At 46.4% G+C, this 288,358-nt stretch overlaps 1 protein-coding gene and 1 pseudogene across 3 annotated transcripts; both read right to left on the reverse strand.

The window, feature by feature from the left end:
• Positions 1-12,853: 12,853 nt before the first annotated feature.
• LOC134946904 (U5 spliceosomal RNA) lies at positions 12,854-12,956 on the reverse strand (annotated as a pseudogene).
• A 6,668-nt stretch (positions 12,957-19,624) lies between these two features.
• On the reverse strand, positions 19,625-156,082 carry DNAJC10 (DnaJ heat shock protein family (Hsp40) member C10). 3 transcript variants are annotated; one of them, XM_063933321.1, is made up of 23 exons: positions 155,846-155,936; positions 150,774-151,091; positions 118,562-118,727; positions 94,212-94,262; positions 93,017-93,099; positions 92,754-92,885; positions 77,122-77,215; positions 75,078-75,155; positions 74,159-74,202; positions 57,806-57,940; positions 56,762-56,851; positions 49,475-49,588; positions 49,252-49,366; positions 45,567-45,694; positions 43,332-43,448; positions 43,078-43,179; positions 35,951-36,106; positions 33,157-33,290; positions 32,803-32,856; positions 31,091-31,238; positions 27,837-27,959; positions 25,023-25,130; positions 19,625-24,050 (listed from the first exon to the last, which is right to left on the reverse strand). In XM_063933321.1, the coding sequence occupies exons 2-23, from the start codon at positions 150,966-150,968 to the stop codon at positions 24,039-24,041; spliced, it is 2,379 nt and encodes a 792-aa protein (XP_063789391.1). In that variant the 5' UTR covers positions 150,969-151,091; positions 155,846-155,936; the 3' UTR covers positions 19,625-24,038. The 3 variants fall into 3 exon arrangements, with proteins under 3 accessions (XP_063789391.1, XP_063789392.1, XP_063789393.1); XM_063933322.1 differs by lacking the exon at positions 155,846-155,936 and adding an exon at positions 154,750-154,773; XM_063933323.1 differs by lacking the exon at positions 150,774-151,091 and having other exon boundaries at positions 155,846-156,082.
• Positions 156,083-288,358: the final 132,276 nt, after the last annotated feature.

The following is a 288,358-nucleotide window of genomic DNA, read 5'->3' on the forward strand; positions in this document are numbered from 1 at the left end:
CCACACAGGTAGAGGTATATTATTTACAATATTGGCCGAGCACTAGTAGTCACGACACAGAGGTAGCACTAGCTACAGACGTGAACTACCGTACTGCGTCTGCTAATATAGAGATGATAAAGATGATAGAGATGAAAAAAAATATATAACACTACTGTAGGTAAATATTTATATAATATAATGAATGACGGACCTGCTGGACACTGTCAGGAGAATGCGTTTATAGAATAAAAAATAAAAAAACACCACAGGAGTGTTTAACCTTTTCAGGCAGACAATATACTGGTGGTCACTGGCAGCAAAAGTGTGCACTGTACTCCTGCTATAACTGCTCCCCAGTCTCCCCCACAATTAAGCTGTGTGAGCAGTGAGCACTCAGCACAGTCAGATATACATAGATATATCATGCAGCACACTGAGGCTGAGCACAGTCAGATATGGTATGGAGCGTTTTTTTCAGGCAGAGAACGGATAAAAAAAAACTAGCAAAACTCTGCACTGACTGTACTCCTCCTAACAGCTGCTCCCCAATCCTCCCCACAATAAGCTAAGCAGTAGCAAATAGCAATCAGATCAACTTAGAAACTAACTAAACGGAGAGGACGCCAGCCACGTCCTCTCCCTATCAATCTCAATGCACGTGTTAAAATGGCGGCGACGCGCGGCTCCTTATATAGAATCCGAGTCTCGCGATAGAATCCGACAGCGGGATGATGACGTTCGGGCGCGCTCGGGTTAACCGAGCAAGGCGGGAGGATCAGAGTCTGCTCGGACCCGTGCAAAAAAGGCTGAAGTTCGGGCGGGTTCGGATTCCGAGGAACCGAACCCGCTCATCTCTACACGGAACTGAAAAAAAAAAAAATCGCTGAAATCCACAAACATTGGCACAACGTCCACCTCCGATCAGGCCGTGAGTGCCAGGAACTGCACTGACTCTGGAGGATGCATAACGGCTTTGCAAGAAGGGAAATGGTGGAGACTAGAGAGGGGATTCAGCGTCAGAGGCTGGAGTGCATGGCTGCTCCCTCCTTTATTGCCTCTTCCCCCTCACCAATGTAGGGCCAGTGGTCTCTGCTGTCTCTTTGGGAGCTGCAAACAGCAAGAATGGAAGACCCTGATCAGCAACAGGTAGTGTTTGTGTGCTGGGGTGTAATTCATTGGGGCGATGCGGTAGTGTTGGAAGTGAAAGCACAGGGGCAGGGTGAGTGTCTGGATGGGTGTTGGCAGTGTATTACTAGTCCTGCTGCACTAGTGATCCCAGCTGCATACTAGGACGCACCATCGGATCATCGCACCCACCACTGGGCGGCTTGCAGCATCCATGTCGCCGCACAAGCCGGCCGTTGCAGAGGCCAGGAAATCTCTGTCCTGCAATGGAGATCCCTGGCCTCTCCACCCCCCCCCCCCTTAAACAGTGGCAACACGCCTCCGTTATTCCAAAGGGAGTCCGTCGCCTCCCCGTACCCTGAAACGGCATCAGACTGTCAATCCATCAACTACTCGCCCTGGATTTATACAGAATTTAAATTATTGCAAAATCAGCAGCGACTTATACATTTTGGTTGGGGGAAACAAGAGACCGTCCTGGTCAAACTAAAAGATATATGAATGCTACCAGGGCCATCTTGATAGCATTGTAAACCCTTGGCAAAGCAATGTACTGGGGCCCCTACACACACACACACACACATTCACAGGAATAAATGAAAAATAACAATAATAATAAATGACCCCTCCTGTGCGGTCTGTCCACATGCTTCCATACAGTGAATGTCTATCAGCACTTTGATTGGTGGATAGCTCCAGCCGTCCACCAATCATCATGCTGACAGCCGTACACTGTCTGGCTGCAGGCTGGGAGACCAGTGAAGAATGCTACCTGGCTACACAGGGTACATCTCCGTTTAATCTAAACTGGATGGCGACTGCTGTAGCTGTGTAGGGTTATCACACCAAGGGGCAGATTCAAATGGCAATGAATTGGGTCGCAACACTTTTTCCCATTTTACTTTTTTTTTTGCTACTCATATTACAAAATTGCGTTAACATAGGTTTAAATGGGAGGAACAGTGGCCTTTAGTTCTTGGCACCAGAATTTCGAGAACACTTTAAAAAATCCTTATGGTAATGTAAACAAAATGTCAGAATAACATGCAGTACCTCTATTACATCCCTCCTAATGAATAATACTGTATTTAAAAGCTGCTTAAATAGTAAATTATGACCAATAAAGACATTTCATTTTCGCTAAAGAGCAGATTTGGTTTTATTGTGGGACTGTATTTGGGGGTGTTGAATTAATGGGAAAAGGGGTTTTGAACTTACAGATGGGAGTTGGGCGACTGTGTTTTATGCAGTGCAGGTAAAAATATATGCGAATGCTGCAGCTGACAGAGGGCCTAATTCAGATCCTTTGAGCATTGCGTCCGCGCAGCGAAATCATCTCACTGGTGCGATTGCCTTTGCGAGTGGACACGGTGCACTAATTGGGGTTCCTCGTCACTTTACGAAGAAGACGACACCAACAACAGTCCAAAAACTCATTTCGACCTTTTCACCTGTCAACCTAGTACACGTCGACCTCCAGTGGTCGACCTAAGTTGAGTCGACCCAACGACCCATACCAAGAAGGGCAATTAAAATGGTGCATGGCCTACTTCACAAAACATACCCAGAAAGACTAAAAGATCTCAATATGTATAGTTTGGAGCAGGGAAGGGAAAGGGGGGACATGATATATGTGAAAGTTTCTATCAAGGGTTTTAACAAAGTCCAGGAGGGAAACATTCTCCAAATGAAGAGAAGCAATAGGACAATGAGTACATACACTGAGACTGGAGGAAGGGAGGGAGAAATTTGAGGAAAAATTACTTCACAGAAAGAGTAGTGGATAAGTGCAATAGCCTCCCATCAGAGGTGGTAGAGGCTAAGACAGTAGAGCAACTTAAACATGCATGAGATAGACATAAGGATATACTTACAAAGAAATAAGGAACAAATAAGGTTTGAGGTAAAAAATATGGTAAAAAAAGGGGCAGATTAGATGGGCCATTTTATCTGCCGTCAAATTCTATGTTTCTATTTAGGAAATGAAGAACATTGCAGAAAAAAATCGAATTAATGGGAAAAAAAAACTTCTCATGCTATAGCACCACCTAGTGCACAGAAGGAAGAACCATTTAGGAAAAACAATTCGCTAGAATCCTTTCTACATGTGATGGCGGAGCTGTTTATTTTCAAATCAAAGCAAAATTACCTAAAAATTTATAAAATCTTTATAAAGCATCAAGTGTCTTCATTGTATATTCAAATGCTACTTACAAGGAAACAAAACATTACAACCACAAGCTACAAAGCTGACTATCATACAGCCCACCAAGAACCTTATCAATCTGGCTGGTCCATTATGCAATAGGTAGCACCTATCCTTGTGTATCAATGCCTATTTTAGAGTGACCATATTATCCCTTTTACCTGGCAGGCTCATGGATTACACATGTTCTGTGGCTGATTAAAACCAGCTGAAATGTAGGCTTGAAGTCAGCCAGTCACAGAACCTGTGTAATCCATGACCGTCCCAGGTAAAAAAAGGGATAATATGGTCACTCTACCTATTTCCCTATAGATTGTAAGCATGTGAGCAGGGCCTTCCTACTTGTAGGTCTGTCTGTTATTACCTAGTTTTGTCCTATTGCTGTTGTTTCCAACTGTACAGGGCAACAAAATATGCTGCGCTATGTAACAAACAATAATAATTAGAGATGAGCGGGTTCGGTTCTCAGAGAACCAACCCCCCCCCCCCACCGCACCCCCCAGAACCTTGCCTTCCGAGTCGGGATCCGAGCCAGGCTCGGATTTTCTTTCTTGACTAACATCATCATCCCGCTATCGGATTCTCGCGGGATTTGGATTCCATATAAGGAGACGCGCGGCCATTTTCACTCCAGTCTCAGAGAGTGAGAGGACTTGTCCTCAGTGTGTTCAGTGTCTGTGTGTTGGGGCGGGAAAGTGGGGTGGGAAGTGTTGCGCTGCTCAGTCCAGTCCAGTGTAGTCACTCAGTGTATTGTGCTGCATCAGTCCAGGCAGTCACAGTGTTGGTGTTCTCTGCTGTCATATATCCAGTGTAGCTGTCTAAAGTGGTGCTGTGTTGTGCAGACCAGTGGTAGTGTCCTGTGTCATCAGTAATTCCAGTGACGATATACGCTGCTGCTATATATCCACTGCTGCAGTATAACAATTATAACAACCTGTTGGGCTGCATCAGACTAGTAGTAGTGTCCTGTGTCATCAGTAATTATTCCAGTCATTCCTGTGACGCATATGGTCTCATATAACTCTCAAAAAATAATGGAGAACAAAAATTTTGAGGAGAAAATAGGGAATGATCAAGAAGAACCACTGCCTCCTAGTGCTGAAGCTCTTGCCACTAGCCATGACATAGACGATGAAATGTCATCAACGTCGTCTGCAAAGGCCGATGCCCAATGTGATAGTAGAGGGCGTGTAAAATCCAAAAAGCCAAAGTTCAGTAAAAAGACCCAAAAAAGGAATTTAAATGGTCTGAGGAGAAACGTAAACTTGCCAATATGCCATTTACAACACGGAGTGGCAAGGAACAGCTGATGCCCTGGCCTATGTTCATGACTATTGGTTCAGCTTCACATGAAGATGGAAGCCCTCATAACTGAGGCCTTGACACTTATGTTGGTGTTAGATGTGCGCCCGGTATCCGCCATTAGTGCAGTGGGATTTAGACAATTGATGGAGGTATTGTGTCCCCGGTACCCAATCCCATCTAGATTCCACTTCACTAGGCAGATGATAGCGAGATTTTGCCATTTAATTCCAGTGATTTGGACATATATATATTTATATATGTGATTTATAATTATTAATTACAGTGATCTTGAAAATTAATTCCAGTGATTTATAATTAATTCCAGTGGGAATTGTTTGTGTCGCTTGGCTTAGTCATACAGCTACCTCATTGCACCTCTTCGACATCTTTGCATGAGGTGCTGGTTGGTGCCTAGTTTTTGAAAAGTGCCATCCTGTGTGACACTGCCGTATGAGTCCTGGGGTACTGCCGTATAAGTCTACCAATTGCTGAATTCTTTTAAAAATGAGTGGAGCTCGCTGGAAATGCTGTCAGTGGACCGAACAATTGCGGCCCACTCTCGACATTCAGCCACTGCGTGACACTACTAGATGTGTCGCTTAGCTTAGTCATACAGCAACCTCGGTGCACCTTTTTTTCTTCTTTGCATCATGTGCTGTTAGGGGCCTTTTTTGATATCTGCCCTCCTGTCTGCCACTGCAGTGCCACTCCTAGATGGGCCAATTGTGTGTGTCGCTTGGCTTAGTCATACAACTCCCTCATTGAAATTCTTTTTCTTTTTTACATGATATGCTGTTTGGGACCTTTTTAAAAAAAATATATCTGCCCTCCTGTCTGCCACTGCAGTGTCACGCCTAGATGGATCTAATGGTTTGTGTCGCTTGGCTTAGTCACACAACTACCTCATTGCAATTATTTTTCTTCTTTGCATCATGTGCTCTTTGGGGACTAGTTTTTGAATAGTGCCATCCTGTCTATAACGGCAGTGCCACTCCTAGATGGGCCAGGTGTTTCTGCCGCACACTTGTGTCGCTTAGCTTAGACATACAGCCACCTCGGTGCAACTTTTATTGTGAGGTGCTCAGAATAGACTGGAAATGATTGTTATTGAGGTTAATAATGTATAGGCTTGAATGGCCTTTAGCTGCTCCTCCATCCTCTGAAGCATATAGAGGGTTGAATTCCACCTCGTTACCACCTCTTGCTTCAGATGATGGCAGGGCAGGTTGAGGGATGTTTGGTGGTGCTCCAGTCTTCTGTACGCGGTGCCTGAACGCAGAAAGTGGTCCGCAATTCTTCGGGCCACCGACAGCATCTCTTGCACGCCCCTGTCGTTTTTTAAATAATTCTGCACCACCAAATTCAAGGTATGTGCAAAACATGGGACGTGATGGAATTTGCCCAGATGTAATGCACGCACAATATTGCTGGCGTTGTCAGATGTCACAAATCCCCAGGAGAGTCCAATTGGGGTAAGCCATTCTGCGATGATCTTCCTCAGTTGCCGTAAGAGGTTTTCAGCTGTGTGCCTATTCTGGAAAGCGGTGATACAAAGCATAGCCTGCCTAGGAACGAGTTGGCGTTTGCGAGATGCTGCTACTGGTGCCACCGCTGCTGTTCTTGCAGCGGGAGGCAATACATCTACCCAGTGGGCTGTCACAGTCATATAGACCTGAGACTGCCCTGCTCCACTTGTCCACATGTCCGTGGTTAAGTGGACATTGGGTACAACTGCATTTTTTAGGACACTGGTGAGTCTTTTTCTGAGGTCTGTGTACATTTTCGGTATCGCCTGCCTAGAGAAATGGAACCTAGATGGTATTTGGTACCGGGGATACAGTACCTCAATCAAGTCTATAGTTGGCTCTGAATTAACGATGGATACCGGAACCACGTTTCTCACCGCCCAGGCTGCCAAGGCCTGAGTTATCTGCTTTGCAGCAGGATGACTGCTGTGATATTTCATCTTCCTCGCAAAGGACTGTTGGACATTCAATTGCTTACTGGAAGTAGTACAAGTGGTCTTCCGACTTGCCCTCTGGGATGACGATCGACTCCCAGCAGCAACAGCAGCAGTAGGCGTTACACTTAAGGATGCATCGGAGGAATCCCAGGCAGGAGAGGACTCGTCAGACTTGCCAGTGACATGGCCTGCAGGACTATTGGCTTTCCTGGGTAAGGAGGAAATTGACACTGAGGGAGTTGGTGGTGTGGTTTGCAGGAGCTTGGTTACAAGAGGAAGGGATTTAGTGGTCAGTGGACTGCTTCTGCTGTCACCCAAAGTTTTTGAACTTGTCACTGACTTATGATGAATGTGCTGCAGGTGACGTATAAGGGAGGATGTTCCGAGGTGGTTAACGTCCTTACCCCTACTTATTACAGCTTGACAAAGGCGACACACGGCTTGACACCAGTTGTCCGCATTTGTGTTGAAATAATTCCACACCGAAGAGCTGATTTTTTTTGTATTTTGACCAGGCATGTCAATGGCCATATTCCTCCCACGGACAACAGGTGTCTCCCCGGGTGCCTGACTTAAACAAACCACCTCACCATCAGAATCCTCCTTGTCAATTTCCTCCCCAGCGCCAGCAACACCCATATCCTCATCCTGGTGTACTTCAATACTGACATCTTCAATTTGACTATCAGGAACTGGACTGCGGGTGCTCCTTCCAGCACTTGCAGGGGGCGTGCAAATGGTGGAAGGCGCAAGCTCTTCCCGTCCAGTGTTGGGAAGGTCAGGCATCACAACCGACGCAATTGGACTCTCCTTGGGGATTTGTGATTTCGAAGAACGCACAGTTCTTTGCTGTGATTTTGCCAGCTTAAGTCTTTTCTTTTTTCTAGCGAGAGGATGAGTGCTTCCATCCTCATGTGAAGCTGAACCACTAGCCATGAACATAGGGCAGGGCCTCAACCGTTCCTTGCCACTCCGTGTCGTAAATGGCATATTGGCAAGTTTACGCTTCTCCTCAGACGCTTTTAATTTAGATTTTTGGGTCATTTTACTGAACTTTTGTGTTTTGGATTTTACATGCTCTCTACTATGACATTAAGCATCGGCCTTAGCAGACGACGTTGATGGCATTTCATCGTCTCGGCCATGACTAGTGGCAGCAGCTTCAGCACAAGGTGGAAGTGGATCTTGATCTTTCCCTATTTTTTTAACCTCTACATTTTTGTTCTCCATATTTTAATATGTGGAATTATATGCCAGTATCAATAGCAATGGCCTACTACTATATATACTGCGCACAACTAAAATGCACCACAGGTATACAATGTAGATGGATGGATAGTATACTTAATGGATGACGAGTGACGACACAGAGGTAGGTACAGCAGTGGCCTACCGTACTGCTATATACAGTATAATGGACCTGGTGGACACTGTCAGCAAACTGCTAAACTAAAATGCACCACAGGTATAGGAATGTAGATGGATAGTATACTTAATGGATGACGACACAGAGGTAGGTACAGCAGTGCACTCTGCACTGTACTCATCCTATATAATATTAAATTATACTGGTGGTCCCCAGTCCCCACAATAAAGCAGCACACTGTGAGCACAGATATGGAGCGTTTTTCAGGCAGACAAACGTATACTGGTGGTCACTGTCAGCAAAACTCTGCACTGTACTCCTGCTATAGCTGCTCCCAAGTCCCCACAATTAAGCAGTGTGAGCACTCAGCACAGATATATCATGCAGCACACTGAGCACAGATATGGTATGGAGCGTTTTTTTCAGGCAGAGAACGGATAAAAACTGGTGGTCACTTATCAGCAAAACTCTGCACTGTACTCCTAACAGCTGCTCCCCAATCCTCCCCACAATTAGTAATAAACAAGCAATCAACTGTCTCTTCTACAAGAAATAAACGGAGAGGACGCCAGCCACGTCCTCTCCCTATCATCTCCAATGCACGTGTGAAAATGGCGGCGACGCGCGGCTGCTTATATAGAATCCGAATCTCGCGAGAATCCGACAGCGGGATGACGTTCGGGCGCGCTCGGGTTAGCAGAGCAAGGCGGGAAGGTTCGAACCTGCCTCGGACCCGTGTAAACAAGGTGAAGTTTGGGGGGGTTCGGTTTCCGCGAAGCCGAACCCGCTTATCACTATCCCAAACCTCTTTTTTTTCCATGTAAGAAGTGACCCACTATCCAAAACCTCTTTTTTTTCATGTAAGAAATTACCCTTCACACATTTGCTTAACTATTACAGTCATGATCAGTTTTACATGGAAAGAACATCTCTGTGTAAGTTATTTACAGAAGGAGAGGGTCAGAGAATAAAGGGGTTCTTCCTTTTGAGGTAGGTTGAAAATAGGATTTTGGTACTTACCAGGTAAATCCTTTTCTTTGAATCCATAGGGGGCACTGGAGTACTCTTGGGATATGGACGGGCGTAGCCGAACAAAGGCACTGAATATTTAAATTTAGGACTCTCCCCCCTCCATATCCCCGAGTACCTCAGTGTACGACCTCAGTGTTTTTTACTGAGCGAACAGGAACTATATAGAGAGGTTGACAATGGAGAATACCTATAACATAACGGACAACAACAAAGTTGACCCATGACTTTACTGTCAACTAAACAGTTGACACCATAACCGATAGAACTTTATAATTTGAACCAATCGGTGAAAATGTGTTACCATAAGCTCCTTTGAGCTTAATACCACCCAAGTAAAACGTGTTCACTAAGCTCCCTTGAGCTTAAAACAACCCAGGTAAAACTGCTCTGGGTGGGCGTCCAGTGCCCCCTATGGATTCAAAGAAAAGGATTTACCTGGTAAGTACCAAAATCCTATTTTCTTTATCATCCACTAGGGGTCACTGGAGTACTCTTGGGACGTACCAAAGCTTCCCTCGTGGGCGGGAGAGCTGTTTGATACTTGTAACAGTAGGCAGCCAAAGCTAGATGCTGATGCCGCCACCATTCATAACGTGTAACCGTGCACAAACGTGGTGCACTGAAGGCTATGTAGCCGCGTTGTAGACGCTCCACGACCCGCTGGGTCTGACATTCCCACAGAACCTGTGGAATGAGCTATTACTGACGTAGGCGGTTGTAACTTAGTCTTAAAGTAAGCCTGACTTGTAGTCATTATTATCCAACTGGATAATGTCTGCTGAGAAACTGGCTAACCCCAGTTGGCAGCATCATAAAGAACAAACAACGTATTCATATCACGTACTGTAGACGTTCGGAACATATATAACGCGTAACGCGTGTACCACATTCAGAATTCTAGAATGTGCTGTCCACACAGAAACCACTATTGGTATATTGATGTGAAGAATACGAAAGCGGATTTCTTCCGAAAATCTGCTTTGTCATGAGAAAACTCAAATACGGTGGCTTGGAATACAAGGCACCCAAATATGAAAACAAAACCCTTGCCGAAGCCAAGGCTAGAAGAACAATGTTTTCCAAAGTAAGAAACTTAATCCCCATTTGTTGTAAGGGTTCAAATATGCAAACTGTAAGAAATGTGAAGCCAACCTCAAGTTACCTGGCGCTGTAGGTGGGATAAATAGAGTCTGAACTTTGGTGACACCTTGTATAACGGTGTGTACAGACGCAATAAAGACAAACGTCTTTGAAGATAAGTTTACTGCACAGATACCTGCACCCTCCGTGCAGGTAAACGCAGTTTTCCATCCCACCCCACGGTAACTTGAAGGATGATGTCGGAAACTTCCGAGGTTTACGACTTATGTAAGCACACAAATTTTTGTAATAATGAGCTGCCTTAAGCGGCCTACTAGCTCGTAACATGGTTGGTATAACCGATACTGTAATGCTCTATTTCTTAAGAGGGCGGTCTGAACCCTCACCCCATCAACCGCAGCTGCGGTACGTAGGTAATAGGTACATAGGTAAGTATGGGCAAAAAAAACGTTCCCTGATGTAACAGGTTGGACGTATTATGAGCGGGCCAAGATCGTGTGCAAGTATTCCTTGGAAATTCGAGAAGCAACTTCTTCGAAACCCATGAGATACCACCAGTATGACTGTGACGAACTGTCTTATGATCCGTTTTGGCAACGGATAGAGCAGCGGAAAATGGTGGAGCCAGATACACGATGCTGAATGACCACATGAATGTGAGAGACTCCACCGCCACTGCCCTTGTGATCTGTTGTTTTGTACACATACTGAGCTTTTGTAATTGTGGCGAGATGCCATCATGTATACCTGAGGGTAACCCCCTTCTGTGGACTCACATATGAAACACCTCTGGATTTCATGTCCAGTTTTCAGGATCCAAATCCTGACTGGTGAGATCATCTGTCTAACAGATGTCCACTCACGGAATGATCCCTTGATATTTTCACATAATGGTGTTCTGAGTCATTGAGGATTCGAGTTACCTGGCGCATTGCCATGCGGCTTTTTTGTGTATGCAACTGCCGTTGCGTTGTCTGACTGCCCCTGGTCAGACTGAAAGCGAAGCATGTAGTGCATTGTAAAATGCACGGAGTTCCAGGACATTTATCGACAGCAATCTGTCGTGATCCTTTTAGAACCTTTGTCGCTGATCTTTTTTAAACTACAACTTCTGACCTCTGCGACTCTCGTCCAGAGTATTATACACCCTCGCCCCTCTGTGGGAACCGCGAGTGAAGGCGGCGAACTAAATCGCTTCTTAACAGGTGAATACACCAATGTACCGTTAGTGTGCGTGATTTGCACTAATTACTAGATGTACATTTGTTCTTGCTGGTGTAGTAGGTAAATATCTTTGATTTACCGTATTTATAATCTTACCTAGGAATTGACATCGTTTAGACGGAATTATATTTTGAACGTGATCTGCCACCGCAGTATACATTAGTAGCGCAAGTTAGAGGAACTTTGTTGAGACAGAGTTCTTATGAGCAGATCGTCTAAGATAGAGAAACTCTGTTGCGACAGAGGTTTTATGTGAGATGAACTATCATCTTCCAACATCACTTTGGTATATACCAGAGTCTAAGAAACGGTAGACCTGAAATGGTTAATGGTTGTGGCGATTTGCAAACGCTAAAACCTGTGATGAACAAACCGGAATGGGTATATACGTATTGTGAAGATCAAGTGCAAGTATTCAATTTTGTGGCTCCAATATGCCAATACTAACCGCAGCAAATCCATTTTCAAACTGCAGTAAGTGACTTGCTGATTGAAACTGCGACGGAGCTGTATGGTTTTGTTACCCCAAACAGAGGGGAATAAGCAACCGTGACTCTGTTGTTGTACTACTGCCTGTATTATAAAGACAGCTGAAACCCAGCAGAGACTAAATGGCTACCTGCCAAACCGTTCGACTGAGGCAGTCATGTCCTTTAATCTGTAACTAGCTGAGACCTCCATGAGTTGAAGTCTGGAAACCCCGCAAAAGTAACATGTAAAGACGCGCTTCCACAATTGGAAAAGAGGTCATCAAACTACTGGCTTGCTGACCGTAGCGTCCTGTCGTTACAAGGCGTGAGTGTTTTGTACCACCGCCTTGAAAAACTGAAGTCTAAAGGGATTAAACGCCGGCACAAGTATTCCGTTTTGATACTGGATGCGGTAATGGCTGAATATCAAATTTAGGACCAACAAGCTGTGGCCTTGTCGTGCTGAACTAGCGACGATGAAAAGTGAGAATCGAAGTACCGTCGTTAGAAGCAGCTTTACAGATATACTCTGCAGCTTCTTTTAACAGTAATGTCATTGTTTCCATACATAGTCTAGTGACCCAAATGTTTCTTGGGTCTTTATAATGTTTGACACAGACGCATTTACCAATGGCGGATGGCGTCATCTTGGAAACGATTAAATAGTGGTCAAAGTCTACTAAGTGTAACAATGGAGACATTGACTCACTGTAATTTAGCAATGTATGTTGGCAACAACCCTGCACTATCTGAGTGCTGGTCTAATGTACCCTTCTCACTCGTAGTTATCGGTGTGAGATTTGACATAGAATCGTGCATTAAATTATAAGACCAGTTAAATAAACACTGTGGTACCCAAAGGGAAATTGGCCCTTTGGAAAGACTGTCTTTTGTTAGAGCTGGCGGAATAACTTCCGAGACTCCGATGTTTATTTGAATTGCCAATGCTTAAAATAGGACTTGAAAATTATTTTTAGTCTGCGCTAGAGCCTTACTCGCTATGCAGACAGACACCACAATAGGCAACGGACAGCCATTGCACGCCTTATGACGTTATCATGTCATATATATATATTTTATTGCTGAACAGCATATTAATATTAAACTCATGGTTGTTTCTCTCTACGGAAATCTTTAGTAAAAAACAAAAGATTTATTCGCTGTGAAGAGAAACCAGAGTAATCTTTATGTGAAAAGCAGCTCACATGGCATATGAAACCCGAACCAAATTCCTACTAACACCCCTGCGCCTCTGGTGGCTTAGAGATGTAGGGCAGGAATGTTCTACAATTATGTAGAAATACAGTTTACATGGCTAACTTATGCTGACCAAAAATTCCCACTAACACCCCTGCGCCTCTGGTGGCTTAGAGATGTAGGGCAGGAATGTTCCAGAATTACAAACTGGAAAACAACAGGAAGCATGGTTAAAATGGCCCCTTTGCCATGCTGACCGTGATAATCACAGAACAAATTACAAATGTTACCGTGTTAATCTAGCCTATCATACAGTATAATCACAGGCCGGGTACAACACATGCTCTATGAATAAATATATATATATATATTCCAGACATTAATATATTTATACAGCATCAATATAGGCTCAATAGCCTCTTACAATGTTAATAACAGCCATTAATATATATAGGCTCAAAAACCTATTATACTGCCACATCACAGACAGTAATATAGATTTAATAGACCATTACTGTCAGGACATCCTTATAAATATCTTATACATATATTTAACCTGGCAGCTTCCACCGGGTCTCTTCCCCCCACCGTCTCTGTACTGAGACTGAGAGAGCTGCGGCGGCCGACAGCCTTTGAGAAGAGATCATCACCTCTGGCCGTTGGGAGGGCGCCTGAGTGGGGAGAGCAGCGGTGTCGCTTTCCACCGCTGGGAAACACGCACGGCCGGACGGAGCGGCTGATAAGTATGGCTTCCCCCCTTCTCTGCTGTGTCTGAGTGGGGAGAGCAGCCACGTGCTGTGCGGCCGGACGAAGCTGCGGCCGAACGGAGCGCTCACCGTCTCTGTGAGAGCCTGCGTAGCGGCTGGGCATAGCGCGTCTGAGCTCCCCCTGCTGTCCAGCCGGACGGAGCTCAGTATGAGTGTTAACCCCTACATAGCGGGGCGGCAGCCTGCGCTGACCGCCCCGTTTCCCCAGCCTACCTTCCTGATTAAAATCAAAATGAAAAATTAATAAATCTTCCATCCAAGTGTGGGAATCCCACAAGCCGATGTTCGTGCTGTGAGCACCGAAAAAACACTGAGGTCGTACACTGAGGTACTCGGGGATATGGAGGGGGGAGAGTCCTAAATTTAAATATTCAGTGCCTTTGTTCGGCTACGCCCGTCCATATCCCAAGAGTACTCCAGTGACCCCTAGTGGATGATAAAGAAAACCCATTTCCCAGCACCATTTCACCTTGGGCTTTAGAATTAAAAAAAAAAAAAAAAAAACACTTTTATTACATTGCACATTAGTTTTCTTTACATTTGTATGGCACTTACCCTCCAAAAGAGCCTTATTGCCGGAGAGAGTTAGGGACTAGAGGCCATTCCCTTCTAGTTTGAAGATTTGAGAACCTCTGCTTTAGGACCTTGGTAAGAATACCGCTAAGAAAATACAGAAAAACCTAGGGATAAAGACAATCCCCTAGCCCTATGTGGGACAATAGGAGATATAGGGGTATGAGGATTTGGGGACACCTTCAGCACTTCGTACTATGGGACTGATTAAAGTTTGTCAGTAAAGCAAATAAGCAAGCACCTGGGCAAAACCATGTTGCACTGGAGGTGGGGCAGATGTAACCTGTGCAGAGAGAGATAGATATGGGTGGGGTGTGTTCAAACTGAAATAAATTGCAGCGTAAAAATAAACCTGACATTTTTGGGATACATGCAAAAGGAGACAGTATTTACTCTGCACAGAAACAATAGAAAATAGGATTTTTGTACTTACCGATAAATCCTTTTCTCCTAGTCCGTAGAGGATGCTGGCGACTCCAAAAGGACCATGGGGCACAGACGGGATCCGCAGTAGCCTGGGCACACTGAAAAGACTTAATCTGGGTGTGAACTGGCTCCTCCCTCCACGCCCCCCCCCCCCAGTCCCCAGTCATAGGAACCGTGCCCAGGAGAGACAGACATTTCGAGGAAAGATTTTTGTTTAAACTAAGGGCTACCAACATACCAGCCCACACCACAAACATACCGTACAACCAGAGTAACATTAAAACCAGATAACAGTATGAATTAACAACAGCAACAAGCTGAAACAAGAAATACACAACCCGTGTATAAACTAATTTAACTAGCAAGAAAACACTGCAAGTAACAGTCTGCACTGGGATGGGCGCCCAGCATCCTATACGGACTAGGAGAAAAGGATTTATCGGTAAGTACCAAAATCCTATTATCTCTTACGTCCTAGAGGATGCTAGGGACTCCAAAAGGACCATGGGGTTTATAACAAAGCTCCCAAACGGGCGGGAGAGTGCAGATGAGTCTGCAGCACCGAATGAGCAAACACAAGGTCCTCCTCAGCCAGGGTATCAAACTTATAGAACTTAGCAAAAGTGTTTGAACCCGACCAAAGCTGTAACGCCCAGACGCCTCGAGCAGCCGCCCAAGATGAACCCACTTTTCTGGTAGAATGGGCTTTTACTGACTTCGGCACCGGTAGTCCAGCCAAAGAATGAGCCTGCTGAATCGTACTACAAATCCAGCGTGCAATAGTCTGTTTTGAAGCAGGATGACCAATTTTGTTGGAAGCATACAAGACAAAAAACGCCTCAGTTTTTCTGGCAACAGCTGTCCTAGTGACGTAGATCTTCAACGCTCTTACAACATCCAGAGATTTTGGAATCGCCACAGCCTCCGTAGCCACCGGGACCACAATAGGTTGGTTAATGTGAAATGAAGAAACCACCTTCGGCAGAAATTGTTGACGAGTCCTCATTTCCCCTGGAAGTTCCTTCCTTGGGTGACTGCGCCCCAGCCCCGGAGACTTGCATCTGTTGTCAGAAGTACCCAATCCTGGATACCGAACCTGCGTCCCCCTAGGAGGTGAGGACTTTGTAGCCACCACAGGAGAGAAATTCTGGATCTGAGAGATAGACTTATCTCATGGTGCATGTGCAGGTGAGACCCGGACCATTTGCTCAGCAAGTCCCACTGAAACACCCGGGCATACCTGCTAAATGGAATGGCTTCGTACATCGCAACCATTTTCCCCAGAACCCGAGTACAGTGATGGGTCGACACACTCGTCGGGCTCAGAAGTTCCCTGACCATCGTCTGCAGTTCCAGAGCTTTTTCTTCTGGAAGAAATACTTTCTGTAAATACATGTCCAGAATCATGCCCAGAAAAGGCAGCCAAGTGGTCGGAATCAACTGAGATTTTGGCAAATGGAGTACCCAACCGTGCTGTCGCAGAACTGACAGTGACAAATTGACACTTCTCAGCAACCGTTCCTTGGACCTTGCCTTTATCAGGAGATCGTCCAAGTACGGGATAATTGTAACCCCTTGTTTGCGAAGGAGAACCATCATTTCCGCAATGACTTTGGTGAAAATCCTCGGAGCCGTGGAAAGCCCAAACGGAAACGTCTGAAATTGGTAATGAGAATCCTGTATCGCAAACCTGAGGAAGGCCTGATGTGAAGGACATATCGGGACATGTAAGTAGGCATCCTTTATGTCGACTGACGCCATAAAATCCCCCCCTTCCAGGCTGGCAATTACCGCTCGAAGAGATTCCATCTTGAACTTGAAAACTTTCAAGTATGGATTGAGGGATTTTAGATTTAGAATTGGTCTGACCGAACCGTCCGGTTTCGGCACAACAAAGAGGCTCGAGTAGAACCCCTACCCCCGTTGGGACGAGGGAACAGGAACAATGACCTTCTGTAGACACAATTTTTGTATCGCTGCCAGCACCACCTCCCTGTCCGGAAGAGCTACTGGTAACGCCGAAATGAAGAACCGGTGAGGGGGTATCTCCCGAAACTCCAGCTTGTATCCCTGAGACACAATCTCTAGGACCCAAGGATCCAGGTCTGATTGGGACAATTTCTGGGAAGGTAACACCAGGACCTTGCTACGGTTCATTCCCCTTACCAGTACCAGCACGGGACAAGCAAACCAGTGAGAGGATCTCCATTTTCAAGGAGTGCTAACCTATTGGAGGACTCATTACAGTGAACTGGTAATACCGTACAAAAAATTCCCAAGGATAAGGCTTCTTGCAATATACCCAGCATTTCAAGAAATTTTCATAAAACTCAGCAGTGTTGACTTTTGCCCTATTTTTAATTTGGTATTTTTATCAATTTTTATCTGTTGCAACAGTAATTATATGCTAATGTGCATGAAATTGATGGTTTATGTTCTAAATAAATTTCTTAATACATATATCTAACTAGTTACTAGCGCTGAATTGTTTTTACCTCTTTCATAAAGAAGCTACATTCGAATTTATCGTACTGAGCAATGCGAGTAAATCAGGTGTCAGCTGCGTCGACAGTCCCAAATCTAGCCCTGCATCCGCTCCCCCAATAACCACCTCTGGTGAATAACATTCAGCCTCAGACATACCGACACGTAGTACCGACACAGATACACACAGAACGTCCCAGCTAGGGGACAGGCCCACAATGAAGCCCAGATAGAGGACACAGAGGGAGTATGCCAGCTCACACCCCAGCGCCCATATATCCCGACAAAAGATATATGTACCCAGCGCTGCTTAAGTTATAATAAGAAGCACCACACTGCGCCTCCCCCCCCATCTGAATATCTCCCCGTTACATGTGAGAGGAATGTGGAGGTCCAGGCAGCGTCTCCTTCAGCCGCGTGTTGAAGGAGAAGATGGCGCCTGTGAGCCGCGGGACGAAGCTCCGCCCCCTTCCCGGCGCACTTTGGCCCGCAAAATTTTAAAATGAATAAGATGCCGGCGGGGGTTTAAGAAACGGTGCCGAGGCACCGAAAGCCTTCTGCCGGTCCCCGACTTCAGTAACATTCCGCCCAGGGCGCCCCCCCCAGTGCCCTACACCCTGTAACTACCGTTGGTGATGTGTGTGGGAGCATGGAGCACAGCGTTACCGCTGTGCTGTACCTTCCGTTACTGAAGTCTTCTGCCGTCCTGAAGTCTTCTGATCTTCTCATACTCACCCGACTTCTTTCTTCTGGCTTCTGTGAGGGGGTGACAGCGTGGCTCCGGGAACAAGCAGTTAGGCGCACCAAGTGATCGAACCCTCTGGAGCGAATGGTGTCCAGTAGCCGAGAAGCAGAGCCCTTAACTAAGAAGAAGTAGCTCTGCTTCTCTCCCTTCACTCCCACGCTGCAGGGAGCCTGTAAGCCAACAGGTCTCCCTGAAAATAAAAAACCTAACAAAGTCTTTTCCAGAGAAACTCAGGAGAGCTCCCCTGCGAGAGTCCAGTCAGTCCTGGGCACAAAGTCTAACTGGGGGGGCGTGGAGGGAGGAGCCAGTTCACACCCAGATTAAGTCTTTTCGGTGTGCCCAGGCTCCTGCGGATCCCGTCTGTGCCCCATGGTCCTTTTGGAGTCCCCAGCATCCTGTAGGACGTAAGAGAAATATTTTTTTTTCTCCCATTGCTTGGCAACATGGTTTGTTCCAGGCACAGTTACTTGCTTTTATTGCTTTACTTACAAACATGAATCAGGCCATACAGTATCTCTCTACTTGTAGAGTAGAACAAAAGTCTGTACACATGGGAGTTACACATACAGTACAATGAGTGCTGTGACAAGTTTATTAAGCTCCAGGTATGTGTCGATCGAACCTTTTAAGGACCAGGTTTTATACCCCCGGACCTGCTGCCCTCATGCTATAGTTGTGCATTACTCACATGCGTGCTGCGGACCCTTCTGTCTGCTCTGACTCCATTGCATTTATAGATGCATCCAAGCAAGTAAAGGGATCACTAATTCCTATGTTGATAACAAGGGGCTACATACAGATGCTGGTTTCAAATAAATTTCACATGACAAAAGAAGACAAAAACACTGAGACTGGGTTGGGTATGAGTGACCGACGCCGAGATCCCGGGGTTGAGTATGCCGTTGGGGGGGGGGGGGGGGGGGGGCACACACGGGGGGGGGGGGGGGGGGGGGGGTGTTAGTGCAGCGAAGCCCCTTGTTTGCTCGCTGCGCTCGCCACAGGTTCTATTCTCTCGTGGACACCCGTGAGTGGGAATAGTCCCTGCTAGTCGACATGCAGACTGTCAGGATTATGTGAGGTCAGGATACAGGCGTCGGTATTGTGACCGGCTGTCATCTGACCGCCGGTCACATAACTACATCGTCTGGGGCTGATGTATCAAGTGCTGAAAATAGTGAAATTACCCATAGCAACCAGTCACCATCAAGGTAATAGGCCCTACACACTGGGCGGTATTACTGAAAGATATGAACGATCTCGTTCATTAATGAACGAGATACCGTTCATATCTTTCAGTGTGGAGGCACCAGCGATGAACCGTTCATCGTTGGTGACCTGTCACTTATGCATGCACGCCAATATGGATGATCTCGTCCATATTTGCATGTACTGCTATGGAGCCGGGGGGAGTGAAGAAACTTCACTCCCCCAGTCACTGCCCCCCCGCCGCCGGGTCGCCCGTCAGCCGTTTCAGACATCGGGCAGCTCGGCGGCGGATCGCATAGTGTGTAGGGCCCTTAACATTTATCAAGTACATTGTATAAAAGTAAAAGCTGCTTCACTTTTTTCACTGCTTGATACATCACCCCACTGTTTGGCTAATATAGTTTGTGGGAAGGTAAATATATAATACTTTCAACAGAATAAGACACAAAAACTGGCTTTAGAAGTTTATTACAAAGTCACTTCAAAAACAAAGTTCCTTAAAAAAGGACAAATTCTAGCAAGTGTATTTCAATTTTCTTGGTGTACGCAGACATTCCATTGCTAAACATTGATGTGACATATAAAACAACATTATAATCCTGACATTTACGTTATCTACCTCATTAACTGTTTTTTTTTTTATGGCTAGTGGGTTAACAAAATAGCTAACTTGTGAAACAGGACCAATAAGTTTATTGAACAGCCAATCAGTATAATCTTTACCAACTAGTGTATAAATGGCTGTATTGATAAGATCTACAATATCACATTTAAAAAGTAATAATGACAAAATGGAGACAGTGTGGGAATACCAAGGGCACAAAAGTTCATAGGCCATTAACAAGGATCTTGTACTGAAGTAATAAGCTGCATTATCACAAACATCAGTCCTGCCCACAAAATGGCTGCCAACCACTGTTTGCAGAAAATGGATGAACTTAAAAACAGAGAATACTTCCCAGGGGTATGGTATAGAAGAGCTACAGTGTTTAGATCTACAGTCAATAGATCGACACCAAATGGTCGAAAGGTAAAAAAGGTCAATAGGGTGAAACGGTCAACAAACTGTTGATACACTTTTTCATTTTTTTTTGGACAAAGACTGTATGTTTCATAATAGGTCAATTACATAATGTTGACACTGATGCAAACACTAGGATCATATAAACAATGTCATGTTAATATTATGACTGTCGATATATTATGCCACATATAAAAAAATGTATTGGATATTTTCATGACATAACCAAAACCTTTTGCCAATGTAGGGGCAGATTTATCAACAAGTGATATTCTTGTCATCTCTCGTTACTAGATTTAAACAGTGCTCCAACCAATCAGCTCCGGTCACGTGTTTGAAAAATGACAGGAGCTGATTGGTTGGAGCGCCATTTAAGATTAGTAACGAGTGATAACAAGAATATCACTCGTTGTTAAATCTGCCCCTTAGATTTTTCACATTTGGTCTCTGCAACCTTTGTCATAATTGCTTGGAATTTAAATTCAATTTCTGCAAAGTTCATTGCAGTCCTGCCAAGTTTTCATCTGTTTTACTTTTGCCTGGCAATCTTACAGCCAGGGCATACATTTTAAAGATCACTGTGAGATGCCAGACTAAAGTACATTAACATTAATCTAATATAGATCAGGGCGATAGATAAAATTGGAGTGATACATACGGATATACTGAAGGTTGGCGTACATTTGAGCGTTATTGTGGCTAATTAGTCACACTTCACACGGCTGAGATGTGAGATGGGCTGTATCGTCTCGGGATAAACAATGGCTTGCTACCGTTCCCAGATTAGGAAGGAGCCGGTGAGTAACATTTAACGATTATGTGATAATGCCGCTTTCCAATTGCATCTAGACTTAACCTTTTGGTGACAATGACTGTTTCAACATGGATGCCACAAATAACGGCTATACATGCATCAGAGGCTGAACAAATTCTATCAGTCTGATACATTATACAACTTGTAACCTCAGCAAGTGGACTTGTGTTAAACAGTTTACAGCTGTTTAATATTTGAGAATTACTACATTGGTGTCTCAAGTTAATACGGTTCTGGTATGAATGGTCGACCATGTTATGGTCGGCAGTCATTAGGTCGACCACTATTGGTCGACACATGAAAAGGTCGACATGTTTTTTTCTTCTTTTTTTGGTGTAGTTTTTTTTCGTAAAGTGACTGGGAACCCCAATTAGTGCACTGCATCCCCTCGCATGGCTCGCTTCGCTCGCCATGCTTCGGGCATGGTGCCTTCGCTCCGGTACCGCTTCGCTCGGCACAGATTACCGTTCCAATCGTAGTCCACGTGGATCGTAAAGTATGGAAAAGTTCCCCAAAAGAAAAATAAGTTAAAAAACTCATGTCGACCTTTTCATGTGTCGACCATTTCAATGTCGACCAATAGTGGTCGACCTAATGACTGTCGACCATAAAATGGTCGATCATGTGAATGGATACCAGTTAATACATCTCTGTAATATATTGTGCATTGGCATAGATCACTGTTGGCATACGGTTCTCAATCACAGGATACAACCAATGTATTGTACTGTGCATTATTAGGCTGCAGGCCATCTATATGCATATTTATTTCATATATTGGGGTCTTTTCATGAAGCAGTGAATTAGAGAATTGAGCCAGCGGAAAAGTTGTCTATGGCAGCCAATCAGCTGCAAATGATAAATGTTACTTCAATGCTAATTGGTCACCATGGGCAACTTCTCCTTACTTTTCACTGCTTCATGAATAGACCCCATTGTGAGATATGACATATGAATCACATCACTGAGAAAATACAGTATATGGTGATCAAAAAGGGCGTAATTTAACGGTTAATGGCTGCATTGCGTTTGCTTAATTGCCAATCTGTCCAGCAATCCTATATAATAAAAGGCTAATGCTGCTCCTCACCTCTATGGGAGGAATTCAAGTGTTTTACCCGCCGGCCACCACTAGATGGCACCCGACAGAGGAAATCACGTGTTGCTCCATTCGGCAGCACACACAGTTGTCAGCGCTGACATTACAGTTACGTTGTTCCGTCATTCTGACAGGCTAGTAACTAGTTACAGATAAGTCTAGAAAATGAAAATACTTCATAGTAGTAACTGTGATAATTATTTAATATTTTAGGCACTTTCCTGATATGTTCATGGACATTTGTTGTAAAAATAAGAGTTTACAGTTAAGAATGTGAACCAGCTTCCTTCAGTCACATTGGTGCACAGGATAAAGGTACTATAACCCACAGTCAGAGGTTCATAACAATTCTTGTTATGTTTACAAAATGAAAGCAGACATACGATTGGTTACAGCAATTCTCTCCTGCACAGTAGCTTTCATAAAAGTGACCAGCTATGTATGACTATTGCTCTTCAATGACACATCGAAGCAGCCATTTTGTTACCGCTAGAGCCAATTACTGTAAAACTGCTTATAGGCTTGGTAACTGCGTGTAGGCAAAGGCACAGCTTTTGGTAGTGTTACTACTCTACATGGTATAATGTGTCTATATTGCTTTATACCAGCAGCCTATATGGAGTATTTCCAATACACATTCACGCAGGCCCGCAATGTGCAAGGTTAATTATTAAATATATTATAGCCCCAAGACAGAGTTCTGTGTTGTTTGCAAACGTTTCTACACCTTTCCAAGTATAGTATTTAAGAGTTGCGATAGTCTGAGAACAGTATTTATAAAGCTAGGATTGCTAAGGAGATAATGTTCTGTAGTAATATGAAAACATTTACTGTGAATATGTGGCCTTCCATAGTTAAAAGACTGCAGCTACAAGTGTCTATGGCTGTACGACACTTGTGTATCCTGTAGTGCATCCTCAATATAGGACTTAACGGTAATTTTACTAGAGTCTGGGAAGTAGAATAAAGTTTTGATATAATGCAAAATAAAACGCATCCTCCAGTTAAAAGAAAAAAACGGCATTCATTAATAAATATATATACTGCCGTCACTGGTTATCTGTCCCGAATTCTACAGATAGAGGAAACTGCATCAAATTCTGCTAATGGATTGGGTACGGGTGTCCGGAGGTCAGCATACCGACACTGGGATCCTGGCAGCCAGAATGCCGACAGGGAGACGAGCACAACGAAGCCCCTTGCGGGCTCACTTCGCTAGCCACGCTGTGGGCTCGGTGGCTCGCAACAGGTTCTATTCCCACTCTATTGGTGTCGGTATGCTGACCGCCGGGATCATAACTACATCCCCTGCCAATAGAATCCCAGTGTGCAATTATCTAGATACAGCATCCAGGAGACAACTGAAACTGCGTGTATATATATATTATATATATATATATATATATATATATATATATATATATATATATATATATATATATATACACACATACACATACATACATACACACACACACACACACACACACACACACACACACACACACAGCACAAAGCCCACTCTATATCAATTGTACAACTCCTATTTCTTGCTTGATTCTGCTTAGAACAACCGGCAGGATATGACCAGCATGCAGTAGGCTCCCAGTGTTTTTTCTTTTCACATCATATTTTAAGCCAAGGTGAACGTTGTTTGCCCTTACAGGGTGTTTTAAGACTACTAAAACTATGTGAAACAAGGGATTTAGATAAAACCAACACTAGTGTGCAAATTCCATCCAGGGACAGACAAGCAATTCTTTACAGTACATTGGAATCTGTACTGGTGATGCACAGCTCATCAGATCTTAATACCGCTGTAATTTCATTTTTTTTTTTTTTTGTTAACCTTTCATAAATAATCCAAATCAATGTGTTCAAGAAGAATCTGTGATTCTCAACTGTTATCATTGCTTTATTATATTCCTTCCATCACAACTCGTCCTACAAGACAAAAGTTGTAAAATCATCAATATCCAAAATGAAATGCAGAAAGAAACATAGAAAAAAAAAAACAACATAAAAAGGAACATGAAACCAAAATAGCCATTTCATTCTGCTCTGTGCTAAGATGTGTGCTGAAGATTATAGCAGGTGCCCACCCAAAAAGCATTTAAATACATTTTCTGTTAAACATGTTTTAATAACAGATTACCATAATTTGGGTACATAATTTATTAAGTCCATATAAGTTATGTTACTAATACGGGCAACCCGTTGCTATGCCTCCATAACCCTGGTAACTAGGTAACATGCATTATGAAAATTGGTTGCTAACTTGTATTAAGAGAGGACAGAGAACTTAAGGTGTGTACACGCGGTGAGATATTTGCTTTCGATTTTGACTATATAGTCAAAATCGCATGAAAAGTTAGTGCAAATCGCAAGGTGTTATGCCGCTTGCGATCCCAATTCAATCCCGATGCGCACTCCCGCAGGGTCGGCATCACAAGAAAAGATAGACTGTGCAGGCAAGTCAATCCTTGCTAGATTGGTCTACTATCTAGTTCATCTCACATGTCAATGACATCTCACATAAGCCAAAATCTCACATAAGCCAAAATCGTAAGCACACATAGTCCATATCTCAAGAAAAGTTAGTCAAAATCTGTGCTATCTGGGCTCCGGGGAGTTCAAGGGAAATCACAAGTGAAAATCGGGCCTAGCAAGGATCTCACCGTGTGTACACACCATTAGAAGTTAAGTAAATTTGTCTAAAAGAACCAAATGACATTTTCAACTTGGCAACATCTGTTAATTAGAAAACGGTTGAAAAACACAGAAATTGATTCAAACACTGTAATTAAGGTTTGGGTTATTATTACTTCTAGGTAGGACATGAGATCAGAAATATACAGTAGTTTAAATGAAATAAAAGATACATTAAATATAAACATCAATACATGTGCAATTTACCTTTTTAGATGGCCTTTGCTGATTTTTAATATTTCCTATCCTTGACGTTATAATCTTGACTATATCTTTGGCGTCATTTCTTTCTATAAGTTCACCATCAATACTTTTCTGTAAGCAGATATAATAAGAGCTAGTTATTGACATTAGAACTCCAGATAATTACTTTGTTGCATTCATGTAATTTATGTTGAACTATGTGGGACATTTAAGCCACGTAGGAGGTGTTGTATATATGTGGACAGTGGTAGGCGCTGCTGAGACTATCCTGGATTGGCAGCACTACCATGCCCAGGAATCCCTACTGTTTCTTGGGGTACAGGGTCGATAGTGTCTAGGTCGACGCCTATTGGTCAACAGTGGCAAGGTTGACACTAGAAATAGGTCAACAGAGCCATTAGGTCGATATGAAAAAAGGTTGACATGAGTTTTTCATGTTTTTTTTGGTGTCGTTTTCTTTTTTTTTCATTGTCGACCCAGAGTCCGGATACCAGTTCTTGTATGGTAGGGGAGAGAAACATTAATTTGCCAGAACCATAGAACAAGGTAGACAGTACAAGAGAAAAGTCTTAGTGACAGGCTTTGTCTTTGCGTGATACTGTAGATCATTTTTTTCTTCCTAATAGGGTTCCTTTTCTACTTTTTATTCTATCTAGAGACTGAGGCGTTGCGGCAGGTTTAAAGCGACCATACAGAGGGATATACTAGCGATCTTGCAAATCTCTTTTTGAAAAAAAACCCAAAACATATTTCAAAGGGCTGGGAGACCGCCGGTCAGCATACATCCGTCTGGATCACGGCAGCGGAATGCCAGTGGGGAGGGAGGGGGGCAAGTGCAAGTAGCCCCTTGCAGGTTCACTGAGCTGGCCACGTTGCGGGCTTGATGTCGTAGACACCCACGAGTGGGAACAGTCCCTGCTAGTCGGCATGTTGTCGGGATTCTCGTGGGGGGGGGGGGGATGTTGGAGGAGGTATTGTGTCCACATAACTACATCCCATTTCAATCACTGGGGTCTATTCATGAAGCAGTGAAAATAGTGGAGAAGTGAGCCTGTGGAGAAGTTGCCCATGGCAACCAATCAGCTGCTCCGTACAATTGTATAGTATGCATATTAGAAATGTTACTTCAATGCTGATTGGTTGCCATGGGCAACTTCTCCACTGGCTCGCTTCTCCACACTTTTCACTGGTTCATGAATAGACCCCACTATACTTTGAAAAGAATCAATTACTGAAAACTAAGCGCAGATTTAACCAGAAGAATTGCCTTATAACAGCAGATATACATGTTAAAAGTCAGAAGCCAACCGCAGATTATTAACTTGGGTGAACACAGATGATGCAGGAATCCTATCAAGATTGTAGCGTGTGACCAGGCAGAAGAAATCCCCTAAACTGGCTTACAGAGCGCCAGGCTAGCATGCACAGGAATAATAAGTCCCCCACCAGTGGCAGAACCTGTGAGTGGTTGGCCCAGGTGCAAAAATATACTCTGGAGAGGTAACAGGGAGAGGCAGTGGGTGACAGCGGTACAATCACACAGTCCTACTCACAGTCCTGTGCTATGTGGAGAGGAATATACCTTGGTGGGGCAAGTATGCTACTGCTCAGACTCTAGTTTTTCTGTCCTCCAGGGAGGTCTTATGCCCTATCCCAAGATGGCTGCCAAGATCAGTATTGAGAATGTGCAGGGGCCATCTTATTTCTTTACTGTACAAGACTGTGTAGTGACATGGGCCCAAATGCTGTTCCAGCATCCCTGCACAGCTACACATTTGCAGTATACATTCACCATCTGGTGATCTGTATGACACCCCGATCCTCTCCAGCACCGCCCCATCACCAGTGTACATGTAACAGTAAGTATGGCTGAACCTGCCATCTATCAGTAAGCCAACACTACTGAATAAGTAACTGAGCTGCTCATAGTTTGAGTTATCCGCTGGTGTGTGCCTATATAGCTCTGCAATATGTACACCTGCACACATCATTTCCAACAGTGGGAACACAGCGGCCACTGTCCTGTCTGTGAGAGGAGCCACACCCCTTGCTCTTTCCTCAGTCCAGCACTTGGTCAGTCAGGCTCTGACAGCGACAATTACCCCAGCTGTGAGCTGCCTCTAATTCACAGACTGCTGGGATTCAGGAAGAATTCACAGCTCTGTGAGTTAGAGGCAATATGCGCCTGCGAACATCAGCGCTGACAAGGCAGCAGGACTAGTCTATCAGTCCGACTCAGATAGCAAACTGGTGAGGCTGCGCGCACGCACGCACACACACACACACAAAGTCAACCCCGCCTCCCTGAGGTAAGGGGCAGGTTCCACAGGCTGTGAGGCCCACTCTGCTCCCTTCACTGAGCCAGTCGTCTGACTTTGATTAGAATGGTCGTGCGGTGGCCCCGGGGCAAAACTCATCGCTGGTCTGGAAGGCAGTGGGCCCCTTATTCCCCATGGGTCTAGGTGCAAAGCACCTGCTGCACCAATGGCAGTTCCACCTCTGCCTCCCACAATAACAGCTTTATACAAGTAAACATTTCAGGAACTTAAAAGAAATCAAACAAAAAATAATGATCATAGGGTATGTATTACAATTTTGTAAACTAAGGAGTATTTTGTGACTAAGGCCCAGATTTATCAAGCCTTGGAGAGTGATAAATTGCACGGTCATAAAGTACCAGCCAATCAGCTCCTGTCATTTTTCAAACACAGCCTGTAACATTACAGTTAGCAGCTGGTTGGTTGGTACTTTATCACTCTTCAATGCTTGATAAATCTGGACCCAAATCCTTAATGTGGCCTAATTGCATGCTTTTACCTTCTTAGACCCCAGGTATGGATAGAATTTCACGGTGGGATAAGCTCTGATGCCTGCAGATTGGCATGTCTGCCCATGGGCTTGGCAGTCCACTTTTCCAGCCTTTACTTTACCTTTAAGAAGCTTTAAAAAAAAAAAAAAAAGTGTCAGGTTAAGCAGAGGAGGTTTTTCCCATTCAAAGTCAATTGAAGGTAGAAAGCTTTTTTAAGTATTCAGTATACATTTTAATGTGCACACTTCGTAAATGATGCCTAGAGGCAGCCACTACATACTCAGAAATGCAAATCATTAACTAATGTTCACAATCTGACATGCAGAAAAGGTAACGATCAGGGTAACTACAGTGAATGCATAATGATAAATTCCAGCTGAAGGAAAAGAAACTAGTGGAGCGTATGTAATAAAACGAACAATGTGCCATACACAAAACCAACCAAGGCCTGTAATTTTCCTAATGCCGCTTAGAGTACGAGTCCGGTGGCACTGGGTAACCACACAATGCAAATATGACAAGGGTATTAAAATAAATGTGAAATACAAGTTAACACAGGGGCTATTTTGTGTATTATTAAAGTATTAATCACATGCCGGTTGTAGTTCCAGATCTAGACAACTGCAACAAATTCAACAAGTGCTCTAAAAGACAGATGAATGAAGAAATTAATGAAGGAATAAATAAGTACTGTATCAAGCATCACAAACCAAAAGCATAGCGGAGGCAGGATAATCCATACAGAAAATTCCTTTGACTTCATGCTTGGTTTGTGCTCAGACATGCACTGTCAAGTGTGGGACCTTATTATAGACTGGTGTGTGCCTTTACAATTTATGTCCAATCAACTGAATTTACCACAGGTGGACTCCAATTTAGCTGTAAGAACGGTCTCAAGAATGATCAGTGGAAACAGGATGCACCTGAGCTCTTAGTTTTCTTAATTTTTTATTTTTAATAAATTTCCAAAAATCTCAAAAAAAAAACTTTTTCACGTTGTCATTATTGGATATTCTGTGTAGAATTTTGAGGGGAAAAAATTAATTTATTCCATTTTGGAATGAGGCTGTAACAACAAAATGTGGAAATAGTGAAGCGCTGTGAATACTTTCCGGATGCACTGTATATAGCTTTAGCAGTACATACATACATATTGTGGCTTGCATAATTATTCAATCCCTCAACAGATTTGTCTGCGTTACAAATGACACACAGATTGTTCCAGACAATTTTATTGTGAACAAGGAGACTCTTGATGTAAATTTTTAAACTCCTAATTGATGATTTGTCTGCAGATAGAATAACAGAAAAATGCTGCTAGCAAAAGTATTCAACCCCTGCAGACTAGTACTCGGGCAGTCGCACCTTTAGCTGTAATGACACCATTAAGTCTGTTGGGGGTAGGTTTATTCCTGGTTCTCACAATTTTTGGGAGTGATTTTTGACCATTGTTTCTTGCAGATTTGCAATTTTCACATTTTGCTGCAGATTCTCAATTGGTCTGAGATCTGGGACATTATTTACAAATAGGTTGTAAAACCCGATACTTCTGTGCGTGTTAATGCAGATATTTAAAATGGCAAGGCTTTTACTTGCTATGAGGGTTATTTAGGTTTGTTAGCAATTGGGCAAAATCATGTTGCACTGCAGGAGGGGCAGATGTAACATGTGCAGAGAGATTTAGATTTGGGTGGGTTATATTTTTTCTGTGCAGGGTAAATACTGGCTGCTTTATTTTTACACTGCAATTTTGATTTCAGTTAGAACACAGCACACCAAAATGTTACATCTGCCCCACTTGCCGTGCAGCGTGGTTTTGCCCAACTGATAACTTTTTTTGGTTTACTAACAAACCTGAATAAAGGCCAAATGTCTTGCTAGTAAAAGCATTGCCCTTATTAAAACCGGGCATAAACACGCTCCGAACTGTTGGGTTTTACAACCCGACACTTGGTCATAGTACAACACTCACCTTTCTGTTGTTCAACCACACCATTGTTGCTTGGGATCACTGGCCTGCTGAAAGGTTACATTTCTCCTAAGTTTAGCTTCTAGCAGACTGGTTGTCTGGGCTGTATTTCCCTGTATTTTGCACCAGCCATGGATCCTTCAATTTTAACAAGATGCCCAGTCTCCTAGGAAAAGCATCCCCACAACATGATGGTGCCACCCTCACAGGTTTGGTTCAATTTGCTGACGGTCGGGATGCCAGTGGTCAGAATACTGACCACGGCGCATCCGATGGTCAGAATCCTGATGGCCCTCTAACCCTAACCTACCCTCCCATCCCCACACCCTAACACCTTGGTGCCTAAACCTACCACCTCCCCCCCACCCTCGCAGCCTAAACCTAAGCCCCCCGCCAGCCTAACCGTCGGGATTCCGGCGACGGGATGGTGAACCTATTCGGAATACAGGTGTCGGCATTCGGAATAGCGTCAGGATTCCGGCATCAGTATTCTGACTTGCGGAGTCCCAACAGCCCCATACCTGACCGGATCCCCACCCCCATACCTTACTGCTGGGATGGCGTTTGGTGAGAAACTGGCAGTGTCAGGTCTGTGCCCCACATAGCGTTTTTGAATTGGCTATTTGTATTCAGCGCTCTGGATAGGATTGACTGGTACACCATCACTACAGTCTCAGCCCCTGAACTCTGCAGCTCCTTCAAAGTAAGAGTTGGCCTCTCTGCCAAGTCTTCCTCCTTGGTTGGACGCTGAGTACTATGGTACGGTCTTGTCTAGACAATGCCTGAGTGGTAAGTAATCCAACTTTCATTTACTCACAACTCATCCACCAGTGCTCACTGGCATGTCCAAGCACTTAGATATAATTTTGTTGCCTTTTCCTATCTTCTACATATCTATAGATTTATCTTGAATCTTCTTAGAAGCCTCTTTTTGGTCTTCATTCTCACAGCTTTCCTTCAAACTCACAGTGTGACCAATGTTACCTAAGGGCTCTTTAATCCATAAAATCTGATTTATTTATTTATTGTTATGGTAAAGGCGTGAAAGCCAGTTATTAGGCAATATCTTTCCTCTGTGTAAACTTGGAGCTTCCACGACACAGGTGTTGAATACTTATGCAAGCAGAATTTTTCAGTTTTTATAGAAAAAAAAAAAATCTTTGTAATAAATACAAATATATTATGTTGAGTTTTTAGGGGAATGAATACCCTAATATGTATGTATACAAAATAAAACAATGCATAGTGTTAACAATACACCTGCTGAGTAAATCACTGGTAGTCTATGCTTACCCTAGCCACATGTTCAAATTCTGGAGCGAAGCTCCTACACGGTCCGCACCACGGGGCATAGAAATCCAAAACCCAGTGTTCGTTGCCGTTCAGCACTTTGTCATTGAAGCTTTCGGGTGTCAGATCAATAGCAACTTTAGGCAAATATCTGCACAGAAGGGGGTAAAAACCAGGAAATTAGACCAAAAGGAGTAAAGTGGTGCTTTATGTTATAAGCTAACCTACTCTACATTTCTTTTATATGTTACAGAGTATTTGAGGTTGAATAGAGGCAAATTGCCCATCGTGTTCAACCTGTTCATATATTTGTTATTTTTTTAAATAAAGCTCAAGAAAACTGGACTAGAATGACAGAGGACATTGATATAGTTAAAGGCTGGGGGACACTGGACCATGGGACTGCAGATGGGCACTAAGGAGCCGGCATTTTAACTAAAACCTGTAACTTTAAATATAAGCTCCTCCCCTTCACAACTTTCAACAAGCCAGTGTGTTTTAAGTGCCCATAGGAGCCCCAGGTAAGTTCGGTTGTATTGCATTTGTAACTCTTCTTTTACTTTTGAGTCAGACTGTGCGCTGTACGCCGCTTGTGGCGGAAGTTCAGCAACTGCAGGGAGTCGGGACCGGCTGGCTGTCATGCAGCCACGGGGGCGGGGGAGTGGAGTGGGGTAAGCTAGAGTAGATCAAGTAGATTTGTTTAACACAAGAAATGCAACATCCAGCAGCTTATTAGAGGAACTGCAAAAATAAAAACAAGTGTCTACGGGGACATAATGGTAAACATGAACCAAATGATTGAGGTGGGGAGAAAAAGGAAGCACACTGCTTTGGTAGACAATTAGTTGTTTTAAAGATATACGGTGGGATGTAATGGTGTCCAAGATTGCCGTAGGTACGGCATGCCGGACGATCTCGGATGTTTTTTTAAAGGGGGAAACACTTACAATGCAAAACCGTGCCTTGTAAGTGATTGCCCCTTTAAAAACCCGTCTATTCCATCCCGCCCATAGTACTTTCTAGTTCTAATCACAGTTTCATTATATATATATATATATATATATATATATATATATATATATATATACATACATATATATATACACACACATACAGGATTAGGACTCTATGCCCACTTGAGAGGTTTACCAAATACAGCTTTTCCTCCTGTTCATTCAGCAAAATGTATATATCAGCTAGGGAGAGGTTTTTTTTTCATAGCCTTTGATTACACCTCAGCTGACCTAATGAAACTGATTCTTAGATTTATAGGGCGACACAGATAGTGCCAAATGATGCTGTTGTGACAAAGTGGTCTATTCATGAAGCAGTGAAAAGAGTGGAGTAGTGATCCTGTGGAGAAGTTGCCCATGGCAACCAATCAGCTGCTCCGTACAACTGTATAGTATGCAAATTACAAATGTCACAGTACTTTGATGCTGATTAGTTGCCATAGGTAACGTCTCCACTGGCTCACCTCTCCATCCTTTTCACTGCCTCATGAATAGACCCCCTAATATACAAGAGCAATAAAAATGGACAACTGAAAAGCACAGATGACACCCAGAGAAAAGCAAAAGTATTTCCTAAAAATTGCAGGATATCAACCAGCATTCTGTAAACAGAAGTCATCTGACGGTGTGGAATACTTTTAGCAGTTACAGGCTCTAACAACACTACAATAGAAGTATACACACACACATATAATAACTTACGAAAGTCCCCAGTTCTTTAGTGCATGGGAATCTCTCTGCCAGCCATTGTAAGAACTAGAACAAACAAGAAAGATCCTAGTTATAAGATGGAATTTTTATATTTAAGCAAGTTGTGTTACTTAGACCTGCGCAATAACCTACACAAAACGTTTTACTGACTCCACTTTCTCTGTTCCTTGTATAGAAGAGGAATGGTGGGTGACAAACTAAATTGTATATAGAAGTCTCATGGGTCCCCACTAGGGGGAGGGGCATGTTAGTAAATACAGTAAAGTGGTAGCTTAGGTTTAACATATTATGCACTCCACTGTGGAGCATAATACACAAGACAGTATATACAGTAGCTCTACTTACTTGTAATAACCGGGATTGTCCCGATTTGCTGGGTAAAGTCTAATTTCTGGGTATGCTTGAACATATTGCTGACTGCAAAGGGAACTGTATTTTTGACAGTCAACACTTCCAACATTGATGAGTCCAGATAAATGCTGAAAAAGAAGCAATCACAGAAAGTATATTAAACCAAATTGTAGTGCATTGTATTACTGCTGAACACATCCTGAGACTGGCCCGCACTACGGAGGCTGTTCAGAGTTCTTAGCAAACCAAAAAAGTTAGCAATTGTGCAAAACCATGTGCACTGCAGGGGAGGCAGATTTAACATGTGCAGAGAATTAGATTTGGGTGGGATATATGGTTTCTGTGCAGGGTAAATACTGGCTGCTTTATTTTTACACTGCAATTTAGATTTCAGGTTGAACACACCTCACCCAAATCTAACTCTCTCTGCACATGTTACATCTGCCCCAACTGCACTGCACATGGTTTTGCCCAATTACTAACTTTTTTGGTTAACTAACAACTCTGAATAACCTATGTCAATGTGTCTAGAAAAGGATCATGTCACACATGCATATGTACATAATTCTCCCTGGCTGCTGTATGAACTAAATAAACATACCCTTGTATAATTAACTACATATTGATTAATGTTCTATTATTTCCCCCCTGCCAGCATTACATACGGCGATAGAAGGAAAGCAGTGGCAGTGCTGGTATACATGCACAATATACAGCTAGTGCACCAATTCACAAGTTCACAACATACAGCTAGTGCACCAATTCACAAGTTCAATAACTACATTACACTGACAATAGCAATCCAATACATATGGAACTTCCATGTATATACAGAACCAGTGGACGGGGATTATTTCAGTTCCAATTGTACGGTTCTTGTAAACATTTCATTTTCTTAAAACACTCCCAAGTTTTCTCAAACATTTGTATTTATTAATACAGCGTTCCCGATTCACAGTAGCACACAAAGCAACCGCGCCTAAAGAGATCCGGATGATTTCAGAGAAATCTCTTGCACCAGATAACGAGCTGGTACAAGTGTGCGCTAATGGTGATGTTGGTTACTTTCACAAGTAGTATCAATCTATAAACTGCACAGTGGGGGTAATTCTGAGTTGATCGCAGCAGGATCTTTGTTAGCAGTTGGGCAAAACCATGTGCACTGCAGGGGGGGCAGATGTAACATATGCAGAGAGAGTTAGATTTGGGTGTGGTGTGTTCAATCTGCAATCTAAATTGCAGTGTAACAATAAAGCAGCCAGTATTTACCCTACACAGAAACAAAATAACCCACCCAAATCTAACTCTCTCTGCACATGTTACATCTGCCGCACCTGCAGTGCACATGGTTTTGCCCAACTGCTAACAAAGTACCTGCTGCGATCAACTCGGAATTACCCCCATTATTCGAAAACGGGTGTGATAGAGAAGAAAGACATAGACAGTCATTAGGTCTTCAGTAAAAGGTCGACACTGTCAAAAGGTCAACACAATTTTTTTTGGGATATTTTGTGTTTTTAAACATTTTTTACCCCAATTTGTTGAAATGCTACGCTCGCCACACTTAGGGCGCGGTCACTCGCTCCATTCCGCTTTGCTTGCCACAAGGTTACTAATGGTGACAGTTTGTGACATGGATAGTCAATTTTGATTAAAAAATGCGTCCCCTCGCGGGCTCGATGGCTTCCTCCGCTCACCACAAGCTTACTAAAGGTAATAGTTTGTGACATGGACAGTAAATGCAGCAAAAGTTGTGAAAATGTCAAACAACCCTAAAAAACAAGTGTCGACCATACGTCGACCCTTTGACCCTGTTGACCTTATGCTGTCGACCTTTTGACTTTCAATCAACCAACTCCCTTTGAAAAAAACGAGGCTTAATTGTATCAAATGTCATAGTTTTAATAGTACACCAATTATAAAGCAATAAAAGCAATGCATTAAAATGCTATAAACAATTCCAGCAATATCCAGTTCACTATTAAATGGTAATAAAATGCAAACGCATATAAAGTTGAAATATATGTATCTATAGACTGTTTCTATTCTTACTGAGGACTCCTAGCGCAGTGATTTTCTTTGGTACTTTCGCCATTTGTAATCTTTTAATTACTTAGCGCCGGGAGACCTGGTAGAGCTGTCCTATTGTATTTTGTGTGTGTAACTTTCACAAGTAAATGTATAGGAGCGCTGCAGCCAACTTTGAATCTAAGCAGCGAGCAGTATTTATTTCCGAGTACATAATGCAGCTGGCTATGTGTGCAACTCTTAATCAGGCCCCGGGTAAGATTTATCAAAGCTTGGAGAGGGATAAACTGAAGAGAGAGATAAAGTGCCAACCAATCTGCTCCTGTCATTTTTCAAACACAGCCTGTAACAGGACAGAAGCTAATTGGTTGGGTACTCCACACGAGTGTCCTTAGATGTCACCGACGTTAAGCAGAGTACACATTAGACGATATATCGTCAGATAAATCATTCAGACGCAGATCGGAACGATATATCGGCCATATAATCTATTAGTGTGTACCCCCAAATCGCGCCCTCCCGCGGGTCTTTTGGTAGGTCATCCCGTCAGGCATTCTGCACGCCCAATGGGATGATCCTGGCAATGACGGCATGCATGCTAAATGGAGCCTTTCAATGTGTACGGCCGACCGATATATCGTTATCATTTAGTGTGTACCCAGCCTTAGCCTGCACACAAATAATAAACTTCTCAAAATGCAATAAAACAAGTCTAAATGCCAGGATGACAAGACACAGATAAAAAAACCCATCCATTTACCCTTGCCATACGTTTCCACTCTGGCATCAGGGCTTGGCACGGTCCACACCAAGGCGCATAATAATCCACCATCCAGATTTCCTCTCGATTCCGTCCCTTTACCAGTTCATTAAAATTTGCAGGTGTGAGAGTGATAACGGTGGGATTGCGAAGATCCTAAATTGAGAAGATTATTTAACATTTGGAAGATTAAGGAAGGCAATACTCTTATGGCTTCTTGAACATCAACAGGCAGACAGCAACATTTTGTAAAACATAACTCTAGGGGTACAGCCGAAAAAAATAAAAAATAAAGAAAACTACGGATCATACAAGTTACATTATATAGATGACAGTGCAAAGTATTTCATAAAAAAAAAATAAGATTTTAAACCTACCGGTAAATCTTTTTCTCGTAGTCCGTAGAGGATGCTGGGGACTCCGTAAGGATCATGGGGATAGACGGGCTCCGCAGGACACATGGGCACTTTAAGAAAGACTTTAGGATTTGGGTGTGCACTGGCTCCTCCCTCTATGCCCCTCCTCCAGACCTCAGTTAGAGAAACTTTGCCCAGAGGAGACGGACAGTACAAGGAAAGGATTTTTGTTAAACCAAGGGCAAGATTCATACCATCCCACACCAATCACACCGTATAACTTGTGATAAACTAACCAGTTAACAGTATGAAATTCAACATAGCTTCAGTCGGAAACTGAAAGTAACCATAACATAACCCTTATGTAAGCAAAACTATATACAAGTCTTGCAGAAGTAGTCCGCACTTGGGACGGGCGCCCAGCATCCTCTACGGACTACGAGAAAAAGATTTACCGGTAGGTTTAAAATCTTATTTTCTCTTACGTCCTAGAGGATGCTGGGGACTCCATAAGGACCATGGGGATTATACCAAAGCTCCCAAACGGGCGGGAGAGTGTGGATGACTCTGCAGCACCGATTGAGCAAACAGGAGGTCCTCCTCAGCCAGGGTATCAAATTTTTATAATTTCGCAAACGTGTTTGCCTCTGACCAAGTAGCCGCTCGGCACAGCTGTAGTGCCGAGACCCCTCGGGAAGCCGCCCAAGAAGAGCCCACTTTCCTAGTGGAATGGGCCTTGACTGATTTAGGTAACGGCAATCTAGCCGTCATATGCGCCTGCTGAATCGTGGTACAGATCCAGCGAGCAATAGTCTGCTTTGACGCAGGAGCGCCAACCTTGTTGGCTGCATACAGGATAAACAGCGCTTCAGTTTTCCTGACTTTGGCCGTCCTGGCTACGTAAATTTTCAAAGCCCTGACTACATCCAGATACTCGGAATCCTCCAACTCTCGTGTAGCCACCGGCACCACAATAGGTTGGTTCATATGAAAGGATGACACCACCTTAGGCAAGAATTGAGGACGGGTCCGCAATTCCGCCCTATCCATATGGAAAACTAGATAGAGGCTTTTGTGAGACAAAGCCGCCAATTCTGACACTCGCCTAGCCGAAGCTAAGGCCAACAACATGACCACTTTCCAAGTGAGATATTTTAACTCTACTGTCTGAAGTGGTTCAAACCAGTGCGACTTAAGGAAACTCAAAACCACGTTAAGGTCCCAAGGCGCCACCGGAGATACAAAAGGAGGCTGAATATGAAGCACTCCCTTTACAAAAGTTTGTATTTCTGGAAGTGAAGCCAATTCTTTTTGAAAGAAAATGGACAAGCCGAAATCTGAACCTTAATGGAGCCTAATTTTAGGCCCAAATTCACTCCAGTTTGTAGAAAGTGAAGGAAACGGCCCAGATGGAATTCTTCCGTAGGAGTATTCCTGGCCTCACACCAAGCAACATATTTACGCCATATACGGTGATAATGTTTAGCTGTCACATCCTTCCTAGCCTTTATCAGAGTAGCAATGACCTCATCCGGAATGCGCTTTTCCGCTAGGATCCGGCGTTCAACCGCCATGCCGTCAAACGCAGCCGCGGTAAGTCTTGGAACAGACAGGGCCCCTGTTGCCACAGGTCCTGTCTTAGAGGAAGAGGCCACGGATCTTCTGTGAGCATCTCCTGCAATTCCAGGTACCAGGCCCTTCGTGGCCAATCTGGAACAATGAGAATTGTCCGAACTCCTCCTTTTCTTATTATTCTCAACACCCTTGGGATGAGAGGCAGAGGAGGAAAAACATATACTGAGTGGAACACCCACGGTGTCACTAGTGCGTCCACCTCTACCGCCTGAGGGTCTCTTGACCTGGCGCAATACCTTTGCAGTTTTTTGTTTAGACGGGACGCCATCATGTCTATCTGGGGCAGGCCCCACTGGCTTGCAATCTGTGTGAAGACTTCCTGATGAAGTCCCCACTCTCCCGGATGCAGGTCGTGCCTGCTGAGGAAGTCTGCTTCCCAGTTGTCCACTCCCAGAATGAACACTGCTGATAGGGCGCTTACATCTTTGTGGCTTCCGCCATTGAAGACAAGTCTTCTGACTTGACCAAAGACCCTGGAAGTTCCTTCCTTGTGTGACTGCACCCCAACCTCGGAGGCTCGCATCCGTGGTCACCAGGACCCAGTCCTGAATGCCGAATCTGCGGCCCTCTAGAAGGTGAGCACTCTGCAGCCACCACAGGAGAGACACCCTGGCCCTGGGGGACAGGTTGATCAACCGATGCATTTGTAGATGCGACCCGGACCGTTTGTCCAGTAGGTCCCATTGGAAGGTCCGTGCATGGAACCTGCCGAATGGAATGGCCTCGTAAGATGCCACCATCTTTCCCAGGACTCGCGTGCAGTGATGCACTGACACCTGTTTTGTTTTCAATAGGTTCCTGACCAAAGTCACGAGTTCTTGAGCCTTTTCTATCGGCAGATACACCCTTTTCTGGTCCGTATCCAGAATCATGCCCAAGAAGGGTAGACGAGTCGTAGGAACCAGCTGCGACTTCGGGATATTGAGAATCCAGCCGTGTTGCTGTAACACCTTCAGTGAAAGTGACACGCTATTCAGTAATTGTTCTCTTGATCTCGCTTTTATGAGGAGATCGTCCAAGTACGGGATAATTGTGACGCCTTGCTTGCGCAGGAGCACCATCATTTCCGCCATTACCTTGGTGAAAATTCTCGGGGCCGTGGAAAGCCCAAACGGCAACGTCTGAAATTGGTAATGACGATCCTGTACCGCAAATCTCAGGTACGCCTGATGAGGTGGATATATTGGAACATGAAGGTATGCATCCTTTATGTCCAGAGATACCATAAAATCTCCCCCTTCCAGGCTGGCGATGACTGCCCTGAGCGATTTCATCTTGAATTTTAACCTTTTCAAGTATAGGTTCAGGGATTTTAAATTTAAAATGGGTCTGACCGAACCGTCCGGTTTCGGGACCACAAACAGGGTTGAGTAATATCCCCTGCCCTGTTGAAGCGGGGGAACCTTGACCACCACCTGTTGAAGTTACAATTTGTCGATTGCATTTAACACTATCTCCCGTTCTTGAGGAGACGTTGGCAGAGCTGACTTGAAAAACCGGCGAGGAGGCACCTCTTCGAATTCCAGTTTGTAACCTAGGGAAACAATTTCTATTGCCCAGGGATCCACCTGTGAGTGGGCCCAGATGTGGCTGAAAATTCGAAGACGTGCCCCCACTGGGGCGGACTCCCTTAGTGGAGCCCCAGCGTCATGCGGTGGATTTTGCAGAGGCCGGGGAGGACTTCTGTTCCTGGGAACTAGTTGTGTAGTGCAGCTTTTTCCCTCTGCCTTACCTCTGGCAAGAAAGGACGATCCATGGCCTTTCTTGTTTCTATTTGATCGAAAGGACAGCATTTGATAATGCGGTGCTTTTTTTTTTTTTTAGGTTGTGAGGGAATATAAGGTAAAAAATTAGATTTGCCTGCCGTAGCAGTGGAGACCAGGTCAGAGAGACCTTCCCCAAACAATTCCTCACCCTTGTAAGGTAAAACCTCCATATGCCTTTTTGAGTCGGCATCACCTGTCCATTGTCGGGTCCAAAGGACTCTTCTAGCCGAGATCGACATAGCGTTGATTCTCGAACCCAATAGACCAATGTCTCTTTGTGCATCTCTCATATATAAGACAGCATCTTTCATATGTCCTAGGGTCAATAGGATGGTATCCTTATCCAGGGTATCAATTTCCGCTGATGAGGTATCTGTCCATGCTGTTACAGCACTACACACCCATGCCGACGCAATAGCCGGTCTGAGTAAGGTACCTGAATGTGTATAAATGGACTTCAGGGTAACCTGTAGAGATGAGCGGATTCGGTTTTACTCGGTTTTACTCGGTTCTCAAAACCGAATCTTATTGGCTATCCAAAACACGTGACATCCGTGAGCCAATAAGATTCGGTTTTGAGAACCGAGTAAAACCGAGTAAAACCGAATCCGCTCATCTCTAGTAACCTCCTGCTTGCGATCAGCAGGATCCCTGAGGGTAGCCGTATCTTGGGAAGGCAGCGCTACCTTTTTGGATAAGCGTGTCAAAGCTTTGTCCACCCTAGGGGATGATTCCCACCGTATCCTGTCCGCTGGCGGGAAAGGATACGCCATAAGAATCCTTTTGGGAATCTGCAGTTTCTTGTCTGGAGATTCACAAGCTTTTTCACATAACTCGTTCAGCTCATGTGAGGGGGGAAAATTTATCTCAGTTTTCTTTCCCTTATACATGTGTACCCGCGTGTCAGGGACAGGGGGTTCCTCAGTGATATGCAAAACATCTTTGATTGCAATAATCATATATCGAATACATTTAGCCACCTTTGACTGTAATTTTGCATCATCATAATCGACACTGGAGTCAGAATCCGTGTCGGTATCCGTGTCAACTATTTGGGATAGTGGGCGCTTTTGGGACCCCGAAGGTCCCTGCGACATAGGTACAGGCATGGGTTGACTCCCTGACTGTTCCCTAGCTTCAGCTTTATCCAATCTTTTGTGCAATACATTTACATTGGCACTTAAAACATTCCACATATCCATCCAGTCAGGTGTCGGCACCGTCGACACCACATTAATTTGCTCCTCCTCCTCCCTCGAAAAGCCTTCTACCTCAGACATGTCGACACACACGTACCGACACACCACACACTCAGGGAACCCTCTTATCTGAGGACAGTTCCCCCACAAGGCCCTTAGGAGAGACAGAGAGAGAGTATGCCAGCACACACCCAGCGCTATAATAACCCAGGACAAAAACACAATATTTATGTTTACCCAGATAGCGCTTTTATACTCAATTCGCCAATTATGTGCCCCCCCCTCTACTTTTAAACCCTCTTGTCACCGTGATCTAAGCAGGGGAGAGTCCGGGGAGCTTCCTCTCAGCGGTGCTGTGGAGAAAAAATGGCGCTGGTGAGTGCTGAGGAAGAGGCCCCGCCCCCTCTGCGGCGGGCTTCTGTCCCGCTCTAAAATACAAAACTTTGGCGGGGGCTCGTAGGTATATACAGTGGCCGGCTGTATATACCCATCTTTTGCCAGGAGAGGTTTATTTGCTGCCCAGGGCGCGCCCCCCCCCCCCCCCCCGCGCCGTGCACCCTTACAGTGACACAGTATGTGAGGTGAATGGGAGCAATGGCGCACAGCTGCAGTGCTGTGCGTTACCTCAGTGAAGAACATTGAAGTCTTCTGCCGCCTCTGATGTCTTCTGACTTCTCATACTCACGTGGCTTCTACCTTCAGCTCTGTGAGGGGGACGGCGGCGCGGCTCCGGGACGGACGGCGAGGATGAGACCTGCGTACCGATCCCTCTGGAACTAATGGTGTCCAGTAGCCTAAGAAGCAGAGCCTTTCAACTCACAGAAGTAGCTCTGCTTCTCTCCCCTCAGTCCCACGATGCAGGGAGTCTGTTGCCAGTAGGCTCCCTGAAAATAAAAAACCTAACAAAATACTTACTGTCAGAAACTCAGGAGAGCCTCGAAAAGCACCCAGTCTCCTCTCTGAGGTCTGGAGGAGGGGCATAGAGGGAGGAGCCAGTGCACACCCAAATCCTAAAGTCTTTCTTAAAGTGCCCATGTCTCATGCGGAGCCTGTCTATCCTCATGGTCCTTACGGAGTCCCCAGCATCCTCTAGGACGTAAGAGAAAAAAAATTGCTAGGAAACTTAAATATTATAGATGGAAAGCTTGATTTTGTTTTATTACCAACACTTTTTTTTTGCAGTTCCTAATATAATGTTAACAGGTTACGTTTATGTGACTGGCGGTCAGGAGACCGCCGGTCACAATACCTACGTCGGGATCCCGGCATCTGAAAATCCCAATGGTCGGCATGCCGACCATCAGGGACTATTCCCACATCACTCACAGAGTGGGAATATAACCTATGGCGAGTGTAGCGAGCTCGCAAGGGGCTTTGTTCCGCTCGCCCCCCCGCCGGCCATCCGACAGCCGGGATCCAGCCATCAGTATTGTGACCGGCGGCACATTAAGCATGGGCAGCAAAATGTCTTCAATACAGACAAGTGTAAGGTAACGCAAGAACGAAAATAACACCTACATACTAAATGGGGTAAAAATAGGGGACTCTGTACTGGAAAAAGATTTAGGTGTTCACATAGATAACAAACTAAGCAGCAGTACCCAAAGTAGGATTGCAGCAAATAAGTCTAACAAGGTATTAGCATGTATAAAGCAGGGAATTGACGCAAGGGATGGGAGTGTTATACCCCCATTATATAGATCCCTAGTGAGGGCAGATCTTGAATACTGTGCGCAATTTTGGGCACCATACTACAAAAAGAATATCCTGGAACTAGAGAAGGTACAGAGGCGAACGACCAAATTAATTAAGGGTATGGAGACGTTGGAATATGAGGAAAGGCTTGCAAGACCGGGCATGTTTACATTGAAAAAGAGGAGGCTAAGAGGGGACATGATCAACATTTACAAATATAATAAACACAACGGCCGACATTAGTAAGAGACAAAATTAGTCCTAAAAATAATACAGCGTAGGAGACCACAAATAGGTTGGACTCGATGGACAAATTGTCTTTTTTCAACCTCAGAAACTATGTTACTATTTTATATACATTGTAAACAACTGTAAGGAAGGAGGGGGGCACATACCAACAAAACAAATGACCCCACTACCACCCAACTGTTCTGATGTCATAGACGTTCTCACTATTAAAATATTGTGTACCATACCTCGATGAATTCCAAGATCTGGTCAGCGCTGTGATGTCCCTCGTATTCATGAGTATTAGACTGGTTGAAAACTACAGTTGTGGGATAAGCTCTTATGTTATGCTGTGGAAACAACACAGTCACTGTCTTTGGATCGATGAATTAAAAAACACAAACCCCGTATAAAACAGGTTCTGCTTACTAGACGCTGTAAATCGTACTATGCTGTCTGTCATCGCTGCATTCCTTGCATATATATGCTATTCATTGCTTACCATATTACAAAGGCCTTCATGGATGGTGCAATCTAGGGTGCCAAATCGGACATGACCAAATACACGCTTTGATGCTTTTCTTAACTCCGGCAGCAGGGCTCTACATGGAGGACACCACTTCAAAAACAGAAATAAAAAATATTCACTGGTTAAATATTAACAGAGATGAACATAAAGGAAAATGACAGAATTCTTTATTGGATCTGAGCATTTCTATTGATTTTAGTCTATTTTTAATTATTAATAAATAACATTTTAATGAGCAGTTTTTCATCTGTGAATTTTTGTTGTTGACTGGTTTACTTGTTGACTAGATCTGCAGTGTTGTGTTTTTTTTTTTTTTTTTTTTTTTTGGGGGGGGGGTTAGAATCCAGTTTCTCAAGCTGTTCTTACCTTTTTCCTGCAGAAGTAAGTACTATTGAACAGTGCTCAAGCAAATAAAAGCATGATAATTGGGAGAATAGCAATTAACTATGACAAGATATAACATTTTGACATCATTACGTACACAATTTTCAGACCCTGGCAATTCGTTTTTAGAAGTATGGCTCTTAAAAACCTGCAACTCCTCTCCCTTCTATATCCAATCACTGTTTTTTCTGAGTACCCTCGGGAATAGGGTCTTTTAAAGTTGGAGTATATGCGGACTCCAGCAGAATGTCAAACACAAGCAAAGAGATACTTTTCCAGTCCCTGCTCCAGCCGCCACTCTGTCTCTATGACGACCTGACTCCGGGGAATCCTCAGTCACTGCAGCTACAGGTGGTGACCAGCAATAGCCTGGGCTGCTATGCTTTATGTGCACCACCGTGCCAGAACTCGCACTAACTTCATGTAGTAAAGTCCATTCTGCTTAATAAGACAGTGGAGCATATAACTGAGTTCAGGCCCCAGTAATTGGACCTTTACTGAAAGGTAGATCCTTGGGTATCTGGAAGGTGGGTTAGGTGGAGGCTGCCGTGTAAGAAAAAAAGGGTCTCTCTAAGTGGGGGTCTGTTCCAATATTTTGCTTGGGCCAAACATCTGTCTATGCATTATTCACTTCCGATTTCTGATGATGTACTGCAGCTATCACTTTGTCTCATAGATTATCGTCATAAAGAGGGTAATTCCAGAGCCGTCTGCTGGGATTGGGTCTGTGGTGTTTTAAACACTTGTTGAAAATGTACCTTAACATAACCGAATGGACAGCCAGGTGCGTACATCTTATGCAAGGTGGAGGAACAGGTGCCATGCTTGGCTGCAGGTAGTGCCATAGATCTGGCAGAACCAACCTGAGCTAGAGCTTTTGCCCAATGTATTAATTAGCTGCATGTCCACAATGGTGGGCAGCGTGAATCCTCAATGAATAAGGCAATTCATGCAAAGGGGTTTAGCCATGAGCCTAGGGATACATGATGGCTCCTCTTGGAGAGTCTGTTTGGACCCAAAGCCTGGCAAGGTAACTCCAGGGACTCAATAAAAATGAAACACTCTTACTATACTGGAAGACTTCTACACCCACACAATCCACCTAAAGCTTCTTGGGATGTGTCCTTAGTATTGCCAGCATTATAACAACACCCCAGGGCATTGCTTTCTGATCAACCATCAGAATAAGAGGGATCTCTTTACTTGTTATTCCCATTATCTGAACACCTATGTAAACAGGACTCATGAGTTTAGAAATTGGACGAACCTTTGGTCCTTTGCCATGTCCACAATAAAGGTTGGCCTGTTAGACAGGCTTACACTGGTGCAGGGGAAATTGGTTCCTCACAATCTAAAGGCAAGTTCTATCAGATCAGTGAGCACTTCCTGTGTAGAAAAACAGGGTTCTATGTAGTAAGCCTGTGAGAGAGATAAAGTTGACAGAGATAAAGTACCAACCAATCAGCTCCTAACTTCAAACACAGCCTGTAACATGACAGATAGGAGCTGATTGGCTGGTACTTTATTTCCATCTATTTTATTGCTCTTCATGGCTTAGTACATAGACCCTATAATCTGGTTCACTACAGGAAGGGGATATAGGAAGGGGAGGAGCTTCAGACTTTGAAGACATTCTTAAAGTGCCATATACCTAGATGGACATTCTAGTGCATTTCCAAGGGTGCTTTTAAAGGTCTCCCTCAAGAGTGGCTATTTTTTCCTTGGTGGAAAATCCCAGCATTCTACAATGCTAATGAACAAATCCGCAAATTTTTTTTAATTAGAAAATACACAGTAAACTGCAGAAAATTAAACTCAACTCACAGGCGCGAAGAAGTCTACCAGCCACGGTTCTCGATCATTCCCAGGGAAGTTCTGCGGACCCAGTGTAATGACATGAGAATTTACACTTTCTTTTGTGAATGCGACCAAATCATAAAGATTTATTTTTCCTTTGATTCAAAAATAAAATAAAAAAAATAATACTTATTTGTACATATGAATTATTAAAATACATAAATAAATAAAAACCATAACAAATTCAACCTAATATATCAAACTATCTAAGTACTAAAAGTTTGTTAAGTGAGACAAAAAATAATAATAAATAATTACAAAGAAAGTTGTACAGTATGCCCCAGGGGGCTTGTGTGGAGAGCTCGGTGTTCTGTGAGGGTTGTATACCCTCCTTTACCTGGAGACTTCTCACGCCTATGGTGGTCATTCCGAGTTGTTCGCTCGCTGCTATTTTCAGCAGAATTGCTAACAGGCTAAAATCCGGCAGTTCTGCGCATGCGTATGCACAGCAGGGCGCACGCGCTAAGCAATTTTACACAAAACTATGCTATTTTACTCACGGGTGAACAAAGCTTTTCAATCGCTCTGCTGATCGTAGTGTGATTGACAGGAAGTGGGTGTTTCTGGGCGGAAAATGGCTGCTTTCAGGAAGTGTGCTAAAAAACGCAGGCGTGTCAGGTAAAAACGCAGGAGTGGCTGGAGAAACAGGGGAGTGGCTGGACGGACGCAGGGCGTGTTTGTGACGTCAAACCAGGAACTAAACGGACTGAGGTGATCGCAATCTAGGAGTAGCTCTGAAGTGACTCAGAAACTGCAAGGAAATACTTAATAGCAGAATTGCTAATCTTTCGTTAGCAATTCTGCTATGCTAAGATACACTCACAGAGGGCGGCGGCTTTGTGTTTGCATTTCTGCTAAAAGTAGCTAGCGAGCAAACAAGTCGGAATGACCATCTATGTAAATAAGGAAGCATCTTGTCTTTTGCAGGTGGGAAGGAAGAATAATATCCTTTACTTCTGATCATTACATACTGGTAGGTTAATATGTAATGCTTGTGTCTCCATATGGTGGGAAATATAGAGTGTAAGCTCCACTGGGGCAGGGACTGATGTGAATGAGTGACAAAGCGTTGTATAATGTGTGCACTATATGACTAATGGTTAATAAATAAAGGTAAGAAATTTCCCAAGAAATGTCTGCACTATCGATTTATTAATGATCAATATTAATGGTCCATGATTTTCAGTAGCAGTTTTCTGGCTTTTAGCATTTCAAATGTATTCCTGGCGGATGAATGAACATATTATGCATTATATGCGTTACATATAGTAACTGTTAATCAATAAATTACATCTCTATGAGCAATAATTGTGACAGAATTCTACACCTCCCATGATGAGCCCACAGGAATAGCACTAAGCAATATCACCCCTGTGACAGCACCAACTAGCTGTCTGCAGCCTGTTGGTCTCTGCTAGAGGGACAATGCAGTCCATCCTGGGGATCTGTGTGGGGTTTGTATATTCTCCCAAATGTCTGCATGGGTTTTCTCTGGGTGCTCTGGATTCCTTCCACATTCCAAGAACATACTGGGAGGGTCTCTGTAAATCGCTGCAGAATGGGGGTGTGCGCTATATAAATAACGGTCAATAAATAAATACCACATGGCAAATATGTGTTTTGGCTATTTGTAATGGAAGCCACTCATTTGACACTGGACATGACATTATGAACCATCAAATCCCCCCTTATTACTCTTGAATTCACGTGTGAAACCAAGCTGTGTGATTAAAGCATAAAGGCATCCAACGTACCCCTCTGTGTACCCCGAGCTATCATTGTCACGCTGCCTTATAGTTTATTGTTATTTGTTGCTCCTATGTGTTATTGTGTGCCATGCGTATTTATGTTCATTCTTCTATAAATGAAAGAAGTTATTCTTACATTTTGCCATATGGAGGGTTTAATCAGAGATATAGAATACAAGAGGTCTGTGTATGCAGATATTATACGGTCGACCGATGTTTGGCCGATAGGGTCATTGTGTACTGGGGCCCTGGATTGGTCTCCTAGACACCTTCACCCACAGGGTCCAACAGTCACCAACCACCATGGACAACCAGCACCAACCGCCACAGGGGAAGGACACAGTGATACGTTTTATTGTTTTCCAAACTTTTACGATCTGGCTACCGTTCCTAATCTGTCCAACACCGTAGGAATAATAAAGGGGGTATACCCTGTGTGTTAAACTGTTAGTGTGTCTGTAGATTGGCGACTAGGATCTGTGCTTCCGTCACCTGTGTATGCTGTACTAGCGGAGCATTGCATCCGTCTGGTGATTGTGTGCCTACATGTCTGTATCACTATCTACAGAATAAACTATGTTTTGGTTGCAACAATCTGCCTAGGTGATTTAAAAAATATCACTAGGACACCGTACTCGCACCGTTTACGTGTTTTTGCTACTGCCAAGCTTGCATAAAAAGAGTCCAAAAAAACCCATATCCAAAACATTTCCTCTGCTTGTGCGACGCGCGGCCATGCAGGAGGGGGGGGATTGTGCGACGCGCGGCCATGCAGGAGTGGGGGATTGTGCGACGCGCGGCCATGCAGGAGTGGGGGATTGTGCGACGCGCGGCCATGCAGGAGTGGGGGATTGTGCGACGCGCGGCCATGCAGGAGTGGGGGATTGTGCGACGCGCGGCCATGCAGGAGTGGGGGATTGTGTGACGCGCGGCCATGCAGGAGTGGGGGATTGTGTGACGCGCGGCCATGCAGGAGTGGGGGATTGTGTGACGCGCGGCCATGCAGGAGTGGGGGATTGTGTGATGCGCGGCCATGCAGGAGTGGGGGATTACGCAACGCGCGGCCATGCAGGAGTGGGGGATTACGCAACGCGCGGCCATGCAGGAGTGGGGGATTGTGTGATGCGCGGCCATGCAGGAGTGGGGGATTACGCAACGCGCGGCCATGCAGGAGTGGGGGATTACGCAACGCGCGGCCATGCAGGAGTGGGGGATTACGCAACGCGCGGCCATGCAGGAGTGGGGGATTGTTTGACATGCGGCCATGCAGGAGTGGGGGATTGTGTGACATGCGGCCATGCAGGAGGGGGGGATTGTGTGACATGCGACCATGCAGGAGGGGGGGGGATTGTGTGACATGCGACCATGCAGGAGAGGGGGAGAGGGATTTGTGTGACATGATGTCATGCAGGGTGGGGGAAGGGGACACACTGCACGCTGTCGTGTGTGTGTGTGTGTGTGTGTGTGTGTGTGTGTGTAGGGTAATTGTGTGATATGCTGTTATGCGGAGAAGAGGGGATAGAAGTGACAAAAGTTGCAGTGTCCGCCTATTTCTGTGAGAATCATTCAGCTGGACAGCCTCTGGCTGGTCTGAGGAATGAGCTGGTTACAGGTGTGGAGTTTATAAACTGGTCACACAAGTTGGACAGTTGCAAAGTTGAATGAAACTTGTTTAGATGTGTGGTCAGCATTAGGCTCTGTCTCTGGCGTTCTCCTAATCAATGGTCTTAGCAGTGGAGTAAATGTGCAAAACTCACATTAGTCACATTATATAGGACAAGAAGTTATCATTTAAAGGAATGATTACCATTTCAGCCCTTTATAGATAAAAATAAATGAATAATGTTCTGGTTAAGTAACCCAAAAGATAAACAGTAGCCCCACTAATTACCCCAGAATCTCACCATGATGAATTTCATAGTCATTGACCCCTTTCCCTTTAAATGCAGCTACACAGGGCTTATGGATATACAGGGACTTGCATGTGGATGGATTGGCCTGGCAGTCAAATCGTCCGACCTTACAAAAGAGATATATATTTAGGAAAATCAAACCACCAATTTGATCCTGTGATAGAACACTTATAGAAGGTGGGCTGTGATCACATGGCTCCGATGCGTTCTTTACCTGAACATGGTCATTGCGGAGCAAGAGGTTTAGCTTCTTGTAATCTGGCAGATAGGACTGATCATCGTTCCCATAGGTGAAGAACACTAGCCAGCGATGATATGCTAAACTGTCCTTAAGAAAGAGAAGAATTTCCATCAATTTATGTTACATATAGTCCAATATTCAGAACAAACTAAACAAAATATGATACACACCATTTACATTGCTATATAGGAGGTAAATTTACTAAGCGTGAGTTTTGCTGTGAATTCAAAACCAATGGACTTTCACAGTGGTAATGTGTTTAAAAATATGATCAGACCCTTGCTCACCCAGGATGCTACTAAGACCATTATCCACTCACTGGTCATCTCCAGACTGGACTACTGTAATCTCCTCCTGACTGGCATTCCTGAAAAATGCCTCCACTCCAATGTATCCTCAATGCTGCAGCCCGACTCATCTTCCTCACCAAACACACTACGTCCACCTCCCCTCTCTTACAAGCCCTTCACTGGCTTCCCTTTTCTTTCAGAATCCTGTTCTCTTCACTCCGCTAATGCACGCCGCCTCTCTTTCCAACTGATTACTTCTTACCACTCCTACCTTCTAGATTTCTCACATGCTGCTCCCTTTTTCTGGAATGCTCTACCTCTCCCACTCTCTATAGAACTTCAAATGGGCTCTCAAGACTCACTCCCTCGCCAAACCTAGCCTAATATCATCCTAAACCTCTTATTTATGCTGTCTACCCCATCTGTGTCATTCCTGTCTGTCTGTCCCTCCCCTTTAGAATGTAAGCGCTCACAAGCGGGGCCCTCAACCCTCATGTGCTTATTCTTCTCTTACGTAAACCATCTTCGACGGCGCCAAATCCTAGTTTCCTGCCACCCTTATACTTACGTCAGTGTCGTCTGCTAATATAGCTATGTTTATTAACCCTGTAAGACACTATTTTCCTTTTTTGATTATTAATCTATGTACTCTGTAATTAGGCACTGCGGTTCCCTTTGTAGCTCAATATAAATAAAGGATAATAATAACAATAATAAATAAAAATACAGAATTTGCTAAGCATCATCTTTGACTGTCATTTTAAATCCACCCCTGATGCCCACTGGTTTGAAGCCAAAGTCCCACTGACAATCAGATGAGAATCTGCCGTAAATCTGCCGCTGGCTTGAAACACAGCACAAAACAATAGGCTCTATATTGCTTTAATATGATAAAATATAAAAGAAAATGCTAATGGCGACACTATAGATAGGAGAGACACAGCGTGGGGTCCCCCGGCCATAAAGTGACCCAGGCCTAGACAGGCCACCCCAGGTCTGAAGACCTAAGGAAGTGGGGACACTCAGGATCAATCCTAGGGTTTATTTTTATTTTTTTATTAAAGGTCGATTTTCATAGATTTTCTTTTTGTTTTGTTTTTTTTATAAAATAAATCAATTTCAAAACAAACACACATTTACTAACATTCAATTTTTATTTTCAATTTTACATTTCAGAAAATGTGCATTTAGCCCTGGAAACCCAACTTTGATTTAGATCTAATTTCATCGATTTGGAATCCATTAAAATCAATGGAATCTATGGCAGCAATGACTTTATGTATTATAATAAGAATTTACTTACCGATAATTCTATTTCTCATAGTCCGTAGTGGATGCTGGGGACTCCGAAAGGACCATGGGGAATAGCGGCTCCGCAGGAGACTGGGCACAAAGTAAAAGCTTTAGGACTAGCTGGTGTGCACTGGCTCCTCCCCCTATGACCCTCCTCCAAGCCTCAGTTAGGATACTGTGCCCAGACGAGCGTACACAATAAGGAAGGATTTTGAATCCCGGGTAAGACTCATACCAGCCACACCAATCACACCGTACAACTTGTGATCTGAACCCAGTTAACAGCATGATAACAGAAGGAGCCTCTGAAAAGATGGCTCACAACAACAATAACCCGATTTTTGTAACAATAACTATGTACAAGTAATGCAGACAATCCGCACTTGGGATGGGCGCCCAGCATCCACTACGGACTATGAGAAATAGAATTATCGGTAAGTAAATTCTTATTTTCTCTAACGTCCTAGTGGATGCTGGGGACTCCGAAAGGACCATGGGGATTATACCAAAGCTCCCAAACGGGCGGGAGAGTGCGGATGACTCTGCAGCACCGAATGAGAGAACTCCAGGTCCTCCTCAGCCAGGGTATCAAATTTGTAGAATTTAGCAAACGTGTTTGCCCCTGACCAAGTAGCTGCTCGGCAAAGTTGTAAAGCCGAGACCCCTCGGGCAGCCGCCCAAGATGAGCTCACTTTCCTTGTGGAATGGGCTTTTACAGATTTTGGCTGTGGCAGGCCTGCCACAGAATGTGCAAGCTGAATTGTACTACAAATCCAACGAGCAATCGTCTGCTTAGAAGCAGGAGCACCCAGCTTGTTGGGTGCATACAGGATAAACAGCGAGTCAGATTTTCTGACTCCAGCCGTCCTGGAAACATATATTTTCAGGGCCCTGACTACGTCCAGCAACTTGGAATCCTCCAAGTCCCTAGTAGCCGCAGGCACCACAATAGGTTGGTTTAAGTGAAATGCTGAAACCACCTTAGGGAGAAATTGAGGACGAGTCCTTAATTCTGCCCTGTCCGTATGAAAAATTAGGTAAGGGCTTTTATAGGATAAAGCCGCCAATTCTGATACACGCCTGGCTGAAGCCAGGGCTAACAGCATTACCACTTTCCATGTGAGATATTTCAAGTCCACAGTGGTGAGTGGTTCAAACCAATGTGATTTTAGGAATCCCAACACTACATTGAGATTCCAAGGTGCCACTGGAGGCACAAAAGGAGGCTGTATATGCAGTACTCCCTTGACAAACGTCTGAACTTCAGGAACAGAAGCTAGTTCTTTTTGGAAGAATATCGACAGGGCCGAAATTTGAACCTTAATGGACCCTAATTTGAGGCCCATAGACAGTCCTGTTTGCAGGAAATGCAGGAAATCGACCCAGTTGAAATTCCTCCGTAGGGGCCTTCCTGGCCTCGCACCACGCAACATATTTACGCCAAATACGGTGATAATGTTGTACGGTTACATCCTTCCTGGCTTTGATGAGGGTAGGGATGACTTCATCCGGAATGCCTTTTTCCTTCAGGATCCGGCGTTCAACCGCCATGCCGTCAAACGCAGCCGCGGTAAGTCTTGGAACAGACATGGTCCCTGCTGGAGCAGGTCCTGTCTTACAGGTAGAGGCCACGGGTCTTCCGTGAGCATCTCTTGAATTTCCGGGTACCAAGTCCTTCTTGGCCAATCCGGAGCCACGAGTATAGTCTTTACTCCTCTCCTTCTTATGATTCTCAGTACTTTTGGTATGAGAGGAAGAGGAGGGAACACATACACTGACCGGTACACCCACGGTGTTACCAGAGCGTCCACAGCTATTGCCTGAGGGTCCCTTGACCTGGAGCAATATCTGTCCAGTTTTTTGTTGAGGCGAGACGCCATCATGTCCACCTTTGGTTTTTCCCAACGGTTTACAATCATGTGGAAGACTTCTGGGTGAAGTCCCCACTCCCCCGGGTGAAGATCGTGTCTGCTGAGGAAGTCTGCTTCCCAGTTGTCCACTCCCGGAATGAACACTGCTGACAGTGCTATCACATGATTTTCCGCCCAGCGAAGAATCCTTGCCACTTTCGTCATTGCCCTCCTGCTTCTTGTGCCGCCCTGTCTGTTTACGTGGGCGACTGCCGTGATGTTGTCCGACTGGATCAATACTGGCTGACCCTGAAGCAGAGGCCTTGCCTGACTTAGGGCATTGTAAATGGCCCTTAGTTCCAGGATATTTATGTGAAGTGACGTTTCCATGCTTGACCACAAGCCCTGGAAATTTTTTCCCTGTGTGACTGCTCCCCAGCCTCTCAGGCTGGCATCCGTGGTCACCAGGACCCAATCCTGAATGCCAAATCTGCGGCCCTCTAGGAGATGAGCACTCTGTAACCACCACAGGAGAGACACCCTTGTCCTTGGAGACAGGGTTATCCGCTGATGCATTTGAAGATGCGATCCGGACCATTTGTCTAGCAGATCCAACTGAAAAGTTCTTGCGTGGAATCTGCCGAATGGAATTTCTTCGTAAGAAGCCACCATCTTTCCCAGGACCCTTGTGCACTGATGCACTGACACCTGGCCTGGTCTTAGGAGTTTCCTGACTAGGTCGGATAACTCCCTGGCTTTCTCTTCCGGGAGAAACACCTTTTTCTGTACTGTGTCCAGAATCATCCCTAGGAACAGCAGACGTGTCGTCGGAATCAGCTGCGATTTTGGAATATTTAGAATCCATCCGTGCTGTCGTAGTACTATTTGAGATAGTGCTACTCCGACCTCTAACTGTTCTCTGGACCGTGCCCTTATCAGGAGATCGTCCAAGTAAGGGATAATTAAGACGCCTTTTCTTCGAAGAAGAATCATCATTTCGGCCATTACCTTGGTGAAGACCCGGGGTGCCGTGGACAATCCAAACGGCAGCGTCTGAAACTGATAGTGACAGTTCTGTACCACAAACCTGAGGTACCCTTGGTGAGAAGGGCAAATTGGGACATGGAGGTAAGCATCCTTGATGTCCAGAGACACCATGTAGTCCCCTTCTTCCAGGTTCGCTATCACTGCTCTGAGTGACTCCATCTTGAACTTGAACCTTTTTATGTAAGTGTTCAAGGCTTTCAGATTTAAAATGGGTCTCACCGAGCCGTCCGGCTTCGGTACCACAAACAGCGTGGAGTAATACCCCTTTCCCTGTTGTAGGAGGGGTACCTTGATTATCACTTGCTGGGAATACAGCTTGTGAATGGCTTCCAATACCGCCTCCCTGTCGGGGGTAGACGTTGGTAAAGCAGACTTCAGGAACCGGCGAGGGGGAGACGTCTCGAATTCCAATTTGTACCCCTGAGATACTACCTGCAGGATCCAGGGGTCCACTTGCGAGTGAGCCCACTGTGCGCTGAAATTCTTGAGACGGGCCCCCACCGTGCCTGAGTCCGCTTGTAAGGCCCCAGCGTCATGCTGAGGACTTGGCAGAAGCGGGGGAGGGCTTCTGTTCGTGGGAAGAAGCTGTCTGTTGCAGTCTTTTTCCCCTTCCTCTGCCCCGGGGCAGATATGAGTGGCCTTTTGCCCGCTTGCCCTTATGGGGACGAAAGGACTGAGCCTGAAAAGACGGTATCTTTTTCTGCTGCGAGGTGACTTGGGGTAAAAAGGTGGATTTCCCAGCCGTTGCCGTGGCCACCAGGTCCGATAGACCGCCCCCAAATAACTCCTCCCCTTTATACGGCAATACTTCCATATGCCGTTTGGAATCCGCGTCCCCTGACCACTGTCGCGTCCATAATCCTCTTCTGGCAGAAATGGACATCGCACTTACTCTTGATGCCAGAGTGCAAATGTCTCTCTGTGCATCTCGCATATATAGGAATGCATCCTTTAAAATGCTCTATAGTCAATAATATATTGTCCCTGTCCAGGGTATCAATATTTTCAGTCAGGGAATCCGACCAAGCCACCCCAGCACTGCACATCCAGGCTGAGGCGATTGCTGGTCGCAGTATAACACCAGTATGAGTGTATATACTTTTAAGGATATTTTCCAGCCTCCTATCTGCTGGCTCCTTAAGGGCGGCCGTTTCTGGAGACGGTAACGCCACTTGTTTTGATAAGCGTGTGAGCGCCTTATCCACCCTAGGGGGTGTTTCCCAACGAGCCCTAACCTCTGGTGGGAAGGGATATAGTGCCAATAATTTTTTAGAAATTAGCAGTTTTTTTGTCGGGGGTAACCCACGCTTCATCACACACTTCATTCAATTCATCTGATTCAGGAAAAACTACGGGTAGTTTTTTCACACCCCACATAATACCCCTTTTTGTGGTACTTGCAGTATCAGAGATGTGCAAAACCTCCTTCATTGCCGTGATCATGTAACGTGTGGCCCTACTGGAAAATACGTTTGTTTCTTCACCGTCGACACTGGAGTCAGTGTCTGTGTCTGGGTCCGTGTCGACCCACTGAGGTAACGGGCGTTTAATAGCCCCTGACGGTGTTTGAGACGCCTGGACAGGCACTAACTGAGCTGCCGGCTGTCTCATGTCGTCAACAGTTTTCTGTAACGTGCCGACACTGTCACGTAATTCCTTAATTACGGCCATCCATTCAGGTGTCGACTCCCTAGGGGGTGACATCACCATTATAGGCAATTGCTCCGCCTCCACATCATTTTCCTCCTCATACATGTCGACACACACGTACCGACACCCAGCACACACACAGGGAATGCTCTGATAGAGGACAGGACCCACTTAGCCCCTTGGGGAGACAGAGGGAGAGTTTGCCAGCACACACCAGAGCGCTATATATGTATAGGGACAACCTTACAATAAGTGTCTATCCCTTATAGCTGCTTATATCTGTTATTTTGCCAAATAAGTGCCCCCCTCTCTTTTTTACCCTGTTTCTGTAGTTGCAGGATGCAGGGGAGATTCTGGGAGCCTTCCTACCAGCGGAGCTGTGTGGGAAAAATGGCGCTGTGTGCCGAGGAGATAGGCCCCGCCCCCTTCACGGCGGGCTCTTCTCCCGCTTTTTTCTGGAAAACTGGCAGGGGTTAAATACATCCATATAGCCCAGGAGCTATATGTGATGTATTTTTTGCCAAATAAGGTAAATTCATTGCTTCCCAGGGCGCCCCCCCCAGCGTCCTGCACCCTCAGTGACCGAAGTGTGAAGTGTGCTGAGAGCAATGGCGCACAGCTGCAGTGCTGTGCGCTACCTTATGAAGACAGGAAAGTCTTCTGCCGCCGATTTATGGACCTCTTCTTGCTTCAGCATCTGTAAGGGGGCCGGCGGCGCGGCTCCGGGACCCATCCATGGCTGGGCCTGTGATCGTCCCTCTGGAGCTAATGTCCAGTAGCCTAAGAAGCCCAATCCACTCTGCACGCAGGTGAGTTCGCTTCTTCTCCCCTTAGTCCCTCGATGCAGTGAGCCTGTTGCCAGCAGGTCTCACTGAAAATAAAAAACCTATTTAAACTTTTACTCTAAGCAGCTCAGGAGAGCCACCTAGATTGCACCCTTCTCGTTCGGGCACAAAATCTTAACTGAGGCTTGGAGGAGGGTCATAGGGGGAGGAGCCAGTGCACACCAGCTAGTCCTAAAGCTTTTACTTTGTGCCCAGTCTCCTGCGGAGCCGCTATTCCCCATGGTCCTTTCGGAGTCCCCAGCATCCACTAGGACGTTAGAGAAATATAACTGCACCTATGTTTACCTTTAAAGAATCTGGAGAAAGCAATTCCAAGTCAGGAAGATGTTTCATCACCTCGCTGTAGATCTCTTTCACGTCTAAAGAATTTAGGAACTAAACAAGAAAAAGACAAATTATAAACCTATTTTCGATTCTACGGGATGCTTTGTGGCTTCGTTAGAAAAGGGCATCAATAGGAAAATTATTTAACATTAAGTATATTATTTTTATATCCCTATTAAGGGATGGATTGAGTTAGCCGTGGGTTGAGTAGAGAGTTCTATTCTGTGGGTAAAGTGGTTGGACTATTCAATAAGAGACCCAGGAGCACTCAGTCTTACGTCTGCACCCTCCTGAGGTGCTAATACAAAGAGCACTGCCTGCTTGCGGGTCTCTAATTGAATAGCTCTGATCGCGTTACCTGCTGGAATAGGCTCACAAACGAAAGACTGCTACTGACTGGGTTATATTCCTGTGTAAAATATACTCTAGCAGGGATTGGATGTCATAGATCCCCTCATTGTTAACAATACTATCAATAGGAAACAAAAACATATAAGATGAACTTGATATAGTTATCAGCTGATGTAGGAGAATTCATATGCTACAGTGGAATACATACTATACCACGTGACCGACCGTGGCATCCCGACATTGAAATTAGCAACATTGGAGGGGGTAAGTCTTTCTACTTACCCATGTCCCCTACCCTAACCCATGTGGGTGGCGGGAAGGGCTAATCCTCCGGGGGTGGCGATTATGGCTAACCCCCCCCTCTAGTGCCTAATCCTACCCCCTGCCAGTGCCTAACCATAACAAATTTCGGCTTCGTTCACATGACCGCCAACATCCTGTCAGCCAGGTAGAATACCCTAAATAATGATCTCTGAAGTGTAACTGGACTTATATAATGTTACCAGGCAGACACTGTGGGGGGAATTCAAATGTTTGAAAAGTCGGTTGGGAGTCTGTTTTTTTCTGTCTATTAGATAGGAAAAAACAGACACACAGCTGACTTTTCAAACAATTGAATCTCCCCCTGTATATGACAACGCAATATGCAATTACCAAAACACCATTATCTTTATTGGATAGAGTGGCTCCAGGCGGGAAGTAAGCGGTAGAACTAGTTGTGATTTCCAAATTGTCACAGAGATCAGCTTGCGTAGAGCAATCCATCCATCCAACACTGACAAGTCCGTCCTAGGTCACAAGAAAGAGGAATTATTAAGTATCTCCCTGCACAGATCTGGCCTGTCAGCCGGCAACATTTCCACACAAGGGATCTAAATCGTCTGAATGATTAAAATGTTATTGTTCGGTGTGTGCCGATATTGCTTCCCAATCTGATCTGTTCTGCCCTCCAATCTTTTATCTATAGATAAGCTTTAATACAGGTTGTCCTGTAACGTCCTGTCAGGGAAATGTGGCAAGCCTTAGAGAGAGTGGAGAAGTTGCCCAGAGCAACCAATAAGCTTTTGACTGTAATTTCCAAGACTATCGGGCAGATATACTAAGCCTTGGAGAGAGATAAAGTACCAACCAATCAGCTCCTGTAATTTTTCAAACACAGCCTGTAACATGGCAGTTAGGGTCTGAGTGGCTTGTACTTTATCTCGCTACACTTTATCACTCTCTAAGGCTTCGTACATCTCCCCCTGTGCTTGATAAATGAGGTGATTTGTTGTATTGGACAGCTTCTCCACGTTATCTCTTTCCACAGCTCAATCTCCCCAAGTGTCATTACAGGTTGAGTATCCCTTATCCAAAAATAACACATTTTTGGTTCCCCTACTGAGATAATGACACGTATATATGTATATAATATTTCTATAGAATATATTTATGTAGTATAACATAATATATAATATACAGTATATGTTATTATCTCAGTAGGGGACCCAAAAATGCTGTATTAAAGGTTCCACAAACACAAACATACCGTATCACCGGAGTAATAGTAAACCAGATAACCGTATAAAATAACAACAACAGCAACAAGCTGAAAACCAGAAATACACTACCCGTGTATAAACCAAGTTAACTAACACGAAAACATTGCCAGTAACAGTCCGCACTGGGATGGGCGTCCAGCATCCTCTACGGACTAGGAGAAAATGATTTATCGATAAGTACCAAAATCCTAGTTTCTCTTACGTCCTAGAGGATGCTGGGGACTCCAAAAGGACCATGGGGTCTATACCAAAGCTCCAAACCGGGCGGGAGAGTGCGGACGACTCTGCAGCACCGACTGAGCAAACGTAAGGTCCTCATCAGCCAGGGTATCAATTATAGAACTTGGCAAAAGTGTTTGCCCCTGACCAGGTGGCTGCACGGCAAAGCTGTAATGCTGATACGCCTGGGGCAGCCGCCCAAGACGAGCCCACTTTTCTGGTAGAATGGGCTTTTACTGACTTCGGCACGGGTAGCCCGACTGAAGAATGAGCCTGTTGGATCGTACTGCAAATCCAGCGTGCAATAGTCTGTTTTGAAGCAGGATGACCAATCTTGTTAGAAGCATACAGGACAAACAGCGCCTCAGTTTTCCTGGCAACAGCCGTTCTGGCGACGTAGATCTTCAAAGCTCTGACCACATCCAGAGACTTTGGAACCGCCCCAGCATCCGTAGCCACCGGCACCACAATAGGTTGGTTAATGTGAAACGAAGACACCACCTTTGGCAAAAATTGTTGACGAGTCCACAATTCTGCCCTATCAGGATGAAAAATCAAATACGGGCTCTTATGAGATAAAGCCGCCAACTCTGACACCCGCCTGGCAGACGCCAGCGCCAACAGCATCACTACCTTCCAAGTGAGAAACTTCAACTCAACCTTACGCAAAGGCTCAAACCAGGAAGACATGAGAAACTGTAAGACCACGTCAAGATCCCATGGAGCCACAGGAGGCACAAACTGAGGATTGATATGCATTACTCCTTTCACAAAAGTCTGAACCTCTGGGAGGACAGCTAATTCCTTTTGAAAGAAAATAGACAAAGCCGAGATCTGCACCTTGATGGAGCCTAATTTTAGGCCCGCATCTACACCTGCCTGCAAAAAATGGAGAAACGACCCAAGTGAAACTCTTCCGCAGGATCCATTTTGGGCTCACACCAGGAAACATACTTTCTCCAAATACGGTGATAATGTTTCGCCGTAACCTCCTTCCTAGCCCAGACTTCCGGTTCCGGCGCCCATGTGAGGAGAAGCTTATTGCTGCAGCTCTCCTGCACCCTCGGCAACCGGAGCACACAACGCCTCCCGTTCGCAGCTTTTCTCCGCGCCTGCTGCACACTACCAGTGGGAAGGTGTAGAGAGCTGGATGGAAAGATTTCTGTCCTCCCCTATGCCCCCTAAAGTCCAGAGATCGAGGTCTGAAAAACGGCCGGGAGAATCCAAGATGGCCGCCGCACCTAACTCACAAACGAGTCTGCAGGCTGCTGGCAGCATCAAACAGGCTTCTGCAAAACACACTTCTCCCTCAGGTGAGCCTGACTGTACCCCTGCCTCTCCAGTGACTTATGCTGATGTAGTAAGAGCTGTTAGGGATGCCATGGAGCCTATCATGGATGCACATGCTGCTAAAATGCAGCAAGCAGTAAAAAAGATCTAAAATCCCAAATTAAGCAGCTATCCAAGACTGTTCTTACAAACGAACAAAGGCTGGGGGAGACTTTTCAGGATGTTGGGGATCTTAAGCACAGATATGATGAGCTCCAGAAATCTCACTTTCAACTGCTGAACAAGGTTGACGATCTTGAAAACAGATCGAGGAGATCAAATCTTCGGGTTCTGGGGCTCCCTGAATCATTGAAAGGTCCTGATTTGACTCTGTTTTTGCAAACGTCCCTCCTTGATTTACTGCATATCCAGGATGAATGCACTGGCTTAGTTATTGAGAGAGCCCACAGACTGGGTCCCCCACGTTCTGCACCTAATAGCAGACCACGTGTGGTCATATTTAAATGTCTAAACTTTCTCCATAAGGAGGCAATATGGTCGGCATCCAGGAAGCATAGGAATTTACAATGGGAGGGAGCTCGTTTGGCCATATTCCAGGACTACTCCGCGGAGGTTTCCCGGGTACGTCGAGAATTTACCCCCCTTTGCTCCCGTTTGGTAAAGGCGAATAAAAAATTTGCTCTGCTCTTCCCTGCAAGACTACGTCTGTTTGATGGAAATTCTTTTCGAGACTTTACAAATCTTGCAGATGCAGAAGCTTATGTCTCCGAGGCCTCCCAGGCAGATGACGACTCCTCTCAGGCGGACGACACCCTGGAGCGAGATGGCTGGAGTATTGCTCCTGGACTTCTCTGTTTCCGGCTATGTCCGCCAATCTAATTTAAATTAATTATTGATGTAGAAGCTGCTGCGGATGTTTTTTCCCCCCAAAAGAGCCTTTGGTCCTATACAACGGGCCGAACCATTTTGCTTTGTTTTATGTTCTAGATTTTTCTTATTCATCTGTTTTTTCCTGGATATGCAATCTTTCTAGAATGCTTATATGCTTAGCGGAGATATTTCCCCCTTCTACTTATGTGACAGGCTGCACTTTTCTTTGTCTGTAACAAGCTCTGTGTGCTCTGATATTTTCTGGTTATTTTTCTTATGTATATTTTCATATATTATGTTGCCGAGGGTGGGTAAGGGCGCCCCTCCCCTCACTTTTTCCTCAGGTTATCAAATTCTGGCTGGCTCAGTGGCGGTTTATGACGGCCTCTGTGCTTGCTCGAACCGGTTGTTCTCGTTTTCTGAAGTTATGATCGTCCTTAGCAGGAGTTTCTTTCACAATGTTAATGTTATATTTTATGTGTTTTCTATGTTTTTGTCCTTCTTTTCTTCTCCCCCTCCCCTTCTTCTCCTCATGTGTCCACCCCGGTATGTTTGGTATTCGTTTCTCGGCGGCTGTAGATATTATGGTTACTGTGCAGGTTTTCAGGTTCTCCCAGTTCATTTGATGCATGGCTAGTCTGAGGGTCGGCACGTTGAATGTGGGAGGGATCAACTCCCCAGCTAAACGCAGGAAAATGTTACTCTATCTTCGGAAGGTGGGGATGGATGTAGTTTTCATTCAGGAATCTCACCTCATGCCAAATGAGGAGGTAAAACTGAACACTATGGGTTGGTCTGTGGTAGCCTCTTCCTCCTTCTCTTCTAAGGCTAGAGGAGTGATTATATTAGCACGACACATGGTCCCCATCTCTGTCCAAGCGATTTTAGATGACACTCAGGGTCGGTATGTACTGGCAGATGTCACATTGTACGCATCCAGGTTCCTACTCTGTAATATCTATGCTCCCAATCAGTACTCTAAGCAATTTTACATGAACATGGTCACTAAACTACTAAATTACTCTGAAATTCCCATAATCCTGGGCAGAGATTTTAATCTATATTCTTCTTCAACCATGGATAAATCCCCTCCCCCTCGCGTTCCCCCCTCGTTACCACGTATTGGTATCCCCTATATTTGCTCGCAGCTGTCCTTAGTAGATGTGTGGCGCGCATGCTACCCATTAGAAAGGGAATTTACATGTCTCTCAGCTGCGCACCACACGTTCTCGAGGATTGATTATCTGCTATTATCTGACTCCCTTTTCTCAAAAGTGGCTGACTCTAAAATCGAAGATATCTGTATTTCAGACCATGCTTTATGGTGGATGAAATTGATGCTCCTCTCAGAAAAATCCCCTTTTCGCTCCTGGCACTTCCCCTCTCATTTAAGTGGCTCTCTGAAATTCCGCTCCTCATTAGATGCAGCGTGGCTGGATTATCATACGCACAATGGAGAAACTCTGAGCGATGATCCTGCTCTTTTCTGGCAGGCGTCAAAATCAGTTATACGGGGAAACATTATTTCCTATAGTAAAAAAAGGGATTTAGACTTCAATTCACAATACTTGGAAACCCAGGCGGCCCTTACTCACGCTTTCCAGGAATTTAAATCCTCCCCCTCCCCTTCTACTAGAGAAAGGTACCTTACACAAAAAACACTGTTTGATACCCTCCTTTCTCAAATGGAAGCGAAATATTCATTTTCAAAAGACTGTAGCATTTACATATATGGCAACAAGTCTGGCAAACTGTTATCACGTTTGTTAAAAGGCAGACACCCTAAAGTGGTCATTCACTCTCTGCTCACCCAAGGTGGGGACAGAGTACGGACCTCGGCCGAGATTGCTTGAGGTGCTACAGTCTTTTTATACCACTCTGTATTCACGTCCTCTTATTAACCAGACACACAAGTCCAGCTTTTGGTCTTCTACTGATCTGCCTCAAATATCAGAGTCGCACTGTACCTCTCTTCTTGCACCTATCACCACTGAGGAAGTTTCTCTAGCAATAGCTGGACTGAAGACTGGGAAGACTCCGGGCCCTGACTGTTTCGCCAATGACTACTATAAAATTCTATCTACTAGACTGAGCGAACCTCTTTCTGTCTTATTTAGTTCTTTTATGCAGGGTGCTTCCTTGCCCCAATATTTTAATTCAGCCGTCATAAAGGTTATACCAAAGCCTGGCCGGGATCCTGAGTCTCCCAGTTCTTATCGTCCGATCTCCCTTTTAAACATGGATTATAAATTATTCACTAAAATCCTCTCTAATAGACTCAAATTCATAGTCCCTGATATAGTGCATACTGACCAGACTGGATTTATCTGGGGTCGGCAATCAGTGAGCAATATCCGAAAGGTCTTGACTGTTATGCAGGCCTTTCAGCTCTCCAAGCCCACTGACACTAATGTATTCTTATCCATTGATGCCGAAAAGGCGTTCGACCTGGTCACCTGGGACCATCTGTATGAAACGCTCCATCGCTTTGGTGCACCTGAGGACTTTGTCTCTCTTATTTCCCGGCTATATGAATCTCCCTCCACTCAAGTTTTGGGGAATAATATTCTCTCTTCCCCTTTCCTTATCCAGAGTGGCACACGTCAGGGCTGCCCCTTATCACCTTTATTATTTGCCTTAGCGTTAGAACCCTTAGCTGTTTCCCTGAGAAATTCTCCCGACATTACAGGCATAAAAATCATGGACACCACGGTAAAATTATCACTGTATGCCGACGACATGCTTCTATTTATTTCTCATCCGGATACGTCCATCCCTGCGATTGTCTCCCTGATTGAACAATTTGGTTCCTTTGCGGGATACAAGATTAATATATCTAAATCCGAGCTTCTCCTCCTTTCAGGGGACTCTTCCCTCTTTCCATTACACCCGGTCCTGTCCCGATTTCCAGTGACCCGAGATAGTCTTAAATATTTAGGAGTTCAGATCCCTACTTCCCTCCCGGATCTATATGCAATTAATTTTGGTCCTATTTTGTCCAAAGTGTCTACAATACTTACTGACTGGGCGTCTCTGCCCCTATCTCTTATGGGTCGCGCAGAAGTTATTGAATCTGTGATCTTTCCCAAGATTGCTTATTTTCTGCTTATGCTCCCTATTGCCCTCGTTGAGAAAGATGTCCTTTTCCTTAAACAGTGTTTCACTAGATTTCTATGGGCCGGAAAACGACCAAGGGTCCCATACGCTAGATTACAGCTATTACGTGAAGAGGGAGGTATGGGAATCGCGGATCCTGTCCTATTTAGTAGAGCAGCGATGTACCGGTATATCACAGACTGGCTTTGGGGCAGATCAGTATTTACGAACCTGACACTTGAACTGGCCGTATTCCATCCTTTCTCCCCTGCTGCACTCTTACACACCCCAAACTCCCGTCTCCCATCTGGATTAAACTTAATATTTTATTTTGGCATACATATCGAGCATGGCAGGCCACTCATACTAAAGCACAGAGAAAACCTGACACCTCTCTTCACACTACGTTTTGGGGTAACCCATGTTTCCTTCCTGGCCTTGATAACACACATTTTTTGAGTTGGAGAGAAAAGGGGATCGCAGCTATTAGAGACATATACGACCCAGGAGGCAACGTAGTGCTTTCTCTCTCTGATATCCAGACAAAATTTGGTATTTCCCACCGGGAATTTTTTATGTACCTGCAGGCTAGACATTTTGCTCAATCCCAGTCTCATCCTATGATTTCTGAGGCTACCACAGACCCGCTGCGCACCTTAATGGTGCTCACTAAAGATTGTCCTTACCATCTCAGTTACTTCAGAAACACCTTTAGGGTCTCAAATAGAGACCGGCTCTGGGACCCCGCGTTGTCCTCATGGTCCAGAGATATCCCCAATATGGGATCGAGCGCTGAATTGCTAGATAACATTTTACCCACCTTTAGGTTCTTATACTCTGCCTCTTTGCAAGAGGTTCACTTGAAGACGCTCCAAAGGGCATATATAGCACCTAATCAGAGGGCACAAATGGTCCCAGACGACACTGGCTGCTGCATCAAATGTACTGCGCAGAATGCCACCTTGTACCACAATATGTGGTCTTGCCGAAAAATATCTAAGTTTTGGTACAAGGTGGTCGCTTATCTCAACACAGTATTTAACTTACGGTTAATAAAACGCCCGAGGGGTTGTTTGTTACTTGATTTTAGGGAGTGGTATCTTGGGCCTGAAGATGGAGATATTGTTCCAGTACTCTCTGTTATCCTGACAATTGCCAAGAAACAAATTCTTAATAATTGGATCAAACAGTCTGCCCCTTCTTTGATGGCTGTGAAACACATAACCCTCCGGATTATTTATTTTGAGAGGCGTGCTACCCTTCCTGATATTGAATTAGGGGTCAGGCGGTTTGCCAGGAAGTGGGAAAGGTATATCGATACTCTAGACCCGGATATTCAAACGTTCATCTATAAACTTTTTGAGACCACAACGTGGTACCTATAGAGACAAATCGATAGAGCCTCTTGACAACTTAGGCCCATGTACTGTTCCTTTGAGATCTCCTGTTCTTTTCCTAGGAAATGTAAATATATTAATTTTAATACCCCACGCTGTATGTTCAGTCTGATGCCATATAGGTACTGAACCTTCTCTCTGGTTAGAGTGGCTAACCATGCCTGAAATGCCTTTTTACTATTCTTACTTAAGATGCCTTTGGCCGCTACGCATTCATGATCTGATTATACTTGTATTGTTTTCCCCATTTGTTCCCCCCCCCCCCCCCCTCCTCCTGTCTGTCTTCTTCACTGAACTCTTGGATATATTGATGTTCTGTAAATTCTCAGGTAGAACTGGGTGCTTGGCCTTAGGTACATGATGATTTCTTATGCTGAGGCGCACACCGGTACTGTCTTCATCATTTCCTAGACCTCATGTAGGTTAAGATTGTCCATCCTTTGCCTCTTACCCAAGCTTATAGCTACCGACTATATATGTATTTGTTGATTTCACTGATGTGACTTAAAATAAGAATTTACTTACCGATAATTCTATTTCTCGTAGTCCGTAGTGGATGCTGGGAACTCCGTAAGGACCATGGGGGAATAGCGGCTCCGCAGGAGACTGGGCACAAAAGTAAAAGCTTTAGGACTACCTGGTGTGCACTGGCTCCTCCCCCTATGACCCTCCTCCAAGCCTCAGTTAGGATACTGTGCCCGGACGAGCGTACACAATAAGGAAGGATTTTGAATCCCGGGTAAGACTCATACCAGCCACACCAATCACACCGTACAACCTGTGGTCTGAACCCAGTTAACAGCATGATAACAGAGGAGCCTCTGAAAAGATGGCTCACAACAATAATAACCCGATTTAGTTAACAATAACTATGTACAAGTATTGCAGACAATCCGCACTTGGGATGGGCGCCCAGAATCCACTACGAGAAATAGAATTATCGGTAAGTAAATTCTTATTTTCTCTGACGTCCTAGTGGATGCTGGGAACTCCGTAAGGACCATGGGGATTATACCAAAGCTCCCAAACGGGCGGGAGAGTGCGGATGACTCTGCAGCACCGAATGAGAGAACTCCAGGTCCTCCTCAGCCAGGGTATCAAATTTGTAGAATTTAGCAAACGTGTTTGCCCCTGACCAAGTAGCTGCTCGGCAAAGTTGTAAAGCCGAGACCCCTCGGGCAGCCGCCCAAGATGAGCCCACCTTCCTTGTGGAATGGGCTTTTACAGATTTTGGCTGTGGCAGGCCTGCCACAGAATGTGCAAGCTGAATTGTACTACAAATCCAACGAGCAATCGTCTGCTTAGAAGCAGGAGCACCCAGCTTGTTGGGTGCATACAGGATAAACAGCGAGTCAGATTTTCTGACTCCAGCCGTCCTGGAAACATATATTTTCAGGGCCCTGACTACGTCCAGCAACTTGGAGTCCTCCAAGTCCCTAGTAGCCGCAGGCACCACAATAGGCTGGTTCAGGTGAAACGCTGACACCACCTTAGGGAGAAACTGAGGACGAGTCCTCAATTCCGCCCTGTCCGAATGGAAAATCAGATAAGGGCTTTTACAGGATAAAGCCGCCAATTCTGACACGCGCCTGGCCGAAGCCAGGGCCAACACATGACCACTTTCCACGTGAGATATTTCAAATCCACAGATTTAAGTGGTTCAAACCAATGTGATTTTAGGAACCCCAAAACTACATTGAGATCCCAAGGTGCCACTGGAGGCACAAAAGGAGGCTGTATATGCAGCACCCCCTTGACAAACGTCTGAACTTCAGGAACTGAAGCCAGTTCTTTCTGGAAGAAAATCGACAGGGCCGAAATCTGAACCTTAATGGATCCTAATTTTAGGCCCATAGACACTCCTGTTTGCAGGAAATGCAGGAATCGACCCAGTTGAAATTCCTCCGTTGGGGCCTTCCTGGCCTCGCACCACGCAACATATTTCCGCCAAATGCGGTGATAATGCTTTGCGGTCACATCCTTCCTGGCTTTGATCAGGGTAGGAATGACTTCTTCCGGAATGCCTTTTTCCTTCAGGATCCGGCGTTCAACCGCCATGCCGTCAAACGCAGCCGCGGTAAGTCTTGGAACAGACAGGGTCCTTGCTGGAGCAGGTCCCTTCTTAGAGGTAGAGGCCACGGGTCCTCTGTGAGCATCTCTTGAATTTCCGGGTACCAAGTCCTTCTTGGCCAATCCGGAGCCACGAGTATAGTCCTTACTCCTCTCCGTCTTATAATTCTCAGTACCTTGGGTATGAGAGGCAGAGGAGGGAACACATACACTGACTGGTACACCCATGGTGTTACCAGAGCGTCCACAGCTATTGCCTGAGGGTCCCTTGACCTGGCGCAATACCTGTCCAATTTTTTGTTGAGGCGGGACGCCATCATGTCCACCTTTGGTTCTTTCCAACGGTTTACAATCATGTGGAAGACTTCTGGGTGAAGTCCCCACTCTCCCGGGTGGAGGTCGTGCCTGCTGAGGAAGTCTGCTTCCCAGTTGTCCACTCCCGGAATGAACACTGCTGACAGTGCTATCACATGATTTTCCGCCCAGCGAAGAATCCTTGCAGCTTCTGCCATTGCCCTCCTGCTTCTTGTGCCGCCCTGTCTGTTCACGTGGGCGACTGCCGTGATGTTGTCCGACTGGATCAGCACCGGCTGACCTTGAAGCAGAGGTCTTGCTTGGCTTAGGGCATTGTAAATGGCCCTCAGCTCCAGGATATTTATGTGAAGTGATGTCTCCAGGCTTGACCACAAGCCTGGAAATTTCTTCCCTGTGTGACTGCTCCCCAGCCTCGCAGGCTGGCATCCGTGGTCACCAGGACCCAGTCCTGAATGCCGAATCTGCGGCCCTCTAGAAGATGAGCACTCTGCAACCACCACAGGAGAGACACCCTTGTCTTTGGTGACAGGGTTATCCGCTGATGCATCTGAAGATGCGATCCGGACCATTTATCCAGCAGGTCCCACTGGAAAGTTCTTGCGTGGAATCTGCCGAATGGGATTGCTTCGTAGGAAGCCACCATTTTTCCCAGGACCCTTGTGCATTGATGCACTGACACTTGGCCTGGTTTTAGGAGGTTTCTGACTAGTTCGGATAACTCCCTGGCTTTCTCCTCCGGGAGAAACACCTTTTTCTGGACTGTGTCCAGGATCATCCCTAGGAATAGAAGACGTGTCGTCGGGATCAGCTGCGATTTTGGAATATTGAGAATCCAACCGTGCTGCCGCAACACTACTTGAGATAGTGCTACCCCGACTACCAATTGTTCCCTGGATCTTGCCCTTATCAGGAGATCGTCCAAGTACGGGATAACTAAAACTCCCTTCCTTCGAAGGAGTATCATCATTTCGGCCATTACCTTGGTAAGGACCCGGGGTGCCGTGAACAAACCAAACGGCAGCGTCTGAAACTGATAGTGACAGTTCTGTACCAAAAACCTGAGGTACCCTTGGTGAGAAGGGTAAATTGGGACATGGAGGTAAGCATCCTTGATGTCCAAAGACACCATATAATCCCCTTCTTCCAAGTTCGCAATCACCGCTCTGAGTGACTCCATCTTGAATTTGAACCTGTGTATGTAAGTGTTCAAGGATTTCAGATTTAAAATAGGTCTCACCGAGCCGTCCGGCTTCGGTACCACAAACAGCGTGGAATAATACCCCTTTCCCTGTTGCAGGAGGGGTACCTTGATTATCACCTGCTGGGAATACAGCTTGTGAATGGCTTCCAATACCGCCTCCCTGTCGGAGGGAGACGTCAGTAAAGCAGACTTTAGGAAACGGCGAGGGGGAGTGCCCGAGTCCGCTTGTAAAGCCCCAGCGTCATGCTGAGGACTTGGCAGAAACGGGAGAGGGCTTCTGTTCCTGGGAACTGGCTGATTTGCTGCAGCCTTTTTCCTCTCCCTCTGCCACGGGGCAGAAATGAGGAGCCTTTTGCCCGCTTGCCCTTATGGGGCTGAAAGGACTGCGCCTGATAATACGGCGTCTTCTTATGTTGAGAGGCTACCTGGGGTAAAAATGTGGATTTCCCAGCAGTTGCCGTGGCCACCAGGTCTGATAGACCTACTCCAAATAACTCCTCCCCTTTATAAGGCAATACTTCCATATGCCTTTTGGAATCAGCATCACCTGACCACTGCCTCGTCCATAACCCTCTTCTGGCAGAAATGGACAGCGCACTTACTCTTGATGCCAGTCGGCAAATATCCCTCTCTGCATCACGCATATATAGAAATGCATCTTTCAAATGCTCTATAGTCAGTAATATACTGTCCCTATCTAGGGTATCAATATTGTCAGTCAGGGAATCCGACCAAGCCACCCCAGCACTGCACATCCAGGCTGAGGCGATTGCTGGTCGCAGTATAACACCCGTGTGAGTGTATATACATTTTAGGATATTCTCCTGCTTTCTGTCAGCAGGTTCCTTAAGGGCGGCCGTATCTGGAGACGGTAGTGCCACCTGTTTAGACAAACGTGTGAGCGCTTTATCCACCTTAGGGGGTGTTTCCCAACGTGCCCTATCCTCTGGCGGGAAGGGGTATGATGCTAATAACCTTTTAGGAATTATCAGTTTTTTATCGGGGGAAACCCACGCTTCATCACACACTTCATTTAATTCCTCAGATGCAGGAAAAACTACAGGCAGTTTTTTCTCACCAAACATAATACCCTTTTTAGTGGTACTTGTATTATCAGAAATATGTAAAACATTTTTCATAGCATCAATCCTGTAACGTGTGGCCCTACTGGAAGTCACATTCGTCTCTTCATCGTCGACACTGGAGTCAGTATCCGTGTCGGCGTCTGTATCTGCCATCTGAGGTAACGGGCGTTTTAGAGCCCCTGATGGCTTTTGAGACGCCTGGACAGGCACGAGCTGAGTAGCCGGCTGTCTCATGTCATCTACCGTCTTTTGTAAAGAGCTGACACTGTCACGTAATTCCTTCCATAAGCTCAGCCACTCAGGTGTCGACTCCCTAGGGGGTGACATCTCCATTACAGGCAATTGCTCCGCCTCCACACCATTTTCCTCCTCATACATGTCGACACAATCGTACCGACACACAGCACACACACAGGGAATGCTCTGATAGAGGACAGGACCCCACTAGCCCTTTGGGGTGACAGAGGGAGAGTATGCCAGCACACACCAGAGCGCTATATATATATATACAGGGATAACCTTATAGAAGTGTTTTTCCCCTTATAGCTGCTGTTTTATTTATACTGCGCCTAATTAGTGCCCCCCTCTCTTGTTTTACCCTTTTCTGTAGTGCAGGACTGCAGGGGAGAGTCAGGGAGACGTCCTTCCAGCGGAGCTGTGAGGGAAAATGGCGCCCGTGTGCTGAGGAGATAGGCTCCGCCCCCTTCTCGGCGGACTTTTCTCCCGCTTTTTGCTATATTCTGGCAGGGGTTAAAATACATCCATATAGCCCTGGGGGTTATATGTGATGTATTTTCGCCAGCCAAGGTGTTTCTATTGCTGCTCAGGGCGCCCCCCCCCAGCGCCCTGCACCCTCAGTGACCGGAGTGTGAAGTGTGCCTGAGGAGCAATGGCGCACAGCTGCAGTGCTGTGCGCTACCTTGGTGAAGACTGATGTCTTCTGCCGCCGATTTTCCGGACCTCTTCTTGCTTCTGGCTCTGTAAGGGGGGCGGCGGCGCGGCTCTGGGACCGGACTCCGAGGCTGGGCCTGTGTTCGGTCCCTCTGGAGCTAATGGTGTCCAGTAGCCAAGAAGCCCAAGCTGGCTGCAAGCAGGCAGGTTCGCTTCTTCTCCCCTTAGTCCCTCGATGCAGTGAGCCTGTTGCCAGCAGTTCTCACTGAAAATAAAAAACCTAAAACTAAACTTTTACTAAGAAACTCAGGAGAGCCTCCTAGAATGCACCCTTCTCGGCCGGGCACAAAAATCTAACTGAGGCTTGGAGGAGGGTCATAGGGGGAGGAGCCAGTGCACACCAGGTAGTCCTAAAGCTTTACTTTTGTGCCCAGTCTCCTGCGGAGCCGCTATTCCCCCATGGTCCTTACGGAGTTCCCAGCATCCACTAGGACGTCAGAGAAAAGTACTTTACGTTGAAACACTAACTATACCGTTTTTTCTCCGGTTTTTGGTTTGTCTGTATCATGAAGGTCTTCCCTATTCTTGTATTTCTATAAAAAATCTAATAAAAATTGTTGAATTAAAGAAACCTCCTTCCTAGCCTTAATGAGAGTAAGAATGAACTCCCCGGGAATACCCTTACGAGCTAAGATCTGGCGCTCAACTTCCATGCCGTCAAACGCAGCCGCGGTAAGTCTGGAAACACGCATGGACCCTGCAACAACAGGTCCTCTCTTAGAGGAAGCGGCCAAGGATCTTCCACCAGTAGCTCCTGAAGATCCGGGTAGCAGGCCCTTCTTGGCCAATCTGGAACGACGAGAATCGCCTGAACCCTTGCTCGTCGAATGATCCCCAGTACCTTTGGAATGAGAGGAAGTGGAGGAAACACATACACCGACCTGAACACCCATGGAGACACCAGGGCGTCCACTGCACTTGCTTGTGGGTCTCTGGACCTGGAACAATAACTCGGAAGCTTCTTGTTGAGACGAGACGCCATCATGTCGATTAACGGAGTTCCCCAACGGTTTGTCACCTCTGCAAATACCTCTTGGTGAAGAGCCCACTCTCCCGGATGGAGATCGTGTCTGCTGAGGAAATCTGCATCCCAGTTGTCCACTCCCGGTAGGAAGACTGCTGACAGAGTGCTCACGTGTTGTTCCGCCCAGCGAAGGATTCTTGTGGCCTCCGCCATTGCCGCTCTGCTCCTTCTTCCGCCTTGACGGTTTATATGTGCCACCGCTGTGATGTTGTCTGACTGCATCAGGACAGATCGACCCTGAAGAAGGCTTCTTGCTTGTTGCAGGCCGTTGTAAATGGCTCTTAACTCGAGAACATTTATGTGGAGACAAGCTTCCTGGAGCAACCATTTCCCCTGGCAGTTTCTTCCTTGGGTGACTGCGCCCCAGCCCCGGAGACTTGCATCTGTTGTCAGAAGCACCCAGTCCAGGATACCGAACCGGCGACCTTCCAGGAGGTGAGAACTTTGCATCCACCACAGGAGAGAAATTTTGGCTCTGGGAGATAGACTTATCTTCCGGTGCATGTGCAGGTGAGACCCGGACCATTTGCTCAGCAAATCCCACTGAAACACCCGGGCATGAAACCTGCCAAACGGAATGGCTTTGTACACCGCAACGATTTTCCCCAGAACCAGAGTACATTGATGGATGGACACAGTCTTCGGCCGCAGAAGTTAACTGACCATCAACTGCAGTTCTAGAGCTTTTTCTTCTGGAAGAAATACTCTTCGTAACTACGTGTCCAGAACCATGCCCAGAAACGACAGCCGAGTGGCCGGAATCAACTGAGATTTTGGCAAATTTAGCACCCAGCTGTGCTGCCGGAGGAGGGGCATAGAGGGAGGAGCCAGTTCACACCCAGTTTAAGTCTTTTCAGTGTGCCCAAGCTCCTGCGGATCACGTCTATACCCCATGGTCCTTTTGGAGACCCCAGCATCCTCTAGGACGTAAGAGGGAAAAAAAGCTGACTTCTCCGACGGGAAAAGACTTCCTGCCTCATACCCATAGGCTCTGCCCCCTCAACTGTGACTAGCCACTTAGGTGCCCCAGGACTGCTGCAAAGGGAGTAGGAAGAAGACTACAACTTTCCTTGTTGCCCGGCTGCTGTGTGTGTTGTATTAGCCCTGTAGCTGGCTGTGAGCTGTGTGCAGTCCTGACCCGAGTGAGAATGTGGGTGCTGACACACATACTGTATGAACAGTAGTATATACAGGAGGTCAGCCTGTAGCCGCTGCTACACACAATACTGCTGTTCCTCGCATTCCTTTTTTATCCCTACTCAAAATGCTCCTCTGCCAATCTGATGTAACGCTGAGACTTCACTTTGCAGGGAGAGGGGGGGGGGTGGTGCACTGCAGAAAACCAGGTGCACGGTGCAGCTGTGTACCGGCTGCATCATTCTCAGCGCCATGTCCTGATGAATTTCCGCCATATGCGCAGTGAGGTCCTAACAGCCGAAAACACTTCTTCCCAGGAGGGGCCAGCTATTTATATCACTGTACCGGACAAGTAAGTATTTGTGAATTGCTACTTTTGATTTCTACATTGATATGATCGATATAGAGTGAAAATGAGCACTCACAAAATGTGCTGGTACACAACGGACTCTATAATCACTAAGTTTCACTAGCAGTACTCTAGAGTTTGAACAAAAAAAGAAAAAGAAAATAAATAAATAAATGCACATAAAATAATGATCGTTTTTTGGGTAGAAGTCCCGTGGCTGTAGGTGGCAGTGGGCAGTTACTGAAATTCAGGGAGCAAGATTTTGAATTGACTTCTAAACATAGTTGAGGCACCGAATTTCTAAACTTTTAAAGATGCATCCACAATTTGTAATCCTGCAATACTTATTTTTATGTGCAGTGACAAATATATGATTAGTATTCGGTTGTCTTCATAAAACAGAACTATTCATTTACTGTATAATGAAGCATTTCATGCCTACACGAGGCGAAGAATACTTACAAGCATGGCTGAAAGCTTTAACCGTGTCTGCGAAGATAAGCAGTCTGAAACAAAGGTTAAATGAAGATTAGAAAGGCTTGCTGAGAGTACACTATGCATATTTAGGCATCACATGGGGGGGGAAAAAAATCAAACCAGAAAATACCATAGACTGGCCAAACACATGGCAACACCAATTAGGGTGCAGCAATCTGAAATTGCCAAGGATCTAGGCTCAATATGTTCTGACAAAGGGGGTAATTCAGACTGCATCGCTGCAGCGGTCGCAGTCTGAATTACTTTGTGGAGTGCGCACGCGCAGCACGTGCACACCCCGGGAGCCCAGTGAGATGCTATCAGCATCTCACTGGCTGTGATTGCCTCTGCCTGACTGACAGGTAGAGGAGGTCGCGGGGTGGGAGGGGGCGTGCCAACGGCATTGGCGGGGTGCGGTCCGGACAATGGATACATGTCCGGACCGTTGGGGGGGGGGCTGTCCGCGGCGGCTGCATGACGTCACACGCAGCCACTGCGACTCGGAACGTGGCGGGGAGCTACTCGCCAGGTACAAAAGCATTGCCACCGTGCAATGCTTTTGTACCTGTGGGGGGAGGGCAGGGACTGACATGCGGGGCAGACTAGCCCTGTGCTGGGCGTCCCCCCCGCATGTCAGAGTAAATGATCATAGATGGGCTAAATTTAGCACATCTATGATCAACTCTGAATTACCCCCAAAGAAAGCAAATCTGGTCATTGAATGAACTCAATGGTGTTTTTACAAGATGAGATTATACAAAATATGCAGTCAGTAAAATGCAGAACGTTTCATTGTAACACAAGTCTGACAATAATGGGGGCCCTGAGGAAGAGAAACAAAGTGTCATATGAAACGTTGCAGCTACTGCCATTGTATCACAGTGAATACACATGGAAAGTTTACCTCCAGTGTCAGCACAGAATGTAATCAGCCAACCAACACCTGATGCAAACGATTTTTCAACTGAGCTTCTGAAGTTTCCTAATTAATACAGACAAAAAAACAAAACAAAAAAATTTTCTTCATTATTTTTTTTTTTAACCTAATATTAAATTAGTACAGACTGAGTCAAAGCCTAAGCGTAATGTACAATTATGACCGCACTCATCATAAAATCTATACACAGCGTCCTTCCCTCTGGCACTCTCTCTATAATAATGCTTCCATCTGTTTCGGGAGTCACGTAATAGCTGGGAGACACCTTATAGGGGTTTATTCAATGCATGTCGTATCCTTTCCGATGGAAAGGACCAGACAATGCAGCATTCAATTTGCGGCCAAATCCGACATGTTTTATCCGTTCTCGACAATGTCAATACGACTTTATTTTTAAAGTCGGATTGACATTGTCGAAAACGGGACTAAAAACTGTCAAATTTGGCGCCTCAAATCCGACAAAACACATGGATCCGCGGCTAATCCGCCAATCCAGAATTGCCGACCTGTCGGAAAAACAGCAGCCCCATTGAATAGGTCAAATCACGATTCGACCTAAAATAAGTCGGACACTGCCGCCTTTCCGACTATAATTGAATACACCTTCGATTTACTCTGGAACACAGCGAGCACACTACAGACAATGCATGTGACATTCACACTCTTACTAACGCTAATGACTATTTATACCTCTCCAGGCGGTGGACACCTTCGTGAAGGCATGTAAAGGTGAATTTAGAAAAAATGATACAGTTGTAAGACAGCAAATATAACGTTTAATTTGGCCTTGTAACCAACAGAATTCAACTGAATAACATAGCAAACGTTTTTTAGGAAAGAGAAGTGAAATGAAGAAAAATGATCTACAACACCCTGGTTGCATAAGTGTTTACACCCACAAACTAACGGCTCATGGAGGCACCTTTGGAACTGCAGGAAGTCTTCTGAAGAAGTCTCCATCAACTTTGCACCCCTGACATTGCCATTCTATAACCCTCTTCAATGCCAAATAATTAAAGGTCCACCAAAGTGTGTTGGGATCCCCGGTGTACAGCCATCCTTTGGTCCTTCCACAGGTTTCCATTGGGATTGAGGTCTGAGCTCTGGCTGAACAAACCCAAGAGTTTGATCTTCCATGTCTGAAGCCTTTCCATGACTGACTTGGATAAGAGCTTTGGGTCATTCTGTTGGAAGGTGAAATCCCTTTCATCGTCAGCAGTGACAGAGGGCATCAAGTTTCGTGACAAAACTCGGAGCTACTCTAGAAACCCAATAAGCTGACTAGAGCCCCAGAAATAACTTCTGTCTGCCCTTTACCCCATAGCCCAGTCACTTACAGAATACTAAACATTGTTGTCAAATGCAGGGAGGGAAAAGTTCCAGTCACAACATACTGCAGTTTCAATAAAGGTGTGCCGACTTTTAATATCCGCTGCTTAACAGCTGTTAGTTTTGTACACAGATGTGCAATTCCCAATTTTATCAACTTGTGATACCGTCTCTGTGTAATATTATATATACTACACACATATACCTTAATAAACCTGGTAATTTTATAACAAATTCTTTGGCAACATTTGAAAATAAATTAAAATCTCTATACTGTGTCACCCCTGTCTGTATGCTCTCCCTCATTAGATTGTAAGCTCTCACGATAAGGTCTTCTTCCATCCTGTGCACTCATTTCCTCATCTCTTTCCATTCAAACAGTGATGATCCTTTGTGTAAAGCCGGGTATCCTTTTCTGGGTATTAGGACTCCTGATGCAGCAATGATTATATATTGTGTATTACGTTACGCAATGTTTTGTACTGTAAGCCTTCACTATTGTTTCTTGTTTAATTTGCACTGCTTCTGTTTATGTACTATGTAAGGTGCTGTGGACCCATATAAAGGATAATAATATACACATATTGAACATTGCCATAAGTTATTGTTATGCTCCATAACAATCGAAGAGCTCTGAAATGGAGTACTCATGTCCTAAAAGAACCTTATAGGAAAGCCTTACCTGCCCATAATTCTGTCACAGTACTGGAAACATACTTCATTGCAAAATTCACCAAATGCCCTTTTGTCCGATCACCAAAATACTTGACTGGACTCTGCAAATGACAAAATGACATAAAAATAATAAAACTAAAACTACTGAAACATTTCCACGTGAAGTCAGATTATTTCCCCATGCTGCAACGTTACATTACATATGATTATAGGCCCCAGCAAGTTCTACAGGTAAGCATAAAACAGATGGAGATTTCTACACACACACACAAAGGTAAAGGAACCAACGATAAGGCCACAGCAGCAGCCATGACCATGGCAAAGTTGAAAAAGTTTCTTAGACTGTACTATAAAAAAAATACAACTAGCACACTGAAAACACATGGGACATTGGCTGCATTCACTTTTTCCCCCCACAGGGCGTGAAATTGTGGCCGGCCGCAAAGTTTTACCTATTCAATTGCCGTGGTAATTTCATTAGGATTTACTGCAGATTTTCTTTCTTACAGCTTTAGAGCAGGTGCAAAGGCAGACGAAAATAAGAATTTACTTACCGATAATTCTATTTCTCGTAGTCCGTAGTGGATGCTGGGGACTCCGTCAGGACCATGGGGAATAGCGGCTCCGCAGGAGACAGGGCACAAAAGTAAAAGCTTTAGGATCAGGTGGTGTGCACTGGCTCCTCCCCCTATGACCCTCCTCCAAGCCTCAGTTAGGATACTGTGCCCGGACGAGCGTACACAATAAGGAAGGATTTTGAATCCCGGGTAAGACTCATACCAGCCACACCAATCACACCGTACAACCTGTGATCTGAACCCAGTTAACAGCATGATAACAGCGGAGCCTCTGAAAAGATGGCTCACAACAATAATAACCCGATTTTTGTAACAATAACTATGTACAAGTATTGCAGACAATCCGCACTTGGGATGGGCGCCCAGCATCCACTACGGACTACGAGAAATAGAATTATCGGTAAGTAAATTCTTATTTTCTCTGACGTCCTAAGTGGATGCTGGGGACTCCGTCAGGACCATGGGGATTATACCAAAGCTCCCAAACGGGCGGGAGAGTGCGGATGACTCTGCAGCACCGAATGAGAGAACTCCAGGTCCTCCTCAGCCAGGGTGTGCCCCTGACCAAGTAGCAGCTCGGCAAAGTTGTAAAGCCGAGACCCCTCGGGCAGCCGCCCAAGATGAGCCCACCTTCCTTGTGGAATGGGCATTTACATATTTTGGCTGTGGCAGGCCTGCCACAGAATGTGCAAGCTGAATTGTACTACACATCCAACCAGCAATCGTCTGCTTAGAAGCAAGAGCACCCAGTTTTTTGGGTGCCTACAGGATAACAGCAAGTCAGTTTTCCTGACTCCAGCCGTCCTGGAACCTATATTTTCAGGGCCCTGACAACATCCAGCAACTTGGAGTCCTCCAAGTCCCTAGTAGCCGCAGGTACCACAATAAGCTGGTGCAGGTGAAACGCTGACACCACCTTAGGGAGAAACTGGGGACGAGTCCGCAGCTCTGCCCTGTCCGAATGGACAATCAGATATGGGCTTTGTGAGACAAAGCCGCCAATTCTGACACTTGCCTGGCCGAGGCCAGGGCCAACAGCATGGTCACTTTCCATGTGAGATATTTCAAATCCACAGATTTGAGCGGTTTAAACCAATGTGATTTGAGGAATCCCAGAACTACGTTGAGATCCCACAGTGCCACTGGAGGCACAAAAGGGGTTTGTATATGCAGTACTCCCTTGACAAACTTCTGGACTTCAGGAACTGAAGCCAATCTTTTCTGGAAGAAAATTGACAGGGCCGAAATTTGAACCCTAATGGACCCCAATTTGAGGCCCATAGACACTCCTGTTTGCAGGAAATGCAGGAATCGACCGAGTTGAAATTTCTTCGTGGGGCCTTCCTGGCCTCACACCACGCAACATATTTTCGCCACATGTGGTGATAACGTTGTGCGGTCACCTCCTTCCTGGCTTTGACCAGGGTAGGAATGACCTCTTCCGGAATGCCTTTTTCCCTTAGGATCCGGCGTTCCACCGCCATGCCGTCAAACGCAGCCGCGGTAAGTCTTGGAACAGACATGGTACTTGCTGAAGCAAGTCCCTTCTTAGCGGCAGAGGCCATGAGTCCTCTGTGAGCATTTCTTGAAGTTCCGGGTACCAAGTCCTTCTTGGCCAATCCGGAGCCACGAGTATAGTTCTTACTCCTCTACGTCTTATAATTCTCAGTACCTTGGGTATGAGAAGCAGAGGAGGGAACACATACACCGACTGGTACACCCACGGTGTTACCAGAACGTCCACAGCTATTGCCTGAGGGTCTCTTGACCTGGCGCAATACCTGTCCAGTTTTTTGTTCAGGCGGGACGCCATCATGTCCACCTTTGGTCTTTCCCAACGGTTCACAATCATGTGGAAGACTTCCAGATGAAGTCCCCACTCTCCCGGGTGGAGGTCGTGTCTGCTGAGGAAGTCTGCTTCCCAGTTGTCCACTCCCGGAATGAACACTGCTGACAGTGTTATCACATGATTTTCCGCCCAGCGAAGAATCCTTGCAGTTTCTGCCATTGCCCTCCTGCTTCTTGTGCCGCCCTGTCTGTTTACGTGGGCGACTGCCGTGATGTTGTCCCACTGGATCAATACCGGCTGATCTTGAAGCAGAGGTCTTGCTAAGCTTAGAGCATTGTAAATTGCCCTTAGCTCCAGTATATTTATGTGGAGAGAAGTCTCCAGACTATATCACACTCCCTGGAAATTTTTTCCCTGTGTGACTGCTCCCCAGCCTCTCAGGCTGGCATCCGTGGTCACCAGGACCCAGTCCTGAATGCCGAATCTGCGGCCCTTTAATAGATGAGCACTCTGCAGCCACCGCAGAAGAAACACCCTTGTCCTTGGAGACAGGGTTATCCGCTGATGCATCTGAAGATGCGATCCGGACCATTTTTCCAGCAGATCCCACTGAAAAGTTCTTGCGTGAAATCTGCCGAATGGAATCGCTTCGTAAGAAGCCACCATTTTTCCCAGGACCCTTGTGCAATGATGCACTGACACTTTTCCTGGTTTTAGGAGGTTCCTGACTAGCTCGGATAACTCCCTGGCTTTCTTCTCCGGGAGAAACACCCTTTTCTGGACTGTGTCCAGAATCATCCCTAGGAACAGCAGACGTGTCGTCGGAAACAGCTGCGATTTTGGAATATTTAGAATCCACCCGTGCTGTCGTAGAACTACTTGAGATAGTGCTACTCCGACCTCCAACTGTTCTCTGGACCTTGCCCTTATCAGGAGATCGGCCATTTTCTTTGAAGAAGAATCATCATTTCGGTCATTACCTTGGTAAAGAGCCGAGGTGCCGTGGACAATCCAAACGGCAGCGTCTGAAACTGATAGTGACAGTTCTGTACCACGAACCTGAGGTACCCTTGGGGAGAAGGGCAAATTGGGACATGGTGTCCAGGGACACCATATAGTCCCCTTCTTCCTGGTTCGCTATCACTGCTCTGAGTGACTCCATCATGATTTGAACCTTTGTATGTAAGTGTTCAAATATTTCAGATTTAGAATAGGTCTCACCGAGCCGTCTGGCTTCAGTACCACAATATAGTGTGGAATAATACCCCTTTCCTTGTTGTAGGAGGGGTACTTTGATTATCACCTGCTGGGAATACAGCTTGTGAATTGTTTCCAATACTGCCTCCCTGTCGGAGGGAGACGTTGGTAAAGCAGACTTCAGGAACCTGCGAGGGGGAGACGTCTCAAATTTCCAATCTGTACCCCTGGGATACTACTTGTAGGCTCCAGGGGTCCACTTGCGAGTGAGCCCACTGCGTGCTGAAACTCTTGAGACGACCCCCCACCGCACCTGAGTCCGCTTGTACGGCCCCAGCGTCATGCTGAGGACTTGGTAGAAGCGGTGGAGGGCTTCTGTTCCTGGGAATGGGCTGCCTGCTGCAGTCTTCTTCCCTTTCCTCTATCCCTGGGCAGATATGACTGGCCTTTTGCCCGCTTGCCCTTATGGGGACGAAAGGACTGAGGCTGAAAAGACGGTGTCTTTTTCTGCCGAGATGTGACTTGGGGTAAAAAATAAGATTTTACTTACCGATAAATCTATTTCTCGTAGTCCGTAGTGGATGCTGGGAACTCCGTAAGGACCATGGGGAATAGCGGCTCCGCAGGAGACTGGGCACATCTAAAGAAAGCTTTAGGACTAGCTGGTGTGCACTGGCTCCTCCCCCTATGACCCTCCTCCAAGCCTCAGTTAGGATACTGTGCCCGGACGAGCGTACATAATAAGGAAGGATATTGAATCCCGGGTAAGACTCATACCAGCCACACCAATCACACCGTACAACTTGTGATCTGAACCCAGTTAACAGTATGATAACAACGAAGGAGCCTCTGAAAAGATGGCTCACAACAACAATAACCCGATTTAGTTAACAATAACTGTGTACAAGTATTGCAGACAATCCGCACTTGGGATGGGCGCCCAGCATCCACTACGGACTACGAGAAATAGATTTATCGGTAAGTAAAATCTTATTTTCTCTGACGTCCTAGTGGATGCTGGGAACTCCGTAAGGACCATGGGGATTATACCAAAGCTCCCAAACGGGCGGGAGAGTGCGGATGACTCTGCAGCACCGAATGAGAGAACTCCAGGTCCTCCTCAGCCAGGGTATCAAATTTGTAGAATTTAGCAAACGTGTTTGCCCCTGACCAAGTAGCTGCTCGGCAAAGTTGTAAAGCCGAGACCCCTCGGGCAGCCGCCCAAGATGAGCCCACTTTCCTTGTGGAATGGGCTTTTACAGATTTTGGCTGTGGCAGGCCTGCCACAGAATGTGCAAGCTGAATTGTACTACAAATCCAACGAGCAATAGTCTGCTTTAGAAGCAGGAGCACCCAGCTTGTTGGGTGCATACAGGATAAACAGCGAGTCAGACTTTCTGACTCCAGCCGTCCTGGAAACATATTTTCAGGGCCCTGACCACGTCAAGTAACTTGGAGTCCTCCAAGTCCCTAGTAGCCGCAGGCACCACAATAGGTTGGTTCATGTGAAAAGCAGAAACCACCTTAGGGAGAAATTGAGGACGAGTCCTCAATTCTGCCCTGTCAGAATGAAACATTAAGTAAGGGCTTTTATATGATAAAAGCCGCCAATTCTGACACACGCCTGGTTGAAACCAGGGCTAACCGCATCGTCACCTTCCATGTGAGATATTTTAAGTCCATAGTGGTGAGTGGTTCAAACCAATGTGACTTAAGGAACCTCAAAACAACATTGAGATCCCAAGGTGCCACTGGAGGCACAAAAGGAGGTTGTATATGCAGTACCCCTTTTACAAATGTCTGAACTTCAGGTACTGAAGCCAGTTCTTTCTGGAAGAAAATCGACAGGGCCGAAATTTGAACCTTAATGGACCCTAATTTTAGGCCCATAGACAGTCCTGTCTGCAGGAAATGGAGGAAACGACCTAGTTGAAATTCCTCTGTAGGGGTTTTCTTGGCCTCACACCACGCAACATATTTTTGCCAAATGCGGTGATAATGTTTTGCGGTTACATCCTTCCTGGCTTTGACCAGGGTAGGGATGACTTCATCTGGAATGCCTTTTTCCTTCAGGATCCGGCGTTCAACCGCCATGCCGTCAAACGCAGCCGCGGTAAGTCTTGGAACAGACAAGGCCCCTGCTGGAGCAGGTCCTTTCTTAGAGGTAGAGGCCACGGGTCTTCCGTGAGCATCTCTTGAAGTTCCGGGTACCAAGTCCTTCTTGGCCAATCCGGAACCACGAGTATCGTTCTTACTCCTCTCCTTCTTATGATTCTCAGTACTTTTGGTATGAGAGGCAGAGGAGGGAACACATACACTGACTGGTACACCCACGGTGTCACCAGAGCGTCCACCGCTATTGCCCGAGGGTCCCTTGACCTTGCGCAATATCTGTCCATTTTCTTGTTAAGACGGGACGCCATCATGTCCACCTTTGGTTTTTCCCAACGGTTTACAATCAGTTGGAAGACTTCTGGGTGAAGTCCCCACTCCCCCGGGTGGAGGTCATGCTGAGGAAGTCTGCTTCCCAGTTGTCCACTCCCTGAATGAACACTGCTGACAGTGCTATCACATGATTTTCCGCCCAGCAGAGAATCCTTGCAGCTTCTGCCATTGCCCTCCTGCTTCTTGTGCCGCCCTGTCTGTTTACGTGGGCGACAGCCGTGATGTTGTCCGACTGGATCAATACCGGTTGACCCTGAAGCAGAGGCTTTTCTTGACTTAGGGCATTGTAAATGGCCCTTAGTTCCAGGATATTTTTGTCTCCAGGCTTGACCATAAGCCCTGGATATTCCTTCCCTGTGTGACTGCTCCCCAGCCTCGCAGGCTGGCATCCGTGGTCACCAGGACCCAGTCCTGAATGCCGAATCTGCGGCCCTCTAGAAGATGAGCACTCTGCAACCACCACAGGAGGGACACCCTTGTCCTTGGTGACAGGGTTATCCGCTGATGCATCTGAAGATGCGACCCGGACCATTTGTCCAGTAGGTTCCACTGGAAAGTTCTTGTGTGGAATCTGCCGAATGGGATTGCTTCGTAGGAAGCCACCATTTTTACCCAGAACCCTTGTGCATTGATGCACTGAGACTTGGTTCGGTTTTAGGAGGTTCCTGACTAGCTCGGATAACTCCCTGGCTTTCTCCTCCGGGAGAAACACCTTCTTTCTGGACTGTGTCCAGGATCATCCCTAGGAACAGAAGACAAGTCGTCGGAACCAGCTGCGATTTTGGAATATTGAGAATCCACTCGTGCTGCCGCAACACTACCTGAGATAGTGCTACACCGACCTCCAACTGTTCTCTGGATCTTACCCTTATCAGGGAATCGTCCAAGTAAAGGATAACTAAAATTCCCTTCCTTCGAAGGAATATCATCATTTCGGTCATTACTTCAGTAAAGACCCGGGGTGCCGTGGACCATCCCTACGGCAGCGTCTGAACTGATAGTGACAGTTCTGTACCATAACCTGAGATACCTTTGGTGAGAAGGGTAAATTTTGACATGAAGGTAAGCATCCTTGATGTCCCGAGACATCATGTAGTCCCCTTCTTCCAGGTTTGCAATCACTGCTCTGAGTGACTCAATTTTGAATTTGAACCTCTGTATGTAAGTGTTCAAAGATTTTAGATTTTAAAATCGTTCTCACCGAGCCGTCTGGCTTCGGTACCACAATAGTGTGGAATAATACCCCGTTCCCTGTTGCAGGAGGGGTACCTTTATTATCACCTGCTGGGAATACAGCTTGTGAATGGCTTCCAAAACTGCCTCCCTGTCAGCGGGAGACGTCGGTAAAACAGACTTTTGGAAACGGCGAGGGGAATACGTCTCGAATTCCAATTTGTACCCCTGAAATATTACCTGAAGGATCCAGGGGTCTACTTGCGAGTGAGCCCACTGCGCACTGAAATTCACTGAGAACGGGCCCCCACCGTGCCTGAACTTGTAAAGCCCTAGCGTCATACTGAGGGCTTGGCAGCGGTGGAAAAGGGTTTCTGTTCCTGGGAACTGGCTGATCTCTGCAGCCATTTTCCTCTCCCTCTGTCACGAGCAGAAAAGAGGAACCCTTTTGTCCGCTTGCCAACCAGGACTGCGCCTGATAATACGGCGTCTTATTTTGAGAGGCGACCTAGGGTACATCCCCTTTTTTAAGGCAATACTTCCAAATGCCGTTTGGAATCCCTGACCACTTTACTAGAATACAAAACACTTATACTTGATGCCAGTCGGCAAATATTCCGCTGTGCATCATGCATATATAGAAAAGCATCTTTTAATTGCTCTATAGGCAATAATATACTGTATCTAGGATATCAATATTTCCAGTCAGGGAATCCGACCACGCCACCCAGCACTGCACATCCAGGCTGAGGCGATTGCTGGTCGCAGTATAACACCAGTATGTGTGTAAATACATTTTAGGATACCCTCCTGCTTTTTATCAGCAGGATCCTTAAGGGCGGCCATCTCAAGAGAGGGTAGAGCCCTTGTTCTTACAATCGTGTGAGCGCCTTATCCCCTGTAGGGGGTGTTTCCCAACGCACCCTAACCTCTGGCGGGAAAAGGTATACTGCCAATAACTTTTTAGAATTATCAATTGTTATCGGAGGAAAACCCACGCATCATCACACACCTCATTTTATTTTTCAGAGTCAGGAAAACTATAGGAAGTTTTTCCTCACCAAACATAATACCCCTTTTTTGGTGGTATTCATATTATCAGAAAAGTGTAAACATTTACCATTGCCTCAATCATGCAATGTGTGGCCCTATTGGAAATCACGGTTGTCTCTTCACCGTCGACACAGGAGCCAGTATCCGTGTCGGCGTCTGTATCTGAGGTAACGGGCGCTTTAGAGCCCCTGTATGAGACGTCTGGACAGGCACAAGCTGAGTAGCCGGCTGTCTCATGTCAACCACTGTCTTTTATACAAAGCTGACACTGTCACGCAATTTCAACAGTACATCCACTCAGGTGTCGACCCCCTAGGGGGTGACAACACTATTACAGACACTCTACTCCGTCTCCACATCATTTTTCTCCTCATACATGTCGACACAAAAGTACCGACACACAGCACACACACAGGGAATGCTCTGATAGAGGACAGGACCCACTAGCCCTTTGGGGAGACAGAGGGAGAGTTTGCCAGCACACACCAGAGCGCTATATATATACAGGGATAACCTTATATAAGTGTTTTTCCCTTTATAGCTGCTGTATTGTTTATACTGCGCCTAATTTGTGCCCCCCTCTCTTTTTTAACCCTTTTCTGTAGTGTAGTGACTGCAGGGGAGAGCCAGGGAGCTTCCCTCCAACTGAGCTGTGAGGGAAAATGGCGCCAGTGTGCTGAGGAGATAAGGACGCCGAGAAAGGGGCGGAGCCTATCATCCGTTTTTTTATATGTTTTGGCAGGGGTTAAATGCATCCATATAGCCCAGGAGTTATATGTGATGCATTTATTTTAGCCATATAAGGTTTTATCGATTTATTGCGTCTCAGGGCGCTGCCCCCCCAGCGCCCTGCACCCTCAGTGACCGGAGTGTGAAGTGTGCTGAGAGCAATGGCGCACAGCTGCGGTGCTGTGCGCTACCTTATCTGAAGACAGGATCGTCTTCTGCCGCCGATTTCACCGGACCTCTTCGCTCTTCTGGCTCTGTAAGGGGGACGGCGGCGCGGCTCCGGTGACCCATCCAGGCTGAACCTGTGATCGTCCCTCTGGAGCTAATGTCCAGTAGCCTAAGAAACCCGATCCACTCTGCACTCAGGTGAGTCCGTTTCTTCTCCCCTTAGTCCCACGATGCAGTGAGCCTGTTGCCAGCAGGTCTCACTGAAAATAATAAACCTAAACTAAAACTTTCACAAAGAGCTCAGGAGAGCCCCTAGTGTGCACCCTTCTCGTCGGGCACAGAAATCTAACTGAGGCTTGGAGGAGGGTCATAGGGGGAGGAGCCAGTGCACACCAGCTAGTCCTAAAGCTTTCTTTAGATGTGCCCAGTCTCCTGCGGAGCCGCTATTCCCCATGGTCCTTACGGAGTTCCCAGCATCCACTAGGACGTCAGAGAAAAAGGTGGATTTTCCAGCTGTTGCCGTGGCCACCAGGTCCGATGGACCGACCCCAAATAACTCCTCCCCTTTATACGGCAATACTTCCATGTGCCGTTTGGAATCTGCATCACCTGACCACTGTCGTGTCCATAAACATCTTCTGGCAGATATGGACATCGCACTTACTCTTGATGCCAGAGTGCAAATATCCCTCTGTGCATCTCGCATATATAGAAATGCATCCTTTAAATGCTCTATAGTCAATAAAATACTGTCCCTGTCAAGGGTATCAATATTTTCAGTCAGGGAATCCGACCAAGCCACCCCAGCGCTGCACATCCAGGCTGAGGCGATCGCTGGTCGCAGTATAACACCAGTATGTGTGTATATACTTTTTAGGATATTTTCCAGCCTCCTATCAGCTGGCTCCTTGAGGGCGGCCGTATCTGGAGACGGTAACGCCACTTGTGATAAGCGTGTGAGCGCCTTCATTTAATTTATCTGATTCAGGAAAAACTACAGGTAGTTTTTTCACACCCCACATAATACCCTTTTTTGTGGTACTTGTAGTATCAGAAATATGTAACACCTCCTTCATTGCCCTTAACATGTAATGTGTGGCCCTAAAAGAAAATACGTTTGTTTCTTCACCGTCGACACTGGAGTCAGTGTCCGTGTCTGTGTTGACCGACTGAGGTAAATGGGCGTTTTAAAGCCCCTGACGGTGTTTGAGACGCCTGGACAGGTACTAATTTGTTTGCCGGCCGTCTCAGGTCGTCAACCGACCTTGCAGCGTGTTGACATTATCACGTAATTCCCTAAATAAGCCATCCATTCCGGTGTCGACTCCCTAGAGAGTGACATCACCATTACAGGCAATTTGCTCCGCCTCCTCACCAACATCGTCCTCATACATGTCGACACACACGTACCGACACACAGCACACACACAGGGAATGCTCTGATAGAGGACAGGACCCCACTAGCCCTTTGGGGAGACAGAGGGAGAGTTTGCCAGCACACACCAAAACGCTATAATTATACAGGGACAACCTTTATATAAGTGTTTTCCCTTATAGCATCTTAATATATAATCATATCGCCAAATAAGTGCCCCCCCCTCTCTGTTTTAACCCTGTTTCTGTAGTGCAGTGCAGTGCAGTGCAGTGCAGGGGAGAGCCTGGGAGCCTTCCCTCCAGCAGTTCTGTGAGGGAAAATGGCGCTGTGTGCTGAGGAGAATAGGCCCCGCCCCCTTTTCGGCTGGCTTCTTCTCCCGTTTTTCTGACAACCTGGCAGGGGTTAAATACATCCATATAGCCCCAGAGGCTATATGTGATGTATTTTTAGCCAGTATAGGTACTTTCATTGCTGCCCAGGGCCCCCCCCCCCAGCGCCCTGCACCCTCAGTGACCGTTGGTGTGAAGTGTGCTGAGAGCAATGGCGCACAGCTGCAGTGCTGTGCGCTACCTCATGAAGACTGAGAAGTCTTCAGCCGCCGATTTCTGGACCTCTTCTCTCTTAAGCATCTGCAAGGGGGTCGGCGGCGCGGCTCCGGTGACCCATCCAGGCTGTACCTGTGATCGTCCCTCTGGAGCTAATGTCCAGTAGCCTAAGAAGCCAATCCATCCTGCACGCAGGTGAGTTCACTTCTTCTCCCCTAAGTCCCTCGTTGCAGTGAGCCTGTTGCCAGCAGGACTCACTGAAAATAAAAATCCTAATAAAACTTTTACTCTAAGCAGCTCTTTAGGAGAGCCACCTAGATTGCACCCTTCTCGGCCGGGCACAAAAACCTAACTGAGGCTTGGAGGAGGGTCATAGGGGGAGGAGCCAGTGCACACCACCTGATCATAAAGCTTTTACTTTTGTGCCCTGTCTCCTGCGGAGCCGCTATTCCCCATGGTCCTGACGGAGTCCCCAGCATCCACTTAGGACGTCAGAGAAAATTGCTATTTTAAGGTAAAAATGTGGGGACTGGTTTCTGAATCCTTAGGACACCCCCACCCTGATGATTCATTAGGCAATTAGAAGATTTCATTAGCGTAATATCATTATTGAAGTGAAATTCTGCAAAGTGCAGCATACTAGGTTAAAACATGTAGAATATATATATATATATATATATATATATATATATATATATATGTAGAATATATATATATATATATATATATATATATATATATATATATATACATACATACACACACACACACACACACACACACACACATATATACATATATATACATATATACACACACACACACACATATATATATATATATATTCATTCATACACACATACATTCATACATACATACATACATACATACATATATGTGGTGCTATATGGATGGGGAAGGTGTTTTTAGGTTTTGAAGGTAGGAGTTATGGGTATTTAAAAATTATTTTTTAATTCTTTTTTTAAAGCTGCTTAAAAGGACTAATAAAGAAAAAAAAAAAAAAAAAAAGCTTATCTGCATTTTTACTCCCCTAAAAATTATATTTACCTTTAAAACTGTTTACTATAAAAAAAAAAAAATGACTGTTCTTAATTTTTTTTTTTTTAAAAAGCAGCTATTTTCTTTTGGACAGTAACAGAAATCTATGTTATCTATATTAAATTTACCAGTTTCTTTTCGGGTACACACTGATTTCCCCATTTTGTGTTACATTTATCGTAGGTTAGGTTTTTGCAGAAAAAAAAAGTACTGTGTCCAATTCCTTACAATTGCTTAGTGCTAGAATCAGAAAGTGTGCATAGTCGTATTAATAGAAAAATTGGATGCAATAACTGCTTGAATTTTTCCCGCAAAAATCTTGTCTGCTATTAAATATGCCCCATGGTATTGGTAAAATATTTTCGCTGGCTAATTCTCAACTAGTTGGTCACACCCAGTCCCTATAAATCCCATCCCGCTTATTTCCTTTATCATTGTAGTGTGTATATGGAGCTATACTGTTCTAGTTGCATAACTGGGTGCAGCTTGTTAGATCACTCCTTACATGAAATGCAGGTATTCTTACCCTGTCATTCTTATGTGGCACTAATGGCACCTTACTCATGACTATGCACAGTGTGAGGAGAGAAAAGGCTGACAGTTAGGAAGAAGTGTAAAGCTACATTATGGGGTACATTCAATAAGAGTTGGGTCCATTCCGACATGCAGTTGTCGGAATGGACCCGACAACCCCTATTCAAAGAGCGGCCAAATACGACTGTCGGATTTGGCCGTTCCCGGTTTCCTGACCTGCTGCTGCTGTCAGCGGCATCGGGGGGAGCTGTTAGCTGCGCGGGATGAAGGGGTGGGGGGGCTTCATTAATTGGTCGAAACCCCTTCCGACCTAAAACCATCTGAAGCTGCTTCTGACAGTTATTGAATATATCCCTATATAGTACAGTGAGCAGGAAAGCTCTCGGACAAGCCATACCCATAGTTAATGAGTTGGGGCAGAGCTGTAAAGGTATGTACACATGGAGCGATTTTAACTGAGCGATTTACCTTGAACTGGCAGTAGGCGATTATGACTAAGCGGTATATTCAATTGAAGTCGGATCCATTCCGACATTCATTTGTCGGAATGGATCCGACCTGGGCTATTCAATGCATTATCAATTCGACTTTAAAAAAAAGTCGAATTGAGATGCGGGAGCTGAGACGGGAGAGAGCCACGGGCAGACGGGGGACAGCAGCTGCTATATAGCCGCTGCTGTAGCGCTGTTCTCCACCGTCTCCCCCCCTCATCTCTCTGCCTCTCCCCGTCCATCCTCTCCACGGCCCCGCATCACAGCCGCCGCTCACGGCAGCGTCCACCCGGCTCCAGCAAGCGAGGTCTCGCTTGCTGGTGCCGGGTGGACGCTGCTGTGAGTGGCAGCTGTGACATCCTCCTGCTCACCCCGTCTGGCTGCCCGCAGATCTCCCCGTCACTGCTCCCGTATCTCACTCATTTCGACTTTGGCCCCATTTTTGACACAAGCACGTGGATCGGCAGCTATTCCGCTGATCCACGTGCTTTTCGACAAGTCGAATTCTTCGACTTTTCGAATATACTGAATACGTCGGAACCCCTTCCGACCTAAAAAAGTTGAAAACTGCTGTCTTTTCGACAGACTGCAGCTTTCGACTTCAATTGAATATACCCCTAAGTGTGCAAGCGATTTTGGTAATTGGCGATTTTGACTAACTCATTTAAATAGGGGGATACTTTCACTTTTCCAGCGACATAGTGAAAATTTACTTGCCAGCACAGTCTATTTTTCCCAGCGACAGCGACCTGGCGGGGACGCGCATCGCTATCACTCGCTGTGTACACACAGAGCGGTATGCACTGACTTTCTTAGCGATTTTGACTATATAGTCAAAATCGCTGAGCCATATCGCTCCGTGTGTACACACCTTAAGTCCACGGGCACATGCTCATCATAGTGCAGAGCAGCCGGTAATTCAACAGGTGGCAACATTATGTAGTGGCAATGGGCAGGATTCAGGTTGCATTGTAAATTTTGCTAAGTAGCAGAATTTGACATCCTTGTGAACGCATGCTGGGTCCCGCCCATCGCAGGGCAAAGCCGCCCAGCATGCTGACCGCTGCAACCCCCCTTCCCCTACCCCCCTCCCGCCCCATCGATCAAGAAATTGTAGAAATTAAGGTTCCTGATCATGGCGGCTGCATGTGACCACCGCGATCACGCCCCCATTCGCATCACCACGTCCCGTTTTGATGTCACGCCCCTGCATCGCTCCTGCCGCAACAACCCCCCCCCCCAACGCCTTGGCCTGATTGACAGCCTGAATCGGGCCTAATGTCAGCCGATGAGAAGCAGTAGTGAAATTTAGAAGACATGCTCCAAGGACAGAGCAAGTCAGAGGGTAACATACCGCACTTTCATTTATCTTACGTTAAATGGGAATTAGTTACTATCCATTTTAAAAGAATCGTCAGTATGTATGAAGAAAAACTGATGAAGACTAGTGCCGACAGTAGCACACAGTGTTCAGAAGTGGTTGCAAGGTTTTTGCAGATTGCGCCTGTGCTGGGAGAGGAGAACCCATAAAATGCTGCACCTTATTCAGCCACTTCAATATTCTATGAGCGGCATACAATGAGGTTGGTGGAACTGCTTAATTCCACTTATTGAATGTCCCATCAACGAACGACAGTGCGTAAAACGTAACACTACGCAAGAGGTACATACATTTTCGGATCCAAAATGTGATTCAGGTTTTTGCAACGGTCCATGGTATTCTCTTTTTGAAATCACGGGCATGAGGTCGGGGGGGGGGGGTGAGCGCAACAAGCCCCTTGCGGGCTCACTGCGCCCGCCCGCTGCGGGCTCGGTGGTGACCGCAGGTTCTGTTCCCACGCTATGGATGTTGGCATGAGCGGGAATAGTCCCTGCTGGTCGGGAATCTCAGTGGGCGGGATGTAGGGGGAGGTGTTGTGACCGGTGGTCTCCTGACCGCCGGTCACATAACTACAACCCGTTTATGGGCTACATTCATTTTGAATCAACAAACAGCACAGTTTGGTAAAACGACAAGATACACTGAGCTTCAATAGAGATTATGTAAATGGAATGCGGTCAGATGACGACGATCGCCGTGTTAAGTTATGTCAACATTGTCGAAATGTTGACTTCGGCAAAATGTCAACATGTTTACAAAGTTGACATCGTAAATGTCGACAAATGAAATGTCAGTATGTTTAGGCTTCTGATAACGGATACACTTAACGACTGCGGCGTTAATCAGAGGCTAATGACAAAAAACTGCGACCGCAGGAGCAATAGCCACAGGGTTAAGCCACTTGCAGCCGGAACATCCACCTCACCCTTTCTCCACATATTTAAAATGTCAACATTTCATCAGTGCTGACTTGGCCAATGCCAACATGTTACACATCGACATTTTGACCATGCCGGCATTCTAACAGTCGTCAAAATACATCAAACCCATTTACATGAATACCTGCATCATTAGCGACCTTTCGCTAGAGATAGAGAAGAATACCAACCACTCCTGGCTTACCATTCCTGCTTTGAAGACGTAGAGACTTGGGTAACTATTGATTCCCTGGCTCCGGCAAAGCATCCGGTCGTCTCCGCAGTTCACTGCTCCTATGCGTATAAGCCCATCCATTTCCTTGGCAAATTCTCTCCACTAGAAAAAAAAACACAGACACAGATAGCAACAGCAGCATAACATTAGCAGGTGAGCAAGTTCTAGGGCTAGAGCTGATCAGTCTCTGCCGCAAAACACATTGATCTATGAAGGCACGTTGCTTGGCTTACCGTAGGCGCCAGATCATGACAGTGAGAACAGCGAGGAGAATAGAAGTTTAAGAACCACACTTCTCCCGAGTTAACAGCCGCATCTATACAAGACAAACAAAATGGAAAAAGAAAAGGGACAATCAAATAGCATCAATTTAGAGTTTGTATGCCATTAAAAAGAAATAACATTTAAAAAATAAAAAATTCTTAGCCTACCCTTTACTGGGTTCCGAATAGATGATGAAATGGTTTACCAGAGCTCTGCATAGCGACTTTAGGAGCAGACGTCCCAGTATTTACGTCTCTGCCGCAATCACAAGGAATAGCTGTTTGCTTTTTAAATTAAATCAGGTATTATTTCTTTAGCTTCTGTACCCGAGTGTTTAATGTAAGTGGGACAACTTAGAATAAACCCAATAAGTTCTTTATATTATAAAAGCACTTTGTAAAGAGGAAGCCCCAGACACAATCGTAGGGCTCTGCACAGTTTTATCTTCTGTGGCAGTCAGAGCGCCACATATTTATACGGATGCTGCCACATTTCAGGGAGCCTGTGCTATATGCATTGCTGCTAGATGGAAGTATGCATTGGATGTCAGAGGGAATGCGCTTGGCATCCCGGCGGTCTGTATGCCGGCAGTCATGTGACAAGCGCCAGAATCCCAACACCGGAACACTGACTGCCGGAGGAGAGTATCGCAGTTAGGATTAGGGCCCAAGGTGGTGGTAGGTTAGGCACTGGGGGAGCAGAGATGTACGGTTAGGCACTAGGGGGGTGGTTAGCCATAAACGCCACCCCCTGAGGGTAAGCCCCAGCCGCCACCCCCACAGATTAGCTGTAGTACCCCCCCCCCCTGCCCCCCAAAGGATTAGAGTAGGGGGCAGGAGAGGGATAAAATACTTATACCTGCCCGGTGTCAGGATCCTCAATGTTGGGATGCCGCGGTCATGTGACCGCCGGCATAATTACAGCCGATATTTAATACCCAACTCATGTCAGAGCATACTACTATAGATTACCCCATCCAGAATTTTCATTGTGGAAACTCCTGACAACTTTGCTCTTATTTTTGGATTTAGTTCGATTTTAAAAACAAAGCTTTATGTATTTCCTTATTTCCAATTAAATCAGCAGCATAATAGCACTGACACAATAAAGTAAAACGAACAATATAATAAGCGGAGAAGTACCGGCGTACCCGTGAATACTCACCAAATTCTCCTCTATCCAAAGTAACAATTTCAGGGTCATCATCATAAATGCCTTAAAAACAGAAACATACATTAGAATCAGCATTATAGAATGAGAATTCATTAAATCAAGAATAAAATAAGAAAAATACATTGATGTTATTAAAAAGTCATTTATCAGCAGTGATCTTCACATCTAGGATTTGTCAGACATCTCAGATTTGCACAAAAACTCCACCAAAACTTAACATATAGGTCCTCATTTCGAGTTGATCGCTCGCTACTTTTTTGCAGCCATGCAAACGTACAGTCGCCGCCCACGGGGGAGTGTATTTTCGCTTAGCAAGTGTGCGATCGCATGTGCAGCCGAGCGGGACAAAAAAGTTTTTTTGCAGTTTCTGAGTAGCTCTGAACTTACTCAGCTGCTGCGATGACTTCAGCCTGTCCGGTCCCGGAATTGACGTCAGACGCCCGCCCTGCAAACGCCTGGACACGCCTGCGTTTACCCTACCACTCCAAGAAAATGATCAGTTGACACCCATTAACGCCCTCTTTCTGTCAATATCCTTGCGATCAGCTGTACGAATGGATTCGTCGCTAGAAGCAATGCACAGCAACGATGCGGTTTGTACACATACGACCCGCGTGCGCATTGCGACGCATGCGCAGTAGTAACCTGATCGCTGTGCTGTAAAAATCGGCAGCGCGCGATCAACTCGGAATGACACCAAGTTAACATTAAATCAGACATCGTCCCCTCTGGCGGTATATTTGTTAAAGGCCGATTTCCAATGATTTTATAAATTTCAAATCGTTGCAAATCAATCCCAATCGATGTGGTGTTTTAGGATACAGAACAAAGAGGTGTTGAACTGTATTTAGAGTGAAAGAAGGTGTATGAGAGCTAATAGAGGTGTGAATATTGAAGTAATATGTAAAGGGAAATTTAATATAGAGATATAATGTAACAAAGTATATAAAATGGTAAAGCTGGACCTTTGACTAAAAATGACTGAAAAAGATTAAAAATAGATAAGAAATGTGTATATTAATAAGAAATTTTGGACTATAAGGAAAATACATAAAATTTAAGAGTAATGGATTAAGATAATAGTAAACAGCCGAAAACGGGTTGTCAGTATGTGATATATATCTATATATATATATATATCTATATATATATATATAGATATATATATATAGATATATATATATATATAGATATATATATATAGATAGATATATATATATAGATATATATATTATTTTTTTACTATATGCTCAGGTTTTAAAATAGTAAACATAGTTTTATCTATTGTTATATGTTTTTGTTCTAAATTGTATGTTAGAGATCACGCCTGGTCAGGAAATAGATGTGCGCTGACAAGGATTGAGAGTACCGTTTCTTTATAGTGAAGGATTTTAGATATATAAGGTATACGTAATAACTAATAACTGAGAATGTTGATACTAAAAGGGAAACAATGTAGCCATACATAAGGAAACGTATATGGGTAAAGTGGATAACATAATGATGGCCACTATGCAGCCGCACACAGCGGTATGAAAGAGTCTTGGACCGCAACTGATGCGCGCATGCGCATATAATTGACTCACGATAAAAGCATCCAAGCCGACATGTCACACTGACTGAGGAAGCCGCCGAGCTGCTTTAAGGCGGGGAAACGCATCTCTGTTTGAAATCATTTGTGGAACCTACACTGGCTGAAGTTGTACATCCAACCTCTGGTTACTGGGATCGACACTGCACCTCTCCGGATAAGGCATATCAATGGTTTGGAGCGCCAGAGCCGGGAGCTGATTAGCGCTGGATGCTACCCAGAACGAGGATTTGGTAACAACTACATTCTGACAGTCAAATAGCATGGCCATGTCTAAATAGCAATTGCTCTGTTCCAATTCTGCAAAGAACTGTCTCATACTATGCATGCATACTAATCGCTTTGTTTAATAAACTTTAAATAAGACTCTTTGTGGCATCTCTGCATACTTTCTGGACATTCATTCCCAAGACATCTCAATTACATTGGCTACAGGAAACTATATTGCAATGGCTTATTAACTCATTAACACTTGCATTTATGCTGGAAATTGATGTAGAAAGTCTAATGGAATAGAGATTTGCTATATATATTAGAAACTAATATTGTTTTTTTAATATATTTTATTAAGCTGGTAAAATATGGCTCTTAATTAGATGTTTCATATATAAATGAGAATAAAAACATTTTTAAATTAGCTTGACAGCGCTTTTTAGATTAATTTCTGTGTAGGTTTGTATTTTTAAAGGGCGGAGTAGTCCCTTTGGTTTTAAAGAGCTGCAGGCAAAGCTATGTATCTGAGCATAATTAATTGGCGCCAGGTGGTACTTTGTACTTGTTTGTGTTTTCTGCTATAACATACATTTTACTAACAGAGGTTTCTTTAATATACATTTTTAAATGTTAGAAAATATGTATTTTAGCCCTGAAACACAACATTGATTGACATCAATTTTCATTGATTTGAAATCAATAAAAACCGATGAAAAGTGACCTTTAGTAAATATACCCCAAGAAGTCTTCCTAGATCAGGTCTCTTGTACTGTATAATGATTTTGGCTTGCCAGACTGTAACAAGCAGCGGTGTGGCAGACAGTGCCAGATTAAGGTCCACATGGGCCTGGAGATGAAAATGACCAAGAGCCTATTGTGTGCCACTACAGGGTGTGTGACCAGTGACAAATGATGTGGAACGCGTGATCAGCGCTGTGTGGGTGTGGACTGCATAGGGGAATGGCACATGGGGAAGGCAGGAAAGGCTAGTGAAGCCTTCCACTGCACCACCGTCATGTGTAACTAAGCCGGTGGTGCAGTTTGATCCAACGGAGCCGCAGCCGGGAGCAGGTGTCATGGCCAGTGGAGGCAAGGCCATCGGTCAGCCACTGTCAGGCTGCTGTAGCGGGGGGAGGGGGGGAACTTTTCTGTCTACAGCAGATGCTCTGGGTCTATAAGGATGATGGGCCTGGAGCTGCAGAGATATCAGCCACAGTGTTAATCTGGCCCTTGAGAATCTGAAATTGCCAAGGATCTAGGCTCAATATGTTCTGACAAAGGGGGTAATTCAGACTGCATCACTGCAGCGACAGCAATCACAGTCTAAATTACTTTGTGGAGTGTGCACACGCAGCGGACGCACTGCACGTGCGCACCCTGAGAGCCCATATAGCCAAAACTTAATTAAAAATAAGGCATGTGTCAAGTGTAGTAAAAACAAGGTAAAGTTTTAATTTACGGCATGTGTCAAGTGTAGTAAAAACAAGGTAAAGTTTTAATTTAATGCAATACTGGTGTTTGTCCACCAGGTGTCGCTTTGAAAACCGCCACTGCACATGTGTGAAGTCTCTAATGTAAAGACAAATGGTGATACGGTCGTTAAGTCGACAGGTCAAAAGGTTGACATGAGTGTTTCACATTTTTTGGATTTTTTCATACTTAATGATCCACGTGGACTACGATTGGAACGGTAACCTGTGCCGAGCGAAGCGAGCCATGTGAGGGGACACGGTGCACTAATTGGGGTTCCCTGTCCCTTTACGAAGAAAACAACTCCAATGGTGTCCAGTAGCCTAAGAAGCAGAGCCTTGAAACTCACAGAAGTAGGTCTGCTTCTTTCCCCTCACTCCCACGATGCAGAGAGACTGTAGCCAGCAGGTCTCCCTGAAAATAAAAAACCTAACAAAGTCTTTCAGAGAAACTCAGGAGAGCTCCTCAGAGTGTATCCAGTCTCACTGGGCACAGAATCTAACTGGAGTCTGGAGGAGGGGCATAGAGGGAGGAGCCAGTTCACACCCATTCAAAGTCTTAAAGTGCCCATGTCTCCTGCGGATCCCATCTATACCCCATGGTTCTTGAAGCGTCCCCAGCATCCTCTAGGACGAATGAGAGGAAAAAGTCGACCTTTTGACCTGTCGACCTAGTACATGTCGACCTAATGACCATGTCGACATATTGTCCCCGTCGACTTAATGCATGTCGACCTTCCATGGTCGACCTAAGTTGTGTCTACCCAACGACCCATATCCGTCAAATGATGATTGCCGTTTAAGAACTACTTTTTTTGTATGCTTTTTTATTTCAGTCTCAAATGTAGATGTATAAAATACAGTAGCATGCTATATTATGGTGGAGATATTTTTTACATCTGCAAGCCTTACCACGATAACCATTGTTTTATTACACAGTGAAACTTGTGCTGGGGCACTTGCGATCACTTATACCAACTACAAGCATAAGCACAAGCTGACTATGGGCCTAATTCAGACCTGATAGCAGCAGCAAATTTGTTAGCTAATGGGCAAAACCATGTGCACTGCAGGTGAGGCAGATATAACATGTACAGAGGAGTTAGATTTGGGTGGGTTATTTTGTTTCTGTGCAGGGCAAATACTGGCTGCTTTATTTTTACACTGCAATTTAGATTTCAGTTTGAACACACCCCACCCAAATCTAACTCTCTCTGCCCACGTTATATTGGCCCCACCTGCACTTCACATGGTTTTACCCATCAGCTAACAAATTTGCTGCTGCAATCAGATCTGAATTAGGCCCAATGCGTCTTTTGCCCATGAAAAGAAAATTAAATTGAAAAGTACCGTACACAGTCACAGAAAAGTACCGTACACAGTCACAGAAAAGTAAATAAAATAAAAAACAAAACACTACAATCAGTGACATAACTTGGTCACTGCAGGCATGGCTTGCATGCGTGGCTGTCTTGATCTATTGGTATCGTCAATGCTGAGCATACCCTTGAACTCTGATTCGATTGCCTGAAATCACAGATGATTACTCTGTTTCAAACAATTTAGAATTTCGGGCCCAGCTCTCAAGTTTACAATCTATAGGATTATGTACAGTATTTTTCTTTTTATGAGCAATCTTTCTGTGTGTCTTAAACGCATAATGGTAAAAGACGCTCCAACAACCCCTCGCCGGGTCACGACAACTGTTACCTCCGAGTACACTGTTGTTTGGGCAGGCGCCAGTCTGGATGTACTAGCAAGTCCATACTGACGATTCCAGGCTGTGGCTGGAGAACGGGGAGAAGGTAAGGAGCCTCTTTTCAGATAGCGGTTTAAGACGCACATACGCAGCCTTACTGTCCCGGGTGAAGACTATCGGACAGTCGTTGACGCGGCTGCCACCTCGGGTGCACAAGTGCTAGGCCACAGGGATCATAGCTTCTGGGGATCAGTTGAGGCTGCGATCTCTGAGGTTGATGTCAGCAGTGAGGAGTAAGATGCTCCCCTGGTCGTCCCTCCCCCCAGTTCATGGCCAGTTTCCGCCGAGTCTCTCGCCATGAACTGTTATTTCCGCTTCCGTCTGAGTTGCATAACATACTATACCGGTTACAGTCGCATGTGCGAGTTCCTACCTACCCATGGCGTTACGAGTAGTTGAGTAGGTGCCTGATGTAAATGAGCGTTGTGAACATTTACTGTGCGTCTGAACATGCTAATCTCCAGTATAAGGTAATGCAGTAATGTTTTTCTTACTTATATGTATTGTGGAGTTGAAAAATGTGCTTATGTTGCAAATGTATATTAACGCATTCGCGTTTTGTGACTGATTGCTAGTGTGACTGCTGACTTTAAACTCTGTTTCTGTTCGCTCAGAGGTTCCCAAACGCGGTACTCAAGGAACCCAACAGTCCCAACAGAAGCTTTCCAGATTCTGGTAAACAAGTGGGGGCTGTTGGAAGTGGATCTTATGGCTTCTTGTCAAAACAACAAAGTACCCAGTTACGGATCAAGAACAAAGGCTCCCAAAGCGATCTTCGTGGATGCTCTATCTGTGAGATGGAATTTTCGTCTGGCCTATGTGTTTCCCACAGTCTCTCTGGTACCCAGAGTGATTCGAAAATTCAAACAGGAAGGGGGCGCCGTGATGCCAATAGCTCCGGTGTGGCCCAGAAGAAATTGGTACACAAATCTGCAGAGGCTGTCCACTGATGCTCCATTCCTACTGCCTCAACATCCAGATCTGCCGATTCAGGGTCCCTGTCTCTACAAACATCTGGATCGACTGACGGCATGGCTCTTGAAACATCCTTTTATAGGCAAAAGGTTTTTCACAAGAGGTAATTCAGATGATGCTTAAAGCAAGTAAGCCTTCTTCTGCTTGCATCTATTACCCGATATGGCATGCATATTTTTCAATGGTGTGCTGCCAAAAGTTGCAGAGTTTCTAGAATTCTAGCTTTTCTTCAAGCAGGAATGGACAAGGGGCTCCGTGTGGTGGCTTTCTTGAAGGTACAAATGTCAGCATTATCTGTATGGTTTCAAAAGAGGATTGCAAACCTACAGGATGTTTACACATTCTTCCAAGGAATGCTTCACATTCAACCTCCTTTTGTTCCTCCTACAGCGCCCTGGGATCTAGAATTAGTGCTCAGGGCTCTTCAGGTTGCTCCATTTTAACCACTGAATCATGTGGATATCAAATGGTTGACAGCCAAAGTGCTTTTTCTTCTGGCAATTGCTTCAACTAGAATAGTATCAGAATTAGGGACACTTGTGTTATCCCCCTTTTCTGGTATTTCATCCAGATAGATCGGTTCTTCAAACTGGATATCTTCCTATAGTGGTCTCTAAGTTCCATCTTAATGAAGAAATAGTAGTTCCGGCTTTTCAGGGACCGGACTTCTCTGCTGGAGATGCATCATTGGACGTAGCTTGTGCTTTAAGGATCTACGTGGTTCGTACTAGCGCCATTAGAAGGACAGACTCTCTCTCTATCCTCTACGGATTTCACAAGAGAGGATGGCCTGCCAATAAGCAAACACTGGCGAGATGGCTTTGGATAATCTCAAAAACATACTCCTAAACTGATCTCCCTTTTCCGGATAATGTCTCTGCCCACTCTACTCGTAAGGTAGGTCCTTCTTGGGCAGCCCATCGAGGTGCCTCAGCTGAAATAAATCTGTAAGGCAGCCACATGGTCATCTTTCAACACAGTCATTAGACATTATGCCTTTGGTACATTTGCCTCTCAGGATGCTGCATTTGGGCGAAGGATCTCCTGTCCAATCAGGAGCGTCCCCTCCCTTAGTACTGCTTTGGGAAGTCCCAAGGTAGATCCTGTGGATCACTGCTGACCATGATAGAGAAAGCACAGGTTATTGTAAACTTATCTAGATGACCTTCTTTCACTGAAGTCCGCAGTGTCCACAGGGATCCCACCTTGACGCAACCGATTTGAGAATCTGTACACTTACTAACCTCTTCCTGTCCTTTGGACTGGAAGTGTGTGTATGTTCTTCTCGCCTGAATAGGTCTCCCTCTCAAAAAAAAAAAAAAGGCTCCTGCCTTGAGCTTTGGAACCAACTGAATTGCCTGATCACGGAGTAGGGGATATAGGAGGCTGGCCCATTGCATCCTGGAAAAGCTTAGACCTGTTTAGTGCTCAATTCGATGTCGCTTCATCATATCCCAAGGTAGATGCTGTGGACTTCAGAGAAAGAATGTTATGTAGGAAAGTCTACCATAACCTGTGTTCTCTCTCTCTCCTCTTTATCACTCTCCTAGGCTTAGATAATCTACCCCTTATGATAATGAAGAATTGTTAGTACACAAGATATTTGGAAAATTAGGATTTTAACTACCCACCCTAAATGACACGACCCCTCCATGATGTGGGTCCTGGCCAACAGGGTAAAAGCTCTTGATCTCAGCAATATATAAATAAAGGGTGACCCTTCAGTAATTACATTTCCCAATAGGAATTTTTAATTAAGAGTACATTGATACATTATTTTATTTTATAGTTTACTGATCACAAGAGTCACAAGCTGTCATTATGACATCACAGATGCATTATAATAGCGCTCTGGTTCAGGATTATATCAGAAGCTCTAGCAGTTAGTGTCATTTGACGGTTAGCCCCCAGAGAATCAGTATCATCCCTATGGGGTAGATGTACTAAGAGGAGAAGATCTCAAAAAAACGAAAGAAAGAGACAGTGAAAATCATTGTACATATCGCTTCTCTATATGTACTAAAATGTTTTCACTGCTCTTTAAATGCCTGCGCTAAGTTTTGTTAGGCATATTGCGCTTCCATAGGCTGCTATGGAGGTGATGACTCCCTCAGCTGTTACTAAACTCTGTGGTGACGCATTGCCTGTGCTCATCTCCAGTGCCGGCTTTATCTCTGATGGCTGTCGATTTCTGTAGACGTCGGGGTTTCCAGGGCTGTCATTTTTGTTAATTTTAAATTAAAGTTCTTCTGTTTAAAAAAAAGACACTGCTGGAGCTGATCACTTGACTCCCCTCTGAGTGACTCCGTGCAGGCTTGACACAGAACGGATGAAGGGGCTGCTTAACTTTCTGCAAAGTACTGGGTTGCTGATCTTTATATAGTAAGCTTATATTGTGCTATGGTGACTGAGTGCAAACTCAGGAGACTGTGCGACATGCGTGCATAGTGTTTGTTCATCAACCAATCACAGCAGGCCAGTATGTGATTGGATAACTGAATTGGCACATGTGCCGTATAAAGGGCCCTACACACTTTGTTCAAAAATGAATGATAAATTGTTCATATCTTTCAGTGTGTATGTAACAACACTGCACGGTCCCGCAATCGTTCAGTGTTGATCGATCATCGTTTAAACATGCAAGCGAATTTGGATAATAACGATGTATGTAATGCCATATCGTCCAAATTGGCAACAGATACCGTCCAGTGTGAATGCTTAAAATCGCGGAAGAAACATCGGCCAACGATAATATCGTTGGTCAGTAACATCGGAAAAATCCCCAAGTGTGTAGGGCCCTTACCCTTCAAAGAAGCGCTATGAGCCTGGGCAGTCATCGCTGACAGGGTCATTTTACATTCAAACTCTTCATCTAGAGAAATGTTAGGAAAAGTCATGGTAACTGCCTCCTGCATCGCTGTGCTATTCAGATCGAAACTGAATTTGCATTACTGCTGGGTGTAGAGAAAATTAGATTTATGGTAAGAACTTACAGTTGTTAAATCTTTCTGTGAGGTACACTGGGCTCCACAAGGAATTACATTGAGGGTGTAGAGTAGGATCTTGATCCGAGGCACAAACGGGCTCAAAGCTTTTGACTGTTCCCAAGATGCACAGCGCCGGCTCCTCTATAACCCCGCCTCCATGCCAGGGAGCTCAGTATTGTTAACCAGCCCTATGCAGTAGCAGGTACCAGAGATGACAACCGATCGTAGCCAAATACACCACACACACACACACACCAGGAGAGGGTGTCAGCGGCTATGCCAATACCAACCCAAAAAAGCTAAGTGCGTCAGGGTGGGCGTCTTCTGGAGCCCTGTGTACCTCGCAGAAAGAGATTTAACAACGGTAGCCACCTTGCACAATTGTTCAAGGGTCGCAACCCGGTGGGCCGCCCAAGAAGGTCCAACCGACCGAGTAGAATGGGCTTTGATGGTAGCAGGAACCGGACGACCAGCCTGTACATAAGCATGTGCAATCACCATTCTAATCCATCTGCCCAGAGTCTGCCTGGAGGCAGGCCAGCTACGTTTGTGAAAACTAAACAACATAAAAAGAGAACCGGATTTCCAAAGATTGCTGTTTGGAAGACAACTCCGGAGAATTAAAGGCCGGAATCACAATCTCCTGGTTAACGTGGAAGGAAGACACCACCTTGAGTAAATAACCTGGGCGTGTTTGAAGCACCGCCCGGTCATGGTGAAAAATCGGGAAAATAGGGAGACTTATAGAACAAGGCACCCAAGTCCGAGACCCTTCTAGCTGAAGCAATAGCCAGCAAAAACAACACCTTAAGGGAAAGCCACTTAAGGTCAGCAGAGGTAAGAGGCTCAAACGGAGGCCTCCAAGACCACCGACAAATCCCAAGGGGCCACAGGTGGCACATAAGGAGGCTGAATCCGCCACATACCCGGAGTGAATGTATGGACAACAGGTAGGGTAGCGATCTTTCTCTGAAACCAAACCAACAAGGCAGAGATATGCACCTTGAGAGAGGCCAGACGCAGGCCCAAATCCAGGCCTTCTTGTAGAAAGGCCAAAAGTTTAGCCGTACTAAACTTGAAAACGTCATGATTGTGAGATGCACACCAAGTAAAGTAAGCATTCCAGACCCTATGGTATATTCGTGCAGAAGCCGGCTTACGGGCCTTCAACATAGTTTGAACGACCACCTCAGAAAAACCCTTGGCCTCAGGACGGAAGCTTCAAGAGCCATGCCGTCAAAGCCAGCCGGGCCAAATCCTGGTAAAAAGACATGGGCCCTGAACAAGGAGGTCTGGTCGTTGTGGAAGTAGAAGGGCACGATCCGAGAGGCCCTGTAGATCGGAGAACCAGTGCCGTCTGGGCCACGCTGGAGCGACTAGAAGAAGATTTCCTCCTTCTTGCTTGAACTTCCGTATTACTCTGGGCAGGAGTGACACCGGAGGGAACACATACGGCAGCCGAAAGTTCCACGGGATTGACGGAGCATCCACGAACGCTGCTTGAGGATCCCTTGTCCTTGCTCCGAAGACCGGAACCTTGTGATTGTGTCGAGACGCCATCAGGTCCACATCTGGGAGGCCACACTTGTCCACGAAAAGTTGAAACACCTCTGGATGCAGGATTAATTCTCCGACGTGCACGTCCTGACGTCTGAGACAGTCCGCCTCCCAGATCAGAACGCCCGGAATGAATACTGCTGATATGGCCGGCAGATGGCATTCTGCCCACTGAAGAATCCTTGATACTTCCTTCATTGCCATGTGGCTTCGAGTGCCGCACTGATTGATATATGTCACCGTGGTGGCGTTGTCCGATTGTACAGGTCTGTTCTGTATTAGGTGCTGGGCCATTGTCAACGCATTGAACACTGCCTGCAGTTCCAGAATGTTTATCGGAAGTAGCGACTCCTCCTTGGTCCACCGACCCTGAAGAGAGGGTTGCTCCAACACCGCACACCCCAACCTCTCAGACAGGCATCCTTCGTCAGCAGGACCCAGTTGGATATCCAGAAGGGACGACCCCTGCTCAATTGTTGGTCCTGCAGTCACCAGCTCAGTGACAGGCGGACCTCCGGAGATAGGGAGATCATGTGAGATCTGATCCGGTGAGGCAGGCCGTCCCACTTGGAGAGAATCAACTTCTGTAGAGGGAGAGAATGGAATTGAGCATACTCCACCATGTCGAAAGCAGACACCATGAGACCTAACACTTTCATCGCCAAATGATTAGACACTTGCGGACGGGATGGGAAGCATCGGATATAGCCCTGAAGTTTCAGGACTTTCTCCCGAGACAAGAACAACCGCTGGTTGCGAGTGTCCAGGTGTACCATGCTCCGAGCCGGAACCAGGGAGGATCTCTTCCATTTGATCACCCATCCGTGGGCTGTCATGCACTGGACCATAAGATCGAGATGACACAGGAGAATTTCTGGGGAACTCGCCAGGATCAACAAATCGTCTAGGTATGGTAGTATCCTGACCCCTTGATGGCAGAGTGTAGCCGTCATAACCGCCATTACTTTGGTTTGACAACGGCTCCGCGAGTTTTCACCAAAGGGCAACACCCCAAAATTGGTAATGAAGGATGCCCACCGCAAAACGCAGGTACTGCTGATGAGATACCGCAATAGGAATATGTAGGTAGGCATCCTTTATGTCCAGGGAGACCATATAGTCCCGGGGCTCCATGGCCAGAACAATAGAGCGCAGCGTTTCCATACGGAACTTGGAGATCCACACATGCTTGTTCAAGGACTTCAGATTGAAACAGGCCGCGAGGACCCGTTCGGTTTCGGGACTAGAAACAGCGGTGAATAGAATCCCTTGCCCCTCTGTGTCAGAGGGACCTGTACCACCACTCCTGTTGAAAGGAGGTAATGTACCACCGAGTGCAGCGTGTTTGCTTCTGCCGGATCCAGAGGCACATCTGTTGGGCAAAATCGATGAGGAGCACGATTCTTGAAGGGTATGGCGTAACCTCGAGCAACGACTTCACTTACCCAGGTATCCAAAGTGGTCTTTAACCATTCCTGGGTAAAACCTAGAAGTCGGCCCCCCACCCTGGGATCCCCCAGAGGCAGGCCCACCCCGTCATGCAGCCGGCTTGTCAGTTTTGGAAGCTGGCTGACGAGCGGCCCAGGAACACTTCGGTCTGGGCTTGGCAGGCCTGGAAGCACGAGCTTGCTTCGGGTACGCCTGACCTTTTGCTTTACCTGGAGTGCGAAAGAAGGCTAAAAGTACTTTCCCTTGGCCCTGAGCGGAAGAAGCCATACTAGGTAGGCAGTCCGTTTTCGCAGTAGCCAGATCCAAAGATAATGTCTCCCTTGAAAGGAAGCACCTCCAGTGTTTTCTTGGAATCCAAATCCACCGACCAAAAGGATACATATGGCCAAAACGGACGCAGAAGCAGCCTTGGCCGCGAGCACCCCGGCATCGGAGGCCGCCTCCTTAAGGTACAGAGAAGCCGTGGCAATATATGAGAGACATTGTCGAGCATGCTCAGATGCATCCAAAGGCAGTTCCGCCTCAAGTTCCTGAGCCCACGCCTCAACAGCTTCAGCAGCCCAAGTTGCTGCAATAGTTGGCCTTTGCACAGCCCCGAAAACGGTATAAATCACTTTCAAACAGCCCTCCACACTACGGTCCGTCGGATCCTTCAGAGAGGTGACGGTAGTTACAGGCAGAGCAGAGGAAACAACCATGCATGCCACATGAGAATCTACAGGTGGAGGAGTTTCTTAATTTTTACACACTTCTGCAGAGAGAGAATAGCGAGCCAGCAGTCTCTTATTCGGTGTAAACTTTGTCCCCGGATTTTCCCAGGATTCCGGACGTATGTTAATCAGGTGTTTAGAGTAGGGTAAAACCTGCTTAACCACCTTCTTATGCTTAAACCTATCCGGTTTCTTGGCGACAGTCTCAGGCTCAGAGTCATCAGTCACTTGAAAAATGAGCCGTATCGCCTCAATGAAATCCCGAGACATCCACGGATAATTTCCACTCCCAATCTGAAACATCAGCGTCAGTGTCTGAGGGGTCAGTATATGCACCGTCCTCCTCGGAAGATGTGTCCGTTAAGGCCGCGGATTGAGAGGAGGTAATGGCCCTTTTAGAAGACAACTTAGTCTTATGCGGGAGAGAGTGACCCTTAGGATTTAGACATGGATCGGTTCAAATGCTGTAACTGAGTGGAACGCTGATCCGCCCATGGCAGGTTCACAGCGGGGACCATAAACTGTGGTAGTGGCACAGGTGATCCCACAGGGGGCGTCAATTTAGTCACAAGCGTGTTTAACCATGTGGAAAATGTAGTCCAAGGTGGATCTTGTGATGCCCCAAGTGCTACCGACCCACTGGGGGGCTAGGAACCCCCTGAACCTGAACTCTCAGCTGCTAAATTATCCTCCATATAATATCAGAGCAATAAAGTGTGGTGTAATGTGAATAAGGAGCAATACGGTGAGGTGTAATGTGAATAAGGAGCAATACAGTGTGGTGTAATGTGAATAAGGGGCAATACAGTGTGGTGTATTGTGAATAAGGGGCAATACAGTGTGGTGTATTGTGAATAAGGGGCAATACGGTGTGGTGTATTGTGAATAAGGGGCAATACGGTGTGGTGTATTGTGAATAAGGGGCAATACGGTGTGGTGTATTGTGAATAAGGGGCAATACGGTGTGGTGTATTGTGAATAAGGGGCAATACGGTGTGGTGTAATGTGAATAAGGAGCAATACGGTGTGGTGTAATGTGAATAAGGGGCAATACGGTGTGGTGTAATGTGAATAAGGAGCAATACGGTGTGGTGTAATGTGAATAAGGAGCAATACGGTGTGGTGTAATGTGAATAAGGAGCAATACGGTGTTGTGTGTTGTGAATAAGGGGAAATACGGTGTTGTGTATTGTGAATAAGGAGCAATACGGTGTTGTGTATTGTGGATAAGGGGCAATATGGTGTGGTGTAATGTGATTAAAAGGCAATACGGTGTGGTGCAATGTGAATATAGGACACTACTGTGTGACATAACGTGAATAAGGGGCACTATCGTGTGATATTATGGGAATAAGGTTGCACTACTGTGGTGTTTTATTTGAATGTGTGTACTATTGTGTGACCATGCCCCTTTACAGCAAAAACACGACCAGTTTTTGAGACATGTGCCTTTGCTGCTTACTTTACCTATTTAAAATATGGCAGGTGGCAATGCTCTTGCTGGCACAGTGCACCAACATGAGGATTGCTATGGGTGAGGGGTGACTGGTATTGCTGGCTGATGGGTCAGAAGCGGAACTAGCAGCGGTGCTAGGAGGCTCCAGCCAAACTCTTGCCTAGGGCATCAGATTGGTTAGGGTTGGCCATGGGAGTGTCCAAACTCAAATCAAAATTGCAGTGTAATAATGAAGCTAACATGTGAGAGCTACATGCAAAAGCAGCCAGTGTTTACCATGCATGTATAAATAAATACATTTGCACCACCATTTGCAGTGCAGCATGGTCTGTCTACAGTGGCGGATCTAGAAGAAAATGACAGGGGGTGAATTATGGTAGGCGAGGGGGGAAGGTTAGCGGTGGCAGGGATATTTGCATGCATGGGGCGTGGCCTCACAGGGTATGCTATACAAACAAGAAGACCAGAATAGCTGGAAATTATAACAATAGATAAAACAGTATAATAGTGATAACAGACATGATGAGGTCAGTGCAAGGTAAAACTAATTCCACAGACGAGAAACAGTAGGAATAAGGGTCAGGGTCTGGGTGCGGGACACTGACTTTGGAAAGTGCCCACATACGTACCAGCAGTAATGGTGGCATATAACAAACATGAATCAGCAAGTGCAGGACAGACAGTTCAGATGCTGTGGAGATATTGCGGCAGTTTAGTAACTACAGACCGAGGTGGTATATGTAATACGGTCTGAGTTTGCCGGAGGCGAAGGTAAGTCGGACGTATTTTTAAAGCGGCAATCATTTACGAGGCAAAACCGGGTTGGTAATTGTTACAATTACACCTGTTTGAGTGCTGCACATTGGGGATTTTATGTGGAATTTTGAATCCAGTTGGTTTTCATTGTTCTTGGTATTAAAAAAATTCACTGCTGCTCTGGGCGCCTTAGTCCCCAAGGGCCCTGGTACAATGCACCTCCTGCACCAATGGTAGTTCCACTCCTGTTTGGAGAATTGTTTTGTCATTGTGGGAAAAAGCGGACACTTTATTTAAGGAATGTGACTACTGATTTTTATTTCTCAGTAGATAGCATTTTCTACCTGCCTCCCAGCCTGCAGCCAAACAGTGAATGACTGCCAGCAAGCTGATTGGTGGATGGCTGGAGCTATCCACCAATAAGAGTGCTAACAGCCAGTCACTGTATGGAAGCATGTGGAGCAGTGTTGCATGACCACAGGAGGGGCATACTGTATTATGTTGTTTTTTTATATACGTTGCCGTGAACGAGCTTGTAAGGGGCCCCAGTGTATTGCTTTGCCCAGTGCCTACAATGCTGTTAAGACGGCTCTGGGTACAAGTTGTTTAACCACCGCTTAGTGGAGACATGTCCAGGAATTCTGCCGTCCCCACATCAGGATTCGCACCACATTTAAGGGAAGTAATATCCCTATTAGTTTCCAGATTCAGTTAGTTCTGGGGCAGAACTAGTTCAGACAGCCTGTGCCAGAAACGTCCCAGATAGCCCACGTTTAGGGTCTGATTCTGGGTCGCAAGCAAAGTGGTGTAGGTTGTGGGCAGCTGCATTCGCCTGATTTACTACAATATGCTAATCAAGCATCCATTCATGTATGTGTGCAAGTGGAAACCTGTGACTACGTTGGATTTACACCGGCTGTCGCAATCGTCTTCATTAGTTTTGGTACTTACGCCAGTGCCAGGTTAGGTGCAGGAGAGCCAGCAGATACAGGCTTCCCTTCCCCAAACTCATGGCTCGAAGGGCGCTTTTCATACATGAACATAACACTCCCACCACGAAACGCCCTATTTCATGAAAAGAAAGATCCGACCAAGATGTATCCGACTCAGAATAGAACGGACATACGCAAAAATATGTAAATTCAGCTCATGCGCAGAATGCACAGAATCACCATGTGCATCCGATCAGTGCAGCTATTCTATTCCGAATCACGCAGCCGCTGCGGCCCGTCCCAGCAACGGTCTGGATACACCTGCTGGCACGTCCCCTCACGCCCCGCAGCCGCCTCTGCCCGTCAATCAGGCAGAGGCGATCGCATCTCACTGGTTACGCGTGCGCACTCTACAAAAGCCTTCAGAGTGCGATCGCTGCAGTTGCAGGGATCACCTCTGAATTACCCCCACAGTTGCAATGGTTTTCTATTCAACTAAAACTTCAGTCATGTTCTAGGAATTACCAAATGTAAAATGAGCCTACAGTATACAAATCAGTTAAGACTCTCCCAGAATTTTAGGGAGACTCACAAATTTGGGGAAGATAAGAGGGAATCTCTCCCAAATCCAGCTCCTCTTGTCCTGTGAAGTGGGCGTGACAGGGGGGGCTTGATGATGCTATTCAGTATGACCTGCACTATCGTGGGCCCCACCTCCCATGGCACAATGCAACAATTTGTAACGTGATCTCCTTGCCCCCTCTACCGTGGCCTGACCCTCCTTAGACCTCCCAGAGGACGATCTATAAAAGTTGCCAAGTATAAACTGATTGTTACATTAAAATGTATTAAAAGGTAAAAAACATAAATAGTGTGGCAATATGACTATGTAATAATGACATACAATAAGTATAGTAGTTACAGACAGGAAATAGACTCTGCAGCCATGCACTAAACAGGGAACGCTCCCTAAAACGTGCAATCTCTGAGCGTTCATTTAAAGATCTCATCTTGCAACACAAAATATTTTTGGGATGGGAACGTATCCCACTGCACATACAGTACCTGCACCACTCCGCAATTTTGGTGCAGCTGATAATGCCCTTTAAGGAGAAGCACACTGTTATTACACTTAAAAACAATGACAATGGGCCCAATTCAGACCTGATTGCAGCAACACATTTGTTCTCTAATGGACAAAACCATGTGCACTGCAGGGGGGAGGCAGATATAACATGTGCAGAGAGAGTTAGATTTGGGTGGGTTATTTTGTTTCTGTGCAGGGTAAATACTGGCTGCTTTATTTTTACACTGCGATTTAGATTTCAGTTTAAACACACCACACCCAAATCTAACTCTCTCTGCACATGTTATATCTGCCTCCCCTGCAGTGCACATGGTTTTGCCCGTTAGAGAACAAACCTGCTGCTACGATCAGGTCTGAATTAGGCCCAATGTACCATCTGCAAAGATACTGAAACATGAACATGGGCTGCTCAATGAACTGTAGAAAAACAAGCTGAACTCATAAATATTGTACAGCCACATCCTGGTGTGTAAAGGAGCATGACCACTCAGCAAACATGGGAAATATGGGCTGACACTGGTTCCACTCCACTACTAGCTAAAATCAGTTGAAATTTGGGGCATGACCAGCCAAGCTGCAATATAAAACATATATTTGGATTTTCTTTTCATATGTCATTTATTTCCATATAAAAAAAATAATAATTATGTGTTAAAAGAAAGTCAGTATGGTGCTGCTTTAACCAAAATCCCCATACGGGGAACAAAGGCACAGATCTGTTTAGACTGTTTGATCATTTCAATGTTTCATGAAGCATTAATAATATACTGTATTCTGCCACACAGAGCAGGTGTATGTAGTATGGCTAATAACAAAAATAAGAATTTACTTACCGATAATTCTATTTCTCGGAGTCCGTAGTGGATGCTGGGGTTCCTGAAAGGACCATGGGGAATAGCGGCTCCGCAGGAGACAGGGCACAAAAAGTAAAGCTTTCCGATCAGGGGGTGTGCACTGGCTCCTCCCCCTATGACCCTCCTCCAAGCCTCAGTTAGGTACTGTGCCCGGACGAGCGTACACAATAAGGGAGGAATTTTGAATCCCGGGTAAGACTCATACCAGCCACACCAATCACACCGTACAACTTGTGATCAAAACCCAGTTAACAGTATGATAACAGAGGAGCCTCTGAAAGATGGCTTCCTAAACAATAACCCGAATTAGTTAACAATAACTATGTACAATTATTGCAGATAATCCGCACTTGGGATGGGCGCCCAGCATCCACTACGGACTCCGAGAAATAGAATTATCGGTAAGTAAATTCTTATTTTCTCTATCGTCCTAGTGGATGCTGGGGTTCCTGAAAGGACCATGGGGATTATACCAAAGCTCCCAAACGGGCGGGAGAGTGCGGATGACTCTGCAGCACCGAATGAGAGAACTCCAGGTCCTCCTTAGCCAGAGTATCAAATTTGTAAAATTTTACAAACGTGTTCTCCCCTGACCACGTAGCTGCTCGGCAAAGTTGTAATGCCGAGACCCCTCGGGCAGCCGCCCAAGATGAGCCCACCTTCCTTGTGGAGTGGGCCTTAACAGATTTAGGCTGTGGCAGGCCTGCCACAGAATGTGCAAGTTGGATTGTGCTACAGATCCAACGAGCAATCGTCTGCTTAGACGCAGGAGCACCCATCTTGTTGGGTGCATACAATATAAACAACGAGTCAGATTTTCTGACTCCAGCTGTCCTTGCAATATATATTTTTAATGCTCTGACAACGTCCAGTAACTTGGAGTCCTCCAAGTCACTTGTAGCCGCAGGCACTACAATAGGCTGGTTCAGATGAAATGCTGACACCACCTTAGGGAGAAAATGCGGACGAGTCCGCAGTTCTGCCCTGTCCGAATGGAAAATCAGATATGGGCTTTTGTAAGATAAAGCTGCCAGTTCTGACACTCTCCTGGCCGAAGCCAGGGCTAGTAACATGGTCACTTTCCATGTGAGATATTTTAAATCCACCTTTTTTAGTGGTTCAAACCAATGAGATTTTAGAAATTCCAAAACCACATTGAGATCCCACGGTGCCACTGGAGGCACCACAGGAGGCTGTATATGCAGCACTCCCTTAACAAAAGTCTGGACTTCAGGAACTGAAGCCAATTCTTTTTGAAAGAAAATCGACAGGGCCGAAATTTGAACCTTAATAGATCCCAATTTGAGACCCATAGACAATCCTGATTGCAGGAAATGTAGGAATCGACCCAGTTGAAATTCCTCCGTCGGAGCACTCCGATCCTCGCACCACGCAACATATCTTCGCCAAATGCGGTGATAGTGTTGCACGGTTACTTCCTTCCTTGCTTTAATCAAAGTAGGAATGACTTCTTCCGGCATGCCTTTTTCCTTTAGGATCCGGCGTTCAACCGCCATGCCGTCAAACGCAGCCGCGGTAAGTCTTGAAACAGACAGGGACCCTGCTGAAGCAAGTCCCTCCTTAGAGGTAGAGGCCACGGATCTTCCGTGATCATCTCTTGAAGTTCCGGGTACCAAGTCCTTCTTGGCCAATCCGGAACCACTAGTATCGTTCTTACGCCTCTTTGCCGTATAATTCTCAATACTTTTGGTATGAGAGGCAGAGGAGGAAACACATACACCGACTAGTACACCCAAGGCGTTACCAGCGCGTCCACAGCTATTGCCTGCGGATCTCTTGACCTGGCGCAATACCTGTCCAGTTTTTTGTTGAGGCGAGACGCCATCATGTCCACCATTGGTCTTTCCCAACGGGTTACCAGCATGTGGAAGACTTCTGGATGAAGTCCCCACTCTCCCGGGTGAAGGTCGTGTCTGCTGAGGAAGTCTGCTTCCCAGTTGTCCACTCCCGGGATGAACACTGCTGACAGTGCTATCACATGATTCTCTGCCCAGCGAAGAATCCTTGCAGCTTCTGCCATTGCACTCCTGCTTCTTGTGCCGCCCTGTCTGTTTACATGGGCGACTGCCGTGATGTTGTCCGACTGGATCAACACCGGTTTTCCTTGAAGCAGAGGTTCTGCCTGGCTTAGAGCATTGTAGATTGCTCTTAGTTCCAGAATGTTTATGTGAAGAGACGTTTCCAGGCTCGTCCACACTCCCTGGAAGTTTCTTCCTTGTGTGACTGCTCCCCAGCCTCTCAGGCTGGCGTCCGTGGTCACCAGGATCCAATTCTGTATGCCGAATCTGCGGCCCTCCAATAGATGAGCACTCTGCAACCACCACAGAAGAGATACCCTTGTCCTTGGAGACAGGGTTATCCGCTGGTGCATCTGAAGATGCGACCCTGACCATTTGTCCAACAGATCCCTCTGAAAAATTCGTGCATGGAATCTGCCGAATGGAATTGCTTCGTAAGAAGCCACCATTTTTCCCAGGACTCTTGTGCATTGATGTACAGACACCTTTCCTGGTTTTAGGAGGTTCCTGACAAGCTCGGATAACTCCTTGGCTTTTTCCTCCGGGAGAAAAACCTTTTTCTGAACCGTGTCCAGAATCATCCCTAGGAACAGCAGACGAGTTGTCGGCATTAACTGGGATTTTGGAATATTCAGAATCCAGCCGTGCTGTTTTAGCACTTCTTGAGACAGTGCTAATCCCATCTCTAGCTGTTCTCTGGACCTTGCCCTTATTAGGAGATCGTCCAAGTATGGGATAATTAATACGCCTTTTCTTCGAAGAAGAATCATCATCTCGGCCATTACCTTTGTAAAGACCCGAGGTGCCGTGGACAATCCGAACGGCAGCGTCTGAAACGGATAGTGACAGTTTTGTACAACGAACCTGAGGTACCCCTGGTGTGAGGGGTAAATTGGAACGTGGAGGTACGCATCCTTGATGTCCAAGGACACCATAAAGTCCCCTTCTTCCAGGTTCGCTATCACTGCTCTGAGTGACTCCATTTTGAACTTGAACTTCTTTATGTACAGGTTCAAGGACTTCAGATTTAGAATAGGTCTTACCGAGCCGTCCGGCTTCGGTACCACAAATAGAGTGGAATAATACCCCTTTCCCTGTTGTAGAAGAGGTACCTTGACTATCACCTGCTGAGAGTACAGCTTGTGAATGGCTTCCAAAACCGTCTCCCTTTCGGAGGGGGACGTTGGTAAAGCAGACTTCAGGAAACGGCGAGGCGGATCTGTCTCTAGTTCCAACCTGTACCCCTGAGATATTATCTGCAGGATCCAGGGATCTACCTGCGAGTGAGCCCACTGCGCGCTGAAATTCTTGAGACGACCGCCCACCGCCCCCGAGTCCGCTTGAGAAGCCCCAGCGTCATGCTGAGGCTTTTGTAGAAGCGGGGGAGGGCTTCTGTTCCTGGGAAGGAGCTGCCTGTTGGTGTCTCTTCCCCCTTCCTCTGCCTCGTGGCAGATATGAATATCCCTTTGCTCTCTTGTTTTTAAAGGAACGAAAGGGCTGCGGTTGAAAAGTCGGTGTCTTTTTCTGTTGGGGAGTAGCTTGAGGTAAAAAGGTGGATTTCCCGGCTGTAGCCGTGGCCACCAAATCTGATAGACCGACTCCAAATAACTCCTCCCCTTTATACGGCAAAACTTCCATATGCCGTTTTGAGTCCGCATCGCCTGACCACTGTCGCGTCCATAAACTTCTTCTGGCCGAAATGGACATAGCACTTACCCGTGATGCCAGTGTGCAGATATCCCTCTGTGCATCACGCATATAAAGAAATGCATCCTTTATTTGCTCTAAAGACAGTAAAACATTGTCCCTATCCAGGGTATCAATATTTTCAATCAGGGACTCTGACCAAGCTACTCCAGCACTGCACATCCAGGCTGTCGCTATAGCTGGTCGTAGTATAACACCTGTATGTGTGTATATACTTTTTTGGATATTTTCCATCCTCCTATCTGATGGATCTTTAAGTGCGGCCGTCTCAGGAGAGGGTAACGCCACTTGTTTAGATAAGCGTGTGAGCGCCTTGTCCACCCTAGGAGGTGTTTCCCAGCGCGCCCTAACCTCTGGCGGGAAAGGGTATAAAGCCAATAACTTCTTTGAAATTAGCATCTTTTTATCGGGGGCAACCCACGCTTCATCACATACATCATTTAGTTCTTCTGATTCAGGAAAAACTATAGGTAGTTTTTTCACACCCCACATAATACCCTGTTTAGTGGTACCTGTAGTATCAGCTAAATGTAACGCCTCCTTCATTGCCAAAATCATATAACGTGTGGCCCTACTGGAAAATACGGTTGATTCGTCACCGTCGCCACTGGAATCAGTGCCTGTGTCTGGGTCTGCGTCGACCGACTGAGGCAAAGGGCGTTTTACAGCCCCTGACGGTGTTTGAGGCGCCTGGACAGGCACTAACTGATTGTCCGGCCGTCTCATGTCGTCAAACGACTGCTTTAGCGTGTTGACACTATCCCGTAATTCCATAAATAAAGGCATCCATTCTGGTGTCGACCCCCTAGGAGGTGACATCACCATATTTGGCAATTGCTCCGCCTCCACACCAATATCGTCCTCATACATGTCGACACACACGTACCGACACACAGCAGACACACAGGGAATGCTCTTAACGAAGACAGGACCCCACTAGCCCTTTGGGGAGACAGAGGGAGAGTTTGCCAGCACACACCAAAAGCGCTATATATGACAGGGATAGCCTTATAATAAGTGCTCCCTGTATAGCTGCTTTTATAATATAATTTTTGCCACTATTTTGCCCCCCCTCTCTTGTTTTACCCTGTTTCTGTAGTGCAGTGCAGGGGAGAGACCTGGGAGCCGTCCTGACCAGCGGAGCTGTGTAAGGAAAATGGCGCTGTGTGCTGAGGAGATAGGCCCCGCCCCTTTTTCGGCGGGCTCGTCTCCCGCTCTTTAGTGTATTCTGGCAGGGGTTAAATATCTCCATATAGCCCCCGGAGGCTATATGCGAGGTATTTTTTAGCCAAATAGGTTTTCATTTGCCTCCCAGGGCGCTCCCCTCCCAGCGCCCTGCACCCTCAGTGACTGCCGTGTGAAGTGTGCTGAGAGGAAAATGGCGCACAGCTGCAGTGCTGTGCGCTACCTTTAGAAGACTGAGGAGTCTTCTGCCGCCGATTCTGGACCTCTTCATGTTTCAGCATCTGCAAGGGGGCCGGCGGCGAGGCTCCGGTGACCATCCAGGCTGTACCTGTGATCGTCCCTCTGGAGCTGATGTCCAGTAGCCAAGAAGCCAATCCATCCTGCACGCAGGTGAGTTCACTTCTTCTCCCCTAAGTCCCTCGTTGCAGTGATCCTGTTGCCAGCAGGACTCACTGTAAAATAAAAAACCTAAGCTAAACTTTCTCTAAGCAGCTCTTTAGGAGAGCCACCTAGATTGCACCCTTCTCGGCCGGGCACAAAAATCTAACTGAGGCTTGGAGGAGGGTCATAGGGGGAGGAGCCAGTGCACACCACCTGATCGGAAAGCTTTACTTTTTGTGCCCTGTCTCCTGCGGAGCCGCTATTCCCCATGGTCCTTTCAGGAACCCCAGCATCCACTAGGACGATAGAGAAATGTATAATACGTAGAGAAGCTGCTCCCTACCTTCCCAACTCTCTACAGAACTCATACTTGTGCATGGTTCCGGGAAACCCACAGGTAATACTATTGTAGCACAGACCTCCACAGGGTCCTCAAAGCGACACCACTATGTCGTACGCAGGATATAAATCCCACCGGGTATGCACAAATGGCCATTTGCAGCCATGCACACATGTGTACCTTCCGGCTATCAGGCATACAGCCTTCTACTAACGGTCAGCACTCTCTGCAATGGCAGAGTGGTGGGGTCTATTCATGAAGCAGTGAAAGAGAGGAGAAGTGACCCAGTGCAGAAATTGCCCATGGCAACCAATCAGCTGCTATGTATAATTTTATAGAATGCATTTTATAAGTGTTACCGCAACACTGATTGGCTGCCACTGGCAACTTCTCCACTGGCTCACTTCTCCTCTCCTTCATGAATAGATCCCTCAATATAATGGACAAGAACTGCCATTCAAGAACGGCGACTCACATCCACCTACCTCGCAGGTTTTGATTTGCACCTCTATAGAGGTTCCCAATAAATCTTGTGAAGGCGGGGATACCATATTGGATGAATGTGTATGACGTTACCCAGTAGAACATCACAATGAATTAAATCCCTCCCCAGAGAGTAATATAGGCGCCTTATCAACAATTCAGTATGTTTCCTCTAACCCAAAACGGAAGCTTGAGAGTCAGTGGTAAGTGGAAGGTCAAAGATCTATCATAGTACATGGGAATATAATGTGTATATATATATATATATATATACACATATATATATATATATATATATATATATATATATATATATATATATACATACATACATACATACATACATACATACATACACACATACACACATACACATCTACAGAGGGGAGAAAGAAATGGGCATGTACCTACCAAAGTCATAGCGATAATAGCTCCAGCTCTCATACTGGCCTCCTTGCTGCTGGTCTTCGAGGCCCTTCTCCCCATATTTATCATACTTCTTTCGAAGATCTTCGTCTTTTAAGACTTCGTACGCTCGGTTTATTTTTAAAAATTTGTCATGTGCTTCAGGATCATTCTGAAAGGATAAAAATATACATATATATCTAAGTATAAAATGGGCCGATGATAACTATAAACCAAACCTATTCCCAGGTACCCACAACACATAGGGCAGATGTATTAACCTGGAGAAGGCATAAGGAAGTGATAAACCAGTGATATGTGCAAGGTGATAAACACACCAGCCAATCAGCTCCAATATGTAAATTAACAGTTAGGAGCCGATTGGCTGGTGCGTTTATCACCTTGCACATATCACTGGTTTATCACTTCCTTATGCCTTCTCCAGGTTAATACATCTGCCCCAGAATACCGGACCCTGCGTTGCCGGCAGGGTCAGATGTGGCTGCATGTTAGTGCAGGTGTACACACGCCCTGATGTGGGGGAATGTGCTACGTGCACATGTGAGAGCAGTCGTCACAATGGGGAATGTGGGGTGGGGCGGGATCAGGGCGATGCACCCCATAACTCACACACCTTCTCTTACTTAGGGACAAGCTCTCAACCATCCCCCCCACCCCTGTCAATCTGACACTGAGCCGCCATGATTCTAATTCACACCTACCACATGCTGAGTGCAAGAGATATAACAGAAATAGGGGTCTATTCATGAAGCAGTGAAAAGAGTGGAGAAGTGAGCCTGTGGAGAAGTTACCCAGGGCAACCAATCAGCTGCTCCGTACAATTGTATACTATTCAAATTGCAAATGTTACTTCAATGCTGATTGGGTGCCATGGGCAACTTCTCCCATGGCTCACTCCTCCACACTTTTGACTGCTTCATGAATAGACCCCATCTCATCAGCATACGTACCCCTCAGAATATGGTGTACCTCTGGCTACATGTAGGGCTGCCAAGAGAAATCCTGTGCCCCAGTAAAACTTTCTGAGCACCCGTGCCCCCCCGCCCCCATGAAGGGAGTGTGACCACAGCATGCTTGGGGCATGGCCACACCCCTTTGGGGGCATGTCTAGATCATGAGAAGCACCCACTCACAGGAGCATGGCACGCCTCCCTGCCAGGGCAGTAGAGAGCCTGGCTGGGCCCAGGTACTTTTCAGGGGGCATGGCCTAATCCCAGGATGCATGGCCATGCAGCCTTAGAAAAAAAAAAAGATTTTTTTATTTTTATTTTAAGCACTTCCCTGGCCACACTGCAGCCCAGAAGAGAAGCTGCAGCTGCTGCTCCCAGGTAAGGGGGGAACCTGGGCCCCTCCATCAGACCTGGGCCCAAGTCATTTGTACCCTCTCCCGGCGCCACCGACTACATGCCCAGAGACAGTTCTCTCCTGCACATATGCCTAGGTCCCCATGGAGGTGCGTTACACCCAGAATCGCCGGTAGCTACACAAAGATATGCATGTTCCCTATAAGACACATGCAGTTTGCACACACAAAAAACAACCTCACTAGATCCAGCCTCAATTGAACTTAATTTGCGACTCATAATCAGGCCCACTGTGAGCAGCTCCCTCCCAGCCAGCTGCCACCTGCTAAAGCACTAAATATCACCCTCCTCAAATATCTGGGGCTGATTGAAGTGTTTAATCCATGTACTGTATGTGTGCTTTATTTTAATTGCAGACCAACGAGTCATCAGAGTTCCCTGCAGTCTGATTGAGAGAGTAGGTGCACTGGAATACCAGAAGTGCAAGAAGTCAGGACTTGCGCCACGAGTAAATATATTGGTGTCCTCATGCTGGCACTGAGAATCCGGCTGCCCACTATGCAGTAATGGTTGCACAGATCATCCAGGCACACCACTGCAAACAGCGCAATGACTGGAAAAACGGCATGCTGGGATATGGGGACCATTTTGAAAGATTCAGACATGGGTAGTCGATCACCTACAGGACCATCTGCAAATTGCATTTTTTTTTTATACAAGCCTTTGCATTCGAACAGTTTAAAATTATCTTTTTTTCGGTACAATCAAATCACTTAAGGGGATTTTCTACATTTAGAACTAAACATAAACCTTTACTAAATACAACCCAGCCTTCAACTTTTACTAATTGCGTACCAACATGTATTTTTCACTAAATAAATTATTTTCAGCATGTATTAATATCATTAGTCAGAGATGTTGATTTGCAGAACCTTGGCATACAATTAAAACCAGGGGACCAGCTTGGTGTTGTATGTCAGGGAAAAAAAAAAATAATAATAATTTATTTACCGATAATTCTATTTCTCATAGTCCGTAGTGGATGCTGGGGACTCCGAAAGGACCATGGGGGATAGCGGCTCCGCAGGAGACTGGGCACAAAAGTAAAAAGCTTTAGGACTACCTGGTGTGCACTGGCTCCTCCCCCTATGACCCTCCTCCAAGCCTCAGTTAGGATACTGTGCCCGGACGAGCGTACACAATAAGGAAGGATTTTGAATCCCGGGTAAGACTCATACCAGCCACACCTATCACACCGTACAACTTGTGATCTGAACCCAGTTAACAGCATGATAACAGAAGGAGCCTCTGAAAAGATGGCTCACAACAACAATAACCCGATATTTGTAACAATAACTATGTACAAGTAATGCAGACAATCCGCACTTGGGATGGGCGCCCAGCATCCACTACGGACTATGAGAAATAGAATTATCGGTAAGTAAATTCTTATTTTCTCTAACGTCCTAGTGGATGCTGGGGACTCAGAAAGGACCATGGGGATTATACCAAAGCTCCCAAACGGGCGGGAGAGTGCGGATGACTCTGCAGCACCGAATGAGAGAACTCCAGGTCCTCCTCAGCCAGGGTATCAAATTTGTAGAATTTAGCAAACGTGTTTGCCCCTGACCAAGTAGCTGCTCGGCAAAGTTGTAAAGCCGAGACCCCTCGGGCAGCCGCCCAAGATGAGCCCACTTTCCGTGTGGAATGGGCTTTTACAGATTTTGGCTGTGGCAGGCCTGCCACAGAATGTGCAAGCTGAATTGTACTACAAATCCAACGAGCAATCGTCTGCTTAGAAGCAGGAGCACCCAGCTTGTTGGGTGCATACAGGATAAACAGCGAATCAGATTTTCTGACTCCAGCCGTCCTGGAAACATATATTTTCAGGGCCCTGACTACGTCTAGCAACTTGGAATCCTCCAAGTCCCTAGTAGCCGCAGGCACCACAATAGGCTCGTTTAAGTGAAAAGCTGAAAACACCTTAGGGAGAAATTGAGGACGAGTCATCAATTCTGCCCTCTCCGTATGAAAAATTAGGTAAGGGCTTTTATAGGATAAAGCCGCCAATTCTGAGACACGCCTGGCTGAAGCCAGGGCTAACAGCATTACCACTTTCCATGTGAGATATTTTAAGTCCACAGTGGTGAGTGGTTCAAACCAATGTGATTTTAGGAATCCCAAAACTACATTGAGATCCCAAGGTGCCACTGGAGGCACAAAAGGAGGCTGTATATGCAGTACTCCCTTGACAAACGTCTGAACTTCAGGAACAGAAGCCAATTCTTTTTGGAAGAATATTGACAGGGCCGAAATTTGAACCTTAATGGACCCCAATTTGAGGCCCATAGACAGTCCTGTTTGCAGGAAATGCAGGAAACGACCCAGTTGAAATTCCTCTGTAGGGGCCTTCCTGGCCTCGCACCACGCAACATATTTACGCCAAATACGGTGATAATGTTGTACGGTTACATCCTTCCTGGCTTTGATCAGGGTAGGGATGACTTCATCCGGAATGCCTTTTTCCTTCAGGATCCGGCGTTCAACCGCCATGCCGTCAAACGCAGCCGCGGTAAGTCTTGGAACAGACATGGTCCCTGCTGGAGCAGGTCCTTTCTTAGAGGTAGAGGCCACGGGTCTTCCGTGAGCATCTCTTGAATTTCCGGGTACCAAGTCCTTCTTGGCCAATCCGGAGCCACGAGTATAGTCTTTACTCCTCTCCTTCTTATGATTCTCAGTACTTTTGGTATGAGAGGAAGAGGAGGGAACACATACACTGACTGGTACACCCACGGTGTTACCAGAGCGTCCACAGCTATTGCCTGAGGGTCCCTTGACCTGGCGCAATATCTGTCCAGTTTTTTGTTGAGGCGGGACGCCATCATGTCCACCTTTGGTTTTTCCCAACGGTTCACAATCATGTGGAAGACTTCTGGGTGAAGTCCCCACTCCCCCGGGTGAAGATCGTGTCTGCTGAGGAAGTCTGCTTCCCAGTTGTCCACTCCCGGAATGAACACTGCTGACAGTGCTATCACATGATTCTCCGCTCAGCGAAGAATCCTTGCCACTTCCATCATTGCCCTCATGCTTCTTGTGCCGCCCTGTCTGTTTACGCGGGCGACTGCCGTGATGTTGTCCGACTGGATCAACACCGGCTGACCCTGAAGCAGAGGTCTTGCCTGACTTAGGGCATTGTAAATGGCCCTTAGTTCCAGGATATTTATGTGAAGTGACGTTTCCATGCTTGACCACAAGCCCTGGAAATTTCTTCCCTGTGTGACTGCTCCCCAGCCTCTCAGGCTGGCATCCGTGGTCACCAGGACCCAATCCTGAATGCCGAATATGCGGCCCTCTAGGAGATGAGCACTCTGTAACCACCACAGGAGAGACACCCTTGTCCTTGGAGACAGGGTTGTCCGCTGATGCATTTGAAGATGCGATCCGGACCATTTGTCCAGCAGATCCCACTGAAAAGTTCTTGCGTGGAATCTGCAGAATGGAATCGCTTTGTAAGAAGCCACCATCTTTCCCAGGACCCTTGTGCATTGATGTACTGACACTTGGCCTGGTCTTAGGAGGTTCCTGACTAGGTCGGATAACTCCTTGGCCTTCTCCTCCGGGAGAAACACCTTTTTCTGTACTGTGTCCAGAATCATCCCTAGGAACAGCAGACGTGTCGTCGGAATCAGCTGCGATTTTGGAATATTTAGAATCCATCCGTGCTGTCGTAGTACTACTTGAGATAGTGCTACTCCGACCTCTAACTGTTCTCTGGACCTTGCCCTTATCAGGAGATCGTCCAAGTAAGGGATAATTAAGACGCCTTTTCTTCGAAGAAGAATCATCATTTCGGCCATTACCTTGGTAAAGACCCGGGGTGCCGTGGACAATCCAAACGGCAGCGTCTGAAACTGATAGTGACAGTTCTGTACCACAAACCTGAGGTACCCTTGGTGAGAAGGGCAAATTGGGACATGGAGGTAAGCATCCTTGATGTCCAGAGACACCATATAGTCCCCTTCTTCCAGGTTCGCTATCACTGCTCTGAGTGACTCCATCTTGAACTTGAACCTTTTTATGTAAGTGTTCAAGGATTTCAGATTTAAAATGGGTCTCACCGAGCCGTCCGGCTTCGGTACCACAAACAGCGTGGAATAATACCCCTTTCCCTGTTGTAGGAGGGGTACCTTGATTATCACCTGCTGGGAATACAGCTTGTGAATGGCTTCCAATACCGCCTCCCTGTCGGGGGGAGACGTTGGTAAAGCAGACTTCAGGAACCGGCGAGGGGGAGACGTCTCGAATTCCAATTTGTACCCCTGAGATACTACCTGCAGGATCCAGGGGTCCACTTGCGAGTGAGCCCACTGCGCGCTGAAATTCTTGAGACGGGCCCCCACCGTGCCTGAGTCCGCTTGTAAGGCCCCAGCGTCATGCTGAGGACTTGGCAGAAGCGGGGGAGGGCTTCTGTTCGTGGGAAGAGGCTGTCTGCTGCAGTCTTTTTCCCCTTCCTCTGCCCCGGGGCAGATATGAGTGGCCTTTTGCCCGCTTGCCCTTATGGGGACGAAAGGACTGAGCCTGAAAAGACGGTATCTTTTTCTGCAGCGAGGTGACTTGGGGTAAAAAGGTGGATTTTCCAGCCGTTGCCGTGGCCACCAGGTCCGATAGACCGACCCCAAATAACTCCTCCCCTTTATACGGCAATACTTCCATATGCCGTTTGGAATCCGCATCCCCTGACCACTGTCGCGTCCATAATCCTCTTCTGGCAGAAATGGACATCGCACTTACTCTTGATGCCAGAGTGCAAATATCCCTCTGTGCATCTCGCATATATAGAAATGCATCCTTTAAATGCTCTATAGTCAATAATATATTGTCCCTGTCCAGGGTATCAATATTTTCAGTCAGGGAATCCGACCAAGCCACCCCAGCACTGCACATCCAGGCTGAGGCGATTGCTGGTCGCAGTATAATACCAGTATGTGTGTATATACTTTTAAGGATATTTTCCAGCTTTCTATCAGCTGGTTCCTTGAGGGCGGCCGTATCAGGGGACGGTAACGCCACTTGTTTTGATAAGCGTGTGAGCGCCTTATCTACGCTAGGGGGTGTTTCCCAACGCGCCCTAACCTCTGGCGGGAAAGGGTATAATGCCAATAACTTTTTAGAAATTAGCAGTTTTTTATCGGGGGAAACCCACGCTTCATCACACACCTCATTTAATTCATCTGATTCGGGAAAAACTACGGGTAGTTTTTTCACACCCCACATAATACCCTTTTTTGTGGTACTTGTAGTATCAGAAATGTTCAAAACCTCCTCCATTGCCGTGATCATGTAACGTGTAGCCCTACTGGAAAATACGTTTGTTTCCTCACCGTCGACACTGGAGTCAGTGTCCGTGTCTGTGTCTGTATCGACCTGAGGTAACGGGCGCTTTAGAGCCCCTGACGGTGTTTGAAACGCCTGTACAGGTATTAACTGATTTGCCGGCTGTCTCATGTCGTCAACAGTCTTTTGTAAAGTGCTGACACTATCACGTAATTCTTTCCATAAGACCATCCAGTCAGGTGTCGACTCCCTAGGGGGTGACATCACTAACACAGGCAATTGCTCCGCCTCCACACCATTTTCCTCCTCATACATGTCGACACAACGTACCGACACACAGCACACACACAGGGAATGCTCTGATAGAGGACAGGACCCCACTAGCCCTTTGGGGAGACAGAGGGAGAGTTTGCCAGCACACACCAGAGCGCTATATATATACATACAGGGATAACCTTATATAAGTGTTTTTCCCTAATATAGCTGCTGTATATATTTATATGCCAATTTAGTGCCCCCCCTCTCTTGTTTTACCCTGTTTCTGTAGTGCAGGACTGCAGGGGAGAGTCAGGGAGCCTTCCTCCAACGGAGCTGTGAGGAAAAAATGGCGCCAGTGTGCTGAGGAGATAGGCTCCGCCCCTTTTTCGGCGGCCTTTCTCCCGCTTTTTTATGTAAAAATTGGCAGGGGTTAAATACATCCATATAGCCCAGGAGCTATATGTGATGTATTTTTTTGCCAAAAAGGTGTTTTTATTGCGTCTCAGGGCGCCCCTCCCCCAGCGCCCTGCACCCTCAGTGACCGGAGTGTGAAGTGTGCTGAGAGCAATGGCGCACAGCTGCGGTGCTGTGCGCTACCTTAGTGAAGACAGGACGTCTTCTGCCGCCGATTTTCCGGACCTCTTCAGTCTTCTGGCTCTGTAAGGGGGACGGCGGCGCGGCTCCGGGACCCATCCATGGCTGGGCCTGTGATCGTCCCTCTGGAGCTAATGTCCAGTAGCCTAAGAAGCCCAATCCACTCTGCACGCAGGTGAGTTCGCTTCTTCTCCCCTTAGTCCCTCGATGCAGTGAGCCTGTTGCCAGCAGGTCTCACTGAAAATAAAAAAACCTATTTAAACTTTTACTCTAAGCAGCTCAGGAGAGCCACCTAGATTGCACCCTTCTCGTTCGGGCACAAAATCTTAACTGAGGCTTGGAGGAGGGTCATAGGGGAAGGAGCCAGTGCACACCAGGTAGTCCTAAAGCTTTTTACTTTTGTGCCCAGTCTCCTGCGGAGCCGCTATCCCCCATGGTCCTTTCGGAGTCCCCAGCATCCACTAGGACGTTAGAGAAAAGAAAAGAAAAAAAGAAAAAAGAAAAGAAAACCCTGATGAAGACATGACTAAATGCACAGTAAGACGTGAGTAAGCTTAGCAAAAGTTGCAGAGGGGTCCAAATAGAAACCCCTCTACTTTAACGTCCTGGTCCCTGCATCTTTAATACCACTTTAGATTGCAGAACTAGTAACATATTTCTTATGCAGATAAGATAACCATTACCCAAATACTTTCTTAATATACTTCCCATACAGATGTGTCCTCATACACTATTGCTACAGTTACACCAAACAGTCCTTGCGCTGAGTGTATTGTTTCAGGTCTCTTTTGCACAAATTTGCGTCATAGTCGGAACCCGATGTGAAAAAAATGTTTCACAGGGCTGTGCTGATTAATTTGATGTGCGCCACTTGTACATCTGTGTGCGACTGAGTCTGAATATGTATACAAAGGGCTACAATGCGAAGTCAGGTGAAAAAGACAGTGGGGAAATATGCTGCGCTCAGCCTGATGCGGAAACGGGTGGATGCTGATCAGAGTCTTACAAATTATGGATCGTGTCTCTTTCTATTTCTAATAAATGTCATATGAAATTGCCAAAGCTGTAGTAATCACGTGAACAGCGATTTGTATATAATTAATGATAAAAATAAAGATACAACATCAATAATGCACAATAGAAAAGTGTAGTGTTCTGGTATGAATCAGTGTCAGAAACCAAGTTCCGCCGGTAATTATTAGGGATATGCTGCAAGGGGGGGGGGGGGGGGGGGGGGTTAAGTTTAGGCTGTGGGAGGGGGAAGGTTAGGGTTAGGCTGCGGGAGGGAAGAGTTAGGCACAGGGCGGGTGGGTTAGGGTTACAGTACTCACCAAAATGTGTCTGGATTATGACAATCGGGATGCCGCTGTCAGTATTTTGACCGTCGGCTTTCTGTATGTCAGGATCCTGTACGTAACCCCATTACTTTTGTGGTAATAAATAAAATCGTATCCCACATATACTCTAAACGGTTGCAACAATAACAGTGTTCGGTATATGCAGCACCTTACTTGCATCTAATGACTCTGGAAGAAACAAATAATGGGGTCGATTCAATTCAGAGCAAACTGAATAGCACCAGGAAGGAGCTCCCGGAGCTATTCAATTCATCGTGATGTTATCCCCGACTAGAGGATTTCTCTGCTAGTGCGAGCAGAAATCCGACAAAACTAGGTCCACGATGCTGTTTTGTGACCTAGGGCCTAATTCAGATCTGATCGCAGCAGCAATTTTGTTAGCTAATGGGTAAAACCATGTGCACTGCAGGTGGGTCAGATATAACATGTGCAGAGAGTTAGATTTGTGTGGGATGCAGTGTAAAAATAAAGCAGCCAGTGTTTACCCTTCACAGAACCAATATAAGCCACCCAAATCTTACTTTCTCTACACGTTATATCTGCCCCAACTGCAGTGCACATGGTTTTGCCCATTAGCTAACAATTTTGCTGCTGCGATCAGATCTGAATTAGGCCCTTAGTGCAGTGCAAACAGCATCACGGAGAGGCACTTTAGTCGGAGAATGCCTGTTCTTGCGACTAAATACCTTGTTTAGTCTGCGAGTACGGGCATTCTCCAGCTTAGCATTGCTCTGAATTAAATAGCTCTGGGAGCTCCTTACCAACGCAATTTAATTTGCTGTGAATTGAAATCGACCCCAATATGTCCGAAAAACAATTGTTGTTCTTAAATGGCAGTGTCCCAATAAAATAATGGTAATACGGTGATCCTAGGACCACACAATTGGGGTTATTCAGGTTTGTTAGCAAACCAAAGAAGTAAGCAACTCGGAAAAACCATGTTGCACTACAGGAGGGCAGATGTAACATGTGCAGAGATTTATATTTGGGTGGGTTATATTGTTTCCGTGCATGATTAATACTGACTGCTTCATTTGTACACTTCAATTTAGATTTCAGTTTGAACACACCCCACCCAAATCTAAGTATGGGTACACACCAGAACGATTTTGTCCTGATGGCCCCGATTTTGAGGCGTCGTGCGAACGATTGGATGGGAATCATTGCAGAAATGTACCTTTTCTGCTAACGATTCCAATCCAATGCACTTACCCACCGCTCGCACGTCGGGTCGGAGATCTTAACCGCTGCAGTTAAGATCACCCAATCCTATGCACGGTGAATACATGTCACCGTGCATCGGATCGGTATCGGGGGACCCACTGTCTGCTTCCTGTGTGCATCGGCAGCGCATCAGAAAGCAGGGAGCTGGCGGGGGGATTGGACTATGATCAGCTAGTGATCTTGGTCTGAACTGCATCGCGCTGGTGTGTAGGCACCCTTACTCTCTCTGCACATGTTACATCTGCCTCCCCTGCAGTGCAGTACGGTTTTGGTCAATTGCTGATTTATTGGTTTGCTAACAAACCTGAATAAGGCCCAATGTCCCAGTGTAGCAGTCAGGTGATCCTAAGACCACGCTCCTGAGATGGTAAATAATAAATCCCAATCAAGTGTTAATAGTTAGTTGGTATCAAAGCAAATAAATAAAAAATAAAAAAAAGGAGTAACTTTGCACATTGGTAAAACCATGCTCCACTGCAGGTGGGGCAGATGTAACATGTGCAAAGAGACTAAAGCGGGTGCACACTACCCGGTGTTTAAATTTCGGCAGTGAACGACTATATTGTTGAACAATATAGCGTTCAACGATATAGGGCCTAATTCAGACCTGATCACTCGCTAGGCTTTTTTTTGCAGTCCTGCGTTTGCATAGTCGCCGCCCACCGGGGAGTGTATTTTAGCTGTGCAAGTGTGCGATTGCATGTACAGCAGAGTGGTACCAAAAGAGTTTGTGCAGTTTCTGAGCAGCCCAGGACTTACTCAGTCGCTGCGATCACTTCAGCCTGTCCGGGCCAGGAATTGACGTCAGACACCCGCACTGCAAACGCTTGGACACACCTGCATTTTTCCAAACACTCCCAGAAAACGGTCAGTTGACACCCACAAACGCCCTCTTCCTGTCAATCACCTTGCGAATGCCCATGCAAATGGATTCTTCGCACAAACCCATCGCAGAGCAACGAACCGCTTTGTACCCGTGTGACGCGCCTGCGCATTGCAGTGCATACACATGCGCAGTTTTGACCTGATCACAGCGGTGCAAAAAAACTCACACTGAACTTCATCGTTCAACAAGAACGTTCAGTGACGTCACCGCCGGTATTTCCAAACATGCAGTCCAGACCGACATTGGGCCTAATTCAGACCTGATCGCAGCAGCAAACTTTTTCTCTAATGGACAAAACCATGGGGGTGATTCAGAACGGATCACAGCTGTGCGTTTTCGCACAGCGGGCTATCAGGTACTAACTGTGCATGCACTGCAATACGCAAGCACGTCAGACAGCAACAAAGGGCATCGCTGGTCTGCGACGGGGTGGTGCGAAAAATCAGATTGCACAGGCGTTCGCAAGGAGATTGACAGGAACAGGCCGTAATTGGGTGGTAACGGACCGTTTATTGGGCATGTCCAGAAAAACGCAGGTGTGTCCAAGAATTTTCAGGGAGTGTGTCCGACGTCAGCTCCGGCCCCGATCAGCCTGATGTGATCGCACTGGAGGAGTAAGTCCTGGGCTGCGCAAAGTGGATTTTAGCAGCTCGGCATACACATAGGATCGCACACTTGCACAGTGTATTCACACTCCCCCTGGAGGAACCGACTATCTGAACGCAGGACAGCAAAGTTAGCAGCCATGGTGAAGCATATGTAACATGTGCTGAGAGATTAGATTTGGGTGAAGTGTGTTCAAACTAAAATGTAAATTGCAGTATAAAAATAAAGCAGCCAGTAATTACCCTGCACAGAAACAATATGACCCTCTGCACATGTTACATCTGCCCCCCCCCCCTGCACTGCACATGGCTGCTAACTTTGCTGTCCTGCGTTCAGATAGTCGGTGACCCCCAACAACCCCCCCCCCCCCCCCCCCCCCACCTTGCACATGATTTTGCTAATTAGAGAAAAAATTTGCTGCGCCGATCAGGTCTGAATTAGGCCCATGTCCGCACAATATTGGTGAACGCTGAATGACGTAGTGGATGCTGAGAACTCCGTAAGGACCATGGGGAATAGACGGGCTCCGCAGGAGACTGGGCACTCTAAAAGAAAGATTAGGTACTATCTGTTGTGCACTGGCTCCTCCCTCTATGCCCCTCCTCCAGACCTCAGTTAAGGAAACTGTGCCCGGAAGAGCTGACATTACAAGGAAAGGATTTTGGAATCCAGGGTAAGACTCATACCAGCCACACCAATCACACCGTACAACTTGTGATAACCTTACCCAGTTAACAGTATGAACAACAACTGAGCCTCACTCAACGGATGGCTCATAACAATAACCCTTATTTAGCAATAACTATATACACGTATTGCAGAGAGTCCGCACTTGGGACGGGCGCCCAGCATCCACTACGGACTACGAGAAATAGAATTACCGGTGAGTAAATTCTTATTTTCTCTGACGTCCTAGTGGATGCTGGGAACTCCGTAAGGACCATGGGGATTATACCAAAGCCTCCAAATGGGTGGGAGAGTGCGGATGACTCTGCAGCACCGAATGGGTAAACACAAGGTCCTCCTCAGCCAGGGTATCAAACTTGTAGAATTTAGCAAACGTGTTTGAACCCGACCAAGTAGCTGCTCGGCAAAGCTGCAATGCCGAGACCCCTCGGGCAGCCGCCCAAGAAGAACCCACCTTCCTTGTGGAGTGGGCTTTTACTGATTTTGGATGCGGCAAACCTGCCGCAGAACGAGCTTGCTGAATCGTGTTACAGATCCAGCACAATAGTTTGCTTTGAAGCAGGAGCACCCAGCATGCAGGATAAACAGCGAGTCAGTTTTCCGGACTCCAGCCGTCCTGGCTACATAGATTTTCAAAGCCCTGACTACAGTCCTCCAAGTCCCGAGTAGCCGCAGGCACCACGATAGGTTGGTTCAAATGAAACGCTGATACCACCTTTGGGAGGAATTGGGGACGAGTCCTCAATTCTGCCCTGTCCATATGGAAGATCAGATATGGGCTTTTACATGACAAAGCCGCCAATTCTGACACACGCCTAGCTGAAGCCAAGGCCAACAGCATGACCACCTTCCACGTGAGATACTTTAGCTCCACGGTCTTAAGTGGCTCAAACCAGTGTGATTTCAGGAAATCCAACACAACGTTAAGATCCCAAGGTGCCACTGGAGGCACAAAAGGGAGCTGAATATGCAGCACTCCCTTAACAAACGTCTGAACTTCAGGCAGTGAAGCCAGTTCTTTTTGAAAGAAAACAGATAGGGCCGAAATCTGGACCTTTATGGACCCCAATTTTAGGCCCATAGTCACCCCTGACTGTAGGAATTGCAGAAATCGACCCAGCTGGAATTCCTCTGTTGGGGCCTTCCTGGCCTCACACCAAGCAACATATTTGCGACATATGCGGTGATAATGCTTTGCTGTCACATCCTTCCTAGCTTTTATCAGCATAGGAATCACTTCATCTGGAATGCCCTTTTCCGTTAGGATCCGGCGTTCAACCGCCATGCCGTCAAACGCAGCAGCGGTAAGTCTTGGAACAGACAGGGCCCCTGCTGTAACCGGTCCTGTCTGAGAGGCAGAGGCCATGGGTCCTCAGATCATTTCTTGTAGTTCTGGGTACCAAGTCCTTCTTGGCCAATCCGGAACGATGAGTATAGTTCTTACTCCACTCTTTCTTACTATCCTCAGTACCTTAGGTATGAGAGGAAGAGGAGGGAACACATAAACCGACTGGTACACCCACGGTGTCACTAGTGCGTCCACAGCTATCGCCTGAGGGTCCCTTGACCTGGCGCAATATTTTTTTAGCTTTTTGTTGAGGCGGGACGCCATCATGTCCACCTGTGGCAGTTCCCAACGATTTACAATCTGTGTAAAGACTTCTGGATGAAGTCTCCACTCTCCCGGGTGGAGGTCGTGCCTGCTGAGGAAGTCTGCTTCCCAGTTGTCCACTCCCGGAATGAACACTGCTGACAGTGCTAGCACGTGATTCTCCGCCCATCGAAGAATCCTTGTGGCTTCTGCCATTGCCATCCTGCTTCTTGTGCCGCCCTGGCGGTTTACATGGGCGACCGCCGTGATGTTGTCTGACTGAATCAGTACTGGTTGGTTTTGAAGCAGGGGCTCTGCTTGACTCAGGGCGTTGTAAATGGCCCTTAGTTCCAGTATATTTATGTGTAGTGAAGTCTCCAGACTTGACCACTGTCCTTGGAAGTTTCTTCCCTGAGTGACTGCCCCCCATCCTCGGAGGCTTGCATCCGTGGTCACCAGGACCCAGTCCTGTATGCCGAACCTGCGGCCCTCGAGAAGATGAGCACTCTTGATAATACGGTGCTTTCTTAGGCTGTGAGGGAACCTGAGGTAAAAAAGTCGACTTCCCAGCTGTTGCTGTGGATACGAGGTCTGAGAGACCGTCCCCAAACAATTCCTCACCCTTAGAAGGCAAAACCTCCATGTGTTTTTTAGAATCAGCATCACCTGTCCACTGCAGAGTCCATAATACTCTCCTGGCAGAAATGGACATTGCATTAATTCTAGATGCCAGCAGGCAAATGTCCCTCTGGGCATCCCGCATATATAAGACGACGTCTTTTATATGTTCTAGGGTTAGCAAAATAGTATCCCTGTCGAGGGAATCAATGTTGTCTGACAGGGTATCAGTCCATGCTGCTGCAGCACTACACATCCAGGCTGAAGCAATAGCAGGTCTCAGTAGAGTACCAGAGTGTGTATACACAGACTTCAGGATAGCTTCCTGCTTTCTATCCGCAGGCTCCTTTAGGGCGGTCGTATCCTGAGACGGCAGTGCCACCCTTTTAGATAAGCGTGTGAGCGCCTTGTCCACCCTAGGGGATGTTTCCGAACGTAACCTATCCGTTGACGGGAAAGGGTACGCCATCAGTAACCTCTTAGAAATCACTAGTTTCTTATCAGGGGAACTCCACGCTTCTTCACACAACTCATTTAATTCATCAGATGGGGGAAAAGTCACTGGCTGCTTTTTCTCCCCAAACATAATACCCCTCTTGGTAGTAACCGGGTTAACGTCAGAAATGTGCAGTACATCTTTCATTGCAGTAATCATGCATCGGATGGCCTTTGTAGACTGTACATTTGTCTCATCCTCATCTACACTGGAGTCAGACTCCGTGTCGACATCTGTGTCCACCATCTGAGCTAGCGGGCGTTTATGAGCCCCTGATGGCCTCTGAGACGCCTGGGCAGGCGCGGGCTGAGACCCCGGCTGTCCCAAGGCTGCTGCGTCATCGAACCTTTTATGTAAGGAGTTGACACTGTCGGTTAAGACCTTCCACATATCCATCCAATCAGGTGTCGGCCCCGTCGGGGGCGACACCACACTTATCTGCCCTTGCTCCGCCTCCACGTAACCCTCCTCATCAAACATGTCGACACAGCCGTACCGACACACCCCGCACACACACAGGGAATGCTCTGACTGAGGACAGGACCCCACAAAGTCCTTTGGGGAGACATAGAGAGAGTATGCCAGCACACACCACAGCGCTATATAACACAGGGATTTACACTATAATAAGTGTTTTTACCCAATAGCTGCTTAATTATCTTATTTGCGCCTAAATTTATGTGCGCCCCCCCCCTCTCTTTTTTACCCTTCTTGTATCAGGATACTGTAGGGGAGAGCCTGGGGGCTGCTTCCAGCGGAGCTGTGAAGGGAAAATGGCGCTGGTGTGCTGAGGAAGAAGGCCCCGCCCCCTCAGCGGCGGGCTTCTGTCCCGCGTTTTGTGTAACTTAATGGCGGGGGTTTTTACACATATACAGTGCCAGACTGTACATGTGTATTTTTATTGCCAAAAGGTATAATAATTGCTGCCCAGGGCGCCGCCGCCGCCCCCCCCCCCCCAGCGCCCTGCACCCTACAGTGACCGGAGTGTGTGGTGTGCTGTGGGAGCAATGGCGCACAGCTGCGGTGCTGTGCGCTACCTTAATGAAGACAGGAGTCTTCAGCCGCCGATTTCGTCGTTCTCTTCTGTCTTCTGGCTCTGCAAGAGGGACGGCGGCGCGGCTCCGGGAACAGACGATCGAGGTCAGGCCCTGTGTTCGAACCCTCTGGAGCTAATGGTGTCCAGTAGCCTAAGAAGCACAAGCTAGCTGCAAGCAGGTAGGTTTGCTTCTCTCCCCTCAGTCAAACGTAGCAGTGAGTCTGTTGCCAGCAGATCTCACTGAAAATAAAAAAACCTAACAAATACTTTCTTTTCTAGCAAGCTCAGGAGAGCCCACTAGGAGCACCCAGCTCTGGCCGGGCACAGATTCTAACTGAGGTCTGGAGGAGGGGCATAGAGGAAGGAGCCAGTGCACACCAGATAGTACCTAATCTTTCTTTTAGAGTGCCCAGTCTCCTGCGGAGCCTGTCTATTCCCCATGGTCCTTACGGAGTTCCCAGCATCCACTAGGATGTCAGAGAAATAAACAATGACAACATAAATGTTGTCATCGTTTATTTTTTAGGCAGAACTCGCCTAGTGTGTACCCGCCTTAAGATGTGACAGGGGCGTGTCCAAACTGAAATCTAAATTCCAGTGTTATAACAAAGCCGACCAGCATTTGTGGGCTACATGCACAAGCAGACAGTATTTACCCTGCATGCAAAGAAAATAAATGTACATGCACTCCATGCATTGCGACATGGTTTGTCCTGGTGATTTACGCACAATTTAAAATTAGCCCCATATGCGAGTAACAAACATAAGCTGCTGCTTTTCTTTCTGCAACTGAGCCTCGCTACATCTGGAACACACTAGAGGTGATCTAGATATCCTACATAAAAATTCACATTGAAAATAACTAATAATAAACTAAAAACATTTAACTGCAACACCACAGGAACACACAAAATCAGTGACACACATCCAATACTGGAGTCAAATGAGAACATGATGTTAACATGGATCACAAATATGCAGCCAGCGTACATTCACAGCAGGGTGTAACATCCCTTTCAGAGCCAGAGATCTGACATCACCAAATGCACGGGGACAAGTTAAGCCAATGCACAAATTAGAACAAAAGTTTGTAAAACAAAAACTTTTCCCACTTGTAGAAAAAAGAAAGAAATAAGCAGCTAATACACCCCTTACTCCTCCTATTCCCCCAACTAGAAATAGGGATCCCTTCCACAATGCAAATGCTAGTGAACGCATATGTATAGGGAACATGACAGGAAATCTCCTAAAACAGCCAGTGAGTGCATTACAGAGACAGAAATAATAGGCTGTAGCTGATTGAATTAGAAATGTTAGCCATCCAATCAGGAGCGGGGAAAAAAAAAAAAATTTATACATACATACATACTACATATAATTCCCTGTGACTTTGTAACACGCATTTCATCAGTTGTAACTGTACAAAAAGAATTTAGGGAGGTAATTCAGATCTGATCGTAGCCGCAAATTTGTTAGCTAATGGGCAAAACCATGGGGGTAATTCCAAGTTGATCGCAGCAGGATTTTTGTTAGCAATTGGGCAAAACCATGTGCACTGCAGGGGAGGCAGATATAACATGTGCAGAGAGAGTTAGATTTGGATGGGGTGTGTTCAATCTGCAATCTAATTTGCAGTGTAAAAATAAAGCAGCCAGTATTTACCCTGCACAGAAACAAAATAACCCACCCAAATCTAACTCTTTCTGCACATGTTATATCTGCCTCCCCTGCAGTGCACATGGTTTTGCCCAATTGCTATCAAAAATCCTGCTGCGATCAACTTGGAATTACCCCCCATGTGCACTGCTGGTGGGGCAGATATAACATGTGCAGAGAGAGTTAGATTTGGGTGGGTTATTTTGTTTCTGTGCAGAGTAAATACTGGCTGCTTTATTTTTACACTGCAATTTAGATTTCAGTTTGAACACAACCCACCCAAATGTAACTCTCTCTGCACGTTATATCTGCCCCACCTGCACTGCACATGGTTTTGCCCATTAGCTAACAAACTTACTGTTGCGATCAGATCTGAATTAGGCCCTTAGTAGCAACTGCACTGAGCAAAGTCTGGGGGCACACCTTAGGGAGCAAAGTTGTTTTACAGTTAAAGTGCAATTGAGTTGGGTGCAGGTTTTTATTTGAAATCAGTAGTTTAAAATATAAAAAGCATAAGAGTAGGGTCCATCTATAACTTTTCTTTAAAAAAAAACACCATTGTATGCCGATCCCATTAACAGTTTAAAAAGTTTAGTACCATATACACATAACATCACCATACCACCGCTAGTTCCCCTATAACAAGGTTCTGAAAGCAGCACTAAATTGAATGGATTTGTTTCTTGCACCATATTTTACTTATATTTCATTTATTTTCATGCCATCAGCACAGCCTCTACTCAATGACAGGCCCACTTACACAGTTCCAAGATTATTCTATACAAGGTTTGGTGTGGGGACAATAAAATAAGACGGATTCAGTATCGCTGGGATCCTGACCTCAGTCGGGATTTAGACGCCGGGCTTATGGCATCCTTCGCGATTTTTTATTTTTTTAATATAGCACAATAAGGGAGATTGTGTGTGTGTGTATAATATATATATATATATATATATATATATATATATATATATATATATATATATATATATATATATATATATATATACACATATATATATACACACACACACACATTATATATATATATATATATATATATATATATATATATATATATATATATATATATATATATAATGTATTAAAAACAAATTTTCCCAAGTGCGCTAAATGAAAACGTATCTACAATGATTCTTCCAGTGTTGTTTCCGTGGATAGGATTTGAATACTGGAGACGGTTAGTGTCTGGGAACCTGTAACGGACACCCCTCACCAAGATAGTCACCCAAACAAGAGGCCCAAGGCCAATTAGTAAAAAATTATTTTAATAGCATACATATGAACAAATGCAATTTTTACACAGAGTTCATTATGCACTGTTTACACAGATGTGTTTAAAAATAATGCCAGTAAAAGACAACCAATGAGTTTGTTGTATGATCTTGACTCTAGATACTCCCTCACCTTTTTCAAGGTGCGAGCTCGAGGGTGAGTATCTTCACAAACTAAGGGGGTAATTCTGAGTTGATCGCAGCAGCAAGTTTGTTAGCAATTGGGCAAAACCATGTGCACTGCAGGGGGGCAGATATAACATGTGCAGAGAGAGTTAGATTTGGGTGGGTTATATTGTTTCTGTGCAGGGTAAATACTGGCTGCTTTATTTTTACACTGCAAGTTAGATTTCAGTTTGAACACACCCCACCCAAATCTAACTCTCTCTGCACATGTTATATCTGTCCCCCCTGCAGTGCACATGGTTTTGCCCAACTGCTAACATATTTGCTGCTGCGATCAACTCAGAATTAGGCCCTAAGTTGGAAACTTCTGACAGACCCAACGCGTTTCATCTTATCGACTTCATCAGGGGTAACAAGTATAAAATAAAAACAGGCTTGCTTGCCATTAATGGATTTATATATGGAAATTCACAACCTTGAATATAAGAATAATAGAGTCTCTTATGCTGGCTCCTGATAGGAGCTTTCTTGGTAGTTCCTTTTAGGAATCTTAATAATCCTAGGTGAAGATTTCTACAGGCTGCCTTAAAAATAATGAAGGAAAACTCCTTTTAAAGGGCTCCTTATGGGAACTATTGAACTATTGATTGGAGTTCCCTTTAAAGATACCGGCAGTCATGTTTTAGCAACCTGCCTGAATAAGATATCCAGAAATTATAATCAAGACTGTCACTGGTGTTAGCCCGTATAAAGAATAATTCAAAAGGTATATAGCCGATTAGACAAATCACAACGCAATGTAACTTCCTCAGTAACACTCACAGAATGGATCCTGAAGGATTTTAGCTGTGCATGGAAGTGACAGAAATCCTTCAGGATCCATTCTGTGAGGGAGTATCTAGAGTCAAGATCATACAACAAACTCATTGGTTGTCTTTTACTGGCATTATTTTTAAACACATCTGTGTAAACAGTGCATAATGAACTCTGTGTAAAAAAATTGCATTTGTTCATATGTATGCTATTAAAATAATTTTTTACTAATTGGCCTTGGGCCTCTTGTTTGGGTGACTATCTTGGTGAGGGGTGTCCGTTACAAGTTCCCAGACACTAACCTTCTCCAGTATTCAAATCCTATCCACGGAAACAACACTGGAAGAATCACTGTAGATACGTTTTCATTTAGCGCACTTGGGATAATAGTTTTTATTGTGTATGTTATTGAGGTCTTTCAACAGGGATCTCACCCATTCTGCTGCTCCTAGCTTGGCACAAGATAAAGATACTAAATATATATATATATATATAAAAATTTTGCCATTCTGTGGATGTGATAGCTATAGGATGCTGTTCTATTGATAATGGATGCCATGAGCAGACATTCCTGCAGCTCACCGATGGTAAGAAAATAAGATTTTACTCACCGGTAATTCTATTTCTCGTAGTCCGTAGTGGATGCTGGGAACTCCGTAAGGACCATGGGGAATAGACGGGCTCCGCAGGAGACTGGGCACTCTAAAGAAAAGATTAGGTACTATCTGGTGTGCACTGGCTCCTCCCTCTATGCCCCTCCTCCAGACCTCAGTTAGGGAAACTGTGCCCGGAAGAGCTGACATTACAAGGAAAGGATTTGGAATCCAGGGTAAGACTCATACCAGCCACACCAATCACACCGTATAACTTGTGATAACCTTACCCAGTTAACAGTATGAACAACAACTGAGCCTCACTCAACGGATGGCTCATAACAATAACCCTTATTTAAGCAATAACTATATACACGTATTGCAGAAAGTCCGCACTTGGGACGGGCGCCCAGCATCCACTACGGACTACGAGAAATAGAATTACCGGTGAGTAAATTCTTATTTTCTCTGACGTCCTAGTGGATGCTGGGAACTCCGTAAGGACCATGGGGATTATACCAAAGCTCCCAAACGGGCGGGAGAGTGCGGATGACTCTGCAGCACCGAATGAGCAAACACAAGGTCCTCCTCAGCCAGGGTATCAAACTTGTAGAACTTTGCAAATGTGTTTGAACCCGACCAAGTAGCCGCTCGGCAAAGCTGTAAAGCCGAGACCCCTCGGGCAGCCGCCCAAGAAGAGCCCACCTTCCTTGTGGAATGGGCTTTTACTGATTTTGGATGCGGCAATCCAGCCGCAGAATGAGCTAGCTGAATCGTGCTACAGATCCAGCGCGCAATAGTTTGCTTTGAAGCAGGAGCACCCAGCTTGTTGGGTGCATGCAGGATAAACAGCGAGTCAGTCTTCCTGACTCCAGCCGTTCTGGAAACATATTTTCAAAGCCCTGACTACGTCCAGTAACTTGCAGTCCTCCAAGTCCCGAGTAGCCACAGGCACCACGATAGGTTGGTTCAAATGAAACGATACCACCTTTGGGAGAAATTGAAGACGAGTCCTCAATTCTGCCCTGTCCATATGGAAGATCAGATATGGGCTTTTACATGACAAAGCCGCCAATTCCGACACACACCTAGCCGAAGCTAAGGCCAATAGCATGACCACTTTCCACGTGAGATATTTTAGTTCCACGGTCCTAAGTGGCTCAAACCAGTGGGATTTCAGGAAATCCAACACAACGTTAAGATCCCAGGGTGCCACTGGTGGCACAAAAGGGGGCTGAATATGCAGCACTCCCTTAACAAACGTCTGAACCTCAGGCAGTGAAGCCAGTTCTTTTTGAAAGAAAATGGAGAGGGCCGAAATCTGGACCTTTATGGACCCCAATTTTAGGCCCATAGTCACCCCTGACTGTAGGAAGTGCAGGAAACGACCCAGCTGGAATTCCTCTGTAGGGGCCTTCCTGGCCTCACACCAAGCAACATATTTTCGCCATATACGGTGATAATGCTTTGCTGTCACGTCTTTCCTAGCCTTTATCAGCGTAGGAATAACTTCATCCGGAATGCCTTTTTCCGCTAGGATCCGGCGTTCAACCGCCATGCCGTCAAACGCAGCCGCGGTAAGTCTTGGAACAGACAGGGCCCTTGTTGCAGCAGGTCCTGTCTGAGAGGCAGAGGCCATGGGTCCTCTGTGCGCATTTCTTGCAGTTCCGGGTACCAAGTCCTTCTTGGCCAATCCGGAACAATGAGTATTGTTCTTATTCCTCTCTTTCTTACTATTCTCAGTACCTTGGGTATGAGAGGAAGAGGAGGAAACGCATATACCGACTGGTACACCCACGGTGTCACTAGGGCGTCCACAGCTATCGCCTGAGGGTCCCTTGACCTGGCGCAATATTTTTTTAGCTTTTTGTTGAGGCGGGACGCCATCATGTCCACCTGTGGCAGTTCCCATCGGTTTGCAATCAGTTGGAAGACTTCTTGATGAAGTCCCCACTCTCCCGGGTGGAGGTCGTGTCTGCTGAGGAAGTCTGCTTCCCAGTTGTCCACTCCCGGAATGAACACTGCTGACAGTGCTTGCACGTGATTCTCCGCCCATCGAAGAATCTTTGTGGCTTCCGCCATTGCCATCCTGCTTCTTGTGCCGCCCTGGCGGTTTACATGGGCAACCGCTGTGATGTTGTCTGACTGAATCAGCACTGGCCGGTTTCGAAGCAGGGGCTCTGCTTGACTCAGGGCGTTGTAAATGGCCCTTAGTTCCAGTATATTTATGTGTAGAGAAGTCTCCAGACTTGACCACAGCCCTTGGAAGTTTCTTCCCTGAGTGACTGCCCCCACCCTCGGAGGCTTGCATCCGTGGTCACCAGGACCCAGTCCTGTATGCCGAACCTGCGGCCCTCGAGAAGGTGAGCACTCTGCAGCCACCACAGAAGAGACACCCTGGCCCTTGGGGACAGGGTGATCAGCCGATGCATCTGAAGATGCGATCCGGACCACTTGTCCAACAGATCCCACTGAAAGATCCTCGCATGGAACCTGCCGAAGGGAATGGCTTCGTATGAAGCCACCATCTTTCCCAGGACTCGCGTGCAGTGATGCACCGATACCTGTTTTGGTTTCAGGAGGTCCCTGACCAGAGATGCTAATTCCTGGGCCTTCTCCACCGGGAGAAACACCTTCTTCTGTTCTGTGTCCAGAATCATACCCAGGAAAAGCAGACGCGTCGTAGGAATCAGCTGCAACTTTGGAACATTCAGAATCCAGCCGTGCTGTTGCAACACTTCCTGAGAGAGTGCTATGCTGATCAACAACTGCTCCCTGGACCTCGCCTTTATGAGGAGATCGTCCAAGTACGGGATAATTATAACTCCCTTCTGCCGAAGGAGTATCATCATTTCGGCCATTACCTTGGTAAATATTCTCGGTGCCGTGGACAGGCCAAACGGCAACGTCTGAAATTGGTAATGACAGTCCTGTACCACAAATCTGAGGTACTCCTGGTGAGGTGGATAAATGGGGACATGCAAGTAAGCATCTTTGATGTCCAGCGACACCATAAAATCCCCCTCTTCCAGGCTTGCAATAACCGCTCTGAGCGATTCCATTTTGATCTTGAATTTCTTTAAATAAGTGTTCAAGGATTTTAAATTCAGAATGGGTCTCACCGAACCGTCCGGTTTCGGTACCACAAACATTGTGGAATAGTAACCCCTTCCCTGTTGAAGGAGGGGGACCCTGACAATCACTTGCTGGAGGTACAGCTTGTGAATTGCCGCCAGCACTACCTCCCTTTCCATGGGGGAAGCTGGCAAGGCTGATTTGAGGTAACGGCGGGGGGGGGGGGGGGGGGGGGGTCGCTTCGAATTCCAGCTTGTATCCCTGAGATACAATTTGTAAAGCCCAGAGATCCACCTGTGAGCGAACCCATTGGCTGCTGAAGTTTCGGAGACGTGCCCCCACCGCACCTGGCTCCGCCTGTGGAGCCCCAACGTCATGCGGTGGACTTAGTGGAAGCAGGGGAGAACTTTTGTTCCTGGGAACTGGCTGCATGGTGCAGCTTCTCACCTCTACCCTTGCCTCTGGCAAGAAAGGATGCGCCCCTGACTCTCTTGCCTTTCTGGGAACGAAAGGACTGCATTTGATAATACGGTGCTTTCTTAGGCTGTGAGGAAACCTGAGGCAAGAAAGTCGACTTTCCAGCTGTCGCTGTAGACACGAGGTCCGACAGACCGTCCCCAAACAATTCCTCACCCTTATAAGGCAAAACCTCCATGTGTTTTTTAGAATCAGCATCTCCTGTCCATTGCCGAGTCCATAAGACACTCCTGGCAGAAATGGACATCGCATTAATTCTAGAGCCCAGCAGGCAAATGTCCCTCTGAGCATCCCGCATATATAAGACGACGTCTTTGATATGGCCCAGGGTTAGCAAAACAGTATCTCTGTCGAGGGAATCTATGTCATCTAACAGAGTATCTGTCCACGCTGCTACAGCACTACACATCCAGGCTGAAGCAATAGCAGGTCTCAGTAGAGTACCAGAGTGTGTATACACTGACTTCAGGATAGCTTCCTGCTTTCTATCCGCAGGCTCCTTTAGGGCGGCCGTATCCTGAGACGGCAGGGCCACCTTTTTAGATAAGCGTGTCAGCGCCTTGTCCACCCTAGGGGATGTTTCCCAACGTAACCTGTCCGTTGGCGGGAAAGGGTACGCCATCAGTAACCTCTTAGAAATCACTAATTTCTTATCAGGGGAACTCCACGCTTCTTCACACAACTCATTTAATTCATCAGATGGGGGAAAAGTCACTGGCTGCTTTTTCTCCCCAAACATATAAACCCTCTTGGTATTAACAGGGTTAATCTCAGAAATGTGTAATACATCTTTCATTGCAACAATCATGTATCGGATGGCTTTGGTCATTTTAGACTGTAAATGTGCCTCATCATCGTCGACGCTGCAGTCGGACTCCGTGTCGACATCTGTGTCAACCATCTAAGATATAGGGCGTTTATGAGCCCCTGACGGTTTCTGAGTCGCCTGGGCAGGCGCGGGCTGAGACCCCGGCTGTCCCAAGGCTGCAGCGTCATCAAACCTTTTATGTAAGGAGCTTAAATTGTCGTTTAAGAACTTCCACATATCCATCCAATCAGGTGTCGGCCCCGACGGGGGCGACCCCCACACTTATCTGCCCTTGCTCCGCCTCCACGTAACCCTCCTCATCAAACATGTCGACACAGCCGTACCGACACACCGCACACACACACAGGGAATGCTCAGACTGAGGACAGGACCCCACAAAGTCCTTTGGGGAGACAGAGAGAGAGTATGCCAGCACACACCACAGCGCTATATAACACAGGGATTTTCACTGACAATAAGTGATTTACCCAATAGCTGCTTTATAAGTCTTATTTGCGCCTAAATGTATGTGCCCCCCCTCTCTTTTTAACCCGTCTTGTACCTGGATACTGCAGGGGAGAGCCTGGGGAGCTGCTTCCAGCGGAGCTGTGAAGAAAAAATGGTGCTGGTGTGCTGAGGAAGAAGGCCCCGCCCCCTCAGTGGCGGGCTTCTGTCCCGCTTTCTGTGTAAAAAAATGGCGGGGGTTTTTACATATATACAGTGCCAGACTGTATATATGTATTTTTATGCCAAAAGGTACCACAATTGCAGCCCAGGGCGCCCCCCCCCCAGCGCCCTGCACCCTACAGTGACCGGAGTGTGTAAGTGTGCTGGGAGCAATGGCGCACAGCTGCGGTGCTGTGCGCTACCTTAATGAAGACAGGAGTCTTCAGCCGCCGATTTCGTCGTCTTCAAGCTTCTGTTCTTCTGGCTCTGCGAGGGGGACGGCGGCGCGGCTCCGGGAACGGACGATCGAGGACAGGTGCCTGTGTTCGAACCCTCTGGAGCTAATGGTGTCCAGTAGCCTAAGAAGCACAAGCTAGCTGCAAGCAGGTAGGTTTGCTTCTCTCCCCTTAGTCCCACGTAGCAGTGAGTCTGCTGCCAGCAGATCTCACTGAAAATAAAAAACCTAACAAATACTTTCTTTACTAGCAAGCTCAGGAGAGCCCACTAGGAGCACCCAGCTCTGGCCGGGCACAGATTCTAACTGGAGGAGGGGCATAGAGGGAGGAGCCAGTGCACACCAGATAGTACCTAATCTTTTCTTTAGAGTGCCCAGTCTCCTGCGGAGCCCGTCTATTCCCCATGGTCCTTACGGAGTTCCCAGCATCCACTAGGACGTCAGAGAAATGGGGCTTGCACTGTTTTCACATTCATGGTCCACTCAGTGTTTGCATTTACCCATTATGCACTGGCTAGGAGGCGGGGGAGGAGTCTCTGTAGGGATGAAAGATCCCTATGGAAAGAGCGCTTTCATCACACAGTGAATGGAGAGTTACACAGCAAAGGCAAAGGGAAGACGTTTCATTTCAAATAATATAATTTACAATTCACAGTTTGAGGATGTGTAGAAATTATAAAAAAAATAAGAATTTACTTACCGATAATTCTATTTCTCATAGTCCGTAGTGGATGCTGGGGACTCCGAAAGGACCATGGGGAATAGCGGCTCCGCAGGAGACTGGGCACAAAAGTAAAAAGCTTTAGGACTACCTGGTGTGCACTGGCTCCTCCCCCTATGACCCTCCTCCAAGCCTCAGTTAGGATACTGTGCCCGGACGAGCGTACACAATAAGGAAGTATTTTGAATCCCGGGTAAGACTCATACCAGCCACACCAATCACACCGTACAACTTGTGATTTGAACCCAGTTAACAGCATGATAACAGAGGAGCCTCTGAAAATATGGCTCACAACAATAATAACCCGATTTTTGTAACAATAACTATGTACAAGTATTGCAGACAATCCGCACTTGGGATGGGCGCCCAGCATCCACTACGGACTATGAGAAATAGAATTATCGGTAAGTAAATTCTTATTTTCTCTAACGTCCTAGTGGATGCTGGGGACTCCGAAAGGACCATGGGGATTATACCAAAGCTCCCAAACGGGCGGGAGAGTGCGGATGACTCTGCAGCACCGAATGAGAGAACTCCAGGTCCTCCTCAGCCAGGGTATCAAATTTGTAGAATTTTGCAAACGTATTTGCCCCTGACCAAGTAGCTGCTCGGCAAAGTTGTAAAGCCGAGACCCCTCGGGCAGCCGCCCAAGATGAGCCCACTTTCCGTGTGGAATGGGCTTTTACAGATTTTGGCTGTGGCAGGCCTGCCACAGAATGTGCAAGCTGAATTGTACTACAAATCCAACGAGCAATCGTCTGCTTAGAAGCAGGGGCACCCAGCTTGTTGGGTGCATACAGGATAAACAGCGAGTCAGATTTTCTGACTCCAGCCATCCTGGAAACATATTTTCAGGGCCCTGACTACGTCCAACAACTTGGAATCCTCCAAGTCCCTAGTAGCCGCAGGCACCACTATAGGCTGGTTTAAGTGAAATGCTGAAACCACCTTAGGGAGAAATTGAGGACGAGTCCTCAATTCTGCCCTGTCCGTATGAAAAATCAGGTAAGGGCTTTTATAGGATAAAGCCGCCAATTCTGATACACGCCTGGCTGAAGCCAGGGCTAACAGCATTACCACTTTCCATGTGAGATATTTTAAGTCCACAGTGGTGAGTGGTTCAAACCAATGTGATTTTAGGAATCCCAAAACTACATTGAGATCCCAAGGTGCCACTGGAGGCACAAAAGGAGGCTGTATATGCAGTACCCCCTTGACAAACGTCTGAACTTCAGGAACTGAAGCTAGTTCTTTTTGGAAGAATATTGACAGGGCCGAAATTTGAACTTTAATGGACCCTAATTTGAGGCCCATAGACAGTCCTGTTTGCAGGAAATGCAGGAATCGACCCAGTTGAAATTCCTCTGTAGGGGCCTTCCTGGCCTCACACCACGCAACATATTTACGCCAAATACGGTGATAATGTTGCACAGTTACATCCTTCCTGGCTTTGATCAGGGTAGGGATGACTTCATCCGGAATGCCTTTTTCCTTCAGGATCCGGCGTTCAACCGCCATGCCGTCAAACGCAGCCGCGGTAAGTCTTGGAACAGACATGGTCCCTGCTGGAGCAGGTCCTTTCTCAGAGGTAGAGGCCACGGGTCTTCCGTGAGCATCTCTTGAATTTCCGGGTACCAAGTCCTTCTTGGCCAATCCGGAGCCACGAGTATAGTCTTTACACCTCTCCTTCTTATGATCCTCAGTACCTTGGGTATGAGAGGCAGAGGAGGGAACACATATACTGACTGGTACACCCACGGTGTTACCAGAGCGTCCACAGCTATTGCCTGAGGGTCCCTTGACCTGGCGCAATATCTGTCCAGTTTTTTGTTGAGGCGGGACGCCATCATGTCCACCTTTGGTTTTTCCCAACGGCTCACAATCATGTGGAAGACTTCTGGGTGAAGTCCCCACTCCCCCGGGTGAAGATCGTGTCTGCTGAGGAAGTCTGCTTCCCAGTTGTCCACTCCCGGAATGAACACTGCTGACAGTGCTATCACATGATTTTCCGCCCAGCGAAGAATCCTTGCAACTTCCGTCATTGCCCTCCTGCTTCTTGTGCCGCCCTGTCTGTTTACGTGGGCGACTGCCGTGATGTTGTCCGACTGGATCAACACCGGCTGACCCTGAAGCAGAGGCCTTGCCTGACTTGCATTGTAAATGGCCCTTAGTTCCAGGATATTTATGTGAAGTGACGTTTCCATGATTGACCACAAGCCCTGGAAATTTTTTCCCTGTGTGACTGCTCCCCAGCCTCTCAGGCTGGCATCCGTGGTCACCAGGACATCCTGAATGCCGAATCTGCGGCCCTGTAGGAGATGAGCACTCTGTAACCACCACAGGAGAGACACCCTTGTCCTTGGAGACAGGGTTATCCGCTGATGCATTTGAAGATGCGATCCGGACCATTTGTCCAGCAGATCCCACTGAAAAGTTCTTGCGTGGAATCTGCCGAATGGAATCGCTTCGTAAGAAGCCACCATCTTTCCCAGGACCCTTGTGCATTGATGCACTGACACTTGGCCTGGTCTTAGGAGGTTCCTGACTAGGTCGGATAACTCCCTGGCTTTCTCCTCCGGGAGAAACACCTTTTTCTGTACTGTGTCCAGAATCATCCCTAGGAACAGCAGACGTGTCGTCGGAATCAGCTGCGATTTTGGAATATTTAGAATCCATCCGTGCTGTCGTAGTACTACTTGAGATAGTGCTACTCCGACCTCTAACTGTTCTCTGGACCTTGCCCTTATCAGGAGATCGTCCAAGTAAGGGATAATTAAGACGCCTTTTCTTCGAAGAAGAATCATCATTTCGGCCATTACCTTGGTAAAGACCCGGGGTGCCGTGGACAATCCAAACGGCAGCGTCTGAAACGGATAGTGACAGTTCTGTACCACAAACCTGAGGTACCCTTGGTGAGAAGGGCAAATTGGGACATGGAGGTAAGCACCCTTGATGTCCAGAGACACCATATAGTCCCCTTCTTCCAGGTTCGCTATCACTGCTCTGAGTGACTCCATCTTGAACTTGAACCTTTTTATGTAAGTGTTCAAGGATTTCAGATTTAAAATGGGTCTCACCGAGCCGTCCGGCTTCGGTACCACAAACAGCGTGGAATAATACCCCTTTCCCTGTTGTAGGAGGGGTACCTTGATTATCACCTGCTGGGAATACAGCTTGTGAATGGCTTCCAATACCGCCTCCCTGTCAGGGGGAGACGTTGGTAAAGCAGACTTCAGGAACCGGCGAGGGGGAGACGTCTCGAATTCCAATTTGTACCCCTGAGATACTACCTGCAGGATCCAGGGGTCCACTTGCGAGTGAGCCCACTGCGCGCTGAAATTCTTGAGACGGGCCCCCACCGTGCCTGAGTCCGCTTGTAAGGCCCCAGCGTCATGCTGAGGACTTGGCAGAAGCGGGGGAGGGCTTCTGTTCGTGGGAAGAGGCTGTCTGCTGCAGTCTTTTTCTCCTTCCTCTGCCCCGGGGCAGATATGAGTGGCCTTTTGCCCGCTTGCCCTTATGGGGACGAAAGGACTGAGCCTGAAAAGACGGTATCTTTTTCTGCTGAGAGGTGACCTGGGGTAAAAAGGTGGATTTCCCAGCCGTTGCCGTGGCCACCAGGTCCGATAGACCGACCCCAAATAACTCCTCCCCTTTATACGGCAATACTTCCATATGCCGTTTGGAATCCGCATCACCTGACCACTGTCGCGTCCATAACCCTCTTCTGGCAGAAATGGACATTGCACTTACTCTTGATGCCAGAGTGCAAATATCCCTCTGTGCATCTCGCATATATAGAAATGCATCCTTTAAATGCTCTATAGTCAATAATATATTGTCCCTGTCCAGGGTATCAATATTTTCAGTCAGGGATTCTGACCAAGCCACCCCAGCACTGCACATCCAGGCTGAGGCGATTGCTGGTCGCAGTATAATACCAGTATGTGTGTATATACTTTTAAGGATATTTTCCAGCTTCCTATCAGCTGGTTCCTTGAGGGCGGCCGTATCAGGAGACGGTAACGCCACTTGTTTTGATAAGCGTGTGAGCGCCTTATCTACCCTAGGGGGCGTTTCCCAACGTGCCCTAACCTCTGGCGGGAAAGGGTATAATGCCAATAATTTTTTAGAAATTAGCAGTTTTTTATCGGGGGAAACCCACGCTTCATCACACACCTCATTTAATTCATCTGATTCAGGAAAAACTACGGGTAGTTTTTTCACACCCCACATAATACCCTTTTTTGTGGTACTTGTAGTATCAGAAATGTTCAAAACCTCCTTCATTGCCGTGATCATGTAACGTGTGGCCCTACTGGAAAATACGTTTGTTTCCTCACCGTCGACACTGGAGTCAGTGTCCGTGTCAGTGTCTGTATCGACCTGAGGTAACGGGCGTTTTAGAGCCCCTGACGGTGTTTGAGACGCCTGTACAGGTATTAACTGATTTGCAGGCTGTCTCATGTCGTCAACAGTCTTTTGTAAAGTGCTGACACTATCACGTAATTCTTTCCATAAGACCATCCAGTCAGGTGTCGACTCCCTAGGGGGTGACATCACTAACACAGGCAATTGCTCCGCCTCCACACCATTTTCCTCCTCATACATGTCGACACGACGTACCGACACACAGCACACACACAGGGAATGCTGATAGAGGACAGGACCCCACTAGCCCTTTGGGGAGACAGAGGGAGAGTTTGCCAGCACACACCAGAGCGCTATATATATATATATAGGGATAACCTTATATAAGTGTTTTTCCCTGATATAGCTGCTGTATATATTTATCTGCCAAATTAGTGCCCCCCCTCTCTTGTTTTACCCTGTTTCTGTAGTGCAGGACTGCAGGGGAGAGTCAGGGAGCCTTCCTCCAACGGAGCTGTGAGGAAAAAATGGCGCCAGTGTGCTGAGGAGATAGGCCCCGCCCCTTTTTCGGCGGCCTTTCTCCCGCTTTTTTTATGGAAAAATTGGCAGGGGTTAAATGCATCCATATAGCCCAGGAGCTATATGTGATGTATTTTTTGCCAAAAAAGGTGTTTTTATTGCGTCTCAGGGCGCCCCCCCCAGCGCCCTGCACCCTCAGTGACCGGAGTGTGAAGTGTGCTGAGAGCAATGGCGCATAGCTGCGGTGCTGTGCGCTACCTTATTGAAGACAGGACGTCTTCTGCCGCCGATTTTCCGGACCTCTTCAGTCTTCTGGCTCTGTAAGGGGGCCGGCGGCGCGGCTCCGGGACCCATCCATGGATGGGCCTGTGATCGTCCCTCTGGAGCTAATGTCCAGTAGCCTAAGAAGCCCAATCCACTCTCTACGCAGGTGAGTTCGCTTCTTCTCCCCTTAGTCCCTCGTTGCAGTGAGCCTGTTGCCAGCAGGTCTCACTGAAAATAAAAAACCTACTTTAAACTTTTACTCTAAGCAGCTCAGGAGAGCCACCTAGATTGCACCCTTCTCGTTCGGGCACAAAAATCTAACTGAGGCTTGGAGGAGGGTCATAGGGGGAGGAGCCAGTGCACACCAGGTAGTCCTAAAGCTTTTTACTTTTGTGCCCAGTCTCCTGCGGAGCCGCTATTCCCCATGGTCCTTTCGGAGTCCCCAGCATCCACTAGGACGTTAGAGAAATATGCATGCTGACTTGCATTCAATTCTTTATCAACCCCAGTATGTGCAGGTTATTTAGTAAGCAGGATGGTCAATATTATTATTATAATGGTATACTGAATGAAGAACGGATCACGTACCTGATTTTTGTCAGGGTGCAACTTTAGTGCCAACTTCTTAAACGCCTGCCTGATTTCCCTATTGCTGGATGCTTTGGACACGCCAAGTAAACTGTAATAGTCCTGATCTGGGCAGATGAGCACAGCTAGAGACAAGACCACCAAACAAAGAATTGTCCTCTTCAGAACACTAATATTTGCACTGTAAAGCTCCATCGTTCCTACCAATATCACAATCCTATAATTAATAAAATACTAATTAGTCCACTTCTAGTTCACATTGTGTTCTTCAGTAAAGTACATGGTGCTGCCTCATATTACTGCGCCAATCCTTTGCATCTGCAATGAAAAACAATAAAACGCGTTAGCGTGACGTGGTTCAGTAACAGCATTCACTGATGAAATGTAAATAACCCTCTGGGAATTTGAATATTAATCTGAAATACGTCACATTGAGCTCTACACCTTCTAGGCCCAGATTTTCTTCTCAGTGCTAGGAGAGGGCTCAGTGGTGCCCGAAAATAATGATACAGGGAGAGTGCTAGTGGCCACAAATGCCTCCAAGACGACCCAAACCAGTTTTTCCACTGTCCTTTCACTGCGCGTAAACCTTAACTAAAACAGATTAAATGCAGAGCAGCCAGAAGCGAGAAACCCTCCCCCGTCATTAACACTTTAATCATAGTAAAAATAGAATGTATTCTATTGTCACCATAATTCAGCTAGTAAATTGGAAAGCGCAATGGAATAATTTGTTTTGTTTTTTTAGCCAAATATTATTATTATCATACAATTAATTATAAAATAACCAATTTTAGTCATCTTTGGTCAAATGTTATGCCCCCTACACATTAGGCGACACACCGCCGAGCTGCCCGATGGCGCAGACGGCCGACCCGGCTGCGGGGGGAGCGAAGTTTCTTCACTCCCCCGTCACCCGGCTCCATAGCACTGCATGCTAATATGGACGAGATTGTGCATATTGGCCTGCATGCATAAGCGACACGGCACCGTGCATCGTTCGTGCCTACACACTGACCAATATGAACGAGAATGTTCATATTGTTCAGTCTTATCGCATAAAGAAGGCATTCCCAACCGCGGTCCTCAAGGCACACCAACAGTGCAGGTTTTAGTGATATCCAGGCTTCAGCACGGGTTCACTACGATATGCCGGCGGTCGGGCTCCGGCGACCAGCATACCGGCGCCGGAAGCCCGACCGCCAGCTTACCGACAGTGTGGCGAGCGCAAATGAGCCCCTTGCGGGCTCGCTGCGCTCGCCACGCTACGGGCACGGTGGCGCTCCACACTATTTTATTCTCCCTCCAGGGGGGTCGTGGACCCCCACGAGGGAGAATAAGTGTCAGTATGCCGGCTGTCGGGATTCCGGCGCCGGTATACTGTACGCCGGGATCCCGTCAGTCGGCATACTGAAGACCACCCTTCAGCACAGGTGGTTAAATCAAAATAACTGAGCTACTAATTAAGTCACCTGTGTTCAAGCCTGGATATCAGTAAAACCTGCACTGTTAGTGTGCCTTGAGAACCGTGGTTGGGAAACACTGGCCTAAAGTGTAAGGCCCATTAGCCAATGGGCAAAATTTGGCAATTTGAAAAACACACAATAGACTTATTACAAATGTCAACACTTACAACCGACGCCGACATACGAAAATTACATTTTATAATGAATATTTACATCATGACATCAAGTAGCTGTCTGACAGTTTCCATCACACTAAGGGGTCTATTCATGAAGCAGTGAAAAGTGTGGAGAAGTGAGCCAGGGAGAAGTTGCCCATGGCAACCAATCAGCATTGAAGTAACATTTATAATTTGCATACTATACAATAGTACGGAGCAGCGGATTGGTTGCCATGGACAACTTCTACACTAGCTCACTTCTCCACTCTTTTCACTGCTTCATGAATAGACCCCTAAGGTCCCAATTCCGTGGTAGACAGAATGCAGATGTTTTATCACTGCGAATCTGTTGCCCTGGGCATGTGACAGAATGGATTTAAGAAGACAGTCATAGTGAGGATTTTGATGCAGACTGATTGACAGGTAGTGAGAGTTTGGGGGGTGGTAACCACGGGTGTCTAGTGAAACGCAGGCATGTCCAGAGCGTTTAGCAGGCATGTTGCAGCCAGAGGTTGCGTCTGTGTACTGGCCTTGGTGTCTTAGTTGTGACGGAGATCTGAGCTTTGTATACATGCAGCACAACAGAGACACCTCTGGTGGAGATCTCAATACAAATCCCAGCGGCTGCAACATTAGCACATCTTCTCAGATGCGCTATGTACAAAGACACAATTGCAATGGGATTTGCGTCCACCTCTAAATCAGGTCCTAAGCGCAGATTCCCAGCACGAAAGCAGTGGTGACTACAGCATGACCTGAACCAATATCTTTCTCCCACCACTCCTACACACCCATAATACAGACCTCCAACTGAGCAATGGGCGTGGGCAGGGGTGTTGAGTTAAATGGTTTGGAACATTTATTAAGGTCAACATGCTCCTGATTGTTTGTGGAAAATAAACAGCTAATGGTTTAGTTGCCTACACCCAGGTGCTTGTTAAGCAAAATAAATTATAGCTATATTAGCATATGCAAATTAATGGCTAAAAAAAGACTGTTTCATTTCCTTTGCTGAGCATTTAAAGAAGTGTACATCTATGTAGAGCAAACAAATAATGCAGCAAACACACATTGCACTAGAAGCAATAATTATAGGGTAGGCAATGGGGAGATCACACACCAGGTATTGCTAATCTACTTGTCCCAGGATGCTCAGTCCATCAATTGATACGATTCATAAGAATAAAGCCTCAAGTAATAACTTGCTACCAGTCTATCAATATATACACACATATAAATCAATAACAATGATAAATTCTGAAAACCAGTTTGTAAATGCCGCAGCGGGTTCATATCATCTTACATATTACACTGTATAAACTCAATACAGCACTGTACAAGTTCCTAATAAAAAAAGGGATATTAAAGAAAAAATGTGAAACTGGCATTTATATGACTGGAGTTGGCCTTTGGGCAAGAGTAATTAAGGGCCTAATTCAAACCTGATAGCTGTGGTTAAATTGTGATAAATTTGCAGAGGTCTGCGATCAGATAGTCGCCGCCCAGGGAGAGCGAAAATCTGCCCCGTGCAAGTGTGGGATTGCATGTGTACGTCGTGCAAAAACTTCAGCGGACATCTGCAAATCCGTTCGCAACTCACTCACCATCGAATGATTTTTCCAGTCTGTGCATAGCCCAGGACTTACTCCTACAGTGCAACACAAACAGGCTGATCGGGGCCGGAGCCGACGTCACACACCCTCCCAGAAAACGCTTGGGAACGCCTGCGTTTTTCCCGACACTCCCAGAAAACGGCCAGTTACCACCCACAAATGTCCTCTTCTTGCCAATCACTTTGCAAACGCCTTGCAATCAAAATTTTCGCACCATCCTGTCGCTGTTTGGCGTCGCACCTGTGCATTGCGGAGCATACACATGCGTAGTCATTCGATAAACGGACGCTGTGCGATTTCGCACAACAGTGATCAGGTCTGAATCAGGCCCTATGTTCTCTCCAAACCAAAAGTCACCCAAATACTAGAAAGTGCGAGGCCGCAATGGGATGCCCTATCACTCCTTAACCATTTAGTCAGGAAAGGGAGCTGGCATCACACATAACTACATACATTATTAGGGAGCAGAAGACAGAAACGGAACCTGAACACTGCAAAAAGCGATTTGGGGACTCACGGAGGCAGCAGTCTCACTGGTCTCATGTGGGGGTGCAGTCAATATACCGCCTGTCGTGATCCGATGCCGGAATCCCAAAAGCCAGCATTTTACAAACAGCTGGAATCCCGACACCCGCCCGCTATTCCCATTCGTTTGGTGGGTACACGCCAACAACAGAGTGGAAACAGAACCTGTGGCAAGCGATGCGTGGTAGCACTGCGAGCCCGCAAGGGTACCCACTTCTCGGATGCTGTATCCCCTTCATGCATGCTCTAGTCCAGTGGTTCTCAAACTCGGTCCTCAGGACCCCACAAAGTGCATATTTTGCAGGTAACCCAGCAAGTGCACAGGTGTATTAATTACTCACTGACATTTTAAAAGGTTCACAGGTGGAGCTAATTATTTCACTTGCTATTCTGTGAGGAGATCTGCACAACATGCACTGTGTGGGGTCCTGAGGACCGAGTTTGAGAACCTGTGCTCTAGTCTACACACTCTTCTTCTATAATAGGGGACGCATAAGGCTTGCAGACAGTCAACAGTCAATAGGTCAACCAGATTATGTCGATGGGAGATTGCGGACACCATGGTAGTGTTATTTAAAGCAACTTAACAGTGTCGGCTTTATAATGCTAAACATGATGTTTTACAATCATGGTTTAAAGCTAAAATTCTGACATGTTCAAAACGCTTTAAATAACCATGTCGGCAATCTCCCATCGACATGCTGTCAGCAAGATAACTATTTCCCCATTACAGATACACCAGTGATGTGGAATCTGTAACTAAAAACAATCCAGGTTTCAATAATAACATTATGGGGTCACTAAGCAGGGGTTTTGAAAAACTCAACATTTCCACGGTTTTGATGCCGGATTTAAAATGCAGCAAGAATATTTAATCCACAATCGATTTTATTTGCATTTTGACTGTACTTCCAAACCGCTGCTTAGTAGGCATACCCCTAAAAGTGAATTTGGCGGACCGACACACTGGAGTTACTACTGATACTACACATTACCAGACTGTACATACAAATACAACATGCTTTCTGACACACACAAACCAGGGAACACAGAAGACTAATGTATTCTACAAAGTTGAAGAACTAGCAAGTAACAGCATAGGACAATCCAGTGAAGTTATTACAGAACCCTGCATCATTCATACACACTCAATGGAACACCTTAATCAGTGAAAACTTAATCAGCAGAGTAAGTACATAGCTCCTGCATACATGCCACAGGCACTCCATACACTACAGGCAGGAGAATCATTGTAATATAGGACCTAGGCAGTAATGTATGCACTGGGGAACATTATACTGATCTCTCACCTGCAGACAGTGTAGCCGGCAGCAGCAGCGTGTGATCAGACGGAAGTAGTCTGTGTGTGTACAGTACAGTACACCGGGATGCTGACGCAGAGCTGTGATGCTGCAGCAGGCCCTCATCCCCTCCCACCTCGGCTGTTGCAGCCGTATGGCAGCTGGGGAGTCTGGGATGTGGGCAGGAGCTGTGTCCTGTCGCCGCTGTATTGGCTGCAGCTGACTCAGGTCTCGGAAGATGATCGATTAACATTCCACAGCAGCAAGTTCATTGTGTTACTTACACTTACTAGCTTGTGTGTGCTTTGCTATACATAAGCCACTTTTACATTGCTTTTTGCTGATAATTGAGATGAAGAAATCTGCAATACACAAACCTATGAGATTTAGTGCAACACGAAGGCAGCAAGAACATGAAAGAGGGGGTGTGGTATTGAAAGTCGACAGTAACTAGGTCGACAATGTCTAGGTCGACCACTATTGGTCGACAGTAACTAGGTCGACAGGGTCTTTAGGTCGACATGTTCTAGGTCGACATGTCAAAAGGTCGACATGAGTTTTTAATGTTATTTTGGTGTCGTTTTCTTCGTAGAGTGACCGGGAACCCCAATTAGTGCACCATTAGTGCACCTGAAGAACCGCTTCGATGCCCGGGTCGCAGCGGCTGCGTGTGACGTCACACAGCCTCCGCAGCCCACCCCCCGAACGGTCTGGCCACGCCTGCATTGGTCGGACCGCGCCCCCCCTAAACGGCGGCTTAACGCCGCCGTCCAGCCCCCTCCCGCCCAGTGACTGCCTCTGCCTGCGTCACCGGCGCAATTCTGACCCGATCGCACCGCTGCGAACAATTGCAGCGTGCGAATGGGTCGGAATGACCCCCTATGTGCACTGCTGGGTGGGCAGATATAACATGTGCAAAGAGAGTAAAGGGGGGTACTCATGGAGCGATCACTGCTTAAAATCTAAGCAATCTGACTAGATTGCTTAGATTTTAAGCAGCGATCACTCCGTGTGTACCCCTCACAGCAATAGCGGTGCGCAGCCTCGCGCATCGCTATCGCTGGTGCTAGACAATCTAGCAGGTCGCTCACTTCACCCGCTGGGTGAAATGAGCGCCTCCCCCCCCGTCTCCTTAACGCACGCTCAGCAAACATCTCTCCCCAAATCGGCCTGTGAATACGGCCCTTTAGAGTTGGGTGGGTTATATTGTTTCTGTTCAGGGTAAATACTGGCTGCTTTATGCTTACACTGCAATTAAAGGGGGTACACACGGAGTGATCCGTGCTTAAATTCTAAGCAGTCTGACTAGATTGCTCAGAAGTTAAGCACGGATCTCTCCGTGTGTATGCCCCACAGCATTGCCTCACATGCAGGCCGGTACTAGACTGGCTTGCATGCCGGCACAATGTAGCAGGTCGCTCATTTCACCGCTGTGTGAAATGAGCGCCCCCCCCCCTCACTCAGCACACATCGCGCTGTGAGCTGAGCAAATTTGCTGCTGCCATCAGATCTGAATTAGGCCCTTGGTTTTTGAACAGTGGGTCTAATTCAGTACTGGTTGTACTTCTGCTAAAAACGCTTTTCAGCCATCTGCGCATGCTCTGCGGCCACAGTGTGCAGTCATTCACATTGCGATCGGGGGCGACGACGCGGTGTTGCTGGGGAGTGGTACAGGAAACGCAGGCATGTCATGGCCGATTTCGGGGTGGCCCAATGATGTCGCCTGTGTTTCCTGCGATCGGAAACATGGCTGCGTATCCAGGGGGCTTCCACTAACTGCCGATTTCTGTGATGCGATTGCAATTGGATTTTTTTTTGGGGGGGGAGGGTTGCGAAACTGCTACTGAAGCTGAATGAGGGCCCATATACTTTGTCCAGATTTTTTTTTTTATATTTATTTGCATTGTTCTAACACAGTTGTGCTTCGGTTTGAAGACATGAACAAATAGTGTGTTCAGCACTGTGCTGGGAGCCGCCTTACTTAAACAATTTTTTTCTTTTCCCTTTAGTTTTAATACCCAGCAGGTGACGTGTCCCTGCAGGATACCAGCAGTTTAGTAAGTCCGGGACAGGAGCAATGCAGGTTACTGAAGTGTACTAAGTGCTGATTCACTTTTCATTCACTTGTTCATGACAGAGCAAAATGTTGACACCCACAGAATATATGACTGTAACAAAAAACTTATTTAAAAAGTAATGTAACGTCTAAAAGGTTCCGTATACATTTTCAGGTTCTATTTTAGAAAACACTATCAGGTTTATTTAATAACACAGGGCCTTATTCAGATCGCATCGCAATCGCAGTGCGACCGCAGTCCCACCCTGCGCGTGCATGAGACGTTAATGCGATTGGATTACATTAATTGCGAACACCTCTGCCTGATTGACAGACAGAGGCATTCGCGGGGTGGGCGGGAGGCTGCATCCGAGCATTTTCTGGGGCATCCTTGGGGAAACGGGGGCGTGACGGCGGCGTTTTTGGGGCAGCTGCGTATCGTCACACAAAGCCGCTCCAATTGATAAAATGGCAGCAGGACTCCTACCATCGCAGACAGACTGCGCTGGCAGGAGGCATCCACAATTTCTGCAACTACACTGTAATTGCGGCACAGTCGCAATTACAGCGTGATCGTAATGGGTGGGTGTTGGGTCGCATACTGGGCGGCCTTGCCCTGCGATCGGTGGCCTTACTGAATGAGGTCCATAGTGCAATGAGCTGTAACTATTTTCTCATACATCCTAGAGGATGCTGGGGACTCCAAAAGGACCATGGGGTATAGACAGGATCCGCAGGAGACATGGGCACTTTAAAACTTTCAAAGGGGTGTGAACTGGCTCCTCCCTTTATGCCCCTCCTCCAGACTCCAGTTAGATTCTGTGCCCAGAGAGACTGGTCACACACTGAGGAGCTCTACTGAGATTCTCGGAAAATACTTTTTGTTAGGTTTATTATTTTCAGGGAGCACTGCTGGCAACAGGCTCCCTGCATCGTGGGACTGAGGGGAGAGAAGCAGACCTACTTCTGTGAGTTTCAAGGCTCTGCTTCTTAGGCTACTGGACACCATTAGCTCCAGAGGGTCTGATCACTTGGTATGCCTAGCTGTTCGTTCCCGGAGCCGCGCCGTCACCCCCCTCACAGAGCCAGAAGAAAGAAGCCGGGTGAGTAATAGAAGAACAGAAGACTTCAGTGACGGCAGAAGACTTCAGTGTATCTGAGGTACCGTGCAGCGGTCGCGCCGCGCGCCATTGCTACCACACACAAGCGGCACTACACGGGTGCAGGGCGGGCGCCCTGGGCAGCAGTATACCTCATATTTATAGCCTAGCAAAGAGGTATACAGTGCATAGACACTGTATACAGACCCCCGCCAGTATAAAAAGTTTAAAAAAGGAGCGGGACTGAAGCGCGACGAGAAGGGGGCGTGGCTTAGCCCTCACAACTCTATCCAGCGCCATTTTCTCCTCACAGAGACGCTGGCCCTGCCATAGCACTGATGAACAGTCCACAGTGTAAAACCAGGTGGGCACAGTTGTTTAGTGCAATATATGTACATAAAGCACTATATATATATATATATATATATATATATATAAGGAGCGTGTGGTAAAGGAGCTGGTAAAAGTTTCTGTGTTTTCCCTGTCAGATACTTGGATTTACCCCGTATAGTCAGTGTTTAGTACACGTGTGTCGGCATGTCTGGGTGCTCTGCCACAAATGGCTATGGGAATCCCTCTGTCGACACCGCCGACTCCTAATGGTACTTGTTTCATGAGATTAAGTGTCAGCATGTCAGTAGTTGTATGTTTTTTCAAAAGAAAAAACTACATGTGAGACACAGACGTATGTGGGTGACCCTGTCGGCACCAACTAATCTGACTGGGTATAAATTAACATGATAATGTGATGCATTTCAGAAAGCTATACCTGTATATGTATATATATATGTATACGTATGGTATGGTTGCTTTGATCTGTGGTTCGAGCACAGACGTAGTAATATTTGTGGGGGCTTAATATTAATAATATATAATTTCCCTCAGACCCCTCGTGGTCGCAAAAATGTTATTTTGCCCAGTTACTACTCCCTGTTGTCGACACGAATACTATGTCTTATGTCGACCATAATGATTCCTGATTAGATCCACAACATCAGTACATGTTTCATACACATTAAGAACGTATTAATGTCACTGGGGACCCTGCTGTTCCTGACAACAACAAAAATAATTAAAAAAAATAAAAAAAATATATATGAGATATGTATATATAGACATATGTGTGTATAAATATATGTGTATTTAAATGTGTATATTTATACAAAAATTTATAATGAATGCTGAAGTAAACTTTTCCTTCTCATGTGCTGGTCGCTCTGTTGAATAACTCTAGGTCAGCCGTGACAAGATGGTTTCAAATCATCACGAGGAGTCCGAGTGTTTATTCTTTTCCCGCCGTGGATAGAATAAAGTGAGAGTCAACCCCTGTTCTGCACGGGGCCCTGTCACAAAGGATCGTTTACAGGAAGCTAAGTGATATTTTAATTATATGCTTTGATTATACTTGCATTGCATGCGCAGTGGGGAGTGCTTGTATTCAGAAATGGTCGGTTACTTTGTCATCCGATATAATTACCCTGGGGAGAGATGTGATATTCCTTATGTTGGGTCATATCTAGAACATTGCAACATACTGCCGTGCGACTACAAGGGATGGAACTCTTGGGTGCGCGGGCCACTTCCATGGCGGTCTCGGCTAGGAGGGCGTTGTGGATTCACCAAAGGGATCCAAATGCTGACTCCGAAAAGAGTGGAGTCTCTTCCCCATGAAGGGGAACCCTGATTTGGTGATGGCCTTGTTAATATGCTCTTGGCAGGTGCCATGGGTAAGTCTACTTTCTTGCCCTAGGTTCCCTCACAATGGTTGGTGACGCGTTGTTGAAGGATGCAGTCAGTTCGACCGAATAGATAAGGATTCCCCTTTCTTTGCAGGTAAAGGAAGGTAAAAAAGGTAAGAGGTCAGCTGCCTTTTCAGGTTCACAGGAGCAGAAATCATCCATTGTTTTCTGCCACGTCCACCGTGGGACGTTGGGTCTATCTTGCGGGGACCCATACCGGTGGGTCCACGTCAAAAACTCTTCAGTCAGTCCTGGAAAGGACATGGACCAGTGAGTTAAGGATAGAGTCCCTAGGGGGACATACGGGAGTTCCAGACGTTCCCTTCACCGATTTTTTTCAAATCAACCTTACCGATCCTCCTCATGACAGGGAGGTAGTATATGACGCAATACAAGAGTTGTTTCAGGATCAGGTCATTGTCCTGCTGTTCCGGTCATAAAAAAAAAAAAAAGAGAGAAGAAGCTGTTATTCGAGCTTTTTCGTGCTCCCGAGGCCGGACGGCTCAGTCAGACAAATCCCAATATCCCGACTTAAACTCCATGAGGGAATCTCTGATGGCAGGGTTCTCCACTCTGAAAGTGGAGTAAGGTAATTACGGTATCTTCCGCATTAGGCTTACCTGAGGTTTGCGATTCAGGATTGTTGTTACCATTTCACCAGGGTGATTGCGGTATGATGGGTTTCCTTCGATAGTAATTATTCTGTACTGGATCGTTCTCCGAATTACGGAGAGATCAAGAAACCAAATGGTTCAAAACGTTGTTTCTCCTTGACAGTTCTTCAACAACAGGACTTGCCAGAATCCCTGTTGGTCCCAACGACACAGTGATCGGCTTGGGCAATATTATTAGATGCAGTACTGAGGAGAGTTTATTTGCTTCTAAAAAAAAGAAAGAAAAGGGAAGCTCTGAGAATTCAGAGTCTGGCGGACCTGCAACGGTGTCAATCCGTCAATACATTCAGTTGCTGAAAAAGATGGTTGCGGCCTACGAAGCTATTCAGTGGGTAGGTTGCAGGCCTGAGTGTTTAGCGGGACCTGTTGGATAAGTGGTCCGGTTCCCACATGGGATAATCATGGTTTCAAGACCTGTATCTCGCTCCTGTGGTAGCGGCGCAATTCTCACCGAGGACAAGTGTCATGTTAGGATACTTGTCGCCTCATTAACGGTCTAGAGTTAAGGGCCGTTTATAACCGTTTTCTACAGACAAAAACTGGAGTAGACATGGCAGAAGCCAGAAAGATTTTCCGCTGGGCGACGAAAATAAGAATTTACTTACCGATAATTCTATTTCTCGTAGTCCGTAGTGGATGCTGGGAACTCCGTAAGGACCATGGGGAATAGCGGCTCCGCAGGAGACTGGGCACAAAAAGTAAAAGCTTTAGACTAGCTGGTGTGCACTGGCTCCTCCCCCCATGACCCTCCTCCAAGCCTCAGTTAAGATACTGTGCCCGGACGAGCGTACATAATAAGGAAGGATCTTGAATCCCGGGTAAGACTCATACCAGCCACACCAATCACACCGTACAACTCGTGATCTGAACCCAGTTAACAGTATGATAACCGTAGGAGCCTCTGACAAGATGGCTTCCAACAATAAACAACCCGATTTGTTTGTAACAATAACTATATACAAGTATTGCAGACAATCCGCACTTGGGATGGGCGCCCAGCATCCACTACGGACTACGAGAAATAGAATTATCGGTAAGTAAATTCTTATTTTCTCTGACGTCCTAGTGGATGCTGGGAACTCCGTAAGGACCATGGGGATTATACCAAAGCTCCCAAACGGGCGGGAGAGTGCGGATGACTCTGCAGCACCGAATGAGAGAACTCCAGGTCCTCCTCAGCCAGGGTATCAAATTTGTAGAATTTAGCAAACGTGTTTGCCCCTGACCAAGTAGCTGCTCGGCAGAGTTGTAAAGCCGAGACCCCTCGGGCAGCCGCCCAAGATGAGCCCACCTTCCTTGTGGAATGGGCTTTTACAGATTTTGGCTGTGGCAGGCCTGCCACAGAATGTGCAAGTTGAATTGTACTACAAATCCAACGAGCAATCGTCTGCTTAGAAGCAGGAGCACCCAGCTTGTTGGGTGCATACAGTATAAACAGCGAGTCAGATTTTCTGACTCCAGCCGTCCTGGAAACATATATTTTCAGGGCCCTGACTACGTCCAGCAACTTGGAGTCCTCCAAGTCCCTAGTAGCCACAGGTACCACAATAGGTTGATTCATGTGAAACGCTGAAACCACCTTAGGGAGAAATTGAGGACGAGTCCTCAATTCCGCCCTATCCGAATGAAATATCAGGTAAGGGCTTTTATAGGATAAAGCCGCCAATTCTGATACGCGCCTGGCTGAAGCCAGGGCCAACAGCATTACCACTTTCCATGTGAGATATTTCAAATCCACTGTGGCAAGTGGTTCAAACCAATGTGATTTTAGGAACCCTAAAACTACATTGAGATCCCAAGGTGCCACTGGAGGCACAAAAGGAGGCTGTATATGCAGTACCCCTTTGACAAACGTCTGAACTTCAGGCACTGAAGCCAGTTCTTTCTGGAAGAAGATCGACAGGGCCGAAATTTGAACCTTAATGGATCCTAATTTTAGGCCCATAGACAATCCTGCTTGCAGGAAATGTAGGAAACGACCCAGTTGGAATTCCTCCGTAGGGGCCTTCTTGGCCTCACACCACGCAACATATTTTCGCCAAATGCGATGATAATGTTTTGCAGTTACATCCTTCCTGGCCTTGATCAGGGTAGGGATGACTTCATCTGGAATGCCTTTTTCCTTCAGGATCCGGCGTTCAACCGCCATGCCGTCAAACGCAGCCGCGGTAAGTCTTGGAACAGACAAGGTCCCTGCTGGAGCAGGTCCTTCCTTAGAGGTAGAGGCCACGGGTCCTCCGTGAGCATCTCTTGCAGCTCCGGGTACCAAGTTCTTCTTGGCCAATCCGGAGCCACGAGTATCGTTCTTACTCCTCTCCTTCTTATGATTCTCAGTACTTTTGGTATGAGAGGAAGAGGAGGGAACACATATACCGACTGGAACACCCACGGAGTTACCAGAGCGTCCACCGCTATTGCCTGAGGGTCCCTTGACCTGGCGCAATATCTGTCCAGTTTCTTGTTGAGACGGGACGCCATCATGTCCACCTTTGGTTTTTCCCAACGGTTTACAATCACTTGGAAGACTTCTGGATGAAGTCCCCACTCCCCCGGGTGGAGATCGTGTCTGCTGAGGAAGTCTGCTTCCCAGTTGTCCACTCCCGGAATGAACACTGCTGACAGTGCTATTACATGATTTTCCGCCCAGCGGAGAATCCTTGCAGCTTCTGCCATTGCCCTCCTGCTTCTTGTGCCGCCCTGTCTGTTTACGTGGGCGACAGCCGTGATGTTGTCCGACTGGATCAATACCGGTTGACCCTGAAGCAGAGGCCTTGCTTGACTTAGGGCATTGTAAATGGCCCTTAGCTCTAGGATATTTATGTGAAGAGACGTTTCCATGCTTGACCACAAGCCCTGGAAATTTCTTCCCTGTGTGACTGCTCCCCAGCCTCTCAGGCTGGCATCCGTGGTTACCAGCATCCAATCCTGAATGCCGAATCTGCGGCCCTCTAGAAGATGAGCCTTCTGTAACCACCACAGGAGAGATACCCTTGTCCTTGGAGATAGGGTTATCCGCTGATGCATCTGAAGATGCGATCCGGACCATTTGTCCAGCAGATCCCACTGAAAAGTTCTTGCATGGAATCTTCCGAATGGAATCGCTTCGTAAGAAGCCACCATTTTTCCCAGGACTCTCGTGCACTGATGCACTGACACTTGTCCTGGTTTTAGGAGGTTCCTGACTAGCTCGGATAACTCCCTGGCCTTCTCCTCCGGGAGAAACACCTTTTTCTGGACTGTGTCCAGAATCATCCCTAGGAACAGTAGACGTGTTGTCGGAATCAGCTGTGATTTTGGGATATTTAGAATCCACCCGTGCTGACGTAGCACTACCTGAGATAGTGCTACTCCGACCTCTAACTGTTCCCTGGACCTTGCCCTTATCAGGAGATCGTCCAAGTAAGGGATAATTAATACGCCTTTTCTTCGAAGAAGAATCATCATTTCGGCCATTACCTTGGTAAAGACCCGTGGTGCCGTGGACAATCCAAACGGCAGCGTCTGAAACTGATAATGACAGTTTTGTATCACAAACCTGAGGTACCCTTGGTGAGAAGGGTAGATTGGGACATGGAGATAAGCATCCTTGATGTCTAGAGATACCATATAGTCCCCTTCTTCCAGGTTCGCTATCACTGCTCTGAGTGACTCCATCTTGAATTTGAACCTTTTTATGTAAGTGTTCAAAGATTTTAGATTTAAAATTGGTCTCACCGAGCCGTCCGGCTTCGGTACCACAAACAGCGTGGAATAATACCCCTTTCCCTGTTGTAGGAGGGGTACCTTGATTATCACCTGCTGGGAATACAGCTTGTGAATAGCTTCCAATACTGCCTCCCTGTCGGGGGGAGACGTTGGTAGAGCAGACTTCAGGAACCGGCGAGGGGGAGACGTCTCGAATTCCAATTTGTACCCCTGTGATACTACCTGCAGGATCCAGGGGTCCACTTGCGAGTGAGCCCACTGCGCGCTGAAATTCTTGAGACGGCCCCCCACCGTGCCCGAGTCTGCTTGCAGAGCCCCAGCGTCATGCTGAGGACTTGGCAGAAGCGGGGGAGGGCTTCTGCTCCTGGGAAGAGGCTGCATGGTGCAGTCTTTTTCCCCTTCCTCTGCCCCGGGGCAGGAACGAGCGGCCTTTTTCCCTCTTGCCGTTATAGGGACGAAAGGACTGGGTTTGAAAAGACGGTGTCTTTTCCTGCTGAGAGGTGACCTGGGGTAAAAAGGTGGATTTTCCAGCCGTTACTGTGGCCACCAGGTCCGATAGACCGACCCCAAATAACTCCTCCCCTTTATACGGCAATACTTCCATATGTCGTTTGGAATCCGCATCACCTGACCACTGTCGCGTCCATAACGTTCTTCTGGCAGAAATGGACATCGCACTTACTCTAGATGCCAGGGTGCAAATATCCCTCTGTGCATCTCGCATATATAGTAATGCATCCTTTAAATGCTCTATAGTTAATAATATATTGTCCCTATCCAGGGTATCAATATTTTCAGTCAGGGAATCCGACCAAGCCACTCCAGCGCTGCACATCCAGGCTGAGGCGATCGCTGGTCGCAGTATAACACCGGTATGTGTGTATATACCCTTTAAGATATTTTCCAGCCTTCTATCAGCTGGTTCAGGAGCTATATGTGATGCATTTTTTTTAGCCATATAAGGTTTTTATATAGTTTATATTGCGTCTCAGGGCGCTCCCCCCCAGCGCCCTGCACCCTCAGTGACCGGAGTGTGAAGTGTGCTGAGAGCAATGGCGCACAGCTGCAGTGCTGTGCGCTACCTTATTTGAAGACAGGAACGTCTTCTGCCGCCGCTTTCTCCGGACCTCTTCGCTCTTCTGGCTCTGTAAGGGGGCCGGCGGCGCGGCTCCGGGACCCATCCAGGCTGAACCTGTGATCGTCCCTCTGGAGCTAATGTCCAGTAGCCAAGAAGCCCAATCCACTCTGCAGTCAGGTGAGTTCGCTTCTTCTCCACTTAGTCCCACGATGCAGTGAGCCTGTTGCCAGCAGGACTCACTGAAAATAAAAAACCTATTTAAACTTTTACTTCTAAGCAGCTCAGGAGAGCCACCTAGCTTGCACCCTTCTCGTTCGGGCACAAAAATCTAACTGAGGCTTGGAGGAGGGTCATAGGGGGAGGAGCCAGTGCACACCAGCTAGTCTAAAGCTTTTACTTTTTGTGCCCAGTCTCCTGCGGAGCCGCTATTCCCCATGGTCCTTACGGAGTTCCCAGCATCCACTAGGACGTCAGAGAAAACATTTACGCGCTCTATCAGCGATGTTTGTTCCAAGAGTGGACAACTGGGAAGCAGACTTCCTCGGTGGACACGTTCTCCGTTCAGGAGGGTTGAGTCTTCAGCAAGCGGTTTGCACAGAAGTGACAAGTCTTTGGAGAATTCCGAAAATAGAAAAGATGGCGTCTCGCCTCGACAAGAAACTTCAGAAATATTGTTCCAGGTTGAGGGTCCCTCAAGCGATAGAGGTGGACGCCCTAGTGACACCGTGGGTGTTTTGGTCGGTCTATGTGTTCCCTCCACTTCCACTCTTTCCAAAGATGTGAAAGATGATACGAAGAACAAAAGTTCAGGTGATCCTCATTGTTCCAAACTGGTCAAGGAGGGCTGGTATCCGGATTTTCAGCAATCACTCATAGGAGATCCCTAACCTCTTCCTCTGTGTGTTCCAAGACTTACGCGGTTTCCATTAACGACTTGGAGATTAAACGTCGGATCCCAGCCCAAAAAGGGTATTCCCAGTGACGTCATCCCTACTCTTCTTCAGTCAGAAAAGAAGTAACGTCAAAACATTACCACCATATTTGGAGAAAATTTTGTGTCTTGGTGTGAATCCAAGAAGGTTCTTACGGAAGAATTCCAGTTGGATCGTTTTCTCCATTCTTTTCTTGCAAGATTGTGTGGATGCGTTCTTCGGTTGGGCTCGATTAAGGTTCAGTTTTTAGCCTTATCGGTTTTCTTCCAAAAACAATTGGCCTCCTTTCCAGAGTTTCAAACTTTCGTAAAAGGAGTCTTACACATCCATCCTCCCTTTGTGCCTCTGTGGCGCCATGGGATCTTTACGTGGTGTTGCAGTTCCTGCAATTTCTTTGGTTGAACTTTTCAGTATGGTTGAGTTAAAATTCCTCACTTGGAAAGTTGTCATGCGGTTGACCTTGGCATCCGCAAGGCGGGTGTCTGAGTTGGCGGCTTGGTCTCACAAGAGCCCTGTTTAATCTTCCATGAAGATAGCATGGAGTTGAGAACTCGGCAGCATTTTCTGTCAAAAGTGGTTTCATCGGTTTCACTTGAACCAACCTATTGTGGTGTTGGTGGCTACTGACGACTGGGCGACATCGAAGTATCTCGATGTGGTCTGAATTTTTAAATTTTGTGTTGTCAGATTGGCTCAGATCAGGAAAATGGAGGATCTGTTTAGCCTATATGCTCCCAACAAGATTGAGGTTCCTGCTTCCAAGCAGACTATTGCACGCTGGATCTGTAATATGATTAAGCTTGCTCGTTTTACGTCTGGATTGCCGTTACTGGAATCGGTGAAGGCCCATTCTACCAGGAAGGTGGGCTCATCCTGGGCGGCTGCCCGAGGGGTCTCGGTTTTATAGCCTTGCAGAGCAGCTGCTTAGTTGGGTTCAAACAAGTTTGCAAATATTCTACAAGTTTGATACCCTGGCTGATGAGGACCTCTTGTTTGGGCAATCGGTGCTGCAGAGTCATCCGCACTCTCCCGCCCGTTCTAGAGCTTTTGTATAGACCCCATGGTCCTTTTGGAGTCCCCAGCATCCTCTAGGACATATGAGAAAGAAGGATTTTAATACCTACCGGTAAATCCTTTTCTCTTAGTCCGTAGATGATGCTGGGCGCCCGTATCTGCAGTTATTGGTTATAGTTACACTCACGTGGTGTTTCTTTTCAGTCAGTCTGTTGCTGACGTTATTCATGCCATGGCATATGGTATGCTATTATTGGTCGTGTTTACACACAGGTTGTGTTACATTTTCGGTCAGCATATTGCTGTATATTTTTCATGCCGTCGGCTGGTGTTCTATTGAGTGCCACATTCTGCGGCATGTTTGAGGTGTGAGCTGGTATGACGCTCACCGTGTTTAAACAATAAATTCTTTCCTCGAAATGTCCGTCTCCCTGGGCACAGTTCTATAACTGGAGTCTGGAGGAGGGGCATAGAGGGAGGAGCCAGTTCACACCCCTTTGAAAGTCTTAAAGTGCCCATGTCTCCTGCGGATCCCATGGTCCTTTTGGAGTCCCCAGCATCCTCTACGGACTAAGAGAAAAGGATTTACCGGTAGGTGTTAAAATCCTATTATCATTTACATAATAGTCACAGCTCATGTACGCAATGCTATACATATTCACATCAGTGTCGAGCCACTAAGCCCAAAGTGTGGTGAGCATTCCTTTGCTTTCACATTATAGGAGTGATTGAGATGTGGACGAAGTTGCTGCTTTCCTCGCAAAGTACCAGTTATTTGTACTTTGCGCATGTGCAAAACCCGTTCCGTGTCAGTGATTGACAGTCTGATGCTGTTTGGGAGTGGCAAAGGCTTCCATTTGTGAAAACGGAGGCGTGTCACCGCCGTTTAGGGGAGGGAAGAGTCCAGGGATCTTTAATTGCTAGTGTTCGATGCGACACCAAAGTTTATTCATTTATACAGCAGCCTCATTTTCTATTAATTTTCATTAAGATTGTAATTGTACCACTGTGTTTAAATTTGAAATGTCTCATCTGTATTACAGCCATCAACACCGGCTATCACCCAAACCAGCCCTGTCATAATCTGCCACTGTGTATCGGCTTAGAAGTTTTATGAACTGAATTCACCGCTGTGATTCCCCCACTGGACCACCACAAAACGGAACCTTCCGGCTCCACCATGCTACAGTACACACAAACAGGCACTCAAGGCCCAGTGACATCCTCACACCGGCTTTCCTCATACATCCAAGATGCCAAGATAAGTGTATCTTTAATTTACAGTTTAAACAGATTTGTCAATATTAATACTGCACATTCTTATATAGGTTATATAAGATGCCACAGAGCCAAGCCTGACTGTAAGGAATACTGCACACTGTGCCAGCAACATGGATTAAAAACATTTGTGGCAGTGTGTGTGTACTGTATGATGGGAAGGGAACCTTGTAGAGTAGAAATGCAGAGTCATTTGACAGTTATATTATACCCCTTTTCCACTTGAGTAGCACGGGTTGCAGCCGTGTCGCCTGACACGGCTGCGACCCGTGCTACAGCCCCCTACAAGCAGCGCTCACCAACCCAGCAATTGCCGGGTTGGTGACGCGGCTAGTGACGCGGCTAGTGACGCGGCAGGGGTGGCGCTGGGAGATCACATGATCTCCCAGCGCCGCCCTCCCATACACAGTGAACGGGAGCCGTGTCGCCTCGACACGGCTTCCGTCCATACTAGACAGCTAGCCGGGTTGAACACGTGTTCAACACGGCTAGCTACCCGGGTAGGATTCCCGGATCACTTGATCCGGGAATTTGCCGGGGGACCTGTTTCCACTAGGGAAAAACACGGGTAAATGCGCACCCCCGCGCATTTACCCGTGTTTAAAAAAGCTAGTGGAAAAGGGGTATTAGTAGTACCCAGTAATATGTAGAGATGAGTGGGCTCAGTTTTTCCACCTTGCTCGGATACCAAATCGAGGCAAAATGTCATCATCATGGCATCGGATTATCGCGGATTCTGGATTCTATATAAGTCCCTGCAGCGGAGACTTGGGCGCTATTTCACAGCAGACCACGGAGAGAGCTGTGTGCTCTGATGGTCTGTGATTACTCGCTGTGACCATCCACTCCAGTGGCTGAGCTGACCTACTGTGTCCACTGCATCCATCCACTCCAGTGGCTGAGCTGACCTACTGTGTCCATCCACCCCATTGGCTGAGCTGACCTATCTGTATCTATCCACTCCAGTGGCTGAGCTGACCTACTGTGTCTATACACTCCAGTGGCTAAGCTGACCTACTGTGTCTATACACTCCAGTGGCTGAGCTGACCTATTTGTCCACTGTGTCCATCCACTCCAGTGGCTAGCTGACCTATCTGTATCTATCCACTCCAGTGGCTGTGCTGACCTGACCTATCTGTGTCCGCTGTGTCCATTCACTTCAGTGCTGCTTAGTGCTGTTAATATTGGCCGAGCTAGAGTACAGTACAGGCAGTTAGCAAGTCATTGTTTTTTTTTTTTTTTTATAGTGCAGGAACTTAGTTACATCTATTGTCTAAGTGCGTCACACTAGTACTGCATTGTGACTCTGCAGGCCGTACCCCACTACGTTCACACAAATATAAGTGATGTGACTCCCCGCTGTGTGAATTGTCATTTGTAAAAAAAAGCAAAAAAATCATTGTTCTTTTTTTTTTCAGCCTGTGTGCACTGTACCCGACTGCGACTTTGTTCACATAAATATAAGCGGTGTGACTTCCTGCTGGGAGTTGTCATTTGCAAAACAAGTAAAGAAAACTGTTCTTTTGTTTATACAAATTGTGTGTGTTCATCGATATGGATAACGATCAGTTCAGAGAAGAGCAGGAGCAGCAACCAAATGCTAGCTCTGCAGCTGCTGCCACCAGTCATGACGATACTAGTCCTTCAATGCCATCTACTAAAGCCGATGCTTAAGGGCATAGAGTGTTTAAGAACGGGCACCTGATATCAAAACAATACCTTACAATGCTAAAGAAAAAAACATCACCTCTATTAAAGGGAAACTTTACTGCTGAAAAATACATGGTCAAGTCACATTAGTATGACCACCAGCTAATAGCCAGAGTAACCGCTGTGTACAGCACACACATCAGCTAGACAGGCTGCACTGTCAGTTTATACACACGTCTGGTAGCCCCCAGGTTCATTTTGACAGTAAGCTGCTCCACTGTAGCGTGTTGGTCGGCTCTCACACACCTTCATAGCCGACGTTCACCTCTCACATCAATCTACATCGGTTATTCGCAATGGTGCCAATTGTCCAGTCATGATACACCTTTACCACAGCAGCACGCACCCAGTTCACAAACTGCACTGTTTCAGAAATACTGCCATCCTTGGACCAAAAACAGATAATTATCCCTTTTTTCAACTCTGATAAATCAGCCCGTTTATCCATGACATCCATGAGGAGTGATATATGTGCAGACAGCCTTTCGCACACCTTATATACCCACCAAGCCAGCACACGACACGTGACGTACTTCATGGGCTACACACTGCCAACATAAAATGTAGGAGGTGGTCATAATAATGTGACTCTACCGTGTTGGGCAGCAAATGTCTTCCTAGTAGAATTTGTAGTTCATTTTTATGAAAGTGAGTCTCTTTACACATTTCATTAGTTGTTATTATTTCAAATGGTTTCAGTGGCTTACATAAAACAGGGTATTCTCCAGTGTGCTGGAGTAAGGTACATTCCCCCTCCTCTTCCTATGTTATAGCTTCTTGTGTAAATTTGATGGCTTGTTACTGTTCCTCCATTCGCAGAAACATATGAAGGGTGCAATTCCACCTTTTGCTTCAGTTGGTGACATGGCAATTAGAACTGTTCTTGCAGCCGCTGCAATCTTCTACATGCGATTGCTGAATGAATACCTAAAATTAGGGAGGCCAATCCCGGGCCATTTTTTTTCAATCCAGGGATTCGGGATTGAAAAACGCTCAATCCCGGGATTGAGGTAGGGATCAGTGTAGGGAACAGGGAGAGTGTATGTGGAGAGCAGAAAAGAAGGGTGTAGGGAGCAGCGCTGGAGGGTGGGTGTAGGGAGCAGCACTGAAGGGTGGGTGTAGGGAGAAGCGCTGGAGGGTGGGTGTAGGAAGCCACGAGGGAGGGAGGCTGTAGAGAGCAGTGAGGGAGGGTGGGTGTAAGTACTTACTTTTAGGTGGGCAGCCATGGGCACACACTGAACACACCGGCGTCCTTTCAAATTGTAGCTCTGGCCACCAGCCAGTCAGAACAAGCAGTCTGGCAGCCAATCAGGAGCCGCTGCTGCTGCTTCCCTGATTGGCTGCCGGTCCACCAGCTCTGATTGGCTGGCGCTACATTTGAAATGCCGCCGGCGTGGTGTGCGTGTTCATGGCTTCACAGCTGAGCTGCTCAGCCGGGCAGCGCTGTTCTATAGTGCTCAGCGCTGCCTGGCAAAGATGCACATGAGCAATCTAATCCCATGAATCCCGGCATTTTTGGGCCTGAATCCCAGGATCCCACCAATCCCGGTCCCTACCGAAAATGTCCAGAAATTTTTCAGGCCACAGACAACATCTCCCTGTCATTTGAAAAAATAAAATCTGATCCACCAAGTTTATTGTGGGGGCAAAACATGGGACTTTTTCAAATTCTCAAGATGTTACATGCGTTATTGGAAATAAATCCTCAGGAGAGTCTTATGGGTAAATTTACTAAAATGGGAGTTCTATTTAAGATGGGATGTTGCCCATAGCAACCAATCAGATTCCAGGTATTATCTTCTAGAAGGTGCTAGATAAATGAGAAGTAGAATCTGCTTGGTTTCTATGGTCAACATCCATCTTAAATAGATCTCCCATCTTAGTAAATGTACCCCTTAGTGGGTTAAGCCATCTTGCTATGACATCCCTGAGTTATTCTAACAGGTTGATACTGTTATGCCTCTGGGTGAAGCCAATGATCAGAGATGGCCTTAGGCATAGGCAAACTAGGCAAATGCCGCCCTAGGGCATTTGGTATGCCTAGGGGCACAAGCAGCTTCTGCTGATTAAAATGACATGCGGCATGCCTATATTCTGTGTGTGACTGCAGCTGTATCTGCATATGAAATGCTACGATACAGTGTATTGCTGGAATCACTGTAACATAGTATTTCATATGCAGACACAGTCACATTCGCACACAGAATATAGGCATGCTGCATATCATTTTAATGAGCAGAAGCTGCTTGTGCATCCTAGCCACATAGTAATGCAAATATGATATATTTTCTTAAAAAACAGGCGCACAATGTTAGCAGAGCTGCCTGCTGACTCACGCCAGGCATCTCCTGCTGCATGGGGTATTGAGGCAAGATGTATGAGGACACATTTGTATCCAAGCAGAGGCAGAGGTCACAGTGTAAGCGGCCATGTGAGTGCTGTGTACAGGTGGGTTGGCTGTGCAGTAGTGTTCGGCATATGTGTAATAATAATTTTATTTATATAGCGCTCTTTCTCCAATAGGACTCAAGGCGCTATGTGGTGTAAGGGGTATTATGTGTGTCATTAAGTGTATAAGGACATTAATAATGTGCGGCATATGTGTAAGGGACAGTATGTGTATAAGAGCATTAATAATGGTTGGCATAATGTGTAAGGTGCATTATGTTTATAAGGATGTTAATAATGTGTGTCATGTGTAAGGGGCATTACTGTGTGGTATTACAGGTGGGTCCACGGTTATCTTGGCTAGTTTGCTGCGCCTAGGCACAACTTGGTTTATTAACATAAACCCTTCATCTATTGTTCTCAGCTGCAATACAATACAGAGAACAATACAGCAGGGGATTAAGTCATTACAGCAGGGGATTAAGTCTGACTACTCAGTCTCAATTAATCATATTAAAGGTCAAGATAAACATGGACCCATCTGTATGTGTATAAAGGCATTACTAGTGTGTGACATTATGTGTACAAGGTGCTCTGCTGTGTGGCGTAACATAGAAAGGGCACTACTGTGTGGTCTAATGTGAATAAAGAGCAATATGATGTGATGTAATGTGAATAAGAGGCACTACTGTGAGGAGTAACGTATATAAGGTAAAGTGGTACTACTGTGTAATGTAACGTGAAGAAGGGACACTATTGCTTGATAAAATTTGAATAAAGTTGCACTACTATGTGGCGTAATTTAAATTTGGGGTACTATTGTGTGGCCATGCCCCTACCCAGCAAGAACACACCCCTTTTTAGGCTGTGCACACTGTTCCTATTTAAAATATAGGGGGTAGGAACACCAAGATGAGGACTGCTATGGGTTAGGATTGATGGTGCTGGGAAACGGGTACAGGGACAGAGGCGGAACCAGCGGCAGTGTTAGGGGGTAGCAGCTAAAATCTTGCCTAGGGCATCATATTGGTTAGGGCCGGCTCTGCCGATGATACACAGAGTAGCCTGTCTGTGAATGAGCTTGCCTTGTGTGTTGGATATTGCTGCTGCAGAAGGTGATTGTCATGCCTTCAGCATTTGCTTTGTGTAGATCTGATTACTTTTACTACACAAAGTTGTATTATTGCCCCATCTGGTGGTCAGTCCCATCAATTAATTTGACCCTCATAGCCTCTTGTAGCCAGTCTTGCAATGCATTCTGGGATGAAGAAGCTGGGATCAGCCTTTCTACTTCCCTCATGGTCCCAGACAGTCATGCTTTACATGGGTCCAACTCTCATATAGCATTCGATGGTGAGTTTGTATATTAAATGTCTCATCTCAACCTGTTTAGCCAGTGAGTAATGTTAGCTGCACTATAGTTTATACTTGCACATGTAATCACATGTTTGCACAGCCCATGTTATATGTACTTGTGTATATCCATTTTGCTTTTCACATGCATATCATAATTGCATATTCTTGTTTCATTAACAGTTTTACCTCATTATCACATATCATCATATCGTATTGTACATCAAATCAACGCATCATATCTGTGATCCCTTTACTGAATAATAAAACACCGTTCTACAAACACCTCTTCTGAACAGATTATTGAAAAGTAAAGGTGGTTATACTGTAGGCTTCAAATTTGCCAGAAAGGGCTTAGTGAGAGGCTGAACAGTAAAACATCGAATGCTACAAGCAGATGGACTCTCTTACACTGACTCCGTCAGTAAATCATTGCCTGTCAGCAGTGGGGACATATACTGACTTACAGAGCCGTTACACTGCCAGCCACAGCTATCTGCATATGACAGCCACACAGTTTCTATACAGTCTACCAACTATGGCAGCTCAGCAATAGGAGTACCGCCATTTGACTACACAGAAACCTGTACAAGTCAGTCCAGCCACGCTTATAAGGCAACACAACAGTCTCTTCACAGTCAAGCAGCTTCATAACAGTTCAAAGATACTGACTCCTCAGAGATCTGCGACACAGTCTGAACAGTTACTTGCAGACAGCATTACAGCAGTCTCTACACAATCAAACATCTCTACCAGATCACCATGTCACAGAAAACGACATCCTCATACAAAACAAGGTCCCAAGTCTCTGGTTCCTCCAAATCCTTGTCTGTCAGTAATGCAGCCATCATGGCACGTGCAAAAGCGGAAGCCGCAAAAGTAAGGGCTAACTTTGCCGAGCAGGAGATGCAATTAAAAATCGAGAGCAAACGCTTAGAAGCAATCGGCGAGAAGCTCGCTGCAGAGAAGGAGGCAGCGGCTGCCATAGCTGAAGCAGAAATCTTGGAGACTGCAGAACTCCCTGATATAAGAAGAACCAATGTACTTGACACAGAGAATGGATCTCAGGATTCACTGCAACGCACATCAGAATACGTACGTCAAGTCTCAAAAAGGAGTAGCAACCCTCCATCTTTACAAGGTACGCATTCAGACCTCATGCAAACAAATCAAGTACACTCTACAGCGCCACCACCAGTGGACAACAGACCACACATTTGCAAGCAAGAGAATCCTAGACACTGTGAACCTATGAGGGACAACTCTTCCCCACCTCAGATGTCTGAATCTGCAAACTCCAAGAAAGACACAGCCTACTTCACACAGAAGCGGTGTGATACCAACCGTCGGGAACCAGACAACACTAACAGGTATGACTACACACCATATACCTACCGTGTTAATGTACCGACATCTCCAAGAGCCAATCAGGACACATTAGACTTTGCTAAATTTCTCACCCGCCGTGAATTAGTCACGATTAGTATTTCAAAGTTCAATGATCGCCCTGAGAACTTCAGAGCCTGGCAGTCCTCTTTTCAAAATGCTATCAGAGGAATAGACCTTTCACATAGTGAAGAGATAGACCTCTTAATTAAATGGCTTGGGAATGAATCTGCAGAACATGCTAGAAGGATAAGAGTGATTAACATTAACCACCCTGAGAATGGATTTAGGATGATCTGGGATAGACTTAATGAGTGCTATGGCTCACCAGAGATAATAGAGAGTGCTCTGTTCAAAAGAATAGACGATTTCCCCAGGTTACCCAACAAAGGCTATCAGAGACTCAGAGAACTAAGTGACTTACTAAAAGAACTTCAAGTAGCTAAATGTGAGGGAGATTTACCAGGACTTGCCTTCCTTGACACAGCCAGAGGCGTTAACCCTATAGTGCAGAAACTACCGTATAATCTGCAGGAACAATGGATCAACCATGGCTCCAAATATAAGCGGCAGAACAAAGTGCAATTTCCACCATTCTCAGTTTTCGTGGACTTTGTACACCAGCAAGCTATGACCAGGAATGATCCTAGTTTTGCCTTTACCTTGACAAATACTGCACCTATGGTACCTAACCCCCGCAAAACATCAGTTGCAGTTCACAAGACTAATGTGCATTATTCAGATTCTTTCCGCAGGTCTACCAGCTTTAATCGCCAAGAGACCACAGACAAAGATCCAGCCAAGCAATGTCCTCTGCATCACAAACCGCATCCTCTCCTGAAATTCAGAACCTTCAGAGAAAAGTCCCTGGAGAACCGCAAAGCCTTCTTAAAGGAGAATAGGATCTGCTACAAGTGCTGTTCCTCCACATCACACCTCGCCAAGGACTGCAAGGTTAGTGCTAACTGCACAGAATGCCACAGCACAGACCACAATACCGCTCTACACCCTGGTCCTCCCCCATGGGCTTTGCAACACAGTTATACCGATACAGAGCATGGCGGGGAGCACAGTGTAGAACAAAAAGACACTGTTGCAGTCACACCAGAAATAACTTCACAATGTACCGAAGTCTGCAAAGATGCCATTAGCGGTAGATCCTGCTCCAAAATATGTTTAGTCAAAGTTTACCCCAAAGGCCATCCAGACAAAGCCGTTAAACTTTATGCAATCCTAGATGACCAAAGTAACAGGTCTCTAGCCAGATCAATCTTCTTTGAGACCTTTAATGTTAAAGGACCCAGCACTCCTTACTCCTTAAGATCCTGCGCAGGGAGTTTTGAGACAACAGGAAGGAGAGCAACTGGCTATCAAATTGAGTCCTTGGATGGGAAGACATGTCTCTCTTTACCAACTATCACAGAGTGTGACGAGATTCCAGACAATAGGAGTGAGATTCCTACACCAGATGTAGCTAAACACCATACACATTTGAAACGCATAGCACATCTGATACCAGAACTGAATCCACATGCCCAAATAAATCTACTCATTGGGAGGGATATCCTACAAGTCCACAAAGCCAGAAGTCAGATTAATGGTCCACATAACGCACCTTACGCTCAAAGACTGGATCTGGGATGGGTAATAATAGGAGAAGTATGTCTTGGAGATGTGCATAAACCAGATTCTGTCAACAGCATGCTTACCTGTACTTTAGAAAATGGACGCCCTTCTCTATTCCAGCCATGTCATAACCATTTCCTCATAAAGGAATTACCACACTGTACCTTCATAGACTCAACTAGTGACAACCATATCTGTGACAACTATCAAGATCATCTGGGACACGCAGTCTTCCAGAGAACAAAGAAGGATGACCAGGTGGCAATGTCCATAGAGGACAAACTATTCTTGGAAATAATGGAGAAAGGACTAGTCAAGGATGATGCCAACAGCTGGGTTGCTCCTCTACCCTTTAGAACACCCAGACAACGCCTTCCTAATGACAGAGAACAAGTACTCAAACGCTTCTCTTCACTTAAACACAACTTTCACAGGAAACCAGAGATGAAAGATCATTTCTTCTCCTTTATGGCTAAAATATTTGAGAATGGTCACGCCGAGATAGCTCCCATTCTTAAAGACACAGAAGAATGCTGGTACCTGCCAATGTTCGGAGTATATCACCCGAAGAAACCAGGTCAGATAAGAGTGGTGTTCGATTCCAGTGCCCAGTTTGAAGGTGTTTCTTTAAATGACGTACTCCTGACAGGACCAGACCTTAACAACAAACTCCTAGGAGTACTCATCCGTTTCCGAAAAGACTCTATTGCCTTCACAGCTGACATTCAACAAATGTTTCATTGCTTTCTTGTGAGAGAAAAAGACAGGAATTTCCTAAGATTCTTCTGGTTCAGAGACAATGACCCCTCAAAAGACATCACGGAGTATCGCATGAAGGTACACATCTTTGGTAACAGCCCTTCACCTGCAGTTGCCATCTATGGACTCAGACGTTCAGCTCAAGAGGGTGAGCTAGAGTATGGTTCTGATGTTAGACAACTTGTAGATAAAGACTTCTACGTGGATGACTGCCTAAAATCTATGCCAACAGCCGAGACAGCAATCAGCCTCCTCAAAAGAGCTCAGGAAATGCTTGCTTGTTCAAACCTGAGGCTTCACAAAATAGCTTCCAACAGCAAAGTAGTGATGGAAGCCTTCCCTTCCCAAGATCATACCAACGATTTAAGAGACTTGGATTTAGGAACCGATTCCCCACCAGCTCAACGTAGCCTTGGACTCTTGTGGGACTTAAAATCTGACACCTTTACCTTCCAAGTAAACAGCGAAGAAAGACCCTTCACTCGCAGAGGTGTTCTCTCTACTCTAAACAGCTTGTACGACCCCTTAGGATTTGCAGCTCCTGTCACTATCCAAGGTAAAGCTTTGCTCAGAGACCTAACCTGTGAGTCAATTGACTGGGATGCCCCACTGCCTCCCCAGAAAAGAAACTTGTGGAAAGATTCTCTATCTACCTTAACCAACCTCCGCATTACACGTCCATATGCCCCCGTGCCTTCTACAGCAGTACAAAACCAGAGACTATGTGTATTCTCTGATGCCTCAACCCAAGCAATTGCTGCAGTTGCATATCTTAAGACCATGGACATCAAGGGACAATGTCATATTGGATTTGTCATGGGCAAAGCAAAGTTAGCTCCACGTCCAGAACACACAGTGCCCAGACTTGAACTTTGTGCTGCAGTACTAGCTGTAGAATTAGCTGAGCTCATTTCATCTGAGTTACCAATTGGACTCTCTGAAGCAGATTTCTACACAGACAGTAAGGTAGTATTAGGCTACATATGCAACGAGACCAGACGGTTCCATGTTTATGTCAGCAATCGTGTGCTAAGAATCAGAAGATCCACCAATCCAAAACAGTGGCACTATGTATCTACTGCTCACAATCCAGCAGATCACGCTACAAGAGCTGTCCCAGCCAGTATCCTCAAAGACACTACATGGCTCAGAGGACCTGAATTCCTGTACAAGGCAGATTCGAACAATCCTGAAAGTAGCATATTCAAGCTAGTAGACGCAGACTCAGATGTTGAAATTCGTCCACAAATAACTACAATCCATACCGTAACTTCAGATTGTCAACTTCAGCCTCACAGATTCCAAAGATTTTCAACTTGGAAATCACTTGTCAGAGCCATTACCTGCTTAACTCACATAGTCCATTCATTTAAACGCAACGCATCTGTAAGTGTGAATGGATGTAAAGGTTGGCACCACTGTCAAAATGTTTACGCACCAGAAGAAACACAACGATCCAAGAACCTTATCATCCGTGTTGTGCAGCACCAAATCTTTTCCGGAGAGATCGACTGCATTAACAGTGGAAATCCTATTCCCAAAGACAGCACCTTAAAAAAGCTAGACCCTTTTCTTGATGAAAATCATTTATTGAGAGTAGGAGGCCGTCTTCAAGAAGCAAACTTGGAGACAAATGAGAAAAATCCTTTAATCATTCCTGGGAGTCACCACATAGCTTCTTTAATTGTGCAACACTATCACAACGAAGTCAAACACCAAGGACGATTGTTTACCGAAGGAGCTCTACGATCAGCTGGGTTCTGGATTATTGGAGCGAAAAGGTGTGTAAGCAGCACAATCTTCAAATGTATCATTTGCCGTAGACTTCGTGGTACTTCCCAAACTCAGAAGATGGCTAATCTTCCAACAGACAGACTTAGTACAGACCCTCCTTTCTCCAATGTTGGTCTTGATGTATTTGGTCCATGGACTGTCATCACACGACATACTAGAGGTGCGAATGCGAACAGCAAGCGCTGGGCGGTTGTATTCACTTGTATGAGCATCAGAGCTGTTCACATCGAAGTTATAGAATCAATGGACACTTCAAGCTTCATCAATGCCTTTAGACGCTTCATTGCTATCCGTGGCCCAGTAAAACACATCCGGTCCGACAGAGGTACCAACTTCATTGGAGCAGCCAAAGAATTACAAATTAATTCGAACATTGACACTAAAAGCATAGAGAGATATCTCAGTGAGCAAGGTTGTACATGGACCTTCAACCCGCCTCATTCTTCTCATATGGGAGGTGCCTGGGAAAGGATGATCGGCATGATACGCAGAATCCTTGATTCCATATTCTTGCAAGTGGGAACTGCAAGACTTACTCACGAGAGTTTAACAACCTTCATGGCTGAAGTCTCAGCTATTGTCAACGGAAGACCATTGACTTCAGTGTCTAATGACCCAGAAGACCCACTTCTACTTACTCCGGCCACTCTTCTTACACAGAAGACCGGGATTACCTATGCTCCTCCTGGAGAATTCAATACCAAAGACCTGTTCAAACGTCAATGGAGACAAGTTCAAAGCCTTGCAAACACCTTTTGGGACAGATGGAAAAGACAATACCTTTCTACCCTGCAGTCAAGGAGCAAGTGGCAAGTTGCCAAACCCAACTTAAAACCAGGTGACATTGTGCTCGTCAGAGATTGCCAGTCACAACGCAACGAATGGCCTTTAAGTCTTGTCACCAAGACGTTCCCAAGCAAGGATGGGAAGGTTCGTAAGGTTGAGGTCAAGATCTGTAAGCGAGGAGAGACTAAGTTGTTCCTCAGACCAGTGACTGAACTATTCTTATTGTTATCTGTTTAGAGTTTAAAATATGGTACCAGTGATACCAGACGGGGAGTGTCATGCCTTCAGCATTTGCTTTGTGTAGATCTGATTACTTTTACTACAGAAAGTTGTATTATTGCCCCATCTGGTGGTCAGTCCCATCAATTAATTTGACCCTCATAGCCTCTTGTAGCCAGTCTTGCAATGCATTCTGGGATGAAGAAGCTGGGATCAGCCTTTCTACTTCCCTCATGGTCCCAGACAGTCATGCTTTACATGGGTCCAACTCTCATATAGCATTCGATGGTGAGTTTGTATATTAAATGTCTCATCTCAACCTGTTTAGCCAGTGAGTAATGTTAGCTGCACTGTAGTTTATACTTGCACATGTAATCACATGTTTGCACAGCCCATGTTATATGTACTTGTGTATATCCATTTTGCTTTTCACATGCATATCATAATTGCATATTCTTGTTTCATTAACAGTTTTACCTCATTATCACATATCATCATATCGTATTGTACATCAAATCAACGCATCATATCTGTGATCCCTTTACTGAATAATAAAACACCGTTCTACAAACACCTCTTCTGAACAGATTATTGAAAAGTAAAGGTGGTTATACTGTAGGCTTCAAATTTGCCAGAAAGGGCTTAGTGAGAGGCTGAACAGTGATACACCCACCCAGTAAGCTGTCACAGTCATGTAATCTTTAGTTTGACCACTACCGCTTGTCCACATATCTGTGGTTAAGTGGATAGTTGGTACAGTAGCATTTTGTAGGCCAATAATTATTTTTTTTAACCTCCTAGTTCAGGTGTCGAATCGCTGGTCTGGTAAAATGGAATTTCGGAGCGGTTCTCAATTGATGACTTGCTGGCTATACTACCCCCCCAGTGGCAAACGCAGGATTTGCATGGGGGGGTTTCCAGAACTGGGCGGAGCCAATCACGGGGGTGGGGACTGAGGTGACCCAGTATATGCTGGGTCCGTAAAACTAGTGTGTGTGTGTGTGTGTGTATATATATATATATATATATATATATACACACAAATAAATATATATATATATATATATATATATGGATGTGGACAGCCGGCACTCACTCCAACCACATGAATAAACACCTAGGTGCCTTCTGTATAGGTTTGGCAACCAAATGTAGGAAAGGAAAGCAACGGCACTCTCAGGTTTTCGATTCAAAGTAAACTGGACACAGTGGTCTCTGGTTCAAATTTCAACGTTTCGATACTTTACTATCGTTATCAGGATAAGAACATAGTGAACAAAAAACATTTAAATAGCCACTCACCCCACCTCGTGTAGACGGACCATCATCGCGGGCACCGGGTCCAGTGACGACACTGCATAGCGCCGCGCACTTCCTGTGCGCCCGGCCGCACAGACGGTCTCCTAGCAACCAAATTAACAAATAAACAATGAGCATATGCGTGTGTTAAAACATCAGAAATAAGTCAACCCACAGCGGATACAGCAATAGTACATAGCAGACTGTAACAGATATAGGCTTGGTACAAGAAGCGCTAAACATAAAAAGAACTATCGTGATCGGCAGGAATTAAATGAACAACCCACATCAATATTAGTAAATGTGACTAATGGGCAACACATATCTAGATTATCCGCGGATGGTAAGAGTAATATCTCAAAAAGCATAACCTGACACATATACTTTATAGGAAGCAATTTAAGGGAAGATACTCATTAAGACCTTTAGGTGCTATGGTACTTAAACGATGTATCCATCTTGCCTCTCTTTGTAGAAGAGCTTTACTCCTATCCCCCCCTCTCAATCGCTTCGGCTCAGCATCAATGATTTTATATCTCAAAGTGGCCAGACTATGATTTAATAATTTGAAGTGTCTAGCCACCGGTTGATTCATGGCATCCTTTCCACCCTCTAAGGCATGTCGAATGGCTGACCTGTGGAGCGACATGCGCTCTTTGAACTGTCTAGTGGTCTTCCCTACATAGAGAAGACCACACGGACAGCGGATGATGTACACCACAAAGGTGCTACTACATGTCAGCACCTGCCGAATGGCTATCCGCTCCCCCGAATGTGGGTGGGAGAAGGAATTGCCATGCTCCAGGTAGCTGCACGTAATGCACCCTGTACACCGGTAGCATCCAGCCTTTCTGGTCAGAAAGGTGGTAGGGCCCACTGCTTTTCTCTCAGAAATGTAATTTTTTACCAGCCAGTCCTTCAAATTACGATTCCTGGTATAACTGGCCATCACTTTGGAGTTTTTCAGCATAGAAAGATCAGGGTCCGAGGTGACTATTGGCCACAGGTTCTTCACTGACTTCGAGATGGTAGGGCTGGCAGTGTTAAACTGTTGGACAAACGGTACAATGTCCCTTTTCTGTTTCCTTGCAGCAACTGTACCAGTCAATGTCTCTGTCCGAGGAATGGCCAATACCTTGTCCTTTGCGGCAACCAGGCTCTCATAGTTGTATCCTCTGGCCAAAAACTGTCTGATCATAATGTCTATTTCTTTCACCGTTTCACTGGGATCATCGGAAATACGGTGAATCCGTAGAAATTGAGAGAAGGGTAACCCCTTCTTTGTAGAGACAGGATGTTGGCTGCTGTAGTGTAGAATGGTGTTTCTGTCCGTCTCTTTTTTGTGGAGAGCCGTCTTGATTTTGCCATTGGACAAAGAAATTTTGACATCCAAGTAATTAACATACTGCGATCATCGGAAATACGGTGAATCACGTACCAAATGAGCACGCAGTATGTTAATTACTTGGATGTCAAAATTTCTTTGTCCAATGGCAAAATCAAGACGGCTCTCCACAAAAAAGAGACGGACAGAAACACCATTCTACACTACAGCAGCCAACATCCTGTCTCTACAAAGAAGGGGTTACCCTTCTCTCAATTTCTACGGATTCACCGTATTTCCGATGATCCCAGTGAAACGGTGAAAGAAATAGACATTATGATCAGACAGTTTTTGGCCAGAGGATACAACTATGAGAGCCTGGTTGCCGCAAAGGACAAGGTATTGGCCATTCCTCGGACAGAGACATTGACTGGTACAGTTGCTGCAAGGAAACAGAAAAGGGACATTGTACCGTTTGTCCAACAGTTTAACACTGCCAGCCCTACCATCTCGAAGTCAGTGAAGAACCTGTGGCCAATAGTCACCTCGGACCCTGATCTTTCTATGCTGAAAAACTCCAAAGTGATGGCCAGTTATACCAGGAATCGTAATTTGAAGGACTGGCTGGTAAAAAATGACATTTCTGAGAGAAAAGCAGTGGGCCCTACCACCTTTCTGACCAGAAAGGCTGGATGCTACCGGTGTACAGGGTGCATTACGTGCAGCTACCTGGAGCATGGCAATTCCTTCTCCCACCCACATTCGGGGGAGCGGATAGCCATTCGGCAGGTGCTGACATGTAGTAGCACCTTTGTGGTGTACATCATCCGCTGTCCGTGTGGTCTTCTCTATGTAGGGAAGACCACTAGACAGTTCAAAGAGCGCATGTCGCTCCACAGGTCAGCCATTCGACATGCCTTAGAGGGTGGAAAGGATGCCATGAATCAACCGGTGGCTAGACACTTCAAATTATTAAATCATAGTCTGGCCACTTTGAGATATAAAATCATTGATGCTGAGCCGAAGCGATTGAGAGGGGGGGATAGGAGTAAAGCTCTTCTACAAAGAGAGGCAAGATGGATACATCGTTTAAGTACCATAGCACCTAAAGGTCTTAATGAGTATCTTCCCTTAAATTGCTTCCTATAAAGTATATGTGTCAGGTTATGCTTTTTGAGATATTACTCTTACCATCCGCGGATAATCTAGATATGTGTTGCCCATTAGTCACATTTACTAATATTGATGTGGGTTGTTCATTTAATTCCTGCCGATCACGATAGTTCTTTTTATGTTTAGCGCTTCTTGTACCAAGCCTATATCTGTTACAGTCTGCTATGTACTATTGCTGTATCCGCTGTGGGTTGACTTATTTCTGATGTTTTAACACACGCATATGCTCATTGTTTATTTGTTAATTTGGTTGCTAGGAGACCGTCTGTGCGGCCGGGCGCACAGGAAGTGCGCGGCGCTATGCAGTGTCGTCACTGGACCCGGTGCCCGCGATGATGGTCCGTCTACACGAGGTGGGGTGAGTGGCTATTTAAATGTTTTTTGTTCACTATGTTCTTATCCTGATGACGATAGTAAAGTATCGAAACGTTGAAATTTGAACCAGAGACCACTGTGTCCAGTTTACTTTGAATCGAAAACCTGAGAGTGCCGCTGCTTTCCTTTCCTATATATATATATATATATATACATATATCTACACACACATATATATATATATATATACATACACACACACATACATATACACGGGTGGTCTTCAGTATGCCGGCGGTCGGGCTCCCGGCGACCAGCATACCGGCGCCGGGAGCCTGACCGCCGGCATACCGACACTTATTCTCCCTCGTGGGGGTCCACGACCCCCCTGGAGGGAGAATAGAATAGTGTGGCGCGCGTAGCGTGGCGAGCGCAGCGAGCCCGCAAGGGGCTCATTTGCGCTCGCCACACTGTTGGTAAGCTGGGCGGCCGGCCTCCCGGCGCCGGTATGCTGGTCGCTGGGAGGCCGGCCGCCGGGAGATCGTAGTGAACCCATATACACATATACATAGCATATTAAACATGCATACATATATATATATATATATATATATATATATACACACACATACAGTACACATATATATACACATGTATATATATTGTAACACTGTAGGGGTGCAAGTTGCCTTTTCCTGGGGAATATGGCAGGACGCAGCAGCTGAGGAACAACACAAGTCCAGTTTCTGGTACAACTGACCCCGGCCAGTTTTATTGAAACAGAAAATAAAACAAACCCCAAAATAAAAATACCTTGCCTGTCCGGCACTAACTAAACATAAGATGTTCCTAACTGTCACTAAACAAAACACAGAGTTCTTCAGTACATACTGTATAGCTTACTTGCATCAGAAAGCGTGTCTCTCACACACAGATCCTGCAGCCTTCCCAGGCAGTCTGCCCATACTAATCAGGTTAGAAGCACTATATCACTCTTACACAGCTGAAACCCTGATTAGCCCTCTGTGAGGCCAAAGACCCGAACTGGGCCCAATGTCTAGAACTCGCCTTATCTCTCTCTCAGAGCCTTTACCCAGCTTTTACAGCAAACTGAAAAGGTTCAGACAAAACAAAAAGCATTTTTCCTAGCAGTTAACATTTTCTAAAACATGTAAGACAAGAACCTGGGACAAATATACCTGCCCTCAAACACTATCCCAGTGTTCTTGTCACATATCCCCCTCCCCTGTTTCGACCTAGGGGCCGGAACACTTGTAGCCCCCAAACAGAAGATGCGAGACAATGCATCTGCGTTGGCCAATTGTGTTCCCGGTCTATGTTCGACAGTAAACTTAAAGTCCTGCAACGCTAGAAACCATCTAGTTACACGAGCATTCTTGCCTCTATTTACATACATCCATTTTAAAGGGGCATGGTCTGTCACTAGTCTGAATTGTCTACCCAAGAGGTAATATCTCAAGGTATCTAGTGCCCACTTAATGGCCAAAGCCTCCTTTTCCACAATGGCATACCTTTTTTCATGCTCATTGAGTTTCCTACTCAAATAAATGATAGGGTGTTCGTCCCCATCTCTGGTTTGGGACAGCACAGCACCTATCCCTACCTCTGAGGCATCTGTCTGTACCACAAATTCTTTTGAAAAATCTGGTGTTATCAACACCGGTTGTGAACACAAAGCCACTTTTAACGCTTGGAACGCCTTTTCTGCATCAGGGTTCCATTTCACCACATTTGACTGCTTCCCTTTGGTAAGGTCTGACAACGGCACCGCTGTGGTCGCAAAATTAGGAATAAACCGTCTATAGTACCCAGTAATTCCCAAAAAAGCCCTTACCTGTTTTTATTCACTGGACGAGGCCAGTTTTGAATAGCATCAACTTTATTCAATTGGGGCCTAATCAGACCTCTGCCTATGGTGAAGCCCAAGTATTTGACCTCCTCCATTGCGAGGCAGCACTTCTTTGGGTTAGCAGTTAACCCTGCCTCTCTGATTGAGTCCAGTACTGCTTGTACTTTAACCAAATGTGACCCCCAGTCTGTACTGTGAATTACCACATCATCCAAATAGGCAGCTGCATATTTTCTATGGGGCCTCAAAATTTTATCCATCGCCCGTTGAAAGGTTGCTGGAGCCCCATGCAACCCAAAGGGTAACATCTTATACTGGTACAGCCCCTCCGGAACCGAAAACGCTGTTTTTTCTTTGGCGCTATCAGATAAAGGTATTTGCCAGTAACCTTTGGTCAGGTCCAATGTGGTGAGAAACCTGGCTGTTCCCAGCCTTTCTACAAGCTCATCCACACGGGGCATGGGGTATGCGTCAAACTTGGACACCTCATTTAACTTACGAAAGTCATTACAGAAGCGTATGCTACCGTCGGGCTTCGGGATGAGCACTATGGGACTGGACCACTCACTGTTAGACTCCTCTATGACTCCAAGTTCTAACATGGTTTTAACTTCCTTAGAAATAGCTTCTCGCTGAGCTTCAGGAATCCTATATGGCTTTAAATGAACCCTGACCCCTGGTTCTGTGACAATGTCATGTTTTATTATGGTCGTTCGGCCAGGCAGCTCTGAAAATACCTCCCTATTTTGGATGAGAAATTCTTTAACCTGATTGTTCTGATCAGCTGATAATGTCTCTGACACCTTCACTGCGGGAAGCAACCGGGGTGAAGACACCGAAGGGCAAGGCTCCGCTGACAGAGACAACCTATCTTTCCAGGGTTTGATTAAGTTAACATGGTAGATCTGTTCGGGTTTTCTCTTTCCCGGCTGGTATACTTTGTAATTAACCTCATTCACTTTTTCCCTAATCTCAAATGGACCCTGCCATTTAGCTAGGAATTTGCTTTCCACAGTGGGTACCAAAACAAGAACTCTATCTCCAGGAGCAAATTCCCGTATCTTGGCACTCCGGTTATAGACCCTCTGTTGAGCACTTTGGGCCTGTTCCATGTGCTCTCTGACAACAGGTACCACGGCTGCAATCCTATCCTGCATTTGTGTTACATGCTCAATAACGCTTCTATAAGGAGTGGGCTGTCCTTCCCACGTCTCTTTGGCAACATCCAACAGCCCTCTGGGGTGTCTACCATACAACAAATCAAATGGAGAAAACCCTGTAGAGGACTGAGGAACTTCTCTGATGGCCATTAACAAGTAGGGCAACAAACAATCCCAGTTTTTCCCATCTCTCTCAACAACCTTTTTTAACATACTTTTTAATGTTTTATTAAACCTTTCCACCAACCCGTCAGTTTGGGGATGGTAGATGGACGTCCTGAGGTGAGTGACCTTAAATAACTTGCACAATTCTTTCATGATCCTTGACATAAATGGAGTACCTTGGTCAGTCAAAATTTCTTTTGGTATTCCCACTCTACTAAATACCTGCACCAGCTCCCTAGCTATCGCCTTGGTTGTGATAGTGCGTAAAGGGACAGCCTCAGGATATCGAGTGGCATAGTCCATAATTACCAGGATATAATGATGGCCCCGAGCAGACTTTAACAAGGGCCCCACGAGATCCATGGCTATTCTGTCAAACGGGACCTCTATAAGAGGCATGGGAACTAGTGGGCTCCTGAAATGGGGTCTAGGGGCATGATACTGGCATTCAGGACAGGAAGAACAATATTCAGACACTTCTTTATAAACCCCTGGCCAAAAGAACCTTTGTAAAACTCTTTCAGTGGTTTTTTCTGCCCCTAAATGTCCTGCGGTAACGTGACTATGAGCTAAATCTAGTACCGTTCTCCGATAAGGCTGGGGAACTACCAGCTGTTCCACCACATCCTCACCCCTTTTGACAATGTGGTACAAGAGCTCATTACAGATGGCCATGTGGGGATACGTAACCCTGTCACCTGGTACCACAGGTTCCCCATTAACAATCTTAACATTCTCTCTAGCCTTTATTAAGGTAGGATCCTTTAACTGTTCAGACGCAAACAGATCCTTCTTTACCTCCAGGTCAGGCACGCTTTCAGTTCTAACTACTATGTCTCTGTTCCCGGCAAGAGGGTCCTCACTGGACTCCCCATCTGTCACTTCCCCAGCCAAACTAGCAAAAGGCAAAGGGCCAGAAAGTTCCGAAGACCCACGTACATCCATAAAATCACCGGTATTATCAACTGGCTTTTTACTTCTCACATCTGTTGATAACCGTGATTCCCACAGTTTCCAAAAATGAGGAAAATCCCTCCCTATTATGGCCTCATGCACCAAGGTAGGGACCAGTCCCACTTTAACCATTGCTGACCCACAACAAGTTTCTATATTCACCTCAGCAGTGGCATAATGTTGGGTATCCCCATGTATGCAAGTTACCCCAATAGGTATTTGCTGGACCTTTAAGGGGTTCACTAACCCAGCTTTCACGAGGGTAACTAAACTTCCTGAATCTAGCAAGGCCTCTACCCGGTTACCTTCTAAGAACACATCACACATTTGTTTTTCCAGCTCAGGTGAAGGTACCACAGTACAGGCTAACCTAGCAAAGAAAGATATTCTGCGACATTCAAAGGCAGCATCACATTGCATGGGTTCTTGCGTGACTGGGCAATTGGCAATAACATGACCTGGCATACCACACCTAAAACATTTAACCACACGATTATCAACCCATTTGGGCAGCATAGACCGTTCTAGCCCCATTGGCCTGTTTCCAGGGCCAGTGTTTACAGTCTCTCCAGCCTTGCGTTCTCTTAACCGCCCAGCAACGTTTTCCCACGGAACAGTCTTACCAGTCTTTACTGAAGGGCGCTGTCGAGGATCTATGGGTTGCTGGGTGGTCATCAGTAGTTCCTCTGCTGCCAAATACCTCTCTACCATGTCCACTAATTGGTCAGCAGTACCCGGGTTTCCATGGCTCACCCACTTGCGCAGGACCATGGGCAAAGATCTCAAGTAGCGGTCCATGACGACTCTTTCCACCATCTGGGGACCAGTTAATGTCTCTGGCTGTAGCCATTTTTTTGTTAGCTGAATAAGGTCGTGCATCTGGGAGCGCGGAGGCTTCTCCATGGCGTACAGCCAACGGTGCACCCGTTGTGCTCGTACTGACAGCGTGACTCCCAGGCGGGTCAGGATCTCAGTCTTTAGTTTATCATAGTCCCGAGCCTCAGCAGGGCTTAAATCAAAGTAAGCTTTTTGGGGCTCACCTGACAGGAAAGGTGCCAGCAGACTGGCCCACTGTGCTTTCGGCCAGTTCTCACGCTCGGCAGTCCTTTCAAACGTGGTCAGATAGGCCTCCACATCATCAGCCTCTGTCATTTTCTGCAGGAAGTGACTGGCTCGTATAGAACTAGAGCTGGTTGGAGCACTGACGGCCACATCTCCAACCCGAGCTTCAAGTCTCTGCACCACTTCTGCTAAGGCCTCTCTATCCTGACGCTGTTGCCTGTAAAGTTCATCAACAACTGCCTGCTGTTGTCTCTTATTTTCCTCCATTGCCTCCTGCTGCTGTCTGTTGGCCTCCTGCTGTAGTCTCCAATTTTCCTCCATTGCCACCTGCTGCTGTCGGTTGGCCTCCTGCTGAGCCGCTGTAGCTTGCAGCAAGGCTTTAAGCAGATCCTCCATGTCAACAGATTTTTCAGGCGGCTTTGCAGCTGCTTTCACCCAGGACATATATCAAACCCTCAGGGGTGAGTCTCAGTAACTTCACACTGGGCTGTATCTGCATAAACCACCGTTTTCTGCAGGCCTCACAAAGCTGCTGCTTTCACTTATGCGCAGAACGGCTTGCTCGCATTCTCCACCAAGTTGTAACACTGTAGGGGTGCAAGGTGCCTTTTCCTGGGGAATATGGCAGGACGCAGCAGCTGAGGAACAACACAAGTCCAGTTTCTGGTACAACTGACCCCGGCCAGTTTTATTGAAACAGAAAATAAAACAAACCCCAAAATAAAAATACCTTGCCTGTCCGGCACTAACTAAACATAAGATGTTCCTAACTGTCACTAAACAAAACACAGAGTTCTTCAGTACATACTGTATAGCTTACTTGCATCAGAAAGCGTATCTCTCACACACAGATCCTGCAGCCTTCCCAGGCAGTCTGCCCATACTAATCAGGTTAGAAGCACTATATCACTCTTACACAGCTGAAACCCTGATTAGCCCTCTGTGAGGCCAAAGACCCGAACTGGGCCCAATGTCTAGAACTCGCCTTATCTCTCTCTCAGAGCCTTTACCCAGCTTTTACAGCAAACTGAAAAGGTTCAGACAAAACAAAAAGCATTTTTCCTAGCAGTTAACATTTTCTAAAACATGTAAGACAAGAACCTGGGACAAATATACCTGCCCTCAAACACTATCCCAGTGTTCTTGTCACAATATATATAGCTATCATATGTGTGTGTGTTTATATGTATGTATGTATGTATGTATGTATGTATATACATGTGTATATATGTAGGCACATGGATATATATGTACTATAATTAAAATAAAGTAAACTTTTATTGCACTTGCAAGTGCTACCAGGAAGACAGCAGTGGAGGGGGGTTTCTGGGTACTCGGACACCCCTCCCTGGGTGCGCCACTGCCCCCTACTCTCTCATAAAGTAGATTAACAAAATAATCAATCCTTCCTCTTTTCTTTTCTTTTACAGAAACTGAGAAGAAAAAAGGCCATGAAAGATAAATGTTCGATCATTAGCCCAATGCCCCCAATGATTATAATTTTCAGAATCAAACAATTAAATTAAAATAACTAATTAGGGGAGTATGGATGGTGTAATTGTTAGCATTACTGCCACACAGCACTGAGGACATGGGTTTGTTTCCCACCATAGCCCTAACTGTGTGGAGTTTGTATATACTCCTGCGCTTGCATGGGTTTCCTCTGGATGCTCCTGTTTCCTCCCACTAGCCAAAAATATGCTGGTAGGTTAATTAGGTCCTGACAAAAATGAACCCTAGTGTGTGTGCATAGGCGGATTCGGGGGGGGGGCACTCGGGCCCGTGCCCCCCTGTCGTTTCTGACTTCTTTTTTTCTCAAAAGAAGAACAGCAGCAGCACTACTGCTGTTTCCGTCAGTCAGATTTGATTAAAGAGCCGGCAGGCACTAGGACCCGCCGCGGCTCTAACAGCAAGTCTGTGTGCTCACACCGCAACCTACCTCCCCCACTACCAGCCAGCCAGAGTCCAGGCCAGGCACGGGGTTCAAATGCCAGCATCGAGTAAGACTGTTACTTATGATGGCACAGAAGGCTTCATTAGCCCTCACTGCACTGCACAATAATCCCAGCGCTTCCTCCTCCACTTTCTTTTCCACCATGCTAGGTGCAGTCAAACTCAGCCTCAGTATACATGCGTATGGGGCACTGATTTAATTGAAGTAAGGGGGAACAAGGCAAATGGGGGTTACTCTACAGACACTACATAGAAATGTGCAATTAGCCAACAGACACTACATAGAAATTTGCAATTAGCCATTCATTTCTATTGAAATACATTTATTTTCTGTATGTACAAGTTTTATGTTTAAAAAGTGAACCAAGATGACATCATCTCATGGTTTGATTCTTAGAGGATGGAGTATTACACTAGTGCGACTTATCTTTAACAAGAATTCAGGAAAGCTATAAATTGAGACTTGGCCAACAATGATCATAGGCTGTGGGCAGAATTCATAACTGCCAAATGCCCCTAATAGATCCAGAGTTACAAAAATATTTCACTGGAACTTTTTCTTCCTTTAAATGCCCTTATTTTTTAATATTGTCCAACTAAAAAAAAATTGCAATTTATGTTATTCACTGTTGTAACTCTCATTCTATTCTTATGGGGTTTTTTACCATTCTAATTGAAAATTGATTAGGAAAGATAATTTATAGTGTGACAAAGGTACTCACTCCACTCTCTCTTCCTCTTTCTCTCTGTCCCCATGACACCTTCTTTGTCTCTCACTCTTCTCTCTCCCCTGGCCCTAAGGAACATTGTGGTGACAAAGACTGTGGGTCATGTGGGTGGGGGGAGGGGGAGGGGGGGGGCTTTCAAGATTTTGCTATGGAGCCCACAAACTTCTAGTTACTATATAATAGTGTAATATTTTTTTTCTCTCTCTCTCACACACTTTCTCTCTCTCTCTCTCTCTCTCGGACTCTGCCTGCCTAATGTATAAAAGGGAGCTCTTTCTGCCATAATGTATAAAAGGGAGCTCTGCCTGCCGTATTGTGTAAAAGGGAGCTCTGCCTGCCGTAATGTGTAAAAGGGAGCTCTGTCTACCGTAATGTGTAAAATGGGACTCTACCTGCTGTAATATGTAAAAGGGAGCTCTGCCTGCCGTAATGTGTAAAAGGGAGCTCTGCCTGCTATAATGTGTAAAAGGGAGCTCTGTGGCCACACCCCTTCCCCATGAAGCCACACCCCTATATTTTTGACCCTGTTTTGTATATTGGGGGTGGGGGCGCCAATGCTGTTTCTTGCACCCAGCGCTAAAATGTCTAGTCACGGCACTGCTCTCTCTGCACATTTTATATCTGCCCCACCTGCAGTGCACATGGTTTTGTCCATTAGAGGAAAATGTTGTTTTGCAATCAACCTTGAATTAGACCCAGAGACTGCGTACAAAGATGCATCGTCGGCGACATTTGTATCCACCTATGAATTAAGCCCTTATCCTGCATATGCATACCACCTCCAACCTTCATCCCAGCCACCAAGGCGCAAATTGCCATAGATACAAGTTGCCTGAAAGAAAAACATGTGCATTGATATATACATATACATTCAGTTTATATATACATATAGTATATATATATATATATATATATATATATATAAATACACAGGGTGGTTGCGCTATCAATGCTCTGTGTCCTTTGTTAATAAAGTCCAGGTTTCCAATTGATGTGAATGCCGGCACCTCTAATTCAACAATGTTACCAACATCATTGTTCCCAGAAGAATGCACTGCAATAAATGAGGGCGTACTCAGTGAGATAAAATATTAATTGCTTTTACTACACACAACATATGCTCACGTACATCAAGGTTTAAAAGCACCAGTATGTGAAGGAATCACCGCTGTCTCGAAATTACAGCAGGCGGCTTGCCCCGCACAGATCCGGCTGCAGCTTTCACATAAAACAGCGTCTCAGCTTCTGGACTTTACACTGCTCATCAGCTGGTAAAACACGTCCTCAGTTGGCCACGCCCAACACGTTTTGTCACCGTTGGACTTCGTCAGGGGGTGTGGTCTCAGTCCTGGCATCATTGCTTTTTAAAGTCATCCTTTGATTGATTTAATCACAATACATCACCGGGTTCTCAATTAATTAAATGAAACAGTACTTTACATACATACATACATACTACATTCACAAACATCTAAAAACGACTAATCCGAAGATTTCATATACATAATACATTCATTAAAATATAACTTTAATTCATTATTCTAAAACAGAACTATATAATTGTTAGGTGCCGCGGTCCGCGGCGCCGCTCGGTCTGCTTCCGAGCGACGCTCACGGCCACCGCACCTCCCTCCCTGCCCGCCCGGTGCCTAGCAACGACAGGACGCCGTGCGTACTGTAGCCGCCGGGTCCCTGGCAACGCTAGGACGCCGGGCGTCCTCAGCCGCTGGGTCCATAGCAACGGGGACGCCATTGGCGGACCGCGTTCCCCGTTGCCAGATAGTATTGATTAGTTGCTCGTGCAGCAGGGCAGCTGCACGGCAACTAGTAATTAGGGTCTGGGGGCTGGTCTTGCTGGCCCTCCTGTCATTGGCCAGCAGGGTCTTTTTATGGGAGCCAGCACACTGCAGCCTCGCCGGTGACAGCTTCCTGTATGCTGTTCCTGCCTTGCAACGTCTGTTCCTGGTCAGCTGTATCTGGTCGATCCTGAGTTCTGGAGTTCTGAAGCCGGTCCTGGGAATCCTTCCTGTCCAAGTGAACCTGTTGCGGTCATCTGGGGGTTCTCGCTTGTTGGGGTTCTCTCCTGGTTTCGTGAGTAGCGGCTTCTGCCGCGTGTTGCGGCCTAGGCCGCTTAGTCCTTGTTTTACTTTTGTATTGGTGGTTTTTGCGGAGGTTTCCGCTTTTCACTGTCCTCCCTGGAACTCGGCGGTGCCGTGTAGGGGAGTGGACAGTGGTATATTTTGTTGTTCTTTTCCTTTGGCGGCGTGCTGCACATATATTTAGTTTTAGGGTAGTTAGTAGCCCCTAGCTTCTGTTTGCTTTAGTTAGAGGTCCCCTTGTTTTTTTTGTTTTGTTTTTTAAATGTATTTATTAAAGATTTTTCACATACAGAAAAAGAAAAATACTTTACAATAAAACAATAATCCCAAATATCACAAGTACAGTCGCCAATGTATATCAACATAGTGTTACTGGTATATACCAGTTTATAGTGATACAGGGATACCTATATAGAAATAAAAATTCCCAAAAAAAAGGGGGGCACAAGACAAAGACAGAGGAGGGAGGTAAGGGAAGAGGGGAATAGGAAAGACAAAGTAGATAATATTCATCAACTACCTTAACACAGTATCTTAATTTTTAAAATAAACAGAAAAGCATGAAACAAATGTCTCTCAGAATATACCCATTTTAAAAGTCACATGGTAGAGGATACCGTATGCACATCAAAAGTAAAATTTTCGAAAGAGTCATATATATGTAATCGAGTTTCTCTATCTAAAGTACTAACAAATGGAGCCCATTTACAATAAAACCTTTGAGCCCCCAAGAGTAAATCAACATCCGCATATTTCCGCTCATAATATAATATCTGAAGTAGTTTTTGTTTGACTTCCATAAGACTGGGTACCGATTTCTTGATCCAATGGCATAATATACATTTTTTACATACCACAAGCGTTGTAATCAACAATGGAAAAATATGTCTTTTTTTCCCTGCTAAATTCCAGTTTTTAAAACTGAACCCTAAACAGGCCATAGGATCAGGTTGTAAATCAAGATCAAACATTTTGTTAATAAAATTCAGTATCTTGCACCAAAATTTGCGCAGTTTAAAACAGTCCCAGATGCAATGGTAAAAATCCGCAACTACAGTTCTACATTTTATACAGTGTCCCAACTCGTTTTTAACCATGTGCCTTCTTTGATATGGAGTAATGTACGCCCTATGCAGTGTTCGGATATGGACTTCTTGTAAGTAGGCTGATTGTAACACCTTAAGTGAGTAAGAATATAACTCAGTTAAATCTTGGATATCAACTAGTAACGGAATATCCTGAGTCCATTTCCGTACCAACTCCTGCCAATGTACATGCTCCACAGAACTGATTATAACATTGTATAAGTATTTCACTCTGTATTTTTTTTCAAGAAGAAAATATAACATTGTGTCAATAGATTTAATCTGAGCCACAGTAACCTTTCGGGTCCCAATGAGAGATTTAGGTGCCTTAATAGACATTAAAAAATGCCGCATTTGGAAGTACATAAACCTATGTGAACTTGGTAGAGAAAATTTAAGGCATAACTCTTGGAAGGTGAGCAAAGAGCCACCCGGATCAAAAACCTTGCACGATAAATCCAATCCTTTTGTTTTCCAAACCTCAAACAATGAGTTCGAAAGCGATGGGGGAAATGACGGATTACCCCATAGGGGAATAAAAGGAGTAACAAAAGGATTGGACCCACATCGTTTATTTAGCCCAATCCAGGCTTTGTATGTATCTGAGAACAAAATATGGTTTCTAATATTTAGTGGGATAGAAAGCCATTTAGTTTGTAATAGAGCACTAGGAAAATAAGGGGAGAAAACTGCTAAATCTAATGATAAATCTATATATTGGTCTTTATTAAGTATCCAAGCACTTATATAACGGAAGAACACTGCTTGGGAATATGCTTCCATATCCGGGTATCCCAATCCACCTTCCCTTTTAGAGGTAATAAGTTTTGCTCGTGATATTCTCGGACATTTGTGCTGCCAAATAAAATTAGAGAATAATGCATCCAATCTCTTAATATCCGATTTAAGTATGGCGATCGGTAATTGTTGCATATAATAAAAAAAAATTGGAAAAATAATAGACCGAATTATAGCTAAGCGTCCCAAAAGAGAGAGAGGTAAATCTCTCCATGACTCAAGTTTTGTAGCAATTTTGGTAATTGTTGTAGAAAAATTTGCCGAATATAATTAGGTTAAATCTGCACATATATGGACCCCTAAGTACTTAAACCTAGATGGAGCTATAGAAAATGGCATTTGTATAGATTTCAGGAACTCTGCATTAGAACCTCCCAGCAATAATACCTCCGACTTAGATCTATTAATTTTATATCCGGAAACCACCCCAAAAGAATCAAGTAAATAAAGCAGAGAAGGTAAAGATTGTTTAGGTTCAGAGAGAAATAGAAGAGTATCATCAGCGAATAATCCTATCTTCAATTCCTCCCCTCCAATTTTAATCCCATGAATCAAAGGAGAAGTACGTACAGCTACAGCAAGGGGTTCTATAGCAATGGCGAAAAGGAGAGGAGATAAGGGACATCCTTGACGAGTCCCTCTCTCTAGTATAAAAGCAGATGATAAAAGCCCATTACATGCTATTTGTGACTGTGGGGAAGAATATAAAGTGCAAAGGATATTAATAAAATAGGAAGGAAAACCAAATTTTTCTAGCGTACGAAATAGATGGGGCCATAATACTAAGTCAAACGCTTTTTCTGCATCCAATGTTTCTATCATATGTGGGGCAGACCTCAAGGTGGGATTAGATGTTACATGAAATATAGATGCGAGAACCCTCCGCACATTCACAACCGAATGCCTTCCTGTTATAAAGCCGGTTTGATCCTTATGTATCAAAACCGGGAGAATAGGTTTCAATCTCTCCGCTAACAGTTTGGTAAAAATTTTATAATCAGTATTTAGTAGCGAAATTGGTCTATAAGACCCTGGCAAATTAAGATTACGTCCCTCTTTCGGCAGTACTTTAATAATGGCATCCGAGAAGCGAGCAGGGAGGGTTCCCCCATCCATAATCTCATTAAAACACGCGGCTAATGGATCAGCAATATGTGTAGATAATATACGAAAAAATTCATTGGAAAACCCATCGGGGCCTGGTGCCTTAAACAATTTCAACCGCTTGATAACCCCTATAACCTCTAATGGGGTTACAGGAGCCATCAGAGCAGGAAAAAAGGAATCCGGTAGTTGAGGAAGTTGAAGTAGTTCCCAGTAAGTAGAGGAAGGAGAGGAAGTAGAAGAGAGAGAAGCAGAAATAGAAGGGGTGGTTTCCGAAACATTAGATACAGGATAAACACTTATAGGGTGTGTAGGTACTGAATAAAGATCTTTATAAAAAGACTTCATTACGTCAATTATGTGAGAGTCAGAATCAGTGAAGGTACCATCTGATTTCAATAAGGGCCTAATCACAGTTCGTTTCCGAGATCCATGTAATAAATTTGTAAGAAGTCTACCATTCTTATTACCAAACTTCTAATATTTGGAGTTTACATTAAAGTATATTTATCGCCACTTGTTTGTAAAAGCTCTGAAAAATGGGTCTTAGCTGTATTATAGCGATTTTTGTTCTCCAAGGATGGGGCCTGTTTAAATAATTGAAAAGCATTGGAAAGTTTATCTTGTAGGTCCAAGTAGGAAGCATTCCGCCGCCGGTTAATTCGGGAAGAATATTCTATTACTTCACCACGCAACACAGCTTTGGCTGCCATCCAAAAATTAGAAGGGTTGGATACAGCACAGTCAGAATTGTGCGATTGATATTTTTTCCACATATTTTCTAACAGTACCTTAAAACCCCTAGCTTTAGTAAGATGCAATGGGAATTTCCACAAAGGTTTATTATCAACAGATTTCCTAAAATCTAAGGTAATCCATACCATACCATGATCTGACAATATAGGAGGTTCAACAGTTACAGAGGAAATTTTGGTAAATAAAGGTTCCGCAGTTAAAACATAGTCGATCCTAGAGCAGGTATTATGAGTCATGGAGAGACATGTAAACTCCCTCTCAATTGGGTAAACTGCTCGCCATGTATCAACTAGGTTGAGAGTTTTAACAAAAAATGGGACCCCTATTTTTGGAAGGACAATCGGAGACTTTGGAGCTGGGGAACGGTCAAGGAAAGAGGATGAAATTAAATTAAAATCTCCACAAACTATTAAAGAAGCTGGATCATAAGTATGAAGTTTAGCTAATAATAAAGTAAAAAAAGATTTGCTATATTGATTTGGGGCATACACATTACATATAGATAAAATGATTCCCTGTATTTCTACAGTGAGCACCACAAATCTGCCTTACGGATCAGGGTAGACAGATAAAACTTGACTATTTAGTGATTTTTCCCCTAAAATAATTACACCTCGCGATTTAGTATTATAAGAGGCTACAGCTAATAAATCCCAACCTAACATTTTTAGTTTATTCGCTTCCGGGTTTTTTAAATGGGTCTCCTGAAGACATATCAAATCAATAGATAACTTGTTAAGATATATAAGTAGTCTACGTCTTTATGCAGGCGTGTGGATACCTCTAATGTTAAGTGATCCTATCCTAAGAGGCATTATCACATACAAGTCTACAAATAATCTGATACTGTTTAAATCGGCAAAAAGAGGGGAAAGGGGAAAGGGAAACACATAAGGGAAAAGTAAATATAAAATAGACAAACATATATAACCGAATACTATGAGCAGTACTAAGCTTAACCGAACTGGACTTCCAGCAAATTACTACTATCTGCGACACTAAGGTCACAAATAGTAAGCATAGTAACATAGTAGATCAACAAAGAAATACGAAACGGCACAGCTCCGCTCCTTCATTATACAGTAAACAAATGGTAGTAATTACGAATAGCCTAGAATCTATAATCTAAAAAAAAAAGGATACAAAGATGCTATGTCCGAGTATCGTTAAGGGTATCATAGACGTGTAATATGGAATACAGCACCCCTTAAACAAAAATATACCACTTATATATGTATATCAGCATAGATACTCCGGGCAGTCCCAATCTCACTCAACCACCTCATCAGTGATATCGCCGTCTTCTTTCGCAGAGGATTCCTCCTTTAAAAAAGCTGCCGCATCTTCCGGGGTTGTAATTTCAGAGTATGTTGCGCCTGTAAATATACGGAGACGCGCAGGGAAAAACATGATTAATTTCCTATTTGCCCGAACCAAGGTAGTGCAAACATCAGAAAAAGAACGTCTCAGTCTGGAAAGTTCCACCGAAAAGTCTTGATAAATCCGAATCTTGTGTCCTTCCCATTGAATAGGGTGAAGTTTACGAGACGCTTTCCATATAACTTGCTTATGCAAGAAATGTAGGGTTTTGAAAACAACTACTCTCGGTTTCTGTGCAGAAGCTTTCGAGATATCTCCCATTCTATGAACACGTTCTATGGAATTATCAGCGCATGCTGCTTCCACGTGCAACAACTTAGGAAGAGTAGTATGGACAAATTGCTCCAAAGGAACTCCTTTAAGTGATTCCTGGAGACCTGTGATTCTTAGATTTTTTCATCTGGCTCTGTTTTCAAAACTATCAAGCTTCTCTGTCAAGCGTTTATTATCAATTTCCAGAGCCCGAACAGATTTCTGCAGAATAGTAACATCATCCCTAGTTTCACTTAAGTGCCTTTCTGTGTCTGATACACGGCTGGATAAATCCTGCAGCTGTGACGTAATATCGGAAACTGCCTTTTGTAATAAAGGTGTCATAGTGGACTTAATAGCAAGAACCATATCCTCATAAGAGGAAGAAAGAGTACCTGAGCCTTCTGTAGCCATAGAAGGATCCAATGCAGGCTCCACAATAGATTTCTTGTGTACCGGCGTCCCCGGCGCATTATCGCCGCCCGGCGCCATATTGTGATCTCCCCGGCGCTTCTCTTGTCTCGGCGGCTGCGGTGGCGGGGGTGCCTTTGGAGAGGATGATGCACTTAAAAACTTGTCCATCGTCCCCTCTGTTCTGCGCGGGGACCGGGAGCGGTGTCTTCCCTTAGTAAATAGGGCTATGGCTATATCAGATGGGTTGAGGAACGGAGCTGTCAGGAGAGGCTGCTCACTCTCCCATGCCGGAACCGGAAGTCCAGAGGTCCCCTTGTTATTATCCTGTCTCGGTTCACGCCTTGTCTCACTCTAAGACCTGGGGGCATCGGAGTTGGGTAGACCTAATCCGCCCTTCAAACGCGGCTGCCGTGGGCCCAAGAAACCATAGTCACTCAGGCGTGAACTGACCACACGGGTAAAACAACGGAGGTAGGGTGCTAGGGGCTATTCCCGTACCATCCCTTATTTCAGCGTCACGTCCTGGTGCTCTGGACTCTCTACACAACATCTCTCTAGTTCTGAGCATCAGGAACGTAACAATAATAACCGTATCAGGATCGGCAGTAATGGGATAATTTCACAAGAGGTTAACTATTCAGCTGCATATTCAAAGGTCACTACTACGCCTCATACTCAATATTCAAAGTGCTATAATCACAGATCAAAACATTTACAAAGTAAACATAAAGAGTCAAACGTGGACGCACAACTACTAGCACCGACCTTCCCGGGAAGGGGATCAGACCGTGCCGCTACCGTGACTGCCGGAAGTGCACGGAGCCGCATCAGAAAGACCCTTCTCCCCGCAGACCATCGGGCCCGTAGTGGACTCACTCAGTCCAGAGTGCCTTCACGTTCGATACTACTTATTTCTCATACACAAATCATTTAAACGGAAACAAGTCTATAGCATTAGCAGAAAAAGGAGATTTACAATCCATAGTAAACCAATATTATTACACTAGCCTTGTAAGAATGGAGTAATGTCATACGTCTCATTTAACCCTAAAGGAGACAGAGTACTTAATTTATGTATCCAAAAGGTTTCTCTATTACTCAGTAATTTTAGAATTTCACCACCTCGCTCATTCAAAGTCACATGTTCAACAGCTTTACATGTAAACTTATCCAGTGCAGAGTTACTGTACAACAGGAAGCAAAATGTCTAGGCACACTATGGGACAGTATTTTATTAGTAATATTCCTAGTGTGTTCTAGGTCTGTGCTAGTAGTTGTGCGTCCACGTTTGACTCTTTATGTTTACTTTGTAAATGTTTTGATCTGTAATTATAGCACTTTGAATATTGAGTATGAGGCGTAGTAGTGACCTTTGAATATGCAGCTGAATAGTTAACCTCTTGTGAAATTATCCTGTTACTGCCGATCCTGATACGGTTATTATATAGTTCTGTTTTAGAATAATGAATTAAAGTTATATTTAAATGAATGTATTATGTATATGAAATCTACGGATTAGTCGTTTTTAGATGTTTGTGAATGTAGTATGTATGTATGTATGTAAAGTACTGTTTCATTTAATTAATTGAGAACCCGGTGATGTATTGTGATTAATTAAATCAATCAAAGGATGACTTTAAAAAGCAATGATGCCAGGACTGAGACCACACCCCCTGACGAAGTCCAACGATGACGAAACGCGTTGGACGTGGCCAACTGAGGACGTGTTTTACTAGCTAATGAGCAGTGTAAAGTCCAGAAGCTGAGATGCTGTTTTATGTGAAAGCTGCAGCCGGATCTGTGCGGGGCAAGCCACCTGCTGTAATTTCGAGACAGCGGTGATTCCTTCACATACTGGTGCTTTTAAACCTTGATGTACGTGAGCATATGTTGTGTGTAGTAAAAGCAATTGATATTTTATCTCACTGAGTGCGCCCTCATTTATTGCAGTGCATATATATATATATATATATATATATATATATATATAGTGGTGATGTGGGGTAATTAACTCGGTAGCAGGGTGCTTAATAAGGATCCAAACACAGCTTTTCCAGGTAAATAAATGGAATATTGCTTTACTGCCAGCATAGTAACAGAAACAAAACAACAGCCTAGTAAGCCCCTTTCAGACCAATACCTCACTGCTTGGCTCTATCTGACAGGGCAGCTAGTCTGCATCACAACGTTACAGAGTCTCATAGTCTTTGCCTGCTAGTTGCAGGCTGCCACAGCTTCAGAAGTGCAGTATCAGAGGGTTAAGGGGGGTACTCACGGAGAGATCCATGCTTAAAATCTAAGCAATCTGACTAGATTGCTTAGATTTTAAGCACAGATCACTCGTGTGTACCCCCCTCAGCGATAGCGATGCGCTGCTCCGCACATCGCTATCGCCGGTGCTAGATTGGCCTGCATGCAGGCCAATCTAACACGTTGCTCATTTCACCCGCTGGGTGAAATGAGCGGCCCCCCGTCCTTCCCCGCATCGCTCAGCACACATCGTGCTGTGCTGAGCGGCGGGAGAGATGTGTGCTGAGCGGTTCGCTCAGCACACATCTCTCCCGTCTATATGGGCCTTTAGGGTTCTCCCTCAGTGCTGTAGGTCTGAACCTTGGTCACCTGGCCTGTTTCACCCTGACTGCACCTCCTTGATTCTGTCCCGACAGGGCAACCTCTAGGTGTGGTCACACAACCCTTTTCTTCTCTGTGTGGGCGGATCCCTCCAGCCACAGAAAATATGACCTGCTTCACAGCACAATCCCTGCTGATATTGCCACTATATATATATATATATATATATATATATATATATATATTGTATATATACTGTGTCTATCTATCTATCTATCTATCTATATATATATATATATATATATACACATACAAAAAATGGTACCAAATTGCGCTCAGGATGTATAAGCAGCACCTCTAGAAGAATCCCTCGTCAGCAAGGATTCAAAAATAATACATACACAACAAATCTGAGGGCGCTAATGACTTATTTATCTATTACAGACAATCACAATGATTTAAAAATGTATTCATAAAACAGAATGCTATCTCCATTTCATAGTGTCAATAACATTATCACCATACAGGATGGATATTCAATCAGACATGTATAGATTCCAATATGCACCAATTAGGTTTGATCAGATGCAGAACCCAATTCCAATATGCACCAATTAGGTTTGATCAGATGTAGAACCCGACGCGTTTCGTCCCTTAGGACTTCCTCAGGGGTATTAGATCAATAAATGTCTGAGGCTAATAACTCCAGACGAAATCCATATTTAAGATAAACCTACACCAATATTGGACCGATCAGATTTATAGACCAATATCAAGGTGACAATTCTTTTTAACAATTTTTTAAAAACGGTCAAAAAGGAGAAGGGTAGGTCTATAAATTTATACCAGACCCATATACTGTGTGTTTATACACAACACTGGATAGATAAAAAATGCTTGGCCTCAAATCATGAGGTTTGAGTGCCTGAACAGAACACTAAATCACAGTGGCATGGTTAGTTGCTCCTTTTTAAACAAAAACCACTGATAGCTTTTAAGACAACATGTGGCAGCTGAGGCTCAGTCGGCGAGTGCCGGCTAGATTCAACACTAAATCTGTAAAGCTCGGGTGCCAGGAGCCTAATGATAGCTGCATCTACCCTTCTCCTTTTTGACCGTTTTTAAAAAATTGTTAAAAAGAATTGGTGCATATTGGAATCTATACATGTCTGATTGAATATCCATCCTGTATGGTGATAATGTTATTGACACTATGAAATGGAGATAGCATTCTGTATAAATTTTTAAATCATTGTGATTGTCTGTAATAGATTAATAAGTCATTAGCGCCCTCAGATTTGTTGTGTGTATATATATTTATATATACATATACAGTGCCAGTCAACAATTTGGACACATCTTCTCATTCAATGGTTTTTATTTATTTAAATTATTTTCTATATTGTAGATTAATACTGAAGACATCAAAACTATGAAAGAACACATATGGAATTATGGCCCTCATTCCGAGTTGTTCGCTCGTTATTTTTAATGTTCGCAGTGCGCCTGCGCCAAGTAAATTAGCACAAAAGTTTGGTATTTTACTCACGGCCTAACGAGGATTTTTCATCGTTCTGCTGATCGTAGTGTGATTGACAGGAAGTGGGTGTTTCTGGGCGGAAACTGGCCGTTTTCTGGGAGTGTGCGAAAAAACGCTGGCGTTTCTGGGAAAAACGCGGGAGTGTCTGAAGAAACGGGGGAGTGTCTGGGCGAGCGTTGGGTGTGTTTGTGACGTCAAACCAGGAACGAAACTGACTGAACTAATCGCAATGTAGGAGTAAGTCTCGAGCTACTCAGAAACTGCTAAGAATTTTCTATTCGCAATTCTGCTAATCTTTCGTTCGCAATTCTGCTATGCTAAGATACACTCCCAGTAGGCGGCGGCTTAGCGTGTGCAATGCTGCTAAAAGCAGCTAGCGAGCGAACAACTCGGAATGAGGGCCAATGTTGTAAACAAAAAAGTGTTAAACAAATCAAAATCTGTTTTATATTTTAGATTCCTCAAAGTAGCCGCCTTTTGCTTAGATAACAGTGCATAAAGAAAACCTCTTACCTTTTAAGGGCAGTGATCCCCGCTTGTGAAGAGGAGCTTCGTCTGCGCCGCCTGCCTCGTTGGACGCCGGTGGACTTCCGGTGACCAGCGGAGGTGATGTTCTACACCTTGACAAAGGGGCTACGGGCCCCAAAACGTTGGTTTGTGATGTGAGATTTTCAATACAAAAAAGTTTTTTGCACCATTTAAGTCCCGGAGTGCTACTGCTTCTTTTCACACTTATGACCATGCTGCAACGCGGAGGGCACCAGGGAACTTAAACACGGTAAGACCGGGGGTGTGTAGCCTGGCTGGTGAGCTGAGAGGAGGTGATCCATGTGAGCTCCTGCAGCCCCACTCATACACCTCAGTATTACAGAGTTTTACAGAACCCCACAGGCACACAGACAGAGATACCTGCTCCCTCTGTCACCTGGGACGAGGGGTTTCGTCGCGGAGCCGGGGAGCCCTTTTAAGGGTTCCCGCAGGTTGCGGCCTTCCCCTCCATCAGAAGCCGGGGGCTGGAGTACGGTTCCCCCCCCCTCTGTGCGGACCTGCTGGCGGCGAAACCCGGAGGTCGCGCTTACCACACCCCGGGGAAGACTGCAGACAGGAGGGAGGCGATATCCCCCGAGCTGGAGCTCTCCAGGGCCTCCGCGATCGTTGTCGGAACTGAGAGCGGCTGACGGCGGCGGCCTCACGCGGCGGGTGAGTCACACGCTGGTGCTTCCCAGCGCCTCACCAAGGATCCCTTTCTCCCCGCTGCCCCGTCCCTCACAGTCATACCCACGGGAGCAGCTCCTGCGGCCTGTCAGCTGACTTCGGACCAGGGCCTCGGTCACACCACCGGCCCGACGGGTCCCGCGATTGCCGCGGTTAGGACTTCCGGCCTCGTCTTCCACCCCTGACAGCCGACTCAGACGTTGTGCCCCCCCGTGGGGGCCTCCCCGCTGGCCCTGCTCGCCTCCCCGGCTGGGGAACAAATCAAACACCGACCCGCCAGACAGGACGACGGGACGCACGGCGGCCATCTTGGCAAAGGCCCCGCTCGGCTCTGGATCCCCTGTGGAATCTTGTGTGGAGAGATCCACACCGTGGCTGCTCTCCCCAACCCTCAGAAACCCCCTCCTGGGCCCCGTAGCATACGCGCACAGCATAGCCCTGCACTACAGCAAAGGGTAGTAGAGCTCACGGCCCTGTGACTGGGAGATTGCTTACTCCCTCATTTACCCTCCCCAGATTTGATGTGCCATGCTTGAACTGTGCTACCACAGAACTGGGCCAGCTGGTCCTAGCACACCTCATAGGCACTGTTCCCCCAACTGGCTGCACGGCCTTATACAGCTAGCTGACGGGGCACCTCAATGTACAGTTGCTGGGGAAATACACTACCCAGCACATGCTCTCCCCCCCCCTAATTATTCACCACTGTAAGTGACGCAGCTCCCCCCAGGTACATGCAAGCAGGGATCTGATAAATAACCGTGGGCCTATGAACACTGGTGCCACCCGGGGCACCCTCAAGGCGCCACCTCTTACGCCCACACATCCAACGGCTGCGGTCCATTAGGTGACCCTAATAGTAACCTCAGAAGATCCTAAACTGGTTGGGGTTTAAGGGTGTACCTTCCCACTTCAGCGCACTCGACCTGGCTCTCCGGGCCATCCCTCTGTGAACCGCCTACCATGTGATCTCTTCATGTAATGCACCCGATCCCGTGTGTGATTCTAATGCTATAGGAGCTCCCCCATACCTGCCCAGGTGTTGACTACCAATCTCCCCCACCTCTCACCGCCACGATGCCTAAAGGGGGGAAAAAGACGAATGCCCATAACCTGGTGGGCTACTTCAAGAATTCTACCCCATCCTCCACTCGGAAATCTTCCTCACCTCCACCCACCTCTGACCGGGACTCAGACGATGACTCTTCCTCTACACCCGCCACAAAAGCAGACGTCGCCCTTCTCCTGTCCGAAATGCGCAACATTAAAAAATCAATTCGCGCGGAGGTGCAGGAGGCTATATCGGGTTTGAAAACTGATGTGGACAGCCTGGGCTCCAGAGTTGATGCCATCGAAAGAAAACAAGAGGAGCTCATCGCCTTCCAACAAGAATCAGAACAGGAGATGACTCAAATGCGTACCGATGTTATGCTGTTGGCAGAAAAACAAGAAGATTTGGACAACAGGGGTCGTCGGAACACTCTTCCAATCCGTAACGTGCCCGAGACGGTGGAGCAAACCCAACTTATGGATTACCTGCTCCGCCTCTTCCGCACACTTGCCCCCTCCGTTCCGGACGACATGCTACTCCTAGATAGGGCTCACAGAGCTCTGCGCCCTAGATCTCAAGATGCTAAAACACAGAGAGATGTGATTCTACGTTTTCACTACTTTGCTGTCAAAGACCAAGTTTTCGCCAAAGCCCGGAGGTCTCCGATCACCTCTTTCGAGGGCTCCGATCTTTCGATCTTCCAGGACCTGTCACCGATTACACTGAATAGAAGGCGGGAACTAAAGGACATAACCAAAGCCCTGAGAGACAACAACATCAGATATAGATGGGGCTTTCCCTTTGCCCTCCAGGTCAGGGCGGATGGCAAATTCCTCTCTGCCAGATCTCCTGACGAGGCCCTACAACTGCTCCGTCAACTGAACATCTCCGGCCCCCTGGCCGCCTCTCAGCGACCTCTCCCAGTCAACACCTCCCCTCCCCTTACGGCCCCTTCTCCAGATTGGAACACAGTTGGACCGGCATCAAGTGCCTCTCCGGATACATAAGCCGACATATGTTGATGGCCTCGCAGGGACTTGATACCCACACGGGCTCTCAGTGAACCTAAGGGGGTCTCGCTGCACTTTGCGAAGGTTCCCATATGGTGCAAAGCCCTCTATATAACTAATGTTTACTGTTTATTGCCCTGTTGCATGTCTGGTGGGCGGGCCTTCTCGGGCCCCTGGGGCAGGGGCTCCTCGCGGTTGACCGCGGGGGCTCCTGCCCGGGTGGCCCGACTGGGCCGCGGTCTCTTTTCTTACTTCATATTAGTCCTAGTGTTACTATTGTGGCCCTATGATCGCCATGCCAGGCTTACCCTTAGTTCCTTTATGTCTGCCTTCCTCCCTCCCCCCCCCTCCTTTCCCCGTTAGCTCCTTTTGCCTACTAAATGCAATATATACACTTAAATTGATTTTATTCACACACGGGACCCGGCCTCCTCTCCGATCGGCTGGGTTCATTCACCCCCCATTCGACCTCCGAGGTCGACGTCGGACGAACTGGACCTGCAGGTCTATTTCTTCCTTGGGTCCGACTAGTGAGAATGGATTTTTTCTGTCTACTAGATACTGATACTAATATTTGCCTGTTCTTCCTCTGTTCTCCTACTCTTTCTCCTCTTCTTTCTCTGGTCTCCTTCCCTGTCCTCTCCCCTCTCACTCCTGGGGTCCCACTGGTGCGCTCCCACATGAATAGTGCTCCACTTTCATACCATGGTTCTTAGAATAGTCACTCTGAACACGAAAGGTCTGAATAGCCCACGTAAACGTTCTCTCTTATTCCAGACCCTTAAGCAACTCAGAGGCGACATCGTATTTTTACAGGAGACCCACTTCTCGGGTAAGTTACATCCAGAACTTAGATCAAAATCCTTCCCACACACTTTCCATGCTTGCGACCCCGTACGCAAGAAAAAGGGGGTTTCTATACTATTTGCTAGCCACCTAGATTTCACCCCCTCTGAAACATGGAAGGACCCTGAAGGTAGATACCTGATGCTAGTAGGGTTATTAAACGGATCCCCCCTACACATTCCTGAATATGTACGCTCCAAATCAGCTCCAGGCCCCTTTCTTCCACTCCCTAAATAGTCTATTAGCCCTGCACAGACGCGGAAACGTGGCTTTAGGAGGGGACTTTAATGTGACTCTGGATAGTGCCCTGGACAGATCTAAACCTCTACCCAGATCTCTGCGTTCCTCTCACTTGCGCAATGCAGCTGCTTTAAATCTCCTGCTATCACGACACCTTCTCTTCGATACGTGGAGAGTGAAAGAGTCGAACGCTAAGGATTACACAAACTACTCCCCCATATATGATAAGACTGGACATGATATTTCTAAGCTCGGAGCCTGCTCAATGTATCCTTGACACCTCCATCCACCCTAGCACGTGGTCAGACCACGGTCCGGTTACTGTGGACGTCTCGGGTCCACGCCCTCCCGATCGCCACCCTGTGTGGAGGATGAATGACAGACTCCTTCTCAATCCCCAAACGAAAGCTCACATAGCCGCTGAACTCTCCCACTACTTTGAGACAAACACATCCCCGTCTGTCTCGCCTATGTTATTATGGGACGCCCATAAGGCAGTAATCCGTGGTTGCTTGATCAGTGCCTCCTCTTATAATAAGAGGACCAGATCCAAACGCATCCGGGAGCTCTCGGACTTAGTCGCCTCCCTCTCACTGAAACACAAAACAACTGGTTCCGAAGCAGATCTCTCATCCTTGTCCACGGCCAGGGGGGAACTGAACATGCTCCTGACGGCGAAGGTAGAATCCAGCCTGAAATGGCTCAATCAGTCCTTTTATGAAAAAGGGGATAAAGCTGATCGACTACTAGCCACTAGGCTTCGGGCTAAACTTGCAAGAAACAACGTTTTATCTATCCAGTCTTCCCCTGGCAAGAAAACAGCTGATCCCAAACGTATCACTGAAACTTTTTCTCGCTTTTACGAAAAGTTGTACAATGCCCATGGGCCCACTCAATCGAACCCGGACTTTTTTGGGGCCATCCGTACCTTCCTATCCCACTGCCACCTTCCTTGCCTGAGCTCATCGGTTGCTGCAGAACTAAACTCAAAGATCTCCGATGAAGAAATTGCCACCGTGGTCAAAGCCCTAAAACTTACCAAGGCGCCTGGTCCGGACGGCTTTACGGCCGCCTATTACAAGGCTTTTCTCCCCCAGCTTACGCCCCATCTTTCATCCCTCTTCAATGCTGTCTTACAGGGAGCTTCTTTCTCCAAATCGGCTCTGGAGGCTAAGATAATAGTTATTCCCAAGGACGGCAAAGACGCATCCAACTGCGCTAACTATAGACCTATTTCGCTACTTAACTCGGATGTCAAGATATACGCAAAAATTCTAGCCCTCCGATTGAATAGCGTATTACCCCACCTTATCCATAATGACCAGGTGGGATTTATCCCCGGCCGCCAAGCCCGAGACAACACGAGGCGTGTTATTAGCCTTGCTCACCACATCAACCTTACACGCACTCCTGCTCTTATGCTTTCTCTGGACGCGGAGAAAGCGTTTGACAGGATAGGTTGGCCCTTTTTGTTCGAAACTCTTGCTCACTTTGGCTTCCAGGGATAATTCCTCACGGGAATTCAGGCCTTGTACTCGAACCCTTCCGCCAGAGTATCTGTAAATGGAGTGCAGTCGGACCCTCTGGACATCTCCAACGGTACTAGACAGGGCTGCCCACTCTCGCCTCTGATCTTTGCCTTAGTAATTGAGCCATTAGCAGCTCGCATACGAGCCTCGCCCGACATTGGAGGGCTGGAGGTGGGGGGCTCTGTCTACAAGATCTCTCTGTTCGCAGATGATGTCCTCCTATCGCTTTCCTCACCGCACACTTCTCTGCCGAATCTTTTTGACCTCCTATCTGATTATGGCCATGTTTCGGGTTACAAAGTCAACTGGTCCAAAACGGAAGCTCTTCCCTTCCACATCCCCCCTCCTCGACTGTCCCACATGCAAAACGACTTCAGATTCTCCTGGTGCGCTTCTAAGATTCGTTACTTGGGGATCTTTATTTCGCGCCAATACGGAGACTTATATAAGGAAAACTTCACGCCATTGCTTAGAAACCTTAAAGCCGACCTCCATAAATGGAAATCACTAATTATCTCCTGGCTGGGTCGTATCATAGCTCTGAACATTGTCCCCCGCCTACTTTATTTGTTCCAGACGCTGCCAGTAAAAGTCCCGGACTATGTACTGGCTCAGGTCCACTCCTGCTTGCTCCGCTTTGTGTGGAGAGGTAAGGTCCCTAGGATAGGCTTCTCTACTTTGCGCAAACCGGTGCAGGATGGAGGTAGAGGCTTTCCGGATATCCGTCTTTACTATTTGGCCACCCATCTCAGCCAGGCGGTGACCTGGTTCGCTCCTGCGCAGTCTATACGCTGGCTCCAATTGGAGACGGCGCTTAGCCGCATTCCATCGTTGTCGTCCCTACTTTTATCCCCTCCTAGAACTAGATCTCCTCATCTACAAATGCACCCTGTGCTGGAATTCACTTGCCAGATCTGGGACTATTGCGCGCGTCACTTTCACCTGTTGTCATCTCCCTCGGCACTTACCCCCTTATGGGACAACCCTTCATTCGCTCCGGGACAGTCTCTGACCCGCTCGCATCCATGGTTGGAACGGAATATCCGATTTTTTATGGACGTGCTCACCGAGGGTTCCTGTGCGCCTTTACCGGATATCATGACGAAATTTGACTTCCCGGAGGCGAACCCTTTCACCTATTTCCAGATTAGACATTTTGTCACTTCTTTAACGAGCTCGTCCCCGTTCCAACCTCTCACCACTCTGGAGTCCTACTGCTATCATAAACCGCTCGCACCCGGAATCATTTCCCTACTGTACTCCCTTCTCCAGACAGGGGACCAGACGACGACCCCGGCTTTCATACTCCAGTGGGAACGGGACCTCGGTCCGGTGCCTGATGACTATGATTGGTCGGATATCTTCACTGCAGTCGCGAAGTCCTCTATCTCAACCCTAGTAAAGGAAAACGCATATAAAATCTTATACAGGTGGTATTTTGTCCCCTCTAGACTCCACAAAATGTTTCCCTCCTCATCACCCATGTGCTGGAGAGGATGCGGCGGACACGGCTCTTTCCTCCACATTTGGTGGACGTGCCCTAAAATTATGCTATATTGGGACGCAGTCGCACGCCTGTTGAGCACAGTACTCCAGACCCAGGTTAAAAAAGATCCTTGGTCCTTCCTGCTAGGCCTCCCCATTGCTAACGCACCTCCAAACTCCAGTAAACTACTGACGCAGATCCTAAACGCGGCCAGGTGCTCAATTGCCCGCCAATGGAAACAGAGGGAGCCCCCCCCTATTAAACAGGTCATCAACAAAGTATGGTACCTCGCAAGCATGGAAAAAATCACAGCATACCTTCATAACAGATCCTTCCAGTTTCTCCTGAGTTGGGAACTATGGTTTGACTCTCAGGCTCCCGCAGGTGGATTACGATCCCCCGAGGGCCCGACGGCTCTCCTACTATGATGTCAGTAATCTCCTCACCCGACAAGTAGATATAGGTTTACCTTTAATTTGTCCTCTTCGTGTCCCTCAAGTAGCCCCTTCCCTTTTGGTTCTAACGCCCTGCACTAGCTTAGTGGAACACGGGGGCGCACTGGCGGTGCCTCCACCCCTGTCTCTTCTCCCCCCCCCACTCTATTCCCTCCCCGTCTTTGCCCGTCTCCCCTTCTTTCTCTTCATGCTCTCTCTCTCTTTAGTATTATCCTTTATGTTGCTATAGTTATGAATCTAATCCCCGGTTCCCACCCGTCTGAATAGCCCCCATTCACCCCGTGACATAAATCACCGCTGTTTATCGTTCTAACAAATGTATGGTTAATGGCTCTTATTTTGATTATCTCTCCACATGTTGGGAACCGCTTGTTCTTTGTATTAAGGTTACATTTCTGCCTTTGATAGTATATTGTAACAAGTAGCAGCTCACCCCACGTGTGGTGGGGAGCTGTTGTGACATTTATAACCTGAAAATTAAAATAAACAATTTAAAAAAAAAAAAACACGGTTTGACCAGGAGTGCCAGGCACCATTTTGTTTTTTTTATATATATATATATATATATATATATATATATATATATATATATACACACAGGTTGAGTATCCCATATCCAAAAATTCTGAAATACGGAATATTCCGAAATACAGAACATTTTGAGCGTGAGTGAGATAGTGAAACCTTTGTTTTCTGACGGCTCAATGTACACAAACTTTGTTTAGTACACAAAGTTATTAAAAATATTGTATTAAATGACCCTCAGGCTGTGTGTATAAGGTGTATATGAAACATAAATGAATTATGTGAATGTACACACACTTTGTTTAATACACAAAGTTATTAAAAATATTGGCTAAAATTACCTTTAGGCTGTGTGTGTAAGGTGTATATGTAATATAAATGTATTCTGTACTTAGACTTGGGTCTCATCGCCATGATATCTCATTATAGTATGCAATTATTCCAAAATACGGAAAAATCCGATATCCAAAATACTTCTGGTCCCAAGCATTTTGGTTATTGGATACTCAACCTGTATATATATATATATATATATATATATATACAGTATATATATATATATATATATATACACACACACACACATATATACATGTCCATGTGATCCGGCACTCCTATGTAAAGATTATGTGAAGTACCTGTGTGCTCGTGCTCAAGAGATGCAGTCCTCCATTGCAGTATGTCGCAATATGCACGTCACTCCAGGAAACTTGTAATAAAAGATGATTTCTCATACGTCCTAGAGGATGCTGGGGTCCACTTCAGTACCATGGGGGTATAGACGGTTCAGAGTGTGAACTTGCTCCTCCCTCTATGCCCCTCCTCCAGACCTCAGTTAAGAAAATGTGCCCAGGCAGACTAGTCGCACTCTAGTGGAGCTCTACTGAGTTTCACTAAAATACTTTATGTTAGGTTTTTTATTTTCAGGGAGACTGCTGGCAACAGTCTCCCTGCTTCGTGGGACTTAGGGGGAAGAAGTAGGAACCAACTTCCTAAAGAGTTTCATGGCTCTTCTTCTTGCTGACAGGACACCATTAGCTCCTGAAGGGTACTGAACACTAGCTGTGGCTATGCGCTCACTCCCACAGCACACCGTCACCCCCCTAACAGAGCCAGAAGTCAGAAGACGCATGAGTATTATTACCGGAGATCTGCAAGAGGGACCTCCAGTCATCGTGACGGCTCAAGGTACCGCGCAGCGAGCGGGAATGCTGCGCCGACATGCTATCCATACACAGTGCAAAGAGGGTGCAGGGCACGGGGGGAGCGCCCTGAGTAGCATGAAAACGTACTCTGACTGGCAAAAAGGTAGCATATTGAGCCGTGGCACAATCCTACACCCCCGCCAGTATAAATATTACCTCATGTTTTCTGAGGGGAAATGCGCCATTGTAGGGGGCGGGGCTTCCTCCTTAGTCAGCCAGCGCTGCTCAGCGCCATATTCTCCCGGCAAGCTGCAGGGAGAAGACACGCTGGCCCTCCTCGTCTGAATCAAGTATCAGGGTGTATATTAAGGGGGGCAGAGTGAAAAGTGGTGCTTAAATTGGCATATAAAAGCGCTAAAGGTCTCTGTAGATACACAGAGATTTTTTACATTGGCGCTGAGTTGTGAACTGGCTAGTCCCTTCTGTGTCCTTCTGACTGATTTACTGTGGGTCTGTCCCCTATAAGCCCCGGAGTGTCTGTGGTGTGATTGTGCACGTGTGTGACATGTCTGAGGCAGGGAGCTCTTCCCCTGAGGGAGCCATTTTAGGGACACCATGAGCCTGAATGGGTGAAGGAATTACGTGATAGTGTGAATCACTTGTGGATGGGATGAAAAATACATGGACCTTGTGGTTTTGTTGGAACCCTACTCTAATCTGTAGGACTCTGAAATCACCCCCATTTTGTGTCATCTCTTCTAGGGGTAGACTATTCCACCCTGGGTAATCCTACGCTTAGCGCCCAAGACGGCTGCTGCACTTGGTACCTATAAGGGTGGAATACACAACCCTTGGAAGTTATTACCCAAAATGCCTACACCAATCCTGCGTTATGCTTTCTGTGGACTTAAGATTTTTCTTTTATGTCTGTGTTGCTTGTCTATTGTTGTATTACTCAAATCCTCTGTATCATGTGCACTGTTTTTGATGTCTGTAAAGCGCCTTGAGTCCTGTTGGAGAAAGAGCGCTATATAAATAAAAATTATTATTATTATTATTATTATATCAGTAAGAGATTGGATAAGTCTGAGTCTCATGCAGAAAACTGGAGAAAATCTGTCGAAGATGTGATTTTTAATAGTTCTGCCTTTTCATCCACAGGGGACCCCTCAGGGTCACATAAAAGGTCATTTGCACAAATAGTACAAACTGATACCGACACGGACTCTGATTCCTGTGTCGACATTAGTGATTCCAGGGGAATAGATCCAAAGTTAGCGAAAAACATTCAGTACATGATTGTTGCTATAAAGGAGGTGTAAGAAGTTACGGAGGCCCCTCTACCACAGGAGAAGGCTTACTTTTGTAAAGAAAAGAAAATTAATGTAACTTTTCCTCCATCTCATGAGCTGAACAGTCTCTTTGAGGGAGTCTGGACAAATCCCGAAAAGAAATTTCAGGTTCCCAAAAGAATTCAAGTAGCTTACCCTTTCCCTGCAGAGGACAGGAAAAGGTGGGAGTCACCCCCTGTTTTAGACAGTGCACTGTCGCGGTTAACAAAAAAGATGATTTTCCCTGCGCCTGGGATGGCTTAACTAAAGGAGCCGGCAGACCGCAAGTTGGAGACTACGTTGAAATCTATTTATGTGGCCAATGGAACACTACTCAGGCCTACCATTGCCTGTGCATGGGTGAGTAGTGCTATTGAAAAGTTGTCAGAAAACTTGTCATCAGACATAGACACAATAGATAGAGACGAGATACTCCTAACGTTAGGTCATATCAAAGACGCTGCTGCGTACATGCTAGAAGCCATGAAAGATATTGGTCTCTTGGGATCAAGAGCCGCTACCATGGCAATCTCAGCACGGAGGGCGTTGTGGATTCGCCAATGGAATGCTGACGCAGATTCCAAAAGGAATATGGAGGCTCTCCCGTACAAAGGTGAGGCCTTGTTTGGAGATGGGCTGGATGCTTTAGTTCCTGTGGCTACCGCAGGTAAGTCGACATTCTTGCCTTATGCTCCTGCACCGGCGAAAAAGACACATCACACTCAGATGCGGTCCTTTCGGCCCAATAAATACAAAAAGGGTAAAGGTTCCCCTTTCTTTGTGGGTAGAGGAAGGGGAAAAGGAAAAAAGTCCACAGTGTCTCCAGGATCACAGGAGCAGAAATCAACCTCTGTTCCTGCAAAATCTTCAGCATGACGCTGGGGTTCCCTTGCGGGAGTCCGCTCAGGTGGGGGCACGTCTGAAACTCTTCAGTCACTTCTGGGTTCAATCGGGCCTGGACCAGTGGGTAGTACAAATAGTGTCCCAAGGGTACAAACTGGAGTTTCAAGACATTCCCCAATGCCGATTTTTCAAATCGGCCTTACCAGCGTCTATCCCGGACAGGGAAGTGGTAGTAGCAGCAATACAAATATTGTGTCAGGATCAAGTCATTGTCCTGGTTCCCTTGTTACAAGGAGAAGGGTTTTATTCAAGCCTATTTGTAGTTCCGAAGCCGGACGGCTCGATCAGACCGATTCTAAACCTGAAAAATCTGAATCTTTACCTGCAAAGGTACAAGTTCAAGATGGAATCTCTGAGGGCAGTGATTTCCAGTCTGGAGCAGGGGGAATTCATGGTGTCAGTGGACATAAAAGATGCCTACTTACATGTTCCCATTTATCCTCCGCATCAAGCTTATCTGAGATTCGCAGTACAGGATTGTCATTACCAATTTCAGACGTTGCCGTTCGGAATCTCCACGGCACCGAGGGTGTTCACCAAGGTGATGGCGGAGATGATGGTCCTCCTTCGGCAGCAAGGAGTCAATATAATTCCTTACCTGGACGATCTCCTGATAAAGGCAAGGTCCAGGGAAAGGTTGGTGCAGAACATTGCACTCTCCCTGACACTTTCCAAAATCATAGTTGGAACCAACGACAAGATTGTCTTTTCTGGGGATGATACTGGACACAGAACTACAGAGGGTATTTCTTCCAGTAGAGAAGTGTCGATTCATCAATGCATTCGGTTGTTGGGAAAGATGGTAGCGGCCTACGAGGCCATACAGTTCGGCCGATTCCATGCCAGAGTATTCCAGTTGGACCTGTTGGACAAGTGGTCCGGATTCCATCTACACATGCATCAGTGGATAATCCTGTCATCCAAAGCCAGAATTTCGCTCCTGTGGTGGCTACACAGTTCTCACCTCCTAGAGGGATGCAGGTTCGGGATTCAGGACTGACTCCTAGTTACCACGGATGCAAGTCTCCGAGGCTGGGGAGCAGTCACACAGGGAGAAAGCTTCCAAGGTAGATGGTCAAGTCAAGAAACTTGTCTTCACATAAACATTCTGGAGTTGAGAGCCATTTACAACGGCCTTCTACAAGCGGTGCATCTTCTTCAAGATCAACCAGTACAAATCCAGTCGGACAATGTAACAGCAGTCGCGTACATAAACCGTCAGGGTGGAACGAAAAGCAGAGCGGCAATGGCAGAGGTGACAAAGATCCTCCTCTGGGCAGAAAGACATGCAAGAGCTCGGTCTGCAATTTTCATTCTGGGAGTGGACAACTGGGAAGCAGACTTCCTCAGCAGACACGATCTCCATCCAGGAGAATGGGGCCTCCACCAAGAAGTCTTCGCAGAGGTGACAGGTCTTTGGGGAGTTCCTCAAGTAGACATGATGGCATCTCGTCTCAACAAGAAGCTTCTGAGATATTATTCCAGGTCGAGAGACCCTCAAGCAATAGCAGTGGATGCACTAGTGACCCAGTGGGTGTTTCGGTCAGTGTATGTCTTCCCTCCACTTCCACTCATATCGAAAGTTCTCAAGATCATAAGAAGAACTGGGGTTCGAGCGATCCTCATTGTCCCAGACTGGCCAAGGAGGTCTTGGTATCCAGATCTTCAGGAGTTGCTCATAGAAGATCCTCGGCCTCTTCCTCTTCACGAGGACCTGCTGCAGCAGGGGCCGTGCGTGTATCAAGATTTACCACGGCTACGTTTGACGGCATGGCTGTTGAGCGCCGGATCCTAGCCCGAAAGGGTATTCCCAAAGAAGTCATTCCCACTCTTATTCAGGCCAGGAAAGGAGTAACGTCTAAACATTACCACCGTATTTGGAGAAAATGTGTCTTGGTGTGATACCAAGAAAGCTCCAACGGAAGAGTTTCAGTTAGGACGTTTTCTCCATTATCTTCAGGCGGGTGTGGATGCGGACCTACGATTGGGATCAATCAAGGTCCAGATTTCGGCCTTGTTGGTTTTCTTTCAGAAACAATTGGCCTCCCTTCCAGAAGTTCAGACGTTCGTGAAAGGGGTTCTGCACATCCAACCTCCTTTTGTGCCTCCTGTGGCACCATGGGACCTTAACATGGTGTTGCAGTTCCTTCAATCGGATTGGTTTGAACCTCTCCAGGAGATAGAGATAAAGTTTCTCACTTGGAAAGTGGGCATGCTGTTGGCCTTGGCATCCGCAAGGCGGGTGTCTGAGTTAGGGGCCTTGTCTCACAAGAGCCTTTACTTGATCTTTCATGAAGATAGGGCTGAGTTAAGAACTCGTCAGCAATTTCTTCCAAAGGTGGTTTCTTCTTTTCATATAAACCAACCTATTGTGGTGCCAGTGGCCACTGACACCTTCGCTACTTCAAAGTCTCTGGATGTGGTCAGAGCTTTGAGAATTTACGTCGCAAGAACAGCTCGGATACGGAAAACAGAGGCTCTGTTTGTCCTGTATGTTCCCAACAAGATTGGGTGTCCTGCTTTTAAGCAGACCATTGCGCGCTGGGTCAGAGGTACAATTCAGCATGCTCATTCCACGGCAGGATTGCCGATACCGAATTCGGTGCATGCCCATTCTACTGGAAAGGTGGGCTCATCCTGGGCGGCTGCCCGGGGGGTCTCGGCATTACAACTTTGCCGAGCAGCTACTTGGTCAGGGACTAACACGTTTGCTAAGTTTTACAAGTTTGACACCTTGGCCGATGAGGACCTAAAGTTTGGTCTATTGGTGCTACAGGGTCATCCGCACTCTCCCGCCCGTACTGGAGCTTTGGTATAACCCCTTGGTACTGAAGTGGACCCCAGCATCCTCTAGGACGTATGAGAAAACAGGATTTTAATACCTACCGGTAAATCCTTTTCTCCTAGTCCGTAGAGGATGCTGGGCACCCAACCCAGTGCGTAAATTTGCCTGCAGTGGTTATTTTGTTATAGTACACGAGTGTTGTGTTCAAATTATTTTCAGTATGTTGCTGCAATAGTTCATGCCCGTTGGCATGTGTTCTGTTGAATGCCATGTTGTGCGGCATGGTTGAAGTGTGAGCTGGTATGAATCTCACCGTTAACTTAAAAGTAAATCCTTTTATCAAAATGTCCATCTCCCTGGGCACAGTTCCTATACTGAGGTCTGGAGGAGGGGCATAGAGGGAGGAGCCAGTTCACACTCTGGAAAAGTCTTAAAGTGCCCATGGCTTCTGCAGGACCGTCTTTACCCCATGGTACTGAAGTGGACCCCAGCATCCTCTACGGACTAGGAGAAAAGGATTACCGGTAGGTATTAAAATCCTGTTTTTTATTCCATATAATTACGCATCCATGTTACAAAGTTACCAAAATGCAGCCTGCTTGTAGCCAACTTGGGAAACGCAGTAGCTTCTCTTTACTTCAGCATCTGTACAGTTCTGATGACGGGACCGTAATAGGTCCAGAAACGAGCCGTTGGCTACAAGCAGGCTGCATTTTGGTAACTTTGTAACATGGGTGCTTAATTATATGGAATAAAAATCATATTTTATTACAAATTTCCTGGAGTAACGTGCATATTGCGACACACTGCAGTGGAGGACTATATATATATATATATATATATATATATATATATACATATATACAGTGGTCGAAGTGGAAATTTTGAAGTGGGGGTATGCAAAAGTCAAGGATGTAATTATGCGTGCGCCTTCGGCACGCGCGCTCCAAAAAGGGGCGTGGTCACCCCAAAAGGGGCGTGTCCCGCGTAGTGGAACCCCTTATACTATCTAGTACTGGTGCCCCTTTCACATTATAGCACACTGAATGAGCTGAAATTCACATTGTAGCACACTGAATGAGCCGAAATTCACCTTGTAGCACATGGTATGAGCTGAAATTCACCTTGTAGCACACGGTATGAGCTGAAATTCACATTATAGCACACTGAATAAGCCGAAATTCACATTGTAGCACACTGAATGAGCCGAAATTCACCTTGTAGCACACGGTATGAGCCGAAATTCGCCTTGTAGCACACGGTATGAGCCGAAATTCACATTGTAGCACACTGAATGAGCCGAAGTTCACATTGTAGCACACTGAATGAGCCGAAGTTCACATTGTAGCACACTGAATGAGCCAAAATTCACCTTGTAGCACACTGAATGAGCCAGAATTCACATTATAGCATACTGAATGAGCCGAAATTAACCCTGTAGCACACTGAATGAGCCGAAATTCACCATGTAGGACACTGAATCGTCACATTAAAGCAGCCCTGCAGGGCTTGTTCACCATTTCATCTGAGTTGTGTAGCACACTGAATGAGCCAAAATTCACATTGTAGCACACTGAATGAGCCGAAATTAACCCTGTAGCACACTGAATGAGCCGAAATTCACCATGTAGGACACTGAATGAGCCGAAATTTACATTGTAGCACACTGAATGAGCCGAAATTCACATTGTAGCACACTGAATGAGCCAAAATTCACATTGTAGCACACTGAATGAGTCGAAATTCACATTGTAGCACACTGAATGAGCCGGAATTCACATTATAGCACACTGAATGAGCCGAAATTCACATTGTAGCACACGGTATGAGCCAAAATTCACCTTGTAGCACACGGTATGAGCCGAAATTCACCTTGTAGCACACGATATGAGCCGAAATTCACCTTGTAGCACACTGAATGAGACGAAAATTCACCTTGTAGCTCACGGTATGAGCCGAAATTCACCTTGTAGCAGACTGAATGAGCCGAAATTCACCTTGTAGCACACTGAATGAGCTGAAATTGTGACAGCAGGGACAGCCAGAGTGACGACAGGGAGAGAGACAGTGACGACAGGGAGAGAGACAGTGACGACAGGGAGAGAGAGACAGTGATGACAGGGAGAGTGACGACGGAGAGACAGGGGGAGAGAGTGATGACAGGGAGAGAGTGACGTCAGGGAGAGTGACGACAGTGACAACAGGGAGAGTGACGACAGGGGGAGAGAGAGTGACGACAGTGAGAGTGACAACAGGGAGAGAGAGTGATGACAGAGAGATAGAGTGACGACAGAGAGAGACCGTGACGACAGGGAGAGAGTGACGACAATGACGACAGGAAGAGAGTGACAACAGTGATGACAGGGAGAGAGTGACAACAGTGACGACAAGGAGAGAGTGACGACAGTGACGAAAGGGAGAGTGTGACGACAGGGAGAGTGACGACAGGGAGAGAGACGACAGGGAGAGAGTGACGACAGGGAGAGAGTGACGACAGGGAGAGTGACCACAGGGAGAGTGACGACAGAGAGAGACAGTGACGACAGGGAGAGACAGTGACGACAGGGAGGGTGATGACAGGGAGGGTGATGACAGGGACAGCAGGGAGAGAGGTGACAGCAGGGGAACATTGCCTTAAATGTTGCTGGCAGCAGTGAGCTGGCGCGCGGGAGCAGCGGGCGGCTGGTGAGCGGGAGCGGCGGGCGGCTGGTGAGCGGGGCTGGCGGCCGGCTGGTGAGCGGGAGCGGCGGGCGGCTGGCAGCGGTGAGCGGCTGTGAACTAATACAGCGCTCTACATAGCTGCCGGCCGCCACGCAGGGACGGGGAGCACCATGTGCAGCAGGATGCCACTTCCCTCGCCTCCTGCTGCACTTTCTGGGCTCATTTCTGGGTCAGTGGTAGAAGTGGCGGTATACCATACCGCCGTATACCGCCCCACTTCGACCACTGCATATATATATATATATATATATTCCAAGGATTCAGGCGGCACTCAGAGACTTTCACAACTCAGATGAAATGGTGAACAAGCCCCGCAGGGCTGCTTTAATGTGACGTTTCGGGGCAAAGATCCCTTCCTCAGAGAAACGTCACATTAAAGCAACCCTGCGGGGCTTGTTCACCATTTCATCTGAGTTGTGAAAGTCTCTGAGTGCCGCCCGAATCCTTGGAATATATGCAGCAGACATTGTTCTGATAGGAAGGCACCTGAGCAGGTGAAACATAAGACCGGAGTGCCAGGGTCTAACTTTGGATGTTATGATGGACGAAACGCGTTGGATGTACCTCTACTGACTCTCCATTTTTACAGATAAGCATCACTCTCTTATCTTAAAATAGCTTTTATCAGTATTATATTGCTTTTACTGGTTTTATGTGATCCTGGGTTCTAGCTAAATCATACATTTTTTATCTATTCTTTTTGGTATTTTTTAAGCTTTTACCTTCTATTTTTTATCCCATCATTATGTTTTAAATTGTACAAATAAATATATTGTTAATTTTTTTCTAAACCGTATCCTGCAATATTCTTCACTTTTATATCAACATATTAGACACTGTAAGTCGCTGATACCCCTATCCCCCCTTCTTTCCATATATATATATATATATATATATATATATTTATAAAAAATAGTAGTTTGAGCCAACTACTATCATAAGCACTCTTTCCAATAATTTCATTCTGTAAAGAGCAGCAAAGGTTTAAGCACAATAGTAACTAATCTTAAAGTGAGCGCAAAAAAAAGCAATTGATTTTAATGTAATGTAACATATGTTAAGTGTAATTCATGATGCTCTGGCACTCTCTAGTGATCAACTGAAGTAGTTTTGCTAATGACAAATGATACACACTGGGAAAGTGAAAGTATATACTATACTGGGTGTAGTATGTGATGCCGGCGGTCGGGCTCCCGACGGCCAGCATACTAGTGCCTGAATCCCGACCGCCGGCATACCGACAGCTGGGCGAGCGCAAATGAGCCCCTTGCGGGCTCGCTGCGCTCGCCACTCTGCAGGCACGGATCTCCCACCAGGAAGGTCGTGGACCTCCAAGAGGGAGAAAAGATGTCAGTATTCCGGCGGTCGGTATTCCGGCGGTCGGTATGCCGGCGGTCGGTATGCCGGCGGTCGGTATTCCGGCGGTCGGTATGCCGGCGGTTGGTTTGCCGGCGGTCGGGATTCTGGCGCCGGTATGGTGGTCGTCGGGAGCCCGGCCACCGGCAACCTGAAGACCACCCTACTATACTATATATTCAAATAATTTCACTGTGCTCTGATTATATAAATATAATATGTAACTCATTTTAATAAGCAGTTGTTCAAAAGAGGGCTTTTGAGGGTAATTCAGACTGGATCGCTGCCACAGTCTGAATCCCTTCGTGGAGTGCGCTCGCTTTAGGGTGCACTGCGCGTGCGTACCCCAGGAGCCCAGTGAGATGCTAATAGCATCTCTGGGCTGCGATCGCCTCTGCCTGATTGACAGGCAGAGACGGGCGGGAGGGGGCGTGCCAACGGCGTTAGAACGCCGTTGGCGGGGTGCGGTGTAGAGAACGCAAGCGTGTCCGGACGGTTGCGGCGGCGGGCCGCGGTGGCTGCGTGATGTCACACTCAGCCACTGTGACCCGGGATGCGGCAGGTAGCCCCCTGCCAGCGCGCAGGAGCTGTGCAGGCAGGGAGCTACTCGCCGAGTGCAAAAGCATAGCTGCCGTGCAATGCTTTTGCACTTTTGGGATGGGCAGAGCAAGACATGCGGGGCGGACTAGCGCTGGAAGGGCGCTGTATAGATCAGACCTTAAAACTAGCACTATGTAAAACTTGGGAGCCAAGCAATATAGGACTGTTAAAGGCAGTGTGAGTATTTAAGATATAAGTGGTCAAACACCGTCTTACCCAAACATGAAATCTGGGCTGCTGCTGGCATATAAACAGATAACCCAACAAAAACTGATAATCAATAATCAAATGATCTTATTAACTAGGTTAATCTATATATATATATAAATGCGAAAGCCTTCACTCAGTCATTCACTCACTCACTCACTCACTGATCACTAATTCTCTTACTTCCCGATATGTTAGGAAGATGTAATATAACATAGGTATTCTTCAGGTGGAAAATAGGAAAACTATGTAATTAGAATTTTAATAAACCTCCCCTAAGGGGATGAAAAGGGGGTTGACATAATGACATCATTACCGATGCGTGGCTCACATTGCGAGAACGATAACGCCCAAAAGGACAATTGGATCAAAATTTGGATTGCACCTCCAGTGTGTAGAATTTAATAAACGACAACAATGGTCCTGTCACTTTTTACCGTATCTGCTACAGGTGGTCCTCGGGTAATGCCAAGAACCATGGATTAATATTTACTTACATTAAGACGTCTCAAATTTACATCTCTATAGATTTACCAAATTTATAACACTCATTTATATTTACAACTGATTAAATCAGAAACTCTGTGCAAAGAACGGATAGAACAGCTAGTGACATAATAATACAACTCACTATTATCATGGATAAACAATATTTAAATTAACAAAATCATTTTCATTATGGTAGACAACAATGGTTATAAAAGTTCTTTAAAAAGATAAATGATTTGAAAATCATTAAAAACACAGTATGACAAGTTGAAAAAAAAAGCATAAAAGAAAAATGTAATTCTCACTTAAAAGTGTAAGGCATCTGCCCGCTTTCTCAGACAGTGTTGGACTAATAGTAAACAGCACCCTGTGTAAACCTACCTTTCCGGCGAGTTCGTTTTGGCACGCTGCATCAGAGTAATGATTATGTGCAGCAATTTTTTTCCTTTCTTGCGCATGTGGGAGCCGGTAAGACCACGCAAGCACTCAACAGTCTAGCCAACTGTGCTCTACGCATGAATAGTCTTACATGCTCACGCATGTGCAATACCACAACTAGGCAGTTTCAGACTGTACATGCACAAGCTGTAAGGCTGTGCATATGCAGTAAAGGATTTCATTACTGCAAAGACGAGATCAGCCTTTGCAAGTTTTTGTGTCCTGGGGATGTAACTGTGAAATGAATATTATACATTAATAATTGTAGTTTACGAAATAACAAATATAAAGAATATTGTGATGTGAAATAGTTGTTTGTTGTTACTCATCAGGCTGGAACTAAGGGGGTCATTCACATCTGATCGCTAGGCAGCGATTTTTCAGGACCTGCGATCACATAGTCGCTGCCTACAGGGGGAGTGTATTTTTGCTGTGCAAGTGTGCGATCGAATGTGTAGCTGAGCTGCACAAACTGATTTTGTGCAGTGTCTATGCAGCCCAGGATTTACTCAGCCGCTGCGATCACATCAGCCTATTCGGGACCGGATTTGATATCAGACACACTCCCTTCAAACGCCTGAGCCCACCAGCATTTTTCTGGACACTCCCTGAAAACGGTCAGTTGCCACCCACAAACAACCTCTTCCTGTCAATCTCCTTGCGAACGGCCATGCGAATGGATCCTTTGCCCAAACCCATCGCTGACCGGCAATCCCCAATGCAGCCATGCGATGCGCTGGTGCAGTGCGGTGTATAAACATGCACAATTCGTATCTGATCACTCGCTATGCGAAAATGCACAGCAGCGATCAGATCTGAATTACCCCCTGAGTAGCCTATCAGGGTGTCATGAAGGCCAGGCAGATCTCTGTCTGCATGATCTGATGCAGCACCTACTAATAGGCGTAAAACTCAGTACGCAGTGTTTGGCCCCTGCCAGTCCCTGCTGCAGCTCAGCACTTCTCTGCCAGCTTCTCCTTGAGTGTGCACTCAGGGCCTGATTCAGGTTTGTAAGCAAAACAAAAAAGCACACAACTGGGCAAAACCTTGTTGCACTGCAGGTGGGGCAGATGTAACATGTGCAGAGAGATTTAGATTTGGGTGGGGTGTGTTCAAACTGAAATCTTAATGACTGTAAAAATAAAGCTATCTAACATTTGTGGGCTAAATGCAAAAGAAGAAAGTATTTACCTTGTGTGGCAAAATGGGACATTTACTTGCATCCAGCAATATAAGACCTGTATGTAATGTCTAAATGTATAATGTTAATGTATTATGTGAAACAATATGGATGTCAGCCTGTCCTCTAGGTGAACTCATAGCTACACAGATATGGGACTAGAGGACACTTGATGTATAGTGAAGAGTCAGAGGTTAGTTTATGGCCCTTATCTAAGAAGCTATAAACTATAGTTAGAAGAGACATTACAGAAAAGCCAGGCCAGGTTAAGAAAGCTGACCTCTTGAAACTTAAGAAGACAGCTGTTTAAAAAGTAAAACCAAAGGAAATCTGGTTTCTCACTGCCCAGGTGCACAGCATTGAGAGAGTTAAGGAAAAGGTGGGGGCCGCTGCTGTGTGGGGGTTATATCTGCCTCTCTCACCCACACTGTTTTGTTCATTTCTGAGGGAAGCAGCCAGGAGCTGGGAATGCACCATGGCCCTCATTCCGAGTTTTTCGCTCGCAAGCTGCTTTTAGCAGCTTTACACACGCTAAGCCGCCGCCTACTGGGAGTGAATCTTAGCTTCTTAAAATTGCGAACGAAAGATTTGCAATATAGCGAATAGACATCTCTGTGCAGTTTCTGAGTAGCTCGAGACTTACTCGGCATCTGCGATCAATTCAGTGCTTGTCGTTCCTGGTTTGACGTCATAAACACACCCAGCGTTCGCCCAGATACTCCTCTGTTTCTCCAGCCACTCCCGCGTTTTTCCCAGAAACGGTAGCGTTTTTTCACACACACCCATAAAACGGCCAGTTTCCGCCCAGAAACACCCACTTCCTGTCAATCACATTACGATCACCAGAACGAAGAAAAAACCGTGAGTAAAAAACCTAACTGCATAGCAAATTTACTTGGCGCAGTCGCACTGCAGACATTGCGCATGCGCACTAAGCGGAAAATCGCTGTGATGCGAATTTTTTTTCCGAGCGAACAACTCGGAATGACCCCCCATATCTCTTACATTGTGAAATCTCTCCACACAGAAGACCTACCTGCTGTTGAAAGTGTTGGTTTGGGAAAGCCACACAGGAATCTATATAGAATGAAGATAGTGGCTTCCAAGAAACTGACACTTATGAGGAAACCCCAAAATGTATCACTTAAACACCTATGTAAACAGTCTTTTAAGGTGTGTTATTGTGATGGTCAGTGGTGCTCCCAAGGGTTTGTAGACAAGTATTTTGGAAAATACAGTAAAGAGAAAAGTTTACCCTTGTGGGGAGCACTATAAAACCGGAAACAATAGCTATAATAGCATAAAGAACATTTTTTTTTAAATTAACATTTATTAGGTATGCCTTAAAACAAATTAGGTCCATATGCGACACAGCAAAACTCTTGGTGATCTACCTGCTGTTGAGTAAGTCAGGTTTCTGAAATTAACCTCCATTTTGTTTTATTTGAAATTGTATCCTAATCTGTGTGTAAATATTTCTCATAATCTTTGTAACTCTTTTTTTGTAACTAAAAGCTCTGAAGATATTCTTGAAATGAAAAACCTAATTTCTAGTTTTGTTTCTGTATTCTTATGCCCAAGGCCTCATGGTCCATGTTACCTATTTTGTGACATATTAATAATTGTGTGAGTAGGCCGAAACGAAGACGGCCTTGCGTTTAGTCACTAAAATCTTCTTGCTGGTGGCAGTATCATGTTTAAAGTAACCCAGTAGTCACAGACGGCGATTCTTGAATTGGCGTATTTAGAGAATCGGCCGGTGGTCGTGACACCCTGCATAGAAAACATATAACCCACCCAAATCTAAATCTCTTTGCACATGCTATATCTGCCCCACCTGGTATGCAACATGGTTTTGCCCAGTTGTGTGCTATTTTGCTTTGCTTACAATAACAAGAAAATAGCAGCGCTAGGTGAATCTCAACTAGATGGATGAGTACACAACAATTAAAAATTAAGTATTTTTAATAATAATAAAATTTATAAAAAGTGGAAAAAAGCTTGAGAAGCTGCCTGGAACACCAATGGTAAATTTTATATCCTCCCCTCCTTTATTGGAGGAATAGACAATGCAATACAGGGACTTTTTGAGCACAGTCTTTACCCTACAGTTAGTACACACATTCACCGCTGGAGGTGAATCCAAAGATACGTGATCGAACCTCAGCAAGGGTTCTGAAAGTCCTCACCAGTCACACGGTGCCTTTTTATGGAAGTGGTGATCTTGTCCTGATGTGCAGTATAGCATCCCAATTGAAGTTCTTACAGCGTCCTTGGTCCAATTCGGAGGGGGTTAGAGTGGCAAAAGCTGCTTTAAGCAGCGAAACGCGTTGGTGTGACTTGCTGCTCCACTTGGATCACCTTTTGCCACTCTACCCCCCTCCGAACTGGACCAAGGGCATTGTAAGAACTTCAATTGGGACGCTATACTGCACATCAAGACAAGATCACCACTTCCATAAAAAGGCACCGTGTGACTGGTGAGGACCTTCAGAACCCTTGCTGAGGTTCGATCACGTATCTTTGGATACACCTCCAGCGGTGAATGTGTGTACTAACTGTCCGGTTACGACTATGCTCAAATAGTCCCTGTATTGCATTGTCTATTCCTCCAACAAAGGAGGGGAGGGTATAAAAATTACCATTGGTGTTCCAGGCAGCTTCTCAAGCTTTTTTCCACTTTTTATAAATGTTATTATTATTAAAAATACTTAATTTTTAATTGTTGTGTACTCATCCATCCATTTGAGATTCACCTGGCGCTGCTATTTTCTTGTTATTGTGTCATGGTTAGTAGGTTTGACTATAATCTGCATTGAGCAGCTGCATTAGAACAACACACCCAAAAGTGCCTGATTCTACCTCAGGTACTGCTTTGCTTACAACCCTGAATCAGGTCCTCAATGTGAGTAATCTGTGGCTGAGGCATGAATTGACTCCATCTCTCAGTGGTCTGGGAATGTGTTTGACTCTCGGAGGTCCGTGATATGGTGGCTAATCCTGGGATCGGCGGGATGACAAAAATTGTCCGGGATTCAATTTTGGGATTGGAAGCTCCAGTCCCATGGATTTGTGGGATTAGCCAGCCACTATGTATTATCAACACCAGGCAGCGTTGAGCATCCTCAGGATACTCCCCCTGCCCCCGGCTGTGCACACTGTGTAACATGACGTGAAGTCAGAGGTTACGCTGCGCAGCCAGCCACCTGCACCGCCCTGCGTCTCACCTCCCCGCAGCAAGTGGAACCACCCCGCCAGCCGTCTGGGCGAGGGTGAGTTATGTGGACTGGGTGGGGGGATCTGGGGGATACATTAAAAAGATACCAATCGCGGGAATCCTCAGAATTGATCTTTTTCAATCCCAACCCTAGTTCTTGGCTTCCCATTCATTTTAAGATTGCACAGTATGTGTTTTGGAACGCCACATGAATGACGAAGCACAGTGTTATCGGCATGTATGCTTTCTTGCAGTCTTGAACTCCAAAGTATAAGACTACTACTTTTAAAATTCTCTAGCGTTGGCTTTGGACATATTTTGGGGCGCATAAAAGCATCTGTGATGCATCAACTCCATAGCAACAGAATCAAATCAAACTATTGTTTCATGAAAAATGTTTTGCGGTTGTTTTGTTTCAGCCTGTTGCCATGGTATCTTTACTTGTAGGGCTCCATCTACATTTCTAACCATTTTGTATACTTAAATTCCTTCTCGCTGGATGTTGATAGCTGCAATAGTGGCAATTTATAGCCTTTCTGTGAGATGATCTTTTGTGTGATCTGACTAACATGTAATTTTAGCCCTGCATGTAGTATATAAAAACTATATCATATATATGGGGCAGCACTGTGGCATAGTGGTCAGCATCATACCCTCACAGCAAATGTGTTAGATTCCTGACCAGACCCCTGTATAAATAAACATTAATAATAAATAATATAATATAGCTATATTATATGTAATGTATATATTGCATACTGTATGTACCATATTTTAAATTGTAAATACTGTTGTATATACTCTATACTGTTATCCATACATTGGTGTGCATTGGTGTACATGTACACATTGAGTATAACAAGTGCAGGGCAGTAGAGAGCCTTCCTGGGCCCAGGTACTTTTCAGGGGGTGTGACCTAATGATGGGAGGCGTGGCCCTGCACTTTACGCACATAACTGGCCAAACTGCAGCCCAGCACACAACAGCATGTGCTGGGCTGAGGAGTAGAGCTGCAGTTGCTGCTGCCAGGTAAGGGGGCGATGACTTGGGACCAGATTGGGCCCCCCCATCAGGCCTGGGCCCAAGTGAAAAGTACTTGCTCCCCTCCCCCTCTTAAAACCACTGAACAAATGTCACAGGTAGTTTTTGCTCCTCTGCAACCATCACAATTTGTCTCGTAATTGCCAAGCAATTTGGAGTAAATCTGGATCAGTGATAAGGATCTGATTATACGGGCTAATTAATCAGGCTATTAACTTTCACAACTTCAAAACATTGCTCTGAATCTCAGTAGCAAGTTACATATATACAGTTAAATCCAAGAAATCTGATAAAAAAAAGCAGGAAGGAGCTGGCGGTGGCACGTGGAGGCTAGGGAGCTTAACAATAAGTACAAATTGCAGCGTGTTTTGTACTTAGGGGTATTTCACACCTGATCGCTGCTGTGCGTTTTCGTTCAGTGGGCGATCAGGTCTGTACTGCGCATGCGTATACACCAAAATTGGGCCTGCGCGTCGGACGACTGCACTGGGCATCGGTGCCTAGCGACGGGATGGTGTGAAAAAAGCGATCGCACGGGCGTTCGCAAGGTGACTGACAGAAAGAGGCTGTTTGTGGGTGGCAACTGACCATTTTGTAGGAGTGTCTGGGAAAACACAGGATAGACCAGGCGTTTGGAAGGAGGGTTTCTGACCTCAGCGCCGGTCCATGATCATCGCAGCGGCTGAGTAAGTCTTGGGCTGAGCAGAGACTGCACAAACTAATGTTTGTGCAACTCTCCAACAAATGCGATCGCACACCTGCACACACTCCATATCCTCCCTCTGTAGGCGGCGACTACCTGATCGTAGGGATTCAAAAACGCACCCTAGCGATCAGGTCTGAATTACCCTCTTAGTACTGGTGCTTTAAATTTCAGGGTCAAACGTGTCACAAAGTGTCAGCTTACTAAACTTGTTTAATAAATCTAGCTTCCGCTCTACTCTTTATTGAACTGTATTGGCATGTATTGCCATCCTCCTATAACAAAATGGACATGCACCTACTACTGAAAAACCTGTCTATGTATACAATATGCCAACAAATTTCACCTTTTCCAAAATGAAACAGCAGGTGGCGATCTTGTTGCACTGTTATGTAACATACTGCTTACAGAAGTCTTACATGATATTTGATTTCCTCTTATGATTTCCTTCAGCTCTATACCAGGGGTTCTCAAACTCGGTCCTCAGGACCCCACACAGTGCATGTTTTGCAGGTAACCCAGCAGGTGCACAGGTGTATTAATTACTCCCTGACACATTTTATACGGTCCACAGGTGGAGCTACTTATTTCACTTGCAATTCTGTGAGGAGACCTGCAAAACATGCACTGTGTGGGGTCCTGAGGACCGAGTTTGAGAACCTGTGCTCTATACGTATATGATTCTATCAATTCTAAATACAATAAAAGAATCATAAAGAGAATTGTAGCATATCAAAACGTATATAAGAAATCTGTTGAAACCAATAATAAATGCATACACATGAAAAAAGGCTTATCTGATAACAATGAATTAGATCCAGTTCTGGATCTCCCTTAAACCGGAAGGTCCAGTGAACTGAATCTACCTTATTATTATTATTATCAGATAAGCTTTTTTTAATTTCATAGTACTGAATACAATAAAGTGGTTATGTAAAGGGGATCAGTATGATTTGCCGATGGACGGGACATCGGCATCCCGCCAGTAAGCCCCCTAACCCTCCTCTGCCCCCTACCCTAACACTCCCATGTGGGTGCCTAACCCTAACCCTCCCTTCCCCGCATCCTAAGTCTAACCCTTCCCACCTGATGCCTAACCCTAACCTCCCCTTCAATGTGCCTAACCCTCCCTCCCCGGTCCCTAACCCTAATCTTCCCAACCCTGCAGCCTAACCCTAACCCGCCTTCTTTTGCCTAAACCAACCCCCTTCCCCCCACCGCACTCGGCAGGACGCCAGCGCGTCTCGCTGTCCGGACGATCGGGATGCCAGCTGTCTGTAATGTGACGCCGGCATCCCGTGCGGTGTCGGTATCTGATCCTGGCACCAGTATATCGACCGCCAGGATCCCGTCTGTCGGGAAGCTAACTGCTTCCCATGTACAGATATGTTCAGTTTGTACAATAGAGACACCTGACACGTAGGGATCCCAAACTGGGTGTTGTGGCTGCCAATCATAAAATACGTGAACAATCTTAAGCGCATAGTGTCAACCAGGGCCACATTAACCCATCGCCATGGCCGGACCCCTAGTCTTTCAGGTATTTTGGGCCTCCTCCAACACTTTAACCTTTCACCCCACTACAGCTGACATTTGGGAAGCGGAGCTTATGCCATCAGTTGCACTTTCCCCCTGTTGTCTCAAATCAAACGTAAGCAGACTACACGTGTGCCTTACTACGGCGCAGAGTGCTAAGTGCCTTTACCCTTTGGAGCCCTAGGGCGCAGGTAACCAGTGACGTGCGGTCAGGTGAAGTAGAGCCTCTCCCGTCATACTCCAGTATACTCCAGAGTTTTGACAATAAAAATTATAAGAAAATTTCAAAGAAGATCTTATAAATATATTCTTTGTAATATTCTAATAATTGTTATAGTCAAAATTCTGGAGTATACTGGTCTATGACAGGTGAGGCAGTGCCTCATCCACCTTCCACATCAGCACATCTCTGATCAAAACTGACCACTATATTCTGCTCCACCTTTGTATACTGCCCACATGAACCCTCAGGTTCATGTGTGTGTGTGTGTGTGTGTGTGTGTGTGTGTGTGTGTGTGTGTGTGTGTAAATCTGGCTCTGATACTAGCCAGTGTCTCCCCAGCCATTTACCTCACTGTACGTCACTACAGGTAACAGTACCTCAGCATAAAAAAAAATTGACAGGCCCTTAGTCTATGTAGGGCCCCTAGGCTTCAGCCTAGTCAGCTAGTGGATAACACGGCTTTTGTGTCCACCACCACTTAACAACCTATGGATGACAGGAAATCACAGTTTAATTAATTTAATACATTTTACTGAATTTCTCAATAAAAAAAACCTTTTGGGCTGGGGGTGCCATGAAAAAAAATAGGATTTTAATTACTGTACCTACCGGTAAATCCCTTTCTCGTAGTCTGTAGGGAATACTGGGAATCCATTTAGTACCATGGGGTATAGACGGGGTCCACTAGGAGCCATGGGCACTTTAAGAAACTTATAGTGTGTGCTGGCTCCTCCCTCTATGCCCCTCCCACCTGACAGTCTAGGAAACTGTGCCCAGAGGGGACGGACATACTTTGAGAGAAGAAAACAGATAAGAACAGTGGTGAGATTTCGAACCAGTACACCCATAACAAAAGGATAGCCATGCTAACCAGAACGTGAAAATAAGAACAGCAGCAGCTGAACCAAACAACAGTTAACAAGTAACCTAGCAGGAAGAGCGAAGCACAGGCGGGTGCCCAGTATCCCCTATGGACTACGAATAAAGGATTTACCGGTAGGTAATTAAAATCCTATTTTCTCTTATGTCCTAGGGGATACTGGGTCCATTTAGCACCATGGGGAAGTACCAAAGCTCCCAAACCGTGTGGGAGAGTGCTGAGGTTCCTGCAGAAGCGATTGATCAAACTGAAGGTCCTCAGGAGCCAAGGTATCAAACTTGTAAAACTTTGCAAACGTGTTCGAACCCGACCAAGTAGCTGCTCTGCATAGCTGTAATGCTGAGACCCCCCAGGCAGCCGCCCAGGAGAAATCCACTGACCTAGTAGAGTGGGCCTGAATAGATTTTGGAATCGGCAAACCTGCTGTAGAATAAGCGGGATCCGGTCTGAAGATCGACAGTGTCTAGGTCGACAATGTTTAGGTCGACCACTATAGGTCGACAGTCACTAGGTCGACATGGATGGAAGGTCGACAGGGTTTCTAGGTCGACATGTGCTAGATCGACAGGTCTAAAGGTCGACATGAGTTTTTCACATTTTTTTTATTTATTTTTTCATACGTAACGATCCACGTGGACTACGATTGGAATGGTAAAGTGCGCCGAGCGAAGCGGTAGCGGAGTGAAGGCACCATGCCCGAAGCATGGCGAGCGAAGCGAGCTATGCGAGGGGACGCGGTGCACTAATTTGGGATCCCGGTCACTCTACGAAGAAAACGACACCACATTTTTTTCCCCTCATGTCGACCTTTAGACCTGTCGACCTAGCACATGTCGACCTAGAAACCCTGTCGACCTTCCATCCATGTCGACCTAGTGACTGTCGACCTATAGTGGTCGACCTAAACATTGTCGACCTAGATACTGTCGATAAAACGAACCACACCCAGAATAAGCATGTTGGATAGTAAACCTGATCCATCTTGCAATTGACTGCTTAGAAGCAGGACAACCAATCTTGTTGGCATCATAGAGAACGAACAGTGAATCCGATTTCCTGGTACGAGCCGTTCTCTTCACATATATCTTCAAAGCCCGCACCACATCCAAGGACTTTGAAACAGTAGAGGTGTCAGTAACAACCGGAAACACAATCGGCTGGTTGTTGTGAAACGCCGACACCACCTTAGGAAGGAATTGCTGATGAGTCTTGAGTTCAGCTCTGTTCGTCTCTGAGGAAGCCGCCGAGTTGCTAAAAGACGGAGAAACGCGTAAGATGTCTTTTCAACGTCCGGTACTTTGGACTTTGGACTCTGCACCAGCCGTATTAAGCCCCTTTGGATACTCCAGGATATGGCACCTTTAATGTGCTGAAGGCACCAGGAGCCGGGAGGTGCTTCCTATGCATTGTTGGAAGCAGGGCTATTTATACAGGTGATACAAAAGTTCACTGTGTTCACTAGCTATAGAAATCTTTTATTGCTTAACTTGAGCTAGCTAATCTACTAACAAAATTAACATCAAGCTGGACTAATCTAACTGTCAGCAATTGGCTATCAAATGCTAATAAAATAAGCCCATCCGACTTATTTGGTGTCTTTAAATATTTTGGGACTAATGAACTAACGGCTTGTTTCCAATTGCATGGATTATTGCACCAAAGTATAATTGGATTTTATGCTTATCTGCATAAGTTCATATGTGCAGCTAATTTGTATGTTTGCTACTAACCGGTACGTTTTTTAATTGGCCTATATATATATATATATATATATATATATATATATATAAAATTTTATAATTGTGGTAATAAATCTTTGCACATATCTACTAGCGCTGTTGTGATTGTTTTTACTGTGTTTTGGTAAGGGTTGAGTAATCCCTTTAACAGCTGCTGGATGTTTATGTGTAATAAATGAAAATCCAGATTGGTTTGTTTTACTAGCCCTAATTAGCCGGAAGCGCCGATTCTTTTTGTGTATTTACCGTAGAATAAGCATGTTGGGTAGTAAACCTGATCCATCTTGCAATTGACTGGTTAGAAGCAGGACAACCAATCTTGTTAGCATCATAGAGAACGAACAGTGAGTCCGATTTCCTGGTACGAGCCGTTCTCTTTACATATATCTTCAAAGCCTGCACCACATCCAAGGACTTTGAAACAGTAGAGGTGTCAGTAACAACCAGAAACACAATCGGCTGGTTGATGTGAAACGCCGACATCACCTTAGGAAGGAATTGCTGACGAGTCTTGAGTTCAGCTCTGTCCTCGTGGAAAATCAAGTAGGGACTCTTGTGCGACAACGTCCCCAGTTCCGAGATGCGCCTTGCAGAGGCCAAGTCCATAAGCGTGACGGTATTACACGTAAGATATTTCTCTAACGTCCTAAGTGGATGCTGGGGACTCCGTCAGGACCATGGGGAATAGCGGCTCCGCAGGAGACAGGGCACAAAAGTAAAAGCTTTAGGATCAGGTGGTGTGCACTGGCTCCTCCCCCTATGACCCTCCTCCAAGCCTCAGTTAGATTTTTGTGCCCGGCCGAGAAGGGTGCAATCTAGGTGGCTCTCCTAAAGAGCTGCTTAGAGTAAAAGTTTGTTAGGTTTTTTATTTTCAGTGAGTCCTGCTGGCAACAGGCTCACTGCTACGAGGGACTTAGGGGAGAGAAGTGAACTCACCTGCGTGCAGGATGGATTGGCTTCTTAGGCTACTGGACACCATTAGCTCCAGAGGGAGTCGGAACACAGGTCTCACCCTGGGGTTCGTCCCGGAGCCGCGCCGCCGACCCCCTTGCAGATGCCGAAAAGTGAAGAGGTCCAGAAACGGCGGCAGAAGACTCTTCAGTCTTCATAAGGTAGCGCACAGCACTGCAGCTGTGCGCCATTGTTGTCAGCACACTTCATAGCAGCGGTCACTGAGGGTGCAGGGCGCTGGGGGGGGGGCGCCCTGGGCAGCAATGATAGTACCTTATTCTGGCTAAAAATACATCACATATAGCCCCTGGGGGCTATATGGATGTATTTAACCCCTGCCAGGTCTCAGAAAAACGGGAGAAGAAGCCCGCCGAAAAGGGGGCGGGGCCTATTCTCCTCAGCACACAGCGCCATTTTCCCTCACAGAAATGCTGGTGGGAAGGCTCCCAGGCTCTCCCCTGCACTGCACTACAGAAACAGGGTTAAAACAGAGAGGGGGGGCACTTATTTGGCGATATGTATATATATATTAAAATGCTATAAGGGAAAAACACTTATATAAAGGTTGTCCCTGTATAATTATAGCGTTTTTGGTGTGTGCTGGCAAACTCTCCCTCTGTCTCCCCAAAGGGCTAGTGGGGTCCTGTCCTCTATCAGAGCATTCCCTGTGTGTGTGCTGTGTGTCGGTACGTGTGTGTCGACATGTATGAGGACGATGTTGGTGAGGAGGCGGAGCAATTGCCTGAAATGGTGATGTCACTCTCTAGGGAGTCGACACCGGAATGGATGGCTTATTTAAGGAATTACGTGATAATGTCAACACGCTGCAAGGTCGGTTGACGACATGAGACGGCCGGCAAACAAATTAGTACCTGTCCAGGCGTCTCAAACACCGTCAGGGGCTGTAAAACGCTCATTTACCTCAGTCGGTCGACACAGACACAGACACGGACACTGACTCCAGTGTCGACGGTGAAGAAACAAACGTATTTTCCTTTAGGGCCACACGTTACATGTTAAGGGCAATGAAGGAGGTGTTACATATTTCTGATACTACAAGTACCACAAGAAGGGTATTATGTGGGGTGTGAAAAAACTACCTGTAGTTTTTCCTGAATCAGATAAATTAAATGAAGTGTGTGATGATGCGTGGGTTTCCCCCGATAGAAAATTATTGGCGGTATACCCTTTCCCGCCAGAAGTTAGGGCGCGTTGGGAAACACCCTTTAGGGTGGATAAGGCGCTCACACGCTTATCAAAACAAGTGGCGGTACCGTCTCCAGATAGGGCCGCCCTCAAGGAGCCAGCTGAGAGGCTGGAAAATATCCTAAAAAGGTATATACACACATACTGGTGTTATACTGCGACCAGCGATCGCCTCAGCCTGGATGTGCAGCGCTGGGGTGGCTTGGTAGGATTCCCTGACTGAAAATATTGATACCCTTGACAGGGACAGTATTTTATTGACTATAGAGCATTTAAAGGATGCATTTCTATATATGCGAGATGCACAGAGGGATATTTGCACTCTGGCATCAAGAGTAAGTGCGATGTCCATATCTGCCAGAAGATGTTTATGGACACGACAGTGGTCAGGTGATGCAGATTCCAAACGGCACATGGAAGTATTGCCGTATAAAGGGGATGAGTTATTTGGGGTCGGTCCATCGGACCTGGTGGCCTCGGCAACAGCTGGAAAATCCACCTTTTTTACCCCAAATCACATCTCAGCAGAAAAAGACACCGTCTTTTCAGCCTCAGTCCTTTCGTCCCCATAAGGGCAAGCGGGCAAAAGGCCAGTCATATCTGCCCAGGGATAGAGGAGAGGGAAGAAGACTGCAGCAGGCAGCCCATTCCCAGGAACAGAAGCCCTCCACAGCTTCTGCCAAGTCCTCAGCATGACGCTGGGGCCGTACAAGCGGACTCAAGTGCGGTGGGGGGTCGTCTCAAGAGTGTCAGCGCGTAGTGGGCTCACTCACAAGTGGACCCCTGGATCCTACAAGTAGTATCCCAGGGGTACAGACTGGAAATTCGAGACGTCTCCCCCTCGCAGGCTCCTGATGTCTGCTTTACCAACGTCTTCCTCCGACAGGGAGGCAGTATTGGAAACAATTCACAAGCTGTATTCCCAGCAGGTGATAATCAAAGTACCCCTCCTACAACAAGGAAAGGGGTATTATTCCACACTATATTGTGGTACTGAAGCCAGACGGCTCGGTGAGACCTATTCTAAATGGGAAATCTTTGAACACTTACATACAAAGGTTCAAATCAAGATGGAGTCACTCAGAGCAGTGATAGCGAACCAGGAAGAAGGGGACTATATGGTGTCCCTGGACATCAAGGATGCTTACCTCCATGTCCCAAATTGCCTTTCTCACCAAGGGTACCTCAGGTTCGTGGTACGGAACTGTCACTATCAGTTTCAGACGCTGCCGTTTGGATTGTCCACGGCACCCCGGGTCTTTACCAAAGTAATGGCCAAAATGATGATTCTTCTTCAAAGAAAAGGCGTCTTAATTATCCCTTACTTGGACGATCTCCTGATAAGGGCAAGGTCCAGAGAACAGTTGGAAGTCGGAGTAGCACTATCTCAAGTAGTTCTACGACAGCACGGGTGGATTCTAAATATCCAAAATCACAGCCGTTTCCGACGACACGTCTGCTGTTCCTAGGGATGGTTCTGGACACAGTCCAGAAAAAGGTGTTTCTCCCGGAGGAGAAAGCCAGGGAGTTATCCGAGCTAGTCAGGAACCTCCTAAAACCAGGAAAAGTGTCAGTGCATCATTGTACAAGAGTCCTGGGAAAAATGGTGGCTTATTACGAAGCGATTCCATTCGGCAGATTCCACGCAAGAACTTTTCAGTGGGATCTGCTGGACAAATGGTCCGGATCGCATTTTCAGATGCATCAGCGGATAACCCTATCTCCAAGGACAAGGGTGTCTCTCCTGTGGTGGTTACAGAGTGCTCATCTTCTAGAGGGCCGCAGATTCGGCATTCAGGATTGGATGCTGGTGACCACGGAGGCCAACCTGAGAGGCTGGGGAGCAGTCACACAGGGAAAAAATTTCCAGGGAGTGTGATCAAGTCTGGAGATTTTTCTCCACATAAATATACTGGAGCTAAGGGCAATTTACAATGCTCTAAGCTTAGCAAGACCTCTGCTTCAAGGTCAGCCGGTATTGATCCAGTGGGACAACATCACGGCAGTCGCCCACGTAAACAGACAGCGCGGCACAAGAAGCAGGAGGGCAATGGCAGAAACTGCAAGGATTTTTCGCTGGGCGGAAAATCATGTGATAGCACTGTCAGCAGTGTTCATTCCGGGAGTGGACAACTGGGAAGCAGACTTCCTCAGCAGGCACAACCTCCACCCGGGAGAGTGGGGACTTCATCGGGAAGTCTTCCACATGATTGTGAACCGTTGGAAAAGACCAAAGGTGGACATGATGGCGTCCCGCCTGAACAAAAAACTGGACAAGTATTGCGCCAGGTCAAAAGACCCTCAGGCAATAGCTGTGGACGTTTCTGGTAACACCGTGGGTGTACCAGTCGGTGTATGTCTTCCCTCCTCTGCTTCTCATACCCAAGGTATTGAGAATTATAAGACGTAGAGGAGTAAGAACTATACTCGTGGCTCCGGATTGGCCAAGAAGGACTTGGTACCCGGAACTTCAAGAGATGCTCACAGAGGACTCATGGCCTCTGCCGCTAAGAAGGGACTTGCTTCAGCAAGTACCATGTCTGTTCCAAGACTTACCGCGGCTGCGTTTGACGGCATGGCGGTTGAACGCCGGATCCTAAGGGAAAAAGGCATTCCGGAAGAGGTCATTCCTACCCTGGTTAAAGCCAGGAAGGAGGTGACCGCACAACATTATCACCACATGTGGCGAAAATATGTTACGTGGTGTGAGGCCAGGAAGGCCCCATGAAGAAATTTCAACTCGGTCGTTTCCTGCATTTCCTGCAAACAGGAGTGTCTATAGGCCTCAAATTAGGGTCCATTAAGGTTCAAATTTCGGCCCTGTCGATTTTCTTCCAGAAAGAATTGGCTTCAGTTCCTGAAGTCCAGAAGTTTGTCAAGGGAGTACTGCATATACAACCCCCTTTTGTGCCTCCAGTGGCACTGTGGGATCTCAACGTAGTTCTGGGATTCCTAAAATCACATTGGTTTAAACCGCTCAAATCTGTGGATTTGAAATATCTCACAGGAAAAGTGACCATGCTGTTGGCCCTGGCCTCGGCCAGGCGAGTGTCAGAATTGGCGGCGTTTGTCTCAAAAAAGCCCATATCTGATTGTCCATTCGGACAGGGCAGAGCTGCGGACTCATCCCCAGTTTCTCCCTAAGGTGGTGTCAGTGTTTCACCTGAACCAGCTTATTGTGGTACCTGCGGCTACTAGGGACTTGGAGGACTCCAAGTTGCTAGATGTTGTCAGGGCCCTGAAAATATAGTTTCCAGGACGGCTGGAGTCAGGAAAACTGACTTGCTGTTATCCTGTATGCACCCAACAAACTGGGTGCTCTTGCTTCTAAGCAGACGATTGCTAGTTGGATGTGTAGTACAATTCAGCTTGCACATTCTGTGGCAGGCCTGCCACAGCCAAAATATGTAAATGCCCATTCCACAAGGAAGGTGGGCTCATCTTGGGCGGCTGCCCGAGGGGTCTCGGCTTTACAACTTTGCCGAGCTGATACTTGGTCAGGGGCACACCCTGACTGAGGAGGACCTGGAGTTCTCTCATTCGGTGCTGCAGAGTCATCCGCACTCTCCCGCCCGTTTGGGAGCTTTGGTATAATCCCCATGGTCCTGACGGAGTCCCCAGCATCCACTTAGGACGTTAGAGAAAATAAGAATTTACTTACCGATAATTCTATTTCTCGTAGTCCGTAGTGGATGCTGGGCGCCCATCCCAAGTGCGGATTGTCTGCAATATTTGTACATAGTTATTGTTACAAAAATCGGGTTATTATTGTTGTGAGCCATCTTTTCAGAGGCTCCGCTGTTATCATGCTGTTAACTGGGTTCAGATCACAGGTTGTACAGTGTGATTGGTGTGGCTGGTATGAGTCTTACCCGGTATTCAAAATCCTTCCTTATTGTGTACGCTCGTCCGGGCACAGTATCCTAACTGAGGCTTGGAGGAGGGTCATAGGGGGAGGAGCCAGTGCACACCACCTGATCCTAAAGCTTTTACTTTTGTGCCCTGTCTCCTGCGGAGCCGCTATTCCCCATGGTCCTGACGGAGTCCCCAGCATCCACTACGGACTACGAGAAATAGAATTATCGGTAAGTAAATTCTTCTTTTTTCTTCTACCTCCAGTAACGGTTCGAGCCAGTCGATTGTAGGAACCGTAGAATCAACTGGAGATCTCAAGGTGCCGTGGGAAGCACAAAGGGAGGTTGGATATGAAGGACGCCCTTCAAGAACGTCTGTACTTCTGGTAGAGAAGCCAATTGTTTTTGAAAGAAAATCGACAAGGCCGAAATCTGAACCTTTAAGAAGCCTAGGCGTAGGCCCACATCCACACCCGTCTGCAGGAACAGCAGGAAACGTCCTAGATGAAATACCACCATAGAATATCGTCTACTTTCACACTAAGAGACATATTTCTTCCAGATACGATGGAAATGTTTCAACGTTACCCCCTTCCTGGCTTGGATCATAGGGGTTAATTCTGAGTTGATCACAGCAGCAAGTTTGTTAGCAATTGGGGAAAACCATGTGCACTGCAGGGGAGGCAGATATAACATTTGCAGAGAGAGTTAGATTTGGGTGGGTTATTTCATTTCTGTGCAGGGTAAATACTGGCTGCTTTATTTTTATACTGCAATTTAGATTTCAGTTTGCATACACCCCACCCAAATCTAACTCTCTCTGCACATGATATATCTGTCCCCCCTGCAGTGCACATGGTTTTGTCCAACTGCTAACAAATTTGATGCTGCGATCAACTCAGAATTAGGCCCATAGTCAGGAATCCCTTTCTGGGCTAGAATCAGCCTCTCAACTTCCATGCCGTCAAACATAGCCGTGGTAAGTCTTGATAGAAGAACAGGCCCTGTTGCAGAAAATCCTCCCGAAGAGGTAGAGGCCATGGATCTTCACTTAGCATCTCTAGAAGGTCCGCATACCAGGCCCAGGCCAGTCCGGGGCAATCAGGATTGCATGAACTCTTTTTCTCTTCTTATTTTTTTGAGAACCCTTGGGATCAGAGGAATCGGAGGAAACAAGTATACCAGTTGGTATACCCACGGAGTTGTCAGGGCATCGACCACTACAGCCTGTGGGTCCCTCGGCCTGGAACAATACCACCTGAGCTTCTTGTTGAGACGAGAGGCCACTATGTCGATTTGTGGACAACCCCACCGATATGTTAGGCACTGGAACGCTTCCGGGTTGAGACCCCATTCTCCCGGGTGCAGGTCGTTTCTGCTGAGGAAATCTGCTTCCCAGTTGTCTACTCCCGGAATGAAGATTGCCGACAACGCCACCGTGTGTTTTTCCGCCCAGAGGAGAATTTTTTACACCTCTGACATTGCAGCTCTGCTTTTCGTTCCGCCTTGTCGGTTTATGTACGTCACCGCCGTCACATTGTCCGACTGAACTTGAATGGCCTGATTCTGAAGAAGATAAGAGGTCTGCAGAAAGGAATTGTAGATTGCCCTGAGCTCCAGAATGTTTATGGGAAGTGTGGCTTCCAGACTTGACCATCTTCCTTGGAATTGTACCCCCTGGGTGACTGCTTCCCAACCTCTGAGGCTTGCGTCGGTGGTTAACAGAATCCAATTTTGAATCCCAAATCATTGACCCTTCACCAGGTGAGAAGTTTGTAACCACCAAAGGAGGGAAATCCTGGCTTTCGGCGACAGACGAATCATCTGATGCATGTGTAGATGCGATCCGGACCATTTGTCCAACAGATCCAGCTTGAAGGCCTTGCATGAAACCTTCTGTACTGAATTGGCTCGTAAGAGGACACCATCTTTCCCAGAAGATGGATGCACTGATGTACTGAGATTCGGTTTGACTTCAAGACAGCCCGTACCATCGACTGGATTACCTTTGCCTTTTTCAAGGGAAGGAACACCTTCTGAGAATCTGTGTCCAGGATCATTCCCAGGAAATGCAGCTTTTGCGTTGGTTCTAGGTGAGATGTTGGCAGATTCAGAATCCACCCATGATCCAGGAGCAATGTGGTTGTGAGCCCAATGTTCACTAACAACTGTTCCCTGGATGCCGCCTTTATCAGAAGATCATCCAGGTAAGGAATAATGTTCACTCCTTGTTTTCGGAGTAACTTCATCATCTCTGCCATCACTTTGGTGAACTCCCTCGGTGCCTTTGAGAGACCAAAAGGCAGGTCCTGAAACTGGTAGTGACAGTCCTGCAGTGCAAACCGCAGGTAAGCCTGGTGAGGCGGCCAGATCAGAATGTGAAGGTATCCTTGATATCCAGAGACACAAGGAACTCCACCTCTTCCAGACCTGAGATCTCCGCTCTCAGAGACTCGATTTTGAAATTGAATACCTGTAAGTACGGGTTCAATAACTTGAGATTCAGAATTGGTCTGACCGAACCATCTGGTTTCGGTACTACAAACAAGCTGAAATAGTATCCCCTGTTTTGTAGATGAGGTGGAACTGGTACAATGACCTGAGTCAGTAACAGTTTTTGAATAGCTTCTTGTAAGGTTATTCTTTCTTCCTGTGAAGCTGGTAAGCCTGATTTGAAGAATCTGTAAGGTGGGAGATCCTGGAACTCCAGCCTGCAGTCCTGGGAAATAAAGTCTAAGACCCAGGGGTCCTGGCAAGACCTCGCCCAGGCGTGACTGAAGAATTTTTAGCCAGGCTCCCACCTGCCTTTCTTCCAGGCACGTGGGCTTCCCATCATCCGGAAGGCTTTGAGGCAACAGAGCTGAAGCTCTGTTCCTGAGAACCAATGGTAGTTGGCTTGCGTGATTTCCTTCTAGCACCTCTGGTGGCGGTAGATGAACCTCTGGCTCTGCCCCGAAACTTCGCAGTCCGCAGTCTGCAGAAGGCAGATAGATGGATTTACCCACAGTAGCTTTTGAAATCCACTTATCCAGTTCATCGCCAAATAAGGCCTCACCTGAGAATGGCAGACCGTACACACCTTTCTTGGAGTCTGCGTGGGCAGTCCACTGACGTAACCATAAACCTCTGCGTGCTGACACTGCCATTGCTGTCGTGCATGCATTTAGCAAACCTATCTCCTTTATGGCTTCAACCATAAAGTTCGCAGAATCTTCTATATGTTGCAGAAGTAAAATAATTTCACCTCAAGGTAAGGTGTCAAAACCCTCTATGACACTGGGGATCAGGTCGGAACTGCGCATGCGCCAGCGCCACAGTGCGCCGGTGCATGCCAGCCGTCATTGCCTAGCGATCGCCTCTGAGGCAGAGGCGGTCGCTGGGCGGGAGGGGGCTGGATGGCGGCGTTAAGCCGCCATTTAGGGGGCCCGGTCTGGCCAACGTAGGTGTGGCCGGACCATTGGGGGGGCATGCCAAAGCTGCGCTGTGCGATGCCTTTGCACTTCTGCGGGGGGAAGGCCAGCACTGACATGCGGAGCGCACTAGCCCTGTGCTGGGCGTCCCCCCGCATGTCAGTGTGAATGATCGTAGCTGTGCTAAATTTAGCACAGCTACGATCATCTCGGAATGATCCCCATTATCTGACCATTTTGCAATAGCTTTTGCAATCCATTCACATGCTCTAGTGTGTTTCTGAGCCACCCCTGCAGCTGTAAACAAAGATTTGAGGGTAGTCTCAATCTTACAATCAGCTGTGTCCTTTAGGGACGCTGCACCAGGAACAGGTAAAACTATTTTACGTGAGAGCCTGGAGACTGATGTATCTACAATCGGTGGATTTTCCCATTTTTTTCCTATCCTCGGGGGGCAAGGGAAAAGTTGACAGTAACCGCTTAGGGATCTGGAACTTTTTGTCTGGATTAACCCACGGTTGTTCAAACAGGGTATTTAGTTCTTTTGACACAGGAAAAGTAGCTGAGGATTTTTTCTGTACATTAAAGTAAGATTACTCACTCTCCTCAGTCACCTTGTCAGGAATATTGAGGACTTCCCTGATAGCGTCTATGAGCGCTTCAACCCCCTGCGACAGAGTACCCTTCCCTACTGCCATGTCCACCTCACCTTCCTCCATTTCTGACCCTTCTTGATCAGAGTCAGATTACAGGATCTGGGCTAAAGTACGTTTTTGTGAACAAACGGCAAAGGACTGAGATGCTGGTCTGAGTACTGAGTCCTTTTGCATAAACCGAGTCATAGACTTTCTTAAATATTGTGTCTCTTTCTCATTTCGAGATAATTTAACAGAGATGGTGGAGATCATCCCCCTAATGGAGTCCAGCCATGCTGGCTCTGCGTCCTTTGTCTGAGAAGGTACACTACACTGAGTACACACTAGTGAACCCCCAGGAGAGGAGGAACACTTTGTCTTACATGTAACACACTCCTTGCTTTCTGACATCCTTGCAGCAGAATAGCATACACACAGGAAATAGTTAACAGCACAATTAACCCACAAAGAGCCCTTCTGGAGAGACACAAATGTAGAGAAACCAGCACACGGCGCCCTTATTGCTAAAGTAAGCTTAGCCGGGTCGCAAACTAAGTACACTAATTGGGGACTCAGAACACTATATAACGCTCCCTCCCTGCTATAACCCCCTGGTACCGCTGAGGTAAACTGGAGGCTTTCCAGAGGAGCTGCGCGTCCCTGCAGTCAGTGTATGTGATGATGCAGTCTGTAAAATGGTGCCTGTGAGCTGCTGGATCCGCTCATAGTGAAGCCCCGCCCCTGCAATGGCGCGCGGTCTTCCCGCTCTTTTTTATACTGACTGATGTGATTTTTGTGCCTAAAATGGAGTCAGACCCTTTTTAAGTCTGTAATGCCAGTCTGGGTACTGTGTGTACACATAAAGTGTACTGAGACTCAGTGCGCTCCGTTAGAAACCGAGCGTCCGCACTGTGTACTAAGTCTGGAGACCCAGCCGCCCCATGAAGAAGCCATGCGTCTCCGGACCCTCCTGCTGCCATAATGGCCGGCGACCCGCTAGTCGGGACGCCGGCTTAGTACTTACCACTCTTCTTTCTTCTGGCTCTGCTAGGGGTGGCGGCATGCTACGGGAATGTACGCTTTCTGTGGTGGGGTTGCGAATAGTTCCCTCCGCAGCTATGTCCTATCAGTGGGGAACGGGACCATTAACCTTTTGGGAGGTTGGGCCGTCCTCCCCCCCCCCCCCCCCCCCCACACCCTCGTAAGTCCCACGAAGCAGGCAGGCTGGTGCCATCCAGTCCTGCCTGAAAATAACAAAAGGAGAAAATAAATGCCGAAAACTCTTCAGGAGCTTCCAGAAACGTGACCGGCTCCTCTGGGCACATTTTCTAAACTGAGTCAGGTGGGAGGGGCATAGAGGGAGGAGCCAGCGCACACTATAAATTTCTTAAAGTGCCCATGGCTCCTAGTTGACCCGTCTATACCCCATGGTACTAAATGGATTCCCAGTATCACCTAGGACATAAGAGAAAGACTGTTCTCTAGGGTGCCATGATTCAAGAACGTTTGGGAACCACTGCCCTGAACAAATGTATTAGACCTGAAAAGTCACTCACTAAAAGAAAAGCAGCAATTTTTTAAAAGCAATCCACGGCATGCATTGCGGTACAAAACATAGGGGGTGATTCAGACCTGATTACTGAGCTGTTAAAATTGTTGTCCTGCAATCAGATAGTCGCCGCCTAAGGGGAATGTATATTCGCAATGCAAGTGTGCACAGCTCGGCATGTATACACAGAGCTGCCAAAGAAAACCTCAGTAAGCGGACAGCTGCAAATCCGTTCGCAGCTCACTCACCATTGAATGATTTGCCCTGTGTGTGCAGTCTGTACACAGCCTAGGACTTACTCCTACTCTGCGATCAGAACAGGCTGATCGGGTTCAGAACTGATGTCACACACCCACACTGAAAACGCTTGGGAACGCCTGAGTTTTCCCTGACACTCACAGAAAATGGTCAGTTACCACCCCAAATGGCCTCTTCCTGTCAATCACCTTGCGAATACCTGTGCGATAGAAATTTTCGCAACCATCCTGACGATGTCCGGCAATGCCTGTTGTTTGACGACACGTGTGCGCATTGCGGTGCATATGCATGCGCAATCTATTGCTGATCGCTCGCTGTGCGAAAACGCACAGCAGCGATCAGATCTGAATCACCCCATAGTTGCTTTAAGTCCTACAGCAAAAGTACCAAAAAGGCAAAAGATCCCCTGAAGAGCTTTGTGCAATTATTTTGAGTCTTCCGCACAATCCTTAGAAGCCGAAGTTTCCTTTACACTCCACAAACATCATTAGATGTCAGTTGTATAACATGTGCAGTATCAGTGGCAATTTCCTGAGCTCTGTGTGCTCTGTGTTTCGTGTGTTTAGTGTGCTCTCCGGCAGCTAGTAGAGTCTGGCATAATGACAGTCTGCTGCGCATGCGCAGGTCTCTGGAAACATGGCACCCGCGCCTTGTTTCCCAGAACATCTCCAGTGCGCATGCGCAAATCACTCGAAACTGACGGCCATTTTCCAAGTGATTTATGCCCGCACTCCAGGGCCGCCGCCGCAGGACTCCGGAGGGGTAAGTATACTCTATGGGTACAGTCAGTGTGTGCGGTGCGGTGTGAAACGCCTATGACCGCAAATGTGTTAATCTGGGGCATACGGAAGCCTTGTAGTCAAATTGGTTTGCTTAAAAAAAAAAAGGCAGGTTGAGTCAGAATATATATATATATATACATAGTAACATAGTATCTGAGGTTGAAAAAAGACAATTGTCCATCGAGTTCAACCTATTTGTGCTGTCCTATGCATGATGATTTGACTAAAATTTCTGACTGATGCTGCTGTCAGCCATTGCATTTTATCCCTATTTATAGTAACTATAATGCATGACTATGCACCATACCCCTGGATATCCTTATCCAATAGGAATTTATCTAACCCACTTTTAAAGGTGTTGACAGATTCCGCCATTACAACTCCCTCGGGCAGGGAATTCCAAACACATATTGTCCTTACCGTGAAAAAGCCTTTACGCCGTATTGTGCGGAATCTCCTCTCCTCTAACCTGAGCGAGTGTCCACGAGTCCTCTGTGTTGATCTAACCAAAAACAGGTCCCGCGCAAGCTCTGTGTATTGTCCCCTTATATATTTGTAGATGTTGATCATATCCCCTCTTAGTCTCCGCTTTTCCAATGTAAACATGCCTAGTCTTTCAAGCCTTTCCTTGTATTCCATCGTCTCCATGCCCTTAATTAGTTTGGTCGCCCTCCTCTGTACCTTTTCAAGCTCCAGGATATCCTTTTTGTAGTACAGTGCCCAGAACTGTACACAGTATTCAAGGTGTGGCCTCACTAGTGATTTATATAACGGGAGTATAATACTCTCGTCCCTAGCATCAATACCCCGTTTTATGCATGCTAATATCTTATTAGCCTTCTTTGCTGCAGTCCTACTTTGGGTACTACTGCTTAGCTTGCTATCTATGAGGACACCTAAGTCCTTTTCCAGTACAGAATCCCCTAATTTTACCCCATTTAGTAGGTAGGTGTAATTTTTGTTCTTGTTACCACAGTGCATTACCTTACACTTGTCTGTGTTGAAGCGCATTCTCCATTTGGCTGCCCATGCTTCTAATTTAACTAAGTCGTTCTGAAGAGACTCGGCATCCTCCTCTGTATTTATAGCCTTACACAATTTGGTATCATCTGCAAAAATTGACACCATGCTCTCTAGACCTTCTGTTAGGTCGTTAATGAAAATATTGAACAATAGCGGTCCTAATACTGAGCCTTGCGGCACACCACTTAGCACTTCAGTCCAAGTTGAAAAAGATCCATTAACCACAACGCGCTGCTTCCTATTATCTAACCAGTTTTTGACCCAAGTGCATATTGTGCTTCCTAGCCCTGATTCTTGTAGCTTGTATATAAGTCTCATGTGTGGTACAGTATCGAACGCTTTGGCAAAGTCTAAAAAGATTACATCCACGTCTTTACCCTGATCTAGGTTTGCGCTTACTGTTTCATAAAAGCCAAGTAAGTTGGTTTGACAGGATCTGTCCTTCATAAACCCATGTTGATTCCTTTTAATGACCTTATTGGTTTCAAGGAACTTCTGAATACTATCTCTTAGAATACCTTCCAATACTTTCCCCACTATAGATGTAAGACTAACTGGTCTATAATTACCTGGTTCAGCTTTACTTCCCTTTTTGAATATAGGCACTACTTCCGCTATACGCCAGTCTTTGGGAACCATACCTGATATAACTGAATCCTCAAAGATCAAAGATAGCGGTTTTGCCAGTTCAGAGTGAAGCTCCATTAGAACCCTTGGATGAATACCATCGGGCCCTGGTGATTTATTAATCTTTAAATGTTTTAATCGGTCACAGACTACTTCCTTGCTTAAATAAGTACCTATCAGTGTGATATTGTCATTATTGAGATTGTGTGTCAGTCCCTGAATTGGGTCCTCTCTAGTGAATGCTGTTGAAAAAAACTCATTTAGTGTGTCCGCTATGTCATTATCATTTTTGCTTAAGACTCCCAACTTGTCTTTCAAAGGGCCTATACTCTCCTTTTTTAATCTCTTGCTATTAATGTATTTAAAGAATTTTTTGGGATTCGCTTTGCTTTCCTTTGCTACTAGTTTTTCAGTTTCTACTTTAGCTGCTCTTATTTCCTTTTTGCAATTTTTGTTACATTCCTTATAGTGCTGAAATGACTCTGCTTCCCCGTCAGATTTGTATTTTTTAAATGCTCGCCTTTTCTTGCCCATAAGTTCCTTAATCTTTTTGTTAAGCCACATCGGTTTATGATTTTTATTCCCTTTTTTGCTACTCATAGGAATATATTTGAGTGTATTTTTAGCTAGCAGGAATTTTAGTACCTCCCATTTCTCCGTAGTATTTTTTCCTAAAAACAAACCTTCCCATTCAATATCCCTGAAAAATACCCTCATCTTTTCAAAATTTGCTTTGCTAAAGTTTAAAGTCCTAGTTGAGCCAGTATAGGGCTGTTTGTAGAAACTGATATTGAATGTGACCATATTGTGGTCGCTGTTTCCTATGGGTTCCCCTACTATAATACCCGATACCAAATCCTGATTGTTTGTTAATACCAGGTCTAAGATTGCATTGTACCTAGTTGGTTCCTCAATTAGTTGGACTAGGTAGTTATCATTTAGTGTGTTTAAAAACATACTGCCCCTAGCAGTATCACATGAATCGTTTTTCCAGTTTTATCTCTGGATAGTTAAAATCTCCCATCACTACTATGTCTCCTACTCCTGCTGCTTTTTCAATTTGCTTTAGTAACAATTCATCATCAGATGCGTTGATACCAGGCGGCCTATAGCATACACCCAATACTAACTTTTTTGTTCCTTTTTCCCTGCATGCAATTTCTACCCATAATGTCTCAACAGTGTCTACAGTCCCCTCCTGAATATCTTCCCATATATTAGGTTTTAAAAACGGCTTTACGTACAGACACACCCCTCCACCCTTTTTATTTAGTCTGTCTCTCTTAAACAGTGTATAGCCCTCTAGATTGACTGTCCATATATACTAGGTGATTCATCGCGCTCTACGGGCGCTCTTCACACCGTTGTTTGGGGCTACGCCCCGTTAACCCCTGCACACCTTTGACATACGCAGGCCGGTAGATAACAGAATCAGAAACACAGGGCAGTATAGACGGCATACAGAAATGGTGTCCGGTTGAGAAAAGATAGTGAGGCGTAGGGGGTTGGGGGGGGGGGGGGGGAGGGAATGTACAGAAACGCGGTGTGCGATCGGTAAAGGATAGGGAGAGGATAAAGAGAGGCAAGGTGTTAGATAGAAAATACCGTTGCAAGAGGCTACGACCCGTTAACCCCTGCACGGGCTTCAGCTGTGCTATAATTGTTATTATATGGAGTTTTACCTGCAAAAAAGTTTATGCTATTGGGTAAATATTGCAAGGGGGAAGGGCGTGCGATTGTAAAGGGGGCGTAGCCCTTTGTGAGGGCGTAAAGAGTGGCCGCAGGGCACAATGAATAACATAGTGTAGTATATACTGCTAGTATATGCAGCGCAGCTTATACACACAGTGGCCACAGGTATCAGAGCCGCGTATACACACAATGGACACAGTTAGCTGAGCTGCTTACACACACAATGGCCACAAGTAACGGAGCCACGTATCCACACAGTGGCCAGAGGTAGCAGGGCAGCTTATACACACAATACCCACAGGTAGCAGAGCCGCTTATACACACAATACCCACAGGTAGCAGAGCCGCTTATACACACAATACCCACAGGTAGCAGCGCAGCTTATACACACAGTGGACACAGGTATCATAGCCACGTATCCACACAGTGGCCAGAGGTAGCAGGGCAGCTTATACACACAATACCCACAGATAGCAGAGCCGCTTATACACACAGTGCCCTCAGGTAGCAGAGCCGCTTATACACACAGTGCCCACAGGTAGCAGAGCCGCTGATACAGTGCCCACAGGTAGCAGAGACGTTGATACACACAGTGCCCACAGGTAGCAGAGACGTTGATACACAGCGTGCCCACAGGTAGCAAAGCAGTTTATACACACAATGACCACAGGTAGCAGTGTTGCTTATACACACAATGAACCCCGGTAGCGGTGCCACTTCTACACACAATTTCCATAGGTAACAGAGGCACTTATACACACAGTGGCCACAGGTAGCTGAGCCGCTTATACACACAATGGCCACAGGTAGCAGCACCACTTATACACACAATGGCCACTTTTAGCAGCACCGCTTATACACACAATGGCCACTGGTAGCAGTGTCACTTATACACACAATGGCCACAGGTAGCAGCACCACTTATACACACAATGGCCACAGGTAGCAGTGGCGCTTATACACACAATGGCCACAGGTAGCAGTGTCACTTATACACACAATGGCCACTGGTACCAGAGCTGCGTATACACACAGTGGTCACAGGGAGCTGTGCCACTTATACACAATGGCCACAGGTAGCAGTGTCGCTTAGACACATAATGGCCACAGTATTACTTTTTTTTTAATTAATCCGATGTCCATTGGTAGCAACTATACTCACAGAAGTTCAGTGTGTGTGTGTGGGGGGGCGGGGTTTGGAAAGAGGGTGGGTTCAGTAAGGTGGAGGTGCCTATCCATGCCGCTGATCACCCTGATTCAAAGAATCACTTGTAGCGGCTGCGGATGGTGTCCGAGGTGCTATGTGTGGTGGAGGGGTGGGTGCGGGAGGGGGTCCAGAGGTGTTGCGGGTGGTGGAGGGGTGGGTGCAGTGGCACGGATGGCGGAAAGGGTGCAGAGGTGCTGTGGGTGGGGGAGGCGTAGGTGTGGAGGGGGCGCGGATGGGGGAGGGGGTCTACAGGTGCTGCAGGTGGGGGAGGTGCGGGTGCGGAAGGGGAGTGTAGATGCTGTTGGTGGGGGAGGGGTAGGTGTGGGGGGCTGTGGATGAAGGAGGGGGTCTGGAGGTGGTGTGCATGGGGGAGGGGCGATGTAGTGGGGGGGTGTTTGGGGAGGTGGGGTTGCAGGGGGGGGTGAGGTTGGGTGATAGGTTCTAGAAGTGCTGCGGGTGGAGGGGTGGCTGCAGGGGAGCCGTGGATGGGGTCCGGAGGTGCTGCGGGTGGGGGAGGTGTGGTAGGTCCACGAATGGGGGAAAGTGTCTATAGATGATGTGGGTGGGGGAGGGGGCCGGAGGTGCTGTGGTTGGGGGAGTGATGGCTGCGGAGGTGTGGTGGAGGTCCGGATGCGCTGTGGGCAGGGGAGGGGGCGGGGGGTGCTGCGGGTGTGGGTTGTACGGGTGTGGGAGGAAGCGGGAGTGCCGCGGGTGGGAGGGGGATGTGGTGGATGCTGTGGGTGGGAGGGGGGGCATGTGCAGCGGTTGGGGGGCAGATGTGGTGGATGCTGTTGGTGCGGCGGGTGGAGAGGAGGATGCGGGGGTGTAGCGGGGGGTGTGTGTGTGGGGGAGCCGCTGGTGGTGGAGGGGTGGTGGGTGCTGCGGGTGTGGGTGCAACGGGTGGGGGAGGGGCGTGTGCCGCTGGTGGGGGCGGATGTGGTGGATGCTGTGTGTGCCCAGGGGGGGGAGGTGCGGGGGGGAGAGGTGGGTATGGGGTTGGTTGGTGGAGGGGAGGGTGCGGGGGTGTAGCGGGGGGGGGGAGGTGTGGGGGTACTGCGGGTGAGGGAGGGGCGGGGGGGTTTGCGGGTTGTGGGTGATACGGGTGGGGGAGGGGGCGGGAGTGCCGCAGGTGGGGGAGGGGTATGTGTGGGGGACGGATGTGGTGGGTGCCGTGGGTGGAAGAGGGGCGGGGGGTGCTGCGGGTGGGGGCGGGAGTGCCGTGGGTGTAGGTGGGGTGGGGGGGTGCTACGGGTGGGGTAGTCGGTGCGAGGTGGATGTCGCGGGTGGGGGTTAGATGTGGTGGATACTGTGGGTGCCACAGGTAGGGGAGGGGCGGGTGGGTTTTATGGTGCGGGGTGTAGCGGGGGGGAGTGCCTCGGGTGGGGGAGGGGCAGGGGGTGCCGCGGGTTGTGGGTGCTATGGGTGGGGGAGGGGCGTGTGCTGTGGGTGGGGGATGGATGTGGTAGGTGCCGCAGGTGGGGTGGAGGCTGCGAGGGTGTAGCAGGGGAGGTGGGTATGGAGGTGGGGTGGGGGAGGTGCGAAGGTGCTGCGGGTGGGGGAGAGGGCAGGAGTGCAGCATGCGGGGGAGGGGCGTGTGCCGCGGGTGGGGGGTGGATGTGGTGGATGCTGTGGGTGCCGCGGGTGGGGGAGGTGCGGGTGGGGTGGAAGGTGCGGGGGAGAGGTGGGTATGGGGGTAGGGGAGGTGCAGCTGCGGGGGTGTTAGCTTAGGGTGGGGGAGGGGCATGTGCCGCGGGTGGGGGGGATGTAGTGGATGCAGCGGGTGGGGGAGGGGCAGGTGGGGTGGAGGGTGTAGGGGTGTAGCGGGGGGAGAGGTGGGATGGGGGAGGTGCGGGGGTGCTGCGGGTGGGGGAGGGGTGCTATGGGTGGGAGTGCAGCGGGTGAGGGGCATGTGCCGCCAGTGGGGAGCAGATGTGGTGGATGCTGTGGGTGGGGAAGGTGCGGGGGGGTAGAGGTGGGTATGGGTATGGGGTGGGGGAGGTGCGGGGGTGTAGGGGGGAGAGGTGGCTATGGGGGTGGGGTGGGGGTGCCACGGGTGGGAGAGGAGGGGTGGCGTGGTTTGTGGGTGCTACGGGTAGGGGAGGAGGCAGGAGTGGTGTGGGTGGGGGAGGGGCGTGTACCGTGGGTGCGGGACAGATGTGGTGGGTGCTGTGTGTGCCGCGGGTGGGGGAGGGGCGGGGGGTGCTGCGGATGGAGGAGGGTGCGGGAGTGTGGCGGGTGGTGCTGCAGGTGTGGGTGCTACGGGTGGGGAAGGGGGCGGGAGTGCCGTTGGTGGGGGAGGGATGTGTGCTGTGGGTGGCGGAGGGGTGGGAATGCCGTGGGTGGGGGAGGGGCATCTGCTGCTGGTGGGGAAGGGGTGGGAGTGCCGCGGGTGGAGGAGGGGTGGGGGGTGCTGCAGATGTGGATGCTATGGGTGGGTGGGAGTATCGCGGGTGGGGGAGGGGCGGGAGTGCCGCGGGTGGGGGAGGGGTGGGTGGTGCTGCAGATGTGGGTGCTATGGGTGGGGGGAGGGGGTGGGAATTATATAGGAGATATTTATATATATAAATGAAGATAGACACCATAATCAAGATGGCTGTTTTCTAACCAGCTATACTTTGGGGGTTTCCCTGATGGCGCATTTATGTGTTGAACTAAAACTATGTAATTCCCAATGCCCTAAATAGAAAACATCTTCTGAATGATTAGCAATTGTGTGCACGATCACTTGTTAAACCATTCAATGAGAAAAGGGGATGCATGGGGCCTTACTCCACATTCATTACTTGCGCGGGCCCCCCACATAACCCCCATAACTAACACGATCGCACCATTTGGTAATAATGGTGTAAAAGCCTTGAATAGTAACTTTACTAGAAATACTAAAAAAAAGTTTATAGCCATTGAACTAATGGTTTCCAGTACCGCAGTTCCCAATATACTGTACCACTGACGTTTAGCCTGTGGATATAATATACTGAATGTCACGGTCCGGAGGATCGGGCTCCGGGACCAGCGGTACTTACCTGTCCGGATGCTCTGGCGCGGTCCCTCCGGTGGGGGTGCGGGCTGCTGGCGAGGGGCACAACTTGCAGGCATGTCTGGGAGGAGAGGGCTCAGAGGCAGCAGCAAACATTTGTGCAGCTTCCAGCTGCAGAGGTCCGGGATGGGCGTCGCCGCCTTGGAAGGGTCAGCTAATCTAAAACACTCAGTCACCTGCTAGGTTTGCAAAACCAATGGGAAACAGTCTGCAGGTATAAATCTAGGGATTTCTGGGTAAGCAAATTGCCAGTGCAACGTCTCTCACACAGCCTTGTGTGTGCTAGTTCCCTGTGCTCCACAGCATTGCTTCTAAAGCATCCTGTTCCCTGAGTTCTCACCTGGATTGCTGGATCTACACCCGGTTATTTCTCCTCGTATGCTGACCTCTCCGAGTCACCATCTCTCTCAGCGAGTCTCAGTTACCCCAGTCTACAGTCTTCCTATCCGGGTTTCCGCCAGACGTTCGTCCACAGACGTATAGGTCCTGCCGACGCAACCACTCTAACAAGTAAACAGCTAGGGCACCTGTGGAACCTCCTTTAAAGCTCTATGAAAAGACTTTCATTCAACCTGCTCGGCTAATCCTGCCTAAAGTCACCGATACCAAACCGCACGCCACAATTCCGGATTCACAAAACCCCGTCCCGTCACAGTTTGCACTGGCCATATGGATCCGGAGGGTGCTCATGGTTACGGTACGGATCTTCTGCAGGGTATAGCAGCTCGTCTGGAGAGTCTAGAGGAATCCCAGCGCCAATTAGCTCAATTTATTCAAGGGATGGCTACCCACCAGGATTCCATGCAAGCCGACATTGCTCATGTCGCCACTGGTCGACGCCCGGAGACTCAGCAAGTGCCGACCGCCCCAGTTCCTATGGTAGCTTCCCCTTCATCCCTGCGACTACCGACGCCCACCAAATTCGACGGGAACCCGAAGATGTTCCGCGGGTTCTTAATCCAGTGTGAGATTCATTTCTCTTTACAGCCCTTTAACATCCCATCACAGAAGGCAAAGGTAGCATATATAGTCTCCCTCCTGGCCGGTCCAGCCCTGGATTGGGTGTCACCCCTGTGGGAGAGAGCTGATTCTCTACTTGACAAATATGATGAATTCATTGCTACCTTCCGAAAATTTTTCGATGAGCCCGGAAGAACAACGTCGGCATCAATCGAGATAATGCGCCTCCGGCAGGGAGACCGGTCTGTGGGACAGTATGTAGTACAATTCCAGACCTAGGCTTCAGAATTAGGGTGGAATGAGGAGGCACTAGTATCGGCCTTCTGGAAAGGTCTGTCTGACAAAATCAAGACCGAGTTGGCTACCCGGGACCTTCCGCCCAAATTAGACGACTTGATTTCCCTTTGTACCAAGATTGACCTTCGTTTTAGAGAGCGCCTGTTAGAGAAGAATCGTGGGGAGCGCCCAAGGTTCCATCCTCCTCTGCCTTCTTCCTCGAGTGTGTCAGCTGAAGCGTCCCAGGATGAGTCTGTGCAGATCAATAGGGCTCGTCTCTCGCCAGAGGAGCGTCGGAGAAGGCGCAGTGAGAACTTGTGCCTATACTGCGGAGGTTCAGGACATTTGGTAGCCTCTAGCACCCAGCGTCCGGCAAACTAGCGCTCCTAACCAGAAGAGGAGACATTAGGTTAGGAGTGGTGACATCGTCTCCATCTCATTCTGAGCCTGTCCTAGAGGTTTCTTTGGGCCTGCCACAGGGTTCTAAAGGGTTTTTCTCTCTGCTAGATTCGGGAGCTGCTGAAAACTTTATCACGGCAGATGTGGTACAGCGACTACGGATTCCTACAGTTGAGCTTTCCCGACCAATTGCCCTTTCCGCTGTAGATGGAAGTCGAATCTGCAGTGGAGTAGTTACCCACCAGACTCTTCCCCTTCAGCTATGTGTAGGAGCTCTCCATAAGGAGTTACTTAATTTCTTATTCATTCCAATAGCTACTCATGAAATTGTTTTGGGACTTCCTTGGCTCCAGAAGCACAACCCAAGAATCGATTGGGTGAATATGCAAATTTTGGCCTGGGGAGAGTCGTGTGCTCAAACTTGTCTTACCAGTGTTAAACATGTGAATAAGAGCCAACTGGAGATCGTACCACAAATTCCGTCTCAGTATTCCTCCTTTTCTGATGTCTTCAGCAAACAGGCAGCAGAAGTATTACCACCCCACAGACCCTGGGACTGCCCTATTGACCTGATTCCGGGAAAGATTCCTCCTAGAGGGCGAATATATCCTCTACCGGCCCCTGAGACCGACTCAATGTCGCAATACATCAAGGAAAATCTAGCTAGAGGATTTATTCGGCCTTCTACCTCTCCAGCCGGTGCGGGGTTCTTTTTCGTCCAAAAAAAGGATGGTGTTCTTCGTCCCTGCATCGACTACCGGGGTCTGAACGACATAACAATAAAAAATCGTTACCCGTTGCTCTTGATCTCAGTGCTATTTGACCGGGTTAAGGGTGCCTCTGTCTTCACCAAGTTGGACCTCAGGGGAGCATACAACCTGTTCCGGATCAGAGCGGGTGACAAATGGAAAACGGCGTTCAACACTCGTGATGGGCACTTCGAGTATTTAGTCATGCCCTTCGGGCTTAGCAACGCACCAGCAGTTTTCCAAAATTTTGTAAATGAAATTTTCAGTGATTTACTCTATAGTTCTGTGGTAGTCTATTTAGATGACATACTAATTTTCTCGACCAACCTGAAAGATCACCGTTCTCAAGTCCAAGAGGTGCTGCGGAGGCTTCGCCAACATCATTTGTACTGCAAATTGGAAAAATGTCTTTTCGAACAATCCTCCATGCCCTTCCTGGGCTACATAATATCTGGTTCAGGATTAGAGATGGATCCAGCCAAGGTACAAGCAGTTCTAAATTGGTCCAAACCCACCACCCTTAAAGCAATCCAACGCTTTTTGGGTTTTGCAAATTTCTACCGGAGATTTATCAAAGGATTCTCCTCTATAGTGGCACCTATCACCGCTCTCACTCGAAAGGAGGCTAATCCCAGAGAATGGTCAACATCTGCAGACGAAGCTTTCCAATGATTAAAACAGGCTTTTACTACAGCTCCAGTGTTGAGGCAACCCGATGTCAATAAAGCCTTTGTTTTAGAAGTAGATGCTTCGGCCGATGCTGTGGGAGCAGTTCTCTCCCAACGTCTGTCTGACAACAAACTTCATCCTTGCGGGTTCTTTTCCAAGAAGTTCTTACCAGCAGAAAGGAACTGTACGATAGGAGAGCAAGAACTACTGGCAGTTAAGTTAGCATTGGAAGAGTGGCGGTATCTCTTGGAGGGGGCTAAGTTTCCTATCACTATTTTCACTGATCACAAGAATTTAATCTTTCTCAGGAATATTCAGTGTTTGAATGCTCATCTAGCCCGATGGGCAATGTTCTTCTCAAGATTTAATTTCTCCCTAACCTTTCGACCTGGTTCTCAAAACCAGAAGGCAGATGCTCTCTCCCGATCCTACTCCTCTGAGGATTCCAACGACTCTCCTTCTCCTCAGCCTGTATTGGAATCTCGGAACTTCGCCTCCACTAAACTACAGCCTCCATTGGGAAAAGTGTTCGTACCTCCTCACCTTCGGAAGAAATTACTAACCTGGGCCCATACCTCTCGGTTTTCCAGTCATGCTGGAGTCCATAAGACAACCGACCTTGTCCAACGCTCGTATTGGTGGCCTGCACTGAAGTCTGATGTTTCCTCTTATATCGCCTCCTGCACCAAGTGTGCACAGCATAAGATCCCTCGTCTTCGGCCAGTGGGAGAGCTAATACCCCTAACTATTCCTAAGATGCCATGGACCCACCTTTCTATGGACTTCATCACGGATTTACCCTCTTGTAAAGGATTTACTACTATTTGGGTAATCATAGACCGCTTCTCTAAGATGGCTCGTTTCGTACCTCTTAAGGTTCTTCCCACCGCACCCGAGTTAGCTCAGCTTTTCATTGCAGAGATCTTCAAGTCCCACGGTCTTCCGACCGAAATTGTTTCTGACCGGGGAGTCCAGTTCGTGGCTAGATTCTGGAGGGCTCTCTGTGCTGCCCTACGGGTACAGTTAAAATTCTCAACGGCATATCATCCTCAAACCAATGGAAGTACAGAGAGAGTCAATCAAGACTTGGAGATGTTCCTCAGAATTCATGTCTCTTCTTCTCAAGACGACTGGCTAGAACTACTACCATGGGCAGAGTTTGCTCACAACAACTCCTACCACTCTTCTACAGGTCATACCCCTTTCTATACCGTATATGGCTTCCATCCTCGAGTTCCTCAGTTCCTGGCTTTACCAGCTCAAGATCTTCCTGCGGTTCAGGAATCTCTCAAGAGACTTTCCGGAGTTTGGCGAAAAGTTCACCAAAATCTACAAAAAGCCTCTGCTCGCTATAAGTTCTGGGTTGATAAGAAGAGAAGGGTGGTACCTAAATTGGCAGTTGGAGATCAGGTCTGGCTCTCTACGCGCAATTTAAGGTTACGTGTTCCATCTATGAAGTTCGCTCCTCGCTACATTGGGCCCTTCCCAGTTGAACAAATCATCAATTCCGTAATTTATAGGCTTAAGTTACCCCCGTACCTGAAAGTCTTCCCAGCCTTTCATGTTTCTCTTTTGAAGCCTTTAGTGTTAAACAAGTTTTGTAAGATCCTTCCTCGCTCTCCAAAGGCTGTCACGGATCGTGGTATTGAATTCGAGATCAAGAAGATCCTTGACTCCCGAGTAGGACATGGACGTCTACAATATCTTCTGGATTGGAAGGGCTACGGTCCTGAGGAGCGTTCCTGGGAGGATTCTTTGGATGTTCATGCTCCCGCTTTACTTCACAAGTTCCATGAAGAAAATCCCAGCAAACCTGGTGGCTGTCCAGTGGCCATCCCTAAAAGGGGGGGTAATGTCACGGTCCGGCGGATCGTGTACCGGGACCAGCGGTACTTACCTGTCCGGATGCTCTGGCGCGGTCCCTCCGGTGGGGGTGCGGGCTGCTGGCGAGGGGCACAACTTGCAGGCATGTCTGGGAGGAGAGGGCTCAGAGGCAGCAGCAACATTTGTTACAACTTGCAGGCATGTCTGGGAGGAGAGGGCTCAGAGGCAGCAGCAAACATTTGTGCAGCTTCCAGCTGCAGAGGTCCGGGATGGGCGTCGCCGCCTTGGAAGGGTCAGCTAATCTAAAACACTCAGTCACCTGCAAGGTTTGCAAAACCAATGGGAAACAGTCTGCAGGTATAAATCTAGGGATTTCTGGGTAAGCAAATTGCCAGTGCAACATCTCTCACACAGCCTTGTGTGTGCTAGTTCCCTGTGCTCCACAGCATTGCTTCTAAAGCATCCTGTTCCCTGAGTTCTCACCTGGATTGCTGGATCTACACCCGGTTATTTCTCCTCGTATGCTGACCTCTCCGAGTCACCATCCCTCTCAGCGAGTCTCAGTTACCCCAGTCTACAGTCTTCCTATCCAGGTTTCCGCCAGACGTTCGTCCACAGACGTACAGGTCCTGCCGACGCAACCGCTCTAACAAGTAAACAGCTAGGGCACCTGTGGAACCTCCTTTAAAGCTCTATGAAAAGACTTTCATTCAACCTGCTCGGCTAATCCTGCCTAAAGTCACCGATACCAAACCGCACGCCACAATTCCGGATTCACAAAACTCAGTCCCCGTGACACTGTATATCTCTTTGGCAAACTGTTTTGAAGACAGTCCCCAGACTCATAATTTGGGATCTAAGCAAAAATAAATTTTTAGTAGAATTAAATTCATAACTACTGTATGTGCGTCCTGCTTGTTGACAGTTCTTTAAGCGTGATAATTACAATTCTAATGGCTAGCTTCTGGCCAAAACTATTTTTTAAATTAACATGACTTTTCCCTGAGAAAGTAGTAGAACTGATTCTAATGGTGCCCATACACTTGTGCGATGCCCAGTGACGCGACATCACGGGGCATCGCACCTGTACTGCCAAAGTGATTACCATGCGATAGATTGCATGGTAATCACGTGAAGGGCATGTCACCGCCGAGTGGGAGCGGCGTCTGGCCGCTCCCGGCGGGTGCCCATCGCGCATCGCAGAGTAATATATTGCATGTGTTTTTAAAAACCAAAGCGATGCGATAAATATTAAGTGCAGCACATACTATTTTGAGACGCGAGATTCGAATGGCGTGCCCGCGCATCGCGTCGCAAGTTACCTAAGATGTGCATACAATCCTTCAATTTCTCTCACAGATCCGGTCGAAATCGAAGGTTAGCACGTAATATCTCACAAGTGTATGGGCTACATTACGGTGTGTACACACGGTGAGATAAATCTTTAAGATTTTGGCTGTATAGTCAAAGTCTTAAGGAAAATTAGTGCATATCTCAAGGTGTTAAGGGCCCTACACACTAGCCGATTACACTGAAAGATACAGGTTGAGTATCCCTTATCCAAAATGCTTGGGACCAGAAGTATTTTGGATATTGGATTTTTCCATATTTTGGAATAATTGCATACCATAATGAGATATCATGGTGATAGGACCCAAATCTAAGCACAGAATACATTTATGTTTCATATACACCTTATACACACAGCCTGAAGGTCATTTTAGCCAATATTTTTTATAACTTTTTGCATTAAACAAAGTGTGTGTACATTCTCACAATTCATTTATGTTTCATATACACCTTATACACACAGCCTGAAGGTCATTTAATACAATATTTTTAATAACTTTGTGTATTAAACAAAGTTGGTGTACATTGAGCCATCAGAAAACAAAGGTTTCATTATCTCACTCTCATTCAAAAAATTCCGTATTTCGGAATATTCCGATATGGGATACTCAACCTGTATAAACGATCTCGTTCATTAATGAACAAGATATCGTTCATATCTTTCAGTGTGTATGCACCAACAATGGACGATGTGCGGCCTCGGGTCATTTATACATGCAAGCCAATATGGACAATCTCGTCCATATTAGCATGCAGGGCTATGGGGCCGGGTGACGGGGGGAGTGAAGAAACTTCTCTCCCCCGTCAACCCTAGCGCCGCCGGGTCGTCCTTCGGCCGTATTGGCCATTGGGCACCTTGGCGGCATATCCACCAGTGTGTAGGGCCCAATAGGCAGCTTGCAATACAGATTCAATCCCGATGCGCGCTCTGGTGGAGTCAGGATCGTAAGGCTAGATAGACTGTGCAGGCAAGTCAATCTTGACTATCTAGTGTACTATCTAGTACAAAGTATAGTCAAAATTGACACTTAGTCAAAATCATACATAGACAAAATCTCAAGCACAGATAGTCAAAATCTGTACAATCTGTGCTATCTGGGTTCTGGGGGAGTTCAAGGGAAATCGCATAGTCAAAATAGGACATAGCATGGATCTCACTGTGTGTACACACTTTAAGTCGAATCCCTGCAGTTCTCTGAATGGTCAGTGGGGGAGATGTACTAAGCCTTGAAAAGTTATAAAGTGGAAAGTGATAAAGTACCGGCCAATCAACTCCTAACTGCCATGTTACTATCTGCATTTGAAAAATGACAGATAGGAGCTGATTGGTAGGTATTTTGGGGTCTATTCATGAAGCAGTGAAAAGGATGGAGAAGTGAGCAAGTGGAGAAGTTGCACATGGCTACCAATCAGCATTGAAGTAACATTTATAATTTGCATGCTATACAGTTGTACGGAGCAGCTGATTGGTTGCCGTGGGCAACTTCTCTACAGGCTCACTTCTCCACTCTTTTCACTGCTTCATGAATAGACCCTTTTATCACTCTCCACCTTATCACTTTTCAAGGCTTAGTACATCTGGCCCACTGTATCTGTTAAGAGCTTTCTGCTGTTTGGAAATTAGTACACAAGTCCCTGATTTCATAACCTCCTACTTTTTTTTTTTTTGCATCAAAAGAAGGGGGTAGTTTGTTTTTCATATACAATTTAAGATTAACAGTACAAATTAAAAAAAAAAAGTGATTATTCTATATTGTTGTTTGTGAGAAAAGAACAACAGACATTTCATTCTATCTTCTATTTTCAAATACACAGACGAAAGTCAAATCCTGTTTTTATTGTTTAGTAATCGACTGGACCCCACGGTTAATGTTAAAGCCTGCATAAGTATAGACTTGGAATAATAATTTCCTTATTGTAATGTTGGCAGCATCAATCATTAGCCCCTGTTCCTAAATTACTCACATACTGCCTTTTTGTCTATTGCTAACAATTTCACCCCTGATTATAAAAAACCTGGAACATTTTTGTGCTGCAGAAAAGCACCTGTTTGGCTGAGAGTCATGTTCGCCGTTGTGTACTGATATTCTAAAGGAATATGGAGGCTTTAATTCATGATGTAAATGTTATGTACTACATGTTAACAAGGCTTGGAATATGAGTTCTTTTGGAATCGCTTGCCATAGCACAATACGCCCCCAATGATCTGCACATTGGGGGGTCATACCGAGTTGATCGCTAGCTGAAAATGTTCGCTGCGCTGCAATGATGCAAAAAAATGGCACTTCTGCGCATGCGTATGCAGCGCAATGCGCACGCGCGACGTACTTTCACAACAGCCGAAGTAGTTTCACACAAGGTCTAGCAAAGTTTTTCAGTTGCACTACTGGCCGCAGAGTGATTGACATGAAGTGGGCGTTTCTGGGTGTCAACTGACCGTTTTCAGGGAGAAAAAACGCAGGCGTGCCCGGAAAAATGCAGGCGTGGCTGGGCGAACGCAGGGCGTGTTTGTGACGTCAAATCCGGAACTAAACAGTCTGAAGTGATCGCAAGCTAGGAGTAGGTCTGGAGCTACTCTGAAACTGCACATATTTTTTTTGTAGTCGCTCTGCGATCCTTTCGTTCGCACTTCTGCTAAGCTAAGATACACTCCCAGAGGGCGGCGGCTTAGCGTTTGCACGGCTGCTAAAAACAGCTAGCGAGCGATCAACTCGGAATGACCCCCATTGTTGTACAGATGTGGAGGAGTTCCAGATGTAGATGGAAACGGTTTGTTGTCTATGCATATAATCTATTTACATTGCAGGCAGTGGCAGAACTACACTGGGTCTCGAGGGTAAGGCTGCCACGGAGCCTATGGATGAAGGGAGAGAGAGGATTCCCTTGTCTTATGCCGTCAGTAATAGTAATTGGATCTGTTCAGTTTACCTTATAGAGGTTTCTGTACAGTGCATATATATACACTCTGTAGACAAAAGTGATTGGACAGTGACAGCAAATACAGTAGATCAACGAGATTCTATTGACGTCAGTACTTTGTAGGTTCACCACGTGCAATGATTACTACAGACACCCTTCTTGGCAAACTGTCCACAAGTTCCTGGACATCAGCAGGTGGTATATTTTGCCATTCCGCCTTAATTACAGTGACCAACTGTGACACTCAAGAAGGTCAAGTCGGTTTAGAACACGCCTGTCGCTCTAATTCATCCCAGAGGTTCTCTGGGATTAAGATCTGGACTCTGGGTTACTGAATTTTCTATATAACAGTCCAACATCGCCCTGGAAACCTGACGGCCTATGATGATCCCCTTTTCAAACTTGGGGGAACATTTACTAAGCAGTGATAAGAGCGGAGAAGTGAGCTAGTAGAGAAGTTGCCCATGGCAACCAATCAGCACTGAAGTAACATCTATAATTTGCATACTATAAAATGATACAGAGCTGCTGATTGGTTGATGGGGCTACTTCTCCACTGGCTCACTTCTCCGCTCTTATCGCTCCTTAGTAAATGTCCCCCTTGGTTAGCTCCCTCCGGCAAGCCATTTTGTTAGCAAATGATCTAATCAGGGTGTAGTACTGGTGACCGGCGGTCTCCTGACCGCTGGTCACCTTACCGACGCCGGGATCCCGGCAGCATACCGACGCCGGGATCCCGGCGGGGAGGGGCGAGTGCAGCAAGCCCCTTGCGGGCTTGCTGCGCTCGCCACGCTGCGGGCTCGGTGGCGACCTGCAGTCGCCGCGGGTTCTATTCCCACTCTATGGGTGTCGTGGAAATAGTCCCTGTTGGTCGGCATGCCGACCATCGGGATAGTGAGCCGTCGGGCTCACGAAGGAGGTCATTTGACTGTCGGTCAGCTGACCGGCGGTCACATGAATATCACCCATCTAATCAGTGCCCCTCTACCTGTTTTATATCTTCACGAACACATGTCTGCTACAGGAGCACACCATTTCGCTTGCGGAGGTGGGGGTAGAGGGGCGTGGCAAAGGTTCCAATCTCTTTTGTCTACATAGTGTACTATGGAATATGACCCAAACACATATATCTCAGCAGACCCAACATGAAGTCCCAGCCAATCCTGTCCAGGGCCTTTTCGGCTTCTGTTGACATTGACAGAATGGTCGAGTGTGAACCTGCTGTATCCAGTCTAGAATCTTGGTTGTGTTGTCCTGTGCCTGGAAAAAAGAGAGGCGCCCGTGACTTTCAACCTAGGGGAACTTCCTAATGCCGCACAATATGAAAAGAAGGGGGGAAATTGCCAACCCCCAAAAATATCAATAACAAGAAAAGCGAACCAAAATGTGCGCAGAAGGAAGAGCCAATAATAAATTAATTGAATTAATTTTTATTTCATTAGGGTTAATAACCAAGTGATAATATGAATTAGCTAAAATATAATCCTTAGAGTGACCACAATAGGATATGAAGAAAAAAATATTAATATATTCAATTAAAACAACATAATATTAAAATCCACAACCATCTGATAACATTCTCACATACAGCTAGTATTTCAGAAGGCCAATAATGGATACAAATGTATCAAAATCCTATAGAATGAAGCCATTCCTGAAGTAGGTAATACTGTAACCACTTGGGATGCACAAATAAATCACAAATAAATCACAATGTTTCAAAAAATAATGATAAATGTACTAAAAAGTCCACAGTGGCTGACCAGCCTTATTAACTAATTGATAAAATGTGCACAAACAAAGTTCATCCAAGGTCAGTGTAATAAATGGGTAAAAAATGTCACTTCCTCTAATATACTTTATAGTACATGTATCATTATTTTTTGAAACATTGTGATTTGTGAGAATGTTATCAGATGGTTATGGATTTTAATATTATGTTGTTTTAATTTAATATATTAATATTTTTTTCTTCATATCCTATTGTGGTCACTCTAAGGCAGGGGTGGGCAAACTACGGCCCGCGGGCCACATGCGGCCCGTGAACTGATCCTGCCCGGCCCGCATCAGTGTGCAATGACAAGCGCTCCAACTGGCTGAGCTGCTTGTCATTGCACTGCATTACCTCCGAGCCGTGGGCGCTGCTGAGTAAGCCTGGTCATGTTGGGTACAGCCGGCCTGTGATATCAGGCGCCGTTGGGGGTGGAGCTAAAGGCAGAGCGGCAGCGTGGATGCGGGCGGCGTGTGGCGGGCAGTTTGAACACAGTGCTGTGCCTGTGTTGCTGCATATCTGGACTCGGGGAAGAGCACCTAAGTAAGGTACATGTTTGGATGGCTGGTGGCAACGGGATGTGCCAGGGGGTGGCCAGGGTGGGGGCAGATGACAATTCTGTCCAGGGAGGGAAGCTGGTAACTTTGTCTGGGGAGGGGAGCTGATTATTTTGTCCACGGAGGGAGGAAATGAGAGGGAAGATAACTGTAAAAAGTTTTTTTTTTAATTATTATTATTATTAAATGTGATTGTTAGCAAGTGGTGTTTTGACACCTGACTATTCAATGTCGGTGGCAGTAGGGAATGCACTCAAAGCATAATCTGCGATAAGTACCCTGCTGGAGCCACATTGTTTTGTGTGCGGCCCTCGATATTCACTCGAAAGTGTTAAGTGGCCCCCCAGCTGAAATAATTGCCCACCCCTGCTCTAAGGATTATATTTTAGCTAATTCATATTATCACTCGGTTATTAACCCTAATGAAATAAAAATTAATTAAATTAATTTATTATTGGCTCTTCCTTCTGCGCACATTTTGGTTCGCTTTTCTTGTTATTGTCATGTGCCTCACAGCCAGGGACAGATCTGAATTCACTATTTTTGACAAAATGAGTTTTCATCTACAAGGGTGGTTCAATAAGTAAGGTAACAAGACCTCTCATGTGTGTAATGTTCTCCATTTCATTCTGATTTCCTACCAGGCCTAGCAGGCAGTGGCGTATTTCCCACTAGGCACATGAGGCAACGGCCTAGGGGCGGCACTTGCTGTGGGGCGGCACTCCAATCTGATAAGGGCAGGCGATTCTTTTTTTCATCACTCCGATTATTTTTTTATATATTTTATTTAGCAAATGATGGGGGTGGGACAATGGACAGTAAATTGTGGTCCAGGAGTTGATAGTAGGGCGAGGCTGGGGCTGCTTTGGTGGTCTTGAGGCATCCACACTGGCAGCTGAAATGATGGGGACAATGGCGTCATGGGGGGGGGCAGTAATGTGCCTAGGGGCGGCCTGACCCCTAAATCTGCCCCTGACCACTGCTTCCCCTCACAGCCTTTAGACTGCACCTCACATATCTGTCATACTGTCCCGACATCAGGTGTAAGATGGCGGGGCTGGCGGAAACACGGTCAAACATCAAGGTGTGTACTATGATCAGATGTCTGCGTCTAAAGAGCACATTAGCCGATGAAATGAACGTCATGTCACGGAAACAGGTTGGTTACCACAATAAAATAAATCACATTTATTAAAAAAACAACCTGTTATTGTTTCTGTGACTTCAGATGTTTACAATAAAACGTGTGTGTTACATTTTCAATTTACTGCAAAATGTGCTAAAATGTGCTGTATTATATAACAGTCAGAGCCTGCCCCAACCAATTTGATGCCCTAGCACTGGAGCTAGTTCCATCTCTGACCCAGGACCCCTCTCCCAGCCCAGCAGCCATCATCTAGCAGCATAGCTCCAGCCATCCACCAATCAGCATGCTGACAGCCATTCACTGTCTGGCTGCAGGCTAGGAGCTAGGTAGGGTTTGCAGCCTGGCCGTTTTGATTGTGTAACCATCAACCACCCCTGCTCGAAGGCCCCTAGAATTGTGGGGTCCTAGGCAGCTGCCCATTGTACTTATACGTTAAGATGGCCCTGAATCTACCCACAGATCACATTTTGCTACACAGTTCCCCTGTTCATTTGCCTTACAGTGCCCCCAGGTCATATTATGCCACATTGCAGTGCCATCAGTTTACATTATGCAACATTGTAGTGCTCACTTTTTCATCCTCTTTCCCAGAGGACTAGTCCTTTTCACAGGCTCCTCTGCATTCTCAGAGATGAGGCATCATAAGACCTTGGAGGCGGTAATTCAGAGTTGATCGCAGCAGCAAATCTGTTAGCAGTTGGGCAAAACCATGGGGGTAATTCCAAGTTGATCGCAGCAGGATTTTTGATAGTAATTGGGCAAAACCATGTGCACTGCAGGGGGGGGGGGGGGGGGGGCAGATATAACATGTGCAGAGAGAGTTAGATTTTGGTGAGTTATATTGTTTCTGTGCAGGGTAAATACTGGCTGCTTTATTTTTACACTGATTGAACACTGACACAGATTGAACACACCCCACCCAAATCTAACTCTCTCTGCACATGTTACATCTGCCCCCCTGCAGTGCACATGGTTTTGGCCAACTGCTAAAAAATTTCCTGCTGCGATCAACTTGGAATTACCCCCCATGTCCACTGCAGTGGGGGGGACGACACAGATATAACATGTGCAGAGAGAGAGTTAGAATTGGGTGGGGTGTGTTCAAACTGAAATCTAAATTGCAATGTAAAAATAAAGCAGCCAGTATTTACCCTGCACAGAAACAAATTAACCCACCCAAATCTAGCTCTCTCTGCAAATGTTATATCTGCCCCACCTGCAGTGCACATGGGGGGTAATTCAGAGTTAATCGCAGCAGCAAATTTGTTAGCAGTTCGGCAAAACCAAGGTGGTCATTCCGAGTTGATCGCTAGCTGCTTTCGTTCCCAGCGCAGCGATCAGGCAAAAAAACCCGGCAGTTCTGCGCATGCGTATGCGGCGCAATGCGCATGCGCATCGTACTCTTACAACGAACTATGTAGTTTCACACAAGGTCTAGCAAAGCTTTTCAGTCGCACTGCTGACCGCAGAGTGATTGACAGGAAGTGGGTGGTTCTAGGTGTCAACTGACCGTTTTCAGGGAGTGACCGGAAAAACGCAGGCGTGCCAGATAAAAAGGCAGGTGTGGCTGGTGAAACGTAGGCATGGCTGGCCGAACGCAGGGCGTGTTTGTGACGTCAAAACGGGAACTAAATAGTCTGCAGTGATCGCAAGCTAGGAGTAGGTCTGGAGCTACTCTGAAGCTGCACAAAATTATTTTGTAGCCGCTGTGCGATCCTTTCGTTCGCACTTCTGCTAAGCTAAGATACACTCCCAGAGGGCGGCGGCTTAGCGTTTGCACGGCTGCTAAAAGCAGCTAGCGAGCGAACAACTCGGAATGAGGGCCCATGTGCACTGCAGAGGGGTGGGGAGGGCAGATATAACATTTGCCGAGAGAGTTAGATTTGGGTGGGTTATTTTGTTTCTGTGCAGGGTAAATACTGGCTGCTTTATTTTTACACTGCAGTTTAGATTTCAGTTTGAACACACCACACCCAAATATAACTCTCTCTGCACATATTATATCTGCCCCCCAACCCCTGCAGTGCACATGGTTTTGCCCAACTGCTAACAAATTTTCTGCTGCGATCAACTCTGATTTACCCCCAGAGATGGGCGCAGTCCTCATGACTCTGCAGAAGGAAAATAGTAGTGATGCTGACTCAATTTTATTATTGCTCACTACGATCATTATGATCACAATCCACCAAGCTTCTCCCCGGTGATCAATCAGTAGATCGCAACTGACATGTTGGACATCCCAGTTCTAAGAATAATAATTTTAAAGTAGACAGTTTCATGAAATTACATTTTATCTGGAAAAAATAAATAGAGGGTTATTATTACACTGTCTTATTTAAAAATAAATGTCCAACCAACATTTTTTGTACTAAATTAATTATGTACTATTCTGTAATCTTCTTTTGAGAAATAAACAAGATTATATAACAGCGCCTGTATATCAAATCATAGTCCTTACTAATCTATAAAGTAATAACGGCAGGAGGATTAAAAGTTCCACTAACTACAATGACCCACAAATGTATGTAATACAAATGTAAATTATTAACAGAACTCTTAAGATACAGAGCTAGATGCATCATCACTTGGGGAGTGATAAAATGGAGAGTGATAAACAACCAGCCAACCAGCTCCTAACTGTCATTTTTCATACAGTGTATATGACATCTGATTGGCTGGTGCCTTTCTCTTTCCATTTTATCACTCTCCAAGCGATGATGCATCTAGCCCACAGTATGTGTTTGAAGCTCACATACTATGGGGGTCCATACTATGGGGGTCATTCAGACTCGCCCGCAAAAGCAGCCCGCAGCGCAGTTTGCCGGTGACGCACAGCGGCTGCATGGCCATACACATTGCGGTCACATCCCCAATGGATGTGACCATAATGTGATTGACAGACAAGGCCGTTATGGGGGCGGCGCTGGAAAAATGGGGGCGGGCCGGGACCGTTTTCGGAGCGGCTGTGTGAAGTCACACGCAGCCGCTCCGTAAAAAAAAAAAAAAAAGGCTGCTGACCGCCTGTAGTGTGGACGCATCGGGAGGTGGCCCCACACATGCTGGGTGGCCTTGTTCTTTGCTAGGCGGCCCTCAGCATGTGCAGAGATGAACGAAGATCCGGCTGCGTATGCAGCGATCTGCATTCATCTCTGAATAACCCTCAATACGTGTATTAGTTACATAAAGACACTGGACCCTCTTTATACAGTACATTGTTCTCTTTCTTACATATCAAACTCACAAAATACACGAGAGGATTTACAAAGTGTACTACAAGATACCTGTTTCGGTATTACACCTTGATGGCCGGTCCAGCACACACTCAGGTGCATGTCTTCTCTCTCTGCAAAAATCTGTAGGAGCAGTATTTTGGAAAAGGGTGTATGTCCCATCAAGCTCCGCCTTTAACCCCTTTAGTTTTACCTTCTCAGCTTTTCTTGGGGCTATTATGTTTTATAGTAATGTTTGTGTGTGTAATGTCTTTTATGACATTATTTGGACTCTACCCAGATATGCAGTGGTGGATTTCCCACTAGACATGTGACATGGGGTGGTACTTGCTGGGGAGTGGCACACCAGGTTGATTAGATCGGGTGATGCTTTTTTTTTGTCATTATGAGGTGTTTTTTTTAATATATTTTATTTTGCAACTGATGGGAGTGAGACAATGGACAGTAAATTGTGATCCAAGAGGTGGAAGTAGGGTGAAGTTGGGGATGCTTTGGCGGTCTCAAGGCATCCAGACTGGCCCCAAAATGAAGGGAGCAGTGACATGATGTGGAGGGGGAGGAGGGGGGGAGGATCGGGGCAGCCAATAATGTGACCAGGGGCTGTCTGACCTCTAAATCTGCCCCTGCAGATATTGTTTTGTTCATATGCATGTTTTTCTGCTGGCCAACCTTTCAGAATGATATCTTTCAACACTTTCATTGTGTCATCTGTCTCAGTTTCTTTCCTAATCTGTTCTTGTCTTGCAAGGGACACTGGTAGAGAAGCTACGATCAAATTAACATAGGCTTCTATCTCTTCATCCATCAGACTTTTGGAACCTTCACTTTTGTCCACAGCACGAGAAAGTGTATCAGCAATGTACATGTATTTGCCGGGACAGTACAGCAAGTGTACATCATATTTCTGTAGTCTGATAAGCATTCGTTGAATTCTCATGGGACAGTCATGTAATGATTTAGTCATGATAGCTACCAATGGCTTGTGGTCAGTTTCCACTGTAAATGTTTGACCATACACAAACTGATGAAATCGCTCACATGCATATGTGATCGCTAGAAGTTCTTTTTCTCTGACGTCCTAAGTGGATGCTGGGGACTCCGTCAGGACCATGGGGAATAGCGGCTCCGCAGGAGACAGGGCACAAAAGTAAAAGCTTTAGGATCAGGTGGTGTGCACTGGCTCCTCCCCCTATGACCCTCCTCCAAGCCCCAGTTAGGTTTTTGTGCCCGGCCGAGAAGGGTGCAATCTAGGTGGCTCTCCTAAAGAGCTGCTTAGAGTAAAAGTTTTATTAGGTTTTTTATTTTCAGTGAGTCCTGCTGGCAACAGGCTCACTGCAACGAGGGACTTAGGGGAGAAGAAGTGAACTCACCTGCGTGCAGGATGGATTGGCTTCTTAGGCTACTGGACACTAGCTCCAGAGGGACGATCACAGGTACAGCCTGGATGGGTCACCGGAGCCGCGCCGCCGACCCCCTTGCAGATGCTGAAGAGAGAAGAGGTCCAGAAATTGGCGGCTGAAGACTTCTCAGTCTTCATGAGGTAGCGCACAGCACTGCAGCTGTGCGCCATTGCTCTCAGCACACTTCACACCAACGGTCACTGAGGGTGCAGGGCGCTGGGGGGGGCGCCCTGGGCAGCAATGAAAATACCTATACTGCCTAAAAATACATCACATATAGCCTCTGGGGCTATATGGATGTATTTAACCCCTGCCAGGTTGTCAGAAAAACGTGAGAAGAAGCCCGCCGAAAAGGGGGCGGGGCCTATTCTCCTCAGCACACAGCGCCATTTTCCCTCACAGAACTGCTGGTGGGAAGGCTCCCAGGCTCTCCCCTGCACTGCACTACAGAAACAGGGTTAAAACAGAGAGGGGGGGCACTTATTTGGCGATATGATTATATATTAAGATGCTATAAGGGGAAAACACTTATATAAAGGTTGTCCCTGTATAATTATAGCGTTTTGGTGTGTGCTGGCAAACTCTCCCTCTGTCTCCCCAAAGGGCTAGTGGGGTCCTGTCCTCTATCAGAGCATTCCCTGTGTGTGTGCTGGGTGTCGGTACGTGTGTGTCGACATGTATGAGGACGATGTTGATGAGGAGGCGGAGCAATTGCCTGTAATGGTGATGTCACTCTCTAGGGAGTCGACACCGGAATGGATGGCGTATTTAGGGAATTACGTGATAATGTCAACACGCTGCAAGGTCGGTTGACGACATGAGACGGCCGGCAAACAAATTAGTACCTGTCCAGGCATCTCAAACACCGTCAGGGGCTTTAAAACGCCCATTTACCTCAGTCGGTCGACACAGACACAGACAGGGACACTGACTCCAGTGTCGACGGTGAAGAAACAAACGTATTTTCCTTTAGGGCCACACGTTACATGTTAAGGGCAATGAAGGAGGTGTTACATATTTCTGATACTACAAGTACCACAAAAAAGGGTATTATGTGGGGTGTGAAAAAACTACCTGTAGTTTTTCCTGAATCAGATAAATTAAATGAAGTGTGTGATGATGCGTGGGTTTCCCCCGATAGAAAATTATTGGCGGTATACCCTTTCCCGCCAGAAGTTATGGCGCGTTGGGAAACATCCCTTAGGGTGGATAAGGCGCTCACGCGCTTATCAAAACAAGTGGCGTTACCGTCTCCAGATACGGCCGCCCTCAAAGAGCCAACTGATAGGAGGCTGGAAAATATCCTAAACAGTATATACACACATACTGGTGTTATACTGCGACCAGCGATCACCTCAGCCTGGATGGGCAGCGCTGGGGTGGCTTGGTCGGATTCCCTGACTGAAAATATTGATACCCTTGACAGGGACAGTATTTTATTGACTATAGAGCATTTAAAGGATGCATTTCTATATATGCGAGATGCACAGAGGGATATTTGCACTCTGGCATCAAGAGTAAGTGCGATGTCCATATCTGCCAGAAGATGTTTATGGACACGACAGTGGTCAGGTGATGCAGATTCCAAACGGCACATGGAAGTATTGCCGTATAAAGGGGAGGAGTTATTTGGGGTCGGTCCATCGGACCTGGTGGCCACGGCAACAGCTGGAAAATCCACCTTTTTTACCCCAAGTCACATCTCAGCAGAAAAAGACATCGTCTTTTCAGCCTCAGTCCTTTCGTCCCCATAAGGGCAAGCGGGCAAAAGGCCAGTCATATCTGCCCAGGGATAGAGGAAAAGGAAGAAGACTGCAGCAGGCAGCCCATTCCCAGGAACAGAAGCCCTCCACCGCTTCTGCCAAGTCCTCAGCATGACGCTGGGGCAGTACAAACAGGTGCGGTGGGGGGTCGTCTCAAGAGTTTCAGCACGCAGTGGGCTCACTCGCAAGTGGACCCCTGGATCCTACAAGTAGTATCCCAGGGGTACAGATTGGAAATTCGAGACGTCTCCCCCTCGCAGGTTCCTGAAGTTTGCTTTACCAACGTCTCCCTCCGACAGGGAGGCAGTATTGGAAACAATTCACAAGCTGTATTCCCAGCAGGTGATAATCAAAGTACCCCTCCTACAACAAGGAAAGGGGTATTATTCCACACTATATTGTGGTACTGAAGCCAGATGGCTCGGTGAGACCTATTCTAAATCTGAAATATTTGATGAACACTTACATACAAAGGTTCAAATCAAGAGGGAGTCACTCAGAGCAGGGATGCTTACCTCCATGTCCCAATTTGCCCTTCTCACCAAGGGTACCTCAGGTTCGTGGTACAGAACTGTCACTATCAGTTTCAGACGCTGCTGTTTGGATTGTCCACGGCACCCCGGGTCTTTACCAAGGTAATGGCCGAAATGATGATTCTTCTTCAAAGAAAATGGACGATCGCCTGATAAGGGCAAGGTCCAGAGAACAGTTGGAGGTCGGAGTAGCACTATTTCAAGTAGTTCTACGACAGCACGGGTGGATTCTAAATATTCCAAAATCGCAGCTGTTTCCGACGACACGTCTACTGTTCCTAGGTATGATTCTGGACACAGTCCAGAAAAGGGTGTTTCTCCCGGAGAAGAAAGCCAGGGAGTTATCCGAGCTAGTCAGGAACCTCCTAAAACCAGGAAAAGTGTCAGTGCATCATTGCACAAGGGTCCTGGGAAAAATGGTGGCTTCTTACGAAGCGATTCCATTCGGCAGATTTCACGCAAGAACTTTTCAGTGGGATCTGCTGGAAAAATGGTCCGGATCGCATCTTCAGATGCATCAGCGGATAACCCTGTCTCCAAGGACAAGGGTGTTTCTTCTGCGGTGGCTGCAGAGTGCTCATCTACTAAAGGGCCGCAGATTCGGCATTCAGGACTGGGTCCTGGTAACCACGGATGCCAGCCTGAGAGGCTGGGGAGCAGTCACACAGGGAAAAAATTTCCAGGGAGTGTGATCAAGTCTGGAGACTTCTCTCCACATAAATATACTGGAGCTAAGGACAATTTACAATGCTCTAAGCTTAGCAAGACCTCTGCTTCAAGGTCAGCCGGTATTGATCCAGTGGGACAACATCACGGCAGTCGCCCACGTAAACAGACAGGGCGGCACAAGAAGCAGGAGGGCAATGGCAGAAACTGCAAGGATTCTTCGCTGGGCGGAAAATCATGTGATAGCACTGTCAGCAGTGTTCATTCCGGGAGTGGAAAACTGGGAAGCAAACTTCCTCAGCAGGCACGACCTCCACCCGGGAAAGTGGGGACTTCATCGGGAAGTCTTCCACATGATTGTGAACCGTTGGGAAAGACCAAAGGTGGACATGATGGCGTCCCGCCTGAACAAAAAACTGGACAGGTATTGCGCCAGGTCAAGAGACCCTCAGGCAATAGCTGTGGACGTTCTGGTAACACCGTGGGTGTACCAGTCGGTGTATGTGTTCCCTCCTCTGCTTCTCATACCCAAAGTACTGAGAATTATAAGACGTAGAGGAGTAAGAACTATACTCGTGGCTCCGGATTGGCCAAGAAGGACTTGGTACCCGGAACTTCAAGAAATGCTCACAGAGGACTCATGGCCTCTGCCGCTAAGAAGGGACTTGCTTCAGCAAGTACCATGTCTGGTGCCTCCAGTGGCACTGTGGGATCTCAACGTAGTTCTGGGATTCCTCAAATCACATTGGTTTAAACCGCTCAAATCTGTGGATTTGAAATATCTCACATGGAAAGTGACCATGCTGTTGGCCCTGGCCTTGGCCAGGCGAGTGTCAGAATTGGCGGCTTTGTCTCACAAAAGCCCATATCTGATTGTCCATTCGGACAGGGCAGAGCTGCGGACTCGTCCCCAGTTTCTCCCTAAGGTGGTGTCAGCGTTTCACCTGAACCAGCTTATTGTGGTACCTGCGGCTACTAGGGACTTGGAGGACTCCAAGTTGCTAGATGTTGTCAGGGCCCTGAAAATATAGGTTTCCAGGACGGCTGGAGTCAGGAAAACTGACTTGCTGTTATCCTGTATGCACCCAAAAAACTGGGTGCTCTTGCTTCTAAGCAGACGATTGCTAGTTGGATGTGTAGTACAATTCAGCTTGCACATTCTGTGGCAGGCCTGCCACAGCCAAAAATATGTAAATGCCCATTCCACAAGGAAGGTGGGCTCATCTTGGGCGGCTGCCCGAGGGGTCTCGGCTTTACAACTTTGCCGAGCTGCTACTTGGTCAGGGGCAAACACGTTGAAAAATTCTACAAATTTGATACCCTGGCTGAGGAGGACCTGGAGTTCTCTCATTCGGTGCTGCAGAGTCATCCGCACTCTCCCGCCCGTTTGGGAGCTTTGGTATAATCCCCATGGTCCTGACGGAGTCCCCAGCATCCACTTAGGACGTCAGAGAAAATAAGAATTTACTTACCGATAATTCTATTTCTCGTAGTCCGTAGTGGATGCTGGGCGCCCATCCCAAGTGCGGATTGTCTGCAATACTTGTACATAGTTATTGTTATAAAAATCGGGTTATTATTGTTGTGAGCCATCTTTTCAGAGGCTCCGCTGTTATCATGCTGTTAACTGGGTTCAGATCACAGGTTGTACAGTGTGATTGGTGTGGCTGGTATGAGTCTTACCCGGGATTCAAAATCCTTCCTTATTGTGTACGCTCGTCCGGGCACAGTATCCTAACTGAGGCTTGGAGGAGGGTCATAGGGGGAGGAGCCAGTGCACACCACCTGATCCTAAAGCTTTTACTTTTGTGCCCTGTCTCCTGCGGAGCCGCTATTCCCCATGGTCCTGACGGAGTCCCCAGCATCCACTACGGACTACGAGAAATAGAATTATCGGTAAGTAAATTCTTATTTTCTATCTGAGCATACCTTGTTTCAGCACTTGTCAGTGCTCTTGATGCATAGATTACTGGTTGCCATGTATCCTCATATTCTTGTAACAGCACTGAGCCTAGGCCAAATTGCGAAGCATCTGCTGAAATTCTTATTCTTTTCGCGGGATCAAAGAATTTTAGCACTGGTTGCTCTGTAATGATCTGTTTCAAGTTTTGCCAACTTTCTTCTTGTTCATGTGACCACATCCACTCGTTATCTTTGTCCAACAACCATCTAAGAGAGGCTGTTCATTCAGAGAGTTGATAATAAACTTTCCTAAGTAAGTAATCATTCCTAGGAATCTTCTGACGTCGTCTTTGTTGTTAGGACGTTCCATGTTCACTATGGCTGAAATTTTCCTTGGGTCTGGTTTTACACCTTGATCCGAGACCACGTCGCCCATAAAAGTAAGTGTATTCACGCCAAATTCACATTTGTCCTTGTTTAGCTTTAGATTCACTTTCTTGACAAGTTCCATTACTTGTCTAAATTTAGAATCATGGGGGTCATTCCGAGTTGTTCGCTCGGTAAAAATCTTCGCATCACAGCGATTTTCCGCTTAATGCGCATGCGCAATGTCCGCACTGCGACTGCGCCAAGTAAATTTGCTATGCACTTAGGAATTTTACTCACGGCATTTTTCATCGTTCTGGCGATCGTAATGTGATTGACAGGAAATGGGTGTTACTGGGCGGAAACAGGCCGTTTTATGGGCGTGTGGAAAAAAACGCTACCGTTTCCGGAAAAAACGCAGGAGTGGCCGGAGAAACGGGGGAGTGTCTGGGCGAACGCTGGGTGTGTTTGTGACGTCAAACCAGGAACGACAAGCACTGAAATGATCGCAGATGCCGAGTAAGTCTGGAGCTACTCAGAAACTGCTACGAGGTGTGTAATCGCAATATTGCGAATACATCGTTCGCAATTTTAAGATGCTAAGATTCACTCCCAGTAGGCGGTGGCTTAGCATGAGCAAATCTGCTAAAATCCGCTTGCGAGCGAACAACTCGGAATGACCCCCCATGTTCTTCCTTTGTAGATCGCCAGACAATAATGTCATCCATCATTGTTTCAACACCTGGAATATGTTCAAAAATCATGTGTATCTTTTTCTGATATACTTCTGGAGCAGACAATGGCCCTCATTCCGAGTTGGTCGGTCGCAAGGCGAATTTAGCAGAGTTGCTCACGCTAAGCCGCCGCCTACTGGGAGTGAATCTTAGCTTCTTAAAATTGCGACCGATGTATTCGCAATATTGCGATTACTAACTACTTAGCAGTTTCAGAGTAGCTCCAGACTTACTCTGCCTGTGCGATCAGTTCAGTGCTTGTCGTTCCTGGTTGACGTCACAAACACACCCAGCGGTCGCCCAGGCACTCCCACCGTTTCCCCGGCCACTCCTGCGTTTTTTCCGGAAACGGTAGCGTTTTCAGCCACACGCCCCTGAAACGCCGTGTTTCCGCCCAGTAACACCCATTTCCTGTCAATCACATTACGATCGCCGGAGCGAAGAAAAAGCCGTGAGTAAAAATACTTTCTTCATAGTAAAGTTACTTGGCGCAGTCGCAGTGCGAACTTTGCGCATGCGTACTAAGCGGATTTTCACTGCGATGCGATGAAAAAGAACGAGCGAACAACTCGGAATGAGGGCCAATATTCCATATGGTAGTCGAAGAAATCTGTATCGACCTTCTGGTGTATTAAATGTACAAAGCTTTGAGCTGACCTCATCTAGCTTCATTTGCCAGAATCCTGATGATGCGTCCAATTTACTGAACCATTTTGCTCCCGCAAATTGCGACATGATTTCATCTCTGGTTGGTAATTTGAAATGTTCTCGTTTAATAGCTTTGTTTAAATCTCTGGGGTCTAGACATATTCTGAGTTGTCAATTTTTCTTTTCAACAATTACTAAGGAGCTTACCCATTCAGTAGGCTCATCAACTTTCTGTATCACACCCAAGGCTTCCATGCGATTTAACTCTTGTTTCAGTTTTTCTCTCAGCGCGAACGGCACTTTTCTACAGGGGTGTATCACTGCGTGTCTATATTTATTTTTATGCTCTCCAGGCAAACAACCTAGACCTTCAAACAAGTCTCTGTATTCTGTAAACATCGATTTGCAGTCATCTTCTACTTGTGATGTCACCATAAAAACTTTCTTTAGCAAGCTTAGTTTCGCACAGGAACTTAATCCTAGAATCGGTTGCACATTTTTATCCACAATCAGTAGAGATGTTTAAAACTGTTGTCCCTTATATTTCAGTGTCACTAAGCATGTACCTTTCACAGGAATTTCCTCCCCAGTGTACCCTGTAACTTTCACTTTGGCTGGATGAATTTTAGGTTTTACTCTAAAAGTCTTATAGTCTTGAAACGATATTAAATTCACCTGCGCGCCAGTGTCAAGCTTAAAGGAAATGACAATCTCGTTCACAGTTAAAGGGACAATCCATTCTTTCTTATCTGCACTGCAAAGTTCAATGCAATCCACAAAGAATTCCTCTGTTTAATAGCATGCACTTTGGTTTCACTTTCCATTTTACAGCATTTGGCAAAGTGATTAAGTCTACCACATTTCATGCAGGTTTTACCATAAGCAGGGCACATTTTAGGATTGTGAGCATTTGCACATCTACTACACATTTCCTTATTAGACTGTGGCTTAGACTGCTTCATTCTTGAGAATGGAGGTTTGCTTGGCTCTGTTTCCTGCACTACATGAACAGCAGTATCAACTTCCTTGTGTAACGTTTTGGCTTGAAATCTAGTTATTTCTGCAGATCTACACATAGTCACTGCCTTTTCTAGTGTTAGGTCTTGCTCTCTCAGCAATCTCTCTCTGAGTCCATTATCGGGTATTCCACAGACAATACGATCTATAATCAGTGAATCCTTTAAATCACCAAACTCACAGGTTTTACTGAGTGATTGCAGCTCTGTAACATACTGATCAAATCCATCTCCAGACTTCTGATCACATGTGAAAAACTTATATCTTTCATGTCACATTTTTCCTTGGCACAAAGTAATCTTCAACCTTTTGCATTATAGAAGATAGCACCATGTTCTGCCCCTCAGCAAACTGAAAACTATTATAAATGTCCAGCACATTCTCTCCTATCACATGGAGGAAAATGGATGCCTTCGTTTTGTCAGCCTCTGTATCAGCTCCACATGCAGCAAGATATATATTAAACCTTTGCTTAAATCTTTTCCAGTTTTCAGACAAGTTACCAAACATCAGCATGCCGGTTGGAGGAGCTAGTTTATCCATGGTTACTCTCTGTTTGAAGAGAGGAGCACACGGCAGGCTTTCCAGACACAGAGTATCCCAGCCTGACAGACTGCTGCAGGATTCTTTCACACTCTGAGAGCACTAGCAGTCCAAGTTAAACTTCTTCTGACACCATGTTTTGTTCATATGTTTGTAAATCCAGTCATAAGGACACAGGGACATGTGAGTTCACTGCTGTGCTGTTTATTCCATCACCAACTCCAGACACACTGCACACTGGACCACCCACTTCCCAGCATCCCCCTGGTCCCAGGGACCATCACTGAAGATTCAGGTTTACACAGATTAGTAATGGAGTGTCTACAAATATTAAGCATTCTAATACACTAACATCACAGATATGCTCTACTTTACTAAGGCTCGGGATTTCATATCTCATCCTAATGAGAACCATAAGCTGGAGAAGGTGCAGTTTGAATAACAAAATACACGTAAAATCAACAGCTTTAAAAAACAACATACACAGCACACTGTCAAAAACAAACAAAAATGGACAACATGTCACCCTCTTCCAGTTGTCAGCAAAGCCCTCAGACCATGCAGTCACTTTGCCAAGCCTTTAGTGTGGCTCATAGATGCCACAAACTTTATCTACCACTGGGAGGTTCTGTACCTACCCCACCCCCTACATAATGTCTCTCTATCTGTTGCAGGTCATTGCTAATAGGTAATATTAGGTCTTGCTATTCATTCATCAATTACATTTTTGGTGGATGATCTAGATGGATCCTGTCACAGTCTGCTCTTAATGGGAGCTATCACTGTCTTATTTGATCTCTGTGGTCATGATGAAAGGCTTGTACAATGCTAGTAAGCATCAAACTAGGAGATAAGAGGTTTACTATAGAGTAATCTGTTATGTTTTTATTGTAGTACTAGGTGCTTCATTGCGACCTATGGACGCTCTTCACACCGTCGTAGGGGGCTACGCCCCATTAACCCCTGCACGCCTTTGTGTGGTTGAATATATGTATTATATGGAGTATTACCGGCATTCCTACTGTTGTTAGTGGTAAAATATTGCGTAATGTAAGGGAAGCCGATGTTGAAGGGGGCGTCGCCTCTTGTGACGGCGTGAACAGCGGCTGCAGGACACGATGTAGAGAATGTAGCGGGTGTGGGGGGGGGACCGTGGATGGGGGAGGGTGTCTGTAGATGCTGCAGGTGGAGGGGCGGATGCGAATAGTGGAGGGGAGGGGGTGTGGCGGGTGGAGGAGAGGCAGCTGTTGGAGATGGGGGAGGGATTCCAAAGGTGCTGCGGGTGGAGAAGGGGCTGGTTGCGGGGGTGCGGTGGATGGGGGAGGTGGGCCGGAAGTGCTGCGGGTGGTGGAGGGGCAGGTGTGGGGGTGCATGGTTGACACGGGTGGGGGAGGGGGGTGCAGCAGGTGGGGTAGGGGGTTGGGAGGTGCCGTGTGGGGGGAGAACCATGGGTGGTGCGGGTGATAGAGGGTTAGGTGCGGTGGTGTGGCAGATGGGGGAGGGGGTCAGGAGTTGGCGCGGGTGGTGGAGGGGCAGGTGTGGGGGTTGCAGCGGGTGGGGGATGGGGTCCGAGGGCAGTTGTGGGGTTGCTGCGGTGTGGGGGAGGGTGTCTATAGATGCTTCAGGTGGAGGGGGTTGATAGGAAGGTGAGGGTGTCGGGAGGTGCTGGGGGGGCTGCGAATGGGGGAGCGGGTCCGGAGGCGATGCGAATAGTGGAGGGGAGGGGGTGTGGCGGGTGGGGGAGAGGCAGCTGTTGGGGATGGGGGAGGGGTTCCGAAGGTGCTGCTGGGGGAGAAGGGGCTGGTTGCGGGGGTGTGGTGGATGGGGGAGGTGGGCCGGAGGTGCTGCGGGTGGTGGAGGGGCAGGTGTGGGGTGCATGGATGCCACGGGTGGGGGAGGGGGGGTGCTGCAGGTGGGGGAGGGGGTGCGCTTGTGTGGCAGGTGGGGGAGGGGGTCAGGAGGTGGCGCGGGTGGTGGAGGGGCAGTTGCGGGGGTTGCTGCGGGTGGGGGACGGGGTCCTATACGCACAGCATGCATTGCACATATGCACACACATACTGGTCTGTACAGCATGGACATATACAGACGCAGCGACTGCACTCCTGTCCGCACTCACCACTTGTGTCTGTGCTGGGCCCCGGCATTCCCATGGCCCGGCACTTCCCCACACAGCTGCAGTATATCTCCCACAGCAGCACGTTCAGCGCCGCCGCCGCTGCTTCCTCCGTCCCCAGCGTCTCCGTCAGGAGAAACAGTGGCCCGGCATCCCCCGAGCCCGTCACTTCCCCACCTAGCCGCAGTGTGCTCTGCTCCACCACCACCGCCAGCCCTGATCCCGGGGTCACACAGCTGAGCAGTCCCCCTTGCAGCATGGTGCAGAGAGGGGCTGCGCCTGGATAGCTGTGCCCCCGGGGCAGACCGCCGGACAGGGAGAGCACTGTGCCTCAGTTTTTCGTGGCTGCAGCCATGCTAGAACACCAGAGAAAGTGAATCCTGGGCTGGGTGTTTCTTATCCCTCTCCTATATAATTGGCCAGATCTGTGACTCCACCTATTGCTGTGACTCCGCCCAGCATTAGAGGGCCAGGCACAGAGTCACAAGGCTATTATATAGGAGATATTACTGGTTTATTACTCATTAACAAAAAATGTCCATGTTAAGGGCACAGACAGTGGACTATACATGGGTTCTAGGATTGCATGATCTTTCATGTCATCTTTGCATGATCTTTCATCGATATCTATCTATCTATCTATCTATCTATCTATCTATCTATCTATCTATTGGGCGTAGTATGGAAGGTCGACAGTAACTAGGTCGACAGTGTCTAGGTCGACCACTATTGGTTGACAGTAAGTAGGTCAACAGGGTCTGTAGGTTGACAGGGTCTCTATTTCGACATGGTCTCGGTCGACAGGTCAAAAGGTCGACATGAGTTTTTTTTAATGTTTTTTTGGTGTTGTACAGTGACTGGGAACCCCGATTAGTGCAGCGTGTCCCCTCCCATTGCTCACTTCGCTCGGCACAGGTTGCTATTCCCAATCGTAGTCTGCGTGGATCGTTAAGATGAAAAAGTTGAAAAAAATTGTGACAAACTCATGTCGACCTTTTGACCTGTCGACCTAGAGACCCTGTCGACCTAGAGACCTAGTTACTGTCAACCAATAGTGGTCGACCTAGTTACTGTCGACCTAGAGACCGGATCCCTTATCTATCTATCTATCTATCTATCTATCTATCTATCGATCTATCTATCTATCTATCTATCTATCTATCTATCTATCTATCTACCGTTTAACTCTGAAACAGTGCAGCCTAATTTAATAGACTGGGCTATATCACATTTTTGTAGTTGCACCAACATGTTACCTATTTAAAGACATTGGGGCAGATTCAGACCTGGTCGCTGCTGTGCGTTTTCTCACAGGCTGCGATCAGGTCTGCACTGCGCAGGCACGACGGACCGCAGCAACAGGGATCGCCGGGCAGCGATGGGATGGTGCAAAAATTCTGCACGCACCAGCGATCGCAAGGAGATTGACAGGAAGAGGGTGTTTGTGGGTGGCAACTGACCGTTTCTAGGGAGTGTCCGGAAAAACGCAGGAGGGACCCGGCATTTTGTGTGAGGATTTCTGACGTCGGCTCCGGCCCCGATCACCGCAGCGTGTGAGTAAGTCCTGGGCTGTGCAGCGACTGCACAAACACTCTCCAGCACAAGCGATCGCACACCTGCACACAGCCAATAACATTCCCCTGTAGGCGGTGACTACCCGATCGCAGGGATTCAAAAAACGCACCTTAGTGATCAGGTCTGAATTACCCCCATTATTGTTTGCATTACACACTAAGGTAAGATTATGGGAGACAGTCAATTTGCCGGCTGTCGGGATCCCGGCGGTCATGATACCGACGCCGGAATCCAGACAGCTGACATTGCCGACAGCTGGAATACCGGCTCACAGGGGCTATTCCTACTCGTGGGTGTCCATGACACCCATAGAGTGGAAATAGATCCTGTAGCAAGCGCAGCAAGCCACCGAGCCCACAGTGTGGAGAACGCAGTGAGCCCCCAAGGGTACTCGCCCACCCTGCAGCCAGCATTCTAGCAGGCGGACGGGATACTAACAGCCGGCATCTTGCCCGCTGGGATTACATATGTATTCCAAGATTATACCTACAGTAATATTAATGCGTTTGCCTGGAAGTTCATCTTAATTATTAATAATTTGACTCTATCAAACAAATAGAATTCAGATTCCAAAAGACTAAGAATACCATGTATATAGTATTCCCTTCCAGAGTAATTTTAATATTTCCCTTTTATCAAATAATCAGATTAATATATCATCATGATCTTACTAAAGGCCCATACACACTAATCAATATGAACAATATTGGTGAACAATTCCATGAGCTTCCAGGCATACTTGATGAAAGATATTGGGCCTAATTCAGACCTGATCGCTGCTGTGCGTTTTCGCACAGCAGCTGATCAGTTCTGAACTACGCATGAGTCGCAGTGCGCCAGCGCATGCCAGACAGCCAATGGTTGTCTCAGCCCTGCGATTGCCTCTACCTGACTGACAGGCAGAGGCGGTCGCTGGGAGAGAGAGGGCGGGCCGGCAGCGCTTGGCCACTGTTTAGGGGGTGCGGTCCGGGCAACGCAGGCGTGCCCAGACTGTTGCGGGGGGTGCCCCAGCGGCTGCGTGACATCACATGCATCCGCTGCGACCCTCACAGCGATGAGTAGCTCCTGCCATCGTGCAGGAGCTGCGCTGGCAGGGAGCTACTTCTAAAGTACAAAAGCATCGCCGCTGTGCGTTTTCTGAATGACCCCCTATGTCGTGAACAATATCGCCCATAAAGCCCAAAATGAGCGTTATAGGCCCTCATTCCGAGTTGTTCGCTCGGTAAAAATCTTCGCATCGCATCGATTTTCCGCTTAATGCGCATGCGCAATGTCCGCACTGCGACTGCGCCAAGAAAATTTGCTATGCACTTAGTAATTTTACTCACGGCTTTTTCATCGTTCTGGCGATCGTAATGTGATTGACAGGAAATGGGTGTTACTGGGCGGAAACAAGCCGTTTTATGGGCGTGTGGGAAAAAACGCTACCGTTTCCGGAAAAAACGCAGGAGTGGCCGGAGAAACGGAGGAGTGTCTTGGCGAACGCTGGGTGTGTTTGTGACGTCAAACCAGGGACGACAAGCACTGAACTGATCGCAGATGCCGAGTAAGTCTGAAGCTACTCAGAAACTGCTACGAGGTGTGTAATCGCAATATTGCGATTACTTCGTTCGCAATTTTAAGATGCTAAGATTCACTCCCAGTAGGCGGCGGCTTAGCGTGAGCAACTCTGCTAAAATCGCCTTGCGAGCGAACAACTCGGAATGACCTCCATAGTTCACAATATCTTCTAGTGTGTATGGGCCTTAATAGGTTGCACAACATGATCTGATGGGTTTGGCCAACCCACAGCTTTCGTAAGTTTTTTTTTAAATACATTTTCTTTGTACCATTCTCTTTCCTCTTCTTTTCCCACTCCCCTATTTCAACCAAACCTAGTTATTTCAGAGCTAACTGGAAAGGCCCGAAGGAGTGGGTAATTCCAAAACCAAAATGATTTGCTATTTGCGTAGTACAGTATATTAGTTTACGTTTTATTTGCAAGTTAATAGAAATGGCTGCAGTCTAGGTACAGTAAGATCACAGTAAGGCCTGCTACCATACTTATCCATTACAGGAATGTACATCGCAAATTTAATACCATCAGGTAGTCCTAAGCTAACACGTTTGCTATGTAAATCACACGCTGCATGCCTGCACTGATTTTGGTTTACATGCATACGTGCATTTTGCAACGTGCTGGCATGTAGCAGGTATGTGAGCAAGTTGTAGTACTGTTATGGTATCCGGACTCCAGGTCGACAACAAAAAGGTCGACACACCTTAGGTCGATGCCAATTGGTCGACACACCTTAGGTCGACATGGACAAAATGTCGACATGGACAAAATGTCGACAGGAGCAAGGTCGACATGGGAAAAGGTCGACATTAGTTTTTCACGATTTTTTTCTTTTTTGGAACCTTTTCATACTTAAAGATCCACGTGGACTACGATTGGAACGGTAATCTGTGCCGAGCGTAGCGGTAGCGGAGCGAAGGCACCATGTCCGAAGCATGGCGAGCGAAGCGAGCCATGCGAGGGGACGCGGTGCACTAATTGGGGTTCCCGGTCACTCTACGAAGAAAACGACACCAAAAAAACATAAAAAAACTCATGTCGGCCTTTTTCCATGTCGACCTTGTTCCCGTCGACCCTTTGTCCATGTCGACCCAAGGTGTGTCGACCAATTGGCGTCGACCTAAGGTGTGTCGGCCTTTTTGTTGTCGACCCTGAGTCCCAGACCCACTG

This window comes from Pseudophryne corroboree, chromosome 7, assembly GCF_028390025.1.
Source record: "Pseudophryne corroboree isolate aPseCor3 chromosome 7, aPseCor3.hap2, whole genome shotgun sequence".
Classification (NCBI taxonomy): domain Eukaryota; kingdom Metazoa; phylum Chordata; class Amphibia; order Anura; family Myobatrachidae; genus Pseudophryne; species Pseudophryne corroboree.

What these genes read in the sequence shown, in the direction of transcription:
- DNAJC10 (XM_063933321.1), bottom strand. Translation starts at nt 150,968, where the DNA reads ATGGAGCTTTACAGTGCAAATATTAGTGTTCTGAAGAGGACAATTCTT. An exon ending in CTATTATCGCTATGACTTTG is followed by an intron (nt 94,263 to 118,561) that starts GTAGGTACATGC and finishes TCTGTTTTTAAG; the next exon opens with GCATTTATGATGATGACCCT. An exon ending in AATTTGAACATGTGGCTAGG is followed by an intron (nt 27,960 to 31,090) that starts GTAAGCATAGAC and finishes TTTTTTTTAAAG; the next exon opens with CTTCTTAAAGGTAAAGTAAA.